The sequence below is a fragment of the Capricornis sumatraensis genome, chromosome 6 (assembly GCF_032405125.1).
Source record: "Capricornis sumatraensis isolate serow.1 chromosome 6, serow.2, whole genome shotgun sequence".
NCBI classification, from domain to species: Eukaryota; Metazoa; Chordata; class Mammalia; order Artiodactyla; family Bovidae; genus Capricornis; species Capricornis sumatraensis.
In genome coordinates, this window is record NC_091074.1 from 85074754 (window position 1) to 85354689 (window position 279936).

Consider the following 279936-nt stretch of genomic DNA (forward strand, 5'->3'; position numbering starts at 1 on the left):
CAGAGTTAGTAGGTGAACATCCTTCTGAACCTTCATCCATCCAGAAATAGCTCCGCTGCAAGCTTTTCTTAGGCTCAGAAACTCAGAATGTTAATTACAGGCAGCCTCCCGGGAGCCCCTGAGGCCCAGGCAGAGCCGATCTGAATGCAAAAGATGTCCCCACCCCCCTTCTCCACCCCTGCTTGTGGCTGTGGGAGACAGGAAGAGACCAGTCAGTCACTCAGTCTCCTGGAGGGAGGAAGTGAAGGGCACAGTGGCCAGGGCAGGAAACCAAATGAGAAATCAGGAGACTGGGACTTGTTCCTGGCTCTGCACTTGCTTTTCTGGGAGCAAATGAAAGTGAAAGTGTTAGTCACTCAGTCATGTCTGACTCTTTGCGACCGAGCCCACCAGGCTCCTCTATCCATGGGATTCTCCAGACAAGAATACTGGAGTGGGTTGCCATGCCTTTCTCCAGGGGATCTTCCCAATGCAGGGACTGAACCCAGGTCTCCCACATTGCAGGCAGATTCTTTACCATGTGAGACACCAGGGAAGCCCCTACCTGAGCAAGGTGGGATGTTTACCACCGCTGCAAGGATTCTGTCTGTGGACTGCTGGTGGATCCAGGGCTCTGTCTGCCTGTCCACAGGCCTTGGCGTGGACACAAACTAGACCATACCACCACCAGAACCCCTAGACCTGCTCTGCCTGGGCTCAGGATTGTACTGTGCTTAGTCGTTCAGTCGTGTCTGACTCTTTGTGACCCCCTGGACTGTAGCCCTGCCAGGCTTCTCTGTCCACGGGATTCTCCAGGCAAGAATACTAGAGTAGGTTGCCATGCCTTTCTCCAGGGGATCTTTCCAATGCAGGGATTGAACCCAGGTCTCCCACATTGTAGGCTGATTCTTTACCATGTGAGACACCAGGGAAGCCCCGAAATACTGGAGTGGTTGGCCTATCCCTTCTGTAGTGGATCTTCCTGACCCAGGAATTGAACCAGGGTTTCCTGCATTGCAGGCGGGTTCTTTATCAGCTGAGCTACCAGGGAAGCCTCAGGGAGGAAAGGCCGTTTCTGCCTGGCCTGGAATCCTCTGGGCAGGCTTCCTTCACCCTCCAGGAAGGCTCCCCTGCCCACCCAAACCTCAGTCCCTTAAGCCCCTCCTTTCTCTCTGGTTGCTTTGAGGGTGAGATGAACAGCCAAGAGCTTGGCCCCAGCTCAGCTGGGACAGTGAGGCAGGGCGGGGACAGAAGAGGAATCTCAGGGTCTGACCCTCCAGAGCCCCCTGGGGAAGTGGTGGCTGACCGCGCTCACTCATGCTTCCCCACCCCCACCCCAGTGCTCCAAATCCTACTCCAGCCAGTTCCTCGATACCTACGACGCCCACAACATGGCCGTGGATGCTGTGTCCTGGAACCCCTACCATACCAAGGTCTTCATGTCCTGCAGCTCCGACTGGACAGTGAAGATATGGGACCACACCATCAAGTGAGGGGCCTGCCCTCCCTCAGGCTGCACCCTGGGCGGGGACCGGTAGGGTTCTGGCACCATGAGCCCTCTGTTCTCTCAGCTTTCCGCCCTTCCCCACTGCAGGACCCCGATGTTCATCTATGACCTCAATTCAGCTGTGGGAGACGTGGCCTGGGCACCGTACTCGTCCACTGTGTTCGCAGCAGTCACCACCAATGGGAAGGTAAGTGCCCCTTTCCTGACCCTGCTGACCCCCTACTGAAGACAAGATGAGCCATCTCAGCTGTCCCTCCTGGAGGGCCCACCCCAGGCCCAGGGCAGCTGGGGGAAGGCGGAACATAGGACTCTGTGTGTCCTCAAGGGCCAGGCCACTTGGGGCCCTGTCAAAAGAGGGGTCATTCACGGACTTCCCTGGTGGTCCAGTGGTTAAGAATCCAAAGTGGGGGGATACAGGTTTGATCCCTGGTCCTGGAAGATTCCACATGCATGGGGCAACCAAGTCCATGGGCCACAACTGTTGAACCCACATGCTGCAACTACTGAAGCCCACGTGCCTAGAGCCTGAGAGCCTCAACGAGAGAAGCCACTGCAATAAGAGGCCCAACTAGAGGACACCCACGTGCTGGTAGAGGCCCCGCACAGCCAAAAGTAGATAAATAAGAGAGGGATCTGTCATCCCATGAGGCCTGGAGGAGAGAGTGGAGCTGTTCACCTTGAAGGAGAGAGCAAGATGGGAAATAAGATCCCATGAGGAGGAGCTGTCTTCTCTGAGGGCCATGGGGAGGGAGCTACAGGGTGGGGTGCCAGCTTGATGTAAAGAGAAACTTATACACCAGAGTCAATCTGTGGTCGAAATAGCATCTGAAAGGTAGTGAGGTCCCCATCCCTGGGAGAGTGCAAGCTGAGTCTGAGCGGGCAGGTGGGAGGGGTCTGTGCAACAATAAGAATTGGTGAAAGCTCAAAAACAGCTTGTGGGGAAATTTTTTTGGGGGGAAAGTTTTTATGCAACATAATTTACTTATGGACTTTGATGTAAGCTGAGAGGCACCTGCCAGGAAAGAATAGAGTGTATTAAGGCATCACCCTTAAGTCAGTCATTTATTTGCTGAACAAATGTCTAACCAAGGGCCAACTGTGGCTCCCAACTCCAGGCCAGGGCCTGGTGATTCAGGTGATTCACAGAGCTTATGTTCCAGTGAAGGGAAAGAAATAGAATACAACAACCAAACCCCCAACAGAGTTAAGTGCTGGGCAGAGATCAAAAGAGGATGACATGTGTACACCAGTGTTCACAGCCACATTATTCATAACAGCCAAAAAAGTGGAAACAACCCAAATGTCTGTAATTGATGAATGAGTAAACAATAAGTACTCTATCCATAAGAAGTATTACTCAGCACTAACAAGAAATGTACTACTGATACATGCTATATCATGGATGAACACTGAAAGCATGCTTAGTTTAAGAAGCCAGTCTCAGAGACTTCTCTGGCTGTCCGGTGTTTAAGACTTCGCCTTCCAATGCAGCAGGTATAGGTTTGATCCCTGGTTGGGGAGCTGAGATCCCACATGCCTCTTGGCCAAAAAACCAAAACAGAAAACAGAAGGAATATTGTAACATCTTCAATAAAAACTTTAAACATAGTCCACATCAAAAAAATCTTTTAAAAAATTAAGAAGCCAGTCACAAAAGACCAAACATTTTCTGATTCCATTTATGCAGGTCTAGAATAGACAAGGAGAAGGCAGTGGCACCCCACTCCAGTACTCTTACCTGGAAAATCCCATGGATGGAGGAACCTGGTGGGCTGCAGTCCATGGAGTCGCTGAGAGTCAGACACAACTGAGCGACTTCACTGTCACTTTTCACTTTCATGCTTTGGAGATGGAAATGGCAATCCACTCCAGTGTTCTTGCCTGGAGAATCCCAGGGACGGGGGAGCCTGGTGGGCTGCCATCTATGGGGTCGCACAGAGTCGTACACGACTGAAGCAACTTAGTAGCAGCAGCAGCAGAATAGGCAAATTTACAGAAATAAAGTAGATTTGTGGTTACCTAGGGAAAGAGGGGAGAAGGCAGTGGCACCCCACTCCAGTACTCATGCCTGGAGAATCCCATGGGCAGAGGAGCCTGGTAGGCTGCAGTCCATGGGGTCACTAAGAGTCAGACATGACTGAGCAACTTCACTTTCTCTTTTCACCTTCATGCACTGGAGAAGGAAATGGCAACCCACTCCAGTTTTCTTGCCTGGAGAATCCCAGGGACGGGGGAGCCTGGTGGGCTGCCGTCTATGGGGTCGCACAGAGTCGGACACGACTGAAGCAACTTAGCAGCAGCAGCAGCAGGGAAAGAGGGGTTGGGAGAAAGTGGGTATGACTGGTAATAGGCATAAGGGTTCTTTTGGGGTGATGAAAATGGTCTATACTTGGTTGTGGTGATAGTTATATAACTGTGAATATACTAAAAAACGGGAATTGTATACTTTACATGGGTAAATTTTGTAGTATATTAATTATATCTCCACAAAGCTGTTATGGGGCTTCCCTGATAGCTCACATGGTAAAGAATCCACCTGCAATGCAGGAGACCTGGTTTCCATCCCTGGGTCAGAAAGATCCCCTGGAGAGGGGAATGGCTACCCATTTGTGCCAGGAAAATCCCATAGACAGAGATTCTGGCGGGCTACAGTCCATGGGGTTGCAAAGAGTCAGACATGACTGAGTGACTAACACTTTCCTTTTCAAAGCTGTTATATCTTTAAAAATAGAGTGATGCACAAGGAAAGGACTGGGTGGTCTCTTAGATAAAGTGGTCAGGGAAATCTTTAAGGAGGTGACATTCAAGTAGAGAGCTGGGTCACACCAAAGGGTCAGGTGAAGATGAGTGAGGCCTTCCAGACAAAGGAACTGCTTGCGCAAATGCCCTGAGGGAAGAACAAGCTGGAAAGGTTTAAGGAACAGGAAGTTAGGGTGGCCAGGATCTAGTAGGCAAAGGGCTGAGAGCCTGAGATGAGAGCAAATGGTGCAGAATCGAGAGAAAGAATCAGAATTTTTATGTAGCATGCCCAGGGAGACTATTGGAGGATTCCAGATTTTTAAAAGGTAAGCTACACAGAGGATGGATAAGAGAAGGGTGGGGGGAGATGAAGCAGGAAGACCAGTTAGGATGCTGCATAGCCTAGGCAAAACTTGCTAATGGTTTGGACTTACAATGCAGTAAAAATAAGATCCAACATTTGTTCAGCACCTATATGGCAAGCACTGTCCAAGCACCTGACATATATTCATTTGGTAGAAACCCTGGCTCTGCCACTTACTGGCAAGTTAGGCTTAAGAGCCTCCATCTCCTCATTTATGAAATGTGGAAAATAACAGAACCTACCTGATAGAGTGGCTGTGACTGCGGTAATTAGATGAGGCAACCAGGTAACATGCTTGCCCAGAGTCTAGTACATCATTCTGTAGAAGTTTCTCAGTTGTGTCCGACACTTTGCAACCCCATGGACTGTAGCCCTCCAGGCTCCTCCGTCCATGGAATTCTGCAGGCAAGAATACTGGAGTGGGTTGCCATTCCCTTCTCCAGGGGATCTTTCCAACCTAGGGATTGAACCCAGGTCTCCTGCACTGCAGGCAGATTCTTTACCATCTGAGCCACCAGGAAAGCTGTAAGTGCTCCATAAATGGCAACTGCTATTACTGTTAATTCTGTAGAGACTTAAATTTTCTCCTAAACATTTTATTGTCATTCCCTCAACCACAGGAAAAACAAACAGAGACACAAATCGCCTCTCCTACTGCCTCCAGCTCCAGTGTGCTAGGCTTCTGTCTATTTCCCAAGAAAGTCCAGGGGCAGTTCCTCTGGTTGTGGGGAGCGGGGACAGGGACCCCATTTCCCTGACTGTGCTGACACCTACCTCTTCACAGACCCACGTGTTTGACTTGTCCATCAACAAGTACGAGGCCATCTGCAACCAGCCCGTGGTGGCCAAAAAGAAGAACAAGCTCACCCACGTGCAGTTCAACCCCATCCACCCCATCATCATTGTGGGCGACGACCGAGGGCATGTCACCTGCCTCAAGCTCTCACCCAACTTGCGCAAGATGCCGAAGGTGCAGTCTTGGGGAATTTGGGCTGCCAGGAAAGTCTCCAGGATGGCGGGATGGTGGGGAGGGGGTGGTTGGTGAGAGAAAGGGGAGGAGCCAGGGGATAGCCCCAGGTTTCTGGCTTTGGAGGCCCAGGGTAAGGGTGATGTCATTGTCCAAGTGAGAAGCATAGAAGGAGGTTTGTAGGGGGACAGATGGGTCCTGACACGCTGAATCTGAGCCCCAGGTGGAAACAACAGGTAAGCAGGTGACTAGAGTCCAAAGTCTGGGGGCAGTACGTGGGCATCATTGGCTTGCTTGGTGTTATCCAGGCAGGGGCTCAAAGCTTAGTTTCCAGTCATTTGCTGGGCTTGCACAGAGCTTCAACTCCAATGGTCCCTGAACTGGGAGCTGTGGGTCCACACAGGAAGCAGGAAATGAGCCGTGAGGAGGGTAACTAGGTCAGTAGCTAGGCAGTCCTCCTTTTGAGCTCTGGTTCCTTTCTGGGATCTAGAATGATCCAGAGATCCTGACCAGAGCCCAAGGGCTCTGAATACAGGCCACAGAGCCCAGAGCCATGACCGCAAAGTCTAGATCTCAGAGTCCCGATTCAGACTTAAGAACCCAGACTTTAGAATCCAGAGCCCAAGGGTCCAAATTAAAAATCCCAAACCCCAGATCCCAGTCCTGTCCATTTGGGTGCTAGGAGAGAATTTGCTCCCTGCTAGGTTCTGGACCAAGGTCAGAGCTGAGCTGGGGCTGAGCCACGTTGCCCTGATGACTGTACCCCCTGGGTTGCCATTTGATGCCTTTACTTGCAGTTTGAGGAAACAGCAGGGCCCTCTTTCAACTGCTGACACCTGCCCCCATGTGCCACCACCAAGGCAGGCACCACTGCACTAACCCTCTCATGCCAGCCTGGCCTATTCCCCACCATGGCCAGGGAGGCAAGGGCTAGGATTTTGGCTGGGCCTGTAATTGTAGCCAGCTGGGGGAGGGGGTGGACTTGGCTATAAATACTCAGAAGGCTGCTGAGTGCCTGCAGCTGTGGCCCAGAGGCTGTGGGGTGGGGTGGGGTGGGGTGAGGGGTTGGGGTGGGCGTGGTCTGAAACTCTGCTAAGCCCTGCTAGTTGGCCTCCAGGAGCTGGAGGAAGGCAGTACAATTTGTGGAACAGATAAAATCTGTTCTTGATTTAGTGAGGAGCATGACCCAGGCTTAGGCTGGTAGAGTTGGATAGCCCCGTGGGAGGGATGGTGGTGACCCCTCGGGGCTGGGGGACAGCCATCACACGCTGAAGGGAGTAGATGTGGCGGGAGGCCTGCCTTGCCCACTCTGACCCAGGGAGGCAAGGATCTCCCAGTCTCAACTCCTCAGAGCAAGGGTCAGCATCAGTATCTCTGAGGACCTGAGGACATGGGTACCTGGGAGTCAGAGAACCTGAGCAGGTGACAGCTGGGGGCTAGTTCTTGCATGGACTGGCAGTTCCTCTGAAACTGTCACCTGACTCTATCAGCAGCCAAGTGACTCGGGCCAGAGGAAGTCCTGTGGGCATTCCTCCTGCCCCCCTCTGCAGGCTGCAGTCTCCCTGATCTCCCCAAGAGGGCTGGGCCACAGAGGCCTGACTGCCCAGCCCAAGGAGCGTCCCGTGACTGGTGTCAGAGCCCACCAAAGGTCAAGGCCTACTTTCCCCAACTACTGTCTAGATGGCAACTATAGCTCGGAAAGGCAAGGAACTTGCCCAGAGTCACATAGGGAGTTAACAACTAAAAGCCAGGCTTCCTGACTCCCAGATGAGGTGAGGGTGAGAAGAGAACATGAGGTTAATCTGGGAGACCGAGAGGGGAGAAAGAGACCTCTTTGTCCTCTGCCTCACGAGTGTCGGGGTGAGCGGGGCAGGGGCAAAGGCGCTGAGCCTCGAGGGGAGGGGGAGACAGATTTGGGAACAGGTGCAGGAGTCATGCCAGGAGGAAATCTGAGCTCCACCGGGTGTTGGCAGCCAAGATGGGCCAGAAAAGGGCCTGCGGGCCCCACCTCTCCCCCCACCTCACAGCCATGGCCAGATCCGGGCTGGGTCCCCAGCAGGCAAGGCTGGGGCAGGTGCCAGTGAGCCCTGGGCACAGGTGGCTGAGAGGGCAGGGGGCTCGGGTACAGAGGGAAGGCGAGAAATGGCAGCTCCCCCAGCCCAGCCCACATCACATTGCCTGGACAGAAGGGAGGATGGCACTGGTGCTGGTCTGCTAAGGAGCTCGCAGGCCTGTCACACACACCCAGTGACCCAACACTAAGTAAGAGTGTGTGTGTGTGTGTGTCAGTGTGTGTGTGTGTGTGTGTGTCAGTCGTGTCTCTTTTGTGACCCACGGACTAGGATAGGATTTCCCAGGCAGTGAGTTGCCATTTCCTACTCCAGTGGATCTTCCCGACCCAGGGGTCAAACCCATGTCCCTTGCATCTCCTACATCTTCAGGCATTCTTTACCACCGCACTACATGCAAAACCCCATGGCCAGGGGTGGGGGGTGGGGTCATTAATTCAAGACCCGCTGTTCTTGGAGACAGTCCCAGCTGAGGACATCTGGAACCACATGGGACATGCCATCTGCCTTCCTGACACCCTCCCTCACCTGGGGATAACTGACACAGCAGGCCTGGCCCCAAGTGGTACCCCACTCCCTGCCTGAGCTGGAAGTACTGGGTCAGAGTACTAGGTGAGGGCACCTGTGGCTTTGTCCACACTTTCCCTCCACAAACACACACCTCTTAGCTCCTTGTTAGGACTCAGCCAGAGACTTTCCTGTAGGAAGGGTGGTCCTGACTGGTAGAGGTCTGGGACTACAGCTCTTCCTGGCTTGCCCCACCCCAGCCCCCCACCCCCACCATCAGGATACTATGTCCATCTGAGGTTCAGAAACAAGAGCTAGATGTTTCTTCCAGGCCTTAGCTGGGCCCTGGTCATCGAACCTGAGATGGGGAAGAATCCTGCAGAGGTGGGGGGAGGCAGGAGTCCAGAAGCTAACTGGGCAGGAGAGGGCATGGCAGTGCTGGGGTAAGCTGGGCTGAGGAGGTGATGCTGGGAGGCAGCAAGAGATGGCCCTCCCTCACCAGTCCTCCCTGGTGTATACTTCTCTTCTCCCCAGGAGAAGAAGGGCCAGGAAGTACAGAAGGGGCCAGCTGTGGAGATCGCAAAATTGGACAAACTGCTGAACCTGGTGAGGGAAGTGAAAACCAAGACCTGAGGGCCTGGCCTCCGAACCTGGCCCATGTCTTGAACCTAGTACTTGTAGCCCCTGACCCTGATACCCCAGTCCAGCCTTAGTACCCAGTATGTGTCTGACACTACCCCTGATCAGGTCCCAGTGCCCTGCTCTGGCCCTGGTCCCATCACCTCACCCCAGGACTTGGTCCTCAACCCCTGTTACCCTCTCCTACTTTGCACAAATAAACCTGTGTCTGGAAATCTACCCGCATCTTTAATTTTGCTACAGCAGGGCACCCAGGAAGAGGAGAGAATCTCAGGGTAGAGTCTTAGATCCATTTATTATCCAGCAAACAGTAGGAGGACCAGAGGAGGGGCCCAGCCTGGACACCCTCCCATTATTGCCATGGATTCTAGTTTGCTTCCCCAACCTTGAGGGCTGAGAGGCGCTTGGCCTAGGGGGAGGGTGGACCCCACCCCCGACCGCTGGGATGGAGCAGAGTCCAGATGGCCCTGGCCCTAGCACCAACTCATGAACCCCTGCCCCAGGCCTGTCTACCTAGGGACAGGGCCCCTCTTGGAGCCAGGCCGACCAGACACTGGGCAGCTAGGTCCAGTTCCACACAGGCTGGACTCTGAGTTCTGGACCCCAGGCCAGCTGGACCCTGGGATCCCGATTCCAGATGCCAGGTGGGGTGGACTTAAGTCCCAGACTCCGGGCTAGGCCAGGGGCCTTCAGGGCTGCAGCAGGTAGCTGCCTTCATGGCTGGGCTTCTGGGGTGGAGGCGCCTTCTCAGGACAGGGGCCAGGGCTGGAGTTGGGACTGGATTCGGAGAGGGAGTCTATGTTGGCAGAGCGCGAGTGGCAGGCCCAGCAGAGGATGACCCAGAGCAGCAGCAGCAAGAAGCCGACGAGGCCGTTGCAGATGATGGCGATGAGGGCCCCCTGGGAGAGGGCTGCCCCCATGACGGGCGCACCCTCAGACGAGCACAGGCTGAGAAGCTGCCTCAATGGCAGGACCCATGCCGAAGCGGGGTGCTGGGACAGCCGGCCTTCCACGCACTCAGCGATCCCTGGGCAGTGGAGATGTCTGAGCCTGTGGGGGGGGTACAGAGCAGAGGCAAAGCATGGTGAGGAGGAAAGGGGAGGGTGAGGCCGAGGAGGAGAGGGTGGAGAAGAGAGCCCTCTCCCATACCTCCAGCCTCCCAACAGGTCTAAACACCTCACAGAGCCAGGACCTGGCTCTGGGCACCTGGATGGGGGTGTGGCCACAGTGGGGAAGCCGGAGTGGGCATGGCCTGGACCTGCCCACTGAACGTCCAGCCCTCAGAAAAACTGTAAGAGTGGGTGGGATTGAGGAAGCCCAAGGCCTTGAAGGATGGGCACTGTGACCAGCTTTGGTGTGGCCTGGGCACCTCCCTGCTCTCAGGACTTCAGCCAACCAGCCCAGAAGACCTCCAGAGGTGCCAGCTCACACAGAGGGAACTTTGTGGAGGCCTGGCAGGCGTGTGTGGGTCTGTGTATCCAAAACTGTGTACCTAGGTGCGCCTCTCAGAGAGACTGTTTCACCAGGTCAGGTGCGTGTGTCTCTGTGTCTGGCTCTTACTCTGTCCCTTGGTTCTTGCCTGGATGTGCACCTCAGCCTCTGTATACCCACCTCCGGTGTGTACCCATCTGTAGCTCTCTTTATATCTGTCTCTCTTATGTGTCCCCATCTCTGAGTCCTGAGTGTCTCTCTTGTGTCTCCTTTCTCTCCTAGTCTATTTCTTTGTGTATCTCTGGATCAGTCTCTGCATGCCTAGGTCTCTTGTGTCTCTCGTCTCTTTCTTCCCCGCTGTGTGTCCATCTGTCCCCGTGGACGTGTCTCACTCCCCTCTCTGTGAGGTCTCTGTAGTTCTGTGCGTCTCTCGCGTGTCTTTGTGTCTGACTCTCTTTCTCCCCGGCTGTGTCTCTGAGTCTTAAGCCTTTTTATCTCCGTCTCTGGTTCTCAACCCCCATGCCCGTGGTGGGTGGGCCCCTCTTACCTGAGTTAAGCCCGGTGCGCGCCCGCGGGAGGATCCGGGGTAGCGGGATGCTGGGCGCCGAATGATGCTCGGGAACCTGCGGGCGGGGGGCAGCGGGAGGCGGGCAGGGGTGACTTCCCCTCCCCAGGCCCTCCCCCTCGGCAGCGCAGCCTCCGCCGGCCGCTCCCGCCGCGGCGCGACCGGGGCGGCCTCTGCCGCGGGCGGTCTGCGGCGAGCGGCCACCTCCTCCCCCTGGGGCGGCGCCTCCTCCGCGGCCGCGGCCGCTCGCCTGCTCGCACGGCGGCGCTCGGGCGGCGGCGGCGGTCTGGGCGCGGAGTTCGGCTAGGCTCGGCTGCGTTCGGCTACGTTCGGCTGGGCTCGACTGGTCTCTCGGCTAGGCTCGGCCAGGCTCCGCCGGCCGCAAAAACAGCGAAGGAGCCCCGCCTCCTGGGAGGCTGCGGCCGGCGGCTTGCCGGAGGAGGAGCCATCCCTCGCCGCTGCCGCTATTTAATTGGCTCCCCGTGCCAGGCTCCCTTGCCATTGGTTGTGCCCTGGGGAGAAGACTGTCCCGCCCCTTGTGCGGGCGGGGGCGGGGGTGGGAAGAGGGCTGAAGGGGCTATTCAGTCTGGATCCCTCCCCCGGGGAAAGGGACAGGAGCCGGACCCGCCTACCTGCGGGGATTTCTTGCACCTACCTCACCAGGAAGATCTGCACACCCAAAAGCTGAGAAAGGCCAAAGCCTCTGTATCCCTCTACTTGAGGGGACCACCCCTTCATATCTGCGAGAGGTCTCTGTCCCCTTCATCTGCAGGAAGGCACTGGGATACCACATCCGGGAGGAGACCGAACCTCTCCTGGTGTTGAAGTCCCCTATACCCCCGCACGTCCACTCTCACCTGAATGTAAACCCTGCATCCCCACTTCAGAGGGTCTGTGGTTGGTTCCACATTCCCTCGCCTCAGGAGGTGTGAGCAGCTCTGACAACATAAGTTGTTTTGACACATGTTGAGTTCCCACCCAGTATCGGTCAGGGCTTCGTACTCTGACCTTCTATGGGGGAGCCTAGGACAGAGGGGAATGGGGTATTTTGACGGATGGGTTAGTCCCGGCTAGAATAGAATCAGGTACGACTATCCATCCTAGAAGTTCCTGACTCCTCCATCTAGAAGCTCTCCTAAGAGAAAGGTCTGCTTGGGCAGGAGCCATCAGGTAGGGCTTCCTATCCGACTTCATATGCCAGTGATTCCTCAGTGTTCTGAATGGACCCTTTTCTCATTCCACTAGACGTATTCTCCCATGGGTAAGCACAGCTCTGAAGCTATACTGTGAAGTCTTCTCAGTGCTCCCAAATCCAATGTTAACTTATCTCTGGACTTCTAGATGCAAATCCAACTGCCAGCCAGAATCAGAGTGGTGTTGATTTCTGGTTCTGCCACTTAACTAACTTTGTGATCTTGGGGAAGTTACTCAACCTCTTTTAGCCTTGGCTTCCTCATGTGTTAAATAGTTTAGCCTCAGTTTCCTCATCTGTAATAGCTACCTCTGAGGATGGTGTTTATACCAGACACATCTCAGCAAATGCAGCATCTCAACAAATGCCAAGTGACACAACCCCAGGGACCACATGGGTAAGGGACCCCCTTCCCTCAGTGACATTTCTATAAATCCAAGTGCTATCTTGAAAATGAGACAAGGAAGGGTAAAACAACCTGAAAGCCTGAGTCATCCAAACCTACTGAGTTACTTAGACCTGTCTAAAATAAAATTTCAGACCCGACTGAATTTACCAGAGAGGATTAATTTTAGTTTCCCCTGCTCCTGTTACCCAGCAGGGTGGGGGCACTGTGAACAAGATCAAATCAGTTCTAGGAAAGAGAGAAGACTAATAATATTGCACATCTGAGTGTAATATGAGTGAATTTGTGACCGAGCTGCAGGAGTTTAGATTTTATCCAGAAGACAGTGGGGAGCCACTGAAGAAATTTTGAACAGAGGAGTAAATGTGATCATATTCAGAAATTAGCAGGATGATTTGGGCTGCTGGGTAGAAGGAGGGATTGAAGGCATTTGAGAGTGTGGGTGAGGGATTGAAATGACGTAGGGAAATAGGAATGGGGAGATCAAGAAAGCATTGAGAATATAATTCTCTAAGTTACAATTGTCAGGACTTAGAGCCCTAGACCTATAGGATATGGGGAGTAAGAGGGAGAAAAAGTCTGGGATAACCCCCTGGCTGGTGATAGGGATGCATGTGTGCGTGTTCATATGCTTCAGTTGTGTCTGACTCTTTGTGACCTATGGACTGAAGTCCCCCAGGCTCATCAGTCCATGGGATTCTCTAGGCAAGAGTACTGGAGTGGGTTGCCATGCTCTCCTCCAGGGGATCTTCCCCACCCTGGGATGGAACCTGGGTTTCCTGCATTACAGACATATGCTTTACTGCTGAGCCGCCAGGGAAACCCGATGATGGTGGTACTGTGATGCTATTTGCTAAAAGAACACAGGAAAAGGAGTAAATTTCAGCAGGGGTTTGAGGTGGGGAGGTGATGAGTTCTGTTTTGGGTATGTTGAATTTCAGGTACCAATTGGACATCCAAGTTGAGATGTTCACTTGATGGTTGGATGAACAGGTCTGAGGTACAGGAGAGAGGTCCGGGTTGAAGATAACATTTTGTGAGTTTTAGCAAAGAAGCAGTAGTCAAACCAGGAGAGTGAAAGAATTCATCCAGGAAAAATAGGAACTGGTTTAAACAAAAAGATACATTTATAATCAGATACCTGAAACCTAAAGACAAGGATGCCTCAAGAACTGAAACTAATAGGAACAAAAGCCATTAACTTCTCTCTCCTCTTTTCATCTCTCTTACTTTCTGCCTGTCTCCTTCATTTCCATCCTCTGCCTTGCCTCAACATTGTCATCCCCACCCCAAGACTGGCTTCCAGTGCTCTTCTGGTCCATGTGCTGAAAAACAAAACTTCATACAACCCCAAAGCTTAAAATCGTACTGTCTAGGCATCCAAAAAGACACTGGCTTCGTTTTCTTGGCTGCAGTTTGCATGTTACTCAGGAAGCACTTTGATTGGCTCAGCTTAGTTAGAGGCTTGGACCAATTAACTGGGTCCAAGGAATGGATGAGGATCAGATTGCTTAACATGACCCTACTGTCATAACTGCATGGACTTTGGGATGAGTAGAACAGAAGAAGAGAGATTCTGAAAAAGCTGAATGGCATTTGTTCACTATAGTTCATTGTTTGCATAACACAAACACATTGTTTCCCTATATGTATGATTCCAAAAATGCCCTCACCTATATAATCCAACTATCCCACTATATATATGCCAATAAATTAACTTCCTTTTCAGTGGAGGACAGCTCAATGACACATCCAGCTGCTGCTTCTGGAGGGTAAATCACAGGACCAATATTCTTCTTATCCTTTAAACCATTCCTCCCCACCCACCCACAAAAAAGCCTCCTGATATTTAGAGATGGAAGAAATAGAGAGTAAAATGGAGTAGAAAGAAAGCATTGTATAGTGACCACTAATTATATAGTGGCCATTATATAGTGGCCATAATAGAATGTATTTTGGCGATGAGTAACAGTGAAAATGATGGGACTAGAAAATCTCTTGGCAGCTATTGGTTGACTCACTTCTTTGACTACAGAGTTCTCCATCAGCCAATCTGGCTGCCCCAGGTTTTGCCCACAAAAATGAGATTTCTTATCCAGTGCTCTGAGAGCACCATTGTGGGAGGGTTTCTCTATGGGACACTGAACTGATTAGCACTCCACTTTCTGGTGGTGTCTTAGGGATTTTTCTGGAATTGAGCAGTCACACATCTCTGCATTTATAAGGATTGGATATGGTTTTATTTTTCCTCCCAGATGACACTATTCTTTTACAACTATTCTTTGAAAATCAGCCATCTGTCAATTTCATCTCGGGTGGGGGTGGGAAGAATTCCGTTGGCTAATATCATATTTCATTGATCTTGAGGCCCATTTTTTTTCTAATGTAAACAACTCTAAAATCAGAATATATCTTACCATTAATGGCATGTAACAGCCTCTATTTTTTAATTTCAAGCCTCTATTTTTTTTTAGTGATTCATATTATTCATTTAGTAATTCAAATAACTTGCCTCTTATAATTGATGGAGCATTCGATTTACTAAATATAGCAATTTTATCAGTCAGAGTTCTTGATCACAAATAATGGAATCCACTCTGAATAGTTGAAGCATGAAAGGGATTTGTTCAAAGATATCGTGTAGCTCAGCGTTGTTAGGAGGGTTAGGGGAACGGGCCTGAGGCTGTTTCTAGGAGCAACACCCAAACCACACCGTGCAACCTGATGAGGAAGTGGCAGTCATCACCGCTCCAAACACTAAGCCCTATGGCACTTAAGTGGTAAGAACTCAGTGTTTTTTTTTTTTTTAATTAGAGGATAATTACAATATTGTGATGGTTTCTGCTGTACGTCAACGTGCATCAAGAACTCAGTATTGTAACCACGAGGAAGCCACTGCTGTTGCGACTACCACTCCCAAAAGCTAGACACTTGTGCTATAGGAAATTGAAGTCCTTTGTCCAACCTGCCTCCTTTCAATATCAGTCAGAATCTGTTAAATAACACAGTAGTTACAAACAAACCCCAGATCTTACTGGCTTAAAATAGCAAAGATGTATTTCTTGTTCAGCTATGGTTCCAGTATGGGTGAAAGGGAGAGGAAGAATCTTCTCACTGTGGTCACTGAGGGATCTAAGCTATTGGAAGCTCTACCAGCTTATGATGCCACCTTCTTCTTTTTTAAATAATTTTTTAAAGTATTTATTTGGTTGCACTGGATCTTAATTGAGGCACACAGGGTCTTTAGTAGTGGCATGTGACCTCTTCGTTGCAGCATGTGGAATCAAGTTCTCTGACCAGGGACTGAACCTGGGCCCTCTGCATTGGGAGTACAGAGTCTTAGCCGCTGGACCACCAGGGAAGTCCTGATGCTACCTTCTTGATATGAACCTTCAGAGTTGGCTGTGGCAGAAGAGAGTGAGGTTGGAAAGCGTATACTGGCTTCTGCTCACACTGCATTGATCAAAACAAATCTCATGACCACAAGCACAGTCCTCCTGGTGCTTAGCAGGAGAGGAGAACCAGAAATACTGCTGAACTTTAGTGATATTTACCTCGCTCAGATTGCTCACTTCCAATCAAAGATTCACGTGGGGGAAGTAGCATGCCTGTAGACAAAATGCAAGGAGTGCCTGGAATTTTAGTTCTGACTTCTGTATTGAGGAGGCTAGGTTTTTAAATGAGAATTTTGCCCAGATAGAAACACTATTTAAAAGTTGAAAACATCCATGAATACCACAAGACTTCCACTTCCATAATCAATGCTAGAATTTTGTAGAACCACACTCTCTGAATCTTCAGGTTTGCCAAGAAGATGCAAGGTTTGTGCCAGCTCTTGGAGCAGTTTCTCCTTTTTAGCACTATGTCTGGAAGCACTTTTAGTCCCTCTGACTGTGGTTTCTGGCTTCCTGGGACATCACAGGCTGGAGTGACAAGGCTGGAAACCTTTCTTCAACCTGTCCTTGAATGATGTCCTTGCCTTTCCTGCATCCTATTCAAGTCACTTGATGGTGAGAGGCATCATCACGTTTGCCTGGCAGGGTGGTAGTGGTGTTGTTGTTTAGTTGTTAAGTCATGTCCGACTCTGCAACTCCATAAACTGTAGCCCTCCAAGGCTCCTCTGTCCATGGGGTTTTCCAGGCAAGAACACTGGAGTGGGTTTCCATTTCTTTCTCCAGGGGATCTTCCTGATCTAGGGATTGAACCCGGCTCTCCCGCATTGATAGGTGGATTTTTTTTTGTTTAAACTGCTAAGTCACCAGGGGAGCCACACCTGGCAGGGTAGAGATATCCCAAATGGCGGTCTGAAAGCAGTTAGAGGACTACAGAGCAAGTTTTAACTTATTTAACTCACATATGGAACTGTTTCAGTCTTGACCTCAGGCTTCTAGGAGCTAGATCATTTATGCACGTTGCTGAACTGCAGAAGCTAAGTTATCAGCTGTTCTCTGATATTGATGCCCCGGACCTGAGAGGCCCAGGTCCCAGCAATCAAGATGGAGGTCCATTGCAAGAGCCAGAGGAACTGAACAAGCCCTGCTTGTCATCCCCACCCTGCCTTCTCCCTCTCCTTTCTTCTCTCCAGACAAGCATCTTGCACTACCTCAGTCACCACAATAATAATAACAAACCCAACTTCTGATAATGCTCAAGTTGATAGTTTAAATCCAGGTACCTAACAAAATGTTGGTTCATCTCTTTCAGTTCCAGTTCAGGTTTATGCTTCTCAGTTCCAGCTCCAAAATTTCTAAGGACTTGCTCTCATTAGCCTGGCTTTGGTCAGGTGCCATTCCTTGCACCAGTTATGGAGCCCTATACCAAGGTCACAGATGTGGAGCCCTGCACCAAGGTCATCCCTGAAACTGACTGAACCCCATAGCAACCATTGCCACGAGCCCCCCTGATCTAAACCAGCCAGCCCTCTGACTCCGTATTAGATAAATATACCCACCCTGTTACCCACCCTATAACACCCTATTGATATTGTTGTTCAGTCACTAAGTCATGTCCAAATCTGCAGCCTCATAGACTGCAGCACTCCGGGCCCCTCTGTCCTCCACTATCTCCTGGAGTTTGCTCAAATTCATGTCTTTGAGTTCATGATTCTATCTAACCGTCTCAGCCTCTGCTGCCCTCTTCTCCTTTTGCTTTCAGTCTTTTTCCACATCAGGATCTTTTCCAATGAGCTGGCTCTTCACATCAAGTGGCCAAGTTATTGAAGCTTCAGCTTCAGTATCAGTCCTTTCAATAAATATTTAAGGTTGATTTCCTTTAGGATTGACTGGCTTGATCTCCTTGCAGTCCAGGGGCATCTCAAGAGTCTTCTGCAGCACCTCAATTTGAAAGCATCAATTCTTCAGCGCTCAGCCTTCTTTATGGTCCAACTCTCACATCCATATATAACCACTGGAAAAACCATAACTTCAACTATATGGACATTTGTTAGCAAAGTGATGTCTCTGCTTTTTAATACATTGTCTAGATTTGTCATAGCACCCTAACCAATCACCTAATGCCACCCTTCCAGCAGGAATTTTCTTTGTCTTGAGGCTATAAAAATTGGCTACTGGCCCATGAAAGGTGTTGGTTCTCCCTGGTCTGTCAGGGGATGAACCCGCTGTTCTAACTGCATCTTCTGCTCTAATAAACTCTATTCTCCATTCATTCTGCCTCATGTCTGGAAATTGTCTTCCAACCTACGCTTGGACCACAACACCAATGACCTGTGGAGAGGGAAGGGAAGTGGGGTCATAGGATGTGACTCCCATGAAACCATATGAGTGAAAGGCTGTTCTCACCAGAAGGGAAAAGAAACATGAAGGAGGATACCATACTGATGTTCATGGATACAGGGGAAAAGATACATGTTCCAAGTAAGTAAGGAAGAAGCTCTCAACGAGGTAGAACATAGTTTTGTGTTCTACTATATTTACAGAAGGGAACATAGTTTTAAGGAAGCCAAGAAAGGACAGAGGTTCAAGAAGGAGGGAGAGATCAGCAATCCAAAATGCCAAAGAGAGGGCCAGGTAGTTCATAGGAAGGGACCACTGGACGTCAGAACAAGGAGGTTATTATCTTGGCAAAAAGCAGCTCACTCTATATTTGCAGTGGGCAGTGGAGATGGGGTATAGTGGTTTCAGGAGTAAGTTCAGTTCAGTTCAGTTGCTCAGTCATGTCCAACTCTTTGCGACCCCATGGACTGCAGCATGCCAGGCATCCCTGTCCCTAGCCAGCTCCCGGAGTTTACTCAAGCTCATGTCCATTGAGGCGGTGATGCCATCCAACCATCTCATCCTCTATCATCCCCTTCTCCTCCTGCCTCAATCTTTCCCAGCATCAGGGTCTTTTTAAATGAGCCAGTTCTTTGCATCAGGTGGCCAAGGTATTGGAGTTTCAGCTTCAACACCAGTCCTTCCAATGAATATTCAGGACTGATTTCCTTTATGATGGACTGGTTGGATCTCCTTGCAGTCCAAGGGACTCTCAAGAGTCTTCTCCAACACCATCAATTCTTTGGCACTCAGCTTTCTTTATAGTCCAACTCTCACATTCATACATGACTACTGGAAAACCTGTAGCTTTGACTAGACAGACGTTTGTTGAGAAAGTAATGTCTCTGCTTTTTAATATGCTATCTAGGTTGGTCATAACTTTTCTTCCAAGGAGCAAGTGTCTTTTAATTTCATGGCTGCAGTCACCATCTGCAGTGATTTTGGAGCCAAATAAAATAAAGTCTGTCATTGTTTCCATTGTTTCCTCATCTATTTCCTATTAAGTGATGGGACCAGATGCCATGATCTTAGTTTTCTGAATATTGAGTTTTAAGCCAACTTTTTCACTCTCCTCTTTCACTTTCATCAAGAGGCTCTTTAGTTCTTCTTTGCTTTCTGCCATAAGGGTAGTGTCATCTGCATATCTGAGGTTATTGATATTTCTCCCTGCAATCTTGATTTCAGCTTGTGCTTCATCCAGCCCAGCGTTTCTCATGATGTACTCTGCATATAAGTTAAATAAGCAAGGTGACAATATACAGCCTTGAAGTACTCCTTTCCCTATTTGGAACCAGTCTGTTCCATGCCCAGTTCTGACTGTTGCTTCCTGACCTGCATACAGATTTCTTAAGAGGCAGGTCAGGTGGTCTGGTATTCCCATCTATTTAAGAATTTTCAAGAGTTTGTTGTGATCCACACAGTCAAAGGCTTTGGCATAGTCAATAAAGCAGAAGTAGATATTTTTCTGGAACTCTCTTGCTTTTTCTTACTTCTGGAACTCTCTTTCCTTTTCTGGAACTCTCTTGCTTTTTCTTACTTCAGGAATAAGAAGTGCATGCAATATAGATTACTGACTGGAAAAATTGGGTGGAAGGAGAATAGATACAGAAGGATGTGGAATTAGAGGAGTTTTTTTCTGAAATGTTTTTGGATTCCCCTGGTGATCCAGTGGTGAAGACTCCACATTCCCAATGCAAGAGATCTGGGTTCAATCACTGGTCGTGCATACTGTGCTCAGTTGCTTCTATTGTGTCCAGCTCTGTGCGACCCTGTGGACTGCAACCTACCAGGTTCCTCTGTCCATGGGATTCTCCAGGCAAGAATACTGGAGTGGGTTGCCGTGCCCTCCTCCAGAGGATCTTCCCGACCCCGGGATCGAACCCAAGACTCTTATGTCTTTCTATCTGCATTGGCAGGTGGGTTTTTTACCACTAGTGCCATCTGGGAAGCCCCAATCCCTGGTCAGGGAACTAGATCCCACATGCCGCAACTGAGACCAGCACAGCCAAATAAACAAATAATAAAAATAAATTTAAAAAAAGAACCCTGAATTCCAACTCAGGCAAGATGATTCTTTAAATAAATAGAAATAAAATAAAAATATCTTATGTGTTTCTAACACAGAATTGTTTAAATATTGGTGAGAAGGAACCAGGACAAAGGATATAATTGATAGCTATTTTTATTATTACTCTCTTGTCTCCCCTGGGCTGCACAGATCCAGGCATGAATGGAGAGGAACGGAAGCCAAGGCCCTGGCAGAAGGTGTGAACCAGTTTGACTTTTCCTCAGCCACATCAGAAATTAGGGTGGAGAGAGGAGGTGCCTGGCCTTGACGCTGGGTGACCCAGGTTGGGTCCCAGAGCACCCTGGGATTGTAACATGGTCTGTGCCCAGACAGAGAGGCTTTGTGTAGACAACAGAGAGTCCCAGGCCTGGAGCCAGCACCTCAGGTGGTGGCAGGGTTGATACAAAGCAGTCATACTCTAGGATGGGCAAATGTGCCATGTGTTCTGGTTCCCCATCTCAGAACCATACCTGTCGCTGCCCACTCCCCATTTGATCATCTTCCCTCCTCCCTGCCAAGCAGTCACCTGCTTGCTCAGCTCCACTCCCTACCTCCCATCACTCCTCAGCCACTGCCCCCACCTTCTGTGCTCAGCATCCCTCAAGCTGGCTCACCAAGGTCATTTTCATCTCCTTGTCACAGCTAATGAATACACTTCTGCCTTTATCTTTGTTGACTTCTTGGCTAGTGAGACCGTTGATCCCTTCTTAAAACACTACCATTCTTTGTCTTCCACGAAGCCACTGTCTCTGGGAACATTTATTCCTCCTCCTAAAACAACAACTGTTGTTTATGAAGCACCCAGAGCTGTACAGGCATCACAAATTTCCTTCACCTGCACACAGACCAGGTCAATGGAGCAGATGAAGGGATGGGGGATCAAGGCAATTGGGGGGCTTTTCTTAAGCCCCATAGCAGCAGTGACATCCCGGATTAAAACCCAAATTTGGAGGACTTCCCTGGTGGCCCAGTGGTTAAGAATCTGCCTGCCAATGCAGGGGACACGAGTTTAATCCCTGGCCTGGGAACTAAGATCCCACATGCCACAGGGAAACTAAGCCTGCACGTCACAGCTACTGAGCCTGTGCTCTTGAGCCTGGGCGCTGCAACTACTTACTGAAGCCCACGTGCCCTAGAGCCAGTGCTTTGCAACAAGAGAAGCCACTGCAATGAGATGCTTGAGCATCACAACTGGAGAGTTGCCTCTGCTCGCTGCAACTAGAGAAAGCCCGCATGCAGTGACAAAGGGCCAGCACAGCCAAAAATAAGCGAGTTAATTAATTTTTCTAAAAAATGAATTTGCTGCCTTACCCTCAACTCCGCCATGCTGCGTGGCTGTCTTGCTTCTCTGGCCCCTCTGCAGCCTCCGAGGTGGGTTATCCTCTCTGCACCCACCCTCCTTTCCTCTTCTCCTCTCCAGTGAGCTCCTCCCCGGCATCATGAGTTCAGCACACACTGTTGTGCCAACAGCGCTTTAACACCAACCCAGACCTTCACTCCCAAGTCCCAGACTAGTATTTGTTGCTGCTGCGGTTATTAGAAGCTAAGATTTATGGAGTGTTTACAACATAGTAGGCACTGTACTAACTTCTTTATATACGTCATCTCATTAAATCCTTACAACCCTAATGAGATAAGTGTTGTCTTCCCATTTTCCACTTAAGGAAACTGAGCCTTAGAGAGATTAATCACCTTGTCCCAGGTCAACAGGAGCCCAGGTTACCTGACCCCCCAGCACATTCTAGTAACTACTGACTGGATGCTTTCATACTTATACTTGACGTGTCTGCATCTGAGCCTGGCTGCCTCTTACGTGCTACATAACCACAGGCAAGTGACTGAATGTCTGAGCCACAATTATTATCAACTTCCCTACAGCCTATCCTCTTCCTACACTCACTGGTTCAAGAAACAGCCCTACAGTCTTCCAGTCAACAGGGCTTCCTCAGGTCTCTTTCTCCTCCCTTCCTCCCTACGCTCAAGATGTGGTGGTTCTGTGCTCTAAAAGCACAGTTCTCCAAACTGATTTTTACCAGTGGGGACAGGGAAGCATGGAGGGGCAACACAGGGGTAAGGGGAGTAAGAGGTACAAACTACTGCATATAAAGTAAGCTACAAGAACGTACTGTACAACACAGGGATACAGCCAATATTTTATAAAAATTATAAATGGAGCATAACCTTTGCAAATTGTGAGTCACTCTATTGTACACCTGGAACTTATATAATATTGTACAGCTACTGTACTTCAGTTTTAAAAAAAAAATTTTTTTTAAGGCCAAAAAAGAAAAGACACGGTTCCCATTGCCCCGGCCCTAGTGCTCACACACCGTTCTCTCAAAGCACCTCACGCAGCCCTGCTTCCACTCTCACGACCATGGGTTCTGAGGTCACTTCCTCCTTGCCTCTGCATGGCCCCAGCGCAGTCTCTCCCAACACAACCTCCCCAGCTCCCAGGGCCCCCTGACTCTCAGCAGAAGCTCCTGAACCTCAGCCTGGCTTTCAGAGCCCAGCCTGCCCACGTCCACCTTCTCTGCTGCTCCAACTCTGCACCCAGTTACTCCTCCCCACAGGAGGAGCCTCATGTTCCCACCTTCCCCTCCAGGGTGGCATTCTCTGCCTCTCCACAGTCCTCCTACAACTGGTATGTGCTTGCTTTTCTGGTAACACTGAGTCCAGAGATTGGGTGTGCTCAGGCTGGCAAAAAGGGTAATGTTTCTCTATTTTATAAACCAAATACTTATATAAATGAAATGTATTTTATATAAATTATATTGTTGTTGTTGAGTCCTAAGTTGTGTCTGACTCTTGGAGATCCCGTGCAGTGCAGTAAGCCAGACTCCTGTGTCCTTCACTATCACCCAGAATTTTCTCAAACTCATGTCCATTGAGTTGGACTTGCTGTCTAACCAACTTGTCATCTGTCGTCCCCTTCTCCTTTTGCCTTTAGTCTTTCTCAGCATCAGGGTCTTTTCCTGTCCTTCAGTGAATATTCAGGGTTGATTTCCTTTAGGACTGACTGCTTTAATCTCCTTACTGTCCAAGGGACTCTCGAGAGTCTTCTCTAGCACCACTATTCAAAAGCATCAATTCTTTAGCACTCAGCCTTCTTTATGGTCCAATGCTCACATCCATATGTGACTATTGGAAAAACCATAGCTTTGGTTATATGGACCTTTGTTGGCAAAGTTATGTCTCTGCTTTTTAATATGCTGCCTAGGTTTGTCATAGCTTTCCTTCCAAGGAGCAAGTGTTTTTTAATTTCATGGTTGCAGTCATCCTCCACAGTGATTTTGGAGCTCAAGAAAAGAAAATCTGTCACTTCCTCTACTTTTTCTCCTTCTATTTCCCATGAAATGATGGGACTGGATGCCATGATCTTAGTTTTTTGAATGTTGACTCTTCTCTTTCACCTTTATCAAGAAGCTAAATGGCAACCTACTCCAGTATTCTTGCCTGGAGAATCCCACGGACAAAGGAGCCTGGTGGGCTACAGTCCATGGGGTCACAAAGAGTAGAACACGACTGAACGACTAACACACACACACACACACACACACACACACACAATGTCCTGCCATTAGGGTGGTATCATTTGCATATCTGAGGTTGTTGATATTTCTCTCAGCAATCTTGATTCCAGCTTATGTTTCATCCAGCCTGGCATTTCACATGATGTACTTTGCATAGAAGTTAAGTAAGCAGGGTGACAATACACAGCTTTGTTGAACTCCTTTTCCATGTTCCAAGTCCGGTTCTAATTGTTGCTTCTTGACTCACATACAGATTTCTCAGAGTAAAGGTAGGATAGTCTGGTATTCCCATCACTTTAAGAATTTTCCACAGTTTGTTTTGATCCACACAGTCTTCCCTGGTGGCTCAGATGATAAAGAATCTGCCTGCAGTGCAGGAGACCCACGTTCGATACCTGGATTGAAAAGATCCCTTGGAGAAAGGAATGGCAACCCACTCCAATATCCTTGCCTGGAGAATTCCATGGACAGAGGAGCCTGGTGGGCTTCAGTCTATGGAGTCACAAAGAGTCGGACACAACTGAGTGACTAACAGTTTCACTCTCACACAGTCAAAAGTTTTCATGTAGTCAGTGAAGCACAAGTAGCTGTTTTATATACAAATACACTCATTATATATATTTACATAAATATATAAGCCAGATATAGAACAATTATTAATTAATTATTTACTTTTTGGTTGTGCTGGGTCTTCGTTGCTGCCCAGGCTTTTTTCTAGCCACAGCAAGCGGGGGCTACTCTCTAGTTGTGGTATGCAGGCTTCTCATTGTGGTGGCTTCTACTGTTGCAAAGCATGGGCTCAAGGTGCATGGGCTTCAGTAGCTGCAGCATGCAGGCTCAGTAGTTGCCGTTCGTGGGCTATAGAGCACAGGCTCAATTGTTTCAGAACACAGGCTTAGTTGCTCCGCAGCATGTGGGATCTTCCCAGATCAGGCTTGGAACCCATGTCTCCTGCATTGCCAGACAGATTCTTTACCACTGGGCCACCAGGGAAGCCCTATATAGCAATATTATATGAATTAAATATATAGTTGCACAGCGGTGTGAATACACTCAAAAGCACAGAACTATGCTCCCCTGGTGGCTCAAATGGTAAAGAATCTGTCTGCGATTCAGGAGACCTGGGTTTGATCCCTGGGTTGGGAAGATCCCCTGGAGAAGGGAATGGCTACCCACTCCAGTATTCTTGCCTGGCAAATCCCATGGACAGAGAAGCCTGGTGGGCTACAGTCCATGGGGTCACAAAGAGTCAAACACGACTGAGTGATAACACTTCTACACTTTATGCACTAAAATGGTTCAAGTGGTAAAACCAAACCAAATTAAATGTAACTCCTCTCCAAGGTCCCAAGCAGTAGGAAGGTCATGGGGGGTACCACCCCACTGCATTCTCTTTAACTGTGCAGAGACACTGGATATTTGATGCTGTGGTGTACACGGTCTCTACTGAGATTCCTAGGTTGGAGCTCAATGTCCAGGATCCTTTCTTCCCAAGCCTGCTCTGACCCCTCTCCTAGGTCATAATTAGGGAGTATTTGTGGGTCTCACTTACCCATGTAAAAGCAGACCCCCCTCTTCATTGGGAGGGATTCTCTGGGTGACTTTGCCTCTCTTCTTAACAAAATCACTTCAAGAAGCTTAGGCCTCCAGAAGGCCAGAGTCGGGAAGATGTCTCTGGCTGGCTCAACCTTGAACCTGAGATTGTCATCCCAGGAGAAAAGGAGGAAAAAGGCCCAGTCATATGCCTGAGACAGGAAAGGGAAGACAGCAACCCTATAGGCTAAGCTGGCACACCAATGTCTGCCTCAGGTGGCCAGATCGCTTGGGAGCAGAAATCAAAAGGTGTCTCTCCCTGCATGTACAGACACACACTAACACAGACACATAACCCACAATCAGAGACACACAGCACACAAGCAAAGGCACATGTGTGCAGAAACAACAAGCTTACCCACAGGTACGGGCATGCGCATGAAAACACACATTCATACAGTACACATATGTCTAACGCTCACTGCACATGTGCTGCATATCCAGGAAAATACACTTAAAGGGGTTCACGGGTCTCCATAACACACACATACAAGTGCATACCCAAAGGTAAACCTATCCATAGACTCAACAGGTATCAGCAAATGTGTTTTGGACCAATGACCAAGGAAAAGAATTCAGAGATAAACACACAGATCAGTTTTCTAGAGACTGGAAGCATGCGAGTAATGAGGAGGAGAGGCTGCTGGGAGAGAGCCAGGTGGAAATCGGGAAGGGAGAGGTCCTGACACCAAGGAATGAGAGTAATGATTATTTACATGGCACCAACTGCTCACCTTGCCCTCACCTACCCATCTGTTCATTTATCAGTTACTGAGCTGCGTCTTCTGCTGGGGTTGGGAAGCAGGGAGCCTGGTCTCCAGCCCTGACCTCACATGCACAGCCTGGGAGCGAGAGACACCTATCCATGTGCAGCTCTAACAGAGAGTGGTGAGTGTTGTGAAGAAGGATACACAACCCCCTCTGGGCGATTGGAAACTTGAACATTGAACACGTAGGAGTTGGGAGGATGAGACAGATGGCTATGGAGGTCAACTTGGACCAAAGGAACAGCACATAGGAATGTCTGGTGTTAGTTTCCTGTTGCTGTTTTAATAAATTACCACAAACTTAATGGCTTCCAACAACAGATTATTCTCTTACAGTCTCAAGGTCAGAGGACAGAAATCAGTTTCACCGGGCTGATGTCAAGGTGTGGACCTGGGAGGGGAATCAATTTCCCTGCCATTTCAGCTTCTAGCAGCTGCCTGTGTTCCCTAGCTTGTGGGCCCTTCCTACATCTTCCAGGCTCTGCTTCCATCATCCCATCACCTTCTCCTCTGACAACTCCCTCATCTTTTCTATTAGGATAGCTGTGATTGCATCCACACCACCTGTTAATCCAGGATAATCTTCCCATTTTAAGAACCTTAATTCAATCAAAGCTGTAAAATCCTTTTACCATGTAAATGAACATTCAAAGTTTCTGGGAATTAGGATGCAGACTAATTTGGGGGCCATTATTCAGCCTACCACAAGGTGGGTGGTGGATTATCTCACAATCTTCATAACATCTTCTAATGTAAATCTTGTTATCCCCAGATTGAAGAGGAATCTTAGGCTCAAGATTAGGTGATTTACCTTAAACCAAAAGGGAGAGAGAAAGATAATAGTTTTTTTAAAACAGAAAAAAGATGCAAATTTATTTTTTAAATGATTTTTAAGTCATATAAAAGAATACAGAGAAAAATTCAACTGGTCATTCAAAGATCTCACCAGACAGAAATGGTCAGTATTATTTGTGTGCATAAAGCATTAAGGGAGATTGAGAGATGGAGAGAGAGGTAAAAATAGAGCCAGACACAAAAATGAATGAGACACACTATAGAAGTTGTTTTTTAAAAAAACAAAGGGCAAAGTGCATTGTTGTATTTAAGAGGGGAAAGAAACTAAAGTGAAAATGAAGAAATAAACAAACTTCAACTAAATATTTCCTCACCTCAAAAAGCTATTCATTCTTAAAAGCACCCTCTCAAGTTAAGAAAAACAATTTCACTTAAGAGATTAGAGTAGGATTTTTACAATTATGTTTTGGTTTTATCTGCATATTAGTTGCTCTGAACTATGAAAGAAAATGTGATTTTCTGCACTCCCTCCCGCCCCTTTCCTCCATTCAAGACTGTGTTGCCAATGTTGTTTTTATTTTATCAAGATTTATAATATTTACTGGAGAAAGCAATGGCACCCCACTCCAGTACTCTTGCCTGGAAAATCCCATGGATGGAGAAGGCTGGTGGGCTGCAGTCCCTGGGGTCGCTAAGAGTCGGACGCGACTGAGCGACTTCACTTTCACTTTTCACTTTCATGCATTGGAGAAGGAAATGGCAATCCACTCCAGTGTTCTTGCCTGGAGAATCCCAGGGACAGAGGAGCCTCGTGGGCTGCCATCTATGGGGTCGCACAGAGTTGGACACGACTGAAGTGACTTAGCAGCAGCATAATATTTACATTCCGTTCTGCAACTAAAATTCCTAACAGTTAAATCTTAATCTAAAGGAATTAATCTTCACCACCAGTCCTCTTGGGGCTTCCCAGGTGGTTCAGTAGTGAAGAACCCAACTGCCAATGCAGGAGACGCAGGAGACATGGATGCGATCCTTGGGTTGGGAAGATCCGCTGGAGGAAGACACGGTGACCAGAGGAGCATGACGGGATGCAGAGAGGAGCCTGGAGGGATGCAGAGAGGAGCCTGGCGGGATGCAGAGAGGTGCCTGGAGGGATGCAGAGAGGAGCCTGGCGGGATGCAGAGAGGAGCCTGGAGGGATGCAGAGAGGAGCATGGCGGGATGCAGAGAGGAGCCTGGCGGGATGCAGAGAGGAGCCTGGCGGGATGCAGAGAGGAGCCTGGCGGGATGCAGAGAGGAGCCTGGAGGGATGCAGGGAGGAGCATGGCGGGATGCAGAGAGGAGCATGGAGGGATGCAGAGAGGTGCCTGGAGGGATGCAGAGAGGAGCATGGCGGGATGCAGAGAGGAGCCTGGAGGGATGCAGAGAGGTGCCTGGAGGGATGCAGAGAGGTGCCTGGCGGGATGCAGAGAGGAGCCTGGCGGGATGCAGAGAGGTGCCTGGAGGGATGCAGAGAGGAGCCTGGCAGGCTGCAAAGAGGAGCATGGGGTCACAAAGCAGACACAACTGAGTGCCTGAGCACGCTCCAGTCCTTTTACCATGAACTTCCCCTTCTCAGCTCCTTATTTTGGTTCATCTCTTGGCTGGTTGGATTTTGTCCTTGCCTAGTTTTTCCAGAAGGACTCCTGAGTTCTGTATCCCTAAATTCATGATTGAGATCAACCCCTTGGTTCATTATGTTTTGGGGGATGACATTTTTTTACCCTCAGAATTTTGTAGATTTTGTTTCATTATCTTCGTTTGATGAATGTTACCTTGGAGAGATCTGAGTTCAGACTGAATTTCCCCTCCACTGACATGACTTGCTTTTTCTGCCTAGATTTCTCAAGTATTCTTATTTTATCCTCTAAGTTTGGTTGCTAAATCAGTGTGTCTTAATGTCAATGCTATTCCGTATCAATTCTTCTAGCATATGGTGTGCACTTTCAATCTGAATATTCAGTTCTTGTTTCATTTCAGGGGAAGCCTTCCTGTGTTTCATACCTTAATAACTCTTGCTGTTCCATTTTTGGAACCTCAGCTTTAGGGCTGCTAATTATGCTATGGTAGCTTGTCTTTGTCCTTCACTCTAATTGCTTGAATGTCTTTACCTTTCCAATCACATTTACTCTTGGTATTTCAAGGCTTTCCTACACATTACTTTGCTGTCCAGTCATATCCATTCTGTGCTTTGCTGTTTCTGGTTTATTTGTTACATCTGTAATGGTACTGTTTGGGTCCTTTATTATTTTTCCTTACTTCTGTGATCTCTCTTTCATCTCATTGTTGTTTTATCATCCTGTCTTTGGGTTCCTGTTTTATTGATTTCATACTATTATTACAGCCTTCCATAACAGGAAGAACTTGCCAGAAATCTGCTTTTATTCCTTTGGTTGTGTTTTCTTCTAGATTGGGCTGTTTATCTTGTTTTTGCCTTCTGTCCTCCTGTTCCTTTCTTTCCCTGCCTCCTTCCCTTCCTTCCCACCTATGTCATGGCTATGATCCATGCACCTAGAGGCCATGCTCTTTCCTTTCCTCTTACATCTGTCACGTTCACATTTAGCAGACCTCTCCTTGCTCTGGAGTCAAATGCCTGCTCATCTTGTCTGGACCATTTTATCTTCCCCTGGGAGCTATGGTTTAAAAGCTGGCTATTGCTTTCAAGTCCACCCACCCCGTCTCTGTGGCCTGAGGGTGGCTTGGGTGGGGCTGCCTGCTGACCTTGATGGGGCCTGAGCGCTGCCTCTCTGAGGCCTTGTTAGAGATCCTGCTGCAGCTAGTGGGTGGTGCACTGTAGCTTTGGAGCCCCCAGCCTCAGACCAGTACTCTGGAAGATACCAAGCCATAGCACCTCTTCCTGCCTCTCCTGAGGTCTCATGGACGAATACAGCAGGAAGATCCCCTGGAGGAGGGCAGAGGAACCCACTCCAGTATTTTTGCCTGGAAAATCCCATGGACAAAGGAGCCTGACAGGTCCATAGGGTTGCAGACTGACTGAAGCAACCTAGCACGCATGCACATTTACAAAGCATTTTTTTCTCCCCACCCCTCTCCAGATTTTCCCTGAGGCTACCTACTCACTCAACAGTCCACTTCTCTCAGATTACAGTGTATTAGTGAGAATTCTTGGTGTTCTGTTGACTCGCCTTTTCTCAGTGCTACTTTTGGCCATGGGGTTAGGAGACATACCACTCACGCACTGCTTCAGAATCTTCTGTTCCTTTCCTTGGCTATCGCATTTGAAGGTTTATAAAAAGAACTTCCTTGTTTGGTTGGACTTGAGCTTGTAACAGCATTTTTGTTTTGGTTTGTTTTGGCTTTTGTTCAGTTTGTTAGTGGGGGGTAGGACCAAGTGGAGTGATTCTGTGATGGTGACGTCTCTTTGCTGTTCTAACTCAGAGATTCCCAGCCTTGTTTGGTCCATGCCTCTCCCCTGATGGACCCTACCTACCCCCCCCCCCCCCGCCCCCAACTCTGGACAAGATCCTACCAGCCCCATCCCCATGACTCTTAGGTCCCAGTGGTGAGACCGGGGTCCACAGGACTAGGCCTCTGCACAGAGTGGGTACCCAGCCCACTGTGAAGAGGGACGAGCAGGGAGTGTTTCACAGAGGCAGCATCAGAAGAGATATTGGGTAGGGAACAGCAGGAACCAAGACATGGAGATGGGAGCACTAGAAACAGTGATGGAGGAACGGGGTGCAGCGGGGTGGGTGTTGGGTGTTCAGCTGGAGCAGCACCAGCTGAAGGTAGCAGGAGGGGAGACACTGGAGAGGAGGGCAGGCAGGGCCAAGGCGTGCACACTAGCCTGGGGACTGCCCCTGTGCGTGACCAAAGCACTCAGTGTCTGCACTCTCAAGGATCCTCTGGTGTGCAGGGCGGGCACAGATGGGGAGGCCTGGGTCCACCTCTCCTCCCCATCTCAGCTCCTCCCAGGGAAACTTCTCTGATGGCCCACCCACAGCCTCCCTGTCCAGGTGCCCCAAGAGACTCCTGCTCCATCCCTTATAGCCACGCAAAAGGCCTCAGCTGCAGCTGCACTGGGCACATGCTGCCACATCACAGACGTGCCCCTGCTCACCCAGCCACACCAAAACATGACTGCACAGCTGCACAGCATCACACAGACATGTCCGCGATGTTGTGGGCACCCTTCACACAGCCCCACACTGTCTGGCTCCCTCAGGAGCCTTTGGCTCTGATTCTCTTGAGAGCTTGCCCTGCCCCCTGGTGGCCACTCCCCAAGCCATTGCCCTTTGGAAGGACCCAAACCGTCCACTCCCTTCAGGGCCTTTGTTGTTGGTCAGTCGCTCAGTCGTGTCCAACTCTTTGCGACCCCATGGACTGCAGCACGCCAGGCTTTCCTGTCCATCAACATCTCCCAGAGCTTGCTCAAACTCATGTCCATTGAGTCGGTGATACCATCCAACCATCTCTTTCTCTGTCGTCCCCTTCTCCTGCTCAAAGAAGCTTCTAGCCTTGAGCAACCTCTCCCCTCAGACCTCAGGCACTGTCAGACCAGGCTCTCTTGGATCGCTTGCTCATAGACAGGCCTCGCCTCTCCCATCAGACCAGTGCTGTTGGCCAAGACTTTCTCAAATAGAGTGACCAACTATTCTATTTTCCTGGGAATGAGGGGGTATTCAGTGCTAAACCTGGGAAAGTCCCAGGCAAACTAGGGCTAGTTGGTCCTGTTCTCAGACCCTTGTGTCTTCAGAGTAGACCCTCCTCAGACTGGTCCCTTTGGAGATCTCTGGATCGGCCTAGGCCCTCACACTGGCCCTTCCAAACAAGATCTCTTCAGCAGCAAGTGTCTCAGGCCAGCCTCCCTCAGACCAGTCCTGTCACACAGGCCCTCTCAGACCCACTCACCTCCAGATTAGCCTTCCCCATCAGAGTGACTGTCAGCCTCCCTTCCAGCCTCCCTCCTCAGACGAGCTCCATCAGACTTCTCTCCTCAGACCTCCCTCCTCCCTGCCCTCCTCTGAGAAAAGGGGTGAGGATTGAACTCCAGTCCTTCCAGGCTTTAGCCCTACATCCCCAGGTAGGTGCTACCTCTTGAAGGTTCTGTCTCTACCTGTCCATGTTCAGTAGCTCTGGGCATAGTGAACACATGGATCTCAAGACACAGACACAAAGGTGCCGGTCCCAGGGCTGGTTTTGGAGCCAGCATCCACATGAACCTCAAGACACAAAGACACACAGATGCCGGCCCCAGGGCTGGCTTTGGAGCCAGTATCCTATTCTTTACATGTGAAGATAAGCTTTCTCAGAGCCCCAGCCTAGGGAGTTAGTGAGCTTTAGGGAGTTCTCAATGCCAGGGGTTGCATGGAGGTATTCCTGCCTGCAGTCTCCTGACCACCTCCCTCTCCTGGCCGGCTGCCGAGAGGCAGGCGTGGGATGCCTGCACTGATCACTGACTGCCCGGGAGGATGAAGGGTGGGCAGGCAGCCGAGAGGGGGCAGCAGAAGCCAGGACAGCCCCTGGCTCAGGCCAGGGAGGCATGGCAGCCAGGGGCTGGGGTCTGGACCAGGACAGGAACACGGAGAGAGAGGCAGAGAGAGGGAATGGATGCCAGAGTCTGGAAGGAGGAAGAGAGACACAGAGCTGGGGCTGGAGATATATATACACAGAGACAGACACACAGGGAGAGACACGGAGACTGAGCAATGGGGACAGACCCACAGGGACAGAGGGAGGGAAGCAGGAAAAGACAAGACTGAGAGAGAGAGAGAGAAGGGACAGAGGCAAAGACAGGGATGGAGAGAGAGAAAGAGATGGCTAGAAAGACAAAGAGGGCAGCAGACACAGGAGACATACAGAGAGAAACACAAGGATAGAGACCAGAACAAAGGTTCAGAGATAGGCATGGGACGGAGACATAGGCATGGAATGGGTTCAGAGAGATGATGGGCAGACAAGGTAGTGCTACAGGAATGGCACAAAGGAAGGTTCCCATGCCCCTTGAGAGAGCAAGAACTAGTGAGCTGAAAGGCTGGGCTGCTTGCTCTGTGGGGTGGGATCCAAATCTCCCCCAGCAGTGCCCCACCCCCACCCCCACCAGCAGGGTTTTAATTCTCTAGGTTCTGACTGAGCTCCAAAAACTGATGCCAAGGCTGTCCTCAGCTCCCCAGAACCACGATGAGATATAACGGATGTGGAAGAGCCAGCCTAAGGAGGCAGCCACAGACAGCAGCCAAGACCCTCCCCAGGCGAGCAGCCTCTGCAAGGTGGGGGATCAGGACCCCCAAAGAGGGATGACCACCACTGGGCCTGGGTCCAGTCTGGTCAGATGTGGGGACACTGTCCCTGAAGCCCCCTAAGGGCTTGGGATGGGGCTAGGGCTCTCCGTTGGGAATGGAGTCAGGGAGACGCCTTGATCCTCCTCTCCATCGGCCTCTGAGGTTCCTGCAAGCCCCCTCCCTTCCTTCTCCTCCCCAGGCCCCACATAATTGCTTTCCCATGCTGCTAATGGAGGCCAGATTGATGATGCCCAAGCCTTGGGTGGGCGGTGGGTGGGTCAGGGCTGACCAGGGCTCTCAAGGCAGGAAGAGCATGCGCCTGAGACCCCCTACTATAGCCCTCCTACCACAGGACAGGGAAGAGGGAAGCTTGGACCAACCTTGAGAATACAATGTCCTTCTCAAGAGTTGGTGACCCCCCTATGCCCTCCACCCCTGCTGGGCCTGGAATGCAGGTTTCAGGCCCAAGCTTCACCTCACAGAGACCAGACAGACACTGGGGATCCAGGACACAGAGATGGGTCCAGAGTCGCTTCTCAGGAGGTTCTTCCTGGGAGCCCCTTCCTGTCGATGAGGAGCAGCGTGCTCATACAGCTGGGGCTATCTGGCTTGAAAAACCACAGATGTTTCTAGCCTGACACCGGCCTCTGCCTTCCACAGCATCTCCAGCCTGGAACGCCCCCTTGTCCTCCAGTGCCCAGGCTAGAGTAGGGCTGGGCCCATTTGTTCTCAGGCCTTCATCTACCCAGAGTCCTGTCCAGGCCTGACTCATCAGTGCTCCTGGAACCGTGAATCCATCCTCCCAGGACATCATCCCAGGTGGGCATGGAGACCAGCAATGGAATGCCCATTTCCTGACCCTGGCTTGAGGAGGAGGGCTTGAACCCAGGCTGCACGTGTGCCCCGGGGGTCAGCGGCTCAGTGGTGGTCTGGCTTGGTGCATGATGGGGGGTGGGGGTGGGGGAAGTGTGTGCCGGCCTGCACGCTCATGGCTTTGACTCCACTTCTCTCCTTGCTCCAGCTGCCCAGAGCACGGCCAGGCTTGGCTCTCTGGCTGGGGCTCTGGCCTAACCCTGTGCCCCTACCCCTAAGCCAAAGGTGCCTTCCAACTTGGCCCCAGCCTTGGGCCTTCTCAGCCAAGGAGCTGCAGGGGGGTGGCTCTGACAAGAGCGGGACTGGACCTGAGCAGGCCTGGGGCAGCCAGAGGCTCCCCCTCTGAGGAGCAATCAAAGGGAACCTGGAGTCCCATCCTGGGCACTGGAAGGGTGTGGGTGTGAGCAGGGCATGGGGCTGCACCAAAGACTGAGCACCCTATGAAGCCAAAGCCCGCTCCTCTCCCACTCACACCGAATCCTCGCTGTAACCTAACCCTGGGGTAGATCACGCAGTCCACACTCCCTGTCCCGAGTCAAGTCCCGGGTCATGTGCCAGGTGGCCTCCTCCAGGCAACCTCCCTGCCCGCCCAGGCTCAGGCCCCTCTGCACACTGAGCCCCGAGTTCAGGCTGAACCTTGGCCTGTGTCTCCTGGCTGGCAGGGATGACAAGCCCTCCATTCAGAGGATCGAGCCTGATCTCCTCCCCTTCATGCCCCTCTGCCCTATGGGTAAAGCCAGGCCTGGGCACTTGTGGATGCAGAAGCTCCGAAGACAGCCCTTAACAGGCCACAGCCCTGCCAGGACTTAGCAGCCTGCAGGGCTGACTAGAACCCACTCCAGTATTCTTGCCTGGGGAATCCCATGGATAGAGGAGCCTGGTGGGTTACAGTCCACGGGGTTGCAGAGAGTCGGACACGACTGAGGAACTAAACAAGCAAGCAAGCAAGGGCTGTCAGGACATTCCCAGGTGAGAGCTGCCTCGCCAGCTGGGACCTTTCATTCCCCACAACTCCGCCCGTGACCTCCAGGGAGTGCTCCCTCCCCACCAGAAGCAGAAAGCCCCGACCCCAGACACCTCCTCCTGGGAGCTGACCTGCCCCTCCCCACCTCTTCCCTCTTCCAGGCCTGAAAAGGGAGGGGTCCTGGGGTGAGGGTTACCTTCCCAAAGCGGGTCTGTTCCAAGGACTCATGAAATGGTGACATTTAATGAGAACCCCCCCACCCCCACCCCTGTATATACATCTATAAAAAATTCAAATACAGCAAGTTACCATTGAGTCAGACTAGAAGGGACTGACAGGGCATTAAATACTGTGGGGTGGGAGCAAGAAAGGTGGAGGGTCGTACAAAAACAGGGGCAGAGGTGGGGGACTGAAAAGTGTGGGCGCTGGGGGGAAGGGGATGGCTGGGCCCCCCCAGCGTCAGGAGCTTATAATCTGATGGTGGCAACAGAGACCCTGGGACAGACAGGAGCGGGGGACAGGAGGAGAGACTGGATGTGAGGGGCTCCCCTCAGGCCCCCCCAAGGGCTCCTGGGAGTCGCTGGCGTTGGAGGGTCCAGCCCCAGGGGGGCAGGAATAGGGGCGAGTGGTGGGGTCTTTGGTGGGTGGGTTAGCTGCATGGCCCCCTCCCGTGAGGGAGGGAGGTGGGCCGGCATGGGGTGGCGGGGCCAGGGGAGGGACGGCAGGCCCGGGCCTGCCGGGGTCTCTACAAATTGTGTCTGAAGAGAATGCAGAAGGCTCTCCTGCCCGTGTGCAAAATAGAAACCGGGGTCTTCGGGCTCAGCTCCGGCCTCCTGCTCCTCTGCAGGTGCGCTGGCATGTCCTCACAGGATGCCGGGCTCTGGGGGGTGAAAAGGGCAGAGGCCATAAGGGAAGCGGCTGGCCAGGGGGTCCCCTCAGGCTCCTCTCTGCCGCCCAGCCTCACTCCACTCACCAGATCAGGAGACTGCTGGCAGTGGTGGCAGCGGCAGCCAGGGCCAGAGTAACAGGGACACTGACGAAGGAGGGCGCCAAGGCTGCCCCGCCACTGCCCAGCTCCCCGGGGTCACAGATCTTCGTGGTGGGCGGGGGTGCCAGTGAGCTGGTGGTGCTGGTCGTGGTCTCTGGGGAACATGGAGGAAACTCAGGGAAGGGCTCGGCCAGGGCTGGGGTTCCCCCCGGATCTGGGGGTCCAGGAGACACGGCTCCTGCCTCCTGTGTCAGACCAGTGCTGCCTCCCCCGTGAGACAGCCCCAGCCTCACCCATCAGGCAGGTCCTTGCTGCTTCCCCCAGGCACACAGATGACCCCTCCATCCAGTGGCCCCTGCTGAGAATGTCCAAACAGCAAGGACAAGGAGCAGCAGGGGTTGGATAGACCGAGGGGAGTGTGGCAGCCACACAGGGTTCAGAGAGCCCTAGGGCAGACGCTCCAAGTCCCAGGAGGACAGGAGGCAGCACGAGGTGAGGGGAGGCTCACCAGGGGCCTGGGCCTCAGTGGTCAGGTGTCGTGGCTCCTCCGTCCAGGGCGTGGCGTGGGCAGCCACACTCCAGTCGCTCCACGTCCCAATCTCGTTGTCCTTGGCCGCCACCTGGATGATGTACTCCTTGCCAGCATAGGCATCTGTGATGGTGTGTGCTGTGCCGTCTGACAGCTCCACCTGCAGCCAGACCACCACGGAGAGGGGCGGGGAGAGGGACGGTAGACCCTGGAGGTCAGGAGAGTGAGGCACCCCCGGGAGACAGGAGGACGCTTTGGGGAGGGGAGAGGAGTGAACATACCCCTGAAGGGCACGAGGACTTCCCTGGGGGAGGGAGGGGCTACTGAGAACACCCCTAGGGGAAAGGAAAGACACCTCAGGAGGAGACCCTCCACCAGGGAGTGAAGACAGTCCTGAGGGAGATCTTTAAGGAGACAGAAAGCACCCGCACCCTGAGGGGAGAGTCAGCAGGACTGTGCTCACGTCTCCAGCTCTCTCACAAGCCCCTGACCTCGGTCTCAGCAGGAGGCAACACGAGGTTGGGGTGAGAGAGGGTTAGTGCGGTGCTGCCCTCTTCCTCCCCCATGAAGAAGCTGTTTAGCGGGAAAGCCACACGCACAGACTTGGAGCTGGGCTGTCCGAGCCCAGATTTCAGCTCCATCCATCCCCTCCTTGCTAGGTGACTTACTTAACTTCCACTTGCCTTGCAGTCCTCATCTGTAAAATGGCGTTAACGATCTCCCTCACAGGGTTGTAATAAGGACGCAGGCACCGGGCGAGGGCCAAGCAGACTTCAGCCAGCTCTGTCATTATCACGGGTTCCAACTCGGAGCCCGGGTTCCCAGATGCCTAGCGCACCCACCAGCCTGGCCCCAGCTGGGTCTCTCCCTCAGGGAGGCCTCCAGCCTGAGGCGGAAAAGGGGTGGGGGGCGGTTCCGGGGCAGAGGGACAGCTGCTCGATTTCCTCCTGGAGGCATCGCTACCCCGCCCCCGCCTGGCCAGCCCCATCATGCTGGTCTCCCCCACCCTCCAGGCTGGCCTGCCTGTCCGGCGCCCCTCCCAGGCCCAGGCTGGGCTCTGGTTCATCTCAACGGCACCCGCTGCCTCATTAAGCCGCCTCGTAAACAGGGGCAGCCGGCAGGGGCGGAGGAGGGGCCGCTCTGGGCCACGTCTGGCTTCAGGGCTTTTTTGGTCCCCATTCCAGTCTTCTCCCAGCAAGCCAGGGTCTGGGCTACCTGACCTGACAGCCTGTGAGTACAAGAGTGTGTGTGTGTGTGCGTGTGCGTGTGCGTGTGTGTGTGTGTGTAGCTGAGTCCAAGCTGGGGGGAAGGCTGAGAGCCTGTGAGTACAAGTGTGTGTGTGTGTGTGTAGCTGGGTCCAAGTGGGGTGGGAAGGCCTCCCAACCCCTCCAGGATCCGTGGGCCTCAGGTAGGAGGTGTGGGTAGAACCAGAGTCAGTATGGAAGACATTTTGGACCCAGACCTGGGCTCAGTGAGTCCTACTCTAGCCCTCGACCAGTTCCACCTCTGGTCCCCTCTGGCTCTGCAAAGACTCCCCCTGCTAAGTAGACCCAGCTGATTCAGCTCCTTCTCCCCCTCGCCAGGATTCCACCCTCAGGCCCCCTGCTTTGATTCGTCCCCCAGATCTTTCCCCAAATGGAGAGGACCATGGGGAGCAGTTCAAATGACCACCTCACTGGCAGGCCTAGGGTGGGCAACCCACCACACCTCTAGTGATGTGCCTATAAGCCCATGGCTCTCCAGAAAGCCACGTCTCCTAGGCGTGGGCCCTTCTAGTCAGGTTGTCACTGATCCCTTAATCCACCACCTTCAGAGAATGGCTCCACAAGTGGCAGGAATTCCCGAGTTGCTGGCATCTGCCTTGACTAGGAGGCCTCCCTCCAGTCTGTGGCCACATGCCCTCCGGCCTTCCTGCTGAGTGAGGCCCAGGGCCTAAAGATGCAGGGAACCCACGCTCGCCTCCCCGGTCCATTTTGAGAGCCCCTGCCAGACCTCAGGGCACCCATTCTTGTGTGATTCCTGGCCTGTATCTCTCACTTCCTCCTGAAAAGCCAAGTGATGTTTTTCTCTGCTTGCCCCTCCCCATCATACACCTGCCTCTCCCCAAGACTAAGGACTGGGGACAGTCAATGCTGTTCATAGCAAAACTCAAGTTCAAAAGAACCACACATCTAGTCAAGCACCATGCTGACGTGACATGGAACAGGGCTAACGTGGGCCACAGGCCACACGTGTCCTTGCCATGTAACCCACATACTCTGCTCTGCACATGTCAGCATGGGGGTCAGTTCTGCCCACGGTGCAGGCCAGTGCGTGGCCTTGGCACGTTAGTCACATGCATGGTGGGAGCATGGTTCCTGCTGGGACCACGTGTGTGTGTGCATGTTCCCGTGTGTGTGTGGTGGGCAGTGTGCCAGGTCCACGGCAAGGCGTGTGTGCTGCGACGCGCAGGGCTGCTGCCTGTAGCTCGTTAGCAGGGGTGGGGGGCTTGTGAAACTAGACCCTGGTTATTAGCAATGCATTAGTCGTGGGCAGCTGGCCAGGCAGGAGGGACTCCGGACTCTGTCAGAGAACATATGAGCATATGAGCAGCCTTGTGGGGGCCAGGCCTGCAACGAGGACAGGCGCCCTGGAATTGCATTACAAACTTTAAAGGCCAGCTGGGATGGGGGCATGAGATGGGGCTGGAACCAGGTAGATGTGGTGGGGGTACAGGGTGACCCTGAGTGCCAGCCTGGGTTGTCCCGGGAAGCATCCTCCCAGCCCCAGTCCTTGCCTTCAGACTTCCAGCCCTCAGACAGCACCCACAACCCCAGGCTCTCAAGGACAGAGAAACTCCAGTCTGACCCGAACCCTTGGCAGATCCCCAGAGCTCTCTCTCATAGCTTGATCAGCATCCCAGACAACAGCCTGACCCCGTGCTGCCCCTGTCCACGGCTTGCTTCCTGGCCCAAATCACCTTTTGATCCATAACTTAAGGCTGACACCTAACCGAGGCTTGACTTTGGAGCCATGACACTAGTCATGGCCTGAGCTCACACCTTGGGTTGAGCTTGACTCTATTGCCTGATTCTGACCCCTGGAGCCCATCTGTGAGGACAGGGACCATCCTGTCCCTTGGGTCCAGGCCCAGAGCCTGGTCCAGAGTGTAGGAGAGAGAAGTCTGATCAGGGCTGAAGCCAGAGACAGGAAAAGGGAAACACTGCCACCATCTGCCCCCAGCATCTCTCTCCACTATCCCGGGGAGTCACATAGACAGGTGTGTTTGACTGTCCTAATGGCAGTCAATCAGGATGCCTCCCCTCAGCTCCATCCATCCTTCCAGGCCCACCCTCCACCCCAGAAAGCCTCTCTGACTGCTCTCAGGCTTCCCACTGGAACAGCCAGCAGCAAGGACTCCCATGCCATGTGGCTCTGATTCCGGCTCTCGGGATCCGGGCAGGGCACTCACATGCTGCCACTGGTCCAGGATGAGGGGTCGATAGCGCAGAAAGAACTTGAGAGGAAAGGACTCGGGGTCGGGCCAGGTCGACGGGGTCTGCCACGTCACCTCTAGCCGGCGAGGGTTGCTGGGCACTGGCCGGGCTACCACGTTTTCCGGAGGGTCAGGCTTCACTGTTTAGGAAACACAGTTTTGGTGCCACGCTGATCTCTTGGAACAACCCCAGCCACCATGACAACCAGTGCACATCGATAATCATTGGTCTCCTCTGTTGTCAGCTTTGGCAACTACTGTTAACAACCATTTCATTCCTCCCACCTTTCACATCCCTGTCATCACCAATGACTGTCACCAGCTCATGATATCAACATCATAAATTTCATCCCAACCCCATCCTCATGATGACCAGCATCCCAATGACTAAGCCGGTGTCATGCTCTATCATGACCCTCATCATCACCTGGACCACCCACTCCTGTACCAGAATCATATACTCCCCCCAAGCCTGGCTTTCCACCTCAACTTTTCCAGTTCCCAACTGAGACACAGCCTCCCTTGGAAGAGTCTGGGCTTGAAGCTGCTCTGTGGGTCAAGGTTAAAAGACAGTTCACAGGTGTTGCAGATCTGGGTTGGAAGTGGGCTGAGGATCTGATGGAAGCAGCTAAGGGCTGAGGTCATGTAGAGTCTGGCTGAGGACCCAGCCATGGCGGGGGTGTGGGCGGAGGCAGAGGGTCTGGCTGGGATGGGACAGGGGCAGGCAGGGGGTCTGGTTGGGATGGGGGCTGGGAGGAGGGCGGTCTCTGTCCCAGTCCTGTCTCCTATTCTGACACCTCATTCATCACAGGCCGTAAGGAAGCCATTAGCGTGGTTGTGGCGGTGGGGGGCGGGGGGGTTGGATTGGAGGCTGCAGCTGCACAAGGGTCTGGCCCAGCCTGCCCCCCTCCCCCTCCTGCATGCTCTGGGAGCCAGAGAGATGAGGAGAAGAGCTGCTGGAGAGGCCTCTCGGCCCCAGCAGGTAAAGGGCATCCACTCAAATGTTCACAGGTGTGTACATGCCACGCGTGGACGTACATGTTATACATTCCACACACACCTGGGCAGACACTTGTGAACATCCCCACGTGGGCCCATACACACTTCTGGCAAACATTCACTTACTCCCACTGCAGGATGCAGCAGGGAGCCCCTCCCTCCCCGCAATCCCCACGCACCAATGGTGAACTCATCAAAGGTGATGGCTGTGGCATTGTGGCCCAGGGCATTGCTGACACTTATCGAGACCTTGTACTTGACGGTGGAGAACAGGTGCATGTAGCGGATGTGGCAACGGTTCTTGACGGCCGGGTCCTTCTCACAGACCATTATTTTGGAGCCGTGCCTGAGGAGGGGTGAAAACCAGGCACCATCACCAACCTCAAGGATCGGGCAGGGTGGAGGCTGGGAGAAGGTCGAGCCCAAGGCTGGGCTACAGGGTGTGGATGGAGGGCATGGAGGGGGCCCGGGAAAGGTCAGGGTTGAACCGGGTCCTGGGTGTGTCTACTCACAGCACAGTCACATTGAAGGTGTTGGGGATGTAGGTGGGAGTGGGCAGATGCCAGCTGCAGTAGAAGCCCTTGGGATAAGTGTTGGAGCGGCAGCTGAGCACAGGCTCCCGCGGCGGCACTGGGGGGGAGGGGTGAGGACAGCACGGTCAGGGCGTTCCTGAGCCCCCCAGGCCCTCGTGCAAGTGTGGGGACAGGTGGGCCCCAAAACCCCAGCTCTCCCTCTTCAACCCAACAGCAATGCCAGAGGTGGGGGTGGGAAGTGCTGTCAGCGAGGGTCTGAGGCTTCCCAGGCCACAGAGAGCCAGATGTTTAATTAAAGAAAAACAAGGGCTGTATGGAGAGGGAGCCCCCCTCCACCTGCTCAATGGAGGCGGGAACCATGGGGAGCAGGGGGCTGTGGGCCTCAGCTCATCAATCACGGGACGGAGGTGATGTCTGGGGGAACTGGCCCCAGCCCTACGTCTCCTGCCACCTTGCATCCATCTCCAGAGGGAGACTGCAACAGAGGTCACGGGTGGGGGGCTCCACCGGGTCCTCTGGTTGCTGGGGTGATCAGGGTGCACTCCCGGCCGAAGACACATTCCAGGCTTCCCCTCAGGAGAGAAGAAGGGACACAAGACAGCCCTGGGGGCTCCACACAAACGACAGCACTGTTCACACTCATGTATGTGTTACGTGTGTGTGTGTGACGTGAGTGATGTGTGATGGAATGTGGGAATGTATGCAGGAGGGTCTGTATATGCAGCTCACACCACATGCCTACACGTGTGACTGTGTGTGTGTTGTTCCGTTGGCGTGTACTCACCCCAGCCCCAGTCCCCAGCTTCTCCATCAGACCCTTTAAGAAGCCCGTTATACAGTCAGCAGCTGCCTTACTCTGGGGACCGCAGAGGGCCAGAGAGGGCTGGGGACATGCCTGGGGTCACACAGCAAGCCGGAGCCAGTGCCAAGCAGCAGGATGGGAATACCCACTGGCATGACCACACCTATGTACTTGGGAAGTCCTCCCTGCGTCCTAACCACTCTTTTTGCTGCTGTGAGCACTCAGCCGAGCTGTCCCACCCTCGGGTGTTGGGTAAGGCGTGAGGACAGCCGGCTCAGGTTCCTGGAAGGAGGCAGTTTCTGTGATCTGACCCAGGCAAGGAATGTCCGTCCACAGCTCCGGGGATACTGACACCTCCCTTCTGTGCCCTCCCACCCCGCCCCTTGCCTGACAGGTGGACAGGAAGCGGGAGGGGGCAGCTCAAGAAGCCAGGGATGGTGAAGGGGAGGGCATGTCTACGCCTGCTGAGTGGCTGTGGTGATACACGGCGAACTGTGGGCTCTCATCCAGGGTGCACGTGATTGTGAGTGACTCTGTGTGATTTCATGTTCATGCCCAGTATTGTGAGGTATGTATGTGCTCAGACCCCCAGGGAGTGATCCAGCTCTGCACCAGGAGTGATGAGGGCGTCAGATGGGCACGAGGGGAGCTCAGGAGTGATAAGGGGGCCAGAGGGACGTGAGGAGAGCCCAGGAGTGATGAGGGGGCCAGACAGGCACGAGGGGAGCTCAGGAGTGATAAGGGGGCCAGAGGGGCGTGAGGGGAGCCCAGGAGTGATGAGGCGACCAGAGGGGCGTGAGGGGAGTCCAGGAGTGATGAGGGGGTCAGAAGGACATTAGAGGAGCTCGAGAGCAATGAGGGGTGTCAGAGGGGCATGAGGCCAGCTCAGGAGTGATGAGGGGGTCAGAGGGGCACGACAGCAGCTCGTGTGTAGCAGGCAGAGTGGGCGACGGTGTGGGCTGAGATGTCTCCAGCCCCAGGCCTGCAGGGAGAGTTGGGGCCAGTGGAGCCTGCACAACGGGCAACCTGCCTGCTGCCCGCTGCGGTCTGTCTCCCCTGGGAAGCCTTCCTGGCCCTGAGTTCATCTTGTGTCTGTCCTGTGTTCATCCTGTGTGCCTCACATATCCCTTGCCTATCTGCCCAGGGGCATAGAGGCATGGGGGTGGGGTGGGGGGGGCAGCCAAGGACACAGGAAGTGCCTTGTGGGGACCTGTGGGCCAGGCCAGAGCTGGCAGTCACCCCAGGAGGAAAGGACATTCCGAGGTCGGCTGAGAAGCCTCCACTCCCCTCCGCACCCTGCCCCACCCTCCCTTAGCCCAGGCTTCAAAGGAGAGGGCGCTGGGGGGGTGAGGACTGAAGCCTGCAGAGTCAGCTCCCTGCCACCTGGGGCTCTGGAGGGCAGAGCAGGGACAGACTCGCCTCCCCATTGACCAGCTCCCTCCGTTCCCCTCTGACCATCCTCCCCCCTCAGATGAGCCTCCTCTCAAACCTCCCCCTCAAACCAGTTCCCCTCTCTGACTGGTTGACTGGGCAGGTCATGGCGGGCGGTGGAGGGGCGGGCAGGGCTTTGTCTGTCATCTGGCTACTCCTGCCTGGCCCTGGGCCCTGAGTAGGGAAGGGCTTGGGTTTCCTGACAGGGACCAGGTTTCTCAGAGGGAAAAGGAGGAAAGAAAAACAGAGAAAAGGAAGAAAAGGAGTGACTCGCTGCAGCTGGAGCCCAGCTGAGGGGCTGGGTGGGTGGAGGTGGGGTGCTGTGAGAGACCAAGTGTGAGGCTGTGGGACAGTGTGCAATTAGGAGGCCTGTTGTGAGTGTGCTGCACGTCAGGGGAGAAGCTGTTTGTGAGAGGCTGCAGTTGTGAGGCGTCGTGTGGAACTCTGATGGGCTTCCTGTGTGTGACTGGGAGTCCGGGCAGCTGTGTCACCGCGACTGGACGTGTGTGGCCAGATGACTGTGTTTGTGTGGGACTCGGGGTGAGGCTGTGCGATGTGGGGACTGTTCACATGTCTGAGGCCGCGTGGCCGAGGTCCTCTGTACAGAGGCATGTAAATGCGCTGTTGTGTGTGAGACAGTGATAGAAGACCATGGACCTGCGACGCTGTGTGTGAGACAGACCTGAAGCCTGAAGGTGTTTTTCAAACCGTGGGTGTGGGAAGGTGCCCAGTGTGTTCACACATTTAGCAGAACACACCGTGTGAGAGCATGTGTGTGAGCCGAAGCCCGTGCGCATGCGTGTCACGTTATCACAGACACACACGCTCCGGGGTGCCCAGACTTCCTGAGTCGCCCCTGTGGGGGCTCCTGAGGATGCCCAAATGACAGCATCAGCCTGCAGAAGGGCATCCTAGCGCCCCACGCGGGGCCACGTGTGCGTGTGCATGCGTGCGTGTACCCTCGCTGGCCCAGGGTTTGTTTGTTTTCCTCCTAATTGGCTTGTTTTTCCATGTCCAGCCCACCAAACCGCATGTTTTTCCTCTCATCTCGCCAGCCCGCCTGGGCTGGAGCCCCCGGCACGCATGAGGCCTGCCCAACGGCTCAGAGAGGAGGAGGGGCAGGCTGCCCACGCCCCTGGCCAGGCCAGATCAGGCCAGGCAGGGCGGGGTGACCCTTCCAGCTCCAGCCCTCCCGGGCCACACCCACACTCCTCCTCCTCCTCTTGCCTGGGCATTCAGGGCCCGTGGCCCATCCTAACCTTATCTCGTGACATCTCTTCTGGCCTCCCAAATGCCCACCTTCCACCCATCTTTTCTCTCTCCAACTTCTTCAACCATGCGCTGCTCTTTCCTTCCCAGCAAACAGAGCTGAGGAGGAAGCGATGCTGAACCGAAGGGGACTAGAGTTCCTGTCTTGACCAATCAAACACGAATATTTTAAAACTGGACAAGGAACTGTCTATTTAAAATTAGTCAGTCTCTGATTTATTTCAGCCTAAAATCAGAATGATATGGAATTAGCAGTGTCTAGGGAAACAAAAGGATGCTACTAAAAGGAACGTTGTGATCCTGTTTCCTAATGTGTGTGTTGGTGGGGGGGTGTCCTTTCATCACCTTGGGTAGGGGCCTCTTTAGAAGGGGGTGTGATCATCTGCCTGAGGACAGAAAGGTGGGTCAAGAGGAAGCAGTTCAGGTATCAGCCTGGTTAAGGGGACTTACAACAGAATATTTTTATGATCAGGTTCCCTTGGAAATAGAGACACAAAAATCTTACATGTTTAAGATAAATATTAAATAATTTTTAGTCTGAATGGCCCACAAATCAGGGGTAACTCTGTCCTGTTCTCTGAGAGCTGGTGAGAAGGATAATTTGATATTGAATGTTGCCAAACCTGGTCTCTTGTTACTAATATAAAGTGACTGAAATGATCATGATTAATGTCCCATGTTCCTCTGACCAACCCTAGAAGGAAACAAGGCAATGTGAGATAAGTACCTGATAACTAATGCTACAGCCAATTCACGGCCAGCACCCCTCTGACAGGCAGGGCCTGAAGAGTGGTCAGCGCTATATATAAAAAGTCTGGGCTCTGGTCACAAAGAGCAGCTGTGGGCATGGCCTGTGGGCATGGCTACCGGCATTACTTCTAGACCCAATCTCCCTTCAGTGACCTCTCAAAGAAAATCAAGTAACTGGGAATGAGGGCCGGAGTCACCCAGGCCTGGCCATCACAGCCAGCTTTGGCCATCAGAAGCCTTCTGGGGCTCAAGCTGATAAGACACGGGTGTGGGTGACTTGTGCCAAGTTGGCCTCATCCTTCTTGCATGCCACTCAGCATGTGGCCTCTTTCCCCACATGAGGGCCCAGGGCTAGGCTGCGGGGTCCACTTCTGGTGCACCCTGTGTGGGCCAGGGAAGACTCCAGTGGGCAGGAGTCACTCCACCCTGGGCTTGCGACTAAGATGTTTTGTTATGACTGCCGTCTCTCCAGTTTAAACATGTAAAAAGGCTTTTCTGTGGGGAAAGGAACATCCCTACCAAAACATACTTTCCCCTCTCCTCTGGCCCCACTGATGGGTCAGTGTTTTGGTGGAGGATGCTGAGCAACCCTTCAGCCTAACATTTCCCACGGTTGTCCACATCTATTGCCTGACAATGGGGCAAGGACCCGCTCTCAGGCCCCTCAAGCATTTCTTCCCCTCGGTAGATTGGCAGCTCCGAGGGAGTAAGCAGAGTGGGGTATATCGCCCAAATGGGATGAGGCTAGAGAAGCCTGAATCCTTGGTTCAAGAAGAAAAGAAACGAAACTATGTTAGGAGTATTTATTCTGTCAGTTGATGCCTCCAGCTGAGCACTAAGGACCTGCCCAGCTGACCCTCAGCAACACTGATAACCTCCTCCTCCCGAGCTTCCTAACACCGCTTCTGAATCGCACTCACTTGCTCCCCCTTCTCCCTTCCTGCCGGGCTCCTTCTGATCTCTCATCTCTTTTTGTGGCTCATTTCCTTCGATCAACCCCTTTTACGGCGATGGTCTTCAGGGCTCGGTCCTGGGTCATCTTCTCTCTTCATCCCACAGTCTCACCCTTGACCATCTCATCCCCTCCCAAAGAATTAATGCTGACAACCACCCCCTTCTCAATTCCCATCTCCAGCACAGGCCTCTCCCTGAGTCCCAGAACCTCAGATCCATTGGCTACCAGCCATCTACTCCTGGTTGTCCCCCAGGGACCAAAACCCAACATCTACAGCAGATGGTGCCGCAGATCCCTCACCCGTACCCGCTGACCGCCTCTGCAGTTATTTGCCTAAGAGCTTTCTTTGGCCACCAAAACCTGCATTGCCTGCTGGGGCATCAGGCCAAAAGTGCTGGGGAATGAAAGCCTCCCCGCCCCCGCCCCCACTCCTCAGTGTGTAAGCATCCGGGCTCCTCAGCCCTCAGGCAGGAGAACTCCAAGGCACTTGCCCTGCCTCCTCAGCTCCTAGAGCTCCCCCAGCAGGGTGGGCTCCAGCCACCCAGAAGCAATGGCTAAGTAACTCCCTCTTTATTGGCTAACATCACTTCCTTTTCTCTATCATTTCTCCCATGCCCTAATGATGTTTCTGTCACCTGCCAAATAAACTACTTGCCTGTGAACTATCATCTTGGGTTCTGATTCCAGGGAAAGCCAAACTGAGACACCGCATGAACAGAACACACTGCCTCCTCCTCCAGCTGACCCCTGCACCTTGTCTCCGTTGCAGCAATCGGTCCTACCAGCTGTCTTGACTCTTCCCACTGTCCACTCTCCAACTCTCCCTACCTCTGATCCATCAGCAACTCCTGGAGGCAAAATCATTCTTCTCAGCTTCCCAACCCCATGTTCCAGTCCCAGGTCTTCCTCCACTCTCTTGCATCCCAGCAACAGCCTCCTTCCTGCCCCTTGCTTTGCCCACCCACCTGCCAGCCCTGCAGCATAGTGAGAAAGATCTTTTAACAACATGACCCTGATCATGTCCCTCCCCTCCTTCAGCTCCCTTCTGCCATTTACACCAACCCAAGTGGCCTTCCCAGGCCCTTTCAGCCTCTGAGGACTATGATCACATTCAGCTCTCAGCCAGAAAGAACTTTTTCAATGTATCTTCCAAATTCCCCAAGTCTCCAAGTGCCTCCCATTCCAGGAAGCCTTCCTTCTTCCCCGGGGCCTCCTAGACTGTCCACCCCTCTCCCAGCATCACCAGATACCCCATTTTCTCCCCCAAGGCCCTTGCAGCCAGCCCCTGGGAGAGCATGCACTGGAACAAGGCCAACCCAGCTCGGAGCTGTGACCTAGGATTCCTCCCACCAGGCCCCACATGGGCAGTGCCCTGCCAGCCCTCCTGAGCCCATCTTGTCATAGGGGACAGGATTTCTGGGTCTCAAAGACCTCCAGTGGAGGGTGGATACCGGTGCAAAATGCCAGAGGTCTGCACTCAGGGGGCGACACTGGGCTCAGAGGTCGGAACAGTAGGCTTAGACAAGGTCAGAGGACAGGGGTCAGGACCTCCACCACCACCAGGAAGGGGATGTGATCTGGGCCAAGGGTCTGGGCCTCATGGACTCCCCCAGTGAGTGAAGTCGGGGGTCACACAAGGGGTTGGGAGTCACACTTACAGCCCACATGGAGAAGCACCTGGTGGCGCAGGTGCCAGGAGTCGCGGTGGAAGCAGGCGTAGAGGCCGCCGTGGCCCAGCTCCAGGCTCCGGAGCACGAGCTGAGAGCCGTTGAGCAGGTCAGGGGCCAGGTCTGTGCCATTCACCCGCCACGTCACCGCCGCGTCCCAGCTGGCGGTCCCACACGGCAGAGTCACGTCTGAGCCCAGGCGCTCGTACTGCACGTGGGGAGTCTCTGTAGGGGGTGGGGAGGGCACAAGGCAGAAGTCACAGGTCACAGCCCGGCCCAGCACTTCCAGATGATAGCGTAGTGAGAGCAGGCGCCCTGAGGCTCAGGGCGCGAGTGTCTTGGGGAGACAAGGGATCTGCAAAATTCCTTCATGGCATGCAAGGGCACAAGTAAATGAGTGTCTCCAAACTTGGATGTGTGTGTCCAGGGACTGTGTGTGTGACTGGGCGATGCTGTGTGTGTGTATGAGAGAGTTTGTGTAGAGTGCTGGGACAGAAGACCTAGGTCACCTCCTGTCACCAGGTCCTTTTGAAAGTTTTCCTGACCCCCAAAACCCCAGCCTCCCGCCACCCAGAGGCCCAGCCCCAGTCACTGACATCTGCTAGCCAGGCAAGCTGAGCCAAGGGGCCCCCTCTTGAACTCCTTCCTCTGTCTCTTCCCTTCTCCTCATCCTCCCCATCCTTGTTTTTGTGTCCTGCCTTTCTCCCTCTCCCCGACAACTCTGAACCCCCGACAAGGCCCTGTCCCCCAGCGGGCCAGGGCAGCAGAAGGAGGAAGAGTAGGCACAGGAGCCCTAGGGAGCTCCTGGCAGCTGTCAACATGGTGGGGAGGCAGGAACTGCATGGGCTGCGGGTGCGGGTGGGGAAGCGCAGGGACTGCGGGAGCTCTGACCATGCCTCTCCTGCCCCCAGGAGGGGCCTGTCAGAGCCCACAGCAAAGCCCAGCCCTGGCCTCAGCTGCCCAGGCATGATGGACAGAGCCCAGGAGACTGGAGTGGAAGGGCGGAGGGGGCAACTGTTGAGAGGAGAGCGAGGTGAGGAGGCAGTGAGACAGAGAAAGTCCTGGACACTGACCTCCAGACATGGCCGAGCAGCAGGGCACGGGGAGACACAGGCCTGCCCTCGTCATCCCGCCCCCCAGCCTGGAAGGATAGATGCTTCCCCAGACCTGCAGTTCTGTGTAGTGAGGGTGGGAGGGGCAGAGCAAGGGGGGTGGGGGGCTGCGGGATCCCTCGTTAACACTCCCTCGGTCTCCCCTCCAGAGAGCCACCCCGCTGAGTTGGGGGATTTTCAGAGGCAATTCCTGTTAACGAGCCAATTAAGTTGGGCCAGTGGCCTCTTAATTAGACTTGTTAACACCACCGGGGCCGCAGGAGGTAGGGATCCCCCTATGCTGCCAGCGGCCCCCTTCCCCTCCCTCACACACCTCTCCCCAGCCCTGCTTTTCTCTGGGCTGGAACATCTGTCCCCAGTTGCTGCCTCTGTGGCCCTCCCCAGGCCAGGATCCCTGTCTGTCTGCAGGGCCCTGTTCTGCCCTTCTCTGAGCCTCTCTGTCCCTGTCAAAGGAGAGGGAAGCAGGAAACCCCGCCAGCCCTGACCACTCGTCCGTGGGGCCTGGGACCAGCCGAACAGAGGATGAACAGGCGGAAGGGTGGCGGCTGGGGGGGGACCTTGGAGGCCGCAGCTGTGAGGCTAGAGAAGAGATTGACTGGGGGCCTCCCTCTGACCAGAGGCCCAGGGTCCAGGGCTCAAGCCATAGAGCCGCCCCCAGTCCACCAGCCCTAGCCCCCAGCCCCTCTCCAGCCTCTCTTCCAAAAACCTGGAGCTTCCAGGAAGCAGGCCAAGCCCCTCTCTCTGCACACCGCCCCGCCCCCCAGCAGAGATTCTGCATCCAGCTGCCTGAGGAGGCTGAAAACTGACCGTCGGGGGGTCAGGAAGAGTGGGGGGAGAGGGGCGTGGTCACTAGGGTCCCAAGGGCTCTGCACTGACACTGACCAACAGAGGCTCAGAACTCACGTGGCCCCAGCATGGCTCACTAATATTGAGGCAGGCAGGAACAGCCACAAGAGAAGGACACCCACCCGACGGCACAACAGATGTGATGGCAGTGGGGTAATACAGAGCAGGGAAACTCTGTCTGCCTCACAAAGGAAACGGAAACACGCAATCTGACGACGACAAACCAGCCATGGGAGGGCAGGGCAGGAGTAGAAGCATGACAACGCAATGACAGGCAACCACCACAGGCCACAGCGCAGAGGCAGGGGAAAACGTGAGGCGGCCGTCACGGCGCCACGACTGCCACAGGGACACCACAGCAGCAACACACACGGCCACGCCACAGCCCCAAAGATGGCAGTGATTCAATCCTTTGTCCCTGGACAGCTCCCCCCACCCCCCCGCCCCATGGGTGCCCCTCCTGATGTGCTGTCCATTTCAGAAATTAAATCAAGCCACAGGGGGAGGATGGGGTTCTTGGCCCTGACGCAGTGACAAATGCTCTGAAGGAATCAGCTGTGAAAAGGTTGTTAGAAGCCAGGATAAGAGACAGAGACAGGATGAGGTCATGGACACGGGGAGCGCACAGGGACAGAGCCGACGGCTCCCTCACACCTGTGCACACAGGCTCACATGGGGACCACATGCCGGAAACGGTCCCCCGCCCAGGGTGTCCTAAACAACTTCACATCACCACACACATAGGATGAGGACCGTCACCGTAAGAAGAGCACACACACACGGGACAACCGTCCACAGGTCAAGGCCACACTGGGACACTGTCCCATGGCAGGAACGTGATGATGACATACGTGCAGAGGAATGGCACTGTCAGCGAGAGGCACAGTTACACACGGACACATGGTCTCACACACAGAGACACAAACATACAGAGAGCAGACACAGAGAGAAACGATCAGGCAGGGCGGAAAGTCTCAGCCACAAGGACACAACTGCTCACAGGCCACAGTCACATACCGGCCACGTCACACACAACGATATGACCACACAGAGAAATGCACTCCAACAGGGACACAGCCTCACCCACACAAGAACACAGTCCAGTGCACAAGGACAGTCTCACACCCAAAGATGCAGCCTACGTCCCCACACAGGGCAGGGGCCAGGCCACTGGGAGAGGCCACCGGCAGGCCTGGGCTGGTCGGGTCAATACAGGAGCCCCTGGCATATGCCGACTGCAGGTGGGGCTCGATGGGCTGGCCTGGTGGTGCCTTCAGACCCTACCCACTGGGGAGCAGCCATGAGGTAGGCCAGGATCTCTTTGGGCCTCGGCATTGGGTTCACAAGGAAGAGGCCACAGGAGCCTTGACCTACTAAACTCTTTGAACCCACAGCCTTGAGGGTCATGGAGCTCAGTCATCCGGGCCTGCTATGTGCCTGGGCCCCACCTTCTCGGCTTCTACCTGGGCCAGCTGAGGTGGGCGCAGGACACAGCCGAGGGGGGAGCTCCCTACACTTGGAGCCTCATTCGAGGAGTTTTGAGGTCAGAACTTGGGCTCATGTGGCCACCTGAAGTGCTGCCTCAGATGCAGATGGGCTAGGGGTCATGTGGTCACCCTTCCCAGCAGGGGTGCAGCTCCATGCAGTCTCTGCTCTGCGTGTTTGTGTCCCTGTGAAGCGGACACAGCTTGCACTGGACAAGAGGTCGGGGAATCGGGGAGGCTATCAATGGCCCCGCCTGGACACCCCCCCACCCCTCCAGCCATCCCAACTCACTGGTGGGCCAGCCTTCTCCCACCTGCCCATCCCCTCAGCATGTTCTGGGGCTACCATCCCTGTCCCAGTATACCTTCTAGGATAAGCGAGGGGCTTTCTTATCCACTGTCTCTCCCAGTGCCTCCCACGGCACCCCCCATAAACCTGAAGGGACCCCACTTCACCAGGCCCTGCCCCTGCTGCTGCTGCTGCTGCTAAGTCGCTTCAATCGTGTCCGACTCTGTGCGACCCCATAGACGGCAGCCCACCAGGCTCCCCCGTCCCTGGGGTTCTCCAGGCAAGGATACTGGAGTGGGTTGCCATTTCCTTCTCCAATGCATGAAAGTGAAAAGTGAAAGTGAAGTTGCTCAGTCGTGTCCGATTCTTAGCGACTCCATGGACTGCAGCCTACCAGGCTCATCTGTCCATGGGATTTTCCAGGCAAGAGTACTGGAGTGGGGTGCCATTGCCTTCTCCGGTCCTCTTCTTTATCAGCCCACAATTAATGTCATTGTAAATGGTAAATAGAAATCTGAAAAAATCCATTTTTGCTCAGGATTTTTCATTATAGAGGCTGATTTTAACTAGATCAATATATGGTAATTACTAGAATTCTGCTATCATGTCATTAACCTGCATTTAAGCATAGAAAAGTTAGCTGCCCACAATGTAGGTCCTCAGTTGTATCCAACTCTTTGTGACCCTGTGAACTGTAGCCCACCAGGCTCCTCTCGTCCTTGGAATTCTCCAAGTAAGAATACTGGAATGGGTTTCCATGCCTTTCTCCACGGGCTCTTCCTGACCCAGGGATCAAACCCGGGTCTCCTGCATGCAAGGCAGATTCTTTACCATCTAAGCCACCTGTACCCTGTATCCACACTAGTGGGAAGAGGATCGGACAATCTTCAGCCAGAGATGCCATCAGCATGAAACCACCCAGCAGTGACTGGGGGGTTGTGCTTACGGGACAATGTCAGTGGGTCACCCCATGTATCAGAGTCACATGACTCATGTTCATGTGTGACAATGCCAGCACACGGCAGTATGTGGCTCTTGGGTGGGTGTGTACAGTTATGCCAGAGAGGGTCCTGCTCAGCTCTGGGAGCGCCCCTCGTCCCCCACCCACCCAGCACTCACCCTGCGGACTGTGTCTCTGGGCGTAGACCACGGCAGCAGCGGCAGCGAGCACGGCACAGCAGGCCCACGGGACAGGAGCAGCCATCTGCTGGGAAAAAAGTGGGCGGCGGGGAAAGGGACAGCATCAGCCCAGGCGGCGGCCGCCTGGGGGAGCACCCCCCGCCCCATTCTCAGGGAAGACTGGGAAATCCCAGCCCTAGGGCCAGGGCACCTTGACCCCAAGCGCCCTTCTTAATGGAGCTCAGGACCCTCTTCAAGCAACAGAAAATAACCTTATTGGCATCTGTAGGCAAAGGTTTGCTGAGATGGTAGAAGGCAACCTACAGCGGTTTGTTGTTCGATAAGGAAGCTGGCTGCAGGATGTAGTCAACCGCAGATGAGTTATAGAACACTGGTAATGCTAGGGCCATTTTTCTAGAAAAAAAATAACTTTACTGGTGAGGTTAGCTAATTAGCTATAAACACTGCAAACTGAAAGGGTAATGCTTTAACTTGATTGGAAGTCTATACATCTCCAAACTGCCTTGAACGGAAGGCCCCTGCCATGCTCCTGGGGAGAGACCCTTGGATCTGCCCTACCACGTTACCCCTACCTGCACCCCCTCACCCCCAGGTGAGCCTTGCCCAGCAGGGCTCTGGGATGTTCAGAGCAGCAGGGTATCAGGGCAGTGCTACATTGTGAGCAGGTCAGATGTGGTTTCTGCTTTAGTGGACACCAGTGATCATGAGAAGGATGAAGGCTTTTCAGATATATGTCCCAGTCAGGGACCCCAGCCTATCACCCTTCAGCCCAGGAGCCTGAGAGCCCCAGTTCAGCAGATGTACGTCAGTGTCTGCACACTCCCATGTGGGTACACACTGCACAGTCAGGATGTGTTTCCAGAAGCCAGGATGGACCCAGTGGCCCCTCAATGCGTTGTCCTGCTTCTAGGATGGGTCCAGCTCCCCTCACACTGCTCCACCCCAGCACACACCTATACCTAAGGAGAGGGAAACGGCCAGCTCCTGCCCAAGAGGTTCCAAATCTCTCTCATTCCAGTCCTGAAGAGAGACAAAGTTCTGTCAACAAGACAGAAGCAGAGATCCAGAGACAGACCACTCCCAGACACTCAACCGGGGCCCCTACCAGAGGCACAGTCCGACACACAGCAAAGACTCTGCCCCCAACAGGAGACAGAGCCCCACAGAAAGAGCCTACACACAGGCTGGAGAGACTGCGTGGGGCACAAGCCAGAGAAACAGGTAGATCAACCAGATAACCAGCCAGAGACAAGGCCAGAGAACAGCCAACACGCAGTCAAAGGGCCCACCAGAAACATTGTACCACACTCAGCCAGATGCAGGCAGATGTATCAGAGAAAGAGCAAGAAGCCCAATCAGAGAAGCAACCATCAGCGACACAGGCCAGAGACACTGTCAGAAACCCTGCCAGAGAAACTGCCTGACGCACAAGCAGAGAAACACCAGGGAAACTGACAGACGCAAACAGGCATACACCCAGAAAAACAGCCGGAGAGAGGGCCAGAGACGCAGCCAGATGCTCAGTCAGGAAGTCTCCACAGCACTCAGAACACTGCCAGGGACACTCAGACACACAGTCGGACACATTGCCAGAGACACCGTCAGAAACGCTGCCAGAGAAACAGCCAGAGAGGGCCAGAGCAGTGTGGGTGTCAGCCTGGAGCGGGGTGGGGGTGGGGGAGTGCAGAGAATCTGACTTCTGGGGGCTCCTTCGGGGAAGGGCGGCTGCCTGCCCACGGCTGCACTTGCCCCTCCCCAGGCCAGTCTTCCCCGCTGCACCTGGTGCTCCTCCAGCCACGGCGCTGGAGCCCCGGCTGCCCCTCCCTGGCACGCCTCGCCTCTCTAGGCCCCGACTGGCCTCGGCAACCCCTCCCACATCTGCGACTCCTGAGGCCTTTGCTACCACTTGGCCTGGCTCCTGACCCTCAGCCACTCCCCCCTCTCCAGCTACTCCTCAGGCTTAGGAGGTTAAGACAATGGCCAAGGACACAGTCAGCAAGTGGTGGGGCCAAGAAAGGAACCCAGGATGAGCCAGCTCTAAATTCAGAGCTGGTGTGAGAAAAACAGATAAGAGGCTGGAAGCCCACCTGGTGCCCCCCCACCCCCCACAGCTTCCCTCCGCCTTCAACCCTTGCAGGGAGCCCTCAGACCCTCCCCTAAAACCTCCACCATCTACTTTTCTCCTCACAGCCAGCAACAGACTCCACCTCAGGGCCAACCTGCTGCCCAGCACATGGGAGAGGACCCAGGGCCTGGGAGGCAGATGGGCAGACAGAGGGGACAGAGGTTAGATGGCAGGATGGGAGTAGAGAGACAGGGTGGTCCTCTTCTTCCAGCTCCTTCCTGGTCCCAGCTGGGAGGGGCGTGGGGGGTGAGAAGGCCTGGCATGAGTGAAATGCATACAAGCAAACACACACACACACACACACATGCGGGTCCCCACAGGGGGAGGGGTGGCTTCTTCATCAAAGTCGCCTCCATCAGCCCGATGAGTTACTGTAAGGGCCGGGCCCTGGGCCAAAGAGGCTGCAGCCATGGGAGCCGGGCGCTGCTGGGAGTGCTGCAGAGACAGGGGGATGGGGTACCAAGCAGATGCTGCACGGCTGGGGGCACCCAGAAAAGGGAGACACCCGGGGAGAGGGGAATGGAGAGGGAAAGCTGTGAGCTGAGACCCTGAGGGACAAGAAAAGACCAACACAGGGAGAAATGGAAGAAGAGACACAGGAAGACACAGGGAGCACAGGATACTAGCAGAGATTCAAGGGCAGCGGGAGAGACACGACCTGGAGAGAGCGACAGAAACGAGACACAAGCAGGGCCTCTGTGCCCACTGACAGCATCTCTCGAAGCCCACTCAGCTCCGGCAGTGTAAGGGGAGGATGCTGTCAGTGCAGCCGTACTGGCGGATCTGAGACAAAAGCAGGGCTTCCAGGGGGCTGCAGGGCTTCTGCCCAAAAAGCCAAGAGCCTCGCCCCTAGGGGATAAGAGTAGAGGGAAACCCCACCCCACCTACAGGTCCAGGAAGTCCCAGGCCACTTTGCCTTCCCTCTTCCCTCCAGTCCCAGCTGGACCCATTCCCAGGTAGGGAAGCTGAGGCCAGAGACATCCAGGCTACACCTCTGCCCTGCCCTAGCTCACCTCAGGTCACCCATCCCAGGGCAAAGAGCATCTTTCCCAGGAATTTTCCAAGTCCACACCCACGGCTCTAGGATAGATCTAGAGCATAAATCCTGTAAAGCCCCAGATGAGGGCTAGGCGAACTGGCCCAGGCTCCATAGACCCTTCCAGAGGGCCAGCCTGGCCTCCAGCCCCAGACCCAGCAGTGAGGAGAGAGCAGAAGGCACCCCACTAACAAGTGCCCAGCAGCCCAAACCCCTTGTGAGCAGAAGCCCAGTGTTGCCACATGCATAAACATAGGTGACTCATCAAGAGGCCATCCTGGCCCCCAACTTACCATCATGTCCCACGACGACACAAGGACACCACTACACGTTAATAACAACATTCACTAAAAATGACACAGGTGTGCAGCTGAAAATGCCCACAGGGGTACTGACAGTCACTACAGTGAAAATGATGCACTGAGTCATGGTCACATCCAATGATGCCAATGAACAGGGGGATGACACCTGTTGACACTGACATAGTCACAGTGACAGTAACCTTGGTATCAAAGAGGCAATGAGACTGCCAGTCACTCAGGCTGACAATGACGATGACATCCACAGTGATACAGGGAGGCTGACAGACTCGGTAAGATGGACAGTCACACAGAGTAACACCAGCCCGCAGAAATGTTGACACCATGGAGGCTGACAGTCTCCAGCCATGACACTGATAGAGTGACAGGCTCCGGATCAGGGATCTCAACTACCAAGTTTCTGGCTTAGGATCCAGGGCCCAAGACCCCTCTTGCCAGTGCCAGCAAGTTTCCAGGTACCCTGAGCCCCGACCCTCACCCCCTGCCCAGCCGAAGGCAAAACCTGAGAAAGGGAAGTGTGACTTTGGGAAAGCCCCTATTCATCCTGCAGAAATAGGGCAGGTTAAGTTAATCAACCCAACCCTGAGGAATCCCTGCCACATCCAGGGTGAGGGTGGGAGTTCTGAGCACCACTGCCTGGAGCCCAGCTCTGACTGAGTGTGTGCTGATGTGCAATAGTGTGTTCAGAGGTTTAGCCTTCTGGGTGTTGGTTGGTGTGGGTCAGGTGGGCTCAGTCTGGCCTGGAAAATGAATGAACAGCGAGGGCCTATGTGGTGCCTTTGAGAAACTGAGACCCAGTGAAGGTCACTGGCCTGGACCCCACCCCCCTGGCCTGGGGCTGGGGAGAGGTCAGGAGTGTTTCTCTGATGGAGAGCATCTGACCTACAACGGGGGCTATGGGGATATCTCCATGGCTTCCAGTCCCCTTCAGCAAACCCGGACTCTGGAATCCTCCAGGAAAGGGGAAGGGCACTCTCTCGGGGCCTCATCCCCTTCTCCTTGCCCTGCAGTGGCGCTAGGGGACACATCCTGGGAATGAGGCAAGAACCCGAGACAAAAGGACCCACTGATTCAAAGGCCTGGGAAACTCTACAGGCCTCAGACCTGCAGAGGAATTAGGGTGAAGGGAGGAAGAGAGGCACCTACTATTGGGGACGGAGAGAGAAAACGAGAGACAGAGCAGGCGCAGAGATAGGGACAAGGGCATGGTGGGCAGGGAGGCTCAGACCCGGCTGGCTGAGGGGGAGCCTGGGAGAGAGTCTGGGCGGGCGGGAAACTCCAGGAGCGGGAGGAGGGGCTGAGGCCAGAAGGCCCCCAGATCCCACCAGGCTAGGCAGCCTGGACAGCGTGGGCGGTGAGGGCGGGGGCAGAGGCCAGAGGAGTACAGAGGCCGGGGGTGGGGGGGAGGCCAAAGAGGGAGGCCTGGCCCCTGGCAGCTGGCCCGGCAGGCCCCCCATGGGGGAGGGGGCGGGCCCAGGTCAGGGGCCAGCTCCTGGGCTGGGGCTGGCTGGCCATGGGGCAGGCTCCCACTCCCCATGGCGTCTCTCCCTGTCTCTGAGTCTCTGGTCTCTTTCTTTCTCTTTGAATCCAGACCCGGCCCTCCTCTCAGCACCCCCCACCCACCCACCCTAAGGGGCACAGGACCCAGAAGCTGTGCCTGGGTTCAAGCCTTATCTCTTCTTCCAATGCCACCCCATCCCCACACACTCCAGGGGAAAGCCCCCTGGGCTTTGGGGGAAGGACACTGCCCAAACATAGAGCCACTCCTCCCTTATAGAAGTGGGGCAGGATGAAGCTGAGCACCAGTGGGAGGGGGGCCAGGAGGGAGGCGGCAGGTGGGGAGCAGTCCCCCAGCTCCAGTCTCTGGCTGAGGTTGTGGAAAAGGAGGCGGCCCAACGTGAGTGAATTGGGGGGGGTATCCGCACCTGCTATTGTGACCTCCACAGCCGGAGATGGGGGCCTGGGGGGGGGGACAAGATTCCAATGGATTTTGGCAGCGGCTTGGACTCTTGAGTGCTCACACCCCCCACCCCCCAACCTCTTGCACCATGGGGACCCTGAGATCAGGATGTGCGTGCCCTGCTGCACATGTGTGCTGGCGTGTTGCACGCTTCCCACGCTGGGCCTGGCTGGGCCACTGGGAGGTGTCCAACAGAGATACCCATCCGAATCACACCACCCAGGCCCACACGTGGAGCCCCGACTCGAGCCCTGTGTGCTGCCTGTGACCTGGGCACTGGCTTGTCCACGCTCATGTATGCAGGCCTGGACAAGAGCAGTCCTCTAGAAAGATCCAGGCTTGCTCCCTGAAAAGTCATCTGACCCAACCCTCTGCCTCTCCAATGGGGAGCAGGAAGGGGCAGAGAAGTTCATATCCTCCCCGTGGGCACATGGGCTCTGGACAGCTTCACAGCATCCGAGACGCAAGCGCTAACTCCCCTCCCCCTAGCCCCAGTCCAGAGTCCCTCCTGGCTTCTAGGAGAATCAGGAGGATCTCTCCATGCAGAAGAGGGCCACACACCAGTCAGGTTAGGTCTAGGGGGAGCCAGGCGGCTCCTCATGGAGGAACAGACGCTGCAGGAGGTTATAGACAGCTGGAAGGCCTCCATGGAAGGCGGGGGATGGGCAGGTCAACGGGGCTGACCAAGACTTCCCTCAGCTGACAGGGGAGAGGGCTTGCAGCAGACTCACAGCAGATGAGGCAGGAAGGAGGCTGCAGAGCCCTCTGTGGAGACAGAAGGATGGACAGAATCGCTCTCTAGGCCTGGGGGCTGGGACAAAGACCTCTTTGCCTCAGCCTCTCCCACTACCCCCCACGCAGGGCCCCATCACCACTATGGTACAGACACAACCTCGAATACATACACAGAGGTTGACGCTTGCAAGGTTGTATGTGGGCGCATGCACATGCACATGCACACACACACACACACACACACACAGGGAGGGGTGGGCAGTGTGTGTGAAGCGTCGATGTGTAACAAAAAGAACTAAAGATGGTCTTTCAGACAGAGTCCGAGTTGAGCGAGGGGAACAGAAACTTCAACTGTCTTCACGTGTGCTGTTCTCCTCAACCCCCCTCCATGCACGCACACTGCACACACTACTGAGGAAGCTTCTGGTCTGCTGGGCAAAAGCAAGCCATCCTTCCTCCCCCTTTCTCCCCTCCGCACAGTGGGGAAGCCAGAGCAATCTGTTCCTGATGGGTAAACACAGGCATGAGTATGTGCGCACACATGCTCTCACACACACACGCTCTCACACACACACGCACTCTCACACACACACACACACACACAGACACCCGTGATCCAGGGGCACACAACACCCGGCGCTCGCTTCACCCCAAGACACACAGGCACACTCAGGCTCTCACTACCATCGCAGAGCTCCCAAATCCCCCCATCTCCACCATGCACTAGAGCTTCACAGACACACCCAGGCACCCCTCTCGCAGACACTGGCATTGTATTCTCCCATTACCGCCACTCATCATGGCCTCCCACGTGGACACCCACTACCACATCCTCGCACACGCTGGTGTGCACGCACACAAGAATCACAGTCACAGTCACACACACAGACTCTCACACACATGCTCAATCAAAACAGTTCTGGCCTCACATATGGATACCAGCACACACTCAGAACAGTCACCCTTGCACACAGATACTGTAGCACCTCCAGAAACTCAGACTCCACAGTCCCCACCCCCATTACCCTCAGCCCTAACACCTCTACACCCGGCAGTGAGAAACACACACATACACACCCAGAATAGTCACTCCCTGATGGGACCTTGGGTTGCCAGGCCCATGCTCAGAGGAAGGGAAGATAAAGCTCAGGGTGGCCTAACACAGAAAGGGAAAGTTTCTAAAAATCAAGGAAACAGAACACTATTCCCTACTTGGCGCCTTTCTCTCCTCACCCTGCTTTCACCAGCATTCAGGAATGAGGAGAGATCCTGGCCAGAGTGGAGCGGTGAGGAAGCCCCCAGGTGAAGAGATGGTGGCACTGGTAGCAGCAGGAGCCAGCAAGCCCCAGAAGCCAGCCTGCTCCCCAGGGCCCTCCCGCCTCCCCTCCTCACCACTTCTCCAGGAAGAGCAGCAGCAGTTCACAGCCTAGCTGCCTGCTGTGTGAGCCCGGCCTCTCGGAAACCTCTCTGTGCCTACAGCTGTCTACAGGGCACCTGAATGTCAGGCCTGGCTGCAGGGAGTGGGGGAAGGGGAAGGAGATGAGACCTTGACCTCAAGCCCCAGCCCCTGCCAAAGCCCTGTCATCACTGTCCGACCTGAAGAGAAATGGGGACAGCCCTGGCCAAGCCAGCGCTGCCTTAACAAACCACCAGGACAAGAATCCTAAAGCGTCCTTGGACCCTGCAACCCCGCCCCCCATCACAAGAGAAGACGCTGTGTCGCTGTCCAGGCAGAAAGGAATCCAGGCTGGGCTGGCCAGGCCCCAACCAGGGAACAATCGTCAGTGCTGTTGACATCCTCACCACTTGCTGCTCCAGGTGTAGTGTGAGCCCTGATGCCCCATCCTAAAGAGAGCCTGCCTGGGCTCCACGGACCAGGCCTGGGAGGGAACACCGGGCGGGCGGCAGAGCCTAAGGAAACCAAGCAAGGCAAAGCCCAGGAAGCTAGGTGACGGGGACTTAGGGAAAGTGACAAAAGAATTCAGGCAGCCGGGTTAAGGGAAACTAGGTGACAAGGCTCCAAAGAACACAGGCTGTGGGGGCCAATGAGACCTGGCCGCAGGGACCGAAGTTATTTAGCTCAGAGGTGGGGACCAACGGAGCCAAGCAAGAGGCCCACAGGATGTAGGAAAAGAAAGATACTGGGAGCTCATCCCTCTGTCCGGACGGCACCCCCACAACTGGGGCCTCTCTCTCAGTAGCCCCCTTTCCACCCCGGTGGTGGTCCCCTCCCCCAGGCCAGTGGACACGGCCAGACCCCTCCTCTTGCTGGAGGCCTGGTCCGGCTGCAGCCAGTGGGCCCCGGCCCCATCCCTGGGACCTCAGGAAGTCCCAGTCCCTCCCACCGGCTGCAGAGGCAGAGGGGGGCTGCTGGGGGGAGAGAAAAAGAAGAGGAGAGAGAGACAGCTTGGCAGGGGGAGCGCCGAGCAGCCGCGGGGGGCGGGGGCCGAGAAAGGAGCGGGAAGCGCCGGGGCGGGCTGGCGGGCGGCGCGGGCGGGGGTGACAAGTTCTCCGGCCCCGCGGCCGCGCGGCCACTGACCTGGGTCCCCGCGCAGGCGCCCCGTCGGTGCCTCCGGCGCTCCGTGGGTCCGCCCGTCCGCCCGCGGGCATCGGGCCCCCCGGGGTTCGGGGCTGGGGCCCGGACGGCCCGGGGAGCAGGCGTGTCCCCCCCACCCCGGAGCGTCCCGGCGGGCGGGGGGCCGAGCCGTTGCGAGCGAGCTGGGAGGCGAGCGGGCCGGGAGGCGGGGAGGAAGGAGCGCGCGGCGGGCGAGCGAGCCGAGCGAGCGGAGGGAGAGAGTGAGGGACGGCAGGCAGTGAGGTCATCCTTTGAATCTAATTGTCTGAGTCAGGAGGAGATGTGGCACTCGAGGCAGGGGGAGGGGAGGGGGAAGGGACCCTCCCGGCTCCGGCCCACCGCCACCCCCGCCCCTCCTCACCCCTGGGGGCTGCCGCGGCCTCCCCTCCCCCGCCCGGGCCGAATCTTCTCCGGCCAACTGGGACCAACCCCGGCCGGTCTCACTCAGGGCTGACCTCTGCTGCGAAGGGCTCTCCGTCCCACATCACCCCCAGAGAGTCTCGTCTCTAGGGGGGACAGAGAGCCCTCTCCCAGTCCAGTTTGCCTTCCTGCCTGTCTGAGGTCAGGGGAAGCCCCCATTCCACCCCAGGTCTACGTCTGCCCTCTGAGGAGAAAGAGGGAACTTCCACCAGCCTTCCTAGGGACCTTGTGCACTCTAAAAGCTGGAGTCCGCAACTCTACTCCCCGAGTGACCTGCGTTGGAAATTTGGGGGAATCTGGACATTGAACCACAGCTCACCTCCCTCCTTCCTGAGGATGCCAGTTCAATGCCAGCCAGTCCTCCAGTCCTGCACTTTGAGGGGCACGAGGACCCCCAGTGGACCCCAGGGTCCCCCTACTCTGCATGCCCAATCCTTCAGGAGGGGGAGAAGCCAGGCCAGACACCTAAGGTCCCCAGAGGCTGGTCAGGGGAACAAGCCACTCCAATGGTTTGGGGAGGGCAAGATGGCAGTTGGTCCCTGGACTTGTCAGGTGTGTGTGCACACCCATGCATGCACACAGGAGCACATGCACACGTGTGTATACACACACACCCCCACGGAATGGTGGAGGGAGACCAGGAGGCTGGGGATGCTCACACGGACGGCCACACACCTCTCCCCTCGTCCCCATGGGGGAGGGGTGATAAATATTTAAGGGGCTTTTAGCTCTGAAGGGGCCGAAGCTGGGGGAGGGAGGGGGATCCACGATGCCTGATTAATGGGGTTACGGGCTCGGATCAATCCATCCGCCCGCCGTCTCCCTCCCCCTCCTCCTCCCTCCCTCCGCCTAATGCGCTTTATCAGGAGACGCTTTTCTGACTTGGCAGCGTCGGGTGTTTTAAATAGACCCATTTAGAGCAGGGGTTGGGGGAGAACGGAGGGGGGGAAGGGAGACAGAGATTGAGACAGGCTGGGAGACAGAGACGAATCAGAAGAGAGAGAGACAAGCCCGGAAGAGAGAGACTGGGAGCGGAGAGACAGAAGAAGATGCAGAGACACGGAAATAAGAGGCTGAGGATGACACTCCCGCAGAGGCTGAATGGGGGGGTGAGGGGACGGTGATGGGAGGCCAAGGGGAAGCTGGGGGGCTGAAGAGCAGAAACAAACAAAAAAGAGAGAGAGACAGACGCAGAGAGAGGAAAGGAGCCACCAATAGCAAGGAGAAACGGAGAGAGGTTCTCTGCAAGGGCTGAGTGCTAGCCTGGGAGACAGCAGATATCCTTTATTTCCAAAAACAGTTTTTCATCCACTTTGTTAAATTAAAAAGCTGTTTTTAAAGCGGTGCTGAAGGTGCTGCTGGGGGAGGGTGGACAGAACTGCCAAGTCCTCCCTCACAGCCTCCTCCTCTGCCCCCACAGAAGCCGCCTCAGCCTTTCACCGGGAGGGGGTGGGTGTTCTCTAGCTCCCCTGCTCTCTGCACTCCTCAGGGATCCCCAGGGACAGGGTCAGGGCATCTGAGCTACTGTTCATTGGCAGAAAGTCCTTCCTGCTGTCTGGCCTCAGTCCCTCCTGCTCCAGGGAGCCCATTCTCTTGCCTGACCGCTAGCCTGTTCTCCGACCCCAGTTCCGGCTCCCTAAGGTGTCCCCAGTGTGTGGGGGGTGATTAGCACAGCTCAACAGCTCAGTTTCCCAACCGGCCACCAAGCTCCTCCCAGGTATTCCCCTCATTGTTGTGCAAATCTGAACTTCTGATAGACACCCCACTCCAAGTCTTCAGGTCCTCTGGGAACCGGGAGACTAAAGTGTAAGTAACCCTCTCCAGCCTTCTAAAGTTCCTTTTCTACTCTTTAGAACCCCAGCTCCATTTTAGGTCCCTTTTATGGCCATAATGTTGTCAGCCTGAGATACACTCGGCTTGGACCCCACCCTCGACAACACCCCACTGCTAGTTCTGAAGGGTCAGCCCCCCACACTCCCACCCCACTTCCAGGCCAGGAAAATGGCCAGTCTGTTTGGGAGCTGAGATGAAAAGCCCTGCCGGCCTTTGTGGGCCTCTGGCGGGTTTTCGACAATAGGCCCTTCCGTTCCGCTCCAGCGCCTCGATTTCTTGAGCACCCCCACCCTGGGGCTGCCAATCCAGGGGCCTTGCCTGGCCTGAATGAAAGGCGGGGAGAGTCAGGCCCAACCCCCAAGGCTGGCCTCAGAAGATTTTGGACTTTCTGACCCTCCATCCCATCTTCTCCAAGCTCAGCAGCTCCCCACCAATTAAGCCAGAGAGATGCTTTGGGCAGAGAAGCAGCCTGACAATGAGACAGAAACATGCTCCCATATCCGGGATTCAGCCCCAGCAGTGCAGAACTGAGTTTTCTGACCTGGCTTTGCCCTTGCCTGTGTGATGGTAAGTAAGTCTCCTCCCCTTTATAGGCCTGTCATGGGGGCATGAAAAGCCTCAGGAGGAAGGAGGAGGGAAGAACAGGAAGGGATCTCAGACCCTCCTTCACTCACATCCCCAGACCTTCGGCCCCCATGGCACCTGCCAGCTGCCCTGAAACTGACCTGCCTCCCCCGGGCCCCCAGCACATACCTCTTCACCAACCGCTGCACACCGAGCACATCAATGTCCTTCTCTTCCTCCAGACCAGGCTCTTCCGGAGACTTCTGAAACCAAGGGGGCAGGATGATGTGACAAGGCTGGGTTCTAGAAGGGCAAAGGGCACAAATCAGAGGCCACAGAGGAGCCGCAAACCTTAGTCAAACTCAGAGCTCATTTCACACTCACAACCCCACTGTGAGAAGGGGAGACTGAGGCAGGCAGCAGGTCAGTGTCCAGAGGAGAAAAAATTGGGAGTGGTCCAGACTCCCTGAAGTACCCGTTGCAGACATTAGGTTCTGAACTGCAGGGACAAGGAGAGGCCAGAAGCCTGACACCACACATAGATGCAAATCCACAGACCATCTGAAATCCCCACACAACCGGTTCACAGAGACAAGTACCTCCACGTCACACACATCCTCCCATGCACACTCACACAAGGACACAAGGCCCCCAGCAGGCAGAAACACACACCATCATGCTGTCTTCTCCTCATCACCACTATGATTTATTGAGCATCTATTATGTGCCAGGAACTGTGTTAGGCACTTTATATACATGATCTCATTTAATCTTCATGACTTCTCCATGAGGTAGGTTCTATTGTTATTCCCATTTGACAGCTGAAAAAACAGATTCTGGGAGGTTAACTTGCCCAAGATCACACAGCCGATCAATTCCAGAGCAGAGATTTGAGTGCAAATCTCCTTCTGGAGCCCTTCTACTAATGCAGCTTCCCTCTGCAGATCTCTCCCCCGCCAGCACAGTGCCTTTCCCAATAATAACGGAAACAGCTAACACTTGCTCAGGGCCCCTGATGAGCCAAACCCCATGATGAAGACCTAACATACAGTTTTGTACCAGATCACCAAAACAACCTTTGAAGGTAATCTTGTTCCCATTTTGCAGATGAGAAAACTGAGGCTCAGAGAACAAAAGCACTTTACCTTGCCCAACGTCACATGACTGGTGCTGAAGAAAGCTATTCTGAAAGTCATTGTTGCTTCTAGGACTCCAGTTATTTGGACAGAGCCCTTGACTTCTACAAGACCCTGGAAGATTCTCAGGATCCAATTGCTCCATTCCCCACCACAACAGGTCCCAGCTGCATCTGCCAAAGGCACGATAAGGTGCCTAAACACATACGCATGAGAAAGGAACTCCATGTCATCTAAATCTGCCCGGAGAGGCAGACGTACCACCAACCAGGGAGAGATGGCCGGAAACTCAAACAAGGTGTTAGGGACAGGCTGACTGGTGGTAAGAGATACAGACACACCGACAGGCCCACAGAGACGGAGACGTAGAGGAAGACAGACAGACACACGGGGCTGAGGGACGACAGAGGCGGTGGGGAAAGGAGACAACAGAGGGAGAGGACGATGCAGGCTGACATGAAGAAACAGACAGATACACACTGACGTACACAGGCAGACTAACAGAGTCATCCAACATTCAGGAAAAGCAAACTGAAAGCAAAACAGGACTCGTGTATAAGTGAATGTGTAGGGGAGTGTGCATTCGAGTGTGCCTGTGTTGGGGGCATGCAGAGTCTGTATCACTACACACATTACACCAGCTGCTTCTAGCAGTTTCATCTGATTAATAATAAATGCTCCATAATTACAGCCGCTCCCCCCAGCCCTTCTTCCTGTTCTTTTTGTCAGCTGCCGCCAGGCCAGCCCCCTATAGACCCCAGGGCCCCCTCCATCCTCACCTGCTGCCTTACAGGGGGCTGAGAGCTGGGGAAGGAGGCCAGACTCCCAATCTGAAGGGGAATACCCATTTCTCTATGTTGGATTAATGCCCCATGCCTCTAAGAAAAAGGTCATGCCATTTAGATCTCACTCAGAACCCTCCCCCAGCTCCTCTGTTCCCCTGGTATAACCTCTGAGCCCTAATATGGCCGAGGGGCCCAGGTCTGGGATGCAGAGAGATGAACTCTTGATCACTCACTGGCTGAAAGAAGTCTCCATTCACCAAGTTACCTCAGTCTCAGAACCCCACAGGCTCAAACAAGGAAGGGACCAGGACAGCGCCCCCCACCCCCCACCTCATCATTCCCACTCCGGCAGCCTCAGAGTCTCTGCCCACTTGTGTACCCCCACGCTTTGGACACCCAGTGGCTCTGCCTCCATTCCTGAGCCCCCTCCTCAAGTCCACCTCCTCCCAGGCCCCCCACCCTAGCTCTCCAAGGCAGCTCTATCAGAGTCAGCTGTGGGTTTGTGCTGATCTGTTTCTAATCGCTGGGGCCTGGTTCACGCTTGCCCACCCCCACCCCCCCAATATTGATTCCATTATTTGGAGAGTCATTGACGTCAGGGACCTGGATGGGTGCCAAAACCGCGTTCTCTCAGGGCCTGGGCCAGGGCCCAGCCCCCATCCCGCGATTTCACGGAGGGGCCCAGAAAGGTCAGCTCATGGGCCAAGGTCACATGACATCTATCCTCAGAGGCTGGGCTCATCTTACCTTTCGGGGACCACTGTGAGTCCCTTTCTCCTGAGGGAGAGGGGCTCCACAGAGGCCTGGGGGGTCAGAAGTGAGGTGGGGACGTATAGCACGGGTTGTGGAAGAAACTCACTGGGACTTGGGCTGCAAGGAAGAGCTCTAGGAGAAGGGACAGAGTCAGTGGCTCAGAAAAGGCTACCTGGGGAAGATATTTTCCTTGGTCACACACCATTTTGGAACATCCTGAAGCTGGACTTGAAATGGTTACCACTGACTACTTGATTTTTATGTCTGTTATCAGTTGCATCTCCAGGCTCTCTCTGAGAAGGAAATTCTTGGTGGCGCAAGATAACAGATTACCCTAAATGTTGCCATAATGTGACTAACTGGCACCACTCTTTCAGAAACCTTTGTTCCCTACAAAGCAAAGGCTCTTTCTCCTGTTTAACTCCTGGCCCATGCTGCCTGCCTCAGTTTCCCTGCACTCTCTCTGTCTCTTCTGCCTCTGTGCCTATCCCATCAAGATGCAGCCACTGCTACCCCAGCACCTCCGAGGCTCTGGCTGCACAGGGTATTTTTAGGATCTGAACTCTGTGTTCTCAGACAGACATTAATAACCAATACAGACAGTCCATGGTGCCCACAGCAGCTAAACCTCAGAAGTGAAGTGAAAGTCGCTCAGTCGTATTCGACTCTTTGCGACCCCAAGGACTATACAGTCCACGGAATTTTCCAGGCCAGAGTACTTGAGTGGGTAGCCATTCCCTTCTCCAGGGGATTGTCCCAACTCAGGGATCGAACCCAGGTCTCCTGCATTGCAGGTGGATTTTTACCAGCTGAGCCACCAGGGAAGCCCATCCTCAAAGGCTCAGACCTGGGGTCCACTGCTTTAGCTAGAGTCCAAGAAAACGAGATTTAGAGAAAGCAAGGGACATGCTCACGACCACATGGGGGAGAAAAGCATTTTCCCATCTTCTGAAAAATCCTGAAGCTGGGGAGAGGACAGAAGTGAGCTCTGATCTCTGCCACAGACCTTTTCAAGGAAGAAGCTGCCCATCCTTTGCACTCCTTCCCTGAATACAGGGAAGTCCTTCCTTTAATCTTGCTTGCAAATCACTTAGGGGTGGTTCAAATCAAAAAACAGGGTTAGGCCACAGAGGCTGTTGAGTCTCAAGCCACAAACCCCGGAGAGTCCCCTCTCCCCACAGTCTGTCCCACTCAGTGTTCATTCCTCAACATTTCTTGAGCACCTAATCCCTGCCGGCCAGGGAATTAGGGACATGGCCCTGCCCACCAACACCACTCAGTCTGGTTGCAGAGAAAGTTTGTTTACTCAACACTGGCCTCCCACTGCGTACCTTGTCTATACCAGAGGCAGGGTCGGTGGGAGCTGAGGCTTGTGGACCCCCATCCCTAAGTCCCAGATTTCACAGGCACTTAGTCACTCTGCAGCCTTGCTGAGCACTGCAAAGAGGAAGTAGAGGCAGTATACAGTGGGGCATTCTGACCTCCCTCAGGACTAAGGATGCTTCAGTCCATTCCTGAACCCCAGGAGTCACCACTCTAGTCTATTAATAACTTTGGCCCCTTCGGACTTGTGTTCCAGCCCCAGCTTTGAGGAGCTGGTTCCTCACAGCTGTAGGGTCCAACTCTTCCCCACGTCTGCCCAGCTCTTCCTCTCACCTCCTTGGCTCTGGTGACCCCCAACCCAGCATGGCTCTATGTTTTGGGGACCCTCTTTGCCCTCTGCAGAGGTAAAGAGAGGCGATGACCTCAGTGCCCTCAGCCCACTGGGACCACGGCCTCCCCAGCCCCTCCCCACAGGAAGCTAGGGTCTGGGGTGGGTGTGGTCACCCAGGGCCACTGGAGTTTACACAGCTGAGGTATTCCCCCGACACACCCCCAATCCCTTGGTGGGTCTGGAGGAGGGGTCAGCTCTCTTCTCAGCCTCCTAGTTCTCTGGGACTCCCCTCCCAACCGGGCACACATGGTCCCCCCCGCCACAACCCATCTGCATTTCAAAGAAAATACGCTCCATCTGTTTCCGATTCATTTACACTTCAACTCACCATGGGGGGGCAGAGCAGGGCTCCTTGCCTTCAAGCCCTTCACCCCCATAGGGGGGCTGGAGAGCACGTGTCCTGCTCTGGGACAAGGAGCAGTTTCAGCCTAGCCATCTGAGCCTGAGAGCCAGATCCCTACTTCGTGGGGTGCTGGTGCACTGGCCTCCACAAAAAGAAGGGTGTAAAGCCCCGGGCAGTGTCTTCAAGGCAGGTGGAGTCCTAAGACTGATTGCAACCTGACCCAATTGCCACCCCATCCCACCCCCGCAGAACTACTGCTCTTTTGGGAGGCAGACTGGAGAACCCCAAGCAGATGCTGGAGACAGGATGAGGACTCAGGCATTCCAGGAGACACTGGGAGATATAACAAAACGTTGCCCAACCCTGTTCCAGCCAGGGAAAAGGAGAGAGAAGAGGGTGCGTTCCACTAGTCTTCTCCTCCAGCCACCTTCTCACCACAGATCTGGGGCTACCATCTCCCGCAGAATCAGAGATTCGCCATCTTGGAGAGGTCAAAGAAGCCAGATGTCTATCCCCCTCAAGTCAGCCTTCACGCTGCTCCCATCTGAAGGATGACTGGGATGGGGGAGATGTCTTGGGAAGACATTAGTCTTATTTCCCCATACCTGACCCTCTCTATCACAGGAGAGGTACCCAAAACTACTGAACAAAACTGTGCATGTACATGGTTCATAGGGAACCCTAAGGGTACATGTCACCCCTGAACCAAAAAGCCACTCAGCCGTCCTCAGAGTGATTGAGAGCCTAGCCTCCTCTGGAAGAACAGGCAGAAAGGTTTAACTGGGTGTTTCCCACCACTCTCCACCAGCCACAGCCCAAGTAATGGACATGACCAAACACACATCTCTTCCACTCCCCACCTCTGGAGAACACAGATCTTGTAATAGTCTCTGTTCCGGTCCCCAGCTGCCCTGAGACATACCATAAACCAGTGAAAGCATGGGTGAGTTGAACTGTGAGTTCTAAGTTCCCCTGGGAGTGTGAACATAATGCTAATGTGGGTTTGAGTGTCCCAGAATGGAAAACTAACTTAGTGTGATTTTAAGTGTGAATCCCAGGGTTTCCATGTGAATATGAAAGCCTCAGGGTGCAAGTACCAGTCTGAGTGTGAGCCGTGGGGTCCTAGTGTGACTCTGAATCTAAGCCCCAGGATGGAAGCAAGTTTAATGTAACTACCAGGGATGTCAGTCTGAATGTGAACACCAAGATGGAAGTTTAGGTTTGAGTGTGAATGCTGGTCTCATTGTGCATATGACTATAAGCCCCAGGGCTGAAATGGGAGTCTAACTGTGAGCCCCAGGATTCCCAAACAAGTCAGTACAGGCAAGAGTCCTAGTGTTCATGTGAGCCCCTGGTCTTCGGGGCTTTCTGAGTGTTAGCTAAGGTTCCCCATGTGAGTCTGAGCATGAGCACTGGGGTCCCTTTATAAGTATGGGTCCCTAAGTGATCCCAGGATGGAAGTGAGTATCTTGCGTGTCCTAGTGTGAATCTGAGTGTGAACTCCAAGATGTGAGCATGCATGTATGAAACCCAATGTCCTATGTGAGTCCTTGAGCTCAAATGAACCCCTGGTTCCCCAGGTGAGTCTGGGTGTGAGCCCTAGAATGTGTGAATCTGAGAAAACTCCATGGTGTCAGTGTGAGTCCCAGTGTGAGCCTTAGAACCTCTGGGAGTTCTGAGCTTGGGCTCTAGGTCTCAGTATTAGCCTATGAGCCTCAGGACAGAAATGTGAATCTAAGTGTGAGCCTAGAGTCCCAATGTGAGTCTGAGTGTAAACTCCAGGACTGAAATGTATCACTGGATATGACCAGAATATAAGCGTGAATCTGAGTGGAAGTCCACTGTCCTGTGGTAATTCTGAGTGTGAGTCCATATGAGTTTAAGTGTCCCAGTATGAAGCTGAGTATAAATTCCAGAGCCTCTAGAAGTCTTGCACGTGAACTTTAAACTCCTACTTTTCACATAAGGCTCAGGGTCCCAGTCGGAGTATCAACCGTGATGGAGTGTGAGTGAACCTGGGCTGCATGGCACCAATCCCGACCAGGAGCCCTAAGGACCAGCCCAGAGGATCTGTGTGGATTTTGGCAGTGGAACAGGTATGCAGAATCTATGGAGACACAGTCCCCTCCACCTACCAAGCTCTGGCTAGCCATACAGCCATAGAAACATCTAATTGTTCAAGCTCCATCATCCCCACACATGCATTGGTACACAATCATACCCAGAGTCAGACACACAAAAATGCACTCAGTGTTTCAGACCCCCCGACAAACAGCAATTACAGATGCACAAACACACCCAGCATTTCATACACCCACCACCTCCGTGATTACAGCCACAGGAATACCCCCAGTGACACAGACACAATTACATTAAGTACTACAGGCAAAGCAAATAGCGTTACAGACACACTTCTCCAGCGGCATGCACACACACACCCACTGTTGCAGACGCAACACTGCCAGCCACACAGACGCTTCTCAAAAGAGAGAGACTAGACGGAAAGAGAAAGAAAATCCTGAATTTTCAACAAGGCGTGAAATAGTCCTGCCCGCCTGAAGCTACTGACGGGGGGAGGGGGCCAAGGGAGCGGGCGAGCGCGAGATCTAGCGCTGGAAGAGAGGCTCGGGAGAGGAGAGGCTCGGAGCCGAGGAGGAGAGCTGTCCGTCTGGTGACCTCCCCGCGGCCCAGCCCCCACGCACCGGGTGCTACACTACTCCGAGCAGCACAGGGATACCCAGGCTGGCTCCAGCAGAGCCGCACTAGGGGAAGACACACACCGGCAGACTCACAAAGAGGCGGGGATACACCGCAGGCGGACTCACACGGACACACAACACGGGAGCACTTACAAAGAGATTCTGGAGGAGACCCACTAAACGGAGATACATCCAGGCGGACTCACGAGGAAACCACAGGCAGGCTCGCGCCGACACACACACACACACACACACACACACACACACACACACACACACACACACACACAAGCGGATTCTCATGGACACCCATATACTGGCGGACGCGCAACCTTCCGTTCACACCCCTGGGCGCTTTCAAGTCCAGATTTCTGCTGGAGAACGAAGCCGCCTCTGGGCGCGCGGGGGTCACTACGACCCCCCAGCTCCGGAATTTTCCCAGACCCTGCGCGCGACGTTGAGAGGTGAGGGAGAACCCGGTGCTAGGGCAATCGATCCCTGCCACCTCCCGCCGGCCGACTGTCCGCCCCACCACCACCACGCCCAACCCCCGGCGCGCCCGGACGTGGGGGGCTGCTTCTGCGCCCCCGCCCCCGAGTTTATGGGCAAAGTTTCCCGTGAACTTTCTTGTCCCCCCAAACCCAGTCTCGGGCCCATGCACATCCCCTCCCTCTTCCCGCGCGCACGAGGGCCGCGGATCTGTCGGTCAACCTGAGGGTTTGAGGGTCCGGCCGCGCGCGCTCCGCGCGAGGTACTCACCGCGCTCTCGGGCCGCCGGGGCTCCGCGCCTAGCTCTTCGACCGCCTCCGGCAGGGAGAGAGGCAGGGAGCGCGGAGCTAGCACCGCCGCCGGATCCCGCCGCCGAGCCCCGCGCTGCGCCGGCTGGAGCCGCCGCCTCCGCTGCCGCCGCCGCCCGCTCTGCACCGGCTCCTCGGCGCTCGGCGGCTTTAACCCCCCCCATCCTCCTCCCTCCCTCGCGCGCTCCCTCCCTCCTTCCTTCGCCCATGTGACCGCGGGCGCCCGCCCGGCCGCGCGCGCCCTCGCTCCCCTCCCCCTCCCTCCTTGTCTCCCCGCGCCTCTGCGGCCGCGCGCCGCGACCCCCTCCCGACCACGGCCCCCGCGCGCCCCCGCCGAGGCACGCTCCCGCTCCTGGCACACGCGGGCACAGTCATCCTGCGCAGGCCTGTGAGCCCCCACTCCCCCTCACTCAGGCTGGCTCCCACCCTCCCCCCGCGGGCACACTCGCCCGCACTGGCACGCGTGGCCCCCTCGCCTTCACCCTCTCTCGGGAACGCCCTCCAGACGGCTGTAGTCCCCGTGCTTCACGCGCAGCCGGGACCGCGGGTCTCAGAAACGCGCGCGCACCCACACCCACACCCACTCCGCCGGATTCCCCAGGGCCGCTGGGAGCGCATCCAATCCCCCAGGGTCGCTCATTCACACTCCCTCGTTCGCTCAGCCTTGGCCAGGTCTCCGCGGCGCACACTCCCGCACGTTCGAGCCCTTAGTGCCTCGCACGGACACCCTGGCACACCCGGGGCCAACTCTCAGGGTCCTCCTGCCAGCATCTCCGTGAGAAGAGCTGGAGCAGGAGCCCCCAGGCCCTACTTTGGGCCGGAGAGGCCAGCCGCCTCCGCCCCTCCCAGATCCCCTACCGCCCCCAGCAACTACGCCCACTCTCCCAGTCTTAGATGCGTACACCCCTCACATCGAAGGAAGGGGGACTGTTTGCTCGCACGACCCGAAGTGGACCAGGCTGAAAACCCAGGCCCTCCCCTCCCATCAAGTTTCCGGTGATACACCACAACTACCCCTTTCCCCTCTCCTTCACCCTCACCTAACTCATCCCCGGACACACAGCCTGGGGATTGACCGCCACTGGGATGCGGGATGTAGGGAGTGCGCCCTTTTTGCCCGGGTCGGCAGTGCCAGAGCGCGAGTGCCAAAGTTGGGCGCTGGAGGTTCACCCCTCGAGCTTCCCTTTCGCAGCCTGGGCCTCTGGCGGGCTGGTGTGCTCACTTCCCGCGCCCCGGGGCCTGGGGTCTGGCTATTACAGGGAGGCATTCAGGTTAGACAACCCGACTACTTCTGAGGCCACAGGAGAGCGCCACAGAATGGGTGAATGCCAGGGGGCGGAGAACGAGTGGCCCACCCCCATCCCCACCCCTTGGATTTTTCATCTGACCTTTGACCCATAATCCCAGCTGCCTGGCCCCTCCGGGGAGCTGTGCGAGGTTTGCGGGCGGGGAAGAGGGGGAAGGAAGTATCTCGCTACTTCCTCACACCCTTCCCTAGTAGGCTGCCCAGAGCGCCCGGGCCCTTTTCCCAACAAATGCCTCAGGGACTCCCATTGCAGAGGAAAAAACCTTCCCTCTACTGCCCGGGCTTTTCACTTTTACTTCCGTGGCCGCAAGATCCCATCAGTGCAACCAGCAGGGGTCAGCCGGGGCTGGGGCTCAGAGAGGGCCAGCTGGGGCTTAGGGACACACGGAGAAATAGTGACTTCCAGCCGAAATCAGCTCACGCCCACCCATAGTAGGTGTCTTCTATCTGGCCTCTCTGGATCAGGAGCCTTCAAGTACCCACGTCGCGGGCGGAGACAGGATGGTGGGCACCGGGAAGGAGTGGAAATGGTGCGACAGAATCTGGGGGTGAGGGAGGCGGCGGTGGGGGTGTCAGAAATTGCCTCTCCTTCTGCCCCGAAACTAGGCCTGGGAGAGGTTGGGTGCTGAGGCGGGGGGCGCCCCTCCCCTCGAGGCGCAGTCTGGCGTCGAGATCTGAGGGGTTCTTGGTGGGCTGACTTGACCTCCAGACCTTCCCGTGTCCTGGACTCAGCAGCTTTCTGCCAGGTTGAGATCAGAGGGGAGATCCGCCCCTGACCAACGTGCCCTCCCCACCTGGGGGCGCTGGGGTGCCATAGGTCGTGCCCAAGCCCGCGGGTACTGGGGCAGGGTCCGGGCGGGGAAACCGGGGTCCGGCAGCCAGGTAAATCGCTGTTTCCGAGGATTAGCGAGGACCAGAGGCGCACGTCGGAACGGATTCCACCGTCGGTCTATCTGCAGCTTCTCGCGACGCAGTACCCAGCGGCCGCGCCCGCTTCCCCAGGGCCGCAGCGACACCTGGCGGGCGGTGCGGGAGGCGCGTTCCCGCTCAAGCCGCAGCTCCGGCAAAGAGGCAGCAGCGTCCTCCTAAACGAGCAACGAGGGTGCGGCCCCTGTCTCCCACCTGCCCCTGCCGCCAGGTCCAGAAGAGATTCTCCTTGCGTCTCGGCTGGGGCAACAGATTACTCGTGCTTTTCTGCTCCTGCTGGCTCCAGTGCCCTGTCTGCAAACGAGCTTCTGAGCTTTCTAAGCCTCCGTGTTGAACCCTCCTTTACCATATCTCCCTGGCGGCAAAGCCGAGCCTCGTCGGTGGCTCTTCAAATCCCTTGCAGGAGCTGGACCTGCCTCCTCTCCGGCTTTAATAGGCGTCCCTATCCCCGGTAGCCCCAGCTCTACATCATTCCCCTTCTCTTTCATGCCCACTTATCCTTAAGCCACATCCCACTTTGCTGACCCCCTCCCCCAACCCCACGCCATCTTCACCATCTGCCTCTCCTATGGGTCAGCAGGGAATAACGTCCCCAGTTCAGAGCCCTAGTGCTCTGCAAGAGACGGGGATTACAGATTTGAGCATTCTGGAAGGCCTTGGGAAATTGGGGGTGGGGGTTCTCCCTGACTCTGTAAAACTCCTCAGAGTTTTATGGCTACCATGAAAAACTTTTGGCTCCACCCTCCTCCATCCTGACCTACACTTGGACCACCTCCCATCCACCCCCCTTTCCCTGGAGATAGCTGTGCCATGCCAAGCCTTTGGGTGGCAAGGACCCTTTCCGATTCCTTTGTCCTCAAGGAAAGAGAGCCCCCACCCCATCTACATTTTCCAGTGCTCCTTCAGGAAATGGTGCTTATTTCTAACCTGTTAATACCATCAGAAAGGTCTACCTTGGGGCACATACCTGGCTACCCAAAATCACAAATACACACCCAGACTGTCTTACCTCCAAATGCTGGACACACCTTATTTAAAATCACATGTCCGTGCGTGCTAAGTCACTCAGTCGTGACTCTTTTCGTGTCCAACTCTTTGCAACCTCGAAGACTGTAGCCCACTAGGCTCCTCTGTCCATTGGATTCTCCAGACAAGAATACTGGAGTGGGTTGCCATGCCCTTCTGCAGCGGATCTTCCTGACCCAGGGATCAAACCCAGGTCTCTGATGTCTCCGGCATTGGCTGGTAGGTTCTTTACCACTAGCGCCACCTGGAAAGCCCATCATGTTACATACCTAGTCTCAAAGAGTGAAATGTGTATATTGAACCTCACTATGGCACACTGAGAGTCCGGGACCCCTGCCTGGGGCTGGGAGTTAGAGGTCTCAAGGACCGAACTCCTGGAATCACACACTTACACACCGCACCACACACAGACACGGTCACCCACACAACCAAGTAGTCAGTCACACCACGTGGCACACACGCAGTCACACACGCTCTCAATCACACAAAGTCCCACAGTGGGGTTTGGCAGGTCGGGGCGGGCTCCCAGAGGCAGTTACGTAAACGCCCTCGCAGCCCTCCCTTGCTCCCCCTCAACCCCCTCCTGCTTCCTCACACAGTGCCAGCGCCCGGGGCGGCTTGGCCGGGGCCCGGGAACAGCTCGGCCTCGCGGAGGCTCCAGGCGCCGAGAAACCCGATCCGACATAGCCCCAGGCCGAGCCAGGGAGGGGGGCCTGGAGCACCAGCCCCCCCAGCACGCTCAGGGTCCAGCTCAGCCCCCCAGAGGTGACTCACTCAACACCCTGGGACACCACCTAGGGCCCTTTTACAACACCCCCTGCAGACCACCCCCTTCTGGAATCTGGATCGCCACCTGAGTGTACCCTGACCCCTTTACTCTCTGGCACCGGAAAAGAGCAGATTCCCTAAAGGTAGAGAAGGGGTTAGGGCTGAAGCCATAATGGTGGTACTTAAGTATTCAGCCGGGAATTGCCCCCAGTTCTCTGGAGCCATCTCCTCTTCGTCCTCACTGGGGTTCTCTAAAGCCGCTGTGAGAAAGAGATGCTTTTGCTCTTGCCCTGGGCCCCCTCACGTTCACTGCCTACGGTTCCCAACATATTCTATCAGAATTCTAGGTTATTCAAATAGATCCAAGGCTCCCCCATCGCCTTTGGTATCCTTCCTTCCTCCTTAGTTGGAAGTTCTAACTCCAGTCTAACCCCAGTTCCTCCTGTTTTGCTAAGAAGGAAGTTTGAGGGCAACCTGAGACCTTGGGACTGGGGAATGAAATCCCCGAAAGGAGGAAGGATTAAGGCTTAGGAAACTGCTGACAGTTAGGAGTCTAAGAGGAGAGGAGAGACTGTCTGTGTCCCCCCGCCCCCACCCCGCCATCACCACCACCCATTCTGCAGCTCAGACTCAATTTTTCACAATAGCTTTTGAGTATCTGCCTGGGCTGCCCAGGCCCAGGCAGAAAGGGAATTTCCCCCTATGTTCTCTCTTAATGAACAAAACATTTCATGTTGAAATTCCTCCTCTGCCCCCAGCCCAGTGTCTCCAGGACCCCCCAGCCTGACCAAGCAGGGAGACCATTAAGAGGGGAGTAACAGAGTAGGAGGAAGCCCCCTGGGGAAGCATCATTTACATTGAAGGGGGCATCATTTTTTTGTCAATAATTAGGGTGACTTTTTTTTCACTTTTGGCTAAAATCACCCACTCCTATGGCAGCTTCCCAGAAAGGGCGGCTAGAGAGCGGCCGGCGCTGTCCCGAGGCCCAGGACATGGCCCCCCTCCCCTGGGCGAGAAGCCTTCCCTGAGTTGTTTTCCTGGTCTCTTCCTCTTGGATGTTTTTTTGATTATTAATCACATTTTCCATCCGCAGGCTCAGTCCAGACCCCCTCCCCCTGGGGTCAGGGCTGGACACAGGGAGGAGGAGCAGTCTCCAGGACAGGATGGGCAGTGACCTGGTCTTGGCTGACCTAAAAGAGGTCAACAGCAGCATGTTACAGATCACACCTCCTACACCCCAGGAGATAGTAGGATGTCAATCAATAGGAGTGGAGTAAACACATGAACAGGTGTCCAGCTTCCACAACATGCAGCTGGTACTGAAGGCAAAGCCCCCAGGATCCCTCTCTTGATGGCACAGACAGGGAATCAGCTCAGAGAGGGAGAGTCACCTGCCCAGAGTCACACAGCAAGGTAGTACCAGAGCTGGAACAGGACCCCAGTAGTGCTGATGGTTCCTCCATCCATAAGGCAGTCAATAAATATATATTGAACACTTAGTATATGCCAGGCATTGACTTAAGTGACAAGACAGTAGTGAACCAACCAGATGAAAATCTCTTCCCTCTCAAGGCTGTGGAGCAACTAAAACTCCGCACGCTGCTGGTGGGTATATAAGTTGGTTCAACCACTTTGGAACAGTGTTTGGCAGGATCTTCTAAGCTAAACATATGTATATCCTATGACCCAGCAATTCCACTCGTAGATGTATAGCCAAAGGAAATTACTGTGCATATTTACCAAGAATGTTCTTAGCAGTTTATTCAGTATAGCCTCAAACTGGAAACCACTAAGTGAATGAATAGATTGTGATAGAGTTCCAACAATGGAAAAGGACCAACTATAGCTACACACAACAAACATGGATAAAGCTCACAACCAAAACATTGAGCAAGGGGCGGGGGAAACAAGAACCAAACAGAAAAGAGTATGTATTAAATGGTTTCATTTCTATAAAGCTCAAGGCAAAGCTGACTTACAGTGAGAGAAGCCAGAATTGCAGTTACCTTTGCTGGGAGTGGAGGGGGGCTGGGGAGGCAAGGGAGGTTTCCAAGAGCATACATATGTATGTCAGAATTTAAGTTGTGATCTTAAGATGTGTGCGTTTTATTGTTTACTTTTTGCCTTTAAAAAATAAAAATGAAAAAGATGTTTAAAAATCTCCTGCCCTCATGAGAGTCACATTCCAGTCAGGGAAGATGAATACTAAATAAAATAGGTAAGTGTTAAGTCTGCCCATGTAAGAGTGCTGAGTCTGACTCCATAGGCCCCTCGGGGAAGGAACGACAGCCTACATGTCACCTAAAAGAAGTCTGGATAAGCCCCTCTGCCCTTGCCCAGAGTGCCACACTCTTTTCCCTTAGAGTAGTGAGCGTGATGTTCCACTACCTAGCTACTTGGATGGCACCTGTGAGCTCCATGAGGGTAGTCCTGTGGCCACCATCTCCTGGCATCTGGAGCCCGGTCTGCCATAGAACAGATACTCCTACCATGGGAAGCAGAGCTAAATAAGTGTCAAATGAGTGAGTGAACGACTGATACAAGCAGGAACTGGGGAAGTAGAGTCCCAGGACACAGGGGAGACTGCTGGATGGGTCACAGTCCCCAGGGATGGGAAACAGATTTTGGTATTCAGTAGGGGGTTGAGCAGAGACCTCGAAGGCAGAATGAGGTTTCCTGAGTGGTTCGGAGACCACATCCTGAAGCACCTCTGGTGCCAAGGCCGCACAGGCCTGAAAAGGCATAAAGTAGGTGAGGAACAGACCCAGATTTGCCTTCTAGTGGGAAAGTTGAGCCTGCCAGGAAGAGGATGGTGAGAAAGGCTAATAATGAAGGTAGGGCAGCTGGGGAAGTGTTAGCAGTGACCAGTGGGAGAGAGACCTCCATCCTGATTAGGGGCAGGGCCATGGGGCGGAAGAGAGAATACGGGGCTTTGGAGGAGGCAGGGAGCATGGGCACTCAGATTCATCTGCTTCATCTGCTCCCATTACCACCGGAGGGAACCCTTCCCACTACCCGTTGCCCTATACACAGAGAGCAGGATCCCCAGACACTCAGTGTCCAGGGTCTCCTCTCCCGAGGTCCCAAGGCCCAGGTGATCCCAGGCTCCGGGCTATCTGGAAAGAGGAGTAGATGGTCAGGGATGGAGGAGAGGATCCAGAGCTGGTGGGGCGAGAGGGACAGAAGAGGACAGGGCAACTAGGGGTTAGCCGCTCTGTGTGCTGGAAGGTGGGAGCAAGAGCAACAGGCTTGCACAGTCACAGCTGCAGATTTTCCTCTTGTGTTGCAAAAAATGTGCATGAAACTAATTCCCTGCTCAGAAACACCCACCCCGTGGGCCCTGATCCCCCTCCCCTCCCTTCCTTCACAGGGGAGGCACACGTCTTTAAGGATTGTCCCCCTGGAGCACCAGCCCAGAGTCTGCCCTCCATCTCTGCTGCTGTAGAGCTGCCTGCAAGACAAGAAAGAGGGCTGGGATTTCCAAACCAGACTAAGGGCCATGTGGCCCCAAGACCAGCTCCCTCCCTTCATCTCCCGAAGCTCCATTCCTGGACAGCCTGTGATTCCCTGGGGCAGAGGGAGAGGGGAGAAAAGAGGCCCCACTTTCCCCCCAGAAACTCAACTGCGGTGATTCAGAAGATAGAACAGGATTAGAGATGTGGAGACTGAATGCCAGAGACACCAAGTCTCAGGGAAACAGACAGAGGCAGCAGGGGAGTTCAAGAGAGAAAACTGAATTAAATGCACCTCAACAGACATTTATTAGTACCTACTGTGTGCCAAGCCCAGAGGGAACATTTGTGTAGGGAAGCACAGAGGACTCCCAGGTTTTTGGTATGTGGCTGGGAGACGATGTTTTTTTCCACAGGGCTGGAGAGGGGATCAGGGCTTGATGTGGCCCGTGGAAGGGTCTGTGGGATGGTGGCCAGCAGGGGTGTGGATGGGGAGGGCAGAGAACTTGAGAGAGGGCGGGTTGCTGGCACGTGCAGTCCCTACCCGCCGTGTGCAGTCCCTGTCCACAGCTGCCCACACTCTCTACGCCAGCACGTGTCGGCTGCACCGACATTCATCATCTCAGACTGACCTGAGCACTATGAAGGTGCTGGAAGCAGGCAGGGTAGACCAGGGAGCAGGGAAAGGCAGTGATAAGGGGGAGAGGAGGAGAAAATTGAGGCTGAAACCCTGGGAAGCATGATTAAAGGACAGAGAGAGCAGGGAAGGGGTGGTAGCCCCAGAGGGAGAAGGAGAGCCAGGAGGCAGGGTTGTCACAGGACCAAAAAGGAGCCTGGCGAGGCCAAGAAAGAGCCCTGGCTTTAGCAGCCAGGAGTTGGGGGAGGCCAGCGGGGCCAAGCTGGTGCTCTGGAGCTAGCTGATACAGAGGCCTGTGAGCAGAGGGTGGGCCCCCTTCCCCACCCTCCCCATTGTCTCCAGAGCCCTGCTTGGTCTGGCAGCACCTCTCTCAGCCAGGGCCAGGGGAAGAAGAGGATGAAAAAGCTCCCCCACCTCCAGACTGCCATCCCTGTGCCCCTGGACTTCCCAGGAGGGTCCTGAGCCCGCCTTGAGCTCTGGAGCCCGAAGCAGTCTGGGACCCCTGGGGACCTTGGGGGTAATTAAAACCAGGGCTAAGACATTAGAAACCATAACGCCGACTCCCCGGCTCCCCCAGGCTGGCTCCTGGTTTTCTTCTTGCCAGATCCTCTCTGCTGCTGACAGCTTGGCTCTCTAGGCCCCCACCAGCTGGGCTGATGACCCTCCTCCCCAAACCAGGGGCCTCTAACCAGAAGGCCCCCAAAGCCAGCCTGCAGGGACCTCCTTTCTGTGCTCAGACAACCTCAGTGTATACTAGGCTGACCCCCATATCAAAGCATCCCCCAGTTCAAATCTGGGTCCCTTACTGCAGAAGCTATTCTAGGGTGCTGAAGGAAGACCATGGGAAGGGTTTCTTGATAGAGAAAGGAAAGAGAGAGGAAGGGACGTGGGGCGGAAGTGACTCTCAGCTAGCAGGTGATCCACAAGGGCGTGGAAAAGAAAGAATGAGTCTTCCAACCTGGGCCCCACCAAAGCCAGGTGTCGGCTGGGCCAAATCTGAAGCAGGGCGAGGACAGGCTGCACCTCAGGGTGGCAGGAAGGAGGGAGGTCCACTCGGTTCTGTGGAGTTCCCCTTCCCCCTCTCTCCCTGCCCTCATGTCTCTGACAACAAGGTCAGGAAGCCACATGTTTGCGGGTCTGATGGGAAGGGCCCTCCTCCTACACAGCTGTCTGGTGATCTCAGGATCCCCAAATTCCCTGGGAGTGCTGCCGTGGGAATCTGTCTCCCCCTCAGTCTCTAAGTCAGTCTCGCTCCTTGGCTCTTCAGGGAGACCAAAGGGATCAAACACCTTGTTGTTTTTGTTTTAGTCACTGAGTTGTGTCCAACTCTTTTGCGACCCCATGGACTGATGCCCACCAGGCTCCTCTGTCCGTGGGATTCTCCAGGCAAGAATACTGGAGTGGGTAGCCATTTCCTTCCCCATGGGTATCTTTCAACCCAGGGATCGAACCTGTGTCTCCTGCATTGGCCGGCAGATTCTTTACTGTTGAGCCATCAGGAAAGCCCCATCAAATACCTACTCCATCACTTACTGGCCTTGTGGCCTCAGGCAAGTGACTTACTGTGTTGGTGTCTCAATTACCCAGGGAGTGAAATGGGATCAGAATCACGCCTAACACCTAGGACTGTTGTGAAGATTCAGTGAAATGAGATAATCTAGTCTAGTGATCAGCACCAACCTGGTGGGTACTAGAGCCCCGTCTGGCTTGGGCTTTCTCCCCATCCATGTCTCCTCCTCTGTCTGTTGGTCTTTCTCTCCATCTGACCATCTATATCACTCTATTTCTCTCAGTCTTTGTCCACCTTTCTCTCGCTTGTCCTCTCCCCATATCCAGCTCTGTCCAGACAGCCCTGGTTGACTCTGTTCCAACCCATGTTGATACAACCAGCCCAGGCCGACGGAGGTGGGGTGTCCGGGGAGGTTTGTAATTCAAACATGGAATTCCCAGCAGCAGGATCACGCCTGGGCCTGAACATGGGTGAATCACAGTTGGTGGGAAGAGCGATTATGTCTGTATCCTTTCTGGAGGGGCAGGACTGGGGGCTCAGTCTGGCAGCCTCTTGGAGGAGAGGGGACTTGCCCTGACTGTGCTGGCCACCCCCACACCTGGGCTCTAGCCAGATCCCCCATATTTAGAGCCTGTGTGGAGGTAAGGCAACCTGCCCAGAGCCCAGGACTGAAAGGGGAAGCCCTCCCCTTCAACGTGGAGGTGGTGTGTGCGTGTTTAGTCTCTAAGTTGTGTCTTGACTCTTTGCAACCCCATGGACTGTAGCCTGCCAGGCTCCTCTGTCCATGAGATTTCTCAGGCGAGAATACTGGAGTGGGTTGCCACTTCCTTCTCCATGGGGTGGTCTGCTGCTGCTGCTAAGTCGCTTCAGTCGTGTCCGACTCTGTGCAACCCCATAGACGGCAGCCCACCAGGCTCCCCCATCCCTGGGATTCTCCAGGCAAGAACACTGGAGTGGGTTGCCATTTCCTTCTCCATGGGGTGGTCTACCTGCCCTCAAAACACTCTCGTCGACCCTCACCCCCAAGTCTTGTTCTTAGCTTCCCATGCCCCATCCCGAATCCTGTATAGAGGCACGTCGCTGTCTCAACCTTGATCCGTGACTTCTGCACCCCCAAACTGAGGTTACCAAGGATAGGAAACTGTGGGGGTTGAAGAGTCGAGGTTCTTCACTTGGACCAAAGAGTTCCTTCTTGGGAGGGTTGGGGGAGACAAAAAGTCTAGATGTCACCTTTTGATCTCTGTGGACCTGTGAAGGCAGAAGGCATGCGTAAAATAGGTGCTCTAGAAACATAAACCAGATGGAGGAGGGGGAAACAAAGGGTCCCAAACAGGGAACTGGATGGCTGAGGCTGCAGCAGGCAGAACCATGGGTAGGCTGTGGAAAGGCTGCTGTTTGATTCTGTGGCTCAGCAAGGAATCTTCTCTGGGGGCCAGGATTGGTCTCAACTAGTCCCAGATGCCCCCATATCTGGGTCCCCACCAGGCCCCTCACGTCAACCCTTGGGAAGAGGGCCAGGGTTGAGGTCAATTCCCTATTCCCAGTGCGTCATTGTCTCAAGGTGCCCACCAGCTTCGTGGAATGGCAGCTGGAGCTACAGATCCAGAGAGGGAGACACACCAGGCAGGGTCACACAGCAGGCAGAGGCTGGGAGCCCTGATGTCCTGGCAGCCAGCCTGGGTCTGTCACGGGGATCCTGTGCCAACACTGTGACAGGGGCCAGACCAAAAACAGGCATTTATGTGGGGAGAGAGCCGAGGAATCCTTGAACGTGTTGGCAGCTGGGCCAGGGCTGGAGCATCCCATCAGGCAAGGACAGATGTGCAGTTTCCTGTCTTTCCCATCAGATGGAGACAAGCACTGGGATAAGGGGTTCCGAGAGGCAGAGCACAAGAGAAGAGAGAACCTTGGGAGAGAGACCAAGAAATAGATACAATCAGAGTCAGACACAAAAATAGAGATGTGGAGAAATAAGATGTGAGTCAGAGACACAGAGATAGGGAGATGCAGAAGGAGGGAGAGCTAGGGAATTAAAGACACAGAGACCAAGATCAGGCAAGACAGAGTCAGAGAGAACTGTCTTTGAGTCTCAGAGGAACCGTGACACAGCGTCAACAATATATAGACATAGACAGACACTCAGAGACTAGGAGATGGAAAAGAAAAACAGAAGGGAGAAGTAGAAATGAAGATGATGAGGAGAGAGACAGAAAGATCCAGAGAGAGGCAGAGCGGTGCAGAGAGGGCAAGGCAAATGGGGACAAAGACAGAATGAGGCAGAGAGTGAGGTCAACAGCAGGTATGGGGAGAGTAGGTTACAGAGGAGACTCTCCTGGTCTCCAGTCTCTCCAGCCTGGTCTCTCCAGGGTTTGGACCCCCTCATCCCCTTGCTATTCTCTGGTTTCCATAGAAACAGGGAGGGCAGCGCTGAATTTGCATATACATCTACATCTTTTCTATCTGCATAATTCAACAGGTTTCCGTGCATATTCATGAGACCGTGAATGAAGGTGACTCTTCCAGTCCCTGCTCAAAACGTGGCTGTGATGCCTCCTGGCTTGCAGTTCACAGGCATGGCTCCAGGCCCAATCTCACAGGCCCTGACTTGTCCCCTCTCACCCAGACATTCCCCCGTACTTCCCTACCTCCCAACCTTTCCTCAGGTGAGGCCCCTCTGCTTTCCAGGGACACTGACGTCCTTTTCTCAGCATCAGTCCTGCCGACAGTACATGCATGCAGGCACTTACACACACACTCACTTGCGTGTGCGCACATGAACTCTGGTGGAGGGGGCATGACAGCGAGGGAGCAGTGCTCACCTTGGTTCCCTGCTGGAGGAGACCCCTCAGTCACACTCCTGTCTGGAGTCAGAGAAGAGAGTGCACGAAAGGATCACCTTCCAGAGGCTGAGGTCTAAGCAGAGCTGAAGGCCGCAGATACACCAACAAAGAGGGACCGAGGACATTGTGGCCTCCACGTGGAAACTGACAGAGACCTGGGGTTCTGGCAAGAATACTCCAAGGAGCTAGAACAGAGCCCGACGGAGTCTCCAGAACAGAAGGACTGAGGTGGCTCAGATGGTGGGGGAGAGGCTGCCTAGGGACAAGAACCCTTTCAAAGTGCCAAGCCTTGAAAGCTCTTGCAACCTGGGCAGGGCTTCTCCAGGGCCTTCTCCAGCCATAATTTTGGCTTCACCGTCTCCCCTGGATCCCTGCAGCAGCCTCCTCACTGCTTATCCTGGCCGGTGCCCTCAGTCTACTTTCCACCTAGGGGCAGCCAGAGCTCTCTCTGAAACAGCAATCTAATATCCCTCACCACTCCCTCCTCTTCACCTTCAGAAACTCTCCATCACTCTCAAGAAAGCGTGCAAGCTCCTCAGGCAGGCACTCGGGGCTTTCCAGTCTGGCTCCCACCCATCTCTGAGCCTCATTCCTCATACTCCCTGCTTTGAATTTCACAGTCCAGTGATCATTTCTGTGCTCTTCTCACTTCTATGCCTTAGCTTATTCCTGCCCTTTACACAGAATGTCCTTTCCACTTTTCTTCCAGCTTTTTTGGGGGGCCATGCCACATGCCATATAGGATCTCAGTTCCCCAACCAGGGATCGAACCTGCATCCCGTGCACTGGAAGCATGGAGTCTTAACCACTGGACTCTCAGGATAGTCATAGCTCTTATTCAAGATCCTACATAGGCACTACCTCCTTCTCTTTGAAGCTTTGCCTGTTCCTAAAGACTGGATGAGGGACTCTGAACTCCTTAAGTCTAATGAACTTGCTTAAATTCTATACTCATCACACTAATAATGAAATCACTGATATATATGACTTATAGCCCTCATGGGGCTGGAGCTCCCAAGCCCAGTGACTATATTGGTCACATTATGGGTGATAATTAGCTATTTGTTGAATAACTGAGAAGTCACTAAGCCTGTGCTAGGTCACTTCAGTCGTGTCTGACTTTTTGAGGCCCTATGGACTGTAGCCCGCCAGACTCTTCTGGGGATGTCTGTGGGGATTCTCCAGGCAAGAATACTGGAGTGGGTTGCCATGCTCTCCTCCAGGAGATCTTCCTGACCCAGGGGTCAAACCCAAGTTTCTTATGTCTTCTGCATTGGCAAGCGGATTCTTTACCACTAGTGCCGCCTGGGAAGCCCTGAGAGGTCACTAAGCCTATGGAAGGCCAAATTTCAAGCCTTGACTACCCTCTCTGTGTCCTAACTGCACAGATCCTACAAAGGGAAGGAATGCGCTATTCCTTCGCAAATGATGCCATCTTGTGGACAAACTCAAAAGTGCAGCCAGACATTACCCGGGAGTGGTTCAGTTCAGTTCAGTTGCTCAGTCGTGTCTGACTCTGCCACCCCATGAATCACAGCACGACAGGCCTCCCTGTCCATCACCAACTCCCGGAGTTCACTCAGACTCACGTCCATCGAGTCAGTGATGCCATCCAGCCATCTCATCCTCTGTCGTCCCCTTCTCCCCCTGCCCCCAATCTCTCCCAGCATCAGGGTCTTTTCCAATGATTCAACTCTTCGCATGACGTGGCCAAAGTACTGGAGTTTCAGCTTTAGCATCATTCCTTCCAAAGTACACCCAGGACTGATCTCCTTTAGAATGGACTGGTTGGGGCTGTCAAACTGGGACTGATCCTGGAGTTCCAGGCAAATGGTGGGGAGTGAGGAGCTAGGCTCTGAACAGGGAGTGCTACTGGTGTCTTTGAAAAATCTTGATGAGCTCTAAGCAGAAAGAATGGCAACATCAAAGGCTCAGAAGCAGAAAAATCTCATGACAAGTGGGAAGAGTAGGGAGTTAGTGTGGCCAGAGCCCCAGGTCGAAGGGGACTGAGTCAAAGACGGACTGTGCCGTGGAAGTAAGAAGAAAAAAGGCAGAGTAAGGGAGATCAGAGGTACTTGACTGCAGTTTTAAATGGAGTGGTCAAAACAGGCCTCATTGAGGTGACATTTGAGCAAAGCCTTAAGGAAGCAGGGAGATAGCCATGCAGGTATCTGGCAGGGCATTCCAAACAAAGGGAACAGCCAGTTCCCTGACTGTTGGAGAACTCAGAGGGGAGTGAAGCAGGGAGACCAACAAGGAGACTGTTGTAAGACAACGATGGGCACGAATCACCAGAGTCTGTGGGAATGGAGAGACCTAGCAAGCAAAATTGCCAGGACTTGGCGCCTGCTTGCATTTGGGAGGTGTGTAGCTCCTCCAGTCATATTGTTCTGAAGTTCAAGGGTACTCACTGTGCATGCCATCTCTAAGGCAGGTAGTGAGAATGCTCAGCACATTCTATCCTGGATGCTCCTGCCTCCTCAACATACCCATGATCGCCTCCCCAGCCTCTTAAATTCCTCAACCTCACCTTCAGTAACTTTCCCTCTAGACCACCAGGTATCTACTCTCATGCCCACTATCAAGTCCTGCCAGTTCCTAAAACTCTCAAACTCACTGATTTAATTTCATCCTTTGGCTACTATGAAGTGTTGAATTGCATCCCTCCATAAATATGTTGGAGTCCTAACCCTCAGTACCTCGCAATGTGACCTTATTTGAAAATAGGATCTTTACAGAGGTAAGTTAAAATGAGGCCATTGGGATGAGCCCTAGTCAAATATGACTGGTGTCCTTATGAAACGGAGAAATTTGGAGACAGAAACAGACACAAAGGAAGATGGATGTGAAGACGAATGACTGGAGTAAAGCAGCCAAAAGCCAAGACCAAAGACTGTTGGCACACCGGAAGCTAAGAAGCATTAAGGAAGGATTCCCAGGCAGGTTTCAGAGGGAAATGGCTCTGACACCTTGATTTGGGGCTTCTAGTCTCCAAAACTGTGAGACAGAACAGTTCTGTTGTTCTAAGCCACCCAGTTGGTGGTCCTTTGTTATGGGTGCCCTAGAAACTGGTACCACTATGATGAAACTGAAAGTAAAAGTGAAGTTGCTCAGTTGTGTCCAACTCTTCTCAACCCTGTGGTCTGTAGTCTACCAGGCTCCTCCGTCCATGGGGATTCTCCAGGCAAGAATACTGGAGTGGGTTGCCATTTCCTTCTCCAGGGATCTTCCTGACCCAGGTATCGAGCCTGGGTCTCCCGCATTGCAGGCAGATGCTTTACCCTCTGAGCCACCAGGGAAGCATACAATACTCTGTCCCACTTCTCTCACGTACTCTACCTCACTCCACCCCATTTTTATAAGGACCTCTAGGCCACTGACCCCTGCCCCTTTCTAGCTTCACTTCTTTCCTGACCTAGGTTGGATTCCTTGGACCTTCTTCACCTACACTCTCTTGCCAGTCTTACTATTCCTGCTTCCCCTGAGTCTTACTTGACCTGTGGGTGCTGCCGGAGTGCACTCTGACTTGATGATATTGTAAGTTCATGGTCACCAACCTCATCTGGGCTTCTAGCTCTGCCTGGTCATCCTCCTATACCTCACTAGCTGTCTTCCCCAGCTGAAACAACTCTCTACCAGCCTCCTTACTCCACTCTCAGCAGCAGAGCTGGACTTCTGCTTTGAGATTAGAAGCCTCTGAACTCTGAATTCCGTGTCTCACCTTCACCTCTATACCCACCTGCATGCATAGCCATCCTCAACTCTGTCCCTCCTGCTACAGGCAGACATCTCTCCTCTGCCCTTTGCGAGGCCCGTGCCTCCCCGCTCTAAGACCCACTCCCTTTCATCACCCCCAGGAGTGTCATTCTGAGTTAGCCACAATCTCCTGCATCTCCATGCCTTTCCCTACTGGCTTCCCCCATCAGCCTATAAACTAGTCTCTGCTAATTTATTAAAAATAAACAAAACTCTCTGTATCCCAGAATCATCTCTCTCCTCCTATCACAATAGTTTGTTGAAAAAGCTATCTCCACTTCCCTACCTTTTGTGCCAAGGTATTACCTTTTCTAAGAGATTATGGAGGAACACGCTCAGAGCTGGTGATGGACAGGGAGGCCTGGCATGCTGCAATTCATGGGGTCGCAAAGAGTTGGACACGACTGAGTGACTGAACTGAAGGAGAAAGTGAGAAGCAATTAAATTGGCAAATGTACATAGTACTTATGCTCCCTCCCTCCTAAGCTTGGTCAGGCTTTCTGATTCTGAACGCCTCACTCTGGCTCCCTCCCTGACATTCCTCTGGTAGGACTCACTTGGGCCCCCAAAGTGGCCAAGGAGGGAAAAGGCGCCAGATTCACTAGCCTTTGCTCTCCTGGCCTGTGTCCTTTCTCCTGATTCTCTGAGTAGTGGCAGATCCTATTCTTCTCAAGGGATTTTGACTGCAGCTCAGTTTCCCTCCACATTCCCCCTGCCATCATCAAGACCCCAGGTGGTGCCTTAATGAGGAGCTGCCCAGTGGGGAGTCCCAGAGCCTGTGATGCTGCCTAACTGAATCACTCCCTCAACACAGTCACCACGCTTAGTTCACATGCTCTTTCCACCCTGGCCGCCACACACTGGATCAAGATGGGATGCTGAGCCAAAGTTCAATAGTCTGCAAGAAGCTTGGTCCCAAATCTCTGGGGACCAATGATACACAGGGGGCTGTTGATGGTAAAGGACATGCAAGTAAAGATATTCAGAGAAATGGCAATATGCAGAAGCTGAGCAGGAGCAAAAAACATGAATTAGACACAGAGAGTAAGTCAGGCAGTTGCTGGTAGCCAGACACTGAGTCAGGACCACAGCCACTAGGACGGTATTAGATGCTTCATGACCTTCTGCAGTTGAGAGGCCCAGCTGGGAAGCAGCAGAGGGTTTTTCTGTCTTACCTAGCATGCCCTGAATCTCCAACCCCTCCACTCCGGGCAAGAAAAAGATGCAGCATTCCAAGTTTTGACCACAGCCTGCTGGTCCTGTGGTCCCCTCATGCCTGTTCTAAGCCCTTATTGAGGCCTCCGGTCCCCCAACTCCATCTCTCCCAATATTTCAACCCTACCTGCCTGGATCCTCAGCCAGACATCACTTCAACACCCTCCAACTGCTGTGCCCACCCTGCTACATGGTCCCAGAAGAGTCTGCACTTTGTGCTTTCCTAGTGATTGGACACCCAAGCTGTGGACACAATGGAGAACATAAAGTCCAGTGGAAGATCCAATTTGCTCAACTCTTCACTGAGTCCACTACTGCCCACGATCCTGCTCTGGTTCCTGTAGCCTCCTGGCTACCACTGCAGTCTTCACCTTTCCTTATGCTCCTGACCTGTCCATGGCGAACCTGAACCTACAGCCACGGTGAGACAGAAGAGGAACTGCTAGGGATAAAAAGGGTGAGAACTGAAGGGGGAAGGTAGAATTGAGCTTATGTTTTTAAGGAAAAAGCATGTTTGTAAGCTGACTCCTTCATGAGGGCAATGAACATTTACAGTCATCCCTCGGTATCCTCAGGGAACTGGCTCTAGGAGCCCCCGTGAATTTTTTTTTACCAAAATACTCAAGTCCCTTAAATAAAAAGGTGGAGTACAATCAGCTGTTTGTATCCACGAGTTCTACATCCACAGATATGGAGAGCTGAGGGTATACAGGCTCAGGTGATATCTAAGAATCATATGTATATTTCTACATTTAATCCTCATAACAATCCTTCAAGGCAAGCACTACATCTTGTTCGATGGATGATGAGAACACTAAAGCACAGCGCAGTAACTTCCTAAGTGGCAGACCCAGGATTCAAATCCAGACAGCTTGGTGACAAAGGCCATGATCTCAACCACTATATTGTAATATAGGCATACTTCAGAGACATTTGGGTGCAGTTCCAGACCACCTCAATAAAAGGAAGATCTCTATAGTGCAAGTAACAGAAGTTTATTGGTTCCCCAGTGCTTAAAAAAGTTATGTTTACTCTAGGAAGTGAAGTGAAGTTGCTCAGTCGTGTCTCTTTGTGACCCCGTGGACTGTAGCCTACCAGGCTTCTCCGTCCATGGGATTCTCCAGGCAAGAATACTGGAGTGGGTTACCATTTCCTTCTCTAGGGGATCTTCCCGACCCAGGGATCGAACCCGGGTTTCCCACATTGGAGGCAGAGGTTTTAACCTCTGAGCCACCAGGGAAGCCCTATACTGTAGTCTATTATGAATGTGACAGAATTATAGCTAAAAAACAATCTACATACATACCTTAATTTTAAAATATTTTATTGCTAAAAAATGCTAACCTTCATTTGAGTTTTCACTAAGTTACAGTAGTAACGTCATAGATCACTATAACAAATATAATAATTAAAGTTTGAGATATTTTGAGAATTACCAAAATGTGACAGAGACACGAAATGAACACTGTTGGAAAAATGGTGTTGCCAGACTTGTTCAGTGCAGGTTTGCCACAGAACTTCACTTCTTCTGTAAGAAATGTAGTATCTGTGTGCAACAAAATGAGGTATGTCTCTATGCTGCAGGTGGAGAAAAATGCAGAGTCCTTCAACCAGCCCCAAACAGGAAGCAGATAGCTACCCAGGGATCTAGACAGTCAGGTTACTGCTTGAGGCTGCATCTTCAGTCCAGATCCTCCCAGCACCCATCTGAACCTACTTTTCCTGTCTCCAGACTGGGAGCTCCTGGGGGTCAAGGGCAGGGACTCCCACTCCCTTAATCCTGCTTCCACACAGCAGGCCAAGCAGAGGTTCATCAGACAAATAGACAGAGCCTTTACTTCCTAACTCACTCCTTGGATCTCTGTCAGAAGACAGATGAGAGGCACTGTATGTAGAAGGCAGAGTAACCCTTCTTCTTTCTCTACATAATATTTTATTTTATTTATGCTGTGGCAAGTTGACCTACACACTGACTTAGGATGTTGCTTCTTAAGCAATCTAGAACCCGGCAGAGACTCCACACCTGTCACTCTTCACAAAAGTCCCTTTCCAGGAGCCAGAGGGAAGGGGAAGCAGGACAGGGAGGTCCACTTTCGTAAACTCAAGTTTTTGTTGGAGACCTTGAGCAGTTAGAGGCTTCTCAAAGGTACAGCCATCCTAGACAGTCTAGACAACAGCTTGCCCACAGGTCCTCAGAACCGGGTATCTCGAGCCCTTCTTCTAGGCTGAGGGCCACAGCTGGAGGCAGGTGTGGGCCCGAGGTCAGGGGGTGCCCCAGGGGGCTGGTAGCCATACTCATTGGGGTCCAGGGGGTCTCGACTCAGCAGCACCCACACTGCAGGCACATGGCTGCGGACCGTGAGGGGATCCAGGCCTGTGTCAGGTGAGGTAGGCACCCAGCTGTCCTCAGTCTGCAGGAAGCGCAGCTTGGTAAGCTGGTACAAGCCTGGTACCCGCCGTTTGACAATCTCAGCACAGCTGACAGCCTTGCCTGCAGCTCGGCCAGAGCCTGAGAATACCACGTGGCGAGCGCTGCCGCCCTCCAGCCGCTCCAGCGCCAAGCCCAAGAGGTTGCGGATCTTGCTGCCAGCTCGGACCCGCATCTCCAGGGTATCAGGAGGCAGCTGGGGCATCGGGGAAGGTGCGGGGAGTTCCACAGAGCCAGCTTTCCGGTAGTGCTCCATCCAGCCTGCTGTCGTGTCCGCCTTGCTGCCCTGTTGCAGGGAAGTCAAAGGATGGTGGGCACTGTGTCCCAGGCGACCCCCACCCTAGGGTGCTGCTCCGCCCAGATTTCCCAGAAATGGGACCTTAAACCCCTCATCCCCAGGACAAGGAGTCATGCCTGCCTCCCCCTAGGGGGGCATGTACCCCAGTCCTCTGGACAGGGCCATAACTCTCCACCGACCCTGAACACCGGCCAAGCCTCTCCATCTCTAGCTCCCTGCCACTGGGAATGAACCTTTCTCATCTGGGGCTCCTGGGGACTGGATCCAGGCCCTCACCCGAGACTCCCTAAGCACAAGGCTGAGTGCTCCTCACCCTGGGCTCTCCACGGGGCGCCAGGGCAAAGGCGCCTCACTTCGTGCTCCCAGAGGTCAGGGCCAAGCTCCCCCCTCCCCGCCCCCCACACCCCATGCTCCACCAAACGGAGCCATGAGCCCTCATCCAAAAGCTCCTCAAAGACAGAAACGATCCCCTCCCCAACTCCTGGACCCCGAGGACAGGGTCGGGCACCCCTATCTCATCCAGTCCAGGGTCGATCCCCTCAACCGAGGGTCCCTCAGACACTGGGAAGCAGAGGCTTGACGCCAACGACTGCTCGGGCCACCCCTGGCGTCGGGGCCACGAGAGGCTGGGCTCCGTGGTCCCCACCGCCACGAGCCACCGCAGAGGCCCAGCACCCGGCCTTCCCTCTCCTCCTTGCACCTCCAGGCGCCCCTGCCCCGCAGGGCTCCGGCTCTCACCGCCGCGGCCGCGCACTCCCTACCCTCGATCTGAAGCCAAGATGGCGCGGGCCGAGAGCGCGCCGAGGTCGCGGGGCCGCGCACGCCGGACGGGGCGGGGCCTGAGGGGCCGGGTTCGCAAACTGAGAGGTTCCGGACGCCGGGGAGTGAGCCGGCCCCGGACGCGAGGATTCGCTGCACGCAGGGTGTCTTTGCTGTTCTGCCCCAGGCAAGGAGTATTCCTTTGCGAGCGGAGAGAGCGCTGCGGGGGAGGGGAGCGGCCAGCAGAGGAGTCCCGCGTTCGAAGTCCGCGTCGGAAGGATGCGGAGGATTTGGCCCTTAGAAGATTCAGGGCAGGCGTTACCCGCTGAGCACACCGCAGTAGCAGAGGCAGAGTGGCGGGTTTCTCTTTGGACCGGAGCTAGAGGTGCCGGGTGATGTGGCCGCTGCGGGGGCGAGAGCCTAGATCACCGAGTTCTGAACTTTAACCTCACCCTGTGGGCACTGGCGAACCACAGGGGGCTTTCATCAAGGCGCAAGTCAGACTTGTTCGTGTGGGCAGCTCTCGGGCCTCCCTCTGGTGACTCCTGGCCGCACGTCCCAGGGGCATGTCCGCGGTGCTTCGTAAGTTGCCCTGCCTATAAGTGCTCGAATATTTGTTAAAGCATTTGTTGAAAGAATGAGCCAGAGAAACAACACTGGGAATGGGGAAAAGTAAATTAAGTTGGAAAATACTACGAGATGGGTTTGGCGACTCTTCGGATGGAGGGAAGAGCCTAGGATGGCTCAGTTTCAGACTTGTTGGATTTGAGATGCCAATGAGACCGCGCCGGTACGGTGGCGGGCAGGTCGACGTAAAGGGGCCTGGAGCCGCAGCAGTCCCGGAGACCACAAGGGGACAGCAAACACTTGGTGGAGTGAGGTGCCATCGGTTTCTTTGCTAATATGCCAACTCTCCCTCCTTTCCAGCCACAGCACCGCCCCGCCCCGCCCCGCCCCGCCCCCGCCCAAAAGCCCTCGGCATCCTCTTTTAGGCTCCCCTTCTCTTATAGCATCAGGAGAGCAACATAGAGACTCCCCTCTCCTTTGCACATGCTGCTCCCTTGGTTCTCAAAGACCCTGCATATCACTCTCCAGAGCTACCTGCCACATCCTTTTCTTCTGTGCCCCAAAGAACCCTTGTGCCACATGGTTCCCTCCCCTTTTCCATGACTGTTTCCCCTGCTATCCTGTTGAGGGCAGGGATCAGGTGGACCCTACCTGTGACCTCCCCACCTGGTATGGCATCTGACATTTAGAGTGTACTTGGTAAATGTGGGATAAATAGATATAAAACCAAATGTTCCACTCACATCAAGCAAATGAAAGCATTCATCCTGAGAGCTCTATATCTCCCAGAAAGCTAGACTAGGATAAGTATAGCTGGTGGTCCAACTCCTAGGAAGATGGACAACTCTGGCCTCCACCACCCTCATCCCCACCACCATACCCATCCAAGACCAGGAAGCCAACACACTCCTGCAGTGATCTCTACCGTTTTATTGTCACTGGAACAGGACACTGATGAGGGGAGGGGGTGCAAAGAGCAAATCTCAAGTAACCAGACCTCTGACCTCAGAGCCCCACCTGAGTGCAGCCAGGTAGGTCTTGAATCCAATAAATACAGAGCCACCTCTTTTCTGCTCTGTTACAAGGGCAGGCTGGCACAGGTCCTGGAGCCTGGCTGCCCCAGCCCACCCTGGGATGGGAAGCGCCATTCACTCTTCCACAGGCTTCACTTGCTTGGCAGCTTCTAGCTGGCAGAGAAGTTCATCCCACTGCACAAACTGCTTGGAGAGAAGCATTGTCTGGTCACAAGTCAAGGTGAGAATGAGAATCTGAGAGAGGGAGAAGAAAGATGTTTGCCTCTGCCTAAAGGCAGGGGGAGCTGGGAAACAGACTGGTTGGGATGGGTTGAGAGACAGAACTAGGAATGGAATAAAAGGCCAGGCTCCATACAGCACTCCTCAGGGGCCCAGTTGAGCAGAAAGGATACAGTCTTGTTGTATTCCTCCAGGAGCGCCTTGGACTCCTCAGTGATCTCCACACACTGGTCCTGTGGGGCCAAGGTGGGGCAAAGAAAGGCGTTAGACAGAGCCCACACTCCCCACTGCCTGCCTCATCAGGGACCCTTGCTCCTCAGAAAAGGTAATGTTTAACCTCAGAGCTAAAAGGAGCAAATTTCTAAAGAGGCACTTTCAGGCTCCGCTATGGGTAGCCTAACTGCAGTCCTGAGGCTGATGGAAGAGGGAGCGAACCAGACATTTAAAGACCTATTCCTACCGGTATATCCCTCCTTCTCCCCTGTACCCTATATCTGAACCCTCTCTGAACTTCACACTAGAGCCTGGCAATAGTGAAAAAACAGCTCCTCTACCTATGGTCAAGGATACATAGGAATTCTTGGGCACCTCCCAACATCAATCCTCTGGTGTCTCAGGACAGCCCTAATCTGGAGGCAGGAGGCCTAGATTTTACCCTAGGCAAGTCTCTTTCCCTCTGGAAGGTGCATGCAAGACAAAGGAGAAACCCTAACTTTCCCTGAAGCTGACATCAGCTCCTGAGGCTACTTCCCCAGGAGACAGGGGTGGGGACAAGGAGCCTCGCCACCTCTACTTTCCTACCTGGTCTCCCACCTCCATACCTGCTGCTGGATGTGGATCTGGGCCAAGCGCTGCAGGCGGGCGGCATGCTCAGGAACGGCTGTAAAACGCAACGCACACTGCCCAGTGATGCTTGTGCCTTCCCCCGGGACTGCTCAATAGTCTATTAGGTCTTCGGCAGGATTAGAGTATTGAGTGGAGAAGCTAAACAAACGCCAGCTTCATCGACCACTGCAGCCGGAGGTGGTGGTGGTGGGGCTCCCTGCCCACCCCAGTCCTACTCCAGGACCCAAAGGGGAGGGGAAATACAGGCCCCTAGAAGACAAAACCTTGGGGTTTCCAGAAGTGCCCCATATACCCACCCCAGTGCTGTGAGCAGGGCAGGTAAAGAAAGCTTTGATTATTATAAGATCTGTTCCTTTGCTCTCAGCCCAGCGGGACCAGAGCTCCCTGGCCCAGGGAACAGGGAGCCTGCAGGTGGGCTGAGGACAAATGCAAGGTCCCTAAGCTGGTCACCTGGAACCCAACACCCAGAGCCTCAGCCACCATGCAGGGCCCACAGCTTAACGCTGTCAGATGCTCAGCAGGAAACTGATCAGGGGTAGGGAGGGGGAGCTGGGATAAATACCTCCAGAGACAGACAAGATGGATATCTGGATTCAATTAAAGTCACTGCTTGTCAAAATCCTGGCCCAGGGCAGTGCAGCAGGAAGAATTCACACACATTCACACACACACCCCCTGCAGGGACTCTTACAGTGAAACCTGGCCTCTGCAACACCCTGAAGTACAGATGCTGAGGGGTGGGGTAGAAAACAGAAGAAATCCTAGAGTGGGAGGCCACTGGGCTTACCTGAGTGTCCTTAGGGCCAAACTGCCTGAGTTCTGAAGCTGAGCTCTATGCCCTGGCAATTTTAATCCCAGTGCAGGTGGCCAGTACCCCCCCAGGTGAGGGTAAAGACAAGGAGCATAGCCAGTCTGATCCCAGGGAAGTCCTGCCCATCCTACCTCCCCACGTAGAGCAGAGGAGATGCAACCCCAAAAGGTACCTTTGATGTGAGTGCTGTCCAGCATGGGCACCAGAGCCTCCACCTGCTCCAGAAGTGCAACCTGCGAGAGAATGAACTGCTCCTCTGCGGCATGAACAGACAGAGAGTAGCAGTGAGGCGGGCCCAGGCACAGCCACCCCTGGGTGAGGAGCTGGGGACCAGGCCAGGGAGAGGACTGAGTCCTGGAGCCAGGGGCAGCCACTCTGCCCACTGCCCCCTTCTTTCTGTGCACACTCCCCCAGTCTGCCTCCACCTCTCCTGGATGCCACTGGTCTGACCTGTCTTGAGCCCTATCTCTAAGTGCCTCCAAATCCAACCTTTCTCCAAGTTTTAACTCTGAGGCCTCTCCCCCTAGCCGCCTATCCACAAATTCAGAGAGCCCCTGTTAGGCCACAGGAAACAAAGTACTTCAGACCTGAAGTACCCAAGGGCTCCTGGGAAAGTCTGAAAGAGGGGACTTGTGGAAGATACCTGGCAGGTAGTGCTCAGTGGATCAGAGAGGCACGATTACAAGCTCCTGGAGAACTGGGACAGTAACAGGAGAGTCCAGTGACAAGCGCAGCAGGACTGGGATGGCCCTGTGCATAGGGGATTTTAATGACTGCAGAGTGGGAAGGGGATTCAAGAAGGAGGACTGTTATGTCAGTCATCTCATGGCAAGAATGCATGTCAATCAGTAGAGGAAAAAGAATTCAATTGGCTGAACTGGAGCAAGGAGATCACAGGAAACAGCTAGATGGGAGGAGAGATCTGGCAGTCTATACGGAGCTTTGAATGGTAGGCTAAGGAATTAGGAATTTATCCTAGTAGGAAGAGGAAGATATAGACATGCTGAGGTTCCAAAGTAAACACTGTGGCATGCTGGAAATGTGTTTTGGGAAGATGATAGTGAGCCACATGCAAGAAGTGGGAAACTAGGGTCAAGAAGAGGACTTAGGAATAAGCAAAGGAAAAAAAAAAAGAAAGAAAATAAATAAATAAAAAAGAAGAGGACTTAGGAAACTGTTCAAGTGCCAGGGGATGAACACCGAGATAGTGCCACACGGAGGGGTGGAGAGGCTCGACTCAAGAATCGGTGCAGAAGACGACCTCCTGAACTTGCTGTCTGAGCCACAGCAGTGGTTCAGGGATGTTCTGGTTCACCGCTGTATACCTCACACCTAGGATGTCTGGATCTCACCAGATGAGCACTTGAATGCATGAACAAACACAGGTGATGGCAAACCATACCTTGTGGAGTAGCTAACTGATAAGCAAACATTGCTAAGACAATAGTTACTGCCCAGAACTCTGAAATCCCAGCACTTTCCCACCTGCAAGATGCTGAAACCCATGCTTATATCCTCATCTCTCCCACGACAATGCTCTCTGCCCCCACCCTTTCCTAGAAGCTCTATGTCTACCGAGCAGAAGTAAGGAAGGTTCTGAAGGAAAATCCTAGAGGCATGCCATAGATAGAACACCGGAGTCGCTCCCACAGTGGCTGGCACTCTGGTCTGCAGCTGGCTCCAGGGTCTACTGTACCCAGTGTCTACAAGAGGACCACAAGTCCACCTCCAGCCTCAGTCCAGATTCCAGAGAGCAGCTTCCCAGGCTGCATCCAGGAGAGGACTGAGAGGGAGGCCATCTCTGTGCCCAGCATCCCCCAGATACATGTGCACATCCTATCCAGCACTACCTGCCAAGATGAACTGCAGCTTGGAGGCATCAGGTAAGGCAATGCGGTCAATGTACTCAGGATCCAGGTATTTGATCAAGTCTTCAACTAGAAAAGTAACAGGATGGAAAATGGAATAAGGTTGAGGAGTGGGGATCAGTCTTGTGAAGGAAGGATATCAGGGCAAGGGTCAGCCTTGGGGAGAGCCTTGAGTGAGGAACTGATACCCATAGGGTCCACCAGGCCCCCATCCCCACTTCCCTGTCTCTTCCCTCTGATCACCTGCTATTCAGTCACTAAGTCATGTCCGACTCTTTGGACCCTGTGAACTGCAACATGCCAGGCTTCCCTGTCCCTCACTGTCTCTGGGAGTTTGCTCAGATTCATGTCCATTGAGTCAGTGATGCTATCTAACCATCTTGCTGGCCAGAGTCAAATTTTACAGCTGGGAACACAATTGCCTCCAATACCCTGGGGCCCTCAGCATTTTCACTGATCTGTCTTCAAGGGTAGAAGGTACCTTGCCCCTCTATGCCACCAAGACACGCCAGAACTTTATCTGATTTCTAGTTACTGAACAGGTTGCTAGCTCTGACATAATCAAAAAGGCCTCGCTGAGCCAAGGCTTGGGCTCTCAAGGTGCCTGCTTTCTTTCCTGCCCCTGAACCTTGCCTATGGAAATTCCATACTCCTCCTCTCTCCTTCCCCAGTGGACTTTCAGGCAAAGCTCTTATCTCATAACTTAGGACATTGCCATGGGCTTGGGGTTTAACCACAAAGTAGAAAGCATACCCCAATTCACCATTTCATCAGGAAAATGTCTTCACCTGCTATCCCCAAAGGGAAACTCCAGTGACCTATTGGGCTTAAGGGCCTGGGCAGGGAACCAGGAAGCATAGGCTTGAGGAGGGCAGGCAGGCACCTCATGGAAACACTTACTTTTTTTGTACAGAACCTTCACCCTCTCCCTCTTGCTGGCGATGTTCCCCAAAGCCACCTGCACCTTGACCAGGCCATCAGCCACCTGTAAGGGGAGTGGAAGTTAATTCCAAGATTTACCACTTGGCCCAAGGCTTGGAAGAGATAAAGAATCTTCATTTCCTCAGAATCCAAACTTCCTTGTCCCTACAATCACCCCCTTCTCTTGTATTAAGAGATCCAACTCAACTTTCTGGGAATCCTCAGTATGAAGCGGTAGCTAATCATGTACTCCTCAGGGAGTTTCACGTGTGATTGGGGAAGTAATAAACTACTTTAGGGTTTATGGGGCACTAGCATATACTATCGGAGAAGGCAATGGCATCCCACTCCAGTACTCTTGCCTGGAAAATCCCATGGACGGAAGAGCCTGCAGTTCATGGGGTCACTAAGAGTCGGACATGACTGAGTGACTTCACTTCAACCATTATTTAATACCATCCATTTTTATCACTCCAAAAGATGCACCATAGTCATTAACCATCACTGCCCATTCCCCCTCATCCTAGCCCATAGTAAACATTAATCTATTTTCTGTCTCTGCGGATTTGCCTTTTCTGGACATTCATATGAATGGAATGATACAATATGTGGTTTTTTGTGTCTGGCTTCTTTCACTTAGTATAATGCTTTCAAGATTCACCCACCTTGTAGCAGGGTATCAGTACTTCATTTCTTTTTATGGGTGAATAATATTTCTTTCTACAGATATGCCACAGTTAATTAATCCACTCATCATATAGCCTCTCTTCCTCTGGGCTACACGTCTCTACCATGTGCTTTTACAGCCCCCACCCAGTGTTTCCCAACCCCATCATAGGTCACTTAATATAGTAAATGCAGGCCTACATGCCAGTCTGCATGCCCTCTTCTAGTATGAAGTAGTGTTAGTCGCTCTGGAGAAGGCGATGGCACCCCACTCCAGTACTCTTGCCTTGAAAATCCCATGGACAGAGAAGCCTGGTAGGCTGCAGTTCATGGGGCTGCGAAGAGTCGGACACGACTGGGCGACTTCCCTTTCACTTTTCACTTTCATGCATTGGAGAAGGAAATGGCAACCTGCTCCAGTGTTCCTGCCTGGAGAATCCCAGGGACGGGGGAGCCTGGTGGGCTGCCGTCTATGGGGTCGCAGAGTCAGACACGACTGAAATGACTTAGTAGCAGCAGCACATACTATATATTCGCTGATCCCTTCCTCTTGGCTAAATTGATCTAGGCTTTAAGGGTAAAGGGGGAGGAATTCCAGTATTAAAGGGTTGAATAGCGGGAGAGACTATGAAAGTGAATGATCTCACACAGGTTTTAGGTTAGAGGGTAAGGAATGCTGATATTCAAGGATCAAATATATGAGGAGGTAAATCAGTTCAGTTGCTCAGTCGTGTCCACCTCTTTGCGACCCCATGAACTGCAGCACTCCAGGCCTCCCTGTCCATCACAAACTCCCAGAGTCCACCCAAACCCATGTCCATTGAGTTGGTGACGCCATCCAACTATCTCATCCTCTGTCATCTCCTCCTCCTGCCCTCAATCTTTCCCAGCATCAGGGTCTTTTCAAATGAGTCAGCTCTTCGCATCAGATGGCCAAAGTATTGGAGTTTCAGCTTCAACATCAGTCCTTCCAATGAACATCCAGGACTGATCTCCTTTAGGATAGACTGATTGGATCTCATTACAGTCCAAGGGACTCTCAAGAGTCTTCTCCAGCTCCACAGTTCAAAAGCATCAATTCTTCGGTGCTCAGCTTTTTTTATAGTCCAACTCTCACATCCATACATGACTACCGGAAAAACCATAGCCTTGACTAGATGGACCTTTCTTGCCAAAGTAATGTCTCTGCTTTTTAATATGCTGTCTAGGTTGGTCATAACTTTCTTTCCAAGGAGTAAGCGTCTTTTAATTTCACGGCTGCAATCACAATCTGCAGTGATTTTGGAGCCCAGAAAAATAAAGTCAGCCACTGTTTCCACTATTTCTCTATCTATTTACCATGAAGTGATGGGACTGGATCCCATGATCTTAGTTTTCTGAATGTTGAGCTTTAAGCCAACTTTTTCACTCTCCTCTTTCACTTTCATCAAGAGGCTTTTTAGTTCGTCTTCACTTTCTGCCATAAGGGTGGTGTCATCTGCATATCTGAGGTTATTGATATTTCTCCCTGCAATCTTACTGAGTAAAAGCAGCCAGAGAGACAGGAGGCAAATCAGGAGGATTTGCATTGTAGATGTCAAAGGGAAAAAATGTTTTGAGAACTCAGTTCTCAAATGGAACACAATCTGGTGACAACTAATACCACAAGCAGAGTACGCATGTACCTCATTACCTCTGAGGCACTCAACTCCAGGGTATGCCCGATACAGCCACATTCAGTGAAAGGTCTTTCCATAATTAAAATCGGGGATGGACGGGAAGTGAGCTCTCAAAATTCAGTCGCTAGAGGGAAGGACTGTCAGTCCATATATGAACACTCAGTATTCAATCCTTTCCCCTCCTAATCCTGGCCCTCTCAGACCTCATCCCTAACTCCCTGGAGCCTTCCTTATCCATCTCTGGTCTGCCTCTTTTGGGGTCCCATGGACCTCTCTTTGCACAATTCACTTAGCATTTAGGCAAGGCTCCACAACGTCCCTTTCACTGTGACTTAAGCTCTTACTTAAAGCTCTTACTCATTAGTTTCTCGAGTGTGTCAGGTCTCCCCAACTATCCCGCGAGGGTAAAGACGGAGTCTCCTCTTTGAGCCCACTTCAAGCCCACAGTTCCCTCCATGGGAATGGATCCCGAGGGTCCGATATGCTCTGGGAGGTCTCGGACCTTTGCTATTTCAATGGCCTAGTTGCGAGCAACGGGGCTGGAGCTGCAGCATCCATCTCCAGGACCAGGCCAATAGGCCACTCCTCTTTGCCCCAGAGAGGGACCACTGGACCCAAGATCGCTCACCTTCCGCGAGCCGCGAGACCCGCCTGGTCCGTATACCCAGCGCTCCAGCTCCTCCACCCGGGCCTGTAGCCGCTGAACATCGGTCACAGCCGCCATGGCTCCCGCTGTCCCGCCTCAACCGGGAATAGCCAGAGGGCAGGACATCCGTCCAAATAGAGAAGGCGGGCCAATCCGAGTAGACGGGAGTCCTTGCACACAGGAAGTGACGCAACGATTCAGCCCTTCGATGCGGAAGTGGCGGGCAGGCTGCCTGGTAACCTAGGCAACGACTACCTGTCAGGCGGTAATTTCCAGCCCCTGCTTGTCAAGACGAACTTTGCCTCTCTTCTTCCAATTCCAGGGTACCAGACAGATTTCCCCTGCCCTTTCTCCGAGGTTGCACATATAAATATACCCATTATTGTAAGATTGGTCCATTCCCATAGAATAGTAGGAAGTTCCGTGAGATACTTTTGGAATCTTCTAAGATACTTTATTTTTTTAGGCTCCAAAATCACTGCAGATGGTGACTGCAGCCATGAAATTAAAGGACGCTTACTCCTTGGAAGGAAAGTTATGACTAACCCAGATAGCATATTCAAAAGCAGAGACATTACTTTGCCAACAAAGGTCCGTCTAGTTAAGGCTATGATTTTTCCAGTAGTCATGTATGGATCTGAGAGTCCGACTGTGAAGAAAGCTGAGCGCTGAAGAATTGATGCTTTTGAACTGTGAAGTTGGAGAAGACTCTTGAGAGTCCCTTGGACTGCAAGGAGATCCAACCAGTCCATTCTAAAGAAGATCAATCCTGGGTGTTCTTTGGAAGGACTGATGCTAACGCTGAAACTCCAGTACTTTGGCCGCCTCATGAGAAGAGTTGATTCATTGGAAAAGACTCTGATGCTGGGAGGGATTGGGGGCAGGAGGAGAAGGGGACAACAGAAGATGAGATGGCTGGAAGGCATCGCCGACTCGATGGACATGAGTTTGAGTGAACTCCGGCAGTTGGTGATGAACAGGGAGGCCTGGTGTGCTGCGATTCATGGGGTCGCAAAGAGTCGAACACGACTGAGCGACTGAACTGAACTGAAATGAAGGTTCACGCAATTAAGCATCTTGCCCAAGAACACTCAACACTGTACCGATGTGGCAGGATTGGGATTTGAACTCAGGTAGTCTGATTCGTGAGACTGAGTTCTCCTATTCATGGCCTTTGCTATTCTGTCTTCCTCCCTGAAAACCCCTGGCCCAACACCGCCTGTGTATACCACATAATTCCTCTTCCTCCCCAACCCATAGATCCAAACAAGAAGGAGAGGAGGCACTGGAGAGGGAGGGATTGCAGCTTTATTATCCAGATATGAACTGAGGGACATCTCCTTTACAACAACCTAACCCATCCCTTCACCTGGCTCCTGAAGAGAAGCAGGTCTGACTTGAAGAGGTGGCATTCTAAAGATGACATTGGCACAGGGGAGCACATGAGGAGATGATGGTAAGAACTCATTATTATCGGGGGAAGAACTCTTTGGTAGATGCTGCTGGAGTTGGCCAGGGAGGAAGTCCCCTCCTTTTGGCAATGAGGTAGATGTAACATCAAAAGAAATCTCTTTGGCTTCAAGTCCATATGGCAGTGGGGGGTGGGGGTGGGTAGTGGTCACCTCCCTGGGCTGGGTCCTAGAATGGGCACGCTGGAAGAATGGGTCTCCTTCCCCCTCAGCAATGGGGTCGGGACTCTCAATTTCAAGTAAGAGTTCTCAGGGTGAGGTGCTGGAAGGGGGCCCTGTTGGGAGTGGGGGTGCAGGGTTGGTTGGGCCCTGGGAAGCTGGTACAGGCTGGCGACGGGCAAAGAGGACACCTAGCAAAGAGATGAGGAATTGGTAGAGGGCAAAGACAAGCAGGAAAAGGTAAGGCAGAGAAATAGAAGAGGGAAACAAAAGTCAGTGTCCTGATTGCTAGATTATCACACACAGAGCCCTGTCACAACCAACAAGGACAAGTCCCTTGAGTCAGTTAAAGACTCTTGTGCCAATATAGATACCCTCCAACATGTAAACAAGAAACATTTACACTGATACACAAGCCCATGATAAGACATCCCATGGTATTCATGCCAGAGAGGTCATGCCTTGGACCCCATGCCATGTAGACACCCCCTTTAATCCAGGTCAGTGTAGCAATCCCCTGAACCCCATGTTACCCATGCAGGTTTGGATATCCCTGAACCTCATGCTAGTAGAGAAAGTCTAAAACCTCCATGCCGGCATAAATACTCCTGACCTCATGCGAACAGAAACAGCCTACAGGACCCATACCAGTGTAGACCACCCCGTTGATCTCTAGGGCCATGTTGATACTGCTGATACCAGTGCCTGCCAGACTGAGAGGCCCATCCAGCCGCTCTTCTGTCCCGGAGGGAGCAGGGAAGTCACATTTTGGGGAATTAGATTTCAGCTATAAGCTCCCCCCTCCATCCCTGTAGACAGCCCCCATCCCACTTCAGCCCCACACCTGTAATCATAGAAGTGTCTACTGAGGGATCTATCTGCCCCACCTCCAATACCTATTGGGTGATGAGTCTGTCCTCCCTCATTGCACAGGCTAAGCCCTCTCAGCAACAAGTCCCTCCTCACCCCTAAGGGGAACCTTGCCACGGGGCAGGAAACTGGGGGGTGTGCTGTGTCGAGGTAGGTCCATGGGCCCCATCAGCACAGCCCTCTTCTCTGGGGGTTCCTCTGGTGCCACCTTCTCACGTGCAGGTCCAAAGGCCAGGCCCACAGGCAGTGCCAGTCGAGGGGTGGGAATTCTGCTCTCCTCTGGAAAAAAAACCAGATCATTTAGCTCCCCTGGCCCAAACAACTCTGTCCCTGCATCTAGTTCTCCCCATAGGCCTGGGACCAAGGGAGGTTACCCAAGTTCAAGCACCAAATTCAATCTCCCCTCCCGTCCAGTCTCAGCGTAGAGGCTCTGAAGCTGGAGAGCTCAAAAAGGCCAATATACCTGACTAGGTTGGTCCAATCTGGGGGAATTCCCTTGCTTTTCTAAAATTTATTTTTTAATATAAATTTATTTATTTTAATTGGAGGCTAATTACTTTACAATATTGTATTGGTTTTGGCATACATTGCCATGAATCCGCCACGGGTGTACATGTGTTCCCCATCCTGAACTCCCCTCCCTTGCTTTTGATTGTTAAATAATCCAGGGAAAATAGCAGGCAGAAACCACATGCAGATAGAAGCCATCAGTGAACAGGTGTGGAATGAAGCTGCTCTGGATAAAGGACCTTTTCCTGAGCTTCAGCCCCACACCGCGCGGTAACCCATACCCCGGAGCTCCCAACGTTTCACTGATTCCAAACATCACGACACCTAAACCTTAGCATACACCAAACCTTAGTGCCCATCAGTCCTTATTGTCCCCATACTTCGATGCCTCCCAGACCTCAGTGTTCCCATATTTTAATGTTTAATTTTAATTTATCTCAGCACCCTTCTAGGTCTCAGAGACCCTCAAAATTCAGCCGCTCTACCCTCACACCTTTCTTAATGGGGCTCGGACTTAGCTGCGCGCAGGCGTGGGCCGGCAGGCCGGAGGCGGGGCCATGAGCAGAGCGTGGGCCGGGGGTGGGCGGGGCGGGCCCGGGCTCGGGGGCGGGGCCAAGAGTGCCCCGGGGTGGCTGCCCAGCCAGGCCGAAGAGCGGGGCTGCGGTGTAAGCCTGACGACGGCCCTCGCGCCGGTTGCTGTCGATGGCAGCCTGGAGCTCCCCAGGGGAGCTGAGCGCCCGCGTCTCGCATTCGTACGGATACAGATACTTCATGTACCTAGGAGCGGACGGAGTGGAGTGGGGTGGGAGGCTGGGCCCAGCTGATCAAGCCACACACCCGGACAAGAACCCTCGGGGGGCCCCCCCCAAGCCCCCGGCCCCCAGCTCCCGCGCCTCGCTCCCACCGCTCGCGCGCGCCTGGCCTCACTGGGTGCGTAGAGTGAAGGCGGCCGACGTGATGGTGGTGGGCAGGCTGAGGCCGCGCGTGACCTCCCGCCACACCTTGCGATTGATGACTTCCACCAGACCGCCCTTGGCCGTCACCAGGCGGAACAGCGCGTACAGGTCCAGCACCTGCTTCGCCATGATGGGCACACGGTTCACGGGTGTCCCTGATGAGGGGTGAGCAGAGAGTCAGGACACTAAGACCCTGTCTGCCGGCATCCTCAGAGAGTGGAGGAATTGGCTGCCTGGACCAGTCTTGGCGAGGCCCTGGCAATGGGGAGGTGGGATTGCAGGCGGAGCCCACAGCCTCCAGAGCCTCCACTGTAGCAGGAAGGATGGGAGGCTAGACTAGGGGGTGGCAAACTTCTTCTGTAAAGGGCCAAACAAATGGTAAATGTTTTAGGCTTTCCAGGCCAGTCTCTTAGAGCTACTCCACTTTGCCATTGCAGGCTGAAAGGATATTTAAAGGAATAGAATATAGAGGATATTTAAAGGAATGAACGCGGCTCTAGTCCAATAAAACTTTATTATTTACACACTCTTAAATTCAAATTTTGGAGAAGGCAATGGCACCCCACTCCAGTACTCTTGCCTTGAAAATCCCATGGACAGAGGAGCCTGGTGGGCTGCAGTCCATGGGGTTGCTAAGAGTCGGACAGGACTGAGCGACTTCACTTTCACTTTTCACTTTCATGCATTGGAGAAGGAAATGGCAACCCACTCCAATGTTCTTGCCTGGAGAATCCCAGGGACGGGGGAGCCTGGTGGGCTGCCGTCTATGGGGTCGCACAGAGTCGGACACGACTGAAGTGACTTAGCAGCAGCAGTAGCAAATTCAAATTTCACACGTCCAGAAAGGTTATTCGTCTTTCAAATTTTCCCCTTATTTAAAAATGTGAAACCCCCTTCTTTTCTCGTGGGCGATTAGCTTTGGCCTCCTGGCTTTAGTTTGCCGCCCCCGGGGGTAGACCATAGGAAGGACTTCCTGATAGTGCTGAAGAGCCAGACTCCTATAAGTAGCGGCCCCTGGGTGGCTGCAGAGGCCGGGGGATGGTGAATGGAAGAAGCAGCCCCCGCCGCGGCTCGCCGACTCCGCAGTCCCCGCCGCCCCCGCCGGCCGGTCCTGACAAAGGGGCCTGTCTGCGCTGAGCGATGGGCCCCAGTTAATTCCTTACCGATCTCGGCCCCTTCCGCTGCCGCCTTTGGACCCGAACAATTAGCTGCGGTCTGATTAATGGGGGGAAATTATCGGCCCCGCGGGACACCCTCCCCCGCACAGGGAGCACAGTAAGGCAGGGTCCTGAGGGAGGCAGAGCTGGGGGGAAGAGGGGGCTGGGATCTGCTCAGACCACACTATCCCACCCAGTGGAGGGGATACCAGGAGGAAGGGGCAGGGAGGAGACATTGGGATCAGAATGACCCAGCCTTCCTGGGGAGCAAAAGGCCTTGGAGCCCCACTGAGGGTCCCTGGTTGGGAAGGGACCTGCGCGGGGTGCTGGCCTGGCCCTGGGGTGGGGGCCTGAGGGACTTTGGCCGCCAGCTGCACTAAGGGGGTGGGGGTGGGGGCCAGTGCAGTCAGTTAATTAGCGGCTTATCAGGCCGCTCTAGGAGTGAGTTAATTAGCTTTGTAGAGAGAGATAATGAGTCAGTCTTCTGGACCCATGAATCTGGGGAGAAGCTGAAGTGATGAACTGCCGCCCACCCTGATCCCTTCATGGACCCTTGTTGCATTCACTTCTGGCTCTGAGATTTCTGGAAAGGAATTCCTTCTCCTCCACAGCACCCCCTACCCCTCAAGAAGTCCTTCCTTGGGTCTAATTCCAGTCCTTCCTGCTGCAAAACACATTGGATGTTTCCTGCCTGAAGCAAGGGGAAACTGAGGAGAGACAAGGCTGGAGGAAGGGCCAGGGAAGAGAACCAAGACATTTCCAGTACCCCAATTCTGGAAACCCCCACACCCCAGGCCAGCCCCCTACCACTTCACCCTCCCACCCTCCCAATTGATCCCACACTCATTAACCTGCCAGCGGGCTGCCCACTAATTAATCCCTGGGTGGAGAAGGGGGGCAGGGTCAGAGGTTAAAGATGCTATTGAGGACCCAAAGGATAGGTGCTGCCAAGCCCAGATCTCTGCAAAGAGGACCCAAACTGCGGATTAAACCCTGGGGTTTCCCTTCCTTGAACCTGGTACGTGAGCGTCCCTCCCTTACATCAACCCACTCACCCCTCTTCTGCATGAAGCTAAACAGGTCATCCAGAAATTCTTTCCTCTTGGGGTCTGCATCGAGCTCGTACAGCTGGGGAAAAACAGGTCATTTCCCAGCTCTGTATCCACCCCCCCACACACACTGGGACCCCCTTCAACTCCAACCCCTGGATAAAGGACCCCAGCTGAAGGGGCAAGGAGGTTCTGAAACATAGACTTCCTGAGAAAGCATTGAGCTCTTTGCCCTGGGGGCAGGTAGGGACATTTTTTCCCTCCCCCTGATATATACAGACACCCTCTACTGGCTAGTAGTGCTGTGCCCTGGGCAGTTAACACCACCCGCCTGGGGAGTAAGGGAAGAGAAAGCTGCAGATGTTCTGCCTGCCTTCCAGAGCCCCAGGGAGGAAGTCAGGCTGGTGCTGTGTTCTACATTGAGGAAATTGACAGATATGGCTGAGTCACTCATTCACTGATTCATTTGTGCTAGGGTTTCTGGCTGCTCACACATCGGTGTGCCAGGACTGGGGTTGAGGGGCAGAGATGCCTCTAACCTATCCCTCTGGCAGGGTGGATGCTCAGGAAAGCTGGATTGAAACCTAGGGCCTCTCAGCCCACATTCTGGTCTGATCTCCTTCCAAGAACAGTTTCCTCTACTTCAGAAGCTGCCACAAAGCCGATGGCTCTGGACCACCCAAGACCTGTAGGGTGAGGACTTGAAAGGCCAAGGATCCTCCCACCCCTTCTCAGTCACCTACTTCCAGTATCAGCTCTCACATACCCCAAGGAGGGACAATCCCTAAGTTAACAGTGTCTTTTACCCAAGTAACAATCCCTGAGAAACACCGACAGGTAACACTCCATCCCCTAATAGGAACTCTCAGAGTAAAAAAATACCCATGAGGAACAAACCCCAGAGATCTACACTCCCACAAGCACTGAGCCCTAAGTCTTAGATGGATACCTGCAAATAACACGCGTGCTTTCCAAGTAATAAGCCTCTGAATTACACCTAGGAGAAATAGTCACTAGAGCCACATCTCCAGAGTAACAGAGCCCTGAGAAACAGTCCAAGTTTTACACAAAAGCCACAGAATCTAACCACAGATTAACACTTCGGGAAAATACCCCAAACCAACACCGTATGAGTAACACCACCAGAATAGCACACCTAAAATCAGTGCCCTGCATAACACCTTCTAATGACAGCCTAGAGTAGTGCCTTAGAATAACATCCAGATGGGTTCTGAGGGGATGAAGAGCCTCAAATTAAGGCCCTGTGAGTAAGGTCCTGTCATTCCCAGCTGCCCAGGGGCCCTTCAGTCCCACTGTGACTGTAGTGGTCATCATGGGCTGGCAACTGTCTCCCCATAGGACTTAGGCCAGGAAGAGGATTTGGATGGGGAGAAGGCAACAAGAAAGAGACGAGGTGGATATCAGCTTGCCAATGGAGTGGTGACCTCCACTCCACTTTTAAAGCCAGAGGAAGGCATCCCAGGACACCTCGACTGGTCCCTGGACTCTGACCTTGTGACTTGATGTGGAGAAGGTGGCATAGTGCTGGCACTGGAATCCCCAGTTCCCAGATCCCCCTTCCTCAGAATTCTTGAAGATTCCTACACCCCTCCCCCTTGCCCTTCCAGCCTCAACAACAAGTGCCTTCAGTCTGTCAGCCTCCATTTTTCTGGGTGTCTCCTGCACCTCGCGGTGTGTGCCTTCTTTCCGTCTCTCGGGCGTGTCTGTCTCTCCCTCCCTGTCACTGTTTCTCCCTGTCTCCCCACTGTCTCTCTCCAGGTCTCTATCTCTGTCCTTCCATCCTGCAGAGCGCAGTGGGGGTGGGGGTGCTATTAATCCCCTTGCTCTGTTTTGCCCAAAGAGTAGGAAGGGGGAGGGCCTGACATTGAGAGGGTCCTACCTGCTTGAACTGCTCCTCATAGGTCCACTCGTGGGGATGAGGTCCAGGGGGCTGGCTGGAAGGTGAGCTGCTGCCCCGGGTCCCTGGCCGGCTCTCCTCGGCTGCCTCATCCTCTGCTCCAGCTTCTTCCTCCTCATCTTGGCCATCCTCTTCTTCCTCAGCTCCAACCTCCCCCAACCCCCTCTCAGGGGCCTCCAGGGTGCGGGATCCAGGAAAGGAAGGCCCTGGTGGTGCTGGTGGTGGTGGTGGTGGGTGTGGAGGGGCCAATGGCCCCACCCCCTGGGCCAGCCTGGCTGCCTGCTGCCTCTGCAGGGCTTCCATGACAGCTTCCAGGCGCAGTCCCCCCACGGGTGGAGGGGCTGGCACCAGGCGGGGCCCTGAGGAAAGGGCTGCCTGTGGGGGAGGGAATGATGGGTGTTGGATCCAACCAAGGGGAGGTGGTCATGGATTCAGGGAAGCACCAGTGGGGGCATGAGGAAAAAGTCAGAAAGATCGCTTTCTCAGAAATCCACCGAGGGGTAAAAAGAGCAGGACAGGGACTGGGCCCAGAGAGACAGACACAGACATTGACAGAGCACAGGTAGAGACTGAGCAGATCAAAGAGGGTGACAAGGACCAAGAAACAGAGAGAAATGGAGGGGAGAGAGAGAATGACAGGGAGATGTGAGGACAGAAATGGAGATGGGCCAGAGAGATGGGGAGAGACGAGAGACTGAGAGGGACCAAGGTGGAGAGAGGCAGAGACAGAGATGGGGAGAGATGAGATTAATAGAGACATCAGAGAGAGACTGGGCAGATAGGAGCTAGAGGAGCAAGAGATAAAAATCAAAGACCTGAGTGACAGGCTGTCCAGGGAGAGTCACAGAGAGACAGAGGCAGACAAATAGTAAGACCAGGGGAGAGGGACCGGAGAGGACCGCAGCAGGAGGCAGAGACAGGGCAAAACAGTTAATAGACAGCGGGGCAGAGACAGGGACAGGGGGAAAGACGGAGCCGAGGCAGAGAGGCTGAGGACTAGACCCGAGGAGGAGCGGGAACAGAGGACCCCCGGGACAGACCCCGGGACGGGGCCGGGGACGCCGGGGTCTCGCTCCCAGCTGCCACACTCACCAGCCTGGCGCGGCCCGCTGCCCCCGTAGTCTCCACGGCGCTCCCTCCGTTCAGGCCGCCTCTCGGGCGGCCCCTGTCGCGGCTCGGTTCCCTGCGCAGAGTCCTCTGCCGTGCGCTCCAGCCGCCGCGCGCCCCTCCGGCCTCCGTGCGCTCACTCGCTGCTCTGCTGGCGGCGGCCGCGAGGGCGGGACCCGAGCGGGGCAGGGCGGGCGGGGAGGCAGGGGGAGGCCCCGGGAGAGGGGGGGGTGCTCTGCGGCTTCCAGCCCCCCAACAGGTGTCTCCCACCCTCCATACAGCCAGATTCGGGGAGGATAGGGCGCTGGAGAGCTTCTTGGGATCATGCAAAGGAGAGTGAGGCGTCTCCCATCACTGAACTCCGGTCCGGGGTCCTTCCCCGGCCGCACCCGTCCGGGGTAGGGGCCCCACACCAGTCCTCCGTGCCCGGCATCCTAACAACAACATTCGTGTTCACACACCAACACACTCTGTCCCGAGTTCAAGGCACAGCGCCGCCGTGTCTCACACACTTGTCTACAGGAATGCTGTGGCGCCAATGCCTAGACTGGCTGTGATCAGAAGGGGAATCACTGCAGGATTCTGGGGTGAACGTGCAGGGCCTGGACAGAGCAAAAACTTCCCCTTGCCCTGCTTAGGTGCTGGCCCCAGCTGCAGGCACGCTACAGCTTGCACCATACTCACATATGGTGAACTCACTTCTGCACTCACACACTCAGAGGTCGCTGAGCTGATTGCGCACCAACATCAGGGCACACATACCACCTGCAGGTACAAAGCTACACCACGTTTAGCTCTTTTGACGTTCTATTATGGAAAATGTCAACATATTCCCAAGGAGAGTGACTAGAATAATGAGTCTCTGGCACTCCTCATGAATTTCAACAGTGATCAGATTTTGCCCATTTTTCCAGACACCCTCTACCCATGTTTGCATAATTATTTCCAACTGCTCCAGGCTCACCCCGCCCCAGTTATCCTCCAGATGAGGAGATGCCATTCCTTAGCAGCCTGGACCCCACTCTTAAGTGCCCTCATACATTCCACAGTTTCTTCCTATGCCCAAGGAAATTGACCTACTAAAAGCACCGAGGGTCACCCAGAGGTGATGCCAAATGCATGAGTGAACATCAGGCCTCTGTACGAGTGATAGCTGGCATGGTTGTGAAACTCTGCTGTGTCAAACACAGCACTTGGCACCTGACGTCATTCATACTCACTGAGATATACTGTGCCAGGGCCAAGATTTCTCTAGGAGGCAGAAATTCAGGGGTGACTTTTACCGTCTTCTTCCTCATCCACCCTCTCCCAATCAGTCTGTTCCTCTCAGACACAGGTTGCCCTGGCCTGGACCACCAATTCTTCTTACCAGGATCTTGTGGTGGTAACACCCCTGTGCTCTCCCTGGCTCCAGCCTCCGTTCTGTCCCCAGCTCATTTCCTGCTATGGCAGGAAGCCCTTGTTCTCTTTTAGCCCACCCCTGGTCACAGTGACACTCAGTCCTGCTCATACCCTTGGATCACTCCAGTGCCCACCTGCTCAGATTTCAGATCGGACAGCCAGTCAGACACCACCTCCACCAAGAAGCCTTGGTGATCCCACCACTTTCAAATCTGAAGCCCCCTGCCCCCACGGCTTTGTGTGGTGTAAATTCTCCTGGGGCAGAGTCAAGCCCCTCTGCTGTCCCACCTCCAAGGTAACTCCTGTGCTCAGCTTGCCTGCCTCCCTCCCCACCCTCCAACTTCTCAGGCTGTTCAGAGGAGAGGAGGTACCCGGAGAGGGATAAAGGTAAGGTTCCTTCACTTTCACTTTTCACTTTCATGCATTGGAGAGGGAAATGGCAACCCATTCCAGTGTTCTTGCCTGGAGAATCCCAGGGACGGGGGAGCCTGGTGGGCTGCCGTCTATGGGGTCGCACAGAGTCGGACACGACTGAAGTGACTTAGCAGCTATTGCAAATGTAGGAACTGGCTTGAGGGAATTCCAGTTCTGAGGGTTTGGAGATTGCTTTGGAGGGGATGGAGAGGGATAAGGGACTGGGACGCTACTCGCCAAGGAAAAGAATCAAGTGGGGCTTCAAGAACAGTGGGGCTTCCCTTGTTGCTCAGTGGTAAAGAATCTGTCTGCTGTTGCAGGAGACATGGTTTGATCACTGATCCGGGAAGATCCCACATGCCACACCACAACTATTGAGCCTGTGCTCTAGAGCCTGGGAGTCACAATTCATGAGCCCACGTGCCACAAGAACTGAAGCCCGAGTGCCCAAAGCTTGTGCTACGCAACAAGAGAAGCCACTGCAATGAGAAGCCCTCGAACCACAACTAGAGAGTAATCCCAGCCCACCACTAGAGAAAAGCCTGCGCAGAAACAAAGACCATGCACAGCCAAAAATAAATAAAACTGTGTTTTTTAAAAAGAAGTATAGTAAATTCACGTTTGGGTCTAGGCTGCTGCTGCTGCTGCTGCTGCTGCTGCTGCATCGCTTCAGTCGTGTCCGACTCTGTGCGACCCCATAGACGGCAGCCCACCAGGCTCCCCCGTCCCTGGGATTCTCCAGGCAAGAATACTGGAGTGGGCTCCCATTTCCTTCTCCAATACATGAAAGTGAAAAGTGAAAGTGAAGTCACTCAGTTGTGTCTGACCCTTAGCGACCCCATGGACTGCAGCCTACCAGGCTCCTCCGTCCATGGGAGTTTCCAGGCAAGAGTACTGGAGTTGGTTGCCATTGCCTTCTCCGGTTGGGTCTAGGCTAGGAAGGCACAACGGGGAAGGGCAGAGGAGAAGGAATAAGCTGACTGGTACCTGGTTTCTCTTTCTCTCCATCTGCGAAGAAGAAAGTCATCTTATACCCGTATATAGCCCCGCTCTGAGCCTGTACCTCACAGGTAGATAGATTTAAACCTCCATTCATCCAACACATACTTATGGAGCACCTATGTTATGCAAGGCACTGTTGGACACAGGAGTAAATAGCAAAGTCCCTATTATAGTGGCATAATTCCAGTGGGAGAAATATATAGTGTGTATAATAAGCAAAATGGAGAAAAATAAATCTGGGTTGAGGGAATAGATAGGGAATAGTGTATTAGTTACCTATTACTGTGCAACAAATTACATTCAAACTTAGCAGCTTGAAACAGCATTTATTTTTTCACCATTTTGTGAATCAGGAATTCGAGAGTGGCTTAGCTGAGGGGTACTGACTGTTTTTCATGAGGTTGTAGTCAAGATGTTGGCTGCAGTGATTTGAAGGTTTGGCTGGGACTGGAGGATCCACTTTGCTCGCATGGCTGTTGGCAAGAGGCTGTTCTCCCAAGCTGGGCCGCTCCATAGGAGAGGACCTCATGTCCGAGTGTCCTCCCAACCTGGCAGCTGGTTTCCCCCAGAGAGAGTGACTAAAGAGGGAAGAGAGCTTTTTATAGCCTAGTTTTAGAAGTCACACACTGTCACTTATGCCATATATTATTTATTAAAAGTACATCACTAAGTCCAGCCTACACTTAAGGGGAAGGGAATTAGGCTTCACTTCTTAAAAGGAAGAGTATCAAAAATTTACTATTTGAAAACCAACACAGAAGGGCTGATATTACCCAATGTTAAGGGAAGGACTCACTGAGCAGGAATTGAAGGAGGGGAGGAAAGGCCATCCAGATACTTAGGGAAGAGCCTTGCAGTCAGAACAGCAGGTGCAAATATCCTGAAGTGGAAGTTTGATGTATTGGAAGAAAAGCAAGGCCACTGGTCTAGAACACAGTGGCCAAGGTGACCAGCTGGATGTTTGGTCAGAGGTAACATGGACCTTGGAGTAAGTTCTTGGAGGCAGTGAAGGACTGGATGAGATGGGAAGCCATTGAAAATGGCTGAGCAAAGAGTGAAAGTCTGACTCTGGTTGTTGAGTCTGACTCTGACCTTCCACGATGGATGTAAGCATGAGGCTCAGTTAGGAGGCCATTGTGGTAATCCAGGCAAGAGATGATGATGGCTTGTACCAGGGTGGTAACAGTGGAGGTGGCAAGGAGTGGTAAGATGCTGAATATGTTTTGAAGATAAATCTGACAGGATCTGTTGATGTCTTGAATATAGAATGAGAGAGAATGAAAGGTATCCAAGATGACTCCAAGGTGTTTGGCCAAAGCACCTGGGTAAGTGGAGGTGCTCTTAACTGAGGCCATAAAGACCGCAGGAGGTGCAGGATTGGGAGAGAAATCAGTTTGTGTTGAACATTTTGAGATGCCAATTAGATGACCAAGTGAAGGGGTCAAGTGAAAATAAAAGTAATCAGCTATCTGAATCTGGAGCTCAGAGGAGACCAAAAATGACTCATCAAGACACATAGATGGTCCTCAAGTTCCAACCACTGTTGCAAATGGCAGGGTTTCCTTCTTTTTCATGGCTGAATAATATTCCTTGTAGATATATACCACATTTTCTTTATCTATTCATTTTTGAGAGTATTATGTGAAATGAAATAATCAGATAAAGACAAATGTTATACATTCTCACTTAAATGCGGACTCTAAAAAAACAAAAAACTGAACTCATAGAAACAGAGAACAGATTGGTGGTTGCCAGAGGTTAGGGGTAATGTGGAGGCAGGGGAGAAATGAGAGTTGTCAAAAGGTAAACTTCCAGTTATAAGATAAGTAAGTCCTGGGGATGTAATGTACAACATACTGACTATAGTCAACAATATTATACGGCATATTTGAAAGGTGCTTAGAGAGTAGATCCTGAAACCTCTCATTAAAAGAAAAAAATTATGACTGTGTGGTGATGAATGTCAACTTGTGGTAATCATTTCATAATATGGATATTTATCAAATTATTACATTGTATACCTTAAAATTAATAAAACCTTGCATATCAATTGTATCTCAGTATAGCTGGTTTATAGGCATATAGGTGGTACTTATTTATTTATGGTTGTCCCATGTGGCTTGTGGGATCTTAGTTTCCTGACCTAGGACTGAACCCAGACCCCAGCAGTGGAAGCCTCAAGTCCTAACCACTGGATTGCTAGGGGATTCCTTAGATGATATTTAAAGTCATGAAATGGTTGCAATCACCTCAGAGCAGTATAGACCTGGGAAGTCAGAGGTTGAGGAAATAAGCAAGATCTAGCAAAGGAGGCAAAGAAGGAAGAGTAGTGTCCTCTGAGCGACACGAGCGTTTTAAGATTGTGTCAAGTTAAAGTGAGAAGAAATAACCACTGGACGTAGCAGCAGAGATGAGGAGGAGCCTCGGAGCTCAGTCCTATGTGAAAGAAAGAAATGACACAGGGAGCTGGGGCGTCCCTAATAGGTGTGGGCTCTAAGCCTAGAGGCAAAGGCGGGTTTCCTGGTGAGAGAAATTCTGAGGCTTGACTTTGCAACCTGTGATCAAATGGAGAGGCTGCAGCCAGGGCCTGTCATGGCCGACATGGTGGTGGTGGACTCTCAGGAGGCATTCTTGCCTGGGCCTCACATTCATTCTGTGTGACCAATTTAGACTTTTGATGTTCTCAGTGGTTATATATGTAGTCTTTTGTATTTTTATTCATTAGAATGTCAAATTTTTAGAATAAGACATTTTTTATAACCATGTTTCTTCCATTTTAAATATATTAGTGGGAAGAAGTGAGGCCTGAGCCTTGCTCAACCTCAGAGCAAGGTAGGAGGGGGAGGCAAGTGCAGGGCCCGTGGGAGTGTGCACTTCAGGCACCTCTCTAATCTCATCCTAGTCCCAGCCCTCACTACCTCAGACATCACCAAATAGTGTGCCTGCTGCCCACTCCTGGGAGCCTCCACCGAAGTAAGGGATCCTGGAAAAAGCAGACTGGAGAGGAGGAACTCTTGCTCTGGGTGGAGGTGAACATGCTACCCTGGAAACCTAGTACAAAGCAGGTGGAGAATGACGCTGCCTTACAGCTCAAAAGTGGCTGCACACTGCCACCCGGTGATCATTCAGGGTAGGAATCCCAGGACTGTTCCCAGAACAGCACTAGCAGAGCTAAGACCAAGACACCAAGAGGAAGACACACACCTCAGTTAGCCTTGAATTTCTTAAACTGTGGCATTCAAACTTGGTGGACGGAAACTTATTAAACATGCTGATCTCAAGGCCTCAACCCAGAACTGATCTCTGGGGATTGGGCACAATAATCCATAGAGTCAATGAGCCTGCGGGTGATTCCTGGGAACACTTAAGTATTGAGTAAAAAGCCGCTGTCATATAAACTGAATCACACAGTGAGGGAGAGACCTTCTTGAGGCCTCCAGGAGTTAGAGGTTTTCCTGCTGCTCAGACACAAAAAGAAATGAAACTGTTCAACAGGTCTTTATTAACAGAGATAGACAGATGGACAAAGAATGCAGCAAGGGCAGTGTCCAGAAGCTGTGATGGGTGTGTGCGCGCAGAAAAGGCTTTCTCTAGGCCAGCGACAGCCCCTTGGACCTGGGCCCACCTGTCCAGGTACTCGTCCCAGCAGTGGGCCCTGGGCTGAGGCCAGCTTCCCCATCATACCCTGGAGGGAGGTGTGACCTCAGCATTTTCCATTCTCCTGGTTCTCCAAAGGGTAGGGGACAGACCATGAGGGTACTTGCATAGCAGGGGAACAAAAAGGGGTAAGGCATATGGTGAGGATGGGAGATGAAGGGGAAGGGAATCATAGCTGCAGGCGAAGGGAGCCTCCAAAGGCAGCCCCTCTCCTCCCCTATCCCCCCTAAGCAATGGCTGCTGGGCTGCAGGTTCAGACCCAGGCAGTTTGAAATAGCCACCCCCATCCCTAACTCCAGAGCTCTGACTAGGGGCAGAGAGGTTCTGGAGAGGCCTGAGTTAGTGAGTCGAGCTTGTGGGATGTGTGTTGGAACATGCCTGGCTCCCTTGGTACACGTGGGGCTCCCTCTCTGGATGGGTGTGAATGCTGCCATACACACAGGATTCAGTATCTGAATGTGTGTCTCATGTATTCCCATGACTCTCTATGTTTGGTTGTATAAGCATGTATGTCCCTGCTCATACATCAGGAACTCAGTATCTGCATGTGGTATGTTCCTGTCTGTTCACATGGGCTCCAGCAAGTGGATGTGTGCGGGCCCGCCCGCTCCTGTCCATCCACAGGTCCTCCTTCAGGCCTGGCTGGTCAGGCATCCTGGCCGAAGAGGTAGGTGGTGAGTTCCAGCCGGAGGCCCCGGGCATAGGCTCGAAGAGTGTAGAAGAGGGTGAGGAAGTCCTGGGTGCTGAAGACAGTGTCAGCCAGTGCGAAGCCCAGGGTAGAAGGGATGACACCCCGGCCATACTCCACCATCCATGTGTTTGGCCCCCACTCCACAGCCGTTGCCTCACCAGGCCCGTGCACCACTGTCTCCCCTGGGGGGACAGGGAGCAACCACCTGAGGATCCGGGCCCTGCCCTCCCCTTCCATGGCCACCCCCACCCCTGGCCTATAGGCTCTCTAGGGGTAGGGAATGGACAGGCAACTTCAGGAAAGGAAAAGCTTTACCTCACTGGTTTGGTTGGGTAAGGGGCTAAGGTGGCCACTCCTGAACTTTCCGTTGTGGTATCACCTGGCTCGTGTCCTCTCGTGGGGGAAGTCTCACTTGGCCCCGCACCACTGTCTGGGAGCCATGGAAGTCTGCATTCCCAAGCCTCACTCATGTCAAGCAGAAGTTTAGCTAAACTTGGGCTGGGCCTATTAGATAGGGTGAGATGAATATGAAACTTGCTAGGCTTTCTGAGAAATGTAGCTGTTCAATTACAATACCTGCCACACTTGGTGTTTTTTTTTTTTGCTGTGCTGTGCAGTATGCAGGATCTTAGTTCCCTGACAAGGGATCTGACCCATGCCCCCCTGCACTGGGAGTGCAGTTGTAACCACTGGACTGTCAGGGAAATCTCATGCCTGCCATGCTTGTAACATTCAACACCAAAGTTACTCAGCAGTCCAAATGCTTCATTATACAAAAAAGGGGAGACAACTGTCTGCCTTGTCTTGGGGCATGACAGCATTTCTGATTACCCAACTGACTCCAGTAACTGCTGGGAATACTGGATGATTAAAAATCAGACATGGTTAACAGGAGGTTATGTTTCCACTTGGACAGGGGAAAAGTCACAAAAACCCTCAGCACTGCCTCACCAACCACCTGTCGCTTACCTGGAGGGCAAAGGAACTAGGTGGAGGGCCCCTCAATGCACCCCCTTTTCCATGGCATCGCTCCTTCCCCCAACTACAGGTACCCAAGAATGAAAAGACCCACCTCTCTGACAAAGTCACCCTACCCACCTGGGTAGAAGACCTCACTTTTAGTAGTACCCTCTCTCCACTGGTGGAAGGTGCCTGAGATGATGGTATCCGAGATCTCAGCCCAGTAGCGCCCTGAGGAACAATCAAATGGACACTGAGTACCAGGGTATCCGTAGCATCCTACAGCTTGGCCAAACGGCAGAAAGGAGGGCATGGGCCTTTGTACAGCCCCAGCCTCCCAGTCCGGCCCGCTGCCAGCACTGACCCGAGTGGCCGCTAGAGCCCAGAGCGGTGCCGAAGAGCAGCACGTACTCGGACAGGGAGGCGTGCAGAAGGCACATGGCGCCCATCCAGCCTCCAGCGTTCACGAACACCCACTGCAGGTCCTCGTCGGGCAGCACGTGGCCCGGGTGCAGCCGCCGCAGCTCCACGATCAGCCGAGAGAAGGCCAGCTCGTGGTCCAGCCCTGGCGGGGGTAGAGGAACAAGAGTCAGGGCCAGCACCGGTCCGGAACTGGGAAACGGTGCCCCCGGAACCTCCAGCTCGGCCCGGCCCGCCCCAACCCCGTGGTCCTCCACCCGTTCACCCGCCGGCTCACCCGCGTACTGCCGAGCCAGCTGCGCTATCTCTTCGTGCTGGAAGACGAAGCTCTGAGTGCCCAGCCAGAGCCGGACCACCTGGGCCAGCACAGCCGCGACCGCCAGGAGCAGCGCGGCCCACGCCCACCGCCGGCCCACGGCCCAACACATCCCGGTGGGTGGCCTGGCACAGGGCAGCGCTAGGGGGTGCCGAGGCGGGAGGCTGTGACTCTCACTGCCTCCGAGTCTGCGGCGCGCGGTCCACTACCCGTTCCCCCGCCACCGCCGTGGTACGGCTTGCCGTGGCCAATCGGAACTGCCAGGGCGCCGGGGCACCGCCTCTCGGGTTGAACCATTATCTCTCCGGGAGCGGGGAGCCGGGAGCTCCGAGGGGGCGGGGAGCCGCCGCACGCGTCAGGCGAGGGGGCGGGTCCAAGCCCTCCGAGCCGCCGGCCTTCTGGCCTCTAGGCGGGGTCTCTCCTACTGCTGTCCTACTTGGGGTAGGAGAGGATGGCAGTGAAACGCAGAAGGGACTGGCCCTCCTGGGCTCACTGACTGGTGAAGCAGGTGAACCCGGAAGCAGAGCCTTCCGGGACTTGTGATGGTAAATGCCCGCCTTTGTTAGCACAGATGGTGGGAAGGAGGCTCTTCAACTTGGGAACGTATGCAAGGCTTTTGGAGGCGGTGACACTTCAGCAGTGTCTTTAAGAGAGATGGGAAGCGCATTGCAGTGAGCCAGTGAGACCTTCTCCAAGAGCAAAGGCATGGAGGAGAGACACAGCGTGGGGTTTTCCGGGGGCCGACAATTCTTTATTCAGAAGCACAAAATGTGAGAGGAGGGCCTTGTAAACCAACTGAAGGTTATCAGCCGCGGGGGAGTGATAAAGAAAGAGAAGCAGAAGAAGCAGAAAAAAGGCAGCATAGTGCGGTGATAAGAAAGACTGACTGGATTAAAAACCTGGCCTCTGCCACCTACTAGTTGTGTGATCTTGGACAAGTTGTTTAAACTCTTTGTAACTCAATTTTCTCATCTGTAAAATGGGATGAATAAAAGTACATCGTTTATTGTGATGAAGACTAAACCAGTTAATATTTACAAAGCAATTAGCGTCTGGCATGTGATGTCATGTGCTCAGTTCAATTTAGTTCAGTTCAGTCGCTCAGTCGTGTCTTTTTGCGACCCCATGAATCGCAGCATGCCAGGCCTCCCTATCCATCACTATCTGCCGGAGTTCACTCAGACTCACGTCTGTCGAGTCAGCGATGCCATCCAGCCGTCTCATCCTCTGTCGTCCCCTTCTCCTCCTGCCCCCAATCCCTCCCAGCATCAGAGTCTTTTCCAATGAGTCAACTCTTCGCATGAGGTGGCCAAAGTACTGGAGTTTCAGCTTTAGCATCATTCCTTCCAAAGAAATCCCAGGGCTGATCTCCTTCAGAACGGACTGGTTGGATCTCCTTGCAGTCCAAGGAACTCAAGAGTCTTCTCCAACACCACAGTTCAAAAGCATCAATTCTTCGGCGCTCAGCCTTCTTCACAGTCCAACTCTCACATCCATACATGACCACAGGAAAAACCATAGCCTTGGCTAGATGGACCTTAGTCGGCAAAGTAATGTCTCTGCTTTTCAATATACTATCTAGGTTGGTCATAACTTTTCTTCCAAGGAAGAAGCGTCTTTTAATTTCATGGCTGCAGTCACCATCTGCAGTGATTTTGGAGCCCCCCAAAATAAAGTCTGACACTGTTTCTACTGTTGGCCCATCTATTTCCCATGAAGTGATGGGAGCTGATGCCATGATCTTTGTTTTCTGAATGTTGAGCTTTAAGCCAACTTTTTCACTCTCCACTTTCACTTTCATCAAGAGGCTTTTTAGTTCCTCTTCACTTTCTGCCATAAGGGTGGTGTCATCTGCATATCTGAGGTTATTGATATTTCTCCCGGCAATCTTGATTCCAGCTTGTGTTTCTTCCAGTCCAGCGTTTCTCATGATGTACTCTGCATATAAGTTAAATAAGTAGGGTGACAATATACAGCCTTGACATACTCCTTTTCCTATTGGGAACCAGTCTGTTGTTCCATGTCCAGTTCTAACTGTTGCTTCCTGACCTGCATACAGATTTCTCAAGAGGCAGGTCAGGTGGTCTGGTATTCCCATCTCTTTCAGAATTTTCCACAGTTTATTGTGATCCACACAGTCAAAGGCTTTGGCATAGTCAATAAAGCAGAAATAGATGTTTTTGTGGAACTCTCTTGCTTTTTCCATGGTCCAGCGGATGTTGGCAATTTGAACTCTGGTTCCTCTGCCTTTTCTAAAACCAGCTTGAACATCTGGAAGTTCACGGTTCACGTATTGCTGAAGCCTGGCTTGGAGAATTTTGAGGATTACTTCACTAGCATGTGAGATGAGTGCAACTGTGTGGTAGTTTGAGCCTTCTTTGGCATTGCCTTTCTTTGGGATTGGAATAAAAACTGACCTTTTCCAGTCCTGTGGCCACTGCTGAGTTTTCCAAATTTGCTGGCATACTGAGTGCAGCACTTTCACAGCATCATCTTTCAGGATTTGAAAGAGCTCAACTGGAATTCCATCACCTCCACTAGCTTTGTTCATAGTGATGCTTTCTAAGGCCCACTTGACTTCACATTCCAAGATGTCTGGCTCTAGATTAGTGATCACATCATCATGGTTATCTGGGTCATGAAGATCTTTTTTGTACAGTTCTTCTGTGTATTCTTGCCACCTCTTCTTAATATCTTCTGCTTCTGTTAGGTCCATACCATTTCTGTCCTTTATCGAGCCCATCTTTGCATGAAATGTTCCCTTGGTATCTCTAATTTTCTTGAAAAAATCTCTAGTATTTCCCATTCTGTTGTTTTCCTCGATTTCTTTGCATTGATCGCTGAAGAAGGCTTTCTTATCTCTTCTTGCTATTCTTTGGAACTTTTCTCCTTTGCTTTTCACCTCTCTTCTTTTCACAGCTATTTGTAAGGCCTCCCCAGACAGCCATTTTGCTTTTTTGCATTTCTTTTCCATGGGGATGGTCTTGATCCCTGTCTCCTGTACAATGTCACGAACCTCATTCCATAGTTCATCAGGCACTCTATCTATCAGATCTAGGCCCTTAAATCTATTTCTCACTTCCACTGTATAATCATAAGGGATTTGGCTTAGGTCATACCTGAATGGTCTAGCGGTTTTCCCTACTTTCTTCAATTTGTCATGTGCTAGTTATAGAAATGAAACATAAAGGAGAAGAGAATTGGAAAACTGTAGCCTCACCCATGAGAATGATGGAATGAGAGGTCAACACAGTCAAATATAATTGAGTGGTCCTATTAAATGATGGGAAATGGTCACTCAGTTTCTCAGGAGGGACATGTAGCAGAGAGGTTGCTATACATTCACATATCCATTCCTTTTGCTCTTGGGTGGCCAGATTATATTCCAGTCTACTCAGTAGTTAGGTGAGAAGTATAGGCAGAAATGATGCCAGTGAAGTATAGGCAGAAATGATGTATGCCATTTCAAGGTCTGGCTCCTAAAATCTGTAAAATTATTGACACATTCTCTCTTGCCTTATCTATTATCATAGTTACATACAGTTAAGCAGTTAGTAGAGAATTCTGAATGTTGCATGGGACAGAGCGCTTCCTCTCTCCCTCAGTGGACTATGGTGCTAAGCCACTGAGTTTGTGAGTTGTTTGTTGCAGCAACTAAGATTATTTATCCTGATTACTAAAGGGCAAAAGACTTGTTACAGTGTACTGTGCAGATAAGAGTAGAGGCTAGGAAGATGGACTGTTTTTTTTGAGATACTTTTAACTAAGAAGGGAAAGATTTAGAAAGGGATTATTGCAAGACTGAGGGAACATGTTTTTGTATTGGCTCTGGCTTCTGTGACACTCCTGAATTGACCATTCTTTAATATCCCGAGTAGCAGGGACTAGCCCAAAACTCTGGTCTCTGCCATGCTGTTTTAGGAAGAGTCCTCTGGGACTGTCTAGGTCTGCAGCTCCCCTACCTGGTCTTTCAGAAATCTTCTCCAGCACACACTGTTTTAGAAAAAGAGAAAGGCTAATTATTACAGAGATGCAAATCAAAACCACACTAAAGTATGATCTCACACGGGTCAGAATGGCCATGATCAAATTGTCTATAAATAAATTCAGGACAGGATGTGGAGAAAAGGGAACCTTCCTATCCTGTTGATGGGAATGTAAACTGGTACAGCCACTATGGGGAAAAGTATGGAGGTTCCCTAAAAAATAAAAATAGAGCTACCACATGATCCAGCAATCCCACTCCTTGGCATATATCCAGATAAAATCATAATTCGAAAAGATGCTTGCTGTCTTCTCTGGTGGCGTACTGGATAAGAATCTGCCTGCTAATACAGGGGACACGGGTTCGACCTCTGGTGCAGGAAGATTCTACATGTGGCAGAGCAGCTAAGCCTGTGTGCCATAACTACTGAGCCCACCTGCTGCAACTATGGAAGCCTGAGAGCCTAGAGCCTATGCCCTGCAACAAGAGAAGCCACCACAATGAGAAGCCCATGCACCAGAACAAAGAGTATCCCCTGCTAACTTCAACTAGAGAAAGCCCACACAACAAAAAGTAGTGAAGACCCAACACAGCCAAAAACAAATAAATAAAATTATATTAAAAAGAGAAAAGATGCAAGTATCCTAATGTTCATTGCAACACTCTTTATAATAGCCAAGACATGGAGTCAACCTAAATGTCCATTGACATGGATAAAGAAGATGTGGTACATATACACAGTGTAATATCGCTGCTGCTGCTGCTGCTAAGTCATTCAGTCGTGTCCGACTCTGTGTGACCCCATAGACGGCAGCCTACCGGGCTCCGCCATCCCTGGGATTCTCCAGGCAAGAACACGGGAGTGGGTTGTCATTTCCTTCTCCAATGCATCAAAGTGAAAAGTGAAAGAAGTCGCTCAGTCATGTCCAACTCTTAGCGACCCCATGGATTGCAGCCTACCAGGCTCCTCCGTCCATGGGATTTTCCAGGCAAGAGTACTGGAGTGGGGTGCCATTGCCTTCTCCAACACAATGTAATATTACTCTGCCATAAAAAAAGGATGAAATAATGGCAACACAGATGGACCTAGAGATTATCATGCTAAGTGAAGTAAGTCAGACAGAAACCAGTAACCAAAGCACATATTGCTGGGACTTCCCTGGCAGTCCATTGGTTAAGACTTCATGCTTCCAACGCAGGGAATGCAGGTTGGATCTGTGGCCCTGGAACTAAGATCTCACATGCTATGGCAAAAAAAAAAAGGCTGAATATTTGGAAACTGCCTGGTAGTCCAGTGGTCTGTGCCTCCACTGCAGGGGGAATGGGTTTGATCCCTGGTCAGAGGATTAAGATCCCGTATGCCATGTGGTGTGACCAAAAATAAATAAAATAAATAGTTTTTTTTTTTTTTAAAAACACATAACCCTTCCTGTTTTTCTTCATCCTGAACTCCCCTCTGGGCACACCACTGTGGGGTCAGCTACAGTGGCTGCTGCAGTGGCAATATTTATTGTTAGCAGACAACATGCCCTTTCCACAAAAAGCAGATTTTTTTATCTCTTTCCCTCCCTATTTCACTTTCATGCATTGGAGAAGGAAATGGCAACCCACTCCGGTATTCTTGCCTGGAGAATCCCAGGGACAGGGGAGCCTGGCGGGCTGCCATCTATGGGGTCGCACAGAGTCGGACACGACTGAAGCGCAGCAGCTCCCTATTTCATGGGCAGCCAATGGGATATATAAAGCTCTGGTTTCTCAGCTCCCTGCCCTCTAGTGGTGGGCTTTAGATTTCAGTCTGAGGCCCCTGGGGCAGAGATAAAGTAAATGACCTAAGACCCAGTTTTTACATCTGAGCTCAGCAAAACACCTGGCTTGACCTGGTGTGGCTTGGGGGAAGGGGCCTTCCTGCTATTGCCCAGCTCCTAGCTCACTAGGTTTCTATCTTAAGGTTCACTGAGGGAGTTCCCTGGTGGCCCAGTGTTTAGGATTCTGGGCTCTCACTGCCATGACTCAGGTTCAATCCCTGGTTAGGGAACTGACCATTCTGTGCATGGTGTGCCAAAAAAAAAAAAAAAAGAAAGGAAGAAAGAAAGGCAAGCTCACTGAAGTCTCAGAGACATTTCAAAGCATCAGGAAGAGCTTGTAAACTTGGGTCCACATCTCAGTTTGGCCACTTATCCTCTGGATGAACTTGAGGTGTCTGTTCTCCATTGCGAAATGGGGAGGAGGTTCAGGCAATATTTAGATGACTCTATAAAGTGCCAGGGGAGGAATTAATTTGATATTTATTCTAGTTTTAGCCAACTGGTTTGATCCAAGGAAAAGTTGGAGAAGGGACAGGATTGTGCAAAGAAAACACCTCTGACCTCACCCAGATGGTCCTTGGAGCTACTGATAGTCCTGTCCTCCCCACAATTTCAGATTTCTTATAGCCTTCTTACCCTGACCACTTCCTGTGCTTTGTGTGTGTCTGTATATATGACACACAGAGAGAATATGGTTAGTTAGCCCCCTTTCCCCAAGCCTGTTTCTGCTGCCTGGTGGGGCTAGCATATGGTTACAGTGAGGTACCCACTACTCTAAGTAGTTCCTGAAGCCAGGGTTTAGGTGAAGCAGATCAAACCCCACAGCCCCATACCCCATCCCCTTGCTCTTCCTCCACCAGAGTCCCTGAACAGGTAAGTGAGGTGATCCAGGGTTATACCCTTACGTATCCTAGAATGTCAGCTCTGGGAGGGCTGAGACTATGGCTTGTGCACACAGGGACATCCTTTTGCGCCACATGGAGCCTAGGTTCCTGGCACGCGGTAGATGCTCAGTAGGTAAATATTTGCTGAATGAATGACCAAATGACTTAATGCAGCAAAGAAGTCTTTTAAGCATCCTGGAGCTGAGGGATCTGTAGTAAGCAGTTTCACAGAGGCTGTTTCAGGGTAGTTAGTGGCTTTGGCCCTAGAGTGGGATCATCAGAGTCGCCCCCTGAAGGGGTAGTCAGTCCTGAGCCCCGCCCCCAGGTGGTAGGGCGGACCCTCGGGCTGTCACGTGCCGGCGGTTGTTCAATCATCGAGGCTGGGGCGGGGCCAGACAGACGGGGCGATGGGGGCGAAGTGAGCAAGCTCCAAGTTCCAGACGATACCTCCCCTTCGGTGGCCTCCAGTCGCGCCGCGGAGCGTGTCCTGAGCAGCGCCAGCAGGCGTTAAAGGCGGACGCCATGGCCACAACCTTCCGGGCAAGCGGTAACTGCCGGGCGGCCGGGACTCGCTGGGACGCGAAACTGAACCCTCCTCTTCCTTAGGAAGTTGTCGTCCCTGCCCGCAGGTCGGCGCGCCCACCGGTCCAGGCACGCGCGGCGAAGGGATACGCCGGTGTTGGGGCTGCAGGCTAGTTGGCGCAGCTCCGGCCTTTAGCTCTTGAGCAGGGTGGGGCCAAGAGGGTGCATCCGAGCTTGGGCCTTCTGCGGGGGAGAAGGGGGCGGAGAGCTTTGTGACTGATCTGGACTCTCTGCCGCCAGAGCATCAGCATATCCGCTACAACCCGCTACAAGATGAGTGGGTGCTGGTGTCAGCGCACCGCATGAAGCGTCCCTGGCAGGGGCAGGTAGAGCCCCCGCTTCCGACGACAGTACCCCGCCATGACCCCCACAACCCTCTCTGTCCGGGGGCCACGCGGGCCAATGGAGAGGTCAGTCTTTAGATCCTACATCTGCAGGCTTGGCGGGGAGTGGGAGTAGGGGGAGTAGCTCCATCTCCTTTCCCTTACAGCTCCCCTTCACCCCACAAAGGAATGGACCCTAACCCTTCATCTCACAGGGGGAGTGGACCTCCTTCCGGGTCATATCCCACCAAGTCTTTTTGACCTCAGAGTGGCCTTCCCCACCTACTTATAATCTTGAGACCCACCAGATGACTGGTGGTATAGGCCAGCAAAGGCTTCTAGCCCATCCTTGTCTGTAGGTGAATCCTGACTATGAAGGCACCTTCCTGTTTGACAACGACTTCCCAGCTCTGCAGCCTGATGCCCCTAGTCCAGGTAACCTGGTTCTAGGTGCTGTTGGGGAGCAAAGAGGTTGTACCTTGTTGGGGGACTTCTGCTGTATAGAGTGATACCCCTTTATCTTAGGACCCAGTGATCACCCCCTTTTCCAAGCAGAGGCTGCTCGAGGAGTTTGGTAACAATGAATTTCTACTCTTACACCCTTCAACCTGGGGCCTGGACTGAATACTAGGATTGGGCCCTACCCCCAACACAGCAAGCCCTATACCTATGTCATCTCTCCTTCCTTCACCACCTAGTAAGGTCATGTGCTTCCACCCCTGGTCGGATGTGACACTGCCACTCATGTCGGTCCCCGAAATCCGAGCTGTCGTTGATGCTTGGGCCTCAGTCACAGAGGAACTGGGTGCCCAGTACCCTTGGGTGCAGGTCTGTGAAGTTGCCCCCTCTACTAGATGGTCAGGGAAGGGGTGGTACAATTTGGTTCTGGGAATTGGCACTTTTATTTCCATGGGCTGTGGTCGCGAGGGGTTGACTTGGTGTCTTTTTGGCTATAAAGCTCCCTACTCCTACCTCGTAGATCTTTGAAAACAAAGGAGCCATGATGGGCTGTTCTAACCCCCATCCCCACTGCCAGGTAAGAGTGTGAGGGGCTTCCATAGATATCTGGGCTGAGTCCAACCCAGCACTGTGGGGTGGGGAACTGGAGTAAGGGAAGGGCCAGAGGAAGTATGCTACTGATGTGGAGGCTCAGGGGGTGAAGGGTCTGCCTGCTCTTCTACTGCCCCTTGACAGGTGTGGGCCAGCAGCTTCCTGCCAGATGTTGCCCAGCGTGAGGAGCGATGTCAGCGGGCCTATCAGAGTCAGCATGGAGAGCCCCTGCTCGTGGAGTACGGCCGCCAGGAGCTGCTCAGGAAGGTGGGAGAAAGCCAAATCTTGTGTCCCTAAGAAGCCCCTAGCCTCACCCCAAAAGGAGAGGTGTGTGAAGAAGGGTAGAAGGGAAGTAGCAGAGAGACTTGCTAGGAGGACACAGCAATAAGCTGAAAGAAAGATAATGAAGGCTTAGACTAGGGTGATAGTGACAGAGGTGGTGAAAAGCCATCAGTTTCTTCATAGGTTTTTTGGTCTTCCCTTACCGATTTGCTGGCCTCCTCACACCCACCTTGATGACATCATTTCCATTGGGTTGGCCTAGGAACGTCTGGTCCTAACTAGTGAGCACTGGTTAGTGCTGGTCCCCTTCTGGGCAGTGTGGCCCTTCCAGACACTACTGCTGCCCCGTCGGCATGTGCGGCGGCTGCCTGAGCTGACTCCCGCTGAGCGTGACGGTGAGTCTCCCAGCTCGGCCCCTGGGGCCAGGTTTTGGCTGGGGATGGCTCTGGTGGGGACAGTATCTGCACCCCAGACTGAGAGTCAGGCTCTGATTCCAGATCTATCCTCCATCCTGAAGAAGCTCTTGACCAAGTATGACAACCTATTTGAGACGTCCTTCCCCTACTCCATGGGCTGGCACGGTGAGGCTTCCAGAGCACCCATATCTATCCCCAACGCCATTTCTGGGCTCCTGGGTCCCAGCTTAGTGGACTGAAACTCCCAGCAGGCCTTGGAACACTTGCTGGGGAAGCATTCAGAGCAGATAAGCCGGAACTGAGGGTGGAGACGCGAACTTAGTGAAACTGTGTCTCCCAGTGCACTTTCTGGTGCCTTGTCTCTCTGGCAGAGAATGCTGGAAGATGTAGTTTTCAGGTACCTGCTACAGTTTGGGGAGCTAGGCTGAAGAACTCAGAAAGGACTTTTCCTAACCATCTCTGCCTTTTTTCTGTCAGGGGCTCCCACAGGATCAGAGGCTGGAGCCAACTGGGACCACTGGCAGCTACATGCTCATTATTACCCTCCACTCTTGCGCTCTGCTACAGTTCGGAAGTTCATGGTTGGCTATGAAATGCTTGCCCAGGCCCAGAGGGACCTCACCCCGGAGCAGGTCAGGATTTGGAACACCCTGGATCCTTGGGTCCCCTTTTCTCTCCTGTTTCCTCAAGGGATCCCAACAATCATGACCCTAAAAAACCCCATAACTTGGGTATTCCTGGGGACTCCAGAGCTGCTCAACTCCTTCATCTCTGGCTATTCCAGCAGTCCTTCTCACCAACCTCCCTGTCCCACACACCCTACCCAGTGTCTAGTGTCTTCTCGCACGCAGAACTCCATACCCCATTCTGGGCAAACATTACCCTCCCTAATTATCCCCTTTCCCCCTTCCAGGCTGCAGAGAGACTAAGGGCACTTCCTGAGGTTCATTACCGCCTGGGGCAGAAGGACAGGGAGACAGCAGCCATCGCCTGACCACGCTGACCACAGGGCCTTCTGCCTGAGGAACCAGGGCTTAGAATTTGGGCAGATGTGGGATCAATAAAACTATGCTTCTCAAACTTTAATCACATATTCTAATGCCAGAGGAGTGTGAACTCTGATCCCTGGGGGTCTGGGGTTAAAGGCTGAAGGCATAGCTCCAGCCACAACTTTCTTTTTTTGCTTACTCAGTCGCTCAGTTGTGTCCGACTCTTTGCGACCCTTTGGACTGTAACCCGCCAGGTTCCTCTGTCCATGGAATTTTCCAAGCAGGAATACTGGAGTGAGTTGCCATTTCCTCCTCCAAGTGGATCTTCCCGACCCAGGGATTGAACCTGTGACTCCAAGAGATGTGCAAAAATTTAAGAGTGCGACCTCCCCACCTCTCCTTCGCCCCAAATCTCTGAACAAAATTAATACTCAATGTCATATGTGGCTTATAGAGTCTTTTACTCCTAGGGTAACAAGGCAGCCCAGTTTAAAATTGTTTTAGAATCCTTTGTTCTTATCTTTGGCTGAGGCTTTGGGAAAACCAGAGCCTCCCTTGCACCATCCCTAGGGTGTCAAATCACCACGCCTGGGACTGAGGGTTTGGTGGGCATCAGGCGAGGAGGATCCTAGTCCCAGTGGTCAGTGGCCAGGCACTGGGCCGCTGGCCAGAACCCTGGCTTTGTGAGTGGCTGCATCTTGGCTCTGCTCCAGCCCACAGAGGCTGAATGGGCGGGCAGGGAACGTGTACGTGGCTTTTTGTCCTTGGCCTTTCCAGACTCCCACATGCAGCATGTATGCATAGTGTCTGCACACCTCTGTTGCCCCTGTGCCCCAGTCATTGCAGAGGACAGAAGATAGCCCTGGCAGGCTGGGGCTGCCAGAGTTAGGAGCCCTGAGGCCTGGAAGGAGGGCATGATTTGCAGAGTGACCCTCGGTCCAGCCACGCTTCTCTGGACCTGTTTCCCTGGCAAGACTGTAACTGCGGGAATAACAAGTCATACAACCCAGGAGATGTGATGCACCTAGGGTCTTCCAAACATTTAGGTGAAGTCAGGAGCTTGTGAGTGATACAGGAATGGCCAGAACACTTTGTCTCCTTTCTTTCCAAGGGAATTAAGACTCTGGGAGGGGGAATCACATCAGGCAGGACCGTAATACCCTGACCCAGGATAACGTTTGCTGCCTTCCAGCCCCGGGTCCTGTCTTCCTAGAGACCCTGGAGGGGAAGGGTCAACTTGGAGTGTTGCCCTGTTTTGAAGAAGCTCAGTGACTTCACTTTCACTTTTCACTTTCATGCACTGGAGAAGGACATGGCAGCCCACTCCAGTGTTCTTGCCTGGAGAATCCCAGGGACGGTGGAGCCTGGTGGGCTGCCGTCTATGGGGTCACACGGAGTCGGACACGACTGAAGCGACTTCGTAGCAGCAGCAGCAGCAGCAGACAAATATGGCACACATTTTCCTTGAGCCCCCATTGACTGGGGAATGGAACCCTAGATGGGTGGCTAGTTTCTTAAGACATACATTCCTACTACACACACACACACACACACAGACACACACACACATTTGATCCTACACCTTTGAATGGCCTGCATTTTGGAGTCATCCGGGGAGTTTTAAACAGTACTGATTTAATTGGAGTGTGGCTTGGCGGTTATAAAACCACGATGTCCAGTGACGTTTGAGACCCATCGCCTTAACAGCAGTCCACCTTGTCTTATCTGGAGTCAGGGGCACCTTCAGCTTCCCCGGTCACCTGCCCAGTAGCTCCTAAGCCACAAAACCTGAGGCTTTGTTTGCGGACAGCTGGGAGTGGGGAGGGGCCTGGGAGCTTCAGGTCCCGCGGTCCCAGGAGGAGGGGCTTTCGGGCCCCGGACCCAGGAACCCAGCTCCACGCTCTGTCCCCCGGTGGCAGCCTCCTCAGTCCCGGACGGGACAGGAAGTGTCCGGCCGAGGTGGGGGTGGAGGTGATTGGCAGTTGGAGGCTCCAATGGGCCGAGACCCCCCCTATTTCACCCTGCTCCTTCCATTGGCGCCTGGGCGGAGCCGCCCCCACAGCGGGGCCCCAGGCCGGGAGGGAGTCGAGGCCGGGGCAGAGGGCGAGGGCGAGGGCGGAGGGCGCTGGCGGCGGCGGCCGCGGAAGGTGAGGCCTGATGGGGCCGCGGGTGAACTGGCGGGAACCTCGCCAGGAGAGGGCGGGGCAGGGGGGTGTGGGATTGAGCGACTGACGGACTGTCAGCGTGCCTCTGTGTGTGTGTGTGTGTGTGTGTGTGCGCGCGCGCGCGCCTGTGAGACTGCCAAGGCTGTGTGTGACGATGTCAGTGTGCGAGACTTCACAACAGTGTCGCTTGGTGCAGCTGTCGGCTAGTATGCCTGCGGGTGTCGCTGTGCTTGCGGCTGAGTCTGCATGTGGCTGTGCGGGTGTGCGATTCCGTGTGCGTGTGTCTGTCAATGTGCAGTGTAGGGGCAGAGACTGGGTCAAACGTTTGTGCGGGTGAGACGGTCCGTGAGCACAGCGGGGCAACTGTGTTTTGGGAAGGTCTCTGCGGGATCTGAGATCGTGTCTGCCAGCGTGAGAGTGCGTGGCTGGGTTTGTGTATGCTCAGGTGTGACTTCAGCCGTGGCAGAGTAAAAATGGGACTTGCACTCCACGTGTGTCCTATGTCCTGACTGTTAGACTGCATGGAGCTGGGTTTGCATCTTGAGGACCCACTTCGGTAGGTAGCCGATGACACCGACCTTTCTACTCAGTGGCCTGCATGGACGGACCCATCTCAACACACTTGGCTTCCCCTTCTTTTAGTGCTCCTGTCACTGGCCCTTTGATCCTTATTTTCTGTTTCCTTGGCTGACTCAGTTTTCTATATATCTTTTTCTCTCCTTATTACTTTCTTCCTAGCTGACGACACTGACCTTTCTACTCAGTGGCCTGCATGGACGGATCCATCTCAACACACTTGGTTTCCCCTTCTTTTAGTGCTCCTGTCACTGGCCCCTTGACCCTTATTTTCTGTTTCCCTGGCTGACTCAGTTTTCTATATATCTTTTTCTCTCCCTAATCCTTGTTTTCCTAGAGCTCACACTCTGTGTCTCTTCACAGTTTCATCTCTCCAGGGATCTCTGCTAAGAGCCCCTTGGAAGAAGAAGCTTAAACCATGATGAGGAGTTGCTCACAGGGAGTGCTGTGACCCCCATCCCGGGGCGGAGTGCTAAGTGTATGTGTGACTGTGCAAGGAAGACTTCGGTGTCTGTGTCTTTGTGCGTGTCTGGGTATTTGTAAATGTACATGTCTCAGTGTATCAGTGTAACTGTGAGTGGCTATATCTAAGAGTATGTGTCTGAGGGTAAGTGTGGGTCTTGTGAGTCTGGCACCAGGGACCAAAGGCATTTCCTGGTGCTGGGGCCTGAAGAGGAGAGGAGGGAGGTAGGAGGAGGTGAGAAATGGCTGGAACGTCCAGGGGAGGAGGAAGCTGGACTCTTTGGCTTTTCTTTATATCCCTCAACATGGGGCCTCTCTTCCCCTTAAAACAGCCAGCTGTACCCTAAGGAAATATTTGCTGGGAAGTTAATATGAAAAGAGTGGAAGCACAAGTGTGTGTCTGCTTTTTCATTTGACTGTGTCCACGTGTGTTCAGGGGAGTGTCTTTGTTGATGGTGCCTAGGGAATCCCCCCTTGAGTATGCCTGTGTTTGGCTGTGTGAGAACACAGGGAACCTCTCACTGACAGGGACAGAGCAGCCCTCCTTCCTTTCTCTCTGGCTGTGCCTGGCTGTGCCTGTGGCTTCCTTTCCAGACTTGGGGGAGGCCTCTTCCCTTCCCAGGGCCTTGGGTGAGAGAGGGTGGGAGGGGAGGCGGGAGGAGGAGGAGGGGGCCTGGCTAGGGGCCTGCGGAGCTGCGGGGGCGCAGAGGGGCGGGGGCAGGGAAGGGGAAGGAGGGGACGATTCTGGGGTCGCAGAACTGAGTGGAGCTGAGACGGTACTGTTAGCTGGTGGGAGGAAGTCCTGGAGGCCATGGACGGTCAGCCACTGGGATCACCGAGGTAGGGCAGGGCTGAGCTGGGTAAATGTGGCTGGGGGGCTGGGGTGAGCCACTGGACACACGGACAGACACAGAGACACATAGAGGTCCCTGCTCAGTTCTGTGGGTCTGGGCGATTTGGGCTCTCCCTCTTCTAGAGCCCTTGCCTGGGGCCCTTTCCCTGTCTGCCCCTTCTCCTGCCCCAGTTCCCACCTCCCCACTGCCTTCCTCCTCCTGTTTTCTCCCAGCCTGAATCCCTCTCCTGTAGCACCCCAATCCCCGACACATACACAGTTGGTTATGTTTTCAGCCTTTGTGAGATCCTGCTGCCCTAGCCCAGCCCCCACCGCCTCCCAGTCCTGATCTCTTGCATCTCTGGCCCCGTGGCCCCCACCCAGCCTCCTGTTCCCCCGGGCTCCTAGCTCCTCTCAGCCTCCTCTCCCCTCCCGCCACCCTGTCTCCATCTGCTGGCTCCTCGCCCACCCCAGCTTCTGGCAGCAGCCCGGGCATCTGGATCTGCTTAACTCTGCAGCCTCAGCCTGCACCCTAGCCCTGTCCAGCCTCCCAGGCTCGAGACCAACAAGATTCCAGAGTCAGGCTCAGAGGAGCGGCCCAAATAGCCAGAGCAAGGGGCCAGGCTTGGCAGCCAGGGCAGGGCTAGGCCTCATGGCAGGGGAGCAGGGTGGGCTCAGACCCACCCTTGACAATCCCCGCCCCAGGGTGACAAGGGCGGCCACAGGTCAGTCAGAGGCAGCAGCTGTCCCTGGGCTAGGTGGGGATGGACACGAAATTCCCAATAGCTGGATTGGAGGAGTTAATGGGAGTGATGGAGCCTGAGCCAGCACTTGGTGCCAGGGGTGGGCGCCAAGGGTGGTGCGGGGGGAGGGGGGGATGGTGGTGCTGGCAGAGGCTGTTGCCTCAGGCTTTTGTTCTGGGCCCTAAGCCCATGGCTGAGAAGGAGGGTATGATGGTGTGTGATGGTGTGTGTGTGTGTGTGTGTGTGTGTACTCACACACAGCACTAGGTGTATGGTGGAAAGGGGACCTTACATCAGATCCTCCAGTGATGTCTGATAGCCTTACCCCACATGGATCCTCTTTTCCTCCTAGAAAGCCCCAGTTTGGAAGAGGAGGAGGCAGGCTTTAGCCTCCCGTCTTGGGCATGGGATATCACTGACCTTGCCTTTCTCCTCGCAGATGAGCAGCAGCTGCTCAGGGCTGAGCAGGGTCCTGGTGGCCGTGGCTGCAGCCCTGGTGTCTGCCTCCTCTCCCTGCCCCCAGGCCTGGGGCCCCCCAGGTGAGAAGAATCCTGCTCTATGACCCCCAACTCTGATTTGTGATGCCACCAGCACTGTGGCCCCTTCTCAGGCCTGCCCTGTGACCCTCCCAACCGCTGACATCCAACCTGGCAACATTCCTTCTCCACCCTGCCCTTTGAGCTCTGTCTCCAGATTATAACATGATGCACTCGGGTCTTAAAAGTCTACCCCTTATCCTGTCACTCTCACAAAGTGTGGGGTAGGATGGGAGAGAGGGAAAGGAAGAGCCTCTTCTCAGAAGTGCCTTCCACAGGGGTCCAGTATGGGCAGCCTGGCAGGGCCCTGACGCTGTGTTGCCCTGGAGTGACTGCTGGGTAAGTGCTCCATCGGACTGTTGGGTTGATGGAACCCTCTCATGATGTTTTCTTGACTTTGCCCAGTCCTCAGACCCCTCCCATCCTTGCCCCTTGTATCTGTAACCTTCACCTCTCTGTCCTAACCCTCAAACCATCCTTATTCAACTGAACCTTCAACCTACATGTACTGAGTGCCTGCTAATTGCCTGGTCTCTTCTAGCTAGACCTGGGATACAGCAGTGCACAAGCCAGGCAAGATGCCAGGTAGTATACCTGCAGGGCAGGAAATCAAAAGGGAGTGATGTGGAAGAGGAGAACTGAATGATCACTTTTTATTGGTCATCAGGGAAGGCCTCTCTGAGGAGGTGATATATATATATTTTATTTGGTTGCACTGGGTCTTAGTTGTGGCATGTGGGATCTAATTCCCTGATGAGGGATCAAACTTGGGGGGATGTGGAGTCTTAGATACTGGACCATTAGGGGAATCCATGAGGAGGTGATACTGATGCTGATTTCTGAAAGTAAAGTGAAAGTGAAGTCGCTCAGTCATGTCCGACTCTTTGGACCCCATAGACTGTAGCCTACCAGGCTTCTCTGTCCATGGGATTTTCCAGGCAATAGTACTGGAGTGGATTGCCATTTTACCTTCTCCAGGCGATCTTCCCAACCCAGGGCTCGAACCCGGGTCTCCTGCATTATAGACAGACGCTTTACCATCTGAGCCACCAGGGAAGTCAAGGTTATGGTATAAGCAGCATTCCTGACAGAGAGAACAGCTAGTGCAAAGCCCTGAAGTGGGAGTGAGTTCCATACTTTTTAAAAAAATCACAGTTTTAAACTTTTAAACTTTATTTACTTTTGGCCATGCCCTGGCTTGCAGAATCTTAGTTTCCCGACCAGGGATCGAACCTGGGCCCTCAGCAGTGGAAGCACAGAGTTCTAACCACTGGACCACTAGGGAATTCCTGAGCTCCATAGTCTTGAACTGAAAGAAGCATAACCTAACTGAAGTCCAGTGGTGGAAGGGGAGAGAGGGAGGTGATGAAGAAAAAAAGTAAGGTGAGGGCTAGATCACCAGGGGCTTTGTAAGCCAGCAAACGGAGTTTGAATTTTACCACAAGCACACCAAGAAGCCGGGGAGAGCTATGGCGTGGTCTGACTCATACCTTGACTCTTCCTTCCATCTATCATCATCTCGTCTCACCCTCAGGACCCCGGTGTCCTGGTTTCGGGACGGGGAGACAAGGCTGCTCCAGGGACCTGCCTCTGGGCTAGGGCCCGAACTGGTCCTGGCCCGGGCAGAAAGCACTGACGAGGGCACCTATACCTGCCGGACCCTGGACGGTGCACTTGGGGGCATGGTGACCCTGCGGCTAGGCTGTGAGTTGGGGAGGAGTGTTGCGGGCGGGTGATGAGAAGTGGGGCTCCTGAGGGACTGCAGGCCCAGAGGAAGCCCCCTGGGATGGGGAGGGCCTGGGGGCTTCTCCCTCCCCAGCTGTGCCCTCTGCCTCTAGACCCCCCGGCCCGCCCCGCTGTTTCCTGCCGGGCTGCTGACTATGAGAACTTCTCCTGCACTTGGAGGCCCGGCCAGGTTAGCGGTTTACCCACCCGCTACCTCACCTCCTACAGGTGTGTCCAGCATCGGCTGCGTATGCCTGTATGTTTGCGTGTATAGCAAAACGTGGGTGTGGGAGTAGGTGGGAAGGTACTGAAGGAGGCCTGAGAGAGAGGGAGGACTCTCCTTTCCTTCCTGACCTCAGATGACTTCTTCCCTGCCAGGAAGAAGACTGTGCCGGGAGCTGATGGCCAAAGGTAGGACGTGAGGGGGAAGCTGGGGGCTCCAGCTGGATCCCACAGCGAGCATTTCCAGAGTTCAAGACCACATCCTTCCTCCTAGGATGAGTCCATCCTCAGGGCCCTGGCCATGCTTACAGGAGCCCCCTGGGGCGGCCCGCTGTATAGTCCATGGGGCAGAGTTCTGGAGCCAGTATCGGATCAATGTGACTGAAGTGAACCCCCTGGGGGCCAGCACCCGCCTGTTGGATGTGAGCTTGCAGAGCATCTGTGAGTACCCAGTCCTAGAGATCTCCCCAGATCCCTACCACAGAGACCCCAGAGACCCCAGAGTATAGATACCCTTGTAATTCATAACCCTCCTCCTGCTGAGCTCCCACACAGTTCCCTCCCAACACAGATCCATTTCAGCACACAAATGGCCCCCAGGGAGACTTCAGCAGAATCCAAAGAGATCAGAACCCTAGGAGGCCGGGTTACTTCAGCTTCTAGAGGTTATTGCCACCACCCCCTTCCCTTTCAAGTCCTTCCTGGCTGCCCAACCCCAGTGCTGCCTCTGCTTCCAGGCCCGGTGCTGAAGGCAGCTCCATCTCGCATCCTCCCTGCCCAGTGGAAAGCCCTCTCTGGTTTCCTCTTGACCTGTGTGTAGGAGGGGATCACGAAGGCTCTGGCTGGAATTTAGGCCAACTCATCTTCCTTGGAGGGAAAACAGATCACTCTTTAACTTACTCAACAAACATTTCAAAAATCCATCCTCAGATAACAGGGATTACAGATCCTGAGCCTAAGGGATGATCAAGCCTAAGATTTCCCCAAGTTCCTCAGCAGTGCCTCCTCTCTGGGACTTTTAGGCACACACCCGCCTTCCCTCGGGAGGCGATGAGGGAAGGATGAGCACCTCTCTTGTGCCCTGACTTTGTGTCCCCCCTCCCCCTTCACCTGCCCTCAGTGCGCCCTGACCCGCCCCAGGGGCTGCGGGTAGAGTCGGTGCCTGGCTATCCTCGCCGCCTGCGTGCTAGCTGGATGTACCCTGCCTCCTGGCCCCGCCAGCCCCACTTCCTGCTCAAGTTCCGGCTGCAGTACCGTCCAGCACAGCATCCAGCCTGGTCTACGGTGAGGCCTTGGAGTGCACCCTGGTCTGGGGCTGTGGGTCCTGTCTCTAGTTTCCTGTTGCTGGTGTTCTGCACGACCAGATCTGGGAGGTTACTGATGCCCCGTGGGCTCCCCGCCTACAGAGCACTCTCCCTAGGCCAGGCCTTGTCACGGGGACTGCGCCTCCTCCCTCCGCCCTCCAGGGCTATAACTGATGTCAGCCCATCTGTGGGTTGATAGCAGTGACTTTTTAAAAATAACTTTTCTAGGAAAGGGAGGGCCTTTCACCCAGAGGCACAGACACTGATATACTCATGTGTGAATAAAGGTGAATTCCCACCTCTAGAGGTGGCAGAGATTGGCTAGCATCAGGCCCAGGGAGCTGCTGCCTCAGATAATAACCAATATTTACTGTCTGTCAAGCACCTTGCTTCACATTTACTATCTCCTTTAGGTGTACACCAGGACTTCCCTGGTCGCTCAGATGGTAAAGCTTCTGTCTACAATGCAGGAGACCTGGGTTCAATCCCTGGGTCAGGAAGATTCCCTGGAGAAGGAAATGGCAACCCACTCCAGTACTCTTGCCTAGAAAATCCCATGGACGGAGGAGCCTGGTGCAGGCTACTGTCCATGGGTTGCAAAGAGTCAGACACGACTGAGTGACTTCACCTCTATTGTACAAATGGAGAAACTGAGGCACAGAGAGAGGCCCAAGGTGACTCAGTAAGTGGTACAGCAAAGATCTGAACCCAGGCAGTCAGTCTGAAATCACAGCCTATCTATAGAGCTATGCACTTTTATCTTGTGAACGCTAGGTGTAGACCTAACACCACCAGCCACCCTATATGAGGCTCAGAAGGCCGCATCAGACTGACAGGGACTGGACTGGGAGGAAAGGGTGCTTTTTGCACACTGGGGCTGAAGGGGGGTGGGAGGGCAGGAAGGCTGAGTGCTTATAACTGGATAACCTGCCAGGGAACTGTCTGCACTCCCAGGTGGAGCCAGCTGGATTGGAGGAGGTGATCACCGATGCTGTGGCTGGGCTGCCCCACGTAGTGCGGGTCAGCGCCCGGGACTTTCTGGACGCTGGCACCTGGAGCTCCTGGAGCCCCGAGGCTTGGGGGACTCCAAGCACCGGTGAGAGAGCCTAAGGAAAGGGCAGAGGCCAAGCCTATCTATCTGCAGGGATTAGCTGACCACATTGCACTTGCGGCCCCGGGCTTCAGCTGTACTGCCTGCAGCCCTACCCTAATTTAAGCCCCGCCCTAGCTTTGACCCTGTCTCTCAGCTTCCCTGGTGGCTCAGAGGTTAAAGCCTGTGCCTGCAATGCAGGGGTTCGATCCCTGGGTCGGGAAGATCCCCTGGAGAAGGAAATGGCAACCCACTCCAGTATTCTTGCCTGGAGAATCCCATGGGTGGAGGAGCCTGGTGGGCTACAGTCCACGGGGTCGCAAAGAGTCGGACATTTCTGAGTGACTTCACTTTCACTCAGCCTTTACCCCTGCTTACTTACCGAAAGCTGGCTCTGCCCCTTCGAGCTCTGCCTCCTAGGCGCCGCAGAGTCCAACCCCGGCCCTGGCCTCCCTGGCACCTGGCAGGCTCGGGCCTCTGTCCCCACCCCTCATGGACAGTTCTCAGGTCTCATCTCCCTCCAGAGCCCCTACCGAAGGAGATATCAGTCGGGGACCAGCAACATACACAGACAGAGGAAGAACCTCAGGCAGACAGCCCTGCTCCCCCAAGGCCGTCCCTTCTACCCGACCCACAGCCACTTGGTGAGCTTGAGCAGATGGGCAAAGGTGGGAGAGAATGACAAAGCCCCAGGGAAAAGGGGACACGGAGTCTGGTCAGGCAGGCTTGCTCTTGTGGCTGACATCTGACCCTCTGCCTCAGACCACAGAGACCCCCTGGAACAGGTGGCCGTGCTGGCATCTTTGGGAATCTTCTCTTTCCTGGGACTGGTGGCTGGGGCCCTGGCACTGGGGCTCTGGTAAGTGACTGGCCCCTTAGCCTCTGATCCCACACAGATGCCCTGATACCCACAGACCACACCCATTCCTACTCCTCATGACCCCAATCCCAGCATATCTGATTCTGGAACCATTCCTCCTCCCTCTTCCACTCCCAACTTCATGATTCTACTCTTTCCTCTCTTAACCCTTCACTAATAAAACCTTTTTTGAAGAGTCTGAGATGCCCCACATTGTTAGGGAGACAACTTCTTTTTTGTGCTGTAGGCTAAGGTTGAGACCAGTTGAGAAGGATGGACCCCAAAAATCTGGGCTCTTGGCCCCAATGATTTCAGTGGACAAGCTTCCAGGTGAGTGTGACATCTCGAGGTTTGGACTTGGGAAATGTGTGACCTCATTTTGACTGTATGGATTAAGAGCCACATGCCTTAATCCTCATAAGGGTTTTGGGAATCAAAGGTGGGTCTCCTCATTCTTATGACTTCTGGACTCAGAGATGGGCCTTTCATTCTTGAGTCCCTGAGCTTAGAGTTGGGTCTTTTCTGTCTCTTGTAGGATGCTGGGGCTCCTAGATGGGACTCCTTCATTTTCAGGGTATTATGCTCAGAGCTGGATGTCCATCTTTATTCTTGGGGTATCTGGATCCCCTCCCCTATTCTTGATGTGCCTGGGCCCAGAGCTAGATCCACTTCCTCATCCCCAGGGTGTTGGGGCTTACACAAAAGTGGCTGCCCTATTCATTCTTGGAGTGTTGGGCTCATAACTGGGTCCCCTCCCTCATTCTCAGGGAATCTGGGACAAGATCTAGGCCTACCATCTCCCTTGATTTTCCTCTTTCTTGTAGGAGTCCCAAATCTGTAGAGGACCTTGGAGGCCTTCAACTGATTCCATCCAATGCTGGTGTGGATGGATGGACAGATGGAACCCAGGCAGGATAGCAGATCCCCATGGAGGCGGGTTCTCAGCTGGAAGTTCTGTTTGGAGCCCATTTCTATGAGACTCTGTGTTCCCAACTTGCCAGTTGAAAGGTTCCTGGACCTCTGACTTCATCCTAGAGCTGGAGGTCTACCTGAAGAATGTGTGTAGATGTGTATGGCTGTGTGTGTCCAAGTGTATGTGAGGCAGGGGACATGTGTTCTCTGCATGTATGTATATAGGTACCTGGGGAGTGTGTGTGGGTCTTATGCTCTTGGCTTTGCCCCTGGAGGGAGTTGTGAGGGTGTGAATAAAGAGAATGAGGAGGTTCTGTCTATTGACATGTCTCACAGCTCCAGATTCAGGACTCACAGGAGAGTGCATCAAACTTGGAGACCACAGTCAGAGACTATTGTGCATCGCTGCTTTATTACTTTGGCTACTGGGGGCCCCAGCCCATTTTCCCCATGAGCTCCAAACTCTGGTTGGGCTAAGTTCCCTGGAGCCTCTTCCCTTGGCGCTCAATCCACCGAATCAGGCTGCGGTTCTGGGGGTGGATGCAGACCCTGCGTTGAGACAGGTGAAGCCTGGGAAAGGAAAGGTTCAAAGGTACAGTCATAACTGGGGGGATGAGGGTGAGGCCCAGGAGGTAGAGGCAAAGGCCAGATGAAAACCTGAGTTGACATCAGAATTAGCAATCGGGATGGTCTTGAAATCAGCATCTGGGGTTGGGACTGAGGTCAGAGTCAGGGACAAATCAGGGGCAGAGTCAAAGCTCACACGAAGGCTTGGAGGTGACAGTCTCCGTCAGCTTCCTGAAGTTCCACTCGGAGGACCCTCCTCAGTAGCTTGTTTGGAAGTGGCTGTCGGTAGAGCTGAGTACAGCATGCAGTGCTGAATGCCAGTGGGAATGCTAGAGGAACAGGACCATGTGTTCAGAGGGCTTCTGAACCCAAACTCCATCAGAAGGTTGGAGGCTGGGCTTCCTGGGCCCCTCTCCCTCCATCCCATTCACCCAAGCCCGGGCCTTCTAGACCCCGACTCACTCACCTCCTCCAGGGTCTGGGCTCAGGAACAACAGGAGCAGCAGGAGGGTGCTGGTGGGTGAGGGCCCCTTCATGATGCTCAGCCTGGATAATTCCTTCTCTCTCCTCCTCCTTCCCTACCTTTTATCTGGGTGCCTTTTATACCTGGGGCACCAGGTGAGTCAGCCGCAGGTGAAGATGTATTGCTCATCTTGTGACATTCCTGGGCTCTAATTACCACAGACCCCTCCTTTTTTAGGACTGCCATTTTCCATGGGCTCCTAAGTCCTGGGCAGAGAAGCTGGGGAGATGGGTTATGCACGTGGGGGCTGATGGTACAGTAAGGGGGGCAGAGGATCCACAGTGGCATCCAATGAGGACATTCACCCTCATCCCTGTAGTTACACATTCACAGTCACACCTCAGCCACTGGATCAACCTCACATGGTCACACAACCCCAGACAGAATCATATAGCCCCAGTTATACTCAAAGTTGCACTCCCACACAGTTGTTTTTTCACAATCATCCCGCCACACAATCACACTAGCACACCCAAATTCTGATGGGGGCACTGTGGGTAGGGTGGGAGCACAGGGCAGGCTGGCATCAGCTTGCTTTCCTTTTCCCCTCCCTGTTTTCTGTCCTAGCCTGCTTGTCTTATCAGCAGACATTGATCGGAATGGGTCCCAAAAACCTTTTGGCTGAGTCATCTCACCTGGGCTAGCCACATTCAGAGTGAGAAGCTGGGAGAAGTCCCTTTTGGGTGGTAATGCGGTGCCTTGGGGATAACTGAGGTGGGGGTTGCTTTCCCAGGAAGATGAGACAGAGGAAGGATGAGGTAGATAAGAGCGCACATGCGGGAAGATCAAAGTTCTTTGGTGCCAGGTTGCTGCTGTCAAACAGATAAAAGACCCAAGAAATCTTACCTTCCTGTTTTTGCCAAGTCCTGTTCCAGAGATGCCAGCCTCCTACCAGCAGGGGCCTGGGGCTTCCAGTCCTTGGCTTTTTGAGACATCAGATTCCAGAGCTCAATTCTCTCTCCTTTATTCTATTCAAATTCCTGTTTCTCTCTATTGTTGGCCTGGAAGATGCCCCCTACCCACCCCACGCCACCACACACACACACAACCAACCCTTACACCCTTTGCATCCCATACTCTTGCTGAAACCCCAAGCTCCCTTCTCCTTCCTGTCCCTTCTCTTTTAATCCTGTATCCAGCCCTTACCTCCTCTTCCCCTTAATCCCTCCACCCCAATGCAAAGCTATGCCTCCTCTTCCTCCTCCTGTCCTTTCCAAGAAGCTGGGACCAGCAAAGGGTGGGGGCAAGCTGCTAAGTTTAGTGCCCTTGGCCCCTTGAAGAATTTCCCACTCTCTGTCTGGAGATTTCAACCCTCCTGTCCTGCTCTCTATGTGAAATGTAACCTGAGTCATAACTCAATAATCCAGCCCTTATCTGGTTGTTTCAAGGATGCCGTCTGCAACCTTGTGCTCTGTGACCAGCTACCTACCCTCTATGGGGCAGGCCTACTCTTGGGACAGGGACTCACACTTCCCTGGGCATGTTCCTGCTGCACCAATCAGAAGGGACCATCAGTTCCCAGAATAGGGACTAATTCCCTCCCAGGCTGAACGACTTGAGCTTCTCCTCATGCTCCTGTCCAGGTTAAGGCTCAGAGGTCCTTCCCTGGAGTCTGTTTTGTGGATATTCAGGAAGTCTGAGTATCCTGAGGATTCTGAGGTTTAGGTCCAGGGTTGGACCCGGGTGCTCCACTTTGGTCAGGGTTCTTGATGCAGACATTGTGAGGAAATGCCTCAAGAGCCTACGTCCATTCTTGAGGGTGGCCACAACCCAGAGGTCACTCGTCTTGGAATTTCTAATACCAGAGGCCTTACAGTCTTTTACCCACCCTCCAGTCTGGACTCGTGCCCCAGAGATTGGTGCAGCCACTAAGGCACCATCATCTTGTCACAAATCTTCATCAGCTGTCTGTCTGTCACACACCGTGTAGTCTTTCCCAGACCAGTCAGTCCAGAGGGCTTGGAAGGAAGAAACCAAGTCTTCCAGATATGTACCCATCTCTCCCCTCTGGCTTCTCCAAAGACAGGGCCAGCTATAGCCTGCTATGGCAGGGTCGGCCCCAGGCTAAAAGCCAGCTCTGCCCTCACTCAGAAACTGAGCTTTCTCTTTAGCTTAATTCTTGGTGCCCTCCCTGATGCTGGGGCGAGTCCCTAATTGAAAGCAGGTCCCCTAGGAGTCCCTGGCCCTTCATCGCTTTAGGAAGTAGTGGATTTCAGGCCAACTAGATGACAAGACAGACAAGGAAGGTAGGGAGCAGGGGCCACTAGGTCCTCTTAGGGAGGTAACATGTGGGGGACTGATGCCAAGAATCTTTGTACTTCATTTATTTATTTATTGGCTGTGCCACACTGGCATGCAGGATCTTAGTTTCCCAACCTGGGATGGAACCTGTGCTCCCTATGGTGGGAGTACACAATCTTAACCACTGGACCATCAGGGAATTCCCTGATGTCAATTATCTTTAAACTTGGGATCAGACTGGAGGAGCCAGTAGCTGGGGTGTTAACTGTAGGAAAGACCTTCAACAGTTCTAAGTCATTCCCCTATGGCAGGCTGACAGTACAGCTTCTATGAATCTTTCCCTCCTCTCACAGCCTACTTCCTACAACTATGGACTTGAAAAATATTTTAGATCCTCTCCCAGGAGAAGATTCTTCAGACACTTGGCAAAGTCCTGTCTAGGAGGAAGGTGGCAGCAGAGAGCTGGGGTTGTGAGAATTTAGGGATGCAGGGATCAGGTTGGGAGGAGGACTAGGTCAGGATTATTCAGTTCCCTCCATACAAGACACTCAGAGTGATGAGTGTGTGTGTGGTGGGGTGAGGGATTAGGTGGTGGAAGGCAGTCATTGATAGTAAGGGGAAGTTGATTCTGATGAGGGACCCTTAGGAGTAATGGGAGCCTGTACACGGAGGGGCACTCTATCAGGGAGAGAGGCCCTGTCAGTAAGGAAACAGCCGGCGTGGAGAGGGGCTCCCAGCCCGAATGGCGGCAGCGGCGGCAGAGTCAGGAGGGCAGCACGGTGGCTCGGGTTTAAATCTTTAATGCACCGGCTGGCTGAGCAGTGGCGGCAGGGGTGCGGCGGGGGAGGCTGCGGCCGGAGCGCTGGGGAGCAGTGCCCAGGCCGTTTGACAGACAGCTCATCAGGCCCCGCAGAGGCTCCAGCTTCTGCTCCCGAGGGTGCGCCGAGCTGTGGGGCGACCCGACACTGGCATGAGATGGGACGGGGGCTCCCAGCTTCCCCCCGATCGGTTCTCCCGGAGTGAGCTTCGCCCATTCCCCGGGCAGGTCCGCGGTATCGCAGCCCCCTCACCTCCGCTCCCTTCGCCACATGCGCAGCCAGGGGAAAAAGTAGAAGCAGCCCCAGTAGATCCTGAAAAGAGAAGGTAGAGCCGGGCGGGGCGGAGTGGGGCTGACCCCACAGACTCCGCCCGTTGGACGCCTGGCTCCTCTCTTGGAAGGCTTCGCCCCGCCCCCTAGAGGCGGTTCTCGATAGCCCACGCCCCTAAGAGGCCCCACCCCTCCCGCTTCTCCCGCCCCCAAAGAACACGCGCCCTCCCAACCCCCTAACCCCGGAGCGGCTTAGGTTCCTCCTCCGCAGAACCCCGCCTCCACTCACTCCTCCTCCGCCTCCAGCGCCACCTCGTATCTCCTCAATCCCGACATGTCCTGGGTTCCGAACGTCTCCTGGGGAGCGGCATGATTGGATCAAGAATTCCCCAACCCCAGGTCCCCTTCTCTGTCATTCTGTGGACAAGACTGACTTGTTCTCGGGTAATATGAGACAGGTGCCCTGGGAAGACTCGGGACGGGGCTGAAGATCTGGGAAGCACTAGACATTAAGGGATTGGGAGGTCGGTCACCTCGGGGGCATGGGGCATTTAGGTAGATAGGGCTTGGAGGTCATAGGGCCGGGATATTTGGGGCCCCGGGTGAGGATTTTCGGGGGATAGGGTCACCTGCAGGGGGGCTGAGGGGTCGGCGCAGCCTAAACGCCCACCCTCCCTGGCTCCACCCCGGAAGCAGACCTTTACGTTACGTCACAGTGACAGCGTCACGCTCTAGGGGTGGGGCTTACCTATTACCCGGAAGGGGCGGAGCCATAGCATCTCTTCGGGGGAGGCGGAGACCAGATGTCACACTAGGAGGTGGAGCCAGAGCCTATGTCTAAAGCTGGGAGGGGGTGGTGTGGGGAGAGTCGGTATTTATTATTAAGGTGCAGGGCACAGAGCCCTCTTTTATAAGGATGGAGCCAGATTTTGGAGCTCCACCCTGGGAATACAGAGACCTCAGCACCAGGCAGCAAGAAAAGAGCTTTGGGACGCTGTCCTGTACTGTTTTACCAATCCCCTTTCCTCTCCATCTTGGCTTCTGCTCTGACAGTTGCCTTTCTTGTCTGACTCATTCTATATATATGGTACTGGGCAAAGGAGGTATAGGTCTCCAGAGAGGGCCCAGTTTAGACAGGCCAGGCTCTAGGAATATTTGTTGGTTGAGTGGCACGGGTCAACAGCCCTTCCTCTCTGAACTGAGACCTCGTTTCCTGAGATTTTTGTTCCTGCAGTCATAACCAATATTTATTTAGTGACTGCTCTGTGCTGGGTAATGTGTGTGGATATGAGGAAACAGCAGTAAAGAGGACAGGCACAGATTCTGCCCTCAGAGAGCTTATCATCTGGGTTGGACCTGCACAGGGTGGGGTGGGAGTGGGGGTCAAAAGAGACAATAAAATCACATAGAGGAAGCTAACTGGCTGGGGGCTGTAGAGGCTATTCGACTAAAGGCAGGAAAGAGCAATTAACTTAGTGTGGAAGGTTGGAAATAGCTGCCCTAGTTGGTCTGGGGAGTCTGGGAGAGAGCCTTGTGGCTGGACAGTATGGGAGAAAATGACCAGAAATGAATGAAGTAAAAGTTCCCTTAAGCTGAAGTGTGGAGAATGAATTCACCTCTCTTCTTCCCACCACCCCACACTCTTTTTGCCCTCTTGTACCTATCTTCCCCTCTTGGACTACATACAGACAGGTGACAGATAAATCCATTGATGCCAGTTGGAAGCATTGCAGTCTGGGCATGGAGAAGCTGTGCCTTTACCACACTCATCCTTACTAATACTTGCTCTTACATCCACAGTGACACTCCTGCCCCCGCAGCCAAGTCATGTCTGCAGGAGGCCTGGTCTCCATTGCTTTGGTGATTCGCATCCATTCACTCAGATGCAGGGCTCTGTCTATTGTATAATAATTTGGCCTTTAGGCCAAATTAGGGAGACACTACATCTTTGGAATATCCCAACTAATACAAGTTCTTTGTTATTTGTGAGCCCTTTGGGTCACACCTGAATTTATGCTAAGAGATGAGGTGACTTGGGACAGAGGCTGGTCAGTAGAAAGACCAACCATATCACTGCAGAATTGAGGCTTTGAGCCAACCTGGCTGGGGAGATTGAGTAATGTCACCAACAATTCATTCTTGCCTATGTTTGAAATCTCAATAAAAATTCTGGACATCAAAGTTTGTGACCTTCCTGGTTGGTGAACACGTACTGTTGGCGAACAGGTACTGGGAGGGTGATGTGGCCTTTGTGTCTCCATGGGGAAAGAGCATGGGAGATCTGCATTGAAATCCTCCTTGTGTGTCTTTCCATTTGGATATTCCTGATTTATATTCAGTTCAGTTCAGTTGCTCAGTCGTGTCCCACTGTTTGCGACCCCATGAACTGCAGCACGCCAGGCCTCCCTGCCCACCACCAACTCCTGGAGTCCACCCAAACTCATGTCCATCGAGTCGGTGATGCTATCCAACCTCTGTCTTCCCCTTCTCCTCCTGCCCTCAATCTTTCCCAGCATCAGGGTCTTTTCCAATGAGTCAGCTCTTTGCATCAGGTGGCCAAAGTATTGGAGTTTCAGCTTCAACATCAGTCCTACCAATGAACACCCAGGACTGATCTCCTTTAGGATGGACTGGTTGGATCTTCTTGCAGTCTAAGGGACTCTCAAGAGTATTCTCCATCACCACAGTTCAAAAGCATCAGTTTTTTCGGCTCAACATTCAGAAAACTAAGATCATGGCATCGGGTCCCATTCAGTTCAGTTCAGTTTGGTCACTCAGTCGTGTCCGACTCTTTGCCGCCCCATGAATCACAGCACGCCAGGCCTCCCTGTCCATCACCAACTCCTGGAGTTCACTCAGACTCACATCCATTGAGTCAGCAATGCCATCCAGCCATCTCATCCTCTGTCATCCTTTTCTCCTCCTGCCTCCAATCCCTCCCAGCATCAGAGTCTTTTCCAATGAGTCATCTCTTCACATGAGGTGGCTAAAGTACTGGAGTTTCAGCTTTAGCATCATTCCTTTCAAAGAAATCCCAGGGCTGAACTCTCAGAATGGACTGGTTGGATCTCCTTGCAGTCCAAGACACTCTCAAGAGTCTTCTCCAACACCACAGTTCAAAAGTATCAATTCTTCAGCGCTCAGCCTTCTTCACAGTCCAACTCTCACATCCATACATGACCACTGGAAAAACAATAGCCTTGACTATTGCTTCCTGGCAAATAGATGGGGAAACAGTGGAAACAGTGGCTGACTATTTTTCTGGGCTCCAAATCACTGCAGATGGTGATTGCAGCCATGAAATTAAAAGATGCTTACTTGGAAGGAAAGTTATGACCAACCTAGACAGCATATTAAAAAGCAGAGACATTACTTTGTCAGCAAAGGTCCATCTAGTCAAGGCTATGGTTTTTCCAGTGGTCATGTATGGATGTGAGAGTTGGACTGTGAAGAAAGCTGAGCACCGAAGAATTGATGCTTTTGACCTGTGGTGTTGGAGAAGACTCTTGAGAGTCCTACTTTATTAAAAACTAATTGTGAGTATAGAACTTCTGAGTTCTGCAAGTCATTCTAGTGAACTCTCGGATCTGAGTTTGAGAAACTCCTGGACTTGTAGCTGGTTAGTCAGAAATGCAGGTGGCCTGAGGACCCCACTTGTTGCTGGCATCTCAAGCAAGCTTGTTGGGATTGTGCCCTTAAACCTGTGGAATCTAATGCTAGATCTGGCTGGTTCATGTCTAAATTGAATAGCAGTTGAAAGAGCTCCTGGGCTTCCCTAGTGGCTCAGCGGTAAATAATCCATCTGCCAATGCAGGAGACACAGGTTTGATTCTTGGGTCGGGAAGATCCCCTGGAGAAGGAAAAGGCAGCCCACTCCAGTATTCTTGCCTGGGAAATCCCATGGACAGAGGAGCCTGGTGGGCTACAGTCCCTGGGGTCACAGAAACTCAGACAGGACTTAGCAACTAAACAACAAGAATTGCTAGCAGAATACCTTTCCACTGAATACACTCCCCACTCTCTCCATCTGTCTGGGTGAGCCTCTTTTCCCTTTCATAATTTGCTGTTCCCATAGCTTCCCTGTTCCCATTTCCCACTGCTTGTCTTTAGCTCTGAGAATCTCAACATGCAACTTTTTGGACAAGGGAAGGGGACTGAATTGCCCTATTAGGGGAAGGTTTGCAGTGTCATCCTCTTGAAGGCATTTGAAAATCAATTTTTTTCTTTTAATTTATTTATTTTGGCTGCGTTGTGCAGCATGTGGGACCTTAGTTCCTGACCAGAATCAAACCTGCGTTCCTGCCTTGGAAGCTCAGAGTCTTAACCACTGGACCACCAAAAAAGTCTCTTGAACTTCAATTTTAAAGCTAAGGGTCAGGGCTTAGTTCAGAATTAGAGATCAGTGCAAGAGGGTTGCCTCCCTCTTTCTCAGGTTTCTGCTCACTCCTACCTCTTCTCTGCGGTCCTAAGATTACTGGAGTGGGAAAGATGGCACCCAGCTGGTCCCCTGGATTCCCTGAGGACAATCACAAGTAGCAGGTTAAGCCTGGAGAAAGTCTCCTCCCAGGTGTCCCTAAGCCCATCACAGTGCCTACACATCCATTGTCTGAGACATATTCCTCTCTTGGCTGAGCAGGGCTAAAGCAAAGGTTCTTTGGAAGCAGGTCTAGGTCTCGGGGCCCTAGGCTCTACCTCCTGGCCCAGCCAGTACTGTCCCTCTCCCCCACTATTTCCCTAGGCTCCAAGCTGAGCCTAGGCAGCGGAAGGAGCATAAGGGCAACTTGACTTAGAACACCCCCTTCTGCCATGACTTCCCTATCCTCGGAATTGGGAGGGGATTTCTGAGGAGAGGGGCTGGTCGATTCACAGAGACACAAGAAAACTAGAGATGAAGATGGGGAGCAAGTGTCCCCCTTGGCAGAGGGACCCAAGAGACAGACCAGAAGAGGAGACCTCTCAGGAGACACCAATTGTGGAGTGCTGTTTTGTTTCCCATTCCCAGCCCTAAAGCATATGTTGTGGCAAACCTAACTGTGGGCCCATTTTTGTCTTTCCATCATCCATCCATCCATCCATATGTCTGTATGTCTCCCCATCTTTGTCTCTTTATTCGCCCATCTTGCCTTTCATCTATCTTTTCACATCTTCATCTTCATTTATTCATTTGTATGTTTAAACACTGGAAGGACTGATGCTGAAACTGAAACTCCAATACTTTGTCCACCTGATGTGAAGAGCCAACTTATTGGAAAAGACCCTGATGCTGGTAAAGATTGAGGGCAGGAGGAGAAGAGGGTGACACAGGATGACATGGTTGGATGGCATCACTGATTCAATGGACATGAGCTTGAGCAAACTCTATGAGGTCATGAAGGACAGAGAGGCCTGGTGTGCTGCAGTCCATGGGATTGCAGAGTTGGACACGGCTTAGTGGCTGAACAACAACAACAATATTTAACCATTATCCATCTATTAGTACATTCATTCATTTATCAAGTTATGGTAATTAATGTTTGTTGATACTTAAGTGCCATGCACCATGCTAAATGCTTTAAAATAAATTTCTCATGGCAGATCTCTGAAGTAGAATGCTGTAAGTGATATTTTTTGTTCATGCAGACATTTTTCTATACTCCTTTTTCGGGCTTCTTTAGAGAATTTCTCTCTCACTTCATGTGGTCCTGGTGGCTTTATCAGTCATAGTGTTCTGATCAGAGTAACTCATTGCCTGGCCACTGTAATATATTGAAGAACTGAGTTTATGTCACAAGCACAGTTCAAAGCTTTGCATGAGATTTGATGTTAGGAGAAAGAGAGCCTGTATTTTGGATCACTTACTGTTACAGATTTAGACTTGAGGCTTTCAGTGGCCATATTTTCTGCTGCTAGAAGATAACTTGTTTATAATAGGAATAAGGCCCCCACATAAAAAGGATTAGAGAGAAATCAGGTTAAAAGATGGAGATAATATCTTTTGAATCCCTGGGTCCAACCAGGGCTGAAGTAGACTAAATCTTAATCTGTGATATGACATATTTAACTTTTTGCTTAAGCTATCTTAAGTTGGGTTTTGTCATTTTCAACAGAAAAAGCCCTGGATAATGATCATTGTACTATTATCCCCATTTTACAGATGAGGAACTAAGACGCAGAAAGATTAACTTGCCCAATGTTTCACTGCTTATAAATGGCAGAAAACTGGTACCTATTTAGAGAAAAACTCTGATATACTACCTATATATGTCTGTCCATCTGTTTGTTCATCCATCCATCTATTGATCTATCCCATTTTTTTATTTATCTGGTCACCCTTCAATGCTAAGACACCAAGGGCAATAAGACTTGTTAACTCCCATTTGAGGCTGGGTTTGGATCAGAGGTTAGCAAACCTTTTTGATAAAGGTCTAGATAATAAATAAGGTTTTACAGGCTGTACTGTCTCTGTAGCCCCAAAGTAGCCATAGACAATACGTAAATGATTAGGCATGACTGTATTCCAATAAAGCTTTATTTACAAAAACAGGCAGCAGGCTGGCTGGGCCATAGCTTGCCAATCCCTGATCTGGATCAATGGGGAAGATGCATACATTCTGTCATTGTTGGGAACATGAGTAAGGAATGGAAACCTATATCCCTTGCATTTGCCATTACTCATGTAGTGGAAACAACAGAATTTTTTACTCAAACTCTTGTGTTTGAATCCAATTTTAGAACCCTGGACAGTCAAGGAAATGGGATCTGTAAAATGGGAATAATTTGTATCTTGTGAGGTAGTCCATGTGCCTGGCTCACCATGAGTGGGTGTTCAGTGGTGCTTAGGTCCATCCCCCCTTCTCATTTATCACCTTCCATGAATTACCAATATCAGAAGGCCTCTCTGTTTTTAGGGTGTCTGGAATGCAGTGGGGTTAGTTTAGTCTGGCTTACTGAACTCAGGAGCTTCTAAGAATGAGCTCTCATGCAAGTTATACAGATTAAGCTCTTGCATACTCCAAATTTCTTTTTAGTAGCTCTACCTCAACTATTTAAAATAAATAACTTTATTTATTAATTTATGTATGGCTGTGATGGGTCTTCCCTGTTGCACTTGCTGTTTTCTAGTTGTGGCAAGTGGAGGCGACTCGTCCCTGTGGTGCACTGGCTTCCTATTGCCGTGGCTTCTCTCCTTGCGGAGCCCAGGCTCTAGGAGCATGGGCTCAGTTGTGCCTCACGGGCTTAGCTGCCCCATGGCTTGTGGGATCTTTCCAGATCCAGGATCAAACCAGTGTCTCCTGTATTGGCAGGGAGACTCTTTACCACTGAGCCACCAGGGAAGCCCCTACCCCATCTCTTATCTGCACTGTTCCAAAACTATAACCAGCCTGCCAGTGCCTAGCAAAATAAAAGGCTGTCTAGTCAACAGTCCCCATTAGGACTTCCCTGGTCATCTAATGGTTAAGAATCCACCTGCCAATGCACGGGACACAGGTTCAATCCCTGGTCTGGGAGGATCCCACATGCTGCGGGGCGGCTAAGCCCATGTGCTGCAACTACTGAGCCTGCACATCTAGAACCTGTGCTCTGCAACCAGAGAAGCCACAGCAATGGGAAGCGTGAGCTCCACAACTAGAGAGTAGCCCCCACTCACCACAACTAGAGAAGGCCCACGGACAGCAAGGAAGACCCAGCGATAGCCAAAAATAAAATAAATAAATTAATTAAAAAGAAATACCTTCTTTTATTAAGTCCACAATTCAGGTTATTACCCTGTTTCCCCGGCAGCTTTTTAACCTTTTCCTTCCCAACAAATACCCTTCTCTAAGAGGAAAGATTGTGTCCATGTGTGTTTCTGTGCCTGCTCCCATGACAGTGTGTGTGTGTAGTAATGTATCTGTGTCTATATGTGCCCTTGTGTCCACCCTGTGATTATGTACTTAAGTGTCTGTGGTGTGTCCTTGATAGATGTGAGTGGTTGGCTGTGTGACTGATTATGTCCCTGTATATGTGTGGGGGTATGGACATATGCATGTGGGTAAAGGAGACCCACCTGTGTGTTCATGTGTATGTGTGTGTACGTGCGCACGCACACACGCACACACACACACAGAGCAGGCGTAAAATGTTAACCAGACGAACTGTTTAATCCATCTATTGACCTCACATGGCCTGTAGAGGGCATCAGTGCATAGGGAAATGGGGAGTGAGGCTCCTGGCCTGAGTGCCAGCCTCCCGGCGCCTGCAGAGGGCGTCTCGTGTACAGAGAAAATGGAATGTGTGGCTGGTGGAAGTGGGGCTCTAGCCTGAGGAGCCTGAGCCCTCTTTATGCCAGAAAGAAGCTGGAAATGAGCAAGAAATCAGATGACTCAGCTTCTGGAAGTCCCCGATCCTAGGAAGGGGTCTGCTTCACTGCTCCACCCTTATTCTCCAATCCCTCTATCCCTACCCAGAGGGTCCTGGCCCAGCCTACAGGGCAGAGGTGGCCCTTAAGTTCAAGTGTGGGTAGTTGTTGCACAGGACTTCTGGAGGTGACAGTACATCAGAAGGGGAAGGGAGTCTTGAGCAATCGAGCACCCTCCTCCCTTGACTCCTGCCCTCGGGCGCTTCATGTAAAGCCCCGACCAGGATTTCCTGAACACCCGCTGTCTTTCATTTTCTGTAGTTTGGGCCACTCTGGGCCCTAGTGTTTCTGGGCTTGAACTGAGCTTTCTCAGGAGAAGTGCGGGAGACAAGGGTCTCTGAAATCAAGCAGAAGGTGGCCTGTGTGGCTGGCGATGGTGTCCAGAGCCAAGAAATAAGCAGCAGCAGCAGAAGCTCTCATGTTGCCCTTGAAGAAGCAAACTGCCATGTTGTGAAGAGGGCCATGGAGCAGGGAATTGCAGGCAGTTCTAGGAACTCAGGGCTTCTGTCCTAAAACCACAACCGTCAATACCCAGTGAATTTGGAAGAGAATTTCCGAGATGAGATGGCAGCCTGGCTGACACCTGAGATCAGCCTTGATGAGACCCCGAGCAGAGGACCCAGTTAACCTGTACCTGACCGTTGGCCCACAGAAACTGTGAGATAATACATTTGGGCTGCTTGAAGCTGCTAAATTTGTGGTGATTTGTTACACAGCAGCAGAAAACTAATATAAGAAAGAAATAATAAATTCTAGTTAAGCCCCAGGACTAGTTCCAGAACTACTGACTACAGCTTTTATTCATACTTCCTTCCTGGCTGTGTAATTCCTTATTTCTTTAACTGACTCCTATTTTCTTTCATCCCCCTTTATTCCATTCTTTTTTTTAAAATGAGAGGTTTATTTCATTTATTTGTTTATTTCCCTATTTATTTACTCTGTTTTTGGCTGTGCTGGGTCTTCGTTGCTGTGTGTAGACTTTCTCTGGTTGTGGCAAGTGGGGGCTACTCTCTGGCTGGTGTGCATGGCTTTCTTGTGGTGGTGGCTTCTCTTGTTGTGGAGCACCAGCCCGAGGGACCATGGGCTCAGGAGTTGTGGTGCACGGGCTTAGTTGCCCCCTGGCATGGGGAATCGTCCTGGAGCAGGGATTGAACTGGTGTACCCTTCATTGGCAGGTGGATTCTTTTATTTTTATTTTTGCCACTTTATTTTTTTAATTGAGGGATATTTGCTTTGCAGAATTTTGTGGTTTTCTGGCATACATCAACAAGAATTAGCCATAGGTACACTCATGGCCCCTCCCTCCTGAATCTCCTTTCCATCTCCCTCCCCATCCCACCCTTCTAGATGGTAGGTTGACTCTTTTTTTAAAAAAATATAAATTTATTTATTTTAATTGGAGGCTAATTACTTTACAATATTGTATTGGTTTTGCCATACATCAACATGAATCCGCCACGGGTGTACACATGTTCCCCATCCTGAACCCCCTTCCCTGTAGGTTGACTCTTAACCACTGAACCACCAGAGAAGTTCTATTCCATTCCTGAATACAAGTTGTTGTGGTGATATTACTACCACTCACCAAGATTCTGGTTTGCCTCCCCTCCTGGCAATGGCTCCCTTAAAGTTGGGCATGGGTGTATGACCCACTTTAGCTGGTGAAATGTGTACAGAAATGGTGTGTGTCATTTGTGGACAGGAGCATTTAAGGAAGGGTTCCCCTTGCTGTCTTGCCTGGCTGGAGTCATCATGGAAACATGTGTTGATCTGAAAGAACCTGCCAAGGGATTGAAGCAGCCTGGAATGTTGAGCTGAGCCACCACATGGAGCACGGCTGTGCTAGAGATTGCCTAGACCCACCACAGGCCTGGTATGTAGGTGGAATAGAATTTTGTTGTGTTCAGCCACTCAGATTTAGATGTCATTTGTTATTGCAGCATCACCCAGCCTGTCCCGGCCAATCAGGTGTGCTGCCGGTGATCACCATGTGTTGTAGAATAGGGAGATGAGATTATAACAAAACTAGAGGAGGGATGGATGTCATTCTGAGTTCTTGGATTTAGATTTGGCTTTTGCTGTAGGATGAATTATGTCCTGTGACCCCAAGAATTCATATGTTGAAACCCTGAGCCTCAATGTGATGGTGTCTAGAGAGAGGGTCTTTTAAGGAGTAATTTAGGTTAAATGGAATCATAAGGGTAGGGCTTTAGTCTTATAGGACTGTGGCCTTCAAAGAAGAGGAGGAAAGAGACAGATCTCTGCCCTGTGATGACATAGTAAGAAGGTGGGCATTGCACGCCAGGAAGAGAGCTCCCAAGAGAAACCTACAGTGCTGGCACCTTGATATTGAATGTCTAACCTCCAAAACGGTGAGAGAATAAATGTTGTTTAAGCCGTTCAGTCCATGGTATTTTATTATGGCAGCCCAAGCTAAGACAGATGTGGCAATTGCCAAGGCGCTGAAGAGTCTATCTTTGGGGATCAGTGCATCTTTTTGGTTGTATAGACAAAAATGATCTTACATTAGATGATACCCTTAAAATGTTAAGTCTAGGGTTTGGGAAGAAGGATGCATGTTGTTGTTGGAAAGCCATAGGATGAACTATTGAGATATTTATCTTTTTTTTTTCCACTGCCCACAATCTTAACCCCTTTGTATGTTTGAGGGATTTCCTATTATATTAGTCTCAGTTATCAATAGAGCTTATCTTCCACTGTAGACTCCCCAAAAGATTACATTAGGCTCCCTGAAGCCCAAGATAGTATGTCTTGCTTGCTGTTGTACCACCAGCACCTGGAACAGTGCCTGGTATGAATAAATATTCTGAGTTCCATTCAGTGATGTGGCATCACTTTAGACACAAGGGTTCACCAGGGCTGGGGCTCTATGTCATGGCAGCCTTTAAATCACGCTACGTTAACAGATACTCTGACCCTAAGGGGACTCATTGATCCTCTTAGGGTTGCCATGCCAGAAGGTGCCATTTATATGGGCTACATGCAAAAATGGTGTCCTTGTAGCAGCACATTGCTGCCATCCTGCCTGACAGGCTGGGCTATTTCTGACAGGCATAGTATTTCCCAAGAGGAATGGTGTCCTGATAGTAATGAGGGGACCTTGACATGAATGGAGGTCTTGTCAGCAATGGGGACACCAATATGTATGGGATATCTGCCAGGATTCCTTAATTGATGAAGGGCTTCATAGTGCTGGGCCCCTACAGGTAGGAAGGGGTGCCTTCCTCTTGGGGGAGGATCCTTGAAATCATGGTCTGACAGGCATGAGGTTGGCACGGTGATAGAGGTTTTGGTGGTGATGGGTCCAGATTTCCAGTGAGTGCAATTCTGAGATCCAGAACTGTGGGGAGGTGGGGTGGGGTGGGTCCTGTTATCTGGCAGGGCAGTGTTGAAGCTTCTAGGGTTATAGCCATCCTACTTTGGCTGGACTACTTTGCAGGGCAGCCCACATCTGCTTCCCCTTTGAGCCATGGAAGATTCAGTGGTCCTAGGGATAGAAGTGGGGTGGGAGATCTGACTTCCCCATCCACTCTGATCCTCAGACTCCACCCTTACCTTTGTCCTCCTCCCCATCCTGCCCATGCCTGGCCCTTCAGAAGATGGAAGTAACTGTCAGAGTGGCTCCTTCAGGAGTCTGATCCCACCCCTGCAGCCCCCAGATGCTCTGCCCTGCAGGGGTTCCAGCAAGACTGGATTAGAGGCCCCTGAGAGGCCTACTCCTTCCAGAAGTCCTGCCCACCAAACCCCTAGACAGGCTCCTATCCCTGCCCTCTGGGTCCCAGCCCTGCCCTCCATTCCCCCTTTCATTTCAATGTTACCAGGTCCTGGCCTCTGCTACTCCCCTGGGAATGGAGGTAAGAAAATAGGCATAGTTGTAGCCTAAGCCCCTTCTCCACTCTCCACTCTTGGGAAAACTGAGGCCTGAGCAGACCTGGAGAACCTGTGCCCACTTTCTCCTGGATGCTCAGGGGAGGCTCCCCTTCTGCTGGAGAGGTCGGCCCAGGAGGCCTCCAAGGGGCATATCTGTGTCTGAGCTCTAGCACTGGGATCCTGCCCAAGGTCTCCAGCTTCTTCTGTCCTTTTTAAAATAAAATATTTATTTATTTGGCTGTGCCAAGTCTTACTTGCAGCACCCAGGATCTTTAGTTGTGACCTGCAAACTCAGTTGCGGCATATGGAATCTAGTTCCCTGACCAGGGATCAAACCTGGGTCCCCTGCATTGGGAGCATGGAGTCTTAGCCACAGGACCAGCTACTTCTTTTGTGTTTTCCCAGCTCTTCCTAGGAAGCCAAGCCTTTCCATCCAATCTGGCCATCCCAGCTGCCAGCCCTCAGCTCAAGTGATACCTGACAGGCAGACTTGGACTGCAGTCTCAGCTTTACTACTTACTAGTTGAATGGACTCGAGAGCTCATTCTACCTCTCTGTGCCTCAGTCTCTTCCTATATAGAATGGGATGAGGGATCTCACCTCATAGGGTTGTTTGAGGATGCAGTGATAATTTACATAAAGGACTCAGCTTGGAGTCTGGCCCAAAGCCAGCTCTCAAAGCAGTGGCTCTCGTGTTGTCTGAGGGCCCCTTCCTCAGACCTGCCCCTGCTGTATTACTGCCCATTTTTTACTTAGGAGGTGAGTCACCTCAGCGAGGTGGTATGTGTGGGAGCTAAGAGTACAGATTCTGGAGCTGAACTGCCCAGCTGGGATCCCCCAGCTCTGCCGCTTTACTGGCTGTGCAGTGTGGATAAGTTACTTAACCTCTGCACCTCAGTTACCCCAGCTACAACTTAAGAATGATACCAGCACTTGAAGAGCAGTGTCCAGTACTTAGTAAGCACTAGGGGTGTTTTAGCTAGTACTAGCAAGCCAAGTCCTCCCACGTGGACAAAGAAAGTCTCAGGGACCATCGAGAAAGTTCTCTGACCAGAAAAGTTCCTGTTTATTATGGCAGAGAGGCTCTTGGAGGAAACTCCCCACTTGGGAGTCTTGCTCCCCAGTGAAGTTCTTATTTCCAGGGTTTTCTGTCTGTTTCTGAGTTTCCCGGATGCCAGAGAAGGGGTTATGTGGTGGGGGCTTGCCGAGAAATTGAACATGAGATGTTGAAAATCTGATCAAAACCGTATGGAGCTGGCTCTGAGCAAACACTTAGCCATGTAACAGAGACAGCCCCGCTGTCTGGAGAACTGGATGTGCTCCAGGTGTGAGTGGTGGTGGGGTAATCGTGGGAAAGGGTCAAGTTTAATTCCATTGTTTGATAATCATTTGTGCGCTAGGCCTTGTTCTGTGCCAGGCTCTGGGCAGAACAGTGTTGGCAATGGAGATGGACAGGCCCAGTCCTCTTCACTGGCAACTGTTTCATGGAGTTTTTTTTTTTTTTGGCTGTTCTCAGCTTGTGCGGTCTGAGTTCTCCGATCAGGGATTGAACTGGGGTTCCAGCAGTGAAAGAGCCAAGTCCTAAGCCCTGGACTGCCAGGGAACTCCCCTGTGGACAGCAAGATTTTGTCCACCATATTCACCATTTGTTTTTGTTGTTCATTCGTTCAGTTGTGTCTGACTCTTGGCGACCCCATGGACTGCAGCACACCAGGCTCCCTTGTCCTTCACTGTCTCCTGGAATTTGCCCAAACTCATGTCCATTGAGTTGATGATGCCATCCAACCATCTCATCCTTTGTCGCCCTCTTCTCCTCCTGCCCTCAGTCTTTCCCAGCATCAGATTCTTTCCCATACCGTTCACCTCCATATTCACCATGGAAGTGGATAAAAAAGCTGGGAGCTCCTTGAGCAAGGATGTCAGGTCCCTTCAGGGAGATGTAGGCTGCTGGGACCACAGGCCTTCAGGTAGGGAGCTGCCACTCAGTTGCCGGCCTTAAACCCATAGCAAGTATCGTGTTCCTGAGAGAGGAAGGTGTCCACTTAGAGGCAGGCAGCAGGCTCCCATATCCTGGTAAGGGAGCCAGAAGTCCACCCCATCCCTCAGAGAGAGAGCTGGCAGCTTCATCACTGGCATGCAGGCAGGTCGGCAGCTGGCCCTTCAGAACTTTGGGAGAAATAAAGTCTCAGCGTTTGTCAGAGGATCACAGCGAAACAAAACAGGTATCGATTAGAAGAGATCAGATGCTGAGAAGTTTGAAGTGGATCTGGACAAGTCACAGACTGCTGGGCTAAGCCCTCCTGTGTCTGGCAGGGAGATAAGGGAAGAAGCCCCAGTGCCCAGGAGGGTTGGTAGCTAGGGATGGGAAAAAGAGGGAGGGAGAAAGCCAGGAGGGAGGGCACTGGCTGGAGGAGAGCTGGGAGGGATTGGGCTTCCTGGAAATTCTTCCTCCTCCAGGTCTCCAGGGTCCAGCAGGGGAGTGTTCAAGCCACTTCACCAGCTTCTGGATTGGTATCTCTCTTCCCGAACCTCAGGTTCGTTCCTAGAGGGTGGTCCCTGGGGAAATGGGGACCTTTCTGAATGTGCATGACTTTGGGGAGCCTGTGTGAGTGTTGGGAGGGTGGATTAGCCTAAAACTCAAATAGTTAGGAATTAAGTCTTTTCTTGGAGTGACTCTTAAAAATTCAGCACCCCCTCCTGTCGCCCACACATGACAGATATGGGGAGGAAGGCCTTGGAGGGGGCAGTGCAGGAAAGGACTTGCCTGGATTTGCACAGTGAGGGGTAGAAACAGGACTGGGGAGTCGTGACCTGTTCCTGTGTCCCCTCCCCCAACAGTGGCAGTATCAGGGAGGTGGTGTGTTTGGGGGGGCTCTGTCCTAGTAACACCTCCTCAGGACTCCTGCCCTCGCCTTCTCTACTCCATCTGTTTATTTTCTCAAGCCTCCAGAAGGAGAGTTTGTATCTGCCCCAGTGGCAGACTGAACTCCGCTTTGCTTCACTGGGAACTGAGGATGCGTGGGGATGTGCCTGGCTCCCACCTGTGTTTGTCCTCTGCCTGCTGCGGTGCAGGGCACAGGTCCAAAGGGATCTCTTGGGCTTCACGGTTGGCTGACTTAATGGATGGGTTAATGGATGGATGGATGAGTTGGTGGGGAACGGGTGGATGGATGGGTGGAGTTCTAATGTTTGCAGAGACAGCTAGATGGATGGGTGCATGGATGCATGAATGGATGGGTAGTTTCCCACAGGTAGCAGAGCCAAGTTTCCTGGCTATACCAGTTGTTCTTGCAAACTATCCCTTTTCCACCCACTCGTGTGTCTCCGAGGTTTTTTCAGGTTTTGAACACCCACTCTTAGGAGCAGAGGTGAGAAAGAAGCTGCTGTGCTCTCAGTCCAGTGAGGAGGGCTGGCACAACCCCCTCACCTCTGCTTCCCTCCCCTGTCTGCCCAGGCCTGCCCAGGTGTGCTTTGATTACCAGATGAGGTATATGGTATGGTGGCGGCCTCTGTTCCCAGACGAGGATGCTCAGTGTGGTGTACATCCTGTCATTCCCAACCCCAAGAGCACAGACTTGCTGCTTCCTGCCAGACAAGCCCTTAGGGGCCATAGTCAGGAGACCAGCCAGTCTCCCCAGGGGATTTCCCGAGCATGAGGAGGTCATTCCTCCCAGAGGAGCCTTCCGGGATGTTCCACGAGTCAAGGGCTTTCATCTCCCAGAGCTGAGACTCCTTCCCTGCGACTCCACTGGTCTCAGTCCCTGGAGCCCATGTGGCTATGAAGTGGTGGTGGGTGCCCCCAAGCTGAACCTCCCAGCTCTGTGGCTGCTCCTTTTTCTTCCCTCTCCCACTCTGACCTCTGACTCCTAGATCTGCCTGTCAGTATCCCTGAGAAGCAGGGCCCCAGTATTGCCACATGGACCCAGCTGGGGCTGGAACTGGGTTAGACTGAGTGGGCGACAGAGGAGGCTGGTTGGGAGGTGAGATTCTGTTTGGACAGATGGGCCCTCACTCTTGGCTGCTGAGCCTTTTCTTACATATTTATCTGTTCTCCAGATAAACATGCAGCGTGCTGGACACCAGGGAGACAAAAGCAACCAAAATAGGTGTGATCCCTGTTCAGGAAGGCGGACAACTAGCAATTATAACTCAGCATCTTGAGTGCTGCAAGAGAGGAGCAGAGGGCCCTGGGAGCTTGGGAGGGAGGGAGGCTTCCTAACCTTATGTGGAGGAGTCAGGGAAGGCTTCCTGGAGGAGGAGTCATCCAGACCCAGATGGGAAGCCAGGCAGGCAGAAGAGAGAGAAGAGTGTTCCAGAGAGTGGGAATGGTGTGGGTGGATGGGTCCTCCCCCACCAACCCCCCACCTCCAGCAATAGAGTTGGGCCCCTGCCCCTCCCCTAGCCATGAGAGCTGGTTCCCAACCACTCCCTTCCCTGCCCCCAGCAACAGCAGATCCCTGAGAGACCTGGATGCTTGAGCACTTGTCCTGGAGAGCAAAGACTTGGAGGCCTGAGAGAGTTTTGGGTCGTTTAGGGAACTGACACAGGTTTAGTGTTGCTGAGCCTTGGAGTGTGACAGGGCTGTGAGGGAAGAGGAGGTGGGGCCTGATCCTGGGAGCTTATCCTGAGAACACAGAGTGTTAGGTAGAACTTGCTCAGGCTGCAGAGTGGAAACAAATCCTGCCATTCTCTCTCCCCTTTCCTATCACAGTCCTCCCCGACAGGCAGCAAACACATGGCAGGCAGACATACTCATGGGGACCAGCTGGGCTTTATTGGAAACATTGCAATCTTCACCACACACATCCTCGCTCACACTCACACTCACAATGACACTCCTGCCCTGCTGCAGCCAGGCCAGGTCTGATGCAGGGGGGCAGGGGGCCTGGTCTCTCCCTTCTGGTCCTTGGTTCCCCAGGGCTTCAGTGATTCACATTCTGTTTCCGGAACACAGGGCTCTCTCTGGGCTGTCATTGGGTAACTGCTGAAACTCTTCTCTGGGGGAGGAAAGAGAGGCAAGGTCACGGACTGAGGTCTTGGGCAGGGGCTTGGAGGGAGGAGGCAGGGCTGGGGAGGGTCAGGCTTGCCCTGGCAGAGTTCTTCTTCAGTCTCCGGATGATGCGGCCCACCCATGGCTGGTCTGGGGGTGCACAGAGCTCGTGGCCTCTCTGCGTGGTGAACCTGGAGACAAAGGTCAGAGGTCAGAGAAAACAGAGGCCTGGAACCCAGTTTCCCAGCAGGCCCAGGTGGGAAGGACAGTGACTGGGGATCACATCTGGGAACCTATTTCAGGGACTTCCTTGCAGGGGTTTAGCTTGGCAAGCAGAAGAGAGATAAGGAGGTGAGGGTGGGTTTCACCAGGGGCAGATGGGGGAGGTGAGGCCAAACAGGCTCCTCCTAAAACTCACACGACGGCAGGCAGCCTGCAGCCATCCTCGAGGAGCAGGTAGCGGTAGGCTCGCACCAGGAATGCAGGGATGGGGCGCTGGGCCACGGACAGGCAGCAGTCTTCAGCGTCGTTGGCGCCTCCCAGAGCTAGGGTGGGATTAGTGTCAAGGTACAGGGATCCTGAGGCGGTCATAGCCCTCACTGGTGTTAAGGACATCTGTCTGGGGGTGGCGGCAGCTGGACCAGATTAATCCTCATCCAGTATGCGCCAATATGGCCCTGCATGTTAAGCTGCTTCAGTCATGTTTGACTCTTTGCAACCCCAGGGACTGTAGCCCACCAGGCTCCTCTGTCAGTAGAATTTTCCCGGCAAGAGTACTGGAGTGGGTTGCCATGCCCTTCTTCAGGGGATCTTCCTCACCCAGGGATCAAACCCATGTCTCTTATGTCTCCTACATTGGCAGGTGGGTTCTTTACCACTAGCGCCACCTGTGGTTGCTAAATAAATTGAAGCACTATTTGCCAACAACTGTTTTTCTGAGCCCCACAGATGACTTTCTGCTACCTGGATCACCCCAACTTCTCTCCTAAGTCCTTTTAACTTCCCCACAGGAAGTTAAGATGGAGAATTCATGCTGGTCACAGTGTCCGTGGGGGGATGAATGTGGGGTGGGGAACAGGCTGGGGGTAGGGTAGCAGCAGGAAGATGACATTAGTAGAATTTAGGAATTGTTAAAACTTTTGATCATTTAGCCCTGGCTCAGTGTCTCCCATTCTCCCCACCTTAAGCAAGTATAGACTGTTCTCTCCTGCCTGGGAAACTGAGGCAGCAGGCAATAGAGCCTGCAGAGAGAGAGGGAGTCATAGGTTCTGGATACACCAAGAGACAGACACACACTGGAATTTGGGGGCTCAGGTACACTCCCACTCGCAGGCACAGGGAGCCGCCAGGGTCACTGAAACATGCAACCCTGACTCACAGGGTCCCTCACATCCAGTGGCAAGCAGTCTGCGCTCTAGACATCCCACTCCTTGCTGCCACCTGCCCCGCCCCCGCCCCTGCCAAGCTTCCCCTCAGTCTTACCAGGGGTGACCCAGAGGATCAGCAGGCTGACGGCCAGCAGTGAGGCTGTCTGGAATGCCATGGAGAGCGAGTGGAAGGCTGACTGGCGGCGAACTGTGAGCTAGTGAATTGGGCAGAGTCCCCGTGAAGTCAAGGCTCAGCTGGCAAGTGCAGGGTGTGAAGGGATCTGGGAACGTGAGTGTGGCAGCCAGAGGAAGCCGGGGCCTCCTTCTATTTATGGCCCGGAACTTTCACTTTCCCCACTCAGAAATCCCCTCCAAGTCCCGTCTGTGGATTCCCCTTTGGCCCCCTCTGTCTAATGGAACCTGACCCTGCCCCCCTCTCCTCTCTCTGTTTTCCTTGGCTTCAGCTCTAAGAACCCACTAAGCAGTCTGTAGTCTGGCTGAAAGCAGGGAACCTTGTGCTGTCAGCTCAAAAGAGAGAGAGAATGAGAGAGTTCACATTGTCACCTATCCAGTGGCATTTGCATCATCAGACACTGGATTGGCCTCCAGAAGTGATGTTTAGTTTCAAGGGACCACAGTGAGGAGGTGTGCCCCCTTCCCTGGGTTCTTGCCTTTTCCTCACTCTTTTCTCTGTGGTTCTTGTCTCTGGTGCTGGTGGTGGTACAGAAGCCCCCCTGGTGTCCTCAGAACAATGGTGGAGCCGGGAGAGCCTCCCCAGGTCATCACAGTGCCTGCCCATCCATCATCTAGGAACCCACCTCTCCCTCGGGACAAGAGAGTTGAGAAGGAATGTTCCTTGGAAGGAGGCCCAGCACCCATTCCCACATCTCAGGCCCCTGGGGTTCGACCTCCTGACTCAGCAAGCACTGCCCCTTTCTCTAGTTACCATTTTCATGTGCTCAACACCTGGCTCAACAGAACAGCTGGATGGAGCCTGGCCTGGCAGAGCCCCCTTCAGCTTTCCCTTCCTCTGGATCCTGGGAACCAAGAGGGGATTTTTAAGGAGAGGGGGCTGGCCAGCTCATATTCACACAAATCCCCAAATTTCAAGGAATAGACTGATGAGGAACAGGACAAGTGATTTCCCATCCTTAGGAAAGAGACCAGAGACAGACTAGAAAAGAAGGCCTCAAAAGAGAAGTTAATACATGGGACACCCATTCAGCCATCCTTACTCAAGTCCTGGACTCTCTTTTGGATGGGGGAGTGTTTCCCTCACAAGTTTCTGACTTATTTTTCTTCCTACACTTGATCTTAGCCAAAAGGCTGCAAAGCGATCTTATTTTTCTTTTTATCCATTAATAATAAAGCAGTAGTAGTATTTCTGATTGTTTACTGTATGCTAGATTTTGTACCGAGGAGCTTACCACTATTACTTTTGCTTAACTTTCCCAACAAAACTAGGAAGTAGCTATATTATCATATTATTATTGCCTTTAAAAACACATAAAGAATGAGGCTCAGAACACAAGTCACAAGGCAAGTCAGTGTCTTGAACCAGGTATTTTAAAGATTTACACTCTTAAAACATTATTTTTTTATTTTTATTTTTCATTGCACTGGGTCTTCATTGCACACATGCTTTCTCTAATTGTGGCGCGTCGGGGGTTACTCTTCATTGTAGTGTGTGAGCTTCTCATTGCAGTGGCTTCTTGCATTGTGGAGCACAGGTTCTTCAGTAGTTGTGACCCACGGGCTTAGTTGCTCCAGGGCATGTGCAGTCTTCCTGGATCAGGGATTGAACCTGTGTCTCCTGCACTGGCAGGTGGATTCTTATCTGCTGTGCCACCAGGGAAGTCCCAGATTTACGCGCTCTCTCTCTTTTTTGAATTACTTTACTATTTATTTGGCTATGCTAGGGTTTTAGTGGTGGCACCCAGGAATCTTCAATCTTCGTTGTGGCTCGAGGGATCGTGGCATATAGGATCTAGTTCCCGACCAGGGATCGAACTTGGGCCCCCTGCATGGGGAGCATGGAGCCTTCGCCTCTGGACCACCAGGGAAGTCCCAAGATTTACACTCTTTCCTCCCACCCCACACTGCCTGTCTACCATTGATCACAGAGCAGCGCAGGGGAGTGAGGCTCTATAGCTTGCATGCCTAGGTTGGAATTTAGATTCCATTACTTGCCAGCTGTGTGACCATGTGAAAAGTATCTAGTTTCTGTGTCTTAGCATCCTCATCTGTAAAACAGGAATCCTTCTGAGGATGGGGTAGTCTGAGCAAAAACCTTACTTTAGAGGCTGGTACACAAGAAACACTCAATATTAACCATTATTATTATTCTATTCTTTTATTCATATACCTGTCGATTCATCTATCTAACCATTTTCCCTGAATCCTTATGGTGGTTCTGATAATTCTCTGTTGTCGCACCCCACTCCAGTCTCCACTCTGCTCTGCTCTGTTTCCTAAAAGGGTGACCTCTACAGACAGTATCACTCAGGATCCCTTATCCTTTAGCTTCTATTTGGGTTTGGTCTATGGCAGGCAGCAGCGGGAATTTGGTGGTAGGAGAGAGAGGTTGGGGTGTGAATTCTCCAAATCCTTCATCTAGCTATAGTTCTCAGAGTGAATGATTTACTCTCTGGCAGTTGTTCTCAAAGAGCTGTCTTCCAGCGGCATCAGTGTCACCTGGGAGCTTGTTAGAAATGCAGAGTCTCAGGTCCTACTCCAGATCTACTGGAGTAATGGGTATTTTAATGCACCCTCGGTGACTCTGGTGCTTGATGGAGCATGAGAACCACTGATCAACAGTTACAGATTATTTTGACTGGCTCCTCTCCATGGGTTTATCTCTAAGACTCCCGAAATAATGTTTTTTCCTCTGGCCCCTCAGGCCTTGGTGTGATGGTTTTTTGCTATTGCTAAACTCTAAATGCCTCACCATTCCATGTTGGTTCCTTAATCCTGACTCCCATCTCTTAAATTTCCCCTTAAGTGAAATCTTTCTGGCTAGATCTTTTTTTTTTGACTGCTATCTGTTTCCTGCCAGCATCCTGACTGATACAGTGAATGGTACCAGAAGAGATCCCAGGAATACATTCCCAAAATGGGATCCTGGGACTGGGTTGCTTATATATTTGCTGAGTCCACAAACCTCCTTGCATGACGAGAGAGGACACGAGTAATCTGCAGCATGAAGGAGCACCACCATCACTTAAGACTATCCCTAAGTGAGGTGTGGGGTGGGATGTTGATGCAGGGAAAGACATTAGGAGATCAATGCCTCAGTACTTAATTACTATGGCTGCAAATGGCGATTTCAAATGGTCATTACATACATTGTTGGATGGTCTGCCTGTTTCTAATTGTGCTGGCACAATTACATAAGGAAAAGAAAAGTTTAAGAACATGAAATTCCAATTTAAGTTATAGGTAGAGTTTCAGACAACTACTGTGAAATTCTTTTTTGTTTTTAATTGATGTATAGTTGATTTACAATGTTGTGTTAGTTCCTGGTGGACAGCAAAGTGAGTCAGCTATGCACATGTATACAAAACTGAATCATTTTCATATTCTTTTCCACTATAGATTATTACAAGGTATTGAATATAGTTTCCTGTGCTGCCCAATGTCCCAAATGATGGAATTTGTAGCAAGCCATTTTAGGAGACTTGCCATGGTTTGGACATCCTTTGGCCCAATTTACTGTCTGTCTACAGATTAAGCATTTGCCTCGTGCCTTGTCCTTCAAGGACTCGGGGTTTGCTATAGGGCTTCCCTGGAGGGCAGCCAGCATCTGGGCATGGCTTGTCTCTTTCCTTCTTTCCCTTTCCTGGGCCTTGGCCTCCTTCTCCTGTTCTGTTATAAAAGGTATTGGTGGCTTTCTGGACCATTTCATCTAAAGAGGCAGCAGGGTTCTGTTGCTGTAGCTGTTGTAACTTTATCCTGATGTCTGATGCACACTGGGACAGGAATTTGTCCTTTAAAATCACCTGTCCCTCGTAAGAGTCTAAGTCCAGATTGTTATACTTTTGGAGGGCTTCTTTGAAACTTTCCAGAAAGGCAATGGGGTTCTCATTGGACTCCTGAGTTATTGCTGGGACTGGGCACAGTTCCACAACTGATAGACTTCCTTCTATTTGTGTCGGTGGTCTTCCTTAGGGGTGAGTCTTTCTGAAGCCTATCCTACCCAGTATTGTTGCAACCTGAGAGCTGGGTGTCCCTGGGTCAGGGTGCAGATCCCCAGGCAGGTTGAGGTGTGACAACCTCCTGGGGACCCTAGGCAGGTTGACCTTCTGGGACCTTAGGCTGGAGTTGGGCATCTCCAAGGTCTTCAGCGTGACTAGTGCTGGGTACGATTAAGGGGCTGTAATCTTAACTCACTGCCAGTTTGTCTACACGGATGGGAATAGATACCATGATGTAAGGTAATCCAAGTGTGTGCCCTGAGACTGGGAACCTGGCGAAATAGCCATAAGTCTTATCCTCTGCTTGCTCTGAGGTTCTGTAAGTCACTGATTTCCTCCCCTAGTCCTCCATAAGAGCAGTTTAGGGTGTCTCCAAAGGTAAACATTTCATTGTCATAGATGCACTCTAGGTGATAACAGAAGTAATGACAAAGGAGTGGCTTATCTGGTCCTCTTAGGGGCATTAAGAGTGCTTTAATAATAAGCTGGGTGGAGCAATGTTGCCTACAGAGGGGGCAGTTAGTAAGTTGCAGGAGTTAGTAAGTGGCTTAAGAACAAATTGATAAGAGGCAACAGACCAGATGTTCCATAAAAGTGGAGTGGAGATTTGATCCGGGGGTATGTTTGTAACTTTAGGAGACGGGTGGTAAGTGTTTGGGCCCAAACGGCCTACAGGCCTAACTCCCAAAGTGGCAAACATTATCCCTGGAAGCCCAGTTGCCCTTGAAGGGATGCCACCAGCAGATGGACTCCTAGCAAGCATTGTGTGCTGTCACCTGCCCTGGCAGGTCCACTGAGAGGTGCTGTTGTTGCGCATGTTGTAGGAAACATGGAAGGTGAAGGCCTGAATATCTAGAGGGATTGGATATTATACAGTATTTTCCTCCCAAGATCAGCTATTTTCTGGTTGTCGAGCCAGAAGACTATAGATACAACACTGTGGGCCCTGACGGGGCTCAAGAATAGAGCATGAAACAGGACAGAAGGGGGGCGGGACACAACTTTTGAAAGAATGACATAGCCCAAGAGCATAACATAAACTCGTTAACTTCACATGGGTCCAAGATGGCAGTCAAGTCAAATTCAACTAAGCCTGGATCCTCAATCTGCAAGCTAAATGCCACACCCAGAGGTACTATCAAAAGACCAAGGAGTGGGTGGTTCCCCAATTGTTGGAATAATCCTCCTACTCATTAGCATATGAAGTCACCCAGCTTACAAAAACTAACCACACATTTCGTGGTCGCCACCCTACACCCTCTGTGATGGCACATTTTGTGGACTGTACTTCTCTCTGAATTTGAACAAATCTACCTCTTACCTATCACTGTGTCTCTCACTGAATTCTTTCTACAATGCGACATCAAGAACCTGAGCTTCATTAGGTCCTGAAACCAGGCACTGTGGGTTTTGACTGGGTGTGAGTCCTTGCCAGATGTGATTGACTGACCAAGCACAGCACAGAGTCCGTGCCACGTGAGTTTGAACCCCAATTTTAGGTAAACAGTTTCAAACACAGTTTTCAGAAGTGGAAAAATAATGGCCTGCCCAGTACTTTGTAAAAAGTGGCATAGATGGAGAGAGGAGCTGAAGGACGGGAGGAAAAAGCAGTGGGAAAAATGTGCTGAGGAACCCATTTTATAACTTCCTGGAGAAACTGCTAAATGCCTGACCTGTGCCCACAGTTTTCATTGGCTTTATCCTTGGCACAAAGGAGATTAAGGACAGAAGAACCAACAGCTACTAGGGAGCAGAGAATAGTGGAGCCTTTGGGACACACTGGGGAGTAGCTCTTGCCAGAGTCCCTCGGTTGCACCCACTGCCACTAGCCTTTTAGCTGGGGGTTCAAGAAAACAAGAAATGAGAGACTGTAAAAGAATTAAGATTTTGTTAGCCATATGTCCTTCCAGCCATAGGGGCGAGGACCTTCTGCCTTAATTGGAGGTCTTCTGGAATCTGAGACTGAGCTGTGTAAGCTTTCTGCCAAGTTTGTTTTTTTGTTGTTGTTGTTTTGGTTTCCAGCACACTAGGCTTCTTGTTACTTCTACTGCACTGGGTTTCCTTTGTGTTCAGTTTCCACCACGTGAGTTTTGCCAAGTTGGGCTTCTGCTGTGCTTGGTCTCTGCCTAACTGGGGCCGAGTTGAGGTTGTTTTGGCCAGGTTAAATCTGAGTCATGGCACCAGATATGTCGAGGGAGTGTGTGATTTCCTCGGTTCTGTCTTGCCGCAGCAAAGATTTTAAATGGTAGACCAGTGTTACAGCTCAGTTACAGCTCAGAGTTTTATTCAGCAAGCAAAGGAAAGTATACCCTCAAGGCGTGAGGACAGGCCAACCGGAAAGGAGAGGCCACAATCCAGCTTGGCTTCCTCTTTTTATATGTTTTGTCTCCTCCCACCTATAGCCTGCCCTATGCAAACTGGGCTAGCCAAGAAGGGGGCGTGTTTGTTTCACCTGAACTTCTCACTCAGAAAAAAGTGGATTTTCTTTTGTTCCATTTTCATGGTCTTTTCCCTTTTTTTGTCTTTTAGCCATTGCCATTTTGTACTCCTTTTTCCTATTCTAACTACCTAATAGCTCCAAGAACAAAAGCATATTCACTGAAGGAGCTATAAGAACTTGTCAACTGTATTGGGAGAATCCTGGGGACCGTGAGGACAAATTTATTGATATGGATGCCCTTATCCAGGATTTGGGTATCACTGTATTAGCCGAGAACTTGGGAATGGTGTTAAAAATCTATTATGTTGGTTACTGGAAGCTTGGACTCAACAATGGCCTGTGATCATGAGGTTGAGATGCTAGAACCTCACTGACATACTGTAGAATAGTCTTCCTCAAACTGTGATGTGCATACGACCCACTGGGGGATCTTATTAAACTGAAGATTTTACTTCAGTAGCTCTGAATGAAGTCCGTGATATTCTGTTTCTAGCAAGCTTCTAAGTGATGCTGATACTGCTGGTCTTCAGAATATACTTTCAGTAGCAAAAGAGAGGAAGGGGTGCAAAGATTAGAGAGATGGGAAAGTTGGAGGGCCCCTCTTTTAAAAAATTAATTAACTTATTTTAATTGGAGGATAATTCCTTTACAATATTGTGATGGTTTTTGCCATGCATCAACATGAATCAGCCATGGGTACACATGTGTCCCCGCATCCTGAAACCCCCTCTCCCCTGCCTCCCCACCCAATCCCTCTTGGTTGTCCCAGAGCACCGGCTTTGAGTGCACTGCTTCATGCATTGAGCTTGCACTGGTCAACTGTTCTACATATGGTAATATACATGCTTCAGTGCTGTTCTCTCAAGTCACCCTACCCTTACCCTCCCCCATATAGTCCAAAAGTCTGTTGTTTATGCCTGTGTCTCTTTTGCTGCCTTGTATATATATATGATCATTGTTAGCATCTTTCCAAATTCCATATATATGTGTTAATATACTGTATTGGTGTTTCTCTTTCTGGCTTACTTCACTCTGTATAATAATAGGCTCCAGTTTCATCCACCTCATAGAACTGATTCAAATGCATTCCTTTTTATAGCTGAGTATTGAAAAGCAGAGACCTTACTTTGCCAACAAAGGTCCGTCTAGTCAAGGCTATGGTTTTTCCAGTGGTCATGTATGGATGTGAGAGTTGGACTGTGAAGAAAGCTGAGTGCTGAAGAATTGATGCTTTTGAACTGTGGTGTTGGAGAAGACTCTTGAGAGTCCCTTGAACTGCAAGGAGATCCAACCAGTCCCTTCTGAAGGAGATCAGCCCTGAGATTTCTTTGGAAGAAATGATGCTAAAGCTGAAACTCCAGTACTTTGGCCACCTCATGCAAAGAGTTGACTCATTGGAAAAGACTCTGATGCTGGGAGGGATTGGGGGCAGGAGGAGAAGGGGATGACAGAGGATGAGATGGCTGGATGCCATCACTGACTTGATGGACGTGAGTCTGAGTGAACTCTGGGAGTTGGTGATGGACAGGGAGGTCTGGCGTGCTGCAATTCATGGGGTCGCAAAGAGTCGGACACGATTGAGTGACTGAACTGAACTGACTGAATATTCCATTGTGTATATGTACTGTAACTCCCTTATCCATTTGTCTGCCAATGGACATCTAAGTTGCTTCCATGTCCTAGCTATTATAGACAGTGCTGCAATGAACATTGGGGTGCATGTGTCTCTTTCAATTCTGGCTTTTGGAGGGCCACTCTTGTGTGCAGCCACTAACTCTGAAGGGCCCAGGACAACAATTAGTTCTTCAAGGCCATAAGAAAAGTATTGGTACGGGAACACTAACTTTGAAAAGCACTGTAGTGGTTTCCTTGGTAGGCAGGAGATGAGAGTGAGAGAGATTCTCTTAGGACTGGGCAGTCTTATTTTGAGGAAAATGATGGAATCCTTGAGTGGTAGAGTCCATATGTTCACCTTTGAGCAATAAGATGAATAAAATTACTAAATAAGCTGCAAGTGTAAGTGTGTGTGTGCGTGCGTGTGTGTGTGTGCACACGTGTGCATGCAAATACTTGGTCATGTCCAACTCTTTGCCACCCCATAGACTGTAGCCCATCAGGCTCCTCTGTCCATGGGATTTTCCAGGCAAGAATACTGGAGTGGTTTGCCATTTCTTACTCCAGGGGATCTTCCTGACCCAGGGATCTAACCTGTGTCTTTTGCATTATCCTGCATTCGTAGTGCAGATTCTTTACCACTAGGGCCACTTGGGAATCCCAAGCTGCAGGGACACCTGATAATCATTGTGCTTTGAGCATGAGGATCTGTGGTAGCAGTTAATTGATCATAGTGTTCCTCCGAATGAAATACATGGACAACTTACTGATGTGCTACTTGACTCATATAAGTGTAAAATGTCTAGTTCTGGTAGGGAGAAATCTGATTCAAATTGTATTGTGGATTTACAGTCTTTTGCCCAGTTCCATGACTTAAATCAGTTCCCGAGACCTGAAGCCCTTTGATCGGGTGTTGAGGGGGTGAGTGGTGGGAAGGCCTGAGTCTTTTCACAGGTGGACTCGATAGATCTTTCTCAAAATGTGATCCTTGGGCCAGCAGTATTGGCATCATCTGGGAACTTGTCACTTCTTGGGCTCTGCCCCAACTCGACTGAGTCAGAAACTCTGGGAGTGGCCTAGCAATCTGTATTTTAACAAGCCTTTCTGATGGTTGGTTTTGATGTATGCTAAAATTTGAGACTCACTGCTCTAAGCCTTCCTTTCCCAGAGAGATCTGTAACCATTTGCCAGAGTGACTATGACTAGAGGAACAGAAAATATTCAGATCTTTGGGTACTGTCTCATGTTAATATGAGTCTTAGGGACCCAAAACCCCACTGTGATCCACTAATTAGAATGAGGGTTTATGGAGTTGAGGTGACAGAAGGATCTTGATCCAGGTCCATTTCACATGAGGCTGTAAGTCTTATCCAGTGGTTATTTCTTTAGTTGTGTTAGTTTCTCAGTCGTGTCTGACTCTGCTCCTCTGTCCACCAGAATTCTCCAGGTAAGAATACCAGAGGGGTAGCCATTCCCTTCCCCCAGGGGAATCTTCCCGACCCAGGGATCGAACCCAGGTCTCCTACATTGCAGGCAGATTCTTTATCATCTGAGCCATCCCGGAAGCCCTCAGAATGTATAGTGGAGACAAGTATACTAAATGATTAGCAAAGTCTCCACACTGGTTCCTTGACCATGGAAGGAGGAAAATTATGGCAGGAAGGCCATGTGAGAGTCCTTTGAATGGGGCCTGTCTCACTACATTCCCCACTACAGCAGTAAACTTAAAGCAATGCTTTGTTGCTAGATAAGGTGCATAGATGAGAGCACCTTCAAAGATTTAAAGAGAATTTGTATTGCCTCCAATTAAAGATACTTTGGCATACTATAGCTAATAAACTAGCATGTGTCTTATTTCTGTACCAGCTACTTAAAGACTGATGAAATCCATTCCTTCCCAACTGTAATGACAGAAATACCCCTCCATTGTATACCTCAGGGATATGTCAACTTTCCTGATCTGACTATCATAAGATAATCTGGGTATCCCAAGGATATCAAAATGGTCCTTTAAACTGATGGCATTAGGTTTACTGGTGCATAAGAAATAGCATTTGCCTTAAATGCTTCAGTAAGACCTACTACGTATGACAGAGGGAGAGAAATAATCTTCCAAAACTTCAGGATTCTGCCACATAGGTAAAATTTCTAGACTATTGGGTGGCTCAGTGGGTAAGGAATCTGCCTATAGTTCCTTACAGGGAGACACGAAAGATGCAGGTTTGATCCCTGGGTCGGGAATATCCCCTGGAGAAGGGCATGGCAACCCACTCCAGTATTCTCACCTGCAAAATCCGATGGACAGAGGAACCTGGCGGGCTGTAGTCCATGGGGTCAACAGAGTTGGACACAACTGAAGCAACTGAGCACACAGCCTAGGAAGTAGGGAGGAGCTGAGAAACAGTGATCTGGGGAATGTTGCACCTTCATATGAAGAGGCACAATGCTTAAAGAGAAGCGTGGATTTGGGAGGCAACATCTATCCTATTTAGGAGTAGTACAGCAAAATATTTACTGGATAGAGCACAAAGCCGGCAGTTTTGATTGAGGCCTAAAGCAAGGAAGGGGTCTGTAGCAGGTCTAGGCTCTGGAGAAATTTGCCTGGCTACTTCAGCCTATGACTCGTAAATCTAATGAATTTCAGATGGTCTGTGGCAGAGAAGGGTGCTGTAGGAGCCCCAGTAGGAGGCTTACAGCTCTACTTGAAAATCAGTTTCTGATTTGCCACTGGACCCTGGTCTAAAACTTAGACTATAGTCTAAAACTATAGATCACCCAGTGGCAATACAACCTAGGGTGTTATCTATAGCAAATTGTGTAGTTAGATGTGCCTGATAGCATTCTGCTGTCAAATGAACATTGTACATTTGAGATCAGGCCTTAGAAGTTTCAGAAGGCATGGATAAAACATGGATGGGTGACTCAGATTCCTACTTGTATTGTTTTCTACCTCTTCCTCTGATCATATTTATGCCTTCATGGAGAAATTTTCTATAAACAGTTACTATAGAGAGAAAATTCTTGGTCTTAATTTTCAGATGGGTCTCTAAGTTATGCTGGCATCAGTTAGAGATAGATGGTTGTTTACCTTCAGGGGTGGCCCTGAGAGACAGCAGTGAAGGGAAGTCTCAGCGGGCAGAATTTCAGACAGCGTAGTTAATGTCACTTTGTTGGGAAGGAGAGGTGGCCTGAAGTTTGGGGCTATACTAATTCATGTACAGTGGCTGCCCATGGTAACCCTGCCCTCACCTCTGTAAATAGACACTTCACTAAATTTTTTAAAATTAAGCCTCTTGGGTCATGTCGTTTATTTCCCACCAAGATCTTGTATGATACAAGAGTATCATGCTGAGCTGGCATTAAACTTTCAATTACATTTTAATACTCTCTTCCTGGAATTTCTGTTGGGAAAGATCCTGAGAATCAGCAGCAAAATGTGAAATAGTGAAATAATTATATACAAGGGATTTATACCACATTCATTCAACAAATATTTATTGAGGGCGTCTTATGTTCCAGACTCTGTTCTTGGCCCTGGGACACAACAGTAAACCAGAAAGATTCCTGCTCTTGTAGAGTTTTTATTCTAATGAAGGAAACCAGCAATAAGCAAACAAGAAAAAAAAAATAGTATGTCAGATGGCAGTAAGTGCTATAAAGAAAAATAAAGAGGGCCAGAGGGATAGGGAATATTGGGGAGGATGGCCATGGAAGTCTTTTCTGATTACATTTGAGCAGAGAGCTCATCTGAAGTAGGTGAGGGAGAGAGCCATGTGGAGATCTGGGGAAGATGCTCTGTTAGAGAAAATAGCAAGTGTGAAGGTATTGAGGCAAGAGTGTATCTGAGGAATAGAAAGGAGGCCATTGTTATGGGAGGAAAGTGAGCAAAGAGCAGAGTGGTAGGAGATATAGCCGGATAACAATATGGGGCAGATAGTGTAGGGCTTTTTTAGGCAATTGCAGTTTCTGCTCTCTGAAATGCGTTGGGGAAAGCTTTGGAGGGTTTTTAACAATGACAGGATCTGGCATGTGTTAAAGGCTCCCTCTGGCGGTCAGATGGAGGATAGACCAAAGTGGTGCAGAAATGGAACCTAGAGAGTTTGGAGGCAATTGCAATAATCCAGGGAGGACACGAGGTTGCTATGAGTTGGTGAGAAGCGGTTAGATCCTGCAAATATTTTGAAGTAGAGCCAAAGAGCTCTGCTGAGGGGTTCAGCACAGGATATGAGAGAAAGACAAGAAAAAGAGAAAATAGTGCATAAGACACCCTCAATAAATAAACGGTTTTGGCTTGAGCAATGTGATGGTTGGGGTTATATTTATCAACATGTGAAGAGTTGTAGAGGAGTAGGTTTGTGAAAAAGTCAGGAGACTTGTTCTTTTTAAATTTTATTGAAATATAGTTGACTTAGAATGTTATGTTAGTCTCAGGTATACAGCTAAGTGATTAGGTTGTATATATATGTGTGTGTGTGTATATATATATATATATATATATATATATATATGTATATATTCTTTTCCACTATAGGTTATTGCAAGATATTGAATATAGTTCCCTGTGCTATACAGATTCTTGTTGGTTATTTATTTTGTCTATAGTAGCATGTGTGTTTTGGGGCTTCCCCAGCGCTCAGCGGAAAAGAATCTGCCTGCAATGCAAGAGACACAGGCAGTGTAGGTTTGATCCCTGGGTCAGGAAGGTCCCCTGGAGGAGGGCATGGCAACCCATTCCAGTATTCTTGCCTGGAGAATCCCACGGACAGAGGAGTCTGGCGGGCTACAGTCCATGAGGTTGCAAAGAGTTGACGACAACTGAACACAACATGACTTAGCTTGCAGATGTGTTTTAATCCCAAGATCCTAATTTAGCCCCCCATCCAGGAGTCTTGCTTTGACTTTTTAAGATGAAGCTGAAGTTTGGGCATATAAGTGGAGATGTTAAGTAGGTAGTTGGTAGTATGAGTTTAGAGTTCAAGGGAGAGATTCTAGCTGAAGATAAAAATTTGGGAGCATATGCCTGGTAGTTAAAACCTTAAGACAATGAGATCAGCAAGGGAGTGAGTGTAGACAAAAGGGGTCAAGTTCCAGGACCTGGAACCCCCTAGCACTGACAGATCGGGGAGATGAAGAGGGATCAAGGAAGGTGACAGCTGTCAGGTGTTGTGATGGTACCCTCTATAATGGCAAAAAAGTGAGAGGACACAGGGCCTGTGTGTGGAAGGTGTTAAGGCACCAACTCCCCAGTCATTGGTTTAAATGATCCAGTGAAGAAGGGGATGGGACTGGAGGGCGGTGGGTTTGTAACAGTGTCTGACCATACATCTAGAATGTGCTTCATGCTTCACCTATTTCAGGCTTTTCTCAGCCAAGTGACCTTTGTGGTGATCTTGGTTTAGTGTTAACTCTGGGCAAATCTCCCAGCTCGGGGTGGCTCATACTCTTTCAAGGAGCCCACTCGGTCTTCATGCTCCTGGTGTGACCAAATCCATGTCCCAGGGGTCGCAGATCTTGGGTGGAGGGCACTTTAGTTACTGGGCAAGGGAGAAAGCTGCGGGACCGGGGAAGTCAAACAAGGCCATGTTAGAAATGGGAAGTAGAGGGGATTAGGGATTGTGGAAAGGAGCTCCATTAGACACTTAATAAATGTTTGTTGAATGGATGAATGTGCATATGTGGCTGAGCGTGACTGGTGTGCCTGTCACGTGTGTGTGTGTGTGTGTGTGCGCGCGCGCGCGCGCACACGCGCGCTGTGATTCTGTCTTCACTTCTGCGTGCCCGATGTGTCTCCCTTCCCAGGTCTGCAGAGGGCGCTCCAGCCTGGGAAGGGAGGCTCTGGAGAGAGCGCCGCTGATGCTCTAGCAAGGGCGGGGTGCGGCCGCGACCCGGCAGGGTCCTCAGTGAGACTGGGAAAAGCGTTGGGCCCAAAGTCCGGGGGCCTGGCACGGCCTCTGGTGCTGTCCTCTTTCCAGGCCCCCGCTGGTCCCCGAGGCCAGGGGTCCCGGCGCGCGGTCGGATCGTGCGGAAGAGACTCGGGCTGTGCGCAGGACCTGCAGCCCTGGGGACCTTGGGTCAGAGTGAGCCTGGGAAGCCCCCCGGGAGGCGGTTACCCTGGGCTGAGCACAGAGGCCGTCTGGCCAAATCTTCGCCACTCGGGCCACTGAACAAGCAGGTACCGGGCGGGGCAGACCGGGGCGCGTGGGCATCTGGAGGCTAGTGTTGCTGAGGGTCTCCCCCACCCCAAGTATTCCCGACTTATCCCTAGTCCAGCTTCAACGTGGAGGACATGGTCATGTTTGTCTTAAAGCTTTAAAGGCTGAAGAAAATTCACTATGTCTCCGGAACTTCCTTCGCAGCATAAATAACCCGCACCAAACGGATCCTTAAACCACGTAATTACTGAACTCTGAGAAGGGTTTCTTTCTTTAACGGAGGTTTTCTGAGCGCCTCTGTGCGGGGCTCAATGCTCGGTGCCGGAGGATGAAGTGCTTTCACCGGGACAAGGGCGGAAAACGAGTTTGTCTTGCTCATCAGTGCACACAGGAATTTCTGGCCTAGCATGAGACAATTTGAGGAAAATAATTTAAAAAAAAAAACGATCCCAGAAAGATGAAGAGAACAGTTGAATGTTATTCAACTCATAAGCCTGTTTGCCTTTAGAGGACCAAGGACCGCGGCGACGATGCTGCCTCCTGGTGGCGGAGTCGGGCAAAAAAGCCGAATGAAGTTTGACATCCGATAGATAGGGAGGACTGGCGTCCGACTCTTTGCGACCCCATGAACCGCAGCACGCCAGGCCTCCCTGTCCATCACCAGCTCCCGGAGTCCACCCAAACCCATGTCCATCGAGTCAGTGATGCCATCCAACCATCTCATCCTCTGTCTTCCCCTTCTCCTCCTGCCTTCAATCTTTCCCAGCATCAGGGTCTTTTCAAATGAGTCAGCTCTTCGCATCAGGTGACCAAAGTATTGGAGTTTCAGCTTCAACATCAGTCCTTCCAATGAACACCCAGGACTGATCTCCTTTAGGATGGACTGGTTGGATCTCCTTGCAGTCCAAGGGACTCTCAAGAGTCTTCTCCAACACCACAGTTCAAAAGCATCAATTCTTCAGCACTCAGCTTTCTTCACAGTCCGACTCTCACATCCATACATGACTACTGGAAAAACCATAGCCTTGACTAGACGGACCTTTGTTGGCAAAGTAATGTCTCTGCTTTTTAATATGCTGTCTAGCTTGGTCATAAGTTTCCTTCCAAGGAGTAAGCGTCTTTTAATTTCATGGCTGCAGTCACCATCTGCAGTGATTTTGGAGCCCAGAAAAATAAAGTCAGCCACTGTTTCCACTGTTTCCCCAACTATTTGTGGGGTATTGTGAACCGAAATTGGTGCCTGCTGCTCAGGTAAATCACAGGTGGAGTTCGTTTAATATTAGACTAAAATTTATTATTAGCACAATCTATGTCTGTAAAGCAAAAGTCTTCAAGAATATGTCAGCAGAGTTTCCCCGGGGAGTTTTGATTTGCCACCAGCTGGGAAATGGATGTCTTGAAGAAAATAAAGTTTTCAGCTTCTTGACATAGCTAGCACAGTCTCTGTAGAGGAATTGCAGAATAACCATTACTAGGAGGATTCCAAATATAGGCATTAGAAAAATATTTGGCCATTTCAGCATCCATAAAAATGGGAATTCACTGGTCAAGATTGATACCAAAGGAAAGAAACCCTGATTTTTTTTTTAAACAAAACAGCATTACTTTGTCCCCAAACACTAGAAGAAATAACACTCAGATGTGGGAAAGGAAAAGAACTTCACAAAAGAGGTCAGTGGAAGCTGAAGACATTTAGTCACAGGTAAATAATTAAAGCTAGGAAACAAATTACTTTTGAGCTTTCATAAATAGCAAGGATAGATCCAGTTTCGCTGATCTTCCTATGCCTTAAAGCAGGATAGGAGGTGCCAAGTACGTCAGTTGTGCTGTGCTGGTAGCTCCATAATACCCCATTTTTAATTTTTAAAAGGAAGAAGTCAAAAGAAAGTTCCTGTCATTGGTAATCATGTCCCTCTAAAGGCTGTGTTGATAAGTAAAGACTAAAGTAGTGGCTAGGCAAAGTGTGGCCCAGGTACCATAGAGGGAGGGGGGTGTTAAGAAATCTGGTTGCTTAATTTGGCATTTGTTTCTGAGGTTGTTAAGACATTTTTATTAGCTGTAATTCTGGGAAATCTTACTCGCCCCATCTATCGTTTACATTTGTGTCAAAGGGGCCCTTAAAGATTTGCAAAGGAGTGAACCAGGGGAAGCAGAAAGTTTAAGGTTTTGAGGCAACACTGACAAGGAACTGGCCCACCATTTCATAAGTGTGTGTGGTTGCATTATCATTTCATGGAAGAGATAGTGCTAAAAAATCATTTAAAAACATGGTACTATTAATTTTCCGGACAACAGTGAGGATGATTTATTATTAGACAATTGTAATTGTCTGTTAAGGGAAAACCAGGATTCTGGGGATTACAATGAGTTTTCATGCTTATAGGATGATGGTTTTATACATTTTGGGGATGAATGATGTTTAGAATATTTTCCTTTTCACATTTCTAGTAAAAGCCATTGATTGTCTTACTGTTGAACACTGGCATACTGTACTAGTATTCAGTAAAATATTTTTACTGTATGCATGAGCATAAACCTGGAAATCCTCCAAATTTATAATTTCATTTTATGCTTTGTACTCATTTTTTTACACTGAAATGTTTACTTATCTAAGCAGCAATCTTCTGGAAAGTTTCTTTTGTCTCCCCTCTCATTTATATTGTTGTGATTTGATGCCTTTATAAACATATACACACACCAGAGACATTTACTATAGTTTTAGTTGGGACTCAGGAAGGAGTGAAAATAAATGCATGTGTTTAATTTGCCATCTTTACCCTGAATTCCTACTTGTTTTTGAATTCAGTGGTATTGATCTTTCCCCCTTATAGTTTGTGTTTTATGGCTTTATGTTTAAAAAGTTTTTTTATACCACAAGTTTATAAACACATTTATATTTTCTTTTATAACATATATTTTAAACATTAGGTCTTTAGTCCTGTGGTAAAATGTTTGAAAAATATTGAGGCTGTGATAAAGGGAAAGTATAGGTATTTTAAAAAAGAAAGAGCAATTAGAATCTTAAAAAAAAAGCTGAGTGACAAAAGGAGAGTAAGCAAAGTATGTACTTTTCTCTGCAATGAACAATATTTACATGGTCATTATAATGTAAATTCTGAGCATTGCCTAATTGTAGTTGTTCAGTTGCTCAGTCCTGTCCAACTCTTTGTGACCCCATGGACTGCAGCATGCCAGGCTTTTCTGTCTTTCACCATTTCCTGGAGCTTGCTCAAACTCATGTGCATTGAGTCAGTTATGCCATCCAACCATCTTATCCTCTGTTGTTCCCTTCTCATTCCTTCAACCTTTTCCAGCATAAGGGTCTTTTCAAATGAGTCAGGTCTTCCCATCAGGTGGCCAAAGTATTGGAGGTTCAGTTTCAGCATCAGTCCTTCTAATGAATATTCAGGATTGATTTCCTTTAGGATTGACTGATTTGATCTCCTTGCAGTCCAAGGGACTCTCAAGAGTCTTCTCCAACACCACAGTTCAAAAGTATCAATTCTTCAGCACTTAGCCTTCTTTATGGTCCAACTCATACATCCATACATGACTACTGTATAGTGGTATAGGTGTTTTTAGAGGATAGAGTGATAGGGGAAGAGGGTTGGTAAGAGAGCTAAATCTTCACTTTTTATAAAAGGAAGTCAACTGATAACTTTAAAAATAAGTAAATTAAAAAAAAACAGAGGTATGAGCAAAGCATTTAGATGTATGGCACTAACTCCCAGAAGAAGTAGCTTAAGAGTTGAAAGTTGCAGGAAATCGTTGTTCAGAATAAGTGCTTTGGTACTTTCTGATTTTATTAACCATGAGTATGTATTATTTGGTTTTTTTGAATGATACATCTTATAGAAAGAAGAAAGAACAGGATAGTATTGCCAAAGATGAAGGCAGAAAAGGTGAGTAGGGACTCATTCTCTGATGAGATAAATATTATATTGCATGCCTACTCAGGGCAGGGCTTGAGGCAAATACCAGGTATGCAATGTGGTAGGATAATTTGGTGAAATATGAAGCTTTGTTTTGCCTGTGTTTTTCTTTTTTTTCTCTTTTTGCTGATCATTTTATTTTCTCTTTAGAGCAAGCGAGGATTTTGGAAGGGCTTTGGCCACCTCATGTGAAGGGTTGACTCACTGGAAAAGACTTTGATGCTGGGAGGGATTGGGGGCAGGAGGAGAAGGGGATGACAGAGGATGAGATGGCTGGATGGCATCACTGACTCAATGGACGTGAGTCTGAGTGAACTCCGGGAGTTGGTGATGGACAGGGAGGCCTGGCGTGCTGCGATTCATGGGGTCGCAAAGAGTCGGACACGACTGAGCAACTGAACTGAACTGTACTGAGAGTATCAGCACTCTGATGTCAGAATCCCTTTTACCTTTGTAAAAATCTAAAGTAAACCTGGGAAGAGGTTTTACCTTGGAGGGACTGAGAAAAGGGAGGGTTTTGGAGAGAATTCCTTAAGACTGTGGAGGGGATTGGTGTGTATGTCTAGCCACTGTGGGCAGTGGGCTCTAATCCCTGACTGGGATGAAGCAAGTGGTAGGACCTGAGTAGATGGCTCTGGGGGGTGTCTGGGGAAGCCAGGACCAAGCCCAGAAGCTCTCACAGCTGAACTCCTGTGGCTCAAATGTGGCACAGAGCTATGAGTTGGAGAGTCCAAGACCCAGGGAGTTGTACCTGCTGGGAACACAGGGGTCACGGCATTCACTGGTGAGACCAATCTCTTGGTGGGAGGGTGTCAGGGGCATGTAGGAAGCCTCCCCTGTGCCTTGCTATTTCTTTGACCTTTGCACAGCCCTTGGCAGATGGGATCCTGAGAGTGCCAGCCCTTCAGTGCAGGGCCTTGGAGAAGGTTCGTTGGAAGAACATTTTATATTGTGTCTTTGGCCATGTCTTGTGGCTTGCAGGATCTTAGTTCCCCAACCAGGGATGAACCTGGGCCCTAGAAGTGCTGAGTTCTAACCAATGGACTGCCAGAGAATTCCTGAAAGAGCATTTTAAAGTGCAGTAACTCTTGCACATCTGCGTTTGTAGACTAAGATCACACCTGCTGCATGATGATAGGTAGGGAGCAGCCCCTGTCTTCACTGGCCTCAGGAGGAGCAGACAGCAAATATTTTCATGACTTGATAAGCGGTTAAGTGCTCTGGCATGCTCAGGCCCCAGAGGAAGAACAAGGGGATGCGGCAGACACCTCTAGCTCCTTGTCCCCCTCCTAGGACCTGTCCCCTCCTTTCTCACTTGTCCTGGCCTCATCTAATGGTCTCTCTCCCCTCCCTCACCTAACGGTGAAGTGGGGAATTGGAGGGTCTCTGCTCTGTGAAGGAAGAGGTATAGGAGAGCCAGGCTGGAGTCTTTTTGTAGAAGAGACTAATTTACATCTGATTTCTGGGGTTCCAAATACCTGTCAATGGAGACTCATTCCATGGCCTCAAGAGGTTAAAGTGGCTAAAGTACCCTGGACCCCAGGGTACTCAGCTAGGGAAGAAAGGAGAAAAGAAGGGACGAGGAGGATGCATTCCTAGCTGGAAGGAAGCTGAGGCAGGACTCTAGAGTCCAGGTAGGAACAGAGAGCACATAGCCCCATCGGGCAAGGAGGAGAGGCCATGCACCCCACTTCACTGTCAGGGTGGAAGGGAATTCTCTGGGGTCTTTGGGAGGAGATGGGAACTCTGCGTAGGGCAGGTTCCAGAAAAACTTGTGTTTGGCTGTGTTATAGGCGGGCTCAGGCTCCCACCTCCCTCCAGTATGCCAAAAGGCAAGGGTGGACAGCCTCTGGTGAAGCTGAGAGTGAGAGTGCTGGGCAGAAGCAGGGTAAGTAGTCTCTTCAGGGTCTCAGGGGCCTGCAGAACCATTGAGGATGTGTGTCCTGGAGCCACCATCTCTCCATGGGCAGGGGTTTCTCCTAGACCTGGAGCAGCCCAGCTCCCACCCTGCCAGTCAGCTTCTCTTTTACTGCCTGCAGGTCTGGGCACCTGGGAAGCAAGGAAAGTCTTGGGGCGGGCGGGAACATAGAATTTTCCCAGCCTGAGCTCATGATTGGGACCCTAGAGTGTGTGACTCCCCGCTGTGGTGACAATGGCTTCTCTGCGGACACAAACACACAGAAACAGAAACGTGGGAAGAAGGCCAGAATGGCTGTTTATTCAACTGGGTATAAGTCATATTTACAAAGGAAAAAAGAGCTGGGTAGTGTGTAGTGTGGAGCAGGGTCAGGTCCAGGACCCTGGGTGAACTCTCCTCAGAGGGACAGGCCTGCTGCCGCCTCTCACACTTCCTAGGGGACATGCCCTTCTCTGCCTCTCTAGGCCTGGCCTGATGTGGGCAGTGTAGCCGTGCAGGGTAGGGTGGGAATACAGAAGGGGTGGTTGAAGCTGGAGAAGGGGTGAGGCAAGGCCAGCATGAAGTGGCTGCTCTGGGGCCCCCGAGTCCTCCCTCTCTCCTAGCCTCTCTTGTCCCTTTGGTTGGGGCTCCAAGCCCTAGTGAGACTGGTGGGGACCTCCTGGGCTCCGGGCTGGTCACTGGGCTATGGCCCTTTGGAGCTCTCAGTCCTGGGAGGGCAGAAGAGGGGTTTGCGGGCATGATCGAGGCTCTCCTTCACCTCCCTCCCCCTGTCCCTTTAGCTCCCTTACCTCTTACAGCCTTTGGAACCCTTTCCCTTCTTGCCAGACTTGGGGGCCCCCTTGTCCTTCTTACAGTCCTGGGCTGGTTTCCGTGGGGCTGATGGCTTGTCCAGACGCCGCATCAGGTTCTGCACCCAGGCCTCTTTAGGGTCTGCACATAGCTCTGGCTGAGAGCGTTTCCGAGGCGAGAACCTAGGGTTCGGGGGTTAGCAAGCCTGTCCTAGTCTTGCCTATCATGCCCTCCCACGTAGCTGCTAGCCTGCACCCACCCTGTGTACCTACTTACAGGATAGCTTGCATAGCGCAACCCAGGCTTATGTCCTGCCTCCGGTAGCTGCGGACAATGTTGGCGGGAATCTTCTTTCGGCTGTACGTGAGGCAACAGTCCTGTGCCCCTCCATCACTGCCTGTGGGTGGGGTTCGCAGGGAGTGAGAGGCTGCTTATAGACTCCTACCCCAGGCCTCTCTAGCTCTCCCCCCACCCTGCCCTCCTCCCCCCCAGGCAACTCCTTGATACCTTGGACCTGGAGGATGCAGAAGGCCAGAGCCAGGACAAGGATGCTCAGGACCAGTGACTGAGGCATGGCCGTGGCAGCGCTCAGGCGAGGTGGGCAGTTTCAGTCTGGGGGGCCGTGTGTGGGCTACGACTGGTGTGCTGCCTATTTATGCAGGCGGACACTTTCGCTTCCCCCATCCCTAGGCACTCAGTCCAGGCAAGAGTAGGAATCTCCCTCCTTCCTTCCTGAAAGACACTCAGATCCTGTCCTGGCACCCAGCCTCACTAGTATGCGGAAATGAAAACTTCACACAGCTAGTCAGTCCCCAAGCCGACCCTGTCTCCTGCTCAATAAAAGTTGAATCTGAAAGGCCCGCCTTCTGTTCCCAGCCCCTGTTCTGATGGAGGCTTTATCACCTCTCCTCTGGAACACTGTGATTGCCTCTTCAGTTCACTCCAGGCTCCATGTTCTTCCATTCCTTCAAGCAGACTGAGGACTGTTACTAAAAGACAAATCTGATTAATGAATTGTAAGAGTTCTGTGTACATTCTGGATAATAGCCCCTTATCAAATATATGATTTGCAAATATTTCCTTCCATTCTGTGGGTTGTTTTTTCACTCTCTTGATATCTTGATAGTGTCCTTTGATGCACAAACATTTTAAATTCAGTTGATCTAATTTTTCTTCTGTTGTCTGTATTTTTGGTATCGTATTTAAGAAAACATTGCCAAATCTAAGCCCTTGAAGGTTCCCCTTAGGTTTTCCCCCCAACATTATTGAGATATAATTGACAAAACTGTATATGTTTAAAGTGTACAATGTGATGAGTTGATATATGTATATATTGTGAAATAATTACCACAGTTAATTAATACCTCCATCACTTCAGGTAGTTATACCTTTTTATTTTTTGCAGTGAGACAGTTTGAGCCCTACTTTCTTAGCAAATTTCCAGTATAGGATAAATGAAAGTTGCTCAGTTGTATCTGACTCTTTGCGACCTCATGGACTGTAGCCTGCCAGTCTCTGTCCATGGAATTCTCTGGGCAAGAATACTGGAGTGGGTAGCTATCCCCTTCTCCAGGGGATCTTCCCAACCCAGGGGCTGAACCCAGGTCTCCTGCAATGCAGGTGGATTCTTCACCGTCTGAGCCACCAGGGAAGCCCACGGTACAGTATTGTTAGCTATAATCACCATGTTGTACATTTGATCCTCAGAACTTACTCATTTTATAACTGAAACTTTGTACCCATTAAAACATCTCTCCATTTTCCCCAGCCCCTGACAACCATCATTCTACTTCCTTCTTTGTATTTGGCTTTTTTGTTGATTCCCCATATGAGTGGCACCATACAATATTTGTGTTTCTCTGACTTATTTCACTTAGCATAATCCCCTCCAGGTTCCTTCTTTTTCTTATGGCAGGTTTCCCTCTTGTTGTGTCCAGCTCTTTGCAACCCCATGGACTGCAGCATGCTAGGCTCCTCTGTCCTCCATTATCTCCTGGAGTTTGCTCAAATTCATGTCCGTTGAGTCAGTGATGCTATTTAACCATCTCATCGTCTGTTGCCTCCTTCTTCTTTTGACTTCAGTCTTTCCCAGCATCAGGGTCTTTTCCAATGACTCAGTTCTTTGAATCAGGTAGCCAGAGTATCGGAACTTCAGCTTTAGCAGCAGTCCTTCTAATGAATATTCAGGGTTGATTTCCCTTAGGATTGACTGGTTGAATCTCCTTGCAGTCCAAGGGACTCTTGTCTTCTCCAGCACCACGATTTGAAAGCATCAGTTCTTCGGCACTCAGCCTTCTATATGGGGCTGAATAACATTCTATTGTGTATATATAATCTTATATATAATCACAAGCTTGTTTTCTACTTAGGCTGTTTCCCTAACAGACATTTAGGCTGTTTCCATATCTTGGCTGTTGTGAGTAATGATGCACAGAAAATGGGGATGCAGGTATTACTTGGAGGTAGTGATTTCATTTCCTTTGCATATATGCCCAGAAGTGGGATTGCTGGATCACATGGTAGTTCTATTTTTATTTTTCTAAGGAACTTCCATACTATTTTCTATTATGGCTGTACCAGTATACTTTCTCACCAGCAATACAGAAGTGTTCTCATTTTCCACACCCTTTGAAGCATTTGTTATCTCTTATATTTTTGATAGTAGTCCTCCTAACAGGTGTGATGTCTCTTTCTGGTTTTGATTTGTATTTCCCTGATGATTAGAGATATATTGAACATATTTTCATATATCGACTGGCTATTTGTGTATCTTCTTTGGAAAAATATATTTTTAGGTTCGTTTCCCAGTTTATGGTCAGATTTTTTTGTTTTGTTTTGTTTTGCTATTGAGTTTTAGGAGTTCGTTATATATATATTTCAGGTATTAACCTTTTATCAGATATATGGTTTGTAAATATATTTTTCCTATTTCCTGTGTTCCTACACTGCCCTTCGTTTTTGTTGATTTTTTCTTTTGCTGTACAGAACCTTGCTTATTTATTTATTTTAAACAAGAGCCAAGTTTTAAGTTTGTTCACTTCTTGCATTTGAAGTACTTCTTGATGACGTCCTTGGTCTGAAATCTTTGCCATAGTTCTTAACCACTACACAGTTGCAACCAACCACTTTCAGGGTTTTCCCTTTCCATCAATTTTACAGAGGCTTACCCACTCCCCTGGTTTCTTTTCTTTTTAAATTGGAGTATAATTGATTTACAATGTTGTTAGTCTCAGGTGTATAGCAAAGGGAATCAGTTATACATATATCCACTCTTTTTTTGAAAGAGCCTTTTCCTGTATAGGCCATTAAGAATATTGGGTAGACTTCCTTGAGCTATACAGTAGATTCTTAATTAATTATCTGTTATATATATAGTAGTGTGTATATGTCAATCCCAGTCTTCCAGTTTATCTTTCCCCCGCTTATCCTTCCCCCGCTTATCCCCTGGTAACCATAAGTTTGGTTTCTACATCTCTGACTCCTGTTTTGTAAATAGGTTCATTTGTACCCTTTTAAAAACTGTTTATTTATTCAACTGTGCTGGGCATTTGAGATCTTTAGTTGTGGCACACAAGATCTTCAATCTTCATTGCGGCATGCAAATTAGTTGACTTTCAAAGATTTAGTTGTGGCATGTGGGATATTTTAGTTGTGGCATGCAAACTCTTAGTTGCAGCATTTGGGACCTAGTTCCCTGACCAGGGATTAAACTTGGGTCCCCTGCTTTGGGAGTATGGTCCTAGCTAGTTGACCACCAGGGAAGTCCCTGTACCCTTTAAAAAATGTCTGCATATAAGCAATATCATATGATTATTTGTCTTTTTCTGTCTGACTTACTTCACTCAGTATGACAATCTTGAGGTCTATCCATATTGCTACATATGGCATTATTTTGTTCTTTTTAATGACTGAGTCATATTCCATTGTATATATGTACCATATCTTCTTTATCCATTCCTCTGGTGATGGACATTTAAATTACTTCCAAGTCCTGGCTATTGTAAATAGTGCTGCAGTGAACACTGGGATGCATGTATCTTTCCAAATTGTGATTTTCTCCTGGTATATGCCTAGGAATGGGATTTCTGTGACATATGGTAATTCTAGTTTTAGATTTTTTTTAAAGAAACTTCCATATTGTTCTCCATAGTGTCAGTATCAACTTACTTTCCCACCAACAGTGTATACCCTCTTCAGCATTTATTGTTATAGACTTTTTGATGATGGCCATTCTGACAAGTGTGGGTTGATACCTCATTGTAGTTTTGATGTGCATTTCTCTAATAATTAGTGATGTTGAGCATCTTTTCATGTGCTGTTTAGCCACCCATATGTCTTCTTTGCAGAAATCTCTATTTAGATCTTCTACCCATGGGGTCGCAAAGAGTCAGACACAACTGTGCGACTGAACTGACTGACTGACTGACCCATTTTTCAATTGTTTTTTTTTAAAATACTGACCTGCATGAGCTATTTGTATATTTTGGAGATTAATACCTTGTCAATTGCTTCCTTTGCAATTATTTTCTCTCATTCTGAGGGTTGTCTTTTTGTTTTGTTTGTGGTTTCCTTTGCTGTACAAAGCTTTTAAGTTAAATTAGATCCTGGTTGTTTATTTTTGCTTTTATTTCCATTACTCTAGGAGATGGATCATAAAATATCTTATTGTGATTTATGTCAAAGAGTAGTAGTCTTCCTATGTTTTCTTCCAATAGTCTTATAGTGTCAGTCTTACATTTAGGTTTTTAATCCATTTTTAGTTTATTTTTGTGTACTGTGTTAGGGAATGTTCTAATTTCATTCATTTACATGTTGCTGTCCAGTTTTCCCAGGACACTTATTGAAGAGACTGTCTTTTCTCCATTGTATGTTTCTTGCCTCCTTTGTCATAGATTAGGTGACCATAGGTAGGTTTATCTCTGGACTTTCTGTACTATTCCACTGATCTATATTTCTGTTTTTGTTTCAGTACCATATTGTTTTGATTACTACAGCTTTGTAGTATGGTCTAAAGTCAGGGAGACTGACTCCACCAGCTCCATTTTTCTTTCTTAAGATTACTTTGGCTATTTGGGGTCTTTTGTATTTCCATACAAGTCGTAAAGATTTTTTGTTCTAATTCTATGGCTGGATTAAATCTGTAGATTGCTTTGGGTAGTATAGTCATTTTCACAATATTTGTTCTTCCAATTCAAGAACATGGTATATCTCCTGATCTGTGTCATCTTTGATTTCTTTCATCAGTATCTTATAGTTTTCTGAGGTCTTTGGCCTCCTCAGCTAAGTTTATTCCTAGGTATTTTATTCTTTTTGTTGTGATGGTCAATGGGATTGTTTCCTTAATTTCTCTTTCTGATCTTTAGTTGTTAATGTATAGGAATGCAAGAGATTTCTGTATTAATTTTGTATCCTGCCACTTTACCAAATTCATTGATGAGTTCTAATAGTTTTCTGGTAGCATCTTTAGAATTTTCTATGTATAGTATCATGTCCTCTGCAAACAGTGACAATTTTACTTCTTCATTTCCAATTTGGATTCCTTGTGTTTCGTTTTCTTCTCTGATTGCCATGGCTAGGGCTTCCAAAACTATGTTGAATAATAGTGGTGAGAGTGGACATCATTGTCTTGTTCTTGATCTTAGAGGAAATGCTTTCAGTTTTTCATCACTGAGAATGATGTTTGCTGTGGGTTTCTTGTATATGGCCTTTATTATGTTGAGGTAGGTTCCCTCTATGTTCACTTTATGAGGAGGGCTTTTTTTTTTTTAACCATAAATGGGTATTGAATATTGTCAGAACCTTTTTATGCATCTATTTCCCTAGTTTCTTATTGTCATCAATCTTCATTAGGGCCTCAATCAACTTGACATATGTAGGTTCATCATAGTTGGATGCAAGATGGGCATGGCACTGGTCTAATGCTTTGCAACTTTTCAAACTCCATGTGCTAAGCCATTGTGATGAGAGTGGTCTTCAACACTTCTTGCAAAACAATATTAATGTCCATTACCCCTCCAGCATCAGTGCCTTCCTTGGCCATGATGGTGGGTAATGGGTGGAGCTGAATCTTGAATGTACCCCAGGCTCCATCTCTGAGCTACTCAGAGGTTGCAGGAAAAGAGCATCCAGAAATTTTTCAGTTTGATGTACTCCCACTTTGTTTATTTTTAAAAATATTTATTAATTTATTGGCTATGCTGGGTTGTCTTTGCTGTGTGCAAGCTTTCTCTAGTTGCAACAAGCAGGGGCCACTCTCCATTGTGGTGCTCAGGCTTCTCATTGTGGTGGTTTCTCTTGTTATGGAGCATGGGCTCTAGGTTCTCAGACTTCAGTAGTTGTGGCACGCAGGCTCAGTAGTTGCAGCTTGTGGTCACTAGAGCAGGGGCTCATGGAATTGCGGTACATGGACTTATTTGTTACATGGCATGTGGAATCTTCTGGTGTATGGATTGAACCCATGTACCCTGCATTGACAGGGGGATTCTCAACCACTGAGCCACCAGAGAAGTCCCCACTTGTTTATTTTTGCTTTGTTTTCATATATTCAAAAATATCATTGCCAAGACCAATGCAGAGGAGATTTTCTTCTGCATTTTCTTCTAGGAGTTTTATGGGTTTAGGTCTTACATTTAAATCTTTAATTAGAATTAATTTTTGTGGGTGGTGTAAAATAGGGGTCCAGTATCATTCTTGTACATGTGTCTACCCAGTTTTTTATCACCATTTATTGAAAAAACTATCCTTTCCTCATTTTGTGTTCTTGGTTCCCTTTCAAAGATTAGTTGACTGTATATGTGTAGGTATATTTCTGGACTCTGTATTCTATTGCATTGGTCTATGTTTCTATTTTCGTGCCTGTACTATATTATTTTGATTACTAGAGCTTAGTAACATAGTTTGAAAGCAGGAAACATGATGGCTCCAGCTTTGTTTTTCTTCCTCAAAATTATTCTGTTTGGGGTCTTTTGTGGTTCTACATGCATTTAGGATTTTTTTTTTATATTTCTGTGAAAAAATGCAATTGGAATTTTGATAGGGATTGCATTGAATTTGTAGATCACTTTGGGTAGTTATGGACATTTTAGCAATATTAACATGCCCATCCAAGAATACAGGGTATCTTTCCATTTATGTCTTCTCCAATTTCTTTCATAAGTTTCTTATAGTTTTCAGTGTATAGCTTTTTCACTTCCTTGGTTAAATTTATTCCTAGGTATTTTATTGTTTTTGATGCTATTGTAAGTGGGATTGTTTCTTAATTTTTTTCCAGATACTTTGTTGTTAGTGTATAGAAACACAACTGATTTTTCTTTGTTGATTTTGTATTTTGAAACTTTACTGAATTTGTTTATTAGTTCTAAGAGGTTTTTGATGGAGTCTTTGGAGTTTTATATACGTACATAAATTTTATTGCCTAATTGCTCTCCCTAAGACTTCCAATACTAAGCTGAATAGAAGTGGTGACAATAAGCACCTGTCTTTTGTTCCTAATATTACAGGAAAGGTTTTCAACTTTTCACATTTGAGTATTATGTTAGCTGAAGGCTTGTCATATATGGCTTTTATTATGTTGAGGTACATTCCTTCTATATCCACTTTATTGAGAGTCTTTTTAAAAAATCATTAATGGGTGTTGAACCTTGTCAAATGTTTTTTCTGTGTCTATTGAGATGATTGTATGATTTTTATTCTTTAGTTTGTTAATGTGGTGTATAATACTGATTGATTTGTGGATGTTGAACCATCCTCGTATCTCTGATATAAATCCTACTTGATAGTGATGTGAAAAATATATTTGGTCGTATTCATTAATGAAGCCATCTGGTGTTGGGTTTTCCTTTGTTGGGATATTTTCATTATTGATTGAATCTCCTTACTTGTTATAGATCTATTTAGATTTTCTATTTATTCTTGAGTCAGTTTTGATAATTTATATGTTTCTGGAATTTATCCATTTCATCTAGGTTATCCAGTTCATTGATGTGCAATTGTTCATAGTATCCTCTAATAACATTTTTTATGTTTATAAAATTGATAGTAATGACCCCAGTTTCATTTCTGACTTTAATAATTTGAATTATTTTAAAAGCCTGAATTATTTAAAAATTCTTTCTTTTTTCCTTAGTCAGTCTAACTTCAAATGTGTCAATTTTGTTGATCTTTTCAAAGACCCACATTTTGGTTTTTGTTGATTTTTCTCTGTTTTTTGTATTCTCTATTTAATTTGTTTCTGCTTTACTATCAGTTCCTTCTTTCTGATATTTTGGATTTGGTTTTATTGACTTCTTCTAGTTTATTAAAGTGAATAGTTAAGTTATTGATTTGAAGTCTTTTTAAATATAGGCATTTATAGTTATAAATTTCCTTCTTAGCATTGCCTTCATTGACTCACATAAGTTTTAGTTTATTATGTTTTTCTTTTTATTTGTCTCAAAGTATTTTCTAAGTTGCCTTGTGATTTCTTCTGTGGCCCTTTATTTGAGTATATTGTTCAGTTTCCACATATTTGTGAATTTTCCACTTTTTATTTTGTTACTGATTCATAGTTTTATTCTACTGTGATCAGAAAAGATACTCTGAATGATTTCAGTCTTAACATTTCATTAAGATTTGTTTTATGGCCTATCATATGATTTATCCTAGAGAATATTCCATGTGAACTTCAGAAGAAATCATATTCTCCTGTTTTTGGTATGTATAAATGTTAGGTCTAATATATTTATAGTATTGTTCAAGTTCTCTGTTTCCTTATTGATCTCCTGTTTGGTTATCCATTATTAAAAGTGAGGTATTAAATTCTACAGCAATTATTGTAGAACTGTCAACTCTCCCCTACAGTTCTGTTAGTTTTTTGCTTTATATGTGATGAGGCTTGGCTGTTAGTTGCTTAAAACTGTTATATCTTTCTGTATCAAATATTTTATCAAAATATAGTCTTTTTTAATTTCTTATAACCTTTTTTTACAAAGTCTGATTTAAGTCTGACAGTAATAGAGCCACTGTAGCTCTCTTTTGGTCACTGGTTGCCTGGGATATTTTCCCATCCTTTTACTTTATTTATTAAAATATTTATTTATTTATTTGGCTGTGCTGGGTCTTAGCTGCAGCATGTTCAACTTCATTGTGGCAAGCAGGATCTTTAGTTGTGACATGTGGAGTCTTTTTCTTTTTAGTTGCCACATGTGAACTCTTAGTTGCAGCATGTGGGATCTAGTTCCCTGACTAAGGATCAAACCCAGGTCCCCTACACTGGGAGACCAGAGTCTTAGCCACTGGACCACCAGGGGGAATCCATCCTTTTATGTTAAAGCTCTGTATTTATATCTCAAGTTAGTCTCTTATAGATAGCATATAGATGGATCATGCTTTTATTTTATGTTTGCTTTTATTTTTTCAATCCATTCTGATAATCTCTGCCTTTTATTTATTTATTCACATTCATTTATACATTTTATATTTATTTTTGGCTGTGCTGGGTCTTCCTCACTGCATGCAGCTTTCTCTAGTTGTGGAGAGTGGGGACTAGTGTCTATCTGTGGCGCTCAGGCTTCTCCTTGCCATGGCTTCTCTTGCTACAGAGAATAGGCACCTGTGTAGCTGTAGGGCACCTGTGGCTTAGTAGCTGTAGTGAGTTAAGTAGTTGAGGCTCGCAAGCTCTAGAGCGTGGGCTCATTAGTTGTGCCATATGGCATGTCAGATCTTCCTGGACCAGGGCCTGAACCAGTGTCTCTTGCATTGCAAGAAAAATCCTTAACCACTGGACCACCAGGGAAGCCCCACATTTTATTTATTTATTTTTATTGGTGTATTTTTTTTTTTTTTAGTGGTGTATTACATTGCTGTGTCGGTTTCTGCTATACTGCAAATCAGTCAGATGTGTACATATATCCCCTCTTTTTTGGATCTTTTTTTCCTATTTAGGTCAACCATTTAGAGCACTGAGTAGAGTTCCCTGTGCTACACAACAGGTTCCCATTAGTTAGCTATTTTATACAAAGTGGTGTATATATGTCAATCCCAATCTCCCAGTTCATCCCATCTCCCCTTTCCCCCTTGGTATATGTTTGTTCTCTATGTCTGTGTCTCTGTTTCTGCTTTGCAAGTATGATCATCTATACCATTTTTGTAGATTCCATGTATATGTGTTAGTGTACAATATTTGTCTATTTCTGACGTACTCTGTATGACAGTCTCTAGGTCTATGCATGTTGCTGCAAATGGCACGATTTCATTCCTTTTTATGACTAATATCTGATTGTATATATGTACCTTATCTTCTTTATCCATTCCTCTGTTGATGAACATTTAGGTTACTTTCATGTCTGAGCTATTATAAGTAGTGCTGCAGTGAACACTGGGGTGCATGAATCTTTTTTTTTCCTTGACTCTGTCAGGTCTTTGTTGTGACATGTGGGATCTAATTTGCTGACCAGGGATTGAGCCTGGGCCCTCTGCCTTGGGAGCATGGAGTCTTAGCCACTGGACCATCAGGGAAGTCCCTGCTTGTATCTTTTTGAATTATGGTTTTCTCTGGGCCCCAAAGTGGAATTCTGGGTCATATGGTAGTTCTATTTTTAGTTTTTTAGGGATTTCCATTCCATGTGGCACTAGTGGTAAAGAATCTGCCTGCGTAAGAGACACAGCTTCAGTCCCTGAGTTGGGAAGATGCCCTGGAGAAGGACATGACAACCCACTCCAGTATTTTTGCCTGGAGAGAGGAGAGAGCATATAATATCTATACACTATCTGCAATCTCCATAGACAAAGGAGCCTGGCAGGCTATAGTCCTTAGGGTCACAAAGAGTCGCACATGACTAAAGAGACTTAGCATGCAAGCACACATGCTGTTCTCCATAGTGGCTGTATCAATTTACATCCCCACCAACAGAATGAGGGTACCCTTTTTTCCACACCTTCTCTAACCTTTATTGTTTATAGATTTTTTTTGATAATGGCCCTTCTGACCAGTGTGAGGTGATACCTCATTGTAGTTTTGATAATCTCTGCCTTTTAATTAGAGAGTTGAACTCATTTTTTTCACTTTTTCCCAGTTTTATTGAGATATCATTGATGTATAGTACAGTATAAGTTTAAGATATACAGCATAAATATTTGACTTATATATATCATGAAATGATTATCACAGATCATCTCATCTAAGTACAAAATAAAAGAAAAAAGTTTTTCTTTGTGATGACAGCTCTTAGGATTTACTGTTTTAACAACTTTCATGTACAACATATAGTAATGCTACTTGTATTAATTATATTGTATATCACACCCCTAGTACTTGTAACTGGATGTTTGTACATTTTGACTCCCTTTAATCCAGTCCTCCCTGCCCTACCCCTACCTCAGGTAACTACAAATCCAGTCTCTTTTTCTATAAGTTTATTTTTGAAGCATAATTGACCTGCAACACTGTTAGTTCCTGGTGCAGGAACTACTGTACAGTTCAAAATGATCACCACAATAAGTCTAGTTAGCTTCTGTCACCATATAAAATGTTATATACTTATTGACTATATTGATTCTGTGCATTTCATACTCATGACCCATGTAGCTAGCTTAGAGTTTATAATTAACATCTTAAGCTTATAATAATCTAGTTTGAATAATACCAGCTTTGTTTCAGTAGTACAGACAAATAGTACTCTGCTCCTGTACAACTTTGCTCTCCTTTATATTGTTACTGTCACAGATTACATCCTTATATATTGTATACCCATTAACATAGATTCATAATTATTATTTTATGCCTTTAAAATCACATAGAAGGAAGAGGAGTTATAAGCCAAAGATTTAATATACTATCATTTATAATTGCCTGTGTTGTTAACGGCTATAGCTGTCCATTTTGACTTTTCCAAAAATTTTTTGCCAAGTGCACTCTTTGATGTGTGTGGTCCCTGAAATTTCTGTTCTCTAATATCTGTGGTCAGCCAGTGTCCTGACAAAGATTTATCTCTCCCTCTCTCACAAAAGAGTTCAGTTCACTTCAGTTCAGTCGCTCAGTCATGTCCGACTGTTTGCGACCCCATGAATCACAGTATGCCCCTTAAATATTCTGACATATGCCACTGTGGAAGCTGCTGCAGCTCAAGAAGGCAGAAACCAAGGCAAGCATCTGCACCTATCTCTCAGGGAACCCCCAGACCAACCAAAATATAAAACTCCAATTTTTGGAGGACAGGATTCTCTGCCACCAACTAGCCACTACAGGAGTGTGGGCTGCCATCCCCTAGCACTGACTAGTAGCTAGCTCATGTATGATCTCTCCTGAAAGATCAACATCCTTGGCCTTTATCAAGCACTCCTTTCAATGTTCTGTGTCCAGTTAGGTTCCAGCGTTCTAAAATAGGGTATTCCAGTTGCTTTTTTCAGCCCAATGGTTGCTTCAGTGGAGGGACTAACCCTAGAGTTTTCTACTTTGACATTTTGCATGCTGTCATTCTTGTAGTTGAATTTCTAACATTAAAATCTTGAATCCATTTGGAATTTATGCTGGGATATAGTATGTGAGGATTATTAGGTCATAACTTAGAATCTATGTTTAAAACCAGTGTAGAATTTCGAGTTATGATCACCAGGTTAGGACTAGAAAATTCACCTGGTTCCCAGGGTGCTAAACCCAGCATGCCCCTCACCCCCAGGCTTACCCCAGCTTTGTGGAAATACAAGACCACAGGGAAGACAAGACTGGGAGGGGTGCAGTCAGGACAGTGCAGGCCAGGCACAAGGGTAGTGATGGAAAGATTGTGTCTAGAATAGGGGTGGTCCTATTGGGAAAGGATGGGATGTGGAGGGGATGGGATTAGAGATGGAGATATTGTTGGGATGGGGGCCCCAGAAGAGAGGGGCTGGAATCTGAGTAAATTAGAAGAGAGATACTTGAAATCTTGGGTTGGAGGTTTTACAACAGGCTGAGATCTAGCAGGGCAGGGAGTGTCCCAGTTGGCAAGAAGCTGGCATTCCTGGAACAGGACTGGGCAAAAACAAGGAGATAAGATTTCTTGGGTCTTTTACCTGGTCTTATGGTAAATCCTGGCATGAGAAAGCTTCTAATTCCCATCTCTAAAATCTCCCCTTCCACAGCTGCCCTACCTTTTGTGGAAGTGTCTAATAGTGAACTGCACATCTCTGAAGAGTTCCCAGAGAGGCGGAATAGCATGGGCCTGGGGGGACATGGAACTGATACCAGAGGCATATCATGTTAGATTGTTTACACTGTTTCTAAACTTGTCTGCACTTCAAAATCATGTGAAGAGCTTAATAATTATACAGAATTAGAGGCACCACCCCAGACCGTATTAAACAGAATCTCAGAATAGAGCCAAAGGATATGTATTTTTATCAAGCTGTCCAAGCGCTTTCAAGAATTTGGTGGGGTGGGGCTGGGAGAGTAAATAGTGAACTCATCCCAAACTCCAGATGGGCACAGAGCCATGGGAAGGGAACAAAGGTGGTCCGGGGGAAGAGGAAGCTGAGGTGATATACCCCTAATCTTCCTGAGGGGGGACCTTCTGCCCTGGCACAGCTTGTGGAAAGAGGGAGAACATGAGTGGGAAGAGATGGGGACTGTGCAGTCTCCTCTCCTAACATCCTAGGTTCCCTGTCTCTCCCAGGACATCCTGCCCCATTCCCCTTGTTTATGCCATTATGGGGGCTCTTGTTTGTTAGATGGTGTCTGCAGCCTCCTTGGGTCCCATCCTCAATTGTCTTTCCCTCAGTTTGGAAAACTTCTGAGGACCTGCCCTAAGTCCCTACCTCTGAACTTGTGCCTGTAGGGGTAGACCAGCCTCAAGGAGATGTTCCATACTGGAGGTACTGGGACTTCCTTACTTGCTACTGTGGCTCAGAATCTAAGTTAGGGGCTCTAAAGGAAGGGAAGGAAAGAGTGGGGATTTTGCCAGAGGTATTAATAGATACCTGGCTGGACCTAAAGCCAGGTTGGGAAAGAACTGCTCTCAGAGCAGGAAGGTGACAGAAAATCACTGCTGTATACTGGCATGCAGATGTCTGACTTGATGGGTGGAGGCAGGAGCCTGGAAAGAATTGGGGCTCAGGTACAGACACAGTCCCCAGGAAAGGGCCTCAGGTGGTGAAAGGGGTTGTTATCCTTATCCTTCTCTGGGGCCTCAGGTCTGTCACCCAGCTATTCCTCTGTCCTCGGATGCTGGCCTGGGCTCATCTCACAGTCCCACCCAAACCCTAAGCTTGGTGTAGGAGTCTGGAGCTTGCAGCCCTGAACCAACCCCTCTCTTGGTCCTCCAGCCAGCCTGGGTGTAGACATTAAGGAAGGGGACACAGAGACTCAAATGGCTGCACATATGACATGTGAGTAGCCACCTAAGTGTCCTAGTCTGTTGGGTGAATATTGGGCTTGGTGAGCTCTTGAGGGAGCCTAGGTGGTATTGGACAGTCTCTAAGGTGGCCAAGGTACAGAGGTGTGTTACACCAGAGGTCCTGTGCTGAGGGTGAGGGAGAGGGAGGTGCATGTGACTCCCTTCAGCTTTACTTGCTGATGAGCACAGAGTGAACACACTCTGTCACCAGATTGAGACCCTGGAGGAGAGGGAGAAGGTGTGCCGTCCACTCCTACTCCCCCAGTGTTGGCAGGCTGCTACTTCTTTAGGACGGGCACCTGGGCCAGGCTCTGAGGTAGCGGTAGCGGTCCTAGGTGTGGGTAGTGCAGGAGTCTGGAAACCCCCACATTGGGAAGAGCCCGCATTCCCTTCAACCCCAGGCCCATTCATTCCTGCTTGATGGGGGTTCCAGGGCAACAGATGCTCCCAGCTTGGCAGGCGGGAGCCGGGGAGGGGTATGGCAGGAATTTTAGCTCAGAAGCCAAGCTAGTCCCGGAACAGAGCTTGGGGTGAGCTGGGCCCCTGAGGGCTCATACATCTAACAAGGGTCAAAGGACCTGGGTGCACTGGTGCTCCTGGGCTCCCAGATGATCACTGAGGGCTCCAGGGACAGGCTGCCCTGATGACTGTGCAGATGTCACTGAGGGAGCTATGGGATCCCGGGACTACAAATGACCCGTTCCTTCATCAGTGTGTGATGTTTGTGTGCTCAGTGTAGTTGCAGACATTACCCCATGTGAAGCTGCCTGGGGTCAGGGTTAGAGTTCAGATTATGCTTGGAATATGACATAGTGGTTGCAGATTGGAAGTAGACAGTGGTCAGCAGTTGTCAGAAGTGGACAGTGGTCAGAAGTGGACAGTGGTCAGAAGTGGACAGTGGTCAGAAGTGAACAGTGGTCAGGACTGAAATAATGGTGATGGTAAAGTAGGATTTGGAATTAGGTTTATGGTTCCTATTGATAGAGCTAGTTCATCTTGGATTCAGTTCAGTTCAGTTCAGTCGCTCAGTTATGTCTGACTCTTTTCGACCCCATGAATCGCAGCACGCCAGGCCTCCCTGTCCATCACTATCTCCCGGAGTTCACTCAGACTCACGTCCATCGAGTCCGTGATGCCATCCAGCCATCTCATCCTCTGTCGTCCCCTTCTCCTCCTGCCCCCAATCCCTCCCAGCATCAGAGTCTTTTCCAATGAGTCAACTCTTCGCATGAGGTGGCCAAAGTACTGGAGTTTCAGCTTTAGCATCATTCCTTCCAAAGAAACCCCAGGGTTGATCTCCTTCAGAATGGACTAGTTGGATCTCCTTGCAGTTCAAGGGACTCTCAAGAGTCTTCTCCAACACCACAGTTCAAAAGCATCAATTCTTCAGCCCTCAGCCTTGTTCACACTCCAACTCTCACATCCATACATGACCACAGGAAAAACCATAGCCTTGACTAGACAGACCTTAGTCGGCAAAGTAATGTCTCTGCTTTTGAATATGCTATCTAGGTTGGTCATAACTTTTCTTCCAAGGAGTAAGCATCTTTTAATTTCATGGCTGCAGTCACCATCTGCAGTGATTTTGGAGCCCCCCAAAATAAAGTCTGACACTGTTTCCACTGTTTCCCCATCTATTTCCCATGAAGTGATGGGACCAGATGCCATGATCTTCGTTTTCTGAATGTTGAGTTATAAGCCAACTTTTTCACTCTCCTCTTTCACTTTCATCAAGAGGCTTTTTAGTTCCTCTTCACTTTCTGCCATAAGGGTGGTGTCATCTGCATATCTGAGGTTATTGAGATTTCTGCCGGCAATCTTGATTCCAGCTTGTGTTTCTTCCAGTTCAGTGTTTCTCATGATGTACTCTGCATAGAAGTTAAATAAGCAGGGTGACAATATACAGCCTTGATGTACTCCTTTTCCTATTTGGAACCAGTCTGTTGTTCCACGTCCAGTTCTAACTGTTGCTTCCTGACCTGCATACAGATTTCTCAAGAGGCAGGTTAGGTGGTCTGGTATTCCCATATCTTTCAGAATTTTCCACGGTTTATTGTGATCCACACAGTCAAAGGCTTTGGCATAGTCAATAAAGCAGAAATAGATGTTTTTCTGGAACTCTCTTGCTTTTTCCATGATCCAGCAGATGTTGGCAATTTGATCTCTGGTTCCTCTGCCTTTTCTAAAACCAGCTTGAACATCTGGAAGTTCACGGTTCATGTATTGCTGAAGCCTGGCTTGGAGAATTTTGAGCATTACTTTACTCATCTCATCTTGGATTAGGATTGTATTAGAGTTGGGGTAGGGTGCTGTTTGAGTTTAAAATTGGGATCAAATGGGACAAGGAGATACGTTTAGTGTTGGAGGTGAGTTTTAAGCTTCTAAGATGGTCTGAAGAGGGACTTAAGCTTATATATATTGTGTGATATTGATCTGGTTTAGATGAGAGGTTTTAGATGAGAGGTTTAGATCAATGCAAATAAATAGAGGAAAACAATAGAATGGGAAAGACTAGAGATCTCTTCAAGAAAATGAGAGATACCAAGGGAACATTTCATGCAAAGATGGACTCGATAAAGGACAGAAATGGTATGGACCTAACAGAAGCAGAAGATATTAAGAAGAGGTAGCAAGAATACACAGAAGAGCTGTACAAAAAAGATCTTCATGACCCAGATAATCATGCTGATGTGATCACTAATTTAGAGCCAAACATCTTGGAATGTGAAGTCAAGTGGACCTTAGAAAGCATCACTACGAACAAAGCTAGTGGAGGTGATGGAATTCCAGTTGAGCTATTTCAAATCCTGAAAGATGATGCTGTGAAAGTGCTGCACTCAATATGCCAGCAAATTTGGAAAACTCAGCAGTGGCCACAGAACTGGAAAAGGTCAGTTTCCATTCCATTTCCAAAGAAAGGCAATGCAAAAGAATGCTCAAACTACTGCACAATTGCACTCATCTCATCTTGGATTAGGATTGTATTAGAGTTGGGGTAGGGTGCTGTTTGAGTTTAAAATTGGGATCAAATGGGACAAAGAGGTAAGTTTTGTGTTGAGGGTGAGTTTTAAGCTTCTAAGATGATCTGAAGAGGGACTTAAGCTTATATATATTGTGTGATATTGGTCTGGTTTAGATGAGAGGTTTTGGATGTTTTTCGGCCCTCTGCCTTTGAGAGTTATAAATGGCTGTGATTCCTGAAGCTGCAATCAGACTGGAGGGTAGTAGGGATATAGCTCCTGGGGAGAGGGAATATCACAGTTTTCTCTCCTAGAGAAAACTGTCATGTAAACAGTTTTTGGGTAACACTCACCAGCATTACCTTTCTAAGGTACAGTGTTCTGAGGGTCCCGCTTGAAAGACTGTGGTTTTAGATCGTTTGTGATTGGGGTTAGAATCGTGGTTAGGGTCAGGGGCATGGACTACAGTTACTGTTAAAAGTTTAGGGCAGTGTCATGTGGTCACATCCTGAGTCAAGGGCTTTTTCCTGAGGAACCAGGAATGGGTTCTTCACAGTTCCCTGAGGCAGATTTTGACAGATAGGTCTGGCTGGTAGACTCTTCCTTTAGATTCTGTTTCTGTTGCATCAGAGGCTGAGTGAGGGTCAGGGCCCTGCTGCAAACTGGGGACACTCCTTGGGGTGGGAGGGGGTGTGTAGTAAGTGAAGGATGGGACTGCTGAAGAGCACAGGGGACTCACTTGCTGACTGTGATATATTTTTAAAGCACACAGCCAAGTTATTAAGGACAGGGGTGTGCACGTGTATGCAAGACTGTTTTTATTAAAGGACAGGCAATGGGACAGAAATTCCAAATTGGAGTTTAGAGGTGGATGAACAGGCCTGGGCTGAGGTTTTATGGAGGAGAAAGACTAGCAGGCTGGATTTGGAATGCATTTGTGTTTGTGGATTTGGAATGCATTTGTGTTTGTGGCCTGCAGGATGGGGGCTGTGTCTGTTCCATGTGTGTGGTGCGAGGGTCTGTGGACACGTCTGACGCTGGGTGTTCATGAGTCTCTGGAGGTGTGTTTTCTGAACGGCTACTCTGAGTTAGTTTCTGAATGGCATCACTGAAATTGTGTCCTCTTGTGTCTGTAACCGTGTGTCTTTGACTGCAGTGAGGTTGTGCTCTGGCCTCTCACTTTCCCCTGCCCCTCTCCTCTGATGCACCCCAGCTGCCAGCTCTGTTTACCACAAGAGATGGTTTCCTTTCCCTTCCCGCTGTCTGGATTCCCATGTGTCCGGCTGCCTGCCCGGGGCCCTGCCCCTAGGGCCTCAGTGTGGGGCTTGACCTTGGGAATGATACACTCTGGAAAGCCCCCAATATGCTCTCTGCCTGGCTGTGGACCCAGAGACGTTTCAGTGGAGAAGGGGGACAGGGTGGGAAAGGGGGGCAGTTGGCAGCAGGCACCCCTCCTTCTGGAAACAGAGATCGCCTTCTGGCCCCTTCTCAGGCCCCCTCTCTCCTCCCGTGCTCCCATCAGAGCAAGTACGCAGGGTCCTGGCCTCACTGTGTCTGTGCCTGGAAAGGGACAGTCCTCTGCAAGCCCCGTTAGGCACGGGTCCTCTGCCTCCCCCGGCACCTTGCGTGCCTGCACTGTTCTCACTCCTCATGTCCCCGCCTGCACTCGGGGCTGTCCTCCCTTCTTTCCTCTCCCTGCAGTGGACTCTGTGCTTCCTTCTCTGACAGGTCAGGCCTCTGCCCCGAAGCAGGTGGAGCAACAGGCTTGGCTGACTGGGGAAGAGCAGAGACTCAGCTCCTGTCACATGGCACAGGAAGCAGCATCCACAGTGGTGTTTATTCCTGTGCCCACCCTGTGTTTGTCGAGGTGGTACAGAAACGAAGCAGCCACGGTCCCTGTTTGCTGAGAGTCAGTGTTTTACAGGAGAAGTGATTCTGTGGAGAATCCATCCCCCCACTGCAGGAAGTTAGTTGCCTGAAATCCTCTCTCTAGAATTCTTTTTTAAAAAAATATAAATTTATTTATTTTAATTGGAGGCTAATTACTTTACAATATTGTAATGGTTTTTGCCATACATTGATGTGAATCCACCACAGGTGTACATGTGTTCCCCATCGTGAAACCCCCTCCCACCTCCCTCCCCATCCCATCCCTCTGGGTCATCCCAGTGCTCCAGCCCCAAGCACCCTGTCTCATGCATTGAACCGACTGGTGATTTGTTTCACATATGATAATATACATGTTTCAATGCCATTCTCCCAAAGCATCCCACCCTCGCCCTCTCCCTCTGAGTGCAAAAGACTGTTCTACACATCCGTGTCTCTTTTGTTGTCTTCTATATAGGGTTATCGTTACCATCTTTCTAAATTCCATATATATGTGTTAGTATACTGTATTGGTTTTTCTTTCTGGCTTACTTCACTCTGTATAATAGGCTCCAGTTTCATCCACCTCATTAGAGCTGATTCAAATGTATTCTTTTCAATGGCTGAATAATATTCCATTGTGTATATGTACTGTACTTGGAGAAGGAAATGGCAACCCACTCCAGTATTCTTGCCTGGAGTATCCCAGGGAGGGGGGACCCTGGTGGGCTGCTGTCTATGGGGTCGCACAGAGTCAGACACGATTGAAGTGACTTAGCAGTAGCAGTGTATATGTACCACAGCTTTCTAATCGATTCATCTGCTGATGGACATCTAGGTTGCTTCCATGTCCTGGCTATTATAAACAGTGCTGCAACGAACACTGAGGTACACGTATCTCTTTCAATTCTGGTTTCCTTGGTGTGTATGCCCAGCAGTGGGATTGCTGGGTCGTATAGCAGTTCTATTTTCAGTTTTTTTAAGGACTCTCTACACTGTTCTCCATAGTGGCTGTACTAGTTTGCATTCCCACCAACAGTGTAAGAGGGTTCCCTTTTCTTCACACCCTCTCCAGCGTTTATTGCTTGTAGACTTTTGGATAGCAGCCATTCTGACTGGTGTCAAATGTTACCTCATTGTAGTTTTGATTTGTATTTCTCTGATAATGAGTGATGGTGAGCATCTTTTCATGTGTTTGTTAGCCATCTGTATGTCTTCTTTGGTGAAATGTCTGTTTAGTTCTTTGGCCCATTTTTCAATTGGGTTATTTATTTTTCTGGAATTGAGCTGCAGGGGTTGCTTGTATATTCTTGAGATTAATTCTTTGTCAGTTGCTTTGTTTGCTGTTATTTTCTCCCATTCTGAAGGCTGTCTTTTCACCTTGCTTATGGTTTTCTTTATTGTGCAAAAGCTTTTAAGTTTAATTAGGTCCCATTTATTTATTTTTGCTTTTATTTCCAGTACTCTGGGAGGTGGGTTATAGAGGGTCCTGCTGTGATTTACGTCAGAGAGTGTTCTGCCTATGGTTTCCTCTAGGAGTTTTATAGTTTCTGGTCTTACAGTCCAGTTCAGTTCAGTTCAGTCGCTCAGTCGTGTCCGACTCCTTATGACCCCATGAATCGCAGCACACCAGGCCTCCCTGTCTATCACCATCTCCCGGAGTTCACTCAGACTCACGTCCATTGAGTCTGTGATGCCATCCAGCCATCTCATCCTTGGTTGCCCCTTTTTCCTCCTGCCCCCAATCCCTCCCAGCATCAGAGTCTTTTCCAATGAGTCAACTCTTTGCATGAGGTGGCCAAAGTACTGGACTTTCAGCTTTAGCATCATTCCTTCCAAAGAAATCCCAGGGTTGATCTCCTTCAGAATGGGCTGGTTGGATCTCCTTGCAGTCCAAGGGACTCTCTAGAGTCTTCTCCAACACCACAGTTCAAAAGCATCAATTCTTCAGCGCTCAGCCTTCTTCACAGTCCAACTCTCACATCCATACATGACCACAGGAAAAACCATAGCCTTGACTAGACAGACCTTAGTCGGCAAAGTAATGTCTCTGCTTTTGAATATACTATCTAGGTTGGTCATAACTTTTCTTCCAAGGAGTAAACGTCTTTTAATTTCATGGCTGCAGTCACCATCTGCAGTGATTTTGGAGCCCCCCAAAATAAAGTCTGACGCTGTTTCCACTGTTTCCCCATCTATTTCCCATGAAGTGATGCGACCGGATGCCATGATCTTCGTTTTCTGAATGTTGAGCTTTAAGCCAACTTTTTTGCTCTCCTCTTTCACTTTCATCAAGAGGCTTTTGAGCTCCTCTTCACTTTCTGCCATAAGGGTGGTGTCATCTGCATATCTGAGGTTATTGAGATTTCTGCCGGCAATCTTGATTCCAGCTTGTGTTTCTTCCAGTTCAGTGTTTCTCATGATGTACTCTGCATATGTTAAATAAGCAGGGTGACAATATACAGCCTTGATGTACTCCTTTTCCTATTTGGAACCAGTCTGTTGTTCCACGCCCGATTCTAACTGTTCCTTCCTGACCTGCATACAGATTTCTCAAGAGGCAGGTTAGGTGGTCTGGTATTCTCATCTCTTTCAGAATTTTCCACAGTTTATTGTGATCCACACAGTCAAAGGCTTTGGCATAGTCAATAAAGCAGAAATAGTTGTTTTTCTGGAACTCTCTTGCTTTTTCCATGATCCAGTGGATGTTGGCAATTTGATCTCTGGTTCCTCTGCCTTTTCTAAAACCAGCTTGAACATCAGGGAGTTCATGGTTCACATATTGCTGAAGCCTGGCTTGGAGAATTTTGAGCATTACTTTACTATTTAGATCTTTAATCCATTTTGAGTTTATTTTTGTATATGGTGTTAGAAAGTGTTCTAGTTTCATTCATTTACAAGTGATTGACCAGTTTCCCCCCCACCACTTGTTAAAGAGATTGTCTTTTCTTCATTGTATATTTTTGCCTCCTTTGTATAAGGTGTCTATAGGTGTGTGGATTTATCTCTGGGCTTTCTATTTTCTTCCATTGATCTATATTTCTGTCTTTGTGCCAGTACCATACTGTCTTGATGACTGTAGCTCTGTAGTAGAGCCTGAAGTCAGGCAGGTTGATTCCTCCAGTTCCATTTTTCTTTCTCAAGATTGCTTTGGCTATTCGAGGTTTTTTGTATTTCCATACAAACTGTAAAATTATTTGTTCTAGTTCTGTGAAAAATACTGCTGGTAGCTTGATATGGATTGCATTGCATCTATAGATTGCTTTGGGTAGTATACTCATTTTCCCTATATTGATTCTTCCAATCCATGAAGGTGGTATATTTTTCCATCTATTTGTGTCTTTTTTGATTTCTATCATCAGTGTTTTATAGTTTTCTATATATAGGTCTTTTGTTTCTTTAGGTAGATATATTCCTAAGTATTTTATTCTTTTTGTTGCAATGGTAAATGGGCTTGATTCCTTAATTTCTCTGTTTTCTCATTGTTAGTGTATAGGAATGCAAGGGATTTCTGTTAATTTTATATCCTGCAACTTTACTATATTCACTGATTAGCCCTAGTAATTTTCTGATGGAGTCTTTAGGGTTTTCTATGCAGAGGATCATGTCATCTGCAAACAGTGAGAATTTTACTTCTTCTTTTCCAGTCTGGATTCCTTTTATTTCTTTTTCTGCTCTGATTGCTGTGGCCAAAACTTCCAAAACTATGTTGAATAGTAGTGGTGAGAATCGGCACCCTTGTCTTGTTCCTGACTTTAGGGGAAATGCTTTCAATTTTTCACCATTGAGGATAATGTTTGCTGTGGTTTTGTCATATATAGCTTTTATTATGTTGAGGTATGTTCCTTCTATGCCTGCTTTCTGGAGGGTTTTTATCATAAATAGATGTTGAATTTTATCAAAGGCTTTCTCTGCATCTATTGAGATAATTATATGGTTTTTATCTTTTAATTAGTTAATGTGGTATATTACATTGATTGATTTGCAGATATTGAAGAATCCTTGCATCCCTGGGATAAAGCCCGCTTGGTCATGATGTATGATCTTTTTAATATGTTGTTGGATTCTGTTTGCTAGAATTTTGTTAAGGATTTTTGCATCTATGTTCATCAGTGATATTGGCCTGTAGTTTTCTTTTTTTGTGTGTGGCATCTTTGTTTGATTTTGGTATTAGGGTTATGGTGGCCTCATAGAATGAGTTTGGAAGTTTACCTTCCTCTGCAATTTTCTGGAAGAGTTTGAGTAGGAAAGGTGTTAGCTCTTCTCGAAATTTTTGGTAGAATTCAGCTGTGAAGCCATCTGGTCCTGGACTTTTGTTTGCTGGAAGATTTCTGATTACAGTTTCAATTTCTGTGCTTCTGATGAGTCTGTTAAGATTTTCTATTTCTTTCTGGTTCAGTTTTGGAAAGTTGTACTTTTCTAAAAATTTGTCCATTTCTTCCAAGTTGTCCATTTTATTGGCATATAGTTGCTGATAGTCTGTATGTAGTCTCTTATGATCATAAGTAGCCTCTTATGATCCTTTGTATTTCTGTGTTGCCTGTTGTGATTGCTCTATTTCCATTTCTAATTTTGTTGATTTGATTCTTCTCCCTTTGTTTCTTGAGGAGTCTAGCTAATGGTTTGCCTATTTTATTTATCTTCTCAAAGAACCAGCTTTTGGCTTTGTTGATTTTTGCTATGTTCTCTTTTATTTCTTTTGCATTTATTTCTGCCCTAATTTTTAAGATTTATTTCCTTCTGCTAACCTTGGGGTTCTTCATTTCTTCCTTTTCTAGTTGCTTTAGGTGTAGTGTTAGGTTATTTAGTTGACTTTTTTCTTGTTTCTTGAGGTAAGCCTATATTGCTATGAACCTTCCCCTTAGCACTGATTTTATGTGTCCCATAGGTTTTGGGTTGTTGTGTTTTTATTTTCATTCGTTTCTGTGCATATTTTGATTTCTTTTTTGTTTTCTTCTGTGATTTGTTGGTTATCCAGCAGCGTGTTGTTCAGCCTCCATATGTTGGAATTTTTACTAGTTTTTCTCCTGTAATTGTAATCTTACTGCATTGTGGTCAGAAATGATGCTTGGAACGATTTCAATTTTTTTGAATTTACCAAGGCTAGATTTATGGCCCAGGATGTGATCTGTCCTGGAGAAGGTTCCATGTGCACTTGAGAAAAAGGTGAAATTCATTGTTTTGGGGTAAAATGTCCTATAGATATCAGTTTGGTCTAACTGGTCTATTGTATCATTTAAAGTTTGTGTTTCCTTGTTAATTTCCTGTTTAGTTGATCTATCCATAGGTGTGAGTGGGGTATTAAAGTCTCTCACTATTATTGTGTTATTGTTAATTTCCCCTTTCATAGTTGTTAGCATTTGCCTTACATATCATGGTGCTCCTATATTGGGTGCATATATATTTATAATTGTTATATCTTCTTCTTGGATTGATCTTTTGATCATTATGAGGTATCCTTTGTTTCTTTTCACAGCCTTTATTTTAAAGTCTATTTTATCTGATATGAGTATTGCTACTCCTGCTTGCTTTTGGTCTCTATTTGTGTGGAATATCTTTTTCCAGCCCTTCACTTTCAGTCTGTATGTGTCCCTTGGGTGGGTCTCTTGTAGACAACATATATAGGGATCTGGTTTTTGTATCCATTCAGCCAGTCTTTTGTCTTTTGGTTGGGGCATTCAACCCATTTACATTTAAGGTAATTATTGATAAGTATGATACCCCTTGTCCAAGGTAAGGAGCAGCGGCTGCACTTTGCTGGAGCAGCCATGAAGAGATACCCCACGTCCAAGTTAAGAGAAACCCAAGGAAGATGGTAGGTGTTGCAAGAGGGCATCATAGGGCAGACACACTGAAACCATAATCACAGAAAACTAGTTAATCTAATCACACTAGGACCACAGCCTTGTCTAACTCAATGAAACTAAGCCACACCCTGTGGGGCCACCCAAGACAGGCAGGCATGGTGGAGAGGTCTGACAGAATGTGGTTGACTGGAGAAGGGAATGGCAAACCACTTCAGTATTCTTGCCTTGAGAGCCCCATGAACAGTATGAAAAGGCAAAATGATAGGATACTGAAAGAGGAACTCCCCAGGTCAGTAGGTGCCCAATATGCTACTGGAGATCAGTGGAGAAATAACTCCAGAAAGAATGAAGGGATGGAGCCAAAGCAAAAACAATACCCAGTTGTGGATGTGACTGGTGATAAAAGTAAGATCTGATGCTGTGAAAAGCAATATTGCATAGGAACTTGGAATGTCAAGTCCATGAATCAAGGCAAATTGGAAGTGGTCAAACAGGAGATGGCAAGAGAGAACGTCGACATTCTAGGAATCAGTGAACTAAAATGGACTGGTATGGGTGAATTTAACACAGATGACCATTATATCTACTACTGCGGGCAGGAATCCCTTAGAAGAAACGGAGTAGCCATCATGGTCAACAAAAGAGTCCGAAATGCAGTACTTGGATGCAATCTCAAAAATGACAGAATGTTCTCTGATCATTTCCAAGGCAAACCATTCAATATCACAGTAATCCAAGTCTATGCCCCAACCAGTAATGCTGCAGAAGCTGGAGTTGAATGGTTCTATGAAGATCTACAAGACCTTTTAGAACTAACACCCCAAAATGATGTCCTTTTCATTATAGGGGACTGGAATGCAAAAGTAGGAAGTCAAGAAACACCTGGAGTAACAGGTAAATTTGGCCTTGGAATACGGAATGAAGCAGGGCAAAGACTAATAGAATTTTGCCAAGAAAATGCACTGGTCATAGCAAACACCCTCTTCCAACAACACAGGAGAAGACTCTACACATGGACATCACCAGATGGTCAACACCGAAATCAGATTGATTATATTCTTTGCAGCCAAAGATGGAGAAGCTCTATACAGTCAACAAAAACAAGACCAGGAGCTGACTGAGGCTCAGATCATGAACTCCTTATTGCCAAATTCAGACTCAAATTGAAGAAAGTAGGGAAAACCACTAGACCATTCGGGTATGACATAAATCAAATCCCTTATGATTATACAGTGGAAGTGAGAAATAGATTTAAGGGACTAGATCTGATAGATAGAGTGCCTGATGAACTATGGATGGAGGTTCACATTGTACAGGAGACAGGGATCAAGACCATCCCCATGGAAAAGAAATGCGAAAAAGCAAAATAGCTGTCTGAGGAGGCCTTACAAATAGCTGTGAAAAGAAGAGAAGCGAAAAGCAAAAGAGAAAAGGAAAGATATAAGCATCCGAATGCAGAGTTCCAGAGAATAGCAAGAAGAGATAAGAAAGCCTTCCTCAGAGATCAATGCAAAGAAATAGAGGAAAACAATAGAATGGGAAAGACTAGAGATCTCTTCAAGAAAATTAGAGATACCGAGGGAACATTTCATGCAAAGACGGGCTCGATAAAGGACAGAAATGGTCTGGACCTAACAGAAGCAGAAGATATTAAGAAGAGGTGGCAGAATACACAGAAGAACTGTACAAAAAAGATCTTCATGACCCGGATAATCACGATGGTGTGATCACTCATCTAGAGCCAGACATCCTGGAATGTGAAGTCAAGTGGACCTTAGAAAGCATCACTATGAACAAAGCTAGTGGAGGTGATGGAATTCCAGCTGAGCTACTTCAAATCCTGAAAGATGATGCTGTGAAAGTGTTGCACTCAATATGCCAGCAAATTTGGAAAACTCAGCAGTGGCCACAGGACTGGAAAAGGTCAGTTTTCATTCCAATCCCAAAGAAAGGCAATGCCAAAGAATGCTCAAACTACCGCACAATTGCACTCATCTCACATGCTAGTAAAGTAAAGCTCAAAATTCTCCAAGCCAGGCTTCAGCAATACGTGAACTGTAAACTCCCTGATGTTCAAGCTGCTTTTAGAAAAGGCAGAGTAACCAGAGATCAAATTGCCAACATCCTCTGGATCATGGAAAAAGCAAGAGAGTTCCAGAAAAACATTTATTTCTGCTTTATTGACTATGCCAAAGCCTTTGACTGTGTGGATCACAATAAACTATGGAAAATTCTGAAAGAGATGGGAATACCAGAGCACCTGACCTGCCTCTTGAGAAACCTATATGCAGGTCAGGAAGCAACACTTAGAACTGGACGTGGAACAACAGACTGGTTCCAAATAGGAAAAGGAGTACATCAAGCCTGTATATTGTCACTGTGCTTATTTAACTTATATGCAGAGTACATCATGAGAAACGCTGGGTTGGAAGAAGCACAAGCTGGAATCAAGATTGCTGGGAGAAATATCAATAACCTCAGATATGCAGATGACACCACCCTTATGGCAGAAAGTGAAGAGGAACTAAAAAGCCTCCTGATGAAGGTGAAAGTGGAGAGTGAAAAGGTTGGCTTAAAGCTCAACATTCAGAAAATGAAGATTATGGCATCTGATCCCATCACTTTGTGGCAAATAGATGGGGCAACAGTGGAAACAGTGTCAGACTTTATTTTTGGGGGCTCCAAAATCACTGCAGACAGTGACTGCAGCCATGAAATTAAAAGATGCTTACTCCTTGGAAGAAAAGTTATGACCAACTTAGATAGCATATTGAAAAGCAGAGACATTACTTTGCCAACAAAAGTCCGTCAAGGCTATGGTTTTTCCAGTAGTCATGTATGGATGTGAGAGTTGGACTGTGAAGAAAGCTGAGCACCGAAGAATTGATGCTTTTGAACTGTGATGTTGGAGAAGACTCTAGAGAGTCCCTTGGACTGCAAGGAGATCCAACCAGTCCATTCTGAAGGAGATCAGCCCTGGGATTTCTTTGGAGAGAATCATGCTAAAGCTGAAACTCCAGTACTTTGGCCACCTCATGCGAAGAGTTAACTCATTGGAAAAGTCTCTGATGCTGGGAGGGATTGGGGGCAGGAGGAGAAGGGGACGACTGAGGATGAGATGGCTGGATGGCATCACAGACTCAATGGACGTGAGTCTGAGTGAACTCCAGGAGTTGGTGATGGACAGGGAGGTCTGGCTTGCTGAGATTCATGGGGTTGCAAAGAGTCGGACATGACTGAGAGACTGAACTGAACTGAACTGAATGATCCCATTGCCATTTACTCTGTTGTTTTGGGTTCAAGGTTATACACCCTTCCTGTATTTCCTGTCTAGAGAAGATCCTTTAGCATTGGTTGGAGAGCTGGTTTGGTGGTGCTGAATTCTTTCAGCTTTTGCTTGTCTGTAAAGCTTTTGATTTTGCCTTCTTATTTGAATGAGATACTTGCTGGGTACAGTAATCTGGGCTGTAGGTTTTTCTCTTTCATCACTTTAAGTATGTCCGGCCATTCCCTCAGGCCTGAAGAATTTCTATTGAAAGATCAGCTGTTATCCTTTCTCTAGAATTCTGAAAGACTCTCTGCAGAGACCAGGCTAAGGGCTCCATGTCAGGACAGGGTGGTACCTCAGAGCACAGAGGCAAACTCCAAAGTTCCCAATCAAGCACCACTGTATTCCTAGCATCTGCCAGCAGTTCTGGAGTTTGTCCTCTGCTGTGAGGGTTTTCATTCTGGTTTTAGCTCTTGAGCCAAGGGGGAGCTGGATATTGGGGCTTGTGCTAGGGTTATCGGATAGGATGAGTGAGTCTGCATTCCACTATACCATCCTGCATGAATCCTAGGCTCTCAGCCTATCTTCTCTCAGCTCTTGGTTTTGCTGAGACATTGAGAATCTTGAAGGTCTTGGTTCCAGCTCATCTCTCTGCCCCCCAGCCCTTTCTTGCAGGACTTGGTCAGCACTATGAATTCATGCTTTTCTAGGGCCGGTAGCCTGTGGTTGACCTTGGGGGGGGCCATTTCACCTAAGCCAGGATGTTTGCACACTAACCTCAGCTTCCACTTGACCTCCCTCTCCTCTCCTCTGTGGCTCTCTTTTCAACTCCTAGCAGGCTGGGAGGATGTGCCTGCCACAGGGCCTCCTCTGATCTTTGGGGATGCTTTAGGGAAACAATGGAGGGTGTGGCTCAGCAGGCCTGGGCCTTGTGCCTCCTCACCTTGGGGGCACAGTATCACCATGCAGAGGGACACTCATGCTTCTTCCCATCCTGGCTTTTCTGCATCCTGCTCCAGGACACATTGTGCTACATGCTGGGTCCTCACAGAGGAAGAGTCCTGCCTCCACCTCCTGGTCTGATGTATGTTGAGCCATCCTGGATTTCCTTAGGAATCAGTGAGGCAGGGGCACCCCACAGACCCCCACACTGTATCACGAGGAAGCTGCAGCACTTCCTGTCCTTGCTGCAGCTTTTGGCTCCTCTGTAGTAGGTCAGAGGGTGAGAATGCACAAGTGTCACCTTGTGAGAGAAACGAGGTGTGCAAAGCAGAGGTCCCTCCCATCCACTCGGGGCAGCCTCTCTGTTTGTGCTTCCCAGTTCTCTCTTCCCACCCACAGACATCCCTGGTTTCTGGCTGGACCCTAGGATGCCACACCTGCCCTTTTTCTGAGTCTCAAGCCCCAACTGCTTCATGCTTTGTGCATCTGGAGCTTTCTCCCCCTATATTCCAAGAACATCTGCTTCACACATGTGATCACCAACCACATGTTTGCCCACCTGGGTTCATGTTCTGCCACTGACTTCTTAGGCCCTAAAAGAAACCACCTGCTGTGGTAACTTCCAGAGTTTTGGCTGTCTTTATCAGTCCTTCCCAGTTCGTCATTCGCCCCTTTACGTATTTTCCCCATTCTCTTAATTGTAGGGAAACTGTTCTCATGATACACAAAGTCCCCCATTACTGTCACTTTCTCTGTACTTACCACCAGCAAGCCATCTGTGATTTAAGCCAAGGCCACCCCTTCAACCTGGGACTCACTCCTATTCTGTTACTTCTGCACCATGTCATTGCTCCAGCAGCTCCCCCTTTCTCTCCTGCATCGAGTTATTTCTCTTGACTGGATCTTTTCCATCAACATCCAACATGCTATTGAATATATCTCCTACCTTTAAAAAACCCTCTTGATGATATTTCCTTATTTTTCAGCAACTCTGTGGAACAAACCTCTCAAAAGCAGTTGATTACACTTGTTATCACCAATTGCTCTCTCTCTCAAATCCACTCGTTATGCCTTTACCTCAGTCTCTCACCTTATTCTTCTCAAGGCCACAAATGATCTCTGTTATTACATCTAATGATCAACTGTGAGTCCTCATCTTTCTTGGCAGATTGGCAACATTCATGCAGTTGACCACTTTCCCTTGAAATACTTATCTCTCTTGGCTTCTAGTACTCTCCTAGTTTTCCTCCTACCTCACTGGCTATTACTTCTCAGTCTTTGCTCACTTATTCCTACTTTTCACCTTAATTTTTTTTTTTACATGGGTGATCAATATCAATATCTTCAGATATGCAGATGACACCACCCTTATGGCAGAAAGTGAAGAAGAACTAAAGAGCCTCTTGATGAAAGTGAAAGAGGAGAGTGAAAAAGTTGGCTTAAAGCTCAACATTCAGAAAACGAAGATCATGGCATCCGGTCCCATCACTTCATGGCAAATAGATGGGGAAACAGTGGAAACAGTAGCTGACTTTATTTTTTGGGCTCCCAAATCACTGCAGATGGTGATTGCAGCCATGAAATTAAAAGACTCTTACTTCTTGGAAAGAAAGTTATGACCAACCTAGATAGCATATTAAAAAGCAGAGACATTTCTTTGTCAACAAAGGTCTGTCTAGTCAAGGCTATGGGTTTTCCAGTAGTCACGTATGGATGTGAGAGTTGGCCTATAAAGAAAGCTGAGCACTGAAGAATTGATGCTTTTGAACTGTGGTGTTGGAGAAGACTCTTGAGAGTCCCTTGAACTGCAAGGAGATCCAATCAATCCATCCTAAAAGAGATCAATCCTGGGTGTTCATTGGAAGGACTGATGTTGAAGCTGAAACTCCAATACTTTGGCCACCTGATGCAAAGAACTGACTCATTTGAAAAGACCCTGATGCTGGGAAAGATTGAGGGCAGGAGGAGAAGGGGATGACAGAGGATGAGATGGTTGGATGGCATCACCGACTTGATGGACATAAGTTTGGGTAAACTCTGGGAGTTGGTGATAGACAGGGAGGCCTGGCGTGCTGTGGTTCATGGGGTTGCAAAGCGTCGGACACAACTGAGTGACTGAATTGAACTGAACTGATCATTAGAAACATATCTGGAGCTTTGGAGAAAAAATAATATGCATCTGGATTTTAAAAAGTGACTACAGGTTTTTCTATTAAATGGTAGCTTTGGTGATACAGAATTCTGTTATTTTTCTGTTGACTAGTCATGATACAATGGTATTAAGTGAGTAATAGTTACATAATCACAATAGTAAAAGATGTTTATCAGTTTTCACAATCAATAGCCAGATAAAAAGTAAAAGATAATTACAACTGCAAGCCATAATGGGAACATGATTAACTTAACAATGTAAAATAATTACATATAATTTGGGGAGTCAAGCAGAGTGATGTGGTGAGTGGAAGTGCATACATGCACATGTTTTCATTTGCCCAGCCAGTCTATGTCTTTTGGTTGGTGTATTAATCCATTTATATTTAAGGTAATTATCGATATGTATGATACTATTACCATTTTCTTAATTGTTTTGGGTTTATTTTCTCTAGGTCTTTTATGTTTTCTGCCTAGAGAAGTTTTTCTAGCATTTGTTGTAGAACTGTTTTGGTGGTGCTGAATTATCTTAACTTTTGCTTGTCTGGAAAGCTTTTGATTTCTCCATCAAATCTGAATGAGAGTCTTGCTAGGTGGAATATTTTTGCTTGTAGGTTATTCCCTTTCATCAGTTTAAATTTATCATACCATCCCCTTCTGGCTTGTAGAGTTTCTGTTGAGAAATCAGTTGATAACCTGATGGGAATTCCCTTGTATGTTATTTGTAGTTTTCCCCTTGTTTCTTTCAATATTTTATCTTTGTTTTTAATTTTTGTCAGTTTGATTACCATGTGTCTTGGTGTGTTCCTCCTTGGGTTTATCTTGCCTGGGACTCTCTGTGATTCCTGGACCTGGTTGACTATTTCCTTTTCCGTTAGGAAAGTTTCCAGCTATGATTTCTTCAAATACTTTTACTTTCTTAGGTCCTTTCTCTCTCTCTTCTCCTTCTGGGACCCTTGTAATTGAATGTTGGTGTGTTTAATGTTGTCCCAGAGGCCTCTTAAACTGTCTTCATTTTTTTCATTCTTTTTCCTATATCCTGTTCTGTGGCAGTGATTTCCACCATTCTGTCTTCCAGGTCACTTATCCATTCTTCTGCCCCAGTTATTCTTCTATTGATTCCTTCTAGTGTATTATTCATCTCTGTCTGTTTGTTCTTTAGTTCTTCTAGGTCTTTGGTAAACATTTCTTGCACCTTCTCCATTGTTTTCCCGAGGTCGTGAATCATCTTCACTATCATTATTCTAAATTCTTTTTCTGGAAGGTTGCCTATCTCCACTTCATTTAGTTGTTGTTCTGGGGTTTTATCTTGTCCCTTCATCTGGGACATAACTTTCTGCTTTTTCATCCTGATTAACTTTCTGTAATGTGGTTTTTGTTCTAGCTTCTTGGGATTGGTGCTTTTTTTTTTAATTGAAGGATAATTGCTTTATAGAATTTTGTGGTTTTCTGTCATACATTAAGAATCAGCCATAGGCACACCCATGTCCCCTCCCTCCCAGACCTCCCTCTCATCTCCCTCTCCACTCCACCCTTCTTCAGCCTGTCGCAGAGCCCCTGTTTGAGTTCCCTGAATTATACAGCAAATCCCCACTGACTATCTGTTGGTACTGTAAATTTCTGTAAATTCATCAGCACCATCTCTTCAGATTCCATATATATGTGTCAGTATATGATATTTATATTTCTCTTTCTGACTTACTTCACTCTATATAATGGGCTCTAGTTTTGTCCACCTAATTAGAACAGATTTAAATGCATTCCTTTTATGGCTGAGTAGCCTCTGTGGGATTGTGGTTCTTGCTTCTTCTGTCTGCCCTCTGATGGAGGAGGTTAAGAGGCTTGTGTAAGCTTCCTGCTGGGAGGGACGTCTTGCTGTGGCTTCTTTGTCTTTGGACATGGGGTATCTTTTTTTTTGGTGGATTCCAGTGTTCTCCTGTTGATGCTTGTTCAACAACTAGTTGTGATTTTGGTGTTCTCCCAGGAGGAGATGAGCACACGTCCTACTCTGCCATCCTGAACCAGAAGCTTAATCCCTTCAATTTCTTAATGTTGAGGTGTCCCAGAGCCTGGTCCTTAGATCTGTTCTTTGTTTGTGAATCATTGCCTTGGTGATCTTATTTAGTTTCATGGTTTTACATTTCAATTTTTTTTCTTTCTTTCTCCTCCTCCTCCCTCTCCTACCCCTTCCCTTCCTCCATTTCTGCATCACCACCATCATCACCATCTAATCTATCTTTCTATCTAATCATCAACAGCTAGGACCTTGCCTTAGGTGCAGCAAGCTTCTGTGTTGAGAAAAAATGTTGGAAGTATGATCTCAGACAGAAGCTGGGAGATTAGTCATGTTACTATTGCAGTAATCATAACATCAGAGAGAGAAATGGTCATGTTTTGAATTCATTTCATAAGATGTAGCCAAGAGGATGGTTTGGATGTGAATGATCAGGAAAAAATGTCAAGGATGACACCACTGTTTTTGTCCAGAACAACTGGAAAGATGGAATTGCTATTAACTGAGTGTGGTGTTGGAGAAGACTCTTGAGAATCCCTTGGACAGCAAGGAGATCCAACCAGTCCATTCTGAAGGAGATCAGCCCTGGGATTTCTTTGGAAGGAATGATGCTAAAGCTGAAACTCTAGTACTTTGGCCACCTCATGTGAAGAGTTGACTCATTGGAAAAGACTCTGATGCTGGGAGGGATTGGAGGCAGGAGGAGAAGGGGACGACAGAGGATGAGATGGCTGGATGCCATCACTGACTCAATGGACGTAAGTCTGAGTGAACTCTGGGAGTTGGTGGTGGACAGGGAGGCCTGGCGTGCTGCGATTTATGGGGTTGCAAAGAGTCAAGACATGACTGAGCGACTGAACTGAACTGAACTGATGTGAATACTGTGATTGGAGCATGTTTTGTGTATGTAATTAGATGATGGTTGGGGCAGGGACTCAGGAGTTCACTGTTGTTTAGTTTAAGGTGAATATTGGCCATTCAGGTATTTATGGTGATTAGACAACTTGGGCAGGTGAGACTGTCCCATGAAATCATGAACTGCATTGTGTACTTCCTATGTCTTTGCTGTGATTGTGATAGTACCTTCCATATAGTAAGTAAGCAAAAGTATTTTTCTTCCCATTTTTACTTTGGCTATGTGGTGCAGCTTGTGGGATCTTAGTTCCCTGACCAGGGATCAAACCCATGCCCCCTGCCGAGTCCTAACCACTGGACCACCAGGGAATTCCCTTCCAATTTTAAGATATAATTGACACATGGCACTGTTAGTGTACAGCATAATCAAGGTTATTTTTATTGTGACCCTTCTGGGGTCCTCTTAAGAAGAGTACTTCAGTAATCCTGCAGCAGGATTCCCTGTTTCATTACATGTCATACTAATGTAATGATTTGTGTGCCTCCCCAGGTGTCATTCACTCCATGCAGTTGATAGGCAGTGGAAGTGGGATACAGGCAAGAGAGCTCCAGCAGCCTCCCAGGTGTGTTCTCCAGAAATATCTAACCAATAACCACCAGGGGGCAAAGAGGGGAGAGTCTACCATTTGCTCCTGACATTAGTTATATTAGCTATATGCTGTTGATAATAAACCAAAGCACCTCCTCAAAGTTGGAACACTGGCACTTCCCTCCAGATTGTGGGCATATATAGAAATCATCAATGAATTTTGCTTGTGGGATTCCTGGCTACTCCTTGACAGTACTATCCTCAGGCCCAAAATGGTCTTCTGTGCCCAAGGATGCCATGATAGAAGTCAAGCCTGACCTTTACTTTCAGTATACCTTAGATAAGGGCCTTCCTTCTCTGCTGAAGTCCCTTTCTCCACAGTCCAGTGAGGGGGGTGTTGTGTGGAATGCTGATCCAGCTTAAGTGTGAGTTACAGCTCCTTTTCTAGATAGGAAGAATCTTTACTTCCCATGTGCCTTTCCTGAACACACCACAGTGGAGAAAAGAGCAGACACACAACTCTCAGCTTAGAGATGTAGAGTGTATTTTGGGTGGTATTCTGCCCACCTGTACATTAATGAAAATTACAGTAGCATCCTCTTCAAGGGATGCAGACATTGGGTAGACTATGAAGTCTTTAGATTGTGCTGGGTCTTCTTGAACAGACCAGTGTTTTTGTCTGAGGTGACAGCTGAGGGTCAGGGTGGGTTCCCTGGTTGGGTGGCACAAACCACTCGAGGACAGTGCCGAGGGCAGTGGTGGGGGGTGCTCAGAACAGAGGCTGAGCGGAGTTGATGCGAGTGGGAACGTTGCCAGAGCTTGCTGTCCAGGGACCGGGGTATGTCCGTGAAGGCCAGGCCCATCTGCTTCTCAGGTGGCGGAAACTGGGCCTTCAGGACCCCCCTTGTCTTCTCTGTCTTAGGTCTCTCCTTGGGACTTTTGGCTGGAGCCAGGCTCTTTGCTGCATTTACTTTTCTTGTGTTAGCCATTTTCTCAGAGGCGGGGGACGTGGATTCCTTATGCCCTTTGCCTTTTGTTTTGAGGTTAATACAGTGCAAAAAAGATTTCATCTTATTTCTAAAGCCAGAATCTGCAAGACTGGGCGTCTGGTGAGTATAGCCTGGCATCACTGGCCCCTGCAACATCTGACCTTGTAAAGTGTGGCCCGACAGTGGGTTACCTGGAGTGAGTTGGCCCAGGAAAGACTGGCCCTGTGACACCTGGGGCACCACAGGCTGGGCATTCTCAGGAACTCTTGCTGGTTTGAGGATGACATTGAGCTTGGCTTGACTGGCTCGCAAGTCATTCTTCTCAGAGTCTTTCCCCTCAGGGACTCCAGGAGGTAGCTCTGGGAGTTTAAGCTGAGGGTGATGCTCAGGACTGTGCTGGCAGGGAGCATCAAGGTGAAAATGACGTCTCTGGCAACAGGAGCTGCAGGGTGTTCTGTTCAGGAGCACCCCTTCTGGCCTCTGTGCTTCAGTTGAGTGGCTTTTTCCTCTTGTGGAGGAGAGTATGAAGCTTGCATCCCCTTCTCCGTGGTCCCCAGCTGATTTGGGTTTGCCTGGCTTCTTTCTCTTTTCTGCCAGTGTGGGAACTTGGGCTGAGTCCTTGCTCTTGTCAGGCCTATGGGGCTCAGAGCTCCAGGCCTCCTCCAGGCTGGGGTCGTTCACACTGGCTTCCAGCTGAGCACAAAGAACCTGGGCCTTGGCCTCTGTCATGTCCCCACTGGATTGTGAGATCTGGGCGGCCCAGTGGACAGACTCACGGTGTGCTGCACCGGAATCATGTTGCTTCTGTTTCTGATGCGCTGTCTTTAACTCCGTGGCTAGCTCTTCTGTGAGGTGGAGCCATTCTGGATCTGGGGAACGTGGTGTATCTGGTGGGATGGGGAGATCCTGGAGTGGTAGTTTTCCTTGGTTGTCTAGATTCCCAGGAGACTCCTGTGGGCACATGTTCTTTGGCATTGCTACCGTTTGTTCTCTGGACTCCCTTGCCTTTAGGGGAATTCCCAGTTGTATCTCTAGGATCTTCTTTCTCAGATGGAAATTTAGTTTAGTCAAGATGGGTTCCCTGAGTGAGCAGGGCCTTGCAGGCCCTGTCTGGCTTTCTTCAGGCACCATCTTGATTATTCCTTCCATCTGCACTTCAGCCTGGAATTCACCTGCAGCATCTGCACAAGCCTCACTGCCATCTTGAAAGCCTGGCCCAGGACTCAGACCCTGCTCTTCAGGTGAGGGCACCTGAGTCGGAGGTTCTGTTGGGAACTGGATAGGTCCAGGCACCATCTCTGTCTTCATAGCTGGAGAAGTGATTGCTGGAGCCGTAGCCCTGGAGAGAGCCACATAATAAGGAGCAGGCAGTCCTGACAAGAAGGCCAGGTACTTGTGCTGTAAAGTTGTCTTCAGTTTCTCAATGGCTCCCTGAGACAGGGCCCAGGGCAACTTAGGATGTTTAATGAGAGCATCTGATGAGGCTTGTTGCTGCTGGCCAAGGGCCGTTGGCATCCAGGGTGTAACTTCCTGTTGTTTGTCCAGGTCATCTGCTGCCTGTAGTTCCAGGGGCTTGCTTTCTGGGATGCAGGTGAAGGGAGCCACTTGCAGGCCCCCAGGAATTTTGAACTCGCAAGAGCCATGTATGCAGACAGGAACCTTGCCCTGGTGAATCTCCTTGCATTTGGAGTCAACATGGCTCTGCAGTGTTGCCTTGGCCTGGTCAGTCACGTGCAACATAGGGACTGACGCTGGGTCCTTAATGGCTGGGAGTGGGTCGCCAACCCCAGTGCCCTCTAGAACTGTAGGTTGGGGGACATTCACATTGTTCAGGGCTTTGCTGCTCCAGGACAGAGTCTGCTGGCCAGCAGGGGGCAGAGGCAACTGGAGGGACCGCTGGTTCTTCCAGGGTAGGCTCGAGTGATTATGAACCAACTGTCTCTGGAGGTGGAATTCCAGCAGCCTCCTGGCCTGCTCTGGGAAGAATAGTTCCTTTGTGATGGTGGAGACAGGCTGACCTGGCCAGGAAGTTTTTACAGTCTCAGAAGATTGGGCTTGGTCACTGGGCTTACACTGCATGGGGCTCTCAGTGTGCTGATCTCTCTGGAAAACATCTGGAAAGTCCCACTGAAGCTGGAGCTGCCTCTGCAGCAGGTGCCACTCCAAGGCTTTACATTCATCCAGAGTCAGCAAGGGGCTACTGATCTGAACTTGTTGGTGCTCAGGTGGAGCTGTCCAGTTTGGGGAAGATGGAGAAGAGGGTAGAGCTGACTGGGGCAGAGTTTTAGGCATCAGAGGGAAGCAGGAGAGCTCCTTGAAGAGAAAAGGATACTTCAAGGAGTGCTTGGACATGCTCTTGTTCATGGAGAGGCCTTGATATCCCAAGAAGGTGTCAACTAGGGACTCGCTGTGCAGAGAAGGGAGGCCACAGAATAGCTGGCTGTATTTCAACTGCACAGGGCCCTCTGAATCACTAGCCTGTTGCCCAGGCATTAGATAAAGGCCACTTGATTCTTTAAGAACCACATAGGGTGAGGCTAGAGTCATATGGTCTGGGATTTGCTGGTAGTAGTGTCTTTGTTCTGGGTCCATAATGGACCATTCAGAAACCCAGAAGGCCTGGGTGGGTTGGCCAGCTATACATGAGCCCCAGTTCTGGTATGAAATGGTCCCGAATTTCTCAATGGAGAACTGAGAAATATCATTCTGGATGAAAGAAACTGGTTGATTAGGTACAGGGTGGCAAAATAGTGGCGGGTTTGGCATAAGCTGCCTCAGGGACTCTTCCACACGTCTGGGGAGCCCCCACCTTTGGAAATGCATCAGTCTTCTTACATGTACCTCAAGAAGCCTCAGGACTTCAGGACAAAGGAACGGCAGGTGGGCAGGGAGGACAGTGACCATATTTAAGGCCATAGGATGTGTTAGAGCTGTGGTTTCTCGATTCAGGGTCAGCAGAGAGACCTGGGATATCAAGGGCTGCTGGCCTTGGTTCCCATAGACAAGGTTGGGATGGCTCTGGATTATCTCCTGCAAGTTCACTGAAACCCTTGGCTCCTCAAATCTCAAAGAAAGCATAGTCTCTGGGCCCCTGGGCACCTCTGGCATTTGAAATCCCTGCCTTTGCTTGAGGTGTTCAGCCCAGTAATCATGGATACCAGCTGTACCAGGTGACTGGGCCACTGACTGTGCCAAGGATTTCTGTGACACTGTGAGGTTTGCAGATGGAAGTGAAAGGTCTTTGGAGTGTGGGGAACGATGCTCCATACTCTGCTGGAAAGAAACTTTAGGCGTGGACAAAACCTCTAGGCAAGAGGAGCCCTGTGCTGGCTTCCCTGAAGTCGGGGAGACCAGGGTATTCTCATCTGCCAGCACCTGCTGAATCTCCAGAGCCATGCTGTTGCAGGTTTGGCAGCAGGGATCTTCACACAGGAGCTGCCGCACACTCCCCTCTTGAGGAAGCCAGCCCTGGCTGGGGAGGGAAACATGGCAACCGTCTGTTACTGATGGAGTGACAGCTGCCTCTTTGGCCTCAGACTGGGCTGCCCTCCCCTAGTCCTATAAGCTCAGAGGCCTGCCTCTGCTGCCTGTTTACTCATCCATTTTTTTCCCCTAGGGAAATGACATTTGGCAAGTTATGGTGGGCTGGGCTGAGGGCCTGGGGCTTATTGGATGAGGTCTCAGACAACTGATGGGGGCACTGGGCCTTGAGAGAGCGGGTGGTGGGTGAGTCCTTTGTGACCTGTGTTGAGAAGCTGAGCTAGGAGAAGGAACCAGGCAGACAGGTTTAGCTGGCTGATGGCACAGCATCAGGAACATCACCATGTAGAACCTGGAGTCATTCTCTTTATGGGCCGAGGCTGTGGCCTAGTATTCACTATTTCCAAACTATGAAAAAGGCGATTCTTTTGGGAACCCTGTTCTGGGGATTAAAGAGTGCACACAACATCTCTTGAGAGTCCGTTCCCTTTCTCTAGAGAAGAAAGAAATAATATGACAAGCTCCTGTCTGAGGGCTGTCCCAGGAACTGACCTCCCTGAAGACAGAACCAGAGGAGGTAATGTCAGCAGGGTCCAGGGGTTTGCCCTTGAATGGGTGTAGCTGTAAAGAATATGAAAATGATGAATTAATTATGCACTTAATTATCTATTCTCCTGACTGTATAACTTGTCTTATGGCTTGAGTGCAAAACCATGTAGAGTCTTTTATGAACTAGTGCATCTACTAGTGAACTCCTGAATTCCAGGGCCACTTGAGCCTAGCACAGAGAACTAGGACACTCTCTTCTGAAGTATCTGAGCGCCCCTTGCCCTGGCAACCCTCCAAACCAGTGCTCCAGGCTCCAATGTGTCTGGCTCCCTCCCAGCCATTCCCCTCTCCAACCTTGTCACAGGTCAAACAGACAAATAATCACAGGCCAGACTGGGAATTGGGAGACTGCAAAGAGCAAGAGATCACCTTCTCATGACAGAAAGCAGATCCCACGGCTTCTCAGCTTCTTCCTGGGAATGTCTCCTAGCTGAGAAACCGGGAGACAGTGTTACATGGAGCAGGAGAGGGTTCAGGGACATCCTATAGGAAGCCTTTGAATGAGAGGAGATTGCAAACTCCAAAGTGAGTGCTGTAAAGCACATCTGTGTATGACTTAACCAGGTATGATGTGCTCTTCTGGGCCTGCTCTCATTTGATCTTCACAACTATGCTGTGAGTGAGGCAGGATCATCAGAGCCTGTTTCATAGGAACAAGACTGAGAGATGAAGAGACTTCCAGAGGGTCATAAAACTAGTAAGTGACACAGTTAAGGACTTCTCCCGTGTTTCCTCTCTTTTCATTCCCGGGGGTAAGGTGGACTTTAGAACATTCCCAGACTCTGATTTGCCATCCCCCCTGTTTTTTTCTGGGAGAATTTGTCAGCTTAGGCAATGGAAGTCTTCAGTGGTTAGAGTACCTGGCTCCTGGCACCAGGGCCCATCATGGACCAGGGTTCCTTGCCCACAGTGGAGGGGAGTCAGAGCAGAGACTGAGACTTTACCTCTTGATGCTGCATCTCTAGCCCCTTGTCTGACTTTTTGGTGACTCTTAAAGAAAAAGAATTAAAAGAGTGTGAAGTGGGACACCATTTTTTTTCACATCCAAAATGAAACAAAGGAAATATACATTTCCCAGTCTCTTTCTGTATCTCTGTATTTTATAGACTCTTCTATATGTTCGTCCTGTACTCCAGCTTTTCACCTGAACATTTCATTTTTTTACTTATTTCGCACTTACTTCAGTGCTTTCCATATTCTATACCTCCTGTCCCCTTTCTCAGGACAAGTTTGTCAGGGGACTTAGTGTGATACAGGAGGAATAATGGAATGGATTAAATGGTTGGTGGCTCTCAGCCAAGGACTTCTGCTTACTAAGTCCACCAATCAGAAAAATCCCCCATTTTTGGAGGTCAGAAGAAATCCAATGAGGTAGATTCCATTTTATCTAGCACTCAAACCAAGTTAGATAGAAATTCTTAATTTTTCAACTAGAATATACAGAAGGGGTGGGCTAGCAGGGCATTATTTCTAGGCTCTGAGAAAGAGAGCTACTATAAAGAGTAACAATGTGTCTTATCTAAGACTTAACTAGTGCAGCCATGGTCATAGCGTTTCCCTACCTGGCAGCAGCTCCTTTTACCTTCCATTAATCCATGGTAACTCTCTTTCACTTGCCAGATAGCTAGGATAATAATGAAGATGGAGCCAGAGATATATAAGAAATACCCTAAATCCCACAGAACAGAAGTCGGGATCAGCATGGTCTAAAACCTCATTAGCATGAGACCAACCATTCCTATATGTAGGCACTCAGGGTCCTGGTGCTTAATGATTCTCCATGGTATGCCTGTGGTCTCCACCTCACAGATGACGGAACCAGCCCTCAGACTACATCACAAAGCCCGCCTGTTTCACAAGGCAGGTGTGGTGTCAAAAGACATACCTGTCTAGAGAAGCTCACGTGGTGATTCAGTCTGTAAATGAGGGTGTCTTGTTGTAAGGACTGAAGGTGTCCCTTGCAGGCAGTGTCTTTGCTTTCACTTTGTCTTCACTTTCCACAGCCTCCACCAGCCTGACAGCTCAGCTCTTCCTTTGTGACAGCTGTCTTGTCAGCCATCCACTGAAAACTGAGTGTTTAGGAACACTAGGTACATTTTGAGAAAGAGTAGCTGGGACAGAGGAACCTCTGTAAACTCCACCGGTACTAAAAATGTATGTGAGAAGCATACATTAGCTTAGGGACGGCAGAGACTGGTTATGGCTTGGGAATGGAGAGCTTTATTTATGGCTGCTCTGGGCCTTCCTTGCTGCTCTCGGGCTTTCTCTAGCTGTGGAGAGTGGGGGCTAATCTCCAGTTCTGGACAACAGGCTTTAGGTGTATGGGCTTCAGTAGTTGCAGCATGCTGGCTCAGCAGTTTTGGGTTGCTGGCTCTAGGGCTCACGGGCTTCAGTCGTTAAACACAGTGGCTCAATTGGTAACTCTTAGGCATGATGGGTGTTTTTTCCAATCACTCCCAAGACCCACCATTCCTACACCTTGACTATAGACATTATGTTACCTGCTTGGCTGTCTGTGGATATTGTGATCTGACTCCAATATCTCAAAATTTCTGAATTTCCTTGAGAGAGTCTTTCCCTGGTAACAGTGGTCTCACAGTCAAAAAATTCTTGGCCTCAGTATATCTGAAGATACCACTTGGTCCTTCCTCCAGTGTCCAGTCCTCTATCCATCTGGCATGGTGAGTGATCAATCTGTGCTCAGTCCTAAGCTGGACAGTGTCAAGGATACAAAGATATTTTCAGTCATGTTGCTGTTAGAGCCAGCAACCCAAAACCACTTCACTGGTTTCTAAGATAAGACTAATTCACACAAAGTAAGAACCAGCAATGGAAAACAAATGGAATCATTTATTCATCTATGAGGGCTAGGTCACAAACATCCCATTCCTAAGGGGAAAAAACACAGGATCAGGATGCATAGTCAGAGAAGGCTCCTGGGTAGAGTGAAACTGGAGTTGAATGTTTACATGCAGGCTGTGGGTGAAAGGAGTGTGTTCTAGGTAGGAGAGAAACTTACCAGCAGATGCAGAATACTGAGGGATGGGCCATGAAGTTCATTCGGCAGTAAGAAATGCAGTCTACCTCTAGTAGAGGTGCATGTGGGTGGACTGGATTGGGCTTGAAGGGAAATACTGGAGGAGCAGGAATGAGTTCTCTTGATGGAAGCATTTATTTTATTTCAGTAGCTTAAAATTGTTTTTTAAAAGTAGGCACACAAAATTACCAAGGCAAAAAAAGGTATGTAGTATGTCTCTTTCTCATCTTTCTCTCCCCTTTTCCTTCCCTGTGTATCTTTCAGAACTGATTTAGGAATTAATTTGGGATAGGAAGTATAAATAGAGTGATGTTTTTTCACAAATGAAAGCATATTATAGACATGGTTTTTATCTTGTTTTATTTAATAATATGAAAATATCTTATGTATATTTTGCAAATATTTTTTAAATTGAAGTATAGTTGATTTACAATGTTGTGTTAGCTTCTGATGTACAGCAAAGTGATTCAATTTTACATATATGTATTTCAGATTATTTTCTATTATAGTTTATTATAAGATATTGAATATAATTCCTTGTGCTATACAGTAGGACCTTGTTGCTTACCTATTTTATATGTAGCAGCTTGTATCTACTAATCCCAAACTCCTGTGACTGCAGCAGGGCCTTTGCCCTGGCCACCAGGCAGCATGCTGACCGACATGTGGCAGCAGGTGAAGGTTTATATGCTCAACGAGGACCATCAGTGGGACAACCAGGGCACCAGGCATACCATCTGGCTACGTGGAGTGGCTGAAGGGCATGTCCCTGCTAGTCAGAGGCTGACAAAACATGGTCCACCTGAGAAGGGAATAGCAAACCACTTCAGTATTCTTGCCTCAAGAACCCCATGAACACAACAAAAGGCAAAAAGATATGACATAGGAAGATAAGCCCCCCAGGTCAGTAGGTGTCCAATATGCTATGGGGAAAGAGCAGAGAAATAGCTCCAGAAAGAATGAAGAGGCTGGGCTAATGTAGAAACGTCATTCAGTTGTGGATGTGTCTGGTGGTGAAGGTAAAGTCCAGTGCTGTAAAGAACAATATTGCATAGGAACCTGGAATGTTAGGTTCATCAATCAAGGTAAGTTGGATGTGGTCAAACAGGAGATGGCAAGAGTGAACATCGACATTTTAGGAATCAATGAACTAAAATGGTCAGGAATGGGTGAATTTAATTCAGATGACCATTAAATCTACTACTGTGGGCAAGAATCCCTTAGAAGAAATGGAGTAGCCATCATAGTCAACAGAAGTCCAAATGCAGTACTTGGGTACAGTCTCAAAAACAAGAGAATGATGTCTATTCATTTCTAAGGCAAACCATTCAATATTACAGTAATCCAAGTCTATGCCCCAATCACTAATGCCAAAGAAGCAGAAGTGGAATGGTTCTATGAAGACCTACAAGACCTTCTAGAACTAACACCAAACAAAGATGTCCTTTTCATCATAAGGGACTGGAATGCAAAAGTAGGAAGTCAAGAGATACCTGGAGTAACAGGCATATTTGGCTGTGGAGTACAAAATGAAGCAGGGCAAAGGCTAACAGAGTTTTGCCAAGAGAAAGCACTGGTCATAGCAAACACCCTCTTCCAACACAAGAGATGACTCTACACATGGACATCACCAGATGGTCAATACTGAAATCAGATTGATTATATTCTTCACAGCCTAAGGTAGAGAAACTATAAACACTCAGCAGAAACAAGACCTGGAGCTGACTGTGGCTCAGATCATCAGCTCCATATTGTGAAATTCAGGCTTAAACTAAAGAAAGTAGTGAAAACCACTAGGCCATTCAGGTATGACCTAAATCAAATCCCTTATGATTATACAGTGGAGGTGAAGAAAAGATTCAAGGGATTAGATGTGGTAGACAAGAGTCCCTGGAGAACGATGGATGGAAGTTCATAACACTGTACAGGAGTGAGAGGGTTAACAGGTAGGAAGGCCAGAGATCCCTAAGAGGCAGGAGGAAATAAACTGCAAGTGGCAGACACTTTTTTCCTTTCTCTACACAAAATTGAAAGAGGCTTATTTTAATTCTGTGCTGACAATGCCTGGTTCTGCCTGAACTTAACTCTTCTCAAACCTTGAGTTAATCTATGTGGTTTTTCTTATGGAAATGTTTTTCTTAAGCTATGTTAATGAAACTATGTATTTGCTTTGTAGTCTGCCTTTCTTTAAATCAATTCTGGCCTAAGACTAACCTTTTTTTCCTTTTCTCAAACATTGGGCTGATAATGGTTCAACAAACCAGTATTCATGTCAATTGTTTTGTGGCTGGGGATGACACACCTTGTGCCATTCTATCTCAAAAAGGCGTATTGTGGGAGAGGGGCCTGGTCAAAAACCCTTAGTCTTGAGGTGTTTCTTATATCTGATTAGCAGCTTGCTAACAGACATATAACATTGGAAAAGACCCTGATGCTGGGAAAGATTGAAGGCGGGAGGAGAAAGGGATGACAGAGGATGAGATGGTTGGATGGCATCACCGACTCAATAGACATGAGTTTGAGTAGACTCCGGGAGTTGGTGATGGACAGGGAGGCCTGGCGTGCTGCATTCCATGGAGTCGGAAAGGGTAGGACATGACTGAGCGACTGAACTCAACTCCCAAAAACTAGCAAGGGGGCATTCTTTCTGCCCCCTTCTGATGTCTATTTCAGCAGCTTTCTCTATCTCTTTTATACTTTAATAGAACTCTACTACACAAAAGCTCTGAGTGATCAAGTCTCGTCTCTGGCCCTGGATTGAAATCCTCTTCTCCAGAGGTCATGAAACTGGCATAGTTCACAGCTCACGACAGCAATCTTTCAGGAAGTGGTGACCAAAACCATTTCCAAGAAAAATGCAAGAAGGCAAAGTGGTTGCCTGAGGAGGCCTTATAAATAGCTAAGAAAAGAGAAGGAAAAGGCACAAAGGAGAAAGGGAAAGCTATACCCAAGTGAATGCAGTTTCAGAGAATAGCAAAAAGAGATAAGGAAGCCTTCTTAAGTGAACAGTGCAAAGAAACAGGAAAACAACAGATGGGAAAGACTAGGGATCTCTTCAAGAAAACTGAAGATACCAAGGGACCATTTCAAGCAAAGATGGGTTCAATAAAGGAGAGAAATGGCAAGGACCTAACAGAAGCAGAAGACTTCCCTGGTGGCTCAGACAGTAAGGCATCTGCCTACAACGCAGGAGACCCGGGTTCAATCCCCGGGTTGGGAAGATCTCCTGGAGAAGGAAATGGCAACCCACTCCAGTATTCTTGCCTGGAAAATCCCTTAGATGGAGGAACCTGGTAGGCTACAGTCCATGGGGTCACAAAGAGTTGGACATGACTGAGTGACTTCACTTTTACTTTCACTAACAGAAGCAGAAGATATTAAGAAGAGGTGTCAAGAATACACAGAACTGTACAAAAAAGGTCTTAATGACCTGGATAACCACAATGGTGTGGTCACTCACCTAGAGCCAGACATCCTGGAGTGTGAAGTCAGGTGGGCATTAGGAAGCATTTCTACGAACAAAGCTAGTAGAGGTGATGGAATTCCAGCTGAGCTATTTAATATCCTAAAAGATGATGCTGTTAAAGTGTTGCATGTGATATGCCAGCAAATTTGGAAAACTCAGCAGTGGCCAGAGGACTGGAAAAGGTCAGTTTTCATTCCAATCCCAAAGAAATGCAATGCCAAGGAATGTTCAAACTACCACACAATTGTACATGCTAGCAAGATTATGCTCAAAATCCTTCAAGAGTGGCTTCACCAGTATGTGAACTGAAAACTTCCAGTACAAGCTGGATTTAGAAAAGGCAGAGGAACCAGCAATTAAATTGCCAGCATCTTCTGGATCACAGAAAAAGGGAATTCTAAAATTTCAAATTCTGCTTCACTGACTATGCTAAAGCCTTTGACTGTGTGTATCATAACAAACTGGAAAATTCTTAAAGAAATGGGAATACCAGACCACCTTACCTGTCTCCTGAGAAACCTACATGCAGGACAAGAAGCAACAGTTAGAACTGGACATGGACCAATGGACTGGTTCAAAATTGAGAAAGGAATACGTCAAGGCTGTATATTGTCACCTTGCTTATTTAACTTATATGTAGAGTATATCGTGTGAAATGCTGGACTGGAAGACTCACAAGCTGGCATCAAGATTGTTGGGAGAAACATCAACCTCAGATATGCAGGCCATACCACTTTAACGGCAGAAAGCGAAGAGGAACTAAACAATCTCTTGGTGAAGGTGAAAGAGCAGAGTGAAAAGCTGTCTTAAAACTCAACATTCAAAAAATGAAGATCACGGCATCTGGTCCCATCACTTCATGGTAAACAGATGGGGAAAAAGTAGAAACAGTGACAGATCTTTTTTTCTTGGGGTCCAAAATCACTGTGGATGGTGACTGCAGTCATGAAATTGAAAGACACTTGCTCCTTGGAAGAAAAGCTATGACAAACCTAGACAGTGTATTAAAAAGCAGAGACATCAGTTTGCTGACAAAGGTGTGTATAGTCAAATCTATGGTTTTTTTCAGTAGTCATGTATGGATGTGAGAGTTGGACCATAAAGGCTGAGCACTGAAGAATTGATGATTTTGAACTGTGGTGTTGGAGAAGACTCTTGAGAGTCCCTTGGACTGCAAGGAGATCCAACCAGTTAATTCTAAAGGAAATCAACCCTGAATATTCATGGAATGGACTGATGCTGAAGCTGAAACTCTAATACTTTGGCCATCTGATGCGAAGTGTCGACTCACTGGAAAAGACCTTGATGCTGGAAAAGATTGAGGGCAAGAGGAGAAGGGGGTGACAGAGATGAGATGGTTGGATGGCATCACTGACTCAATGGCCATGAGTTTAAGCAAGCTCTGGGAGCTGGTGATGGACAGGGAAGCCTGGCATGCTGCAGTTCATGGGGTTACAGTTAGACACCACTTAGCATCTGAACAACAATGATTTCCTTGCTGTGCAAAACCTTCTAAGTTTGAATAGATCACATTTGTTTACTTTTGCTTTTATTTCTTTTGCCTAGGGAGACTGATCTAAGAAAACATGCTGCAATTTATGTCAGAGAATGTTTTGCCTATGTTCCCTTCTGGAAATTTTATGGTATAATGTCTTATACAACTAAGTGATTTTGAATTTATTTTTGTGTAAGGTGTGAGGAAGTGTTGTAACTTCACTGATTTACACACAGCTATCTAGTTTTCCCAGTACCACCTGCTGAAGAGACTGTCTTTACTCTGTTGTATATTCTTGCCTCTTTTGACAAAGATTAATTGACCACAGGTGTGTGGGTTTATTTCTGGACTCTCTTATATTCCATTGACCCATATGTCTGTTTTTTGCCCAGTACCATACTATTCTGATTACTGTAGCTTTTAAGATTGTCTGAAGTCTAGCAGTGTTATGCCTTCAGCTTTGTTCTTTTTCCTCAGGATTGCTTTGGAATTCTGGGTCTTCTGTGGTTCCATAAAAGTTTTAGAATTAATTGTTCTAGTTCTGCATAAAATGTCATGGGTAATTTGATAAGGATCACATTAAATCTGTAGATTGCTTTAGGTAGTATGGCCATTTAAACAAGCATCACTGACTCGATGGACGTGAGTTTGAGTGAACTCTGGGAGATGCTGATGGACAGGGAGGCCTGGCGTGCTGCAATTCATGGGGTCACAAAGAGTTGGACATGACTGAGCGACTGAACTGAACTGAAATGAACTGAACTGAACTGAATTCTCCCAATCCAAGAGCATGAGATAGCTTTCTATTTCTTTGAGTCACTTTCAGTTTCCTTTATCAATGTTTTATAGTTCTCAGCATATAAGTCTTTCACCTCCTTGGTCAAGTATTTTATTTTTTTGACATTTTATTTTAATTAATTAATTTGGTGGCTTGTGGGATCCTTGACCAAGGATTGGACCAAGGCCATGGCAGCGAAAGCCTGTAATCCTAACCATTAGGCCACCAGAACTCCCTGATATAATTTTAAAAAGGATATTTTAAAAAATTTCCCATACTGATATTTCAGTTAATGTAAAGAAATGGATTAATTTCCAAAATATACAAGCAGCTCATACAAATCAATACCAGAAAAACAAAAAACCCAATCAAAAAGTGGGAAAAAAGAACTAAAACAGACATTTCTCCAAAGAAGACATACAAATGGCTAACAAACACATGAAAAGATGCTCAACATCACTCATAATTAGAGAAATGCAAATCAAAACTAGAATGAGATAACACCTCACATGGGTCAGAATGGCCACCATCAAAAAGTCTACAAACAATAAATACTGGAGAGGGTGTGGAGAAAAGGGAATGCTCTTATACTGTTTTGGAGGAAAGTTATGACCAACCTAGATAGCATATTCAAAAGCAAATACATTACTTTACCAACAAAGGTCCGTCTAGTCAAGGCTATGGTTTTTCCAGTCGTCATGTATGGATGTGAGAGTTGGACTATGAAGAAAGCTGAGAGATGAAGAATTGATGCTTTTGAACTGTGGTGTTGGAGAAGACTCTTGAGAGTCCCTTGGACTGCAAGGAGATCCAACCAGTCCATCCTACAGGAGATCAGTCCTGGGTACTCATTGGAGAGACTGATGTTGAAGCTGAAACTCCAATAGTTTGGCCACCTGATGTGAAGAACTGACTCGTTTGAAAAGACCCTGATGCTGGGAAAGATTGAGGGCAGGAGGAGAAGGGGAAGACAGAGGATGAGATGGTTGGATGGCATCACCGACACAATGGACATGGGTTTGGGTGGACTCCGGCAGTTGGTGATGTACAAGGAGGCCTGGCGTGCTGTGGTTCATGGGGTTGCAAAGCGTCGGACACAACTGAGTGACTGAACTAAACTTGCACTGTTGGTGGGAATGTAAATTGATACAGCCACTATGGAAGACAGTATGGAGATTCCTTAAAAAACTAGGAATAAAACCACCATATGACCCAGCAATCCCATTCCTGGGCATAAACCCTGAGGAGACCAAAATTGAAAAAGACATATGTATCCCATTGTTCACTGCAACACCAGTTACAACAGCTAGAACATAGAAACAACCTAGATGTCCACTGACAGATGAATGGGTGAAGTTTTGGTACATATACACAATGGAATATTACTCAGCCATAAAAAGGAACACATTTGAGTCAGTTCTAATGAGGTGGATGAACCTAGAACCTATTATACAGAGTGAAGTTAGAAGAGAAAGATAAATATCATATTCTGATGCATATATATGGAATCTAGAAAAGTAATACTGAAGAATTTACTTACAGGGCAGCAATGGTGAAACAGACATAGAGAATAGACTTGTGGCTATGGGGAGAAGGGAGGAGAGGGTGAGACATATGGAAAGAGTTAACAGGGAAACTTACATTACTACATGTAAAATAGATAGCCAACGGGAATTTGCTGTATTGCTAAGGAAATTCAAACAGGGGCTCTGTATCAACCTAGAGGCGTGGGATGGAGAGGGAGATGGGAGGGAGTTCTAAAAAGGAGGGGATATATGTATACCTATGGCTGATTCATTCCTTGGTGGCTCAGATGGTAAGCATCTACTCACAATGCAGAGACCTGGGTTTGATCTTTGGGTTGGGAAGATCCCCTGGAGAAGGAAATGGCAACCCACTTTAGTATTCTTGCCTGGAAAATCCCATGGACAGAGGACCCTGGTAGGCTACAGTACATGGGGTTGCAAGAGTTGGACATGACTGAGCAACTTCACTTTTCATGGCTGATTCATGTTGAGGTTTGACAGAAAACAATAAAATTCTGTAAAGCAATTATCCTTCAAAAACAAATAAATAAATTAATAAAGAACCAGCTCTTGATTTTATTGATTTTTTTTCCCCTATTGTTTTAAAAATCTCTACTTTATTTCCTCTCTGATTGATAGGGTAGGGTGAACAGTGTTGGATTCTTGATCTCCGAAGAAGATTTAGCTTTGGGACCACAGACCAGGCTTGATCACTCAAGAGCTTTTGTGTAGCAGAGTTTTATTAAAGTATGAAAAGGGACAGAGAAAGCTTCTGACATAGATATCAGAAGGGGGACAGAGAGTGTCCCCCTGGCTAGTCTTAGCAAAGGGAATTATATACTTTTTAAATTGGTTATTACAAGAAATCAAAAGAATGTCTTAAGGGTGAAAGATCTTACTAGACCCACTCCCACAATTTACATTTTAAGATGACAGGATTAGAACTAACAATAGAAAGATCTTACCAGACCCACTCCCAATAATCAGTTCAGTTCAGTTCAGTTCAGTTGCTCAGTCGTGTCCAACTCTTTGCGACCCCATGAATCGCAGCATGCCAGGCCTCCCTGTCCATCACCATCTCCCGGAGTTCACTCAGACTCATGTCCATCGAGTCCGTGATGCCATCCAGCCATCTCATCCTCTGTCGTCCCCTTCTCCTCCTGCCCCCAATCCCTCCCAGCATCAAAGTCTTTTCCAGTGAGTCAACTCTTCGCATGAGGTGGCCAAAGTACTGGAGTTTCAGCTTTAGCATCATTCCTTCCAAAGAAATCCCAGGGTTGATCTCCTTCAAAATGGACTGGTTGGATCTCCTTGCAGTCCAAGGGACTCTCTAGAGTCTTCTCCAACACCACAGTTCAAAAGCATCAATTCTTCGGCACTCAGCCTTGTTCACACTCCAACTCTCACATCCATACATGACCACAGGAAAAACCATAGCCTTGACTAGGCGGACCTTAGTCGGCAAAGTAATGTCTCTGCTTTTGAATATACTATCTAGGTTGGTCATAACTTTCCTTCCAAGGAGTAAGCATCTTTTAATTTCATGGCTGCAGTCACCATCTGCAGTGATTTTGGAGCCCCAAAAAATAAACTCTGACACTGTTTCCACTGTTTCCCCATCTATTTCCCATGAAGTGATGGGACCAGATGCCATGATCTTCGTTTTCTGAATGTTGAGCTTTAAGCCAACTTTTTCACTCTCCTCTTTCACTTTCATCAAGAGGCTTTTTAGTTCCTCTTCACTTTCTGCCATAAGGGTGGTGTCATCTGCATATCTGAGGTTATTGAGATTTCTCCTGGCAATCTTAATTCCAGCTTGTGTTTCTTCCAGTCCAGCGTTTCTCATGATGTACTCTGCATAGAAGTTAAATAAGCAGGGTGACAATATACAGCCTTGACGTACTCCTTTTCCTATTTGGAACCAGTCTGTTGTTCCATGTCCATACATTCTAAAATAACAGGATTAGTCAGAAGGCTTTCAAGAAGGAGAAACTGTCCTCAAGCAGGATACATTGTTATATAATCCTTAGTACAGAGTTTAAACTGAGTTGTTTGTTGTATAATCATCAGTTCCTGGCTTAAAGAAAAAAATGTTTTATGTGACTAGACTAAGGAATGCAGAGAGAGAGAGAGAGAAAAAAAAAAGTATGTCCTTTCCTCCTCCTTGAGAACCCCAGACTCCTCTCTCTTCCCTGGGGACCCTGGACTTCTTATCAACCTGCCTAGGAATTGACTTTCTCATGATCTTTATTATTTCAAATACTTCCTTCTGCTAACTTTAGAGGACTTCACTGGTAGTCCAGTGGTTAAGACTCTGCTTCCACTGTAAGGGGCATGGGTTCAATCCCTGGTCAGGGAATAAGATCTCACAAACTTCCCAGGGGGCACTAGTGGCAGAGAACCCATCTGCCAATGCAGGAGATGTTAAGAGATGCAAGTTTGACCTGTGGGTTGGGAAGATCCTCTGGAGGAAGGCATGGCAACCCACTCCAGTATTCTTGCCTGGAGAATCCCATGGACAGAGTAGCCTGGAGAATCCCATGGACAGAGTAACCTGTAGTCCAGTGGGTCGCAAAGAGTTGGACATGACTGAGGGACTTAGCAGCAGCAGCAGCTAATTTGAGATTTTGATTGTTCTTTTTCCAATTCTTTTAGGTGGTAGGTTAGGTTTTTTGGAAATTTTCTTGCTTTTTGAGGAAGGTCTATATTGCTCTGAATTGCTCTATATTCCCTCTTTTGGACTGCTTTTTCTGTAGATATTGTATGGTTGTATTTTCATTGTCATTTGTCTCAAAGTATTTTTTAATTTCCTCTTTGATTTCCTCATTGACCCATTGGGTTTTTAGTAAGATATTGTTTAGGCTCCGTGTAATCATTTTTTTCTCTTTTCTTTTTCTGTGGTTGATTTCTAGTTTCAAGCTGTTGAGGTCAGAAAAGAAACTTGAAATGATTAAATTTAATCTTAAATTTCTTGAGGCTTGTTGCCTATCCTAGAGAACATTCCATGTGCAATTGAAAAGAACATGTATTCTGTAGGTTTTAAAAAATTCAATATCCTAAAAATATCAATTAAGCCTAACTGTTCTATTGTGTCATTTAGAATATGTTACCTTACTGATTTTCTGGCTGAAAGATCTGTCCACTGATGTTGGTGGGGTCTTAAAAGTCTCCTACTATTATTGTATTGTATTCCTGTCAATTTCTCCCTTATGTCTGTGTTTGTTTATGTATTTAGGTGCTCCTATATTGAATGCATATATGTTAGCAAGTGTAATATCCTCTTCTTGTACTGATTTTTTTATCATTACATAGTATTTTTTTATGGCCTTTGTTTTAAAATCTATTTTGTCTGATATGAGTATTGCTGTCCCCACTTTACTGTCATTTCCATTTACATGAAGTATCTTTTTTCCCTCCTTACCTTCAGTCTGTGTGTGTTCTTCACCCTACAGCGGATCTCTTGTAGGCAGCATATTATAAGCTTTTCTTTTATTATCCAACTTGCCATTCTATGTCTTTTGATTGGAGCAGTTAGTCCATTGACGTTTAAGGTGATTATTGACAGATATGCATTTATTGTCATTTTAAACCTTGTTTTCCAGTTGATTTTGCATTTCTTCTTTGTTCTTTTTTCCTTTTAGGGTTTGATGGTTTTATTTTATGCTTGTGTTCTCTTTTTGGTTTTTGTGAATCTATTGTATGTTTTTGATTTGTGATTACCCTGATTTTCAAGTGTGTTAACCCGTTACCGAATCTACTTGCTTTAGACTGGTAATCATATAAGCTCAAACACGTTCTTAAAAAAACTACCTTTTCTTATGTCCCCACCCGACATTTTATGATTTTGATGTCTTCTTTTAAAACTTCATGTTTATCCTTTTGTTGTTCATTATGGTTATAATCACTCTCACAATTTTTTTTAATTTTAAAAAACCTGTGTAGTGGCTTATTTAAGTGATTTACTTTTTGTTTTATTAATTATATTGGAGTATAGTTGCTTTACAATGTTGTTTTAGTTTCAGGTATATAGCATAATGATTCAGTTACACATATATTTATTCTTTTTCAGATGGGTTATCCACATCTGAATATGGTTTTTCCACATGGGTTATCACAGGATATTGAGTAGAGTTCCCTGTGCTATACAGTGAGTCTTGGTTGATTATCTATTTTATGTATTGCAGTGTATATGTTAACCTCAAGTTCTTTTTTATTCCCCCCCACCCCATGTTTCCCTTTTGGTAATCATAAACTTGTTTTCGAGATCTGTGAGTCTGTTTCTTTTCTTTTTTTTTTTAATAAGTTAATTTATAACATTAAAAATTAGACTCCACATGAGTGGTGCATGCCTGCTAAGTCGCTTCAGTTGTGTCTGACTCTGTGTGATCTATGGACTATAGCCTGCCAGGTTCCTCTGTCCATGGGATTCTCCAGGCAAGAATACTAGAGTGGGTTGCCATGCCCTCCAGGGGATCTTCTCAACCCAAGGATAGAACCTGCATGTCATATGTCTCCAGCACTGGCAGGCTGGTTCTTTACCACTAGTACCACCAGGGAAGGCCCCACATGAGTGATATCATATTGTATTTGTCTTTCTCTCTTACCTCACGTAATATGATAACCTCTAGCTCTATCCATGTTGCTACCAATAGTATTATTTTGTTCTTTTTAATGGCTGAATAGTATCCCACTGTATATATGTACCACATCTTCTTTTAAGTGATTCATTTTCTTATTGTGATTTTCTTTTTCCTGTAGATTTTTCTTTTCTATTTAGAGAAGATCTTTTAGTATTTCTTTTAGGATATGTGTAGTATTGCTGTATTCTTTTAGTTTTTGTCTGAGAAATTCTTTATCTCTCCTTCTGTTCTAAATAATCTTGCTGGGTAGAATACCCTAGGTTGTAGGCTTTTACCTTTCAGGACTTTGAATATATCTTGTCACTCCCTTTGGGCTGCAACATTTCTGTAAAGAAATCAGCTGATAGACTCATAAGTTCCCTTGTGATTAATGTTTTGCCTTTAATATGCTTTTCTCTTGCTGCCTTTAGAATCCTCTGTTTAACTTTTGCCATTTTTATTATAATACATTTTGGTGTTGGTCTGTTTGGGCTCATCTTCTTTGGGTTCCTCTGTGCTTCCTGTACCTGGACATCCATTTTCTTCTTTAGGTTTGGAAAATTTTCAGCCATAATTTCTTCAGATACATTTTCAATCCCTTTTTCTCTTTTTTCCCTTTCTGGGATCCCTATAATGTGTAGCTTGGCTTGCTTTTATATTATCCCTTATGCTATGCTATGCTATGCTATGCTATGCTATGCTAAGTTGCTTCAGTTGTGTCCGACTCTGTGCGACCCCAGAGATGGCAGCCCACTAGGCTCCTCTGTCCCTGGGATTGTCCAGGTGAGAATACTGGAGTGGGTTGCCACTTCCTTCTCCAATGCATGAAAGTGAAAAGTGAAAGTGAAGCCGCTCAGTTGTGCCTGACTCTTAGGTCTCATATATTGCTTTCACTGGAAATTTTTTTTGTCTATTTGCTGTTCTAATGGGTAATTTCTATTACTGTATGTTTCAGATCATTTATTCATTCTTCTGCACTATTTGGTTTGCTGTTTATTGCCATTAGCTCAGTTTTCATCTTGGCACGTGAGTCTAATTTTGATCTGCTCCTCTTTATAATTCTAATTCCTTGTTATAGTCATCTGCTTTTTAAATCGACAGCCTTTCTTAATTCTTTGTATTTTATTACCTCCTTTTTGAACTTGCAGTCTAATAGATTGGAAAGGATTGTTACATTGTTTTTTCCTGGGAATTATCCTTTCAATTGGGAGCGGTTCCTCCACTTCATTTTACTTATATTTCTGTGTGTGCTTAGTTGCTCAGTCATGTCCAACTCTTTGCGACTTCATGGACTGTAGCCTGCCAGGTGTCTCTGTCCATAGGATTCTGCAGGCAAGAATACTGGAGTGGGTTGCCACTCCCTTCTCTGGGGGATCTTCCTGACCCAGGGATCAAACGCAGGTCTCTGACACTGTGGCAGATTCTTTGCCATCTAGGAATTTAGGAGAAAGTTATCTACTGTGGTCTCGAAGAGCTGTTTTTATGTGGGACCATCCCTGTGTAGCCTGCATGAGTCTAATGGTTTGGATGTGAGGGCTGTTTATAGTATGGATACCCTGCACAGCTTTTCTCAGTGTGTGCTGGCTGTTATTCTCTTGACAGTGGGTGTGATTAGTATTGCAGTGACTACAGCTGCACTGTATGTTGAATAGGGCCTCCTCTTTGCTCTGTGGTTATCACATCCCTGTCAGGGGCAGAGTCTGTTCCCCAGCTGTTGGGGTAGAAGCCCCCATATTTGGTTCTAAGCTGCAGTATGAGGTAGGTGGGACTGGAGTGCTCCTGCTTGGAGAGGAGCTACTAAGTATTCCTTTGCAGGAGCTGTCTACTAGAAAGTGCACTTTGTGGTGTTGCCTGTCACTTGTTGTGTGAGCTCACAGAGTACACTGTCCTTGGCCTTGTCTCAGCTGTGGGAATCTGCCTGGATGTCCCTCAGGTACTGTGCCCACAAAGCCGCTGATACACTTACATCCAGCTGCTGGGTCCACTGTAGTTGTACACCTGTACCCATCCTATGAGCTATACGAATCAGCCTAGATTGTAGCCCCATTTCTGTGTGTGTGTACCCACAAAGCCTGCCACTGCTAATGCTGGACCCCCTCCAGCCATGGGAGCACCAGTAATCTGCTTGGATATCTTGCAGCCGCTGCACTCACAAAGCCACCAGTGGTACAAATCTGCCAAAATCACACAGTCACAGGGAACTGGCTCAGATTTCAGCCCCAACTTCACGTATGAGAAGCCTGCTGGTGCTTGTGTGCTTCCACAGCTCCTAGAGGCAGGCCCTTACCCAATGTGAACACGTGGAGAAGGAGGCTTCTATGGTGGGGACTTTCCCCTCTCTTTGCATGTGTGTTAACAATAAGGCTGCTATGGAGGATCTGGCTCCATTCTGTGCAAATCCCTGGTTGTGGCCCAGACCATGCTCTAGCCCCTTTGGGCTGTCTCTGCACAGCCAATCCCAGTCCTCTCCCCAGGTCTGTCTGCTGAAGCCCATGTTTCAGCACCTAGGCCCCATGCATACCACCAAGGCATGCTTCCAACTGGAGAGTACAGCAAGGTGGCTGGGACTGTCTTTGCAGTTTTCTCTGTGTTCCACCTGCAGAAGGTCAGCTGCTGCTCTCTCCCCTGAGTCTTTGAAGTTCCCTATTTGTCCTGACTGATCCCCCAGCCAGTGACAGGGGTTCCCAGAGTGAGGGAACCTTCCCCCCTTTTAAGCTCCCTCCTAGGGGTACAATTCCTTGTACCAATTCCTTTTTTCCCATCTTGTCCTACCTGGTAATATAGTGATCTTTCTTGTAGCTTTGGTTGTATGAGATCTTCAGCCAGTGTCCAGTAGGTATTCTGTGAGACTTGTTCCAAATGTAGTTGTATTTTTGATGTATTTGTGGGAGGAGGTGAGATCCATTTCCTTCTCTTCTGCCGTTTTGATCTCTGCCCTCTGCAAATATGTATTTTAAAATTTTTGTTTTTTTATTTATTTTTGGCTTTGCTGGGTCTTTGTTGCTGCATGGGTTTTGTCTAATTATGGCAAGCAGGGGCTACTCTCTAGTTGCAGTGTGCAGGCTTCTCATTGTGGTGGCTTCTCGTTGCAGAGCATGGGCTCTAGGGCATGCGTGCTTCTTAGCTGTGGTACGTGGGCTCAACAGCTGTGGCTCCCAGGCTCTAGAGCCCAGGCTCAGTAGTTATGGCACATGGACTTGGCTGCTCCGTGGCACAGGAGATCTTTCTGGATTAGGGATTAAACCCATGTCTCTTGCATTAGCAAGTGGATTCTTTACCACTGAGTTACCAGGGAAGCCCTCTGCAAATATTTTTGTTATTTGATATTAATAATGATCTTTTTTTTTGCCATGCAGAAAATCTGCATTGTATGTAGTAAAATTTATTAGCCTTATTACTAATATTTTGTTTTATGGCGTCTGTGTTTTAAGAAAACTTAGAAGCAGGGCACCCAAAGCCAGTGCTCTGTGACAACCTGGAGGGATATGATGGGAAGGGAGGTGGGGGGTGGTTCAGGAGGGATGGGACACCTGTATACCTATGACTGATTCATACTGATGTATGGCAGAAACCATCACAGTATTGTAAAGTAATTATCCTCCAATTAAAATAAATAAATTTAATTAAAAAAAGAAAACTTAGAAAGGTTTAAGTTCTCCCCAATTCTTCAGGTACTCAGTTTTATCTCTTGATAAAACTTTTCTCCATTAGAATTACACCGTTGCTCCATTTAGAATTTATATTTGAGTAATGTTGCTAGTTGGTACTTGTATTAGTTACAAATTGCATTCTAATACATGTAACAGATTTAACTACAAAATAGTTTCTTAGGGGCTTTTGGATTCTGCTTAGGACAGACGGAAGCTGTAGATAGCACTGCTTCCACTATTACAACAACAACCAAAAAAATCACAAGACAATCTGTAAATCCACAACTTTTTGGAATTTGTTGGAGAGCTGATGTTTCAGAGCAATCTAATTAATCTTAGGAAAGCCAGGTGCCTCCAAGGAGATACAGCACAGGTGCACTTGCTTATTTGAGACTGACTCCATACCTGGACACCATCAATCTGGTAAGAATTCAGTTCTAGGTTTTAAGGAGTTGCTCAAGGCCAAATGTAGGCCAGTGTGAGAATTCAAAATACTTCTGGGAGCCACAAGTACATGGGCAATCCACACTTGTTTGTAGACTCTTCTCCAAGGACCTTACCATGTGTTCTTATGAAAGATTGGGACAACAAGCAAGTCCTGAGAAAGTTTCTCTTGTGGTCCAGGCCTGTAGGGAAGGAAGAACAGCCACTGCAGGGAAAGGCATCAAGCCCTACCCAGATCCTGCTCCCTTGTCTTTCCTATAGAACAAAAGCCTTAAGCTGCTGCTGAAGGGCAGTAAATCCTGTCATCAGGCAGCAAATCTTATATTGGTGAAGACCAGCTGTAGCTGGAGAAAGAGGAAAAAAAACCCTGCTGTATAGGGGACCCAGATCATTAGAGATTTTCCAGCTGAAGGTGGGGTAGGATCATAAGGAAGGCCTTAACACTAAGACCTGTTGGGAGTGGGGTAGGTACAGTGTTTATCTAAAACTGACACTGAATCAGAAAAAGAGAGAACACCTCCCCTGCCCTGTCAAGGAGACTTGTAAGCATCAAGTAATAGATAATAGCAATCTACTGCTAAAATAGCATCAGGAAGATGTGAAGCTTGAGGGTGGGACAGACATTGATAAAATCTGTGGACAACCAGCCTCAACAACAAACACATATGCCAGCAAATCTGGAAAACTCAGCAGTGGCCACAGGACTGGAAAAGGTCCGTTTTCATTCCAATCCCAAAGAAAGGCAATGCTCAAACTACCGCACAATTGCACTCATCTCACATGCTAGTAAAGTAAAGCTCAAAATTCTCCAAGCCAGGCTTCAGCAGTACGTGAACCATGAACTTCCAGATGTTCAAGCTGGTTTCAGAAAAGGCAGAGTAACCAGAGATCAAATTGCCAACATCCGCTGGACCATGGAAAAAGCAAGAGAGTTCCAGAAAAACATCTATTTCTGCTTTATTGACTATGCCAAAGCCTTTGACTGTGTGGATCACAAGAAACTGTGGAAAATTCTGAGAGAGATGGGAATACCAGACCATCTAACCTGCCTCTTGAGAAATCTGTATGCAGGTCAGGAAGCAACAATTAGAATTGGACATGGAACAACAGACTGGTTCCAAATAGGAAAAGGAATACGTCAAGGCTGTATATTGTCACCCTGCTTATTTAACTTATATGCAGAGTCCATCATGAGAAACGCTGGACTGGAAGAAACACAAGCTGGAATCAAGATTGCCAGGAGAAATATCAATAACCTCAGATATGCAGATGACACCACCCTTATGGCAGAAAGTGAAGAGAAACTAAAAAGCCTCTTGATGAAAGTGAAAGAGGAGAGTGAAAAAGTTGGCTTAAATCTCAACATTCAGAAAACTAAGATCATGGCATCTGGTCCCATCACTTCATGGGAAATAGATGGGGCAACAGTAGAAACAGTGTCAGACTTTATTTTGGGGGGCTCCAAAATCACTGCAGATGGTGACTGCAGCCATGAAATTAAAAGACACTTACTCCTTGGAAGAAAAGTTATGACCAACCTAGATAGCATATTCAAAAGCAGAGACATTTCTTTGCTGACTAAGGTCCGTCTAGTCAAGGCCATGGTTTTTCCTGTGGTCATGTATGGATGTGAGAGTTGGACTGTGAAGAAAGCTGAGCACCGAAGAATTGATGCTTTTGAACTGTGGTGTTGGAGAAGACTCTTGAGAGTCCCTTGGACTGCAAGGAAATCCAACCAGTCCATTCTGAAGGAGATCAACCCTGGGATTTCTTTGGAAAGAATGATGCTAAAGCTGAAACTCCAGTACTTTGGCCACCTCATGCGGAGTTGACTCATTGGAAAAGACTTTGATGTTGGGAGGGATTGGGGGCAGGAGGAGAAGGGGACGACAGAGGATGAGATGGCTGGATGGTATCACTGACTTGATGGACATGAATCTGAGTGAACTCCGGGAGTTGGTGATGGACAGGGAGGCCTGGCGTGCTGCGATTCATGGGGTCGCAAAGAGTTGGACACGACTGAGTGACTGAACTGAACTGAACTGAACTGAATGTTAGATAAATTTGAAACTTGCAATACACTGACAATATCTATAGCACAAACAAAACCCCAAAGCAAGTCAGCTCTTGAGTACACTGACTCAATCTCTTACACTAAAGTCCTAGCAGAAGGAAAGGTGTTTTCATTTCCAGGCTTAAAAACCATTTATCTCAGTCTTTATTGCCTTGCAATAGATGTCCAGGTTTCAACAAAAATTATTACAAGGCATTCAAAGAAGGAAGAAAAAAATCACACACTATTAAGAGACAAAGCAATTAACAGAACCAGACTCAGATATGATACAGATACTGGATTTATCAGGCAAGGAAATTAAAGGAACTATGATTAATAAAGTTAAAGGACCTAGTAGAAAAAGTGGAAAGCCTTTAAAATTAGGTGAGTCAATTTCAACACAGAGATGACAACTCTAAGACTAAAGAATCAACTGGAAATACTAGAAACAGAAAACATGGTAACACAAAGATTTGTTTTGTCTGGCTCATCAGTAGTTTTGACACAGAGAAGGAAAGAATTGGTGAACCTGAAGATAATTCAGTAGAACTATCTAAATTGAAATGCAAACAAAAAAGTGTAAAAAGAAACCCCCAACAGAACAGAGCATCCCAGAGCTGTGGGACAATACCAGAGTCTGATATATGTGCAATTGGCATCAAAGGAGAGAGAGGAAGGGAGGGAGGAGAGGAGAGAGAGAAAAAGCGAGAGAAAGAGGAAGCAAAAGAGACAGAAAGTGAGGAGGGGAGAAGGGGAGAGGGAGACAGAGGAAGGAAATGGGACAGAAGAAATATTTGAAGAAATAATGGCCAGAAATGATTTTCAAATTAATGACAGATATAAAACCACAAATGCAAAAAGATCAGAGACTATTAAACAGGATAAACAACTAACATACAGCTAGACATATCATACTTGAACTGCTGAGATTTAAAGAAAAAGGGAAGATCTTGAAGGCAGCTTGAGAAAAAAAGAAACATAAGGAAGAGGAAATTACAAATATAGCAGACTTTTCATAAAAACTATACAAGAAGGAAGACAGTGGAGTGACACTTTCAAAGTGCTGGAAGGGAAAAAAAGGTTAACCTAAAATTCTATATTAAGCAAAAAAAAAAGTTTCAAAAATTAAAGAGAAAGACTTTTCCAGACCAATAAACTTTCTCCTTTTTATAAAAATAGGAAATTGGCTGCCAGCCAGTGATTCTCCCATTTCTTATCTAAGAGAACCCCAATTTTAAAAAATTGAGATAAATTTAATCATTTCAAAAATAAGCTCTATATTCATTAAGCAGTCGATCCCTATTCACTCACCTCCCCAGTCCCTGTCAAACACTCATCTGCTTTCTGTATCTATGGAATTTCCTATTCTGAACATTTAATGGAGTCATACAACATGTGGCCTTTTGTGTCTGGCCTCTTTCACTTAGCATAGTGTTTTCAAGGCTTGCTCATGTTGTAGAATGTATCAGTACTTCATTTTTATAGCTGAAGACATTCCAGTTTATGGATATACCACATTTTGTTTATCCATTCCTTAGCTAATGGACATCTGAGTTGTTTCTGCCTTTTGGCTGTTATGAGTAATGCTGCTATGAACAGAATTGCTGGGTCATATAGTAATTCTCGCCTTCGTGGATCACAGCCTTGTCATGGTGAAGGGGCTTGCATAACTCACTGAAGCAATGAGCTATGTTGTGCAGGGCCATCCAAGATGGACAGGTTATAATAAAGAGTTCTGACAAAATGTGGCCCACTGGAGGAGGAGATGGCAACTCACGCCAGCATTCTTGCATGGAAAATTCCATGGGCAGAGGAGCCTGGTGGGCTACAGTCCATGGGGCCACAGAAAGTCAGACATGACCGAGCAACTAAGCAGCAGCAGCAGAAAGGCTACTGTCAGTGACAAAAGCAAAGAGGCTAAAAAGCTGAGCAGAAAATGTAATGGATTCATAGAATAGAGGAAAGAAGAATTAGAATTATGAATGAAGTTACTATAAATGTCTGTGTGCGTCTGTGTGGGCCTGATAGGAGGGGCTCCAGTAAACACCATGGACTTTTGTTTGGGACCCTGAAAGGCCCATAGCAATAACTGAAACAGACAAGCCTTCACAGGGACTGAATCCTCTATGTCCCTGACTGAACTATGGTAATCTGGAATTGATGGTTGGATGGCATCACCGACTCAATGGACATGAGTTTGAGTAAACTCTGGGAGTTGGTGATGCACAGGGAGGCCTGGCGTGCTGTAGTCCATGGGGTTGCAAAGAGATGGACATGATTGAGCGACTGAAAGGAACTGAATCTGGAATTGCCAGTGCCTCTAGCTTAGCTTCCAGCTATAAGAACCCAAACAAAGCCTGACAAGCATAGTGTGAGAAAGAGAAATTACAGACTAATCTCATTTGTGAACATAGATTTTACAAGCCTAAACAAAATATTACCAAACCAAATCCAATAAATAAAACAATAACACACTATGACTGAATTAGCTTTATTTCAGGAACGCAAGGCAAGTTTAGGATTGAAAAAGCAATCACTACAATTTCTTTCTTATTCTTTCTAATAGAATAAGAAAGAAGAATTATACAATTCTTATTAATTGTATTAATTAAAAATAATAAAATAAAAAGTAACAAATGTCAAAGAATTTGATAAAATTAAACATCCATTCAAGAGATAAAAAGTTTTCTTAAACAAGGAATACAAGAAATCTGATACAGACTACTACTAAGTAAACCTATATAAAGAAGAAATGTTGAAAGCTTTTCCCTGAGATAAGGAGTGAGACAGGTATATTTGCTATCATTCTTTATATTCAATATTATACTGGAGGTTCTAGTTATGGAATAAGGCACGAAAAAGAAGGAAGAGGGTAAGGATAGGTGGAAATAAAGTAGCTATAATTCAAAGATGATTTATATGTTGAAAATAAGTGAATTTAGCAAGGTTACTAGATAGAAGTATACCTATCTATCATATATATATATATAGTATATATATAGATACATCCATATATGCTGCTGCTGCTGCTGCTAAGTTGCTTCACTCGTGTCCGACTCTATGTGACCCCATAGACGGCAGCCCACGAGGCTCCCCTGTCCCTGGGATTCTCCAGGCAAGAACACTGGAGTGGGTTGCCATTTCCTTTTCCAATGCATGAAAGTGAAAAATGAAAGTGAAGACGCTCAGTTGTATCTGACTCTGAGCGACCCCATGGCCTGCAGCCTACCAGGCTCCTCTGTCTATGGGATTTTCCAGGCAAGAGTACTGGAGTGGGTTGCCATTGCCTTCTTCGATATCCATACATAGATATACAGTATATATAAAAATCAATAGAATTTTATACAACATTAGCAACAAATTCTGTTTTATTTCCTAATGGAAATAAAAATTATATAATTTACAACATCACCAAGAATAATCAAACAGCCAGGAATAAACCTAACAAAAGATGTGCAAGAGTTTCATGCATAATTTATAAAATGTTATTCAGAGAAATTAAGAGAAAACAAATAAATGAGGAAGATACCATTTTCATGTATTATCAATTTTATAAAGATGTCATTTTTCTCCTCACTTGATCTATGATTTCAAGAAAATATCAATCTAAGTATCAGTGATAATCTTTCATGTGTGTCTGAAAATTGACAATCTGAATCTAAAATGTATATAGAAATGTAAAGAACCAAGAACAGCAAAGACAATCATGAAGAACAAAGATCATTTACCAGATATCAAAACTTGACTTATTATAAAGATACAGCAGTTATAAAATCTGGACACCATCAGATGGTTGACACCAAAATCAGATTGATTATATTCTTTGCAGTCAAAGATGGAGAAGCTCTATACAGTCAGGAAAAACAAGACTGGGAGCTGACTGTGGCTCAGATCATGAACTCCTTATTGCCAAATTCAGACTGAAACTGAACAAAGTGGAGAAAACCAGTAGACCATTCAGGTATGAACTAAATCAAATCCCTTATGATTATACAGTGGAAGTGAGAAATAGATTTAAGAGACTAGATCTGATAGAATGCTTGATGAACTATGGATGGAGGTTCGTGACATTGTATAGGAAACAGGAATCAAGACCATCCCCCAAAAAAAGAAATGCAAAAAAGCAAAATGGCTGTCTGAGGAGGCCTTACAAATAGCTGTGAAAAGAAGGGAAGCGAAAAGCAAAGGAGAAAAGGGAAGATATACCTATCTGAATGCAGAGTTCCAAAGAATAGCAAGGAGAGATAAGAAAGCCTTCCTCAGCGATCAATGCAAAGAAATAGAGGAAAACAATAGAATGGGATATTTTCTCTTCAAGAAAATCAGAGATACCAAGGGAACATTTCATGCAAAGATGGTCTCAATAAAGGACAGAAATGGTAGGGACCTAACAGAAGCAGAAGATATTAAGAAGAGGTGGCAAGAATACACAGAAGAACTGTACAAAAAAGATCTTCATGACCCAGATAATCATGATGGTGTGATCACTCACCTAGAGCCAGACATCCTGGAATGTGAAGTTAAGTGGGCCTTAGAAAGCATCACTACGAACAAAGCTAATGGAGGTGATGAAATTCCAGTTGAGCTATTTCAAATCCTGAGAGATGATGCTGAGAAAGTGCTGCACTCAGTATGCCAGCAAATTTGGAAAACTCAGCAGTGGCCACAGGACTGGAAAAGGTCAGTTTTCATTCCAATCTCAAAGAAAGGCAATGCCAAAGAATGCTCAAACTACCACACAATTGCACTCATCTCACTCACTAGTAAAGTAATGCTCAAAATTCTCCAAGCCAGGCTTCAGCAATACATGAACCGTGAACTTCCAGATGTTCAAGCTGCTTTTAGAAAAGGCAGAGGAACCAGAGATCAAATTGCCAACATCCACTGGATCATGGAAAAAGCAAGAGAGTTCCAGAAAAACATCTATTTCTGCTTTATTGACTATGCCAAAGCCTTTGACTGTGTGGATCACAATACATTGTGGAAAATTCTGAAAGAGATGGGAATACTAGGCGACCTGACCTGCCTCTTGAGAAACCTGTATGCAGGTCAGGAAGCAACAGTTAGAACTGGACATGGAACAACAGACTGGTCAAGGCTGTATATTGTCACCCTGCTTATTTAACTTATATGCAGAGCACATCATGAGAATCACTGGGCTGGATGAAGCACAAGCTGGAATCAAGATTGCCAGGAGAAATATCAATAACCTCAGATATGCAGCTGACACCACACTTATGGCAGAAAGTGAAGAGAAACTAAAAAGTCTCTTGATGAAAGTGAAAGAGGAGAGTGAAAAGGTTGGCTTAAATCTCAACATTCATAAAACGAAGATCATGGCATCTGGTCCCATCACTTCATGGGAAATAGATGGGGAAACAGTGGAAACAGTGCCTGACTTTGTTTTTTGGGGCTCCAAAATAACTGCAGATGGTGATTGCAGCCATGAAATTAAAAGATGCTTACTCCTTGGAAGGACAGTTATGACCAACTTAGACAGTATATTGAAAAGCAGAGACATTACTTTGTCAGCAAAGGTCTGTCTAGTCAAGGCTATGGTTTTTCCAGTGGTCATGTATGGATGTGAGAGTTGGACTATAAAGAAAGCTGAGTGCCAAAGAATTGATGCTTTTGAACTGTGGTGTTGGAGAAGACTCTTGAGAGTCCCTTGGACTGCAAGAAGATCCAACCAGTCCATCCTAAAGGAGATCAGTCCTGGGTGTTCATTGGTAGGACTGATGTTGAAGTTGAAACTCCAATACTTTGGCCACCTGATGCGAAGAGCTGACTCATTTGAAAAGACCCTGATGCTGGGAAAGATTGAGGGCAGGAGGAGAAGGGGATGACAGAGCATGAGATGGTTGGATGACATCACTGACTCAATGGACATGGGTTTGGGTGAAGTCTGGGAGTTGGTGATGTACAGGGAGGCCTGGCATGCTGAGGTTCATGGGGTTGCAAAGAGTCGGACACAACTGAGCTACTGAACTGAAGTGAATTTGAAAATGTGATACTGGTTCAAGAATAGATGAAGTCACACAACAAAAGAGAGAATACAGAAACAGGACTATAAATATACAGATGTTTGATTTATGACTAGGTGGCACTGCAGAACAGTGGAGAAAGGAAGACTCTTTCAAGTAAACACAGCTAGGTCATTTGGATATCCTTAAGTTAAAATAAATGAAGCAATCTCTACCTCAAACTATGCACAAGATTCAACTCCAGATGTACAGTATATCTAAATGATGAAATTAAAACCACGTAATAAAAAGTCTGACTCATTTTTTTATGTTTGACTGCCAATAGCTTCTTAAAGCCTCAGCCCTCTCTCTTTCCCTTGTGCCCTCTGTTGGCTGAAACTGGTAAGAAAGCCTGATTTCTCTCCTTTGGTACTGGTGGAAGACTCACATAAGGCCTTCCCCATAAATGGGAACGCTTACCCCGCCCCCAACACCAAACTTAACAATAAAAAGTCCAAGCCAGTCTCTTTGCTTGCTCAGGATCTGCTTTTGAGGGTCTGTCCTGCTCTCTTCAGAGATCTCAACTATGTAAGCAATAAAACTTCTCATAACTTCTTGACATGTGCCTCTGACATCATCAGTCTTGACATTTGAGTCAAATTGTGGGTGGAAGTCTATCTTGTTGTTCTAGGGTAGTCACAACATATCAGAAAGCTTCTAGAATATAACACAGAGGAATATCTTCATGACCTTAAGGATAGGAAATTTTTCTTTAAAGGGACACATAAAACATCATAAAGAAAGGTTGATGTGATCTTTTGTTCATCAAAAGATACCATTAAGAGAGTAGAAAGAAAGCCACAGAAGGGTAAAAGATTATGTGTGTGTGTATGTGTATAGTCAATAATATTATATACATATATGTGACATTTAGTCTATAAATTGGGTTGCATCCAGAGGTCTAAAGAAAAAAATATCTAAATCAATAGAAAAAGGCAGACAACCCAGTAGACGAATGGGCAAGAGACTTGAACAGGCACTTCACAGAAAAAGATATCTATCTGTCCAGTAAACAAATGAAAAGGTTCTCAATTTCATTAGAAGTCACAGAAATATAATTAAAACCACAATGAGATACAATTATAGGCCTACCTTAAAGTATTCAATTAAGAAGACTGACAATGCTAAAGATGAAAAAGTTCTGGAGCAACTGAAATGCCCATACAGACCTGGCAGGAGTATAAACTGGTATAATCACTATGGTAAACTGTTTGGTAGCATCTAGTAAAGCTTGTTGTTGTTTAGTCACTGAGTCATGTTTAACTCTTTTGTGACCCCATGTATGTATGAATACAGTCTATATGAATCTATGAATGATTCTCAAATGTATGGTCAATTGAGTTTTGACAAGAGTGCCAAAGCACTTCAATGAGGGAAAGAATTTTTAAACAAATGGTACAATGGCAACAGGGTATCTGCAAAGAGTGAATTTGGGCCCCTATCATACCAGATGAAAATTAACTCTAAATGGATCAAAGACCTAAACTTAAGGACTAAAACTATAAAACTCCTAGAAGAAAACATAGAAGAAAGTCTTTAGATCTTGGATTTGGCAGTATTGTTTTTCTATATGATACTGAAAACATAAGCAAATAAAGAAAAAAATAGAGAAACTAGACTTTATCTGAACTGAAAACTTTTGTGCTTCAAAGGACATGTCAAGGTAATGAAAAGACAATTGAAATAATGGGAGAAATATCTGCAAATCATGTATCTAATAAGAGTCTAGTATCCAGAATACATAAAATGCAGCAAGAAAATGGCAAACAATCCAATCCAAAAGACAGGCAAAAGACATGGACAGACATTTCTCCAAAGAAGATACACAAATAGCTAATAAATATATGAAAAAAATGCTCAGTATCACTGGTCAGTAGGAAAATGCAAATCAAGACCACAGTGAGATATCACTTTGTGACCACGAGGATGGTTATAATAAAATAGATAATAACTAGAGTTGGTGAGACTATACTGCTTGTGGCAATGTAAAATGATGCAGTCACTTTGGAAAACAGTCTGGCAGCTCCTCAAAAGGTCAAACATAGAGTTGTCATACAACCCATATTTCATGCTAGGCATATACCCAGAGAAATGAAAACATGTCCATGCAAAAACTTGTACATGAGTGTTCACAGCAGTATTTCTAATAATAACCAAAAGGCAGAAACTACCCAAATGCCCATCAACTGATAAATGGATAAACGAATGTGGTATATGCAGAATGTTTGAATGTTTATCCCATCTAAATAATGGGATATCCCTAAAAGTAATATCCCATATTACTCAGTCATAAAAAAATGAAATACTGATATGTGCTAAAACATGGGTGAAACGTTCAAGCATTCTGCTTAGTGAAAGAAGCCCACCTCAAAAGACCAAACTGTATGATTCTATTTACATTAAATGTCCAAAACAGGCACATCTATATATAAATAAAGTAGATTAAGTGAATTTCTAGGGTTAGGGAATGGGAAGGTTGAGAGGTGATGATTAAAGGATATGTGGTTTCTTTTAGGGTGATGAAACGTTCTTAAATTGAAGGTGGTGATGGTTGCCCAACTCTGTGAATATACTAAGAATCACTTATTTTAATCTTTAATTGGGTGAATTATATGGTATATGAATTATATTTCAATTAAAACCATTCCCCAAAACACTATTAGCATGAGGGTTTTGTCCCCCCGCCCAGGCCTAAGTAAGAATATTTAGAAAATGATTTAAGACAAAGAAACTATTACTTCATGTTATTTAAAAAAATCCTTCTTATCATCTATGCAAAACCAAAATAGATCCTTACATTTAAGATAATTTAGGAATATACAAAGTAGTTTTTATTACTTCCCTACATGTATTATAAAGCCTAACATTTCATGTGCTGCCTTGACATTCTAAGCCTTACATTAAGGGTCTCGAAGGACTAACTGTGAGTTCTACCCTTGCAGCTTTGCCCTTCACCCAGCAGGAAAGGTCCCCTACTCACTAGTTTCCCTATTGGCTGCACCAGCTGCACAAATGGGCTTCAGCTCCCCACAGCCTGTGGAATTATTCAAACAAACAAATCAGATCTTTTGTGGGAACCAAGGGTCACCTCACCCTTTAGTTACTACAAAGCCTGCTTTCTGCAGCCCCTGTTTGTTCATACATCTGAGAGCAGCCCTGTATGGCACTACATGGTGCTTTGTGTCCTCCTCCCCCGGGATGTGAATATGTGTGATTAAAAAATTGCTGTCAATTGCAGAGATCCAGTGTCAGATGTTGTGTGTTTGGCTATTCCCAGAATCCTAGGGTGGGTCTCTCCCAGTGGGATGAAGAGAAGGTGAACAGGATACTTTATTTCCTACCCAATCAGATCCTGCTTCCTGAAGCTGCTGCCATCGTTTTGTTGCTGCAGCATTTCTCACTCTCCCATTAGCCTGACCTCTTGCCCCAGGAAAAAACCATCAAATTCAGCAAACCTGGCACCAGCTCCAACCTGTATACCGTTTACCTTACAGATAACCCACAGTCACTGTCATCCCACTAAGCCCTTAAAACCTGTGCTGCAAACTCCTCCACAGCACCTTACACAGTCCTTGCTCCTCTGTCTCAGAGCTGAGGAGTCAGAGCCAAAGACAGTCTTATGCCTTTTTGCAGAGTAGGTGTTTAGTACAGGTTTATTTATTGATTTGGTACCCACTGACAGAGGGTGCTTGTGTGGACAGGGCAATGCGATCAGTGCCTTCCTAAACAGGGGCACATTTATGTAATGAACACATGAATGTGTTCATTTAAAATGATGTGGGCATGGGCCTTCGCATTTACCCTTCCTGCTTCATCGTTTATAGAGAACTCTGGAGGGGTACACAGCTGTAAAGGATTCAGACTCATCTGTTTCTAGAAAACTTGCTAAAGTCAGATTCTGCTTCCATGATAATGCTTTGTGTTAATTGCTCAGTCATGTCCGATTCTTTTGCGACCCCATGGACCGTAGTCCATCAGGCTCCTCTGTCCATGGGATTTTCCAGACAAGAATACTGGAGTGGGTTGCCATTTCCTTCTTCCATGATAATGCTACAGCACCTCAATTATTGCTATAATAGAATTTCTTTAGGAAACTTCAAGGTTATTGATTAATATGTACCGTGGGTCATATCATAGCCTCATAAGAAAAATCCTCACAGAGAGGCCCCTGGTATGATTTTTGTCCCTCAACATAAGCCTTTCCTTTATGTTCCCTGATGGCTCAGAGGGTAAAGAGTCCACCAGTGGTACAGGAGACACAGGAGATGCAGGTTCAGTCCCTGGGTTGGGTAGATCCCCTCCCTAGAGGAGGACATGGAAACCCACTCCAGTATTCTCGCCTGAAAAAACCCCATGGATAGAGGAGCCCAGGGGTCTACAGTCCACAGGGTTGCAAAGAGTCATACACGACTGAGCACACAAGCACCAGAGGGAGGCCTCTGCCCAATCAGTGAGTCCTTGGGACTCAGTGACAGGAGCTTTAAAAGGTCATCTATTTTGCAAAGGAAACCATCAATGAAATGGAAAGAAAGTCTACTGAGTGAGAGAAAATATTTCTAAATGATATAACTGATAAGGGGTTAATATCTAAAATATATAAATAGTGCATACAACTCAATATCAAAACAAACAAACCACCTGATTAAAAAATGGACAGAAGACCTGAAAAGATATTTTTTCCAAAATGTTCGCTTCACATCTGACAGAATGGTTATCATCAAAAAACCACAAATAAATGTTGGTGAGGATGTGGAGAAAAGAGAATCTTCATACACTGTTGGATGGAATGTATATTGGTACAGCCACTGTGGAAAACAGCATGGAGTTTCCTCAAAAAATTAAAAACAGAACTACCATATGATCCAGTAATTCCACTTTTGGAATTATCCAAAGAAATATCCAAAGAAAACAAAACCACTAATTCGAAAATATACATATATCTCAGTGTTCATGGCTGCATCATTTACAATAGCCAAGATACAAAAGCAACCTAACTGTCCATCAATAGATGAATGGATAAAAAAGTGTGGCTATATATGTGTATGCATATATATACATACACATACCATGGAACACTAGCTATAAAAAAAGTATGAAAATTTTCCATTTGCAACAATGTGGATGGATCCATAGGGTATTATGCTTAGTGAAACAGAGAAAGACAAATACTGTATGTTATCACTTATATATGGAATCTAAAAAATAAGACAAATAAATGTATATGACAAAATAGAAACAGACTCACAGATATAGAGAACAAATGAGTGGTTACCATAGGGAGAGGGAAGCAGGGAGGGGCAAGGTAGGGGTATGGAATTAAGAGATACAAACTACTATGTATAAAATAAATAAGTTACAAGGATAAGCACAGGGAATATAACCAATATTTTATAATAAATTTAAATGGAGTATAAATCTATAAAAATTTTGAATCACTAGGTTATATACCTAAACTAATATAATATTGTAAATCAACTATACCTTAAAAAATGTGAATTTATACCTTTGTACCATATACTTGATAAACTTTAAATCAATGGAAAAATTTAATTTAAAAAATCATTCATAGAAAGCTCACACATAAAAATACTAGAAGAGCACATGGAATAATTCTTTTAGAGTCTTGGAGAGAGAGAAGAATAATGAAATCATAAAATAAAGGATTAATTTCTTCTACTACATAGAATAACTTCTGAATGACCTAACACTATAAACAAGGCCAAAAGACAAACTACAACCTGAAAAAATTGCATCTCTTACTACAGACAAAGGCTAATCTCCTTTGTACATAAAAAGTACCTATTAATCGAGTAGAAATATTAGCAGATGACAGAAAATCCATAGAAAAAGAAGTATCAATGACTTAAAAATATGAAAAAGTGTTCAAACTTACTTAAAATAAAATAACGTAAGTGCAAATTAAAATCATATCACAAGTCCACATTCATAAAATCTAAAAGTCTGACAGCACAAACTTTTGGTAAGCTGAAGAGAAACCAACAATCTTTTACTTCACTGGTGGGAGTATAAAATGCTATAATACCCATGGAGAACAATTTTAGAAATATTATAAATTACAAATACATTTCCCCTTTGACCCAACAAATACAACTCTGGGAAGTATTCTTTTTTTATTTTTTGCCTCCTTTTTTTTTGTCTTTATAGGAAGTATTCTTACATTTAATTCCATCTTGGCAACAGTTTTTCAGAGGACCTAGACTAACACATACCCTTTGTTTGGGGAAGTCGGAAAAAGTAAGACTATACATCCATATTTGCTAGTATTACATACTAGAAAGGTATAGAAGAAAATAATAGAAGCAATAGCAATGGTGTGGCAGGGAGAGAACAAGACTTTTGGAACCATGTAAAGGCATTATCTATGCAAAATAAATTAAAAAAATGCTCCTCTGCTAACTCTTAGAGAAAGATTTTTTTCCTAAAGTTTCTATTGTGAAATTCTTACAGACTCATGGGAAACTGCAAAGATAGTAGAGGTCCCCTGCACCCTTCACAATTTCTCCCAATGGTTATGTTTTACACAATTATGGTAACATATGAAAACCAGTAAACTGACACTGATAAAATGTGTGTGTGTGTGTGTGTGTGTGGTTCTAACCCACTTTATCACATACCAATCTGTATAACCATCACTTCTATCAAGGTACAGAACTATCCCATCATCACAAAGAACTAGGAGAAAAATTTTGACTGCACATTATGGAAGGAAAGGTGTTAGGAATTTAGGCCTAAATCTAGAGCTCAAACTCAGAATGTCTTGCTTTAAAGAAAGCAACTAATATATCTCTCCAACGTTAAGGTTGGCTGAGGTGCTAGTCAAGTAGATCAATAATATGTCCATGTCCTCATTCTCATTCTGAGATTGGCTAAGACATGGTAGGATCTGAGATAAAAAGCTATACTTTATTATAAAAACTCATCAAGAAAATTTCCATTAAATAAAAACAGGGGCTAAAAAACCAAGGAAGCCCTTTTCATAGCTGATCCTCAATTCTGAACATTAAATCAGCCTTAACTTGCTAAATTTCAGCTCAAATTCCAGTATTTATATAAGAGCCAGCTATGTAAATGAAGCTAAACTCTATGAGACTGATACCTAGGATCAGTCAACAACACATAAAGCCTTGCTGGTAGGAATGTAAACTGTGACAACTCCTTAAGAAGGCGAAGTGGCTATGGATATCAAAGGCTTATAAATGTGCCAACTTTTGGACTCAATACCACTTCTAGGAATTTATCTTAAGGAAATAATTAAGTGTATATAAAAATCCCATGGACAGAGGAGCCTGGCGGGCTACAGTCCATAGGGTCGCAAACAGTCCCACAGGACTGAAGTGATTTAGCACACATGCACACAAAAAACCTTATTACCTAGTATGATCATCAAAAGGAATCATTAAATTTCACACTAGAATTGTAACAGGAGGGAAATGGACAGGGCACAACTTTTGAAAGCATGACATAGATAAAACATAAACCTACTAGAATCAAATGGGTTCAAGATGGAAGACAAGTTGACTTCAATTAGACCTTGATCCTCAATCAGCAAGCTAAATGACACACTCAGAGGCGCCATGACAGTTCCAAGGCACTGTCCAAAGACCAAGCAGTGGGCAGCAGCCCAATTCCCGGAAATCTCCATCCTTTCCTCAAAATAGTTGAAATAATCCTCCCACTTATTAGCATAGGCGATTACCCAGCCCATAAAAACTAATCATGCCACTGTTCACCACTACACTCACCTGTGATGGCCCACACTCTGTCTGTGGAGTGTGTTTCTCTCTAAATAAATCCACTTCTTACCTATCACTTTGTCTCTCACTGAATTCTTTCTGCGGTGAGACATCAAGGCATCTTGTTGTCTGTTTTTAAAGACAAGAACCGGAGCTTCATTAGGTCCTGAAACCAGGTACTATGGGTTTTGGCTGGGTTTGAGTCCCAGCCATGTGGATTAGAGTCCCAAGCAGGGTTTTGGCTGGGTTTCATTCCTGTCCACGTGTGTTCAAGTCCCAATCTAAGGTAAATAATTTCAGAATATGGTCACTTAATGCAAAAGAGGGCAGTAAGGAGGAAAGAGCAAAAAAGATATGAAACAGAGAAAACAAACTCAAAATGGCAGACATAAATCTAACCATATCAATAACAACATTAAATGTGAATGGACTGTGTAACAGTATCTTAGATGGTAAGAAAGCTGATTCTTTAGCTCCTGTGTTTGATCTGGCTGCCCACTATAAAATTTCAAACCTTGCCTCAAAAAATAAACTATAGTCCTGAGAGTGAGATAGCTTTTCTGTTTCACTTTGACCTTTACTGACTTCATCCAAAAATCCTCCTCAAATGACCTATCTGCAGACTTTCTGCCATCAGAATTCTAATAGGTCTCTGATTCAACATGAACAAACCTTTGTTTTCTCATCCACCCATCACATTCTCTCAGCATGCTTCACACTGCATCTCAGGGGACATGCATATCCCATGCCTTAGCAGTGAGCCATCTGAAAATATAACCGATTTTTCAAATATAAACCAGGTTACAAAAGTGGCCCCTGGGGAACCTGGAGTATGTTCAGGTTGCCAATCAAGATCTATTCCAAATATTTTCTCCCATTCTGAGAGCTGTCTTTTTGCCTTGTTTATAGTTTCCTTTCTTGTGAAAAATCCTTTAATTGGGTCCCCATGGTTTATTTTTGCTTTCATTTTCATTCTTCTAGGAGGTGGGTCAAAAAAGAAGCAAAAGACAAAAGGTTAATCTCCAAAATAAACAGCTCATGGAGCTCAATATAAAAAAAAACAACCCAATCAAAAAATGGGTGGAAGACCTAAATAGACATCTCTCCAAAGAAGTCACACAGAACATACAGATGGCCAAGAGATATGTGAAAAGATGTGCAACATCACTAATTATTATCTAAATGCAAAACAAAACAACAATGAGGTTATCACTTCACACTGCCAGAAAGGCAATTATCAAAAAAACCTACAAACAAAAAATGCTGGAGAGGGTGTGCAGAAGAGGGAACCCTCTCAAACTGTTGGTAGAAATGTAAACTGATACAGCCAATGTGAAGAACACTATGGAGGTTCCTTAAAAAACTAAACACAGAACTACCATATGACCTGAGGCCCGAGTGGGCACCTGGCTTTGACAGGAGAGGCAGACCCCGGCCCAGGCCGCTGGGTGTATCATTCCGACCTCCCCAGGAAGGTGGTGGAACTGGGAGTGGCCGCAACCCCCGAGGAGGCCCCCCTCAGACTGTCTCCTCCAGGCAGGCACTAACGTTGCTGAGGCGCTGATGGAGAGCTCCCACAGGGACCCGAAGCCACAGCTCAGGCCACCAAGCCCGGGCCGAGCCACCGCCCTCCAGGGGTCCCTCGGCGCCTCATTCGCACGCGCCGTGGCTAGCTGCCGCGCGAGGGCCGAGCGTCGAGGCTAAGAAGGCAGGGCAGGGCGTGCACCTCCCTGCCCGCGGACGCCGTTGCGAGCGTGCGCAAGCGTCGCAGGCTCGCGGCCAGAGGGTGGTGTGCTCCTTCCATCGGCTGCTCTGCCTCAGCGTGCTTCTCTGCCTGTTCCGCCTGCTCGCGGCACTTGGCCAGCCCCGGCAGGCAGGAGACCCGCAGCCCCGGGCCAGCGTCCCGCAGTCTGACCGCCCGGTAAGCGGGGACGGGGGCGGCGGGGAACGGGCAAGCACCAGGAGGGGCTCGTCTGAGGGCAGCGGACAGCCCTCCGCGGACTCTGAGGTGTGGTATTGTGGCCGCCCCGGAGCGGTACCTTTGTGAGTGGATGAACCTGGAGTGTCCCTGCTTCTACCCTCTGGGAGCATGCCAGAAGCGGAGCTGCCACACGGGGAAGACCCCGTGTGAATGGAGACTCCAGGGCGCTCTCTGCATTTGCTGCCACAGGGAGGCCCTGTGTGGAGGACCTAGCTCGAGGGCAGGGGTGGTCTCTGGTGGTTTCAGTGGAAGACGATTCGGGAACAGAAGGGAGCCTCAGAAGCCTGCACCGTGGAGATGGACCCCACAGAGGACTGGTATATGGGAGGACCCGAGTTCTGCCCCAGAACTGCCTGGAAGGAATCTAAGTGGAGGGAGGGATTGAGGAGTATCTTCCCTTACGCTCAAAGATCTCTGGCCTTGACCTTCTTCAGAGTTTAATGTGCCCTAGGTTGTGTCCCTCCAACATGGTCGAGAGGAGGGAGCCCTGTGGGGCTGCACTTTTGTCCATTCCTCCCCCAAATCCCATTAGAATGAGTATGCTCTGTGGTAGCTCAGTTGGCTCCAAGCTGGATGTTAGTGTGGAGGCATTAACTTCTATAAGAGAACAAGGTTAGGGGAGTGGAGGACCAGCGAGTCCTCTGAAACAAAGAAAGGAGATTTGAGACCCTAGACTTGATCCTCAGGAAGAAAACGGTAAAATCAGGTAGAATAACTGACTCTGGCAGGTCTTGTAAAGAAAGTACTTTGAAGGAAAAAAGAAAGGAAATGAAGGTTTATTGAGCACCAGTGTGCTAGGCACTACACTAGCAATGTTTAAACCTATGACTCTTAAAATAACCTTGTGAAATTATCCCTTGAGGGATAATTAAACTGAGACAGATTAAGCAATTTGAGAAAGGTTTAGAATCATGAAATATGTTTTTCAGATTTTATTTGGAAAGAAATAGACTGCAATGAAAATGTATGTTAGTCTAAGATCTAGAACTATTAAACTCTTAAGAGAAAAAAGGAGAAAATCTTCATGTTCTTGGATTTGGGAATGGTTTCTTAAGTATGACATCAAAAGCACAGACAACAAAAGAAAAAATAGAAAAATTGGGCTTTATCAAAATTTAAAATTTTTGTTTATCAAAGGACGCTATCGTGAAAGTGAAAAGACAACCATTGAATGGGAGAAAATATTTGCAGATCTACAGCTGATAAGGGGTTAATATCCAGTTAAAACCAAAACTTTTACATCTCAACAAGAGCAAAAAATCCAGCATAATTCAAGAATGAGGAGAGGACATGACATGAATATACATTTCTTCAAACAGAAGATATATAAATGGTCAACTAGCACATGAAAAGATGCTCAACATCATTAGTCATTAGGGAAATGCAATGAGATATTTAAAAAAAGTCAAACTGTAATGAGATACTCACATCTGCAGAAGGCTGTTCTTGAGAGAAAAAAGGAATATAACGTGTCTGCAAGGATATAGAAAAATTCAAATCCTGCTGCATTGCTGGTGGAAGTGTGAAATGGTGCAGCTGCTGTGGAAAATGTTTCATGGTTCTTCAAAATATTAAAAAGAACTTCCATATGACCTAGCAATTCTACTCTAGGGTAAATATCCAAAAGAAATGTGATGGGTTATGAAAACTGACTAAATTCCAAAATTTAGTAGCTTTCTTTCATGAGCAGAGAAATCATATCTGTTGTATTGGTTACCTAACATCATCCCTACTAACCTTGGCTCACCATTTAGCTTTCACCTCTGAGGAAACACAATGGATATGATGAGCTTGTGATTGCATAGTTTCTAGAAATGAGTTCTGAAGAATTGGTCTTCTCATCCCCCTTTGGCCCACATTGAACTAGAGAGAGGGTCTGACACTGATATAAAGAAAAAACCTTTTAGTTTTCCTTACTCGTCTTTTCAACATTTCTTCAAGAAAAATTTATTGAATACCTACTCTATGTAAAGCTGTGGGAACTATCTCGATTGTTCCTCCTTCCTGAACTGAAAAATCTGGGGCTCCTCTTTCCTCTCTGTAAAACCCTTTGTTTTGGGTTGCTTCCTTACTTTTCAAAAGTTTCTTTTGCATTTTCATTTCTTGGGGAATACCCCTGTGCAGGTGTGCTAAGTCACTTCATTCATGTCTGACTCTGTGCAACCCTATGGGCTGTAGCCTGCCAGGCTCCTCTGTCCATGGGATTCTCCAGGAAAGAATATTGGAGTGGGTTGCCATGCCCTCCTCCAAGGGATCTTTCCAACCTAGGATTGAACCCAAATCTATTATATCTTCTGCGTTGGCAGGCAGGTTCTTTACCAGTAGCACCACCTGGGAAGCCCTGGGGAATACCCTTCTACATGTTCTGAAGATCACTGTTAATTATATTTTTGAGCCTTTTAGGAATGTCTGCCAGTACCATATCAAGAATTAAAATGAAGGCACAAAAGGATAACTTACATTTAATATGCAGGATGAGATGTTTCCAGGCCTATCAGGAGGGCTGAAGGGTCTCCCTAGCTACACGTCTTTATAGAATAAGCTGAGGGAGAGAAGTTCCCTAGATGCCTTCTCCTCTATTTCTTCCCTGGCTCATGCTGTGGAATTAGGGTGTGCCTTGCTTATGCACAAATTCCATACTGCAGACATATGCCTTACTGCATTACAGATACTTCTCTTACTTTCATGGTTACAGCAGTGTATTTTCTATTACTGGGTAACACATTACTGCAGATGTAGTTTAAAAGAGCCTACAATTTATTGTCTCATAGTCTCTGTGGCCTCAGAGGATAAGATGGTTAGATAACATCATTGACTCAATGGATATGAATCTGAGCCAACTCCAGGAGGTAGTAGAGGACAGAGGAGCCTGACATGCTGCAGTCCACGGGATTGCAAAGAGTCGGACATGATTTAGTGACTCAACAACAACAATTTCTGTGGGTTAAGAGACCAGCTTTGTCCCCTGCTTAGAGTCTTATAAGGCTGCAGTCAGTGCAGTGTTGTCTGGGCTGTGTTTTCATCTGGAGGCTTGACTGGGGAAGAATCTTCCAGGCTCACTCAGCTTGTTAGCAGAATTCATTTCTTTGCCGTTGTGGTACTGAGAGCATAGCTTCTTGCTTGCTCTCAACTGAAGACCACTCTCAACAACAACTAAAGGCCACACACAGTTCCTAGAGGCCACCTGTGGTTCTTTGCGACATGGGCTTTCCTAGCATGGCCACTTCATCAAGGCAGGAGGTAGTCTGTAGAGTGAGTATGGTAGAAGACTGTCTTTTGTAATATAATCATGCGGTGGCATCCCATCCCCTTTGCTGTGTTCTGTGGATTAGAATCAAATCACATGTCTACCCATACTCAGAAGGATGAGATTACACAAAGCATGAACACCAGGTGGGAATCATGAGGAGAAGCCACTTCAGAGACTTTTGCTTCTAACACGGAAAGGTTTAGGTTGTCCTTGGCTCTCATTCTTTCCATTTCATTCTGCCAAATGGACCTATTCAGCTTTCAGGTTCCACTGTTATTTGCCACCGCCTTCCCCTGCCCCTTGAAGTTTTTTCCAAACCATTCTCAAGTTACCAGTTTTTTCAGTATTCATGTTGTCCCTATGATAGTTATCTTCTCTCTTCCTTGATAAGGACCAAGAAAACCCCAGTTGCACCTATCAGTTAAAGAAGTAATGAATAAGCATACTTTGTTGAGGCTTTGTTAATTGATTTCCTTTTTAACTGGAGTGTCTCCCCTGGGACTTCTGGTACAGAGAAAGCTGGTTGGTTTTTTTTTTTCCTTCACCAGTCATTTATTTTTACCCATTGCTAATCACTGTTGAGAGGCAAACCACCTTGGGCCTTTAGGATTCCTGAGTGTTCTTACTAGGTATGCCAAGACTGCAAAACCCTGTTTCACAGACCATTTCTCAGGATTGAATTTGCAACAAGCAACCTTGACAGATAAAGCAACATCTCCCCTGGACAAAGATTAGGCCTGCTTCTTCTTACTATAAAAGCAGTGAATCACCAAACTTCATTGCCATACACATTTGCCTTACTGCCTTACAGATATTCCTCCTGTAACACAGCCCACTGTATGTGCAGGCATCTACCATATATCCTGTGCCAACCTCTTGGTACTTGGTAGGCATGGGAAACTGATGCATAAACCTATGCTAAAGCCCTTGCTATGGCTGTGATATGAGTAATAAAACCCTTTACGTCAGATCCAGGAGTCTTGTGTCTTCTGCCAGCATTCATGAAACAGTAACATGATACCTAGAGTAAAATCTCACTCTTTGTGCAGTACTTGACAATCATGTTTATCTAGATGGTAAGCTGATTTTGTTAATTTCTCAAGCACCTTATGTGCATATCTTGGAGCTTGCAGCCCTGAACCAACCCCTCTCTTGGTCCTCCAGCCAGCCTGGGTGTAGATATTAAGGAAGGTGACACAGAGACTTGGATGGCTGCACATATGAGATGTGAGTAGCCACCGAAGTGTTCCAGTCTGTTGGGTGAAGATTTGGGCTTGATGAGCTCTCGATGGAGCCTAGGTGGTATTGGACAATCTCTGCGGTGGCTGAGGTACAGAGGTGTGTTGAGGGTGAGAGTGAGGGAGGTGCATGTGGCTCTCTTTAGCTTTACTTGCTGATGAGCACAGAGTGAACACACTCTGTCACCAGATTGAGACCCTGGAGGAGAGGGAGGAGATGTGCCGTCCACCTCTACTCCCCCAGTGTCAGCAGTGACCTCTTTAGGATGGGCACACGGGCCAGGCTCTGGGGTCGCAATTCTAGGTGTGGGTTCACCAGAGTCTGGAAACCCCCACACTGAGAAGAGGCCACAGCCCTTTCAGCCTCAGGCCCATTTGTTTCTGCCTGATGGGGGTTCCAGGACAACAGATGCTCCCAGCTTGGCAGACAGGAGCCGGGAGGGGTATGGCAGGAATTTTAGCCCAGAAGCCAAGCTAGTCCTGGAACAGGGCTTGGGGTGAGCTGGGCCCCTGAGGGCTCATACATCTAACAGGGGTCAAAGGACCTGGGTGCACTGGTGCTCCTGAGCTCCCAGCTGAGTACTGAGGCCACCAGGGATTGGGTGCCCTGATGACTGTGCAGATGTTATTGAGGGAACTATGGGGTCCCTGGACTGCAGATGACTGTTTCCTTCATCAGTGTGTGATGTCTGTGTGCTCAGTGTAGTTGCAGACATTACCCCATGTGTGGCTGCCTAGGGTCAGGGTTAGCGTTTGGACTATGCATGGAATAGCACTGACGTAGTCGTTACAGGTTGCAAGTAAAGAGTGGTAAGCATAAGGTAATGTAAAGATTTTTTTGGTAAAACCTACTAATATCACCTTAATGGAGTAGGTCTGTTTGGTTGACTCTTCCTTTAGATTCTTTTTCTGCTGCATCAGAGGACTGACTTAGAGTCAGGGCCCTGCGGCAAACTGGGGACACTCCTGGGGGTGGGAATGGGTGTGTAAGTGAAGGATGGGGCTGCTGAAGAGGATAGGGACTCACTTGCTGGCTGTGACATTTCTTCAAAGCACACAGCCAAGTTGTTGAGAGCAGAGGTATGCACGTGGATCCAAGACTGTCCTTATTAAAGGACAGGCAATGGTACTGAAATTCCAAACTGGAGTTTAGAGGTAGATGAACAGGCCTGGGCTGAGGTGGCCTAAGAGGATTTATGGAGGAGAAAGACTTTACAGGCTGGATTTGAAATGCATTTGTGTTTGTGGCCTGCAGGATGGGGATTGTGTCTGTTCCATGTGTGTGGTGCCAGAGTCTGTGGAGCACATCTGACGCTGGGTGTTTCTGAGTCTCTGGAGGTGTGTTTTCTGAACGTGTCTCTGGCTACTTCGAGTTAGTTTCTGAGTGGCATCACTGAAATTATGTCCTCTTGTGTCTGTAACTGTGTGTCATTGACTGCAGTGAGGCTGTGCTCTGGCCTCTCACTTTCCCCTGCCCTTCTCCTCTGATGCACCCCAGCTGCCGGCACTGTTTACCGCAAGAGATGGTTTCCTTTCCCTTCCCGCTGTCTGGATTCCCATGTGTCCGGCTGCCTCCCCGGGGCCCTGCCCTTAGGGCCTCAGTGTGGGGCTTGACCTTGGGAATGATACACCCTGGAAAGCCCCCAATATGCTCTCTGCCTGGCTGTGGACCCAGAGACGTTCCAGTGGAGGAGGGGGACAGGGTGGGAAAGGGGGGCAGTTGGCAGCAGGCACCCCTCCTTCTGGAAACAGAGATCGCCTTCTGGCCCCTTCTCAGGCCCCCTCTCTCCTCCCGTGCTCCCATCAGAGCAAGTACTCAGGGTCCTGGCCTCACTGTGTCTGTGTCTGGAAAGGGACAGTCCTCTGCAAGCCCCGTTAGGCACGGGTCCTCTGCCTCCCCCGGCACCTTGCGTGCCTGCACTGTTCTCACTCCTCATGTCCCCGCCTGCACTCGGGGCTGTCCTCCCTTCTTTCCTCTCCCTGCAGTGGACTCTGTGCTTCCTTCTCTGACAGGTCAGGCCTCTGCCCTGAAGCAGGTGGAGCAACAGGCTTGGCTGACTGGGGAAGAGCAGAGACTCAGCTCCTGTCACATGGCACAGGAAGCAGCATCCACAGTGGTGTTTATTCCTGTGCCCACCCTGTGTTTGTCGAGGTGGTACAGAAACGAAGCAGCCACGGTCCCTGTTTGCTGAGAGTCAGTGTTTTACAGGAGAAGTGATTCTGTGGAGAAGCCATCCCTCCACTGCAGAAAGTCAGTTGCCTGAAATCCTCTCTCTAGAATTCTGAAAGGCTCTCTGCAGAGACCAGGCTAAAGGCTCCGTGTCAGGACAGGGTGGTACCTCAGAGCGCAGAGGCAAATTCCAAAGTTCCCAAGCAAGCACCACTATATTCTTAGCATCTGCCAGCAGTTCTGGAGTTCGTCCTCTGCTGTGAGGGTTTTCATTCTGATTTTAGCTCTTGAGCCAAGGGGTAGCTGGATGGTGGGGCTTGTGCTAGGGTTATAGGATGGGACGAGTGAGACTTTATCCTGCTACACCATCCTGCGTGAATCCTAGACTCTGAGCCTGTCTTCTCTCAGCTCTTGATTTTGCTGAGAAATTGAAAATCCTGAAGGTCTTGGTTCCAGCTCATCTCTCTGCCCCCAGCCCTTTGTTGCAGGACTTGGTCAGCAGCAGATGCCAGGGCTGGCATCCGGCAGGTAGGATACATCGGAAGGACCTGCTCCACCTAAGCCAGGATGTTTGCACACTAACCTCAGCTTCCCACTTGATGCTTAGTCAGTTCCCTTCATTTGGGCCTTCCTCTCCTTTCCTTCTCTGTGGCTCTCTTTTCAACTCCCAGCAGGCTGGGAGGATGTGCCTGCCACAGGACCTCCTCTGATCTTTGGGGATGCTTTAGGGAAACAATGGAGGGTGTGGCTCAGCAGGCCTGGGCCTTGTGCCTCCTCACCTTGGGGGCACAGTATCACCATGCAGAGGGACACTCATGCTTCTTCCCATCCTGGCTTTTCTGCATCCTGCTCCAGGACACATTGTGCTACATGCTGGGTCCTCACAGAGGAAGAGTCCTGCCTCCACCTCCTGGTCTGATGTATGTTGAGCCATCCTGGATTTCCTTAGGAATCAGTGAGGCAGGGGCACCCCACAGACCCCCACACCGTATCACGAGGAAGCTGCAGCACTTCCTGTCCTTACTGCAGCTTTTGGCTCCTCTGTGGTAGGTCAGAAGGTGAGAATGCACAAGTGTCACCTTGTGAGAGAAACGAGCTGTGCAAAGCAGAGGTCCCTCCCATCCACTCGGGGCAGCCTCTCTGTGTTTCTGCTTCCCAGTTCTTTCTTTCCACCCACAGACATCCCTGGTTTTTGGCTGGACCCTAGGATGCCACACCTGCAATATTTCGGTGTCTCTAGCCTCATGCCCGAGGCTGCATGCATCTAGAAGATGTCTGCAGTCTTTCCTGCTGCTCCTGCTTCCAGAAGCATCTCCTTCACACATATGATCAGCAACTCAACCACCTTGGACACCTAGTGCTTACGCTGTAATAGTAATTTGCCATGGTAACTTTTAGAATCCATCTCCACCTTTGACTTTCAGCTTTGGTTTTTCATACTCTCATCCTCTACCCTCAGCCTTGGTCCCTTCCCAGCTCTTCCTTTAAGATTGTAAAAAAACGTAAAAGTTTATTTATTTGGCTGTGCTGGGTCGTCATTGCTCATCTCGGCTTTCTCCATTTTTGGTGAGCAGGGGCCTACTCTCTCTCTGCATTGCGCGGGCTTCTTGTTGCGGTGGCTTCTGTTATTGCAGAGCATGGGCTTTAGACTGTGGGCTTCAGTATTTGCTGCATGCAGGCCTAGTAGTTGCAGCACATGGGCTTAGTTGTTCTGTGGCATGTGGAATCCCTTCAGACTAGGGATCAAACCCTTGTCTCCTGTGTTGGCAGGTGGATTCTTAACCACTTTGCCCAGGCTGTCTTACATGTGGGAGCAACCTTTCTTCTAATGTTCAAAGTCTACCTCATTAACGGTTTCTTCTCTCTACTAACCACCAGCCAACTGTCTGTGCTTTTTCCAAGACCAGCTCCAGGACTTGGATATTGGCTCCTATCTCCTTACCGTGACACTACCACAGGGCTCTAGCCTTCTCTCCTTCCTCTCCTGCAGTATCAGTTTATCACTCCTCAACTGCATCATTGATGCCAGCATCCAGCACATTATGTCTGTGGGTGCTTAGTCGCTCAGTTGTGTCCGACTCTTTCTGATCCCATGGACTGTAGCCCTCCAGGCTCCTCTGTCCATGGGGATTCTCCAGGCAAGAATACTAGGGTGGGTTGCCATGCCCTCTTCCTGGGGATCTTCCCAATCCAGGGATTGAACCTGGGTCTCCCACACTGCAGAGAGATTCTTTACCATCTGAGCCACCAGGGGCAGGGGGGTTGCTCCCCCTTTTAAAAAACCTCTCCGTGGGTTGCATTTCCTCTTATAGATATATCCTTGTTTTTATGCACCTCTGTGGAACAAACCTCCTTGAAGGAATTGATTACACTTGCTATCACCAACTGCTCTCCTTTCATTCTCTCTTGAATCCACTCTAGTCATGCCATCACCTCCATCACATGTGAGTCTGTTCTCAAAGCCACAAGTGATCTCTGTGTTGTTAAATCTAGTGGTCAACTCTGCATCCTCATCTTACTTGGCCAATTTGCAATTTTTTGTGTACTTGACCAACTTTCTGCTTGCCATATTCCCCGCTCTTGACTTCCAGTATGCCACACTCTTCTGGATTTCCTTCTTCCTCCCTGGTTACTGCTTCTTAGTCTCCTCTGCTTCCTGGTTCTTTTTTTCCCTTCCAATTTCTTAATGTCAAAATGTCCCAGAGTCCAGTCCGCAGATCTGTCCATTTACACTCTTTCCTTTGGTGACCTTATCTGGCCTCATGGTTTTATATTCCTCTATCTGTCCACCCATCTATCATCTGTAGCCAGTACCCTCCCTGAGCACATAAGGCTTCTGTGTTGAGAACAGACTGTATGGTCTCAGGAAGAAGCAGGGTGATTAGTTATGAAACTACTGCTGCAATCATCGTAGCAGAGGAACCAAGAAGGGGTCATATTCTGGTTTCATTTTGAAGGCAGGGACAATAGGATTTACTGATGTATTGGAAGCTGATTGTTAGAAATGAAAGTCAGGGATGACAGCAGTATCTTTGGCCTGAGCAACTAGCAAGAGACAGGTGCCATTAACTAATGTGGCAAATACAGTGATTGGAGCAGGTTTAGTATGTGTGATTGGGTGGTGGGACAGGGAGAAACACTTTTGAGATAAACATTGGACATCCAAGTATATTTTGATTAGACGGTTTGTGCGTGTGAGACTTTCTACCCCATAAGATAATGACCTTGGTAGTGGCAAGGCGTGTGTCTTGGTGACTGTTATGTCTGACACAGTTCCTGGCACATACTAAGTACTCAGATATTTTAATTGTTAAATGCAAGATGCCTCTCAAGGTCATTTTTATTGTGACCCCTTATGCCACCCTGCTTTCTTTTTTTGGGCTCCAAAATCACTGCAGATGGTGACTGCAGCCATGAAATTAAAAGATGCTTACTCCTTGGAAGGAAAGTTATGACCAACCTAGATAGCATATTCAAAAGCAGAGACATTACTTTGCCAACAAAGGTCCATCTAGTTAAGGCTATGGTTTTTCCAGTGGTCATGTATGGATGTGAGAGTTGGACTGTGAAGAAAGCTGAGAGCCAAAGAATTGATGCTTTTGAACTGTGGTGTTGGAGAAGACTCTTGAGAGTCCCTTGGACTGCAAGGAGATCCAACCAGTCCATTCTAAAGGAGATTAGCCCTGAGTGTTCTTTGGAAGGAATGATGCTAAAGCTGAAACTCCAGTACTTTGGCCACCTCATGTGAAGAGTTGACTCATTGGAAAAGACTCTGATGCTGGGAGGGATTGGGGGCAGGAGGAGAAGGGGATGACAGAGGATGAGATGGCTGGATGGCATCACTGACTTGATGGACGTGAGTTTGAGTGAACTCCGGGAGTTGGTGACGGACAGGGAGGCCTAGCGTGCTGCAATTCATGGGGTCGCAAAGAGTTGGATACGACTGAGCAACTGAACAGTCATCTTCATCAGCTGAGTACTTCCTCCTGTGGCAGGACAACACATACCATAGCACTCATCACACTGATGTATTAATTTATCTGCTCCCTCAATCCAGACCATTCAAGTACTACTAAGGTATTGCTATGCATGTACCAGCCACAATTCTAAGCCCTGAGAATACTGTAGTTCAGGAAAGAAAGGGTGAAAAACTGAACTATAAGCAGAGACAGTAAAAAATAGAGGAAAGGGGGGCAACTTGATATCAAAATAAGAACCCAATGACTGACTGGGTGTATGGTCTGAGTAGATGTATAGTGGCATCCATTCCCTGACATTAGAAAACAGTTTGGTGGTGTGGAGGATATTTGGAAAATTTAACTTAATTTGCACTGTTTGGAGCAAGACAGAGCTTCCCCTGGCTATTGACTGTACAGCTAGAGCTCAGAGGAACAGCTAGTGCAGAGAAGTGGCTTTGGGAATTACCAGCACATTAACAGTGAATGATGTTTTGGGTTTGGATATACTGTTATTCTCTTTCTCAGATGAAGAAACTGGGGCTCAGAAATGTTAAGTAACTTGTCAAATGTCAGATTCTGACTCTGATGATTTTTTTCACATTCCATTCTTGTGAAATTGACCTTAAAGTCTGCGTCCTCTCCAAGGGTCACACATTTGGCCTGAAAATTGCAAAAACACATGCCCAGGGATTTTGTAATGTTTTCCTTGTTTTGCTGCCCTTTATTCATGTTTATCATCATTGTCTGAAATGATTCTCTGGCCACTTTAGCCAGAAGTTTCCTTCCAGAGGGAAAGGGGTGATCCAAATCTTTTACTTATACTTAACCTTACATTGAGTAGAACAAGTACAGCCTTGAGCTATGCTGTTCTGCCATGAACTTCTTAATGGTCTGTGGTTCCAGTCTTCCTTCCAGGGAGACCAGTTCCTGCTCCAACCTAGTTAACAGGAGAAACTAGGACAGGGTCCACTTATGCCTCCTCAGGAGGTCAAGGGAATATGAGTATGATAGCCACCATTAAGAGGTCCATTCTGGCGCTTCCTTGGTGGTCCAGTGGTTAAGAATCTGCCTTGCAATGCAGGGAACACTGGTTCAATCTCTGGTCAGGAAAGATTCCCACATACTGCAGAGCAGTTAAGCCAGTGCACCACAACTACTGAGCCTAAGTGCTACAACTGCTGAAGCCTGCACGTCATAGAGCCTGTGCTCTGCAACAAGAGGAGCCAGTGCCACAAGAATCCTGCACACTGCAACTAGAGGGTAGCCCCCACTCACAACAACTAGAGAAAGACCGTATGCAGCAAAGAAGACCCAGTGCAGCCAAAAATAATAAAAAGTTGGCTTAAAGCTCAACATTCAGAAAACGAAGATCATGGCATCCGGTTCCATCACTTCTGGGAAATAGATGGGGAAACAGTGGAAACAGTGCCAGACTTTATTTTGGGGGGCTCCAAAATCACTGCAGATAGTGATTGCAGCCATGAAATTAAAAGATGCTTACTCCTTGGAAGAAAGGTTATGAGCAACCTAGATAGTATATTCAAAAGCAGAGACATTACTTTGCCGACTAAGGAAGGTCCATCTAGTCAAGGCTATGGTTTTTCCAGTGGTCATGTATGGATATGAGAGTTGGACTGCGAAGAAGTCTGAGTGCCGAAGAATTGATGCTTTTGAACTGTGGTGTTGGAGAAGACTCTTGAGAGTCCCTTGGACTGCAAGGAGATCCAACCAGCCCATTCTGAAGGAGATCAACCCTGGGATTTCTTTGGAAGGAATGATGCTAAAGCTGAAGCTCCAGTACTTTGGCCACCTCATGCTAAGAGTTGACTCATTGGAAAAAACTTTGATGCTGGGAGGGATTGGGGGCAGGAGAAGAAGGGGATGACAGAGGATGAGATGGCTGGATGGCATCACTGACTTGATGGATGTGAGTCTGAGTGAACTCTGGGGGTTGGTAATGGACAGGGAGGCCTAGCGTGCTGCAATTCATGGGGTCGCAAAGAGTTGGACATGACTGAGCGACTGAACTGAACTGAACTGAGGCTTCCCTGGTGGCTGAAGTGGTAAAGAATCTGCCTGCAATGCTAGAAACCAGGGTTCAGCCCTTAAAAAGAGATCCATTCTGTGGCCAGGCTCCTGGTGGTTGTGGATCATGCATTGGGTGGTGGTGCTGGATGTGGGGGTGGGATGCAGGCTGACTGCACAGGAAGCAGGAAAGAGCTCTAGGAATATCTCAGTATGGCAAGTTATTCAAGAGGCTTCCTATAACAGTATGTAGGAGCAACTCCATTCAGTCTGTGCAAATATGTAGTTTGGAGGGGCTTACATTTCTTAGCAGCTGCTTACAGAGCTCATCTTGCCTCTCAGCCCCCTGACCTCCTCCCTTAGCTTTCTCCATTCAATCTAAGGGTTTCAGAGAATTTCATGTAATTACAGTGATAAAGATATTTCTCTGAGTTATCCAATTATTGGACATTGTCAGAGAGAAGTAAAGGGGCCATAGATATGCAGATGACACCACCCTTATGGCAGAAAGTGAAGAGGAGCTAAAAAGCCTCTTGATGAAAGTGAAAGTGGAGAGTGAAAAAGTTGGCTTAAAGCTCAACATTCAGAAAACGAAGATCATGGCATCTGGACCCATCACTTCATGGGAAATAGATGGGGAAACAGTGGAAACAGTGTCAGACTTTATTTTTTGGGGCTCCAAAATCACCGCAGATGGTGACTGCAGCCATGAAATTAAAAGACGCTTACTCCTTGGAAGAAAAGTTATGACCAACCTAGATAGCATATTCAAAAGCAGAGACATTACTTTGCTGACTAAGGTCCATCTAGTCAAGGCTATGGTTTTTCCAGTGGTCATGTATGGATGTGAGAGTTGGACTGTGAAGAAGGCTGAGTGCCGAAGAATTGATGCTTTTGAACTGTGGTGTTGGAGAAGACTCTTGAGAGTCCCTTGGACTGCAAGGAGATCCAACCAGTCCATTCTGAAGGAGATCAACCCTGGGATTTCTTTGGAGGGAATGATGCTGAAGCTGAAACTCCAGTACTTTGGCCACCTCATGCTCAGAGTTGACTCATTGGAAAAGACTCTGATGCTAGGAAGGATTGGGGGCAGTAGGAGAAAGGGACGACCGAGGATGAGATGGCTGGATGGCATCACGGACTCGATGGACATGAGTCAGAGTGAACTCTGGGAGATGGTGATGAACAGGGAGGCCTGGTGTGCTGCGATTCATGGGGTCGCAAAGAGTCGGACATGACTGAGCTACTGAACTGAACTGAGACCCTCTTCTGTTCTGAGCATTTTATCTGATTTTTGAAGATTCATGTGTGGCATTAAATTCTAAATTCCTGGCCACTTTCCATGTCTGTTTAATGGAACCAGACACTTCCCAAAGCCTTAAAAGTTTTCTTTTGACAGTCAAGGTGAATCATCTGGTGCTTTCTGAAATGCAGTAAGACATAATGAAGAAATGGGGAAAGATGACAGGAGTGAAGGGCTAGAGCTAGCAAGGTTATATGATGAATCTTTGACTGGGGAAAGGACAGGAATCACCCTCTGAGAAGAAGGCACCAGGCAAATCCTGGCAGGGGCCACAGCTGACTTGAGTTTAGCACCATATAATATACATATATGAAAATATACATGAATATGCAGGGAGGCAAGGCAGGTGGAAAGAAGGAAAGTGGAGAAGGACCCCAGGTGTAGGTGGTGTAGAAATGAGACACAGCAGTAGGGCCGAGTATAGGCTGCTGGCAGTTAACTTGACCACAAGGATCTGTTTAGAAAACCTTGTGTTACTGCCTTATGACTCAGCAATCCCACTGCTGGGCATACACACTGAGGAAACCAAAATTGAAAGAGACACGTGTACCCCAATGTTCATTGCAGCACTGTTTATAATAGCCAGGACATGGAAACAACCTAGATGTCCATCAGCAGATGACTAGATAAGAAAGCTGTGGTACATATACACAATGGAGTATTACTCAGCCATTTGAATCAGTTCTAATGAGGTGGATGAAACTGGAGCCAATTATACAGAGTGAAGTAAGCCAGAAAGAAAAACACCAATACAGTATACTAACACATATATATGGAATTTAGAAAGATGGTAATGATAACCCTGTATGCAAGACAGCAAAAGAGACACAGATGTATAGAACGGACTTTTGGACTCAGAGGGAGAGGGAGAGGGTGGGATGATATGGGAGAATGGCATTGAACCATGTATACTATCATGTAAGAAACGAATCGCCAGTCTATGTTCGATACAGGATACAGGATGCTTGGGGCTGGTGCACGGGGATGATCCAGAGAGATGATATGGGGTGGGAGGTGGGTTCAGGATTGGGAACTCATGTACACCCGTGGCTGATTCATGTCAATGTATGGCAAAACCAATACAGTATTGTAAAGCAAAATAAAGTAAAAATAAAAATTAAAAAAAAAGAAAACCTTGTGTTTGTGGTACTTTCCCAGAAGCTTCAGTGCTAAACTCACTGCTCTTTATTACACTGTGGGCAAACACTGAAGCTGAGATTTACTTACCTTCTTCTTCCAAAAGGAGGACCTTGAGGTGGCTTTCTGGTTCAAGGTTCTTTTGAAGGTTTTAGATAGCAAACCATCCTTTTCTCTTATCATGCCCTCTTCAGGAACATGTCAGTTTCTATCCCAGGTACTCAGACCCCCATCTACATGATCTCTCTTTCTGTTTCTCTTCCTGCCTACCCGTAAGGGAAGGGTCCAGCCCCTTCCCATGTCCTGCTTCTGTGGACTACTTCCCATGTCCATGATCTTCACTCCAGGGGTCATTCATTCCATGCAGCTGATAGGCGCTGGGAGTGGGATACAGGCAAGAGAGCTCCAGCAGCCTCCCAGGTGTGTGCTTGCATGCTAAGTTGCTTCAGTCCAGCTATTTGTGACCTCATGGACTGTAGCCTGCCAGGCTTCTCTGTCCATGGGGTTCTCCAGGCAAGAATCCTGGAGTGGATTGCCATGCTCTCCTCCATGGGATCTTCCTGACCCAGGGATTGAAACTGCATCTCCTGTATCTCCTGCAATGGCAGACAGGTTCTTTACCACTGCATTACCTGGGAAGCCCAGAAATATGTAACCCGCAACCAACAGGGGCAGAGAGGAGAGATTCTACCATTTGCCTTTGACATTTGATTATACTGTTGTTCAGTCCCTCAGTCATGTCTGACTCTTAGAATTGAAAGACATGACAGCAGAATTTTTTTAAAAAAGTAAACAATATAGATTTTTGAAGATAGATTTGAGGAGTCTTCCATAAAGAAAAGTTCAAAGAAAGAGAAACCAGGAGACCCCCTGGACTGCAGCACACCAGGCTTTCCTGTCCTTCACAGTCTCCCAGAGTTTTCTCAAACTCAAACTCATGTCCATTGAATCGATAGTGCCATCCAACCATCTCATCCTCTTGTTGTCCCCTTCTCTTCCTGCTCTTAATCCTTCCCAGAATCAGGGTCTTTTCCAATGAGTTG

At 49.0% G+C, this 279936-nt stretch overlaps 14 protein-coding genes and 1 non-coding gene across 25 annotated transcripts in view; 3 read left to right on the top strand and 12 right to left on the bottom strand.

Annotated features, from left to right (window-relative positions):
* The window catches only part of DNAI1 (dynein axonemal intermediate chain 1), a 67706-nt gene extending 58941 nt beyond the window's left edge, over positions 1-8765 (top strand). The window contains exons 17-20 of the mRNA XM_068973630.1: positions 1320-1468; positions 1574-1673; positions 5374-5559; positions 8667-8765. Of these exons, the coding sequence (XP_068829731.1) occupies positions 1320-1468; positions 1574-1673; positions 5374-5559; positions 8667-8765 (534 nt within the window). The remainder of the gene's footprint in view (positions 1-1319; positions 1469-1573; positions 1674-5373; positions 5560-8666) is intronic.
* A 691-nt stretch (positions 8766-9456) lies between these two features.
* Positions 9457-9783, bottom strand: ENHO (energy homeostasis associated). The gene has a single exon (XM_068974708.1). The coding sequence runs from the start codon at positions 9689-9691 to the stop codon at positions 9461-9463; it is 231 nt and encodes a 76-aa protein (XP_068830809.1). The 5' UTR covers positions 9692-9783; the 3' UTR covers positions 9457-9460.
* A 25578-nt stretch (positions 9784-35361) lies between these two features.
* CNTFR (ciliary neurotrophic factor receptor) lies at positions 35362-73160 on the bottom strand. 3 transcript variants are annotated; one of them, XM_068974225.1, is made up of 10 exons: positions 73036-73160; positions 65036-65149; positions 53258-53342; positions 48399-48632; positions 41513-41630; positions 41180-41346; positions 39978-40141; positions 36506-36686; positions 35983-36151; positions 35362-35889 (listed from the first exon to the last, which is right to left on the bottom strand). In XM_068974225.1, coding segments are annotated over exons 3-10 (1119 nt in total). In that variant the 5' UTR covers positions 65036-65149; positions 73036-73160; the 3' UTR covers positions 35362-35888. The 3 variants fall into 3 exon arrangements, with proteins under 3 accessions (XP_068830326.1, XP_068830324.1, XP_068830325.1); XM_068974223.1 differs by having other exon boundaries at positions 53258-53345; XM_068974224.1 differs by having other exon boundaries at positions 53258-53345; positions 65036-65109; positions 73036-73082.
* Positions 73161-91704: 18544 nt separating this feature from the next.
* On the bottom strand, positions 91705-94011 carry RPP25L (ribonuclease P/MRP subunit p25 like). 3 transcript variants are annotated; one of them, XM_068974414.1, is made up of 2 exons: positions 93937-94011; positions 91705-93224 (listed from the first exon to the last, which is right to left on the bottom strand). In XM_068974414.1, the coding sequence occupies exon 2, from the start codon at positions 93192-93194 to the stop codon at positions 92703-92705; it is 492 nt and encodes a 163-aa protein (XP_068830515.1). In that variant the 5' UTR covers positions 93195-93224; positions 93937-94011; the 3' UTR covers positions 91705-92702. The 3 variants fall into 3 exon arrangements, with proteins under 3 accessions (XP_068830515.1, XP_068830516.1, XP_068830517.1); XM_068974415.1 differs by having other exon boundaries at positions 93998-94006; XM_068974416.1 differs by having other exon boundaries at positions 93975-93989.
* Positions 94012-95497: 1486 nt separating this feature from the next.
* Positions 95498-103320, bottom strand: DCTN3 (dynactin subunit 3). Of its 3 annotated transcripts, XM_068974311.1 has the most exons (7): positions 103214-103320; positions 100241-100325; positions 99323-99409; positions 97645-97728; positions 96637-96695; positions 95989-96048; positions 95498-95800 (listed from the first exon to the last, which is right to left on the bottom strand). In XM_068974311.1, exons 1-7 carry the CDS (start codon positions 103307-103309, stop codon positions 95711-95713), a joined length of 561 nt encoding a protein of 186 aa, XP_068830412.1. In that variant the 5' UTR covers positions 103310-103320; the 3' UTR covers positions 95498-95710. The 3 variants fall into 3 exon arrangements, with proteins under 3 accessions (XP_068830412.1, XP_068830414.1, XP_068830413.1); XM_068974313.1 differs by lacking the exon at positions 97645-97728; XM_068974312.1 differs by lacking the exon at positions 95989-96048 and having other exon boundaries at positions 95498-95830.
* A 1629-nt stretch (positions 103321-104949) lies between these two features.
* On the bottom strand, positions 104950-111622 carry ARID3C (AT-rich interaction domain 3C). Of its 2 annotated transcripts, XM_068974717.1 has the most exons (7): positions 111302-111622; positions 109408-109480; positions 107167-107350; positions 106733-107016; positions 105826-106008; positions 105508-105597; positions 104950-105050 (listed from the first exon to the last, which is right to left on the bottom strand). In XM_068974717.1, the coding sequence occupies exons 1-7, from the start codon at positions 111620-111622 to the stop codon at positions 104950-104952; spliced, it is 1236 nt and encodes a 411-aa protein (XP_068830818.1). The 2 variants fall into 2 exon arrangements, with proteins under 2 accessions (XP_068830818.1, XP_068830820.1); XM_068974719.1 differs by lacking the exon at positions 105826-106008.
* Positions 111623-119428: 7806 nt separating this feature from the next.
* On the bottom strand, positions 119429-121503 carry SIGMAR1 (sigma non-opioid intracellular receptor 1). Of its 3 annotated transcripts, none has more exons than XM_068973987.1 (4): positions 121309-121503; positions 120916-121116; positions 120690-120782; positions 119429-119773 (listed from the first exon to the last, which is right to left on the bottom strand). In XM_068973987.1, the coding sequence occupies exons 1-4, from the start codon at positions 121397-121399 to the stop codon at positions 119547-119549; spliced, it is 612 nt and encodes a 203-aa protein (XP_068830088.1). In that variant the 5' UTR covers positions 121400-121503; the 3' UTR covers positions 119429-119546. The 3 variants fall into 3 exon arrangements, with proteins under 3 accessions (XP_068830088.1, XP_068830087.1, XP_068830089.1); XM_068973986.1 differs by having other exon boundaries at positions 121249-121503; XM_068973988.1 differs by lacking the exon at positions 120690-120782 and having other exon boundaries at positions 121249-121503.
* A 6881-nt stretch (positions 121504-128384) lies between these two features.
* GALT (galactose-1-phosphate uridylyltransferase) lies at positions 128385-131657 on the top strand. Of its 2 annotated transcripts, XM_068974115.1 has the most exons (11): positions 128385-128508; positions 128784-128953; positions 129226-129301; positions 129392-129440; positions 129565-129694; positions 129846-129902; positions 130061-130183; positions 130461-130593; positions 130696-130779; positions 131092-131246; positions 131528-131657. In XM_068974115.1, the coding sequence occupies exons 1-11, from the start codon at positions 128484-128486 to the stop codon at positions 131606-131608; spliced, it is 1083 nt and encodes a 360-aa protein (XP_068830216.1). In that variant the 5' UTR covers positions 128385-128483; the 3' UTR covers positions 131609-131657. The 2 variants fall into 2 exon arrangements, with proteins under 2 accessions (XP_068830216.1, XP_068830217.1); XM_068974116.1 differs by lacking the exons at positions 128385-128508; positions 129226-129301; positions 129392-129440 and having other exon boundaries at positions 128793-128953.
* Positions 131658-133679: 2022 nt separating this feature from the next.
* IL11RA (interleukin 11 receptor subunit alpha) lies at positions 133680-143322 on the top strand. Its single transcript, XM_068974037.1, has 13 exons — positions 133680-133750; positions 136821-136920; positions 137196-137256; positions 138452-138621; positions 138756-138870; positions 139021-139053; positions 139139-139305; positions 139985-140148; positions 141123-141264; positions 141783-141902; positions 142021-142117; positions 142365-142447; positions 142942-143322. Exons 2-13 carry the CDS (start codon positions 136821-136823, stop codon positions 142956-142958), a joined length of 1269 nt encoding a protein of 422 aa, XP_068830138.1. The 5' UTR covers positions 133680-133750; the 3' UTR covers positions 142959-143322.
* On the bottom strand, positions 137902-137973 carry TRNAY-AUA (transfer RNA tyrosine (anticodon AUA)). The gene has a single exon. It is a non-coding gene; the product is annotated as a tRNA-Tyr (tRNA).
* Positions 143323-143502: 180 nt separating the features above from the next.
* Positions 143503-144132, bottom strand: CCL27 (C-C motif chemokine ligand 27). The gene is made up of 3 exons (XM_068974619.1): positions 144063-144132; positions 143793-143925; positions 143503-143599 (listed from the first exon to the last, which is right to left on the bottom strand). The coding sequence occupies exons 1-3, from the start codon at positions 144130-144132 to the stop codon at positions 143503-143505; spliced, it is 300 nt and encodes a 99-aa protein (XP_068830720.1).
* Positions 144133-147088: 2956 nt separating this feature from the next.
* Positions 147089-147783, bottom strand: LOC138081469 (uncharacterized). The gene is made up of 3 exons (XM_068974622.1): positions 147737-147783; positions 147431-147490; positions 147089-147307 (listed from the first exon to the last, which is right to left on the bottom strand). The coding sequence occupies exons 1-3, from the start codon at positions 147781-147783 to the stop codon at positions 147151-147153; spliced, it is 264 nt and encodes an 87-aa protein (XP_068830723.1). The 3' UTR covers positions 147089-147150.
* A 16953-nt stretch (positions 147784-164736) lies between these two features.
* On the bottom strand, positions 164737-166248 carry CCL19 (C-C motif chemokine ligand 19). The gene is made up of 3 exons (XM_068973631.1): positions 166188-166248; positions 165124-165250; positions 164737-164896 (listed from the first exon to the last, which is right to left on the bottom strand). Exons 1-3 carry the CDS (start codon positions 166246-166248, stop codon positions 164737-164739), a joined length of 348 nt encoding a protein of 115 aa, XP_068829732.1.
* Positions 166249-186620: 20372 nt separating this feature from the next.
* CCL21 (C-C motif chemokine ligand 21) lies at positions 186621-187727 on the bottom strand. Its single transcript, XM_068974452.1, has 4 exons — positions 187618-187727; positions 187387-187507; positions 187110-187292; positions 186621-187028 (listed from the first exon to the last, which is right to left on the bottom strand). The coding sequence occupies exons 1-4, from the start codon at positions 187682-187684 to the stop codon at positions 187004-187006; spliced, it is 396 nt and encodes a 131-aa protein (XP_068830553.1). The 5' UTR covers positions 187685-187727; the 3' UTR covers positions 186621-187003.
* Positions 187728-222605: 34878 nt separating this feature from the next.
* On the bottom strand, positions 222606-228688 carry SPATA31F1 (SPATA31 subfamily F member 1). The gene is made up of 4 exons (XM_068973632.1): positions 228548-228688; positions 227930-227975; positions 227355-227415; positions 222606-226368 (listed from the first exon to the last, which is right to left on the bottom strand). Exons 1-4 carry the CDS (start codon positions 228686-228688, stop codon positions 222606-222608), a joined length of 4011 nt encoding a protein of 1336 aa, XP_068829733.1.
* Between the last annotated feature and the right edge of the window lie 51248 nt (positions 228689-279936).

What these genes read in the sequence shown, in the direction of transcription:
- ENHO (XM_068974708.1), bottom strand. Translation starts at nt 9,691, where the DNA reads ATGGGGGCAGCCCTCTCCCAGGGGGCCCTCATCGCCATCATCTGCAAC.
- CNTFR (XM_068974225.1), bottom strand. Translation starts at nt 53,342, where the DNA reads ATGGCTGCTCCTGTCCCGTGGGCCTGCTGTGCCGTGCTCGCTGCCGCT. An exon ending in CCAGAGACACAGTCCGCAGG is followed by an intron (nt 48,633 to 53,257) that starts GTGAGTGCTGGG and finishes CACCCCCTACAG; the next exon opens with AGACTCCCCACGTGCAGTAC. An exon ending in CTTTGATGAGTTCACCATTG is followed by an intron (nt 40,142 to 41,179) that starts GTGCGTGGGGAT and finishes TTTCCTAAACAG; the next exon opens with TGAAGCCTGACCCTCCGGAA.
- RPP25L (XM_068974414.1), bottom strand. Translation starts at nt 93,194, where the DNA reads ATGGAGCACTACCGGAAAGCTGGCTCTGTGGAACTCCCCGCACCTTCC.
- DCTN3 (XM_068974311.1), bottom strand. Translation starts at nt 103,309, where the DNA reads ATGGCGGCTGTGACCGATGTTCAGCGGCTACAGGCCCGGGTGGAGGAG. An exon ending in GGACAGCACTCACATCAAAG is followed by an intron (nt 96,696 to 97,644) that starts GTACCTTTTGGG and finishes TGCGTTTTACAG; the next exon opens with CCGTTCCTGAGCATGCCGCC. An exon ending in AGATCCACATCCAGCAGCAG is followed by an intron (nt 96,049 to 96,636) that starts GTATGGAGGTGG and finishes TTGGCCCCACAG; the next exon opens with GACCAGTGTGTGGAGATCAC.
- ARID3C (XM_068974717.1), bottom strand. Translation starts at nt 111,622, where the DNA reads ATGGAAGCCCTGCAGAGGCAGCAGGCAGCCAGGCTGGCCCAGGGGGTG. An exon ending in ATGAGGAGCAGTTCAAGCAG is followed by an intron (nt 109,481 to 111,301) that starts GTAGGACCCTCT and finishes GTTTTTCCCCAG; the next exon opens with CTGTACGAGCTCGATGCAGA. An exon ending in CAACGGGGTGGTCTACACTG is followed by an intron (nt 105,051 to 105,507) that starts GTATGGGTCCTG and finishes TCTCTTTGCTAG; the next exon opens with GTGTCCTCTTTGCCCGTCGC.
- SIGMAR1 (XM_068973986.1), bottom strand. Translation starts at nt 121,399, where the DNA reads ATGTGTTGGGCCGTGGGCCGGCGGTGGGCGTGGGCCGCGCTGCTCCTG. An exon ending in GGGCTCTAGCGGCCACTCGG is followed by an intron (nt 120,783 to 120,915) that starts GTCAGTGCTGGC and finishes ATTGTTCCTCAG; the next exon opens with GGCGCTACTGGGCTGAGATC. An exon ending in AAGTGAGGTCTTCTACCCAG is followed by an intron (nt 119,774 to 120,689) that starts GTGGGTAGGGTG and finishes CTGTCCCCCCAG; the next exon opens with GGGAGACAGTGGTGCACGGG.
- GALT (XM_068974115.1), top strand. Translation starts at nt 128,484, where the DNA reads ATGGCCACAACCTTCCGGGCAAGCG. An exon ending in GAGGCTGCTCGAGGAGTTTG is followed by an intron (nt 129,441 to 129,564) that starts GTAACAATGAAT and finishes TTCACCACCTAG; the next exon opens with TAAGGTCATGTGCTTCCACC. An exon ending in GCCAGGAGCTGCTCAGGAAG is followed by an intron (nt 130,184 to 130,460) that starts GTGGGAGAAAGC and finishes GGGTTGGCCTAG; the next exon opens with GAACGTCTGGTCCTAACTAG.
- IL11RA (XM_068974037.1), top strand. Translation starts at nt 136,821, where the DNA reads ATGAGCAGCAGCTGCTCAGGGCTGAGCAGGGTCCTGGTGGCCGTGGCT. An exon ending in CGCTACCTCACCTCCTACAG is followed by an intron (nt 138,871 to 139,020) that starts GTGTGTCCAGCA and finishes CTTCCCTGCCAG; the next exon opens with GAAGAAGACTGTGCCGGGAG. An exon ending in AGCATCCAGCCTGGTCTACG is followed by an intron (nt 140,149 to 141,122) that starts GTGAGGCCTTGG and finishes CTGCACTCCCAG; the next exon opens with GTGGAGCCAGCTGGATTGGA.
- CCL27 (XM_068974619.1), bottom strand. Translation starts at nt 144,132, where the DNA reads ATGAAGGGGCCCTCACCCACCAGCACCCTCCTGCTGCTCCTGTTGTTC. An exon ending in GAGCCCAGACCCTGGAGGAG is followed by an intron (nt 143,926 to 144,062) that starts GTGAGTGAGTCG and finishes CTGTTCCTCTAG; the next exon opens with CATTCCCACTGGCATTCAGC. An exon ending in TGTCACCTCCAAGCCTTCGT is followed by an intron (nt 143,600 to 143,792) that starts GTGAGCTTTGAC and finishes TTCCTTTCCCAG; the next exon opens with GCTTCACCTGTCTCAACGCA.
- LOC138081469 (XM_068974622.1), bottom strand. Translation starts at nt 147,783, where the DNA reads ATGTCGGGATTGAGGAGATACGAGGTGGCGCTGGAGGCGGAGGAGGA. An exon ending in GCGCTGGAGGCGGAGGAGGA is followed by an intron (nt 147,491 to 147,736) that starts GTGAGTGGAGGC and finishes TTCTCTTTTCAG; the next exon opens with GATCTACTGGGGCTGCTTCT. An exon ending in ATGTGGCGAAGGGAGCGGAG is followed by an intron (nt 147,308 to 147,430) that starts GTGAGGGGGCTG and finishes GTCGCCCCACAG; the next exon opens with CTCGGCGCACCCTCGGGAGC.
- CCL19 (XM_068973631.1), bottom strand. Translation starts at nt 166,248, where the DNA reads ATGGCATTCCAGACAGCCTCACTGCTGGCCGTCAGCCTGCTGATCCTC. An exon ending in GATCCTCTGGGTCACCCCTG is followed by an intron (nt 165,251 to 166,187) that starts GTAAGACTGAGG and finishes ATCCCACCCTAG; the next exon opens with CTCTGGGAGGCGCCAACGAC. An exon ending in TGCAGGCTGCCTGCCGTCGT is followed by an intron (nt 164,897 to 165,123) that starts GTGAGTTTTAGG and finishes CTTTGTCTCCAG; the next exon opens with GTTCACCACGCAGAGAGGCC.
- CCL21 (XM_068974452.1), bottom strand. Translation starts at nt 187,684, where the DNA reads ATGCCTCAGTCACTGGTCCTGAGCATCCTTGTCCTGGCTCTGGCCTTC. An exon ending in CTGCATCCTCCAGGTCCAAG is followed by an intron (nt 187,508 to 187,617) that starts GTATCAAGGAGT and finishes CCCCACCCACAG; the next exon opens with GCAGTGATGGAGGGGCACAG. An exon ending in TGCGCTATGCAAGCTATCCT is followed by an intron (nt 187,293 to 187,386) that starts GTAAGTAGGTAC and finishes CCCGAACCCTAG; the next exon opens with GTTCTCGCCTCGGAAACGCT.
- SPATA31F1 (XM_068973632.1), bottom strand. Translation starts at nt 228,688, where the DNA reads ATGCTGATCCCGACTTCTGTTCTGTGGGATTTAGGGTATTTCTTATAT. An exon ending in GTAAAAGGAGCTGCTGCCAG is followed by an intron (nt 227,976 to 228,547) that starts GTAGGGAAACGC and finishes TTTTTCTTTAAG; the next exon opens with AGTCACCAAAAAGTCAGACA. An exon ending in CTGCTTTCTGTCATGAGAAG is followed by an intron (nt 226,369 to 227,354) that starts GTGATCTCTTGC and finishes TTCCCTCCCCAG; the next exon opens with CCAGGGCTGGCTTCCTCAAG.